Source organism: Corythoichthys intestinalis, chromosome 12, assembly GCF_030265065.1.
Source record: "Corythoichthys intestinalis isolate RoL2023-P3 chromosome 12, ASM3026506v1, whole genome shotgun sequence".
NCBI lineage: Eukaryota > Metazoa > Chordata > Actinopteri > Syngnathiformes > Syngnathidae > Corythoichthys > Corythoichthys intestinalis.
The window spans coordinates 47571260-47859617 of record NC_080406.1 but is presented as its reverse complement, the minus strand read 5'-3'; the positions used below and the strand labels follow the sequence as shown (position 1 = coordinate 47859617).

General features: G+C 39.7%; 1 protein-coding gene across 1 annotated transcript; it reads right to left on the bottom strand.

Moving 5' to 3' along the window:
• Positions 1 to 102158: 102158 nt before the first annotated feature.
• LOC130926929 (anosmin-1-like) lies at positions 102159 to 273188 on the bottom strand. The gene is made up of 14 exons (XM_057852260.1): positions 272906 to 273188; positions 255052 to 255099; positions 170144 to 170206; positions 168628 to 168850; positions 149903 to 150087; positions 148003 to 148132; positions 141262 to 141467; positions 137730 to 137874; positions 134364 to 134516; positions 129505 to 129593; positions 122547 to 122718; positions 121942 to 122162; positions 113318 to 113459; positions 102159 to 103032 (listed from the first exon to the last, which is right to left on the bottom strand). The coding sequence occupies exons 1-14, from the start codon at positions 273110 to 273112 to the stop codon at positions 102974 to 102976; spliced, it is 2043 nt and encodes a 680-aa protein (XP_057708243.1). The 5' UTR covers positions 273113 to 273188; the 3' UTR covers positions 102159 to 102973.
• Between the last annotated feature and the right edge of the window lie 15170 nt (positions 273189 to 288358).

The window sequence follows — 288358 nt, the reverse complement described above, 5'->3', positions numbered from 1 at the left end:
GATAAAATAGCGTATCTAAGTACTTCATTCATTGCATTATAAGTGGTTATGGGGGAACAGAAGAAAAGAAAATAAACAGAATTCAATTCAATTCAATTTTATTTGTATAGCCCTGGATCACAACAACGTTGTCTCAAAGGGCTTTGCAGAGGCAATATGATACACAATCAGAAACAGCAAATGAAGCAACAAAAATTAATAAATAAATTCAAGTCCTGGGTATCCCCCATCCTTAGACCCTCCATGCCGGCAAGGAAAAACTCCAGAGTCTTTGGGAGACAATGAGAAACCTTGGGGAGTACCACAGCCAGGAGAGATCCACTCCCAGGACGGATAGACAGGAAGCCCCAGTACCGCTAATGGGAATTAGCAGGAGAAGTTACAGTCCATAAAAATGCAGTGGAGTAAAGGAACAAGAAGAGGTCCATCTATCCAGATGAGACAGGGGTAGCAACGAGGACATCCATCCAGCCAGGGGTCCGGACAGTCAGGAGGCTGCAGCTGAAAAATAGCCCCTCTCCAGAGGGGAGGTGGGAAAGGGGACACCGGGTGACTAGTGATGAAGAGACTAGACAACTAGATATTAACATTGGAAAATAGAAATAAAGTAAGATAAGTGGTAGGTAAAGTGAGAAAAAGGAGATAGAACTCAGTGGCTGTACTTGCCCCAGCTTTATAGCTTCTAGTGCAGCTTAGTTTAAACTTTGAGTCTACGCCGACTTCAACTAGCCTGACCATAAGCTTTGTCGAATAGAAATGTTTTTAATCTAATCTTAAATGTGCAGACTGTCTCGGCTTCTTTAATATTAGCTGGATTCCATAAAACGGGCTTGGTGGCTAAAGACTCTAGCTCCGACAGTACTTTTAGAAACCCTGGGAACTACCAGTAAACCTGCATTCTGAGAGCGGCGTGTTCTGTTGGGGCGGTATGCAACCAGAGCATCGGTGAGATAAGATGGCCCCAACCCATTAATGGTCTTAAATGTAAGAAGGAGGATTTTAAATTTAATTCTAAACTCGACTGGAAGCCAGTGAAGGGCCTGGAGCACAGGGGTGATGTGCTCTCTTCTATTGGTTCCTGTTAAAAGTCTTGCTGCTGCGTTTTGGACAAGCTGAAGACCTTTTAGAGAACTTTTAGGACAAGCTGCAAGTAGGGAGTTGCGCAGGTGAAAGAAGGCCGTTCTGCAGGTTTGTTTAATGTGAGCTTTAAACGATAAGTCAGGGTAAATAAAACTCCTAGGTTTTTAACTGTGGTGCTGGAGGCTACACTTACATTGTCAAGAGTGACTATCTGGGCAGCTAAAGAGTCTCTCACACTTTCGGGCCTATTATAAGGACTTCTGTCTTTTCAGGATTAAGTAGAAGATAGTTAGTGCTCATCCAGGTATTTATTTCTCGGACGCAGGTGCTTAGTTTGTCCACTTGCCTGATCTGCTCAGGTTTAATTGATAAATACAGTTGTGTGTCGTCAGCGTAACAATGAAAGTTAATGCTATGTTTTCTGATGATATTACCTAGAGGAAGCATATACAGCGTAAACAAGATGGGCCCGAGGACCGATCCTTGCGGCACACCATAACTAACTCTAGAGTACGGTGATGATTGCTGGTTTACATTGACAAACTGGTACCTATTAGATAAATATGATTTAAGCCAGCAGAGGGCTGCTCATCTAATGCCTATGTCACATTCTAGTCTCTGCAATAAGATATTATGGTCGATTGTGTCAAAGGCTGCACTCAGGTCCAACAGAACCAGGATCGAGACTAATCCAACGTCAACGGCTAGTAACAAGTCATTAGTTACTTTGACTAATGCAGTTTCAGTGCTATGATGAGCTCAAAAGCCAGACTGGAAATGTTCAAATAAACTATTGTCCTGTAGGTGCTGAAAGAGCTGTTTAACACTAGAAGTCCCGGAGAATTCTGCTACTCCTAATGGTCCCAAGCAATGGCCAATTTGGCCTCTCCTCCGAAAAAACCCAGAGGTGGCCTAAATGACCCAAGTGCTTTTGAATTAGCAAGTCGTTGTCCGACAGACAACAGCCGTTCATATGGAAATGCAACCACTTGTGTTGGTATGCGGCCCAAATGGAGGGGAACACACAACAGTAGTACTATTCATGTCATATTATGTGTCAGTTCAAGTCAAGCTACATTTATTGGGTTTTGCACATTTTAATAATGTGTATTGTTTTACGATTTTACTGTCAGAAAAAAATATCCCTGACAGTGTATTTGTGGGGCCTTCAGAAAATAGAACATTGAATCAGTATCAAATGTAAAACTGAAATAAGAGTCTGACGAAGTTAATTTTTGTCTTTTCTTCCTGGTATTTATTGATGCACAGGATTCAAACAAGAGTAATCACAGCACATCAAAACTATCAAGTCAAAACGTTGAAATACTATAGAAAACACACATAAATGTACCTCTAATACACTCTCTATCCTCTATACTGGACTTGTTGAAAGGTTATCAAGAATTTTTTGTTTTCCTGGGACTACTTGGTATACAATGAGGAGCAATTATTTGCACTCCTTGTGATTTTGCAAGTCCACCCACTTTGAAAAGAGGTGGAGGTCTGAAATTTCAATCATAGATGCATTTCCACTCATAGAGACAATCTAAAAAAATCCAGAAATCACATTTTATGATTTTTAAAATTTATTTGTTATATATAAATTAGAATACACAATATTCTAATTTCCTGACTGTCTCAGGAAATTAGAATATTGTGTATTCTACACACAATATTCTAATTTCCTGACTGTCTCAGGAAATTAGAATATTGTGTATTCTAATTTCCTGAGACAGTCCTGTATATATACACAGGACTGTCTCAAAAAATTAGAATATTGTGTATTCTAATTTTCTGAGACAGTCCAGTATTTGTTTGAATACCCTCTATATGTTAAAAAAAAAACATTTTTGAAAAGATCAGTTAACAATTTGCTGTCGATATAGATTGAGATACATAGATATTCAGAAACACTACAACTAAGCATACCAAGCAACAGTGGTAACAAGAAAAGCACCTCACATGAAATGGCTGGGAAAAAAATATGCAAGACTAGTAAATACCACTCTTGGTTCAGATACAAGCTATCATTCAGGCAACCTTTACATTCAAACACATTTTGCTTTCATTCAAGTGGCTTTTGTTTTCGATTGAAAATATATACTTTGATTGAAGGAACCTTTTTTTTGGATTGACTAAGACATACACAAATCTACCTACAAATTTATCAACCTACAGTAGGCAAGTAAGAAATAAGTGTCTGAAGTTGAATTATCAGTCCTACTTATGAAGATGGTATGTCCTGTATCGGAATTTAAACAAATACATATAAAAACAAATTTCCCATTTATTTTCAATGGCAAGTAATCAAGGTCCCTGTGATTTTTTTTTTAACCATTTATCATGACAGCCCAATGAGATTGTATACCGCTAACTCTCATTTAGGTGAATTAAAAAAAAAAAAAGTAAAAAATCTGACCTACGTTTTTTGGGGAGGAATGAAAAATATCAATTCAATCAGTTATCATAAACATCTTTGATGTGAAATGTTTTATAATGTATATTTGTAATAACGTGTAGAACATGAAAAGTAACATGAGTTACTTTGCTGAGTAACAAATTACTCTTACAATGAGGTAACTGAGTTACTTCTCCCAAAAAGTAATTTAGTTAGTAACTTGTAAGTAATTACTTTTTGAAGTAAGATTGACAACACTGTGCAGTACATATTCCCTTCATAATAATTAGGACTATTAGGACATTCAGTCATTGTTTCAGTGTGTTCAAAAAACCGTTCAGGGCCGCTCCCTTCCACCTTCTCTTGACACAAATTCTGTTTCTGTTTTTCTCAAAGGTTTTCACACATTTTCTCGTACTAACTTCAGACAAAATGGCCACAATTCATGCTCCATTAGATCCAGTCATTCTTAACTATATACATGATCTTGCTTTAAACTCAAATTGCAGTTCTAAAATGTTGTTTTTTTTTTGCAAAAACAATGTACACATTGGGCCATTTTTTTCTGTTTTTCTGTGTGGAGTATAGGAGAAGTAAGTTAAAAGTTTGTAAAAAGCGTAAAACTCCATAAATTAATGTAAATTAATAAATGTAGCTTGACTTGAACTGACAAAAACTATCACATGAAGTGTGCAACCGTGGTGTGTTCCCCTCCGTTTGGGCCGCATTCTAACACAATGTATGTCTAGTGGTTGCATTTACATATGAATGGTTGGTGTCTGTCAGACAACGACTTGCTAATTCAAAAGCACTTGGGTCATCTGGGCCACCTCTGGGTCTTTTAGGAAGAGAGGCCAAATCGGCCATTGCTTGGGAATATTAGGAATATTTGTCTTGGGGAAGGGCCGAGTCGGCCTCTACTGGGTTTTCTAGTGTTAATTACCACTCTTTCAAGGACTTTGGAGAGAATATATATATATGTATATATATATGTATATATATAAAATATATATATGTGTATATATATATATATATATGTATATATATATGTATATATGTATATATACAGTGGTACCTCTACATACGATCACTTCGACACACGATCTTTTCGACATCCGACGTAAAATTTGAGCCGCCATTTGTTTCTACATCCGACGAGTTGCTCGAAATACGACGACATGACAGCACTGCAAACGAACGCACGGTGGATTTTCTTGTGTGAGAAATCAACACAGTTTTCAAAAAAAGTTGATACAGTTGGAGAAACAAGGAAAAAAGTAATGCTTACCTTTGAAATGAAGATGCAAGTTATAGAAAAATATGAGCTTGGGGTGCGCGTCCCTGAACTGGCTCAACAATACAGCTCCATGGTCCTCTTCCGACCACCGTTCGCCACTATTTATAAGTTAAGGTGACAATTATTATTGTGGTAACATTGCCAAGGAAATCGCCAGCTTCGTCACGTTTTTATCATTTATTTAAGAACTTATCCAACACAAAACGCCCATTGTCTTAAGCAGTTGACTGCTCTCAAGAAAACGAAAGTATTATCTCTACCGCACCGACCTATCTCACTATGACGTCAGCTTCGCGGTGCGTTCAGGGACAGTAAAAAGTGTCCGCCATATTAGAATCCAATTCGTTACATTATTTACAGGAATAATTATTAATTATTCTTCTTATTATTATATTATTCTGACTTATTTATTTATAACTTATTTGTTTTTCTATGTTTAATTGCCATTTGTAACAGTGCCAGCAGTATTTATTAAGAATTTAGTGTATGTTTTTAGGCTTTGGAACGAATTAATGGAATTATAATGTATTCCTATGGGAAAATCCTGCTCGACATACGACCATTTCGACTTACAAACAAGGTCCTGGAACGAATTAAATTCGTATGTAGAGGTACCACTGTATATATATAGTGGGGCAAATAAGTATTTAGTCAACCACCAATTGTGCAAGTTCTCCTACTTGAAAAGATTAGAGAGGGCTGTAATTGTCAACATGGGTAAACCTCAACCATGAGAGACAGAATGTGGAAAAAAAGACAGAAAATCACATTGTTTGATTTTTAAAGAATTTATTTCCCAATTAGAGTGGAAAATAAGTATTTGGTCACCTACAAACAAGCAAGATATCTGGCTGTCAAAGAGGTCTAACTTCTAACGAGGTCTAACAAGGCTCTACTCGTTACCTGTATTAATGGCACCTGTTTTAACTCATTATCGGTACAAAAGACACCTGTCCACAACTTCAGTCATTCATACTCCAAACTCCACTATGGCCAGGACCAAAGAGCTGTCGAAGGACACCAGAGTTAGACCTGCACCAGGCTGGGAAGACTGAATCTGCAATAGGTAAAAGGCTTGGTGTAAAGAAACCAACTGTGGGAGCACTTATTAGAAAATGGAAGACATACAAGACCACTGATAATCTCCCTCGATCTGGGGCTCCATGCAAGATCTCTCGGCTAGGACTTTATTTTAAATGTGAAGTTCAGAAAAAAAGAAATATGACATTAGGCATAATCTTCAAGTTAGCGGGGGTTTAATTAGTCGTTGGAGTGTATTTGAACAAAGTCGATGATGGTTGAAATCATCTCCATCGACTAATTAAACCCCTGCTAACTTGAGGATTGAGCCTTATGTGAAACATTTGATTACATGTGACAGTAAAGCAGTACTTCTCAAATAGTGGGGCGCGCCCCCCTGGGGGGGGCGCAGAGCGATGCCAGGGGGGGCGCATGTGACCTCGGGGAACATGCTTTTTTTTTTTTTTTTTTTTGCCGTACTGGAATAACGTGTACTTGCACATCCACTCAGTGGGTGGCAGTGGCGCTCTCATTTTCAGAGTGCGCGCAGTATTTTTGAACTAAGGACGATCACTCAGCACACACAGAAAACAGATATGAAGAGCAATGTGCCGCCGCCGCTATCGAAAGCCGTTTTCCGACCGGACTCACTCACGTAGCGACCCACTGTCTTGTCCGGCTCTCACGTCGCCGCCCGAGAAGTGCCATTTTCGGCTTGGGATCGTCACGACGACCGCCCTCACCTACAGTTCTACCTCGGCCGCCGAGAATGCGCTTTTTTCGTGCCGTTTGCCTTTTAGCTTTGACTTTTAATACAGTGGGTGATGACGAAAGACCACTGTTTACTGTGTCTAAAAATAATTATAGCAGACAGCTAGAAGCCAAATCAATTAAGACGCCACTTAAAGACATTAGACCCCAATCTTATTGATAAGCCGCTTGATTGTTTTTCAGTGAAAACGTGCCGAATATTGCCAACAATCGTCCTGCTTTGTCAGTGTTATATCAGTAAACCAGTGAGCATTGACATTGTTAGCATGCTCATTGCAAAATAACTCCACACTATTGCAAAGGAGGTAAATACTGTGAGCAGCAAAAATAAAAACTCTCCTTCTGTCCAAGGACACTCTTTTTTTCTTTTATTCAGTTTTGTTTTTTTGAGTCCATTTTTTTTTTTTTTTTTGGCATATTGTCCTCATGAGTGAATGTTTCTAATCAATTTTAATTTGTTATTATTTACTGATTTTATTACATTTTATTTTTCTGTATCAAATGGTAAAAAATGTACCTTGAGTGTGTTTTTTACAGTTTGGATGTGACATTTTTTGAAATTCAGGCAAATTGATGCGCGTCTGGTCTTATCTGTTACAAACAAAACAATGTTAATAAAGTTATACTTTATTATAAGTTGATCTATGTTACTTTTTTTCTTTATTAGAAACAAAGGACTCAATGTTAGGCAGATGCGTATTTATAATAGTAATTTTATAGACAAATGATACTATTTACAGTGGCGGCAGAGAGTTTGGGGGGGGCGCGAAACATTTACGTCTTCCTTGGGGGGGCGTAACAGAAAATAATTGAGAAGCACTGCAGTAAAGTAACTTGATTATGTTTTTGAGGCGTAATTAGTGATCTGTAATGAAATTACTTTTTCAAGTAATCTGGGACAACACTGCTTCTCAATCACGTTGCCGCCACAATTATTTTTTCCAATGACTAAAAATAGTACCTGGCTTAATATAGGGTTAAGCAACCGTCTTTCAAATGAAGGTCATTTGGATTACGTGTTGTCTGTCCCTTTTTAAGTTTTTTGTCTATTACATTTTTTCATTTTATGTACATCTGGTAAATAACTACAGATGACGATAAATCTGCCATATGAAAGAAAAACAGGGCGAAGGCAGACATTCCGCGAGGCAGCCTTTCACGACCTTCGACAACAAACAAAAATAAAATAGTCTTGCCACGCGATTACGAAGATGCAATGTCACTCTGGGCACGCTGGTATTAAAGAGTCTTCTTCCTTTTTATACTGCACAGGCTTCTTCCGCCCTCTTAAATGCACCCAGAAGGGAATGATTACTTCTCAAGATGCAATTTTTTGGGGGGAAGTATGACAGACTGTTCTGTCTCACAGTCCTTTTGATATTGTGAACCATCTCCATCACCTTGAAGCATCTTCCCCCGCCTGACGCCTACAACCTTTCCTTAAAAACCGGTGTCCACCCACCACCCCTATAATTAGCGTCCAGGGTGCTTGGTGACACTGCCGTGCCTGCGTTTCCCTCAGTGTTGCAACACCAGGTTTTCATCCAACATTAGAGCTTTTTCGCTGTGTTCGTGCATTTTTCAGCGAGCCAATTTGTCCTCGGATTGTGAAACGTCGAGGATCTAATAAATCAGGACATTTTTGCGCAGATATTATTAGCGGTTCGAAGCGTGGGCTTTTGAGAAAGAATTTTTCAAAAGATTTATGAGGTCAATCATGAGAAATAGTTTTATTTTCTATTTTGTGGTCATATCCTTTGGAAAAAAGAAACGTTCCAAGACGCAGGTTTTCATTAAAAATCAGACACATGATTCAAGTCTCAAACTAGTCAATACTGGAGTCTTATCTTGGTTTTGTATCTATTGCAAGGCATCCAACCTGCTCATAACGTGTGCTAAAGACTGAGCATGACAACAAAGGATGTTTGTGATGTGTACAGCCACAGAGAGAAACCGTAAATTAGCGTTTAATGTGAAACAAAAAAAAGAAGGCATGCGAGGAACTTGACAGTCATCCAGTGACTCGACAAATTTCTATTAAGTCATTCCAGTTATCATTGGGATTGAAAACATTGGACCAGTGCGGCTTTTTGACTCAACGACCACAAACATCTCGCAGTGGCTGCCGTTCAAAATCAATTGGTTTCTGGCTGTAACAACGGATGGGCGTAGAAATCCATTAATTGGTCATTAAGATGTCAGTCGCTTGTGCTGGATGGATTGTGGATGAACTGCCTCAAAACAGCTGAGGGCAAGTGGAAGGAACGGCTTGGCCGCATTCAGTAGAGGCGCTGTTGATTCACTCTGAAATTATTCGCTGTCAAAATATGAAAAATTACATCAGTGCAGGGATGTTGAGAGATAGTATGGCACAATGAATAGCAACATTACAAGCAGAGGGAGATTTTCACATCCAATTAAAGTGAATATTAAGAAATTGACTTTAGTTATGACGGAAAACACAGACAAGACTGAAAAAGCAGTTTCTGCTCTTGCACTCCTCTTTAAAAGAAACTGCTGTATTTTAAGCTAAAACAACTGTTGTGTTTGATAGAAAAATATGTCTATATGCTGCCATAGCAGATTCATGTCACATTAAGCCACCGAACTATTTTTAATTTGTCCGTTTTACCCTGAAAACCCCCGTTTACAGACGTCACGCAACCGCTTTTGTTTCAATCCAGCCATAAAACAAAGGTAATTAATTATATTTATTATTCAAAATGTCTGTCGTGTTTAGCTTAGAATCATTCATTGATGTCTCATATTTCTTAAAAAAAAAAAAAAAAAAAAAATTATTCACACATATTTTAAACTTTTAAACAAATTATGTCACGATGAAAAAAATGGCGTCTGTAAAAAAGTCACGGATATCTACTTCATAACTATCGCTTAATTGTATTTTTTTGTTACTGTCGCATTTTCTCCAATATGTTAGATGAGAAATAATTAGATCCAAACAAAAAAAAGTTGAAAAAATATAAATATAATAAAAATATGAAAAAGAAAATCTCGACCACTCCTTGATGTCTGCGATTTCTGCATGGCGACCCTTGTTATATAACCATGTTTCACCCATAAAATCCCCCAAAAATCCAGCTGTGGCCATTCACAGCTGTGTCTTGACACTCAGTGATACATGCTACATGGAGTTTTTGATCGAAACAAAGTAGGTACGCGATAATATCTCGCTAAAGTCATGGCGTCTGTAATTCTGTTCTCGCGTGCTCTCACCTCCAGATAGGGTTTTGCTGTTTAAAAAATTTTTTTTTTTGAAAAATGCCCTCCTGCTCAAAATTTTTCTTCCCCCAGAAAATTGAGATTTTAAGCTTTCCAATGATGTATCACACATGCATATCGGACAATTTTGAAAGTTAGCTAAATTGGGGGTCTCAGAGCGGAACTTCAAGTCACCTGAGTGTTTTCCGCCTTATGCAAAGAAACATTCAATATTTGAAGAAAATGTCAACAAGCAGAGACGTCTAGCCTCATTGTTTGATATCAATAAAAATTGAAAAGTTTTTCGTTCTTCAACTACAACTTTAACTCAATTGGCCATTCACGGTAATCAGAGCTGCTTTTAAAATGAGCTGTTTTTACTAAGCAGTAACGTTAGCATTTTAGTACTCAGAACACTGAAACTAAAGAACGAGTTATGCTTTTGCGGCAGACCTACGCCATCAAGGCAGACCCGATTCACGACCCTCCGCTGTAGCCTGACGTGCACCTCATCAGAACCCTGACTGGGCGTCACGTCAACACGTGGTGACGTAGTTACTTTTTGGAGAAGTAATTTGTAACTGTAATTAATTACGTTTTTAAAGTAAGATTAACAGCACTGGTCATAAAGATGCAGTCTGCAAAATGAAAAGTGACGAAAGCTAAGATTTTATTTTGCCAATTTGCCGAACGCAATTTGCCTGCAACTATAGCTGATCACTTCTCAGAATTGCAAAAGAAATGTTCCCTGACTCGAACATAACATCGGTAAGTTAATTTTATCACTTGACCTTTTTAATTTATTATTGGACACACTAACAAACTACCTTTAAGTCAAACTGTATTGCGAGCTGAAGTGCTGTGAAGTGCAGCCATCAAAAGACATCATAGAAATTGCCAACAGTGGTACATACAATAATAACAAAAGTCACTATTAAATTTAAGTTATCATGATGTAGCTGAAGATATTGATTGTTCTTTGATTGCACCAGGTTGTATGTGACAATATTACCAATAAATTCATATTATTTTAAAAACTGAGTTTTATTTTTTTTCTTATTGCACGCTATATAAAACATTGTAAGATTAGTCACCAATTTTTAAGGGCATACGTCACTATTTGTAAGATTGCCAAAGGCCTCAGGTTGACAGGTATGATATTATGGTGGGCCGATCATCATTTCCTCTTTGTTCGCAGTACGACGAAAAGCGGTAAGCAAACATTGCAAATTATCAACATGGCAAATTGGAAATGGCTAAATTAGACAGAAAACACAACAAAATGAAATTGCTACTGGATCGTGAAGCCGAGGAAGAGAGTCCATTGCCGATGCCGATTGCCGTTGCCGACCAAAAAGACGTAATGTCTGGGTTATAAAATCGTGCCAGCCGCCCTCTCCTCACAGAAGGTTCCAAGTCGGCAACACGGGACAAGTCTGTGAAAGTGTCCAACCCGCGTTATTCCTGGGATAACTATGCGTAAAAGCGAAATCCTGGGTCACCTTACACAGGAATTTTCCAGGATATAAGTCTGAAAGGGGCTATAGAGTGTCGCCGTCAACATGACTCGAAAGCGCGGATTTTAATCTCTCTCTGAGTTTTTATATGGCACCAATTGACCACGGAAAACCAGAGATATGATCCTTTTAGTTTCATCATCGGAAAGATGTTTTCTCCACATTAGGGCACTCATGCTTTTGAGACGAATAATGCTTAATTTCTGTAGATTTTTCTTTCCTCTTGCCGGAATTCAATGTTTTTTTGTTGCATTTCTTTGGCTTAATGTGGCTTAATATGTTATAGTACAGTATAATAATAATAGTTCATATAGATACAGTAACTGCTGAGAAAAAAAATATCATTGTTTAAAAAACATACAAACAAACAAACAAACATTTTAAGCAGTCAGTGTTACTTATTACTTGATTATTCATTCAACCATACACTTTTTTACTTGTACTTGAGTACATTTTTTGGATGAATACTTCTACTTTTACTTGAGTAATATTATTTTGAAGCAACGCTACTCTTACTTGAGTAAATTTTTTGGCTTTTCTACCCACCTCTGGCTGTTTTTGTATTATACATCTTCAATTGGATAATATTTCAAAATGGATTCTAGGTTAGTTTAACTGCACAGTTCAATGATTCAAATTCGTCTGGCAACCAGTTAAGTAAAATGATTGATTTACAAAAAAAAAAAAAAAAATACTTAGGTACAGAAAGGAGAGTAAATGTGATCTGTTACTTTCCACTCCTGTACCTGAATTGGATGCATGAATGAATGAAGGAATTCTAAGATTCAGTTTTTAAAAAATGAATGTCGAACTTAAATTCATTCAACACAAGGAAAACAGATGAAACTAAATGCATTATCAAGCTTAAAATGGAATAAATCAACCAGCGAAAACAGCAGACACACACTCAAAACCGCACGCTGTACGCACTATTATTGCATCAAAACCAATGTCTGTACATTTTACATAGGCGTTGCAACAAGCAAAGCCAAACATTTATCTTCATTCTCTTTTTGGGATTCTTCCACGATCCTCTCCTGGAAGCCTTGGTTGAGAAATGCCTTGGCTTAACGGCTACAAACCTCATGAGTTAAAACATGACAAATCACAAAAAGTCCATCGATGGGACTGCAAACACGCCAGAAGTTTTATTTGATTGTTGTGCCGTCTCCAGGACTCCTCTGACAAACTTGCACACTTTCTCGGTGATATCCATCATTCAGTAAGTGTTTGTGGAAAGAAAGATGAGATATCCCCTGCAGGAAAGCTCACTTTAGCAGACAATTCATGGACCTTTATTTTCCCTGCGTGGGCTGCAACCCAGATTGCGTCGGTGTTGTTTGGCTGGAAAGGAGGCTCAATTTGGTTTCCAGCAATGCAAAGAGGCTTCAGCGGTTTTTAACACTTACAGCCTCATTTGAAGCAGTGACCCGCTTAACACCAACAACTAAAATGCGAAATAAAACATCTAGCATTTAACATTGAGATGAAGGTCCATCTTTTGCTGTGTATTTAGTGAAAGTACTTGGATCAGACAAAGAAAAACAACACTTTCAACGCGTTCCCTGAAGGGGAAATTCAATTTACACTCGGATTCTTGCCATACACATGGGAATCGGTTGTGTAGCGATATAAATTAGTGCCTTTCATGCAGTAAGAGAAGGAATGGTTCCTGTTCAATGCCCCGAAACCAAGCCACTGGAAGTCGGCGGATTATCCCTGCTTGAGACCATAACGGCGGTACCAAGATGGGTGTCGGTCCCCGAAAAACTCTAAGGTCGAAAAATATAATGAATATAAAGAAGAATGAACTTAAAAAGGGGATACATTGGCTAAGGCTGGATTTTCACTGCCCACTTCTTTGAACCCTAGAACTTGCAGTGAAGAGGGGCTTATACAGTGGGGCAAATAAGTAGTTAGTCAACCACCAATTGTGCAAGTTGTCCTATTTGAAAAGATTAGAGAGGCCTGTAATTGTCAACAGGGATAAACCTCAACCATGAGAGACAGAATGTGGGGAAAAAAACTGAAAATCACATTGTTTGATTTTTTAAAAATTTATTTCCAAATTAGAGTGGAAAATAAGTATTTGGTCACCTACAAACAAGCAAGATTTCTGGCTGTCAAAGAGGTCTAACGTCTTTTAACGAGGTCTAACGAGGCTCCACTCGTTACCTGTATTAATGGCACCTGTTTTAACTCATTATCGGTATAAAAGACACCTGTCCACATCTCAGTCAGTTATACTCCAAACTCCACTATGGCCAAGACCAAAGAGCTGTCGAAGGACACCAGAGACAAAACTTTAGACCTGCACCAGGCTGGGAAGACTGAATCTGCAATAGGTAAAACGCTTGGTGTAAAGAAATCAACTGTGGGAGCAATTATTAGAAAATGGAAGACATACAAGACCACTAATAATCTCCCTCAATCTGGGGCTCCATGCAAGATCTCACCCCGTGGCGTCAAAATGATAACAAGAACGGTGAGCAAAAATCCCAGAACCCCACGGGGGGACCTAGTGAATGACCTACAGAGAGCTGGGACCACAGTAACAAAGGCTACTATCAGTAACACAATGTGCCGCTAGGGACTCAAATCCTGCACTGCCAGACGTGTCCCCCTGCTGAAGAAAGTACACGTCCAGGCCCGTCTGCGGTTCGCAAGAGAGCGTTTGGATGATCCAGAAGAGGACTGGGAGACTGTGTTATGGTCAGATGAAACCAAAATAGAACTTTTTGGTAGAAACCCAGGTTCTCGTGTTTGGAGGAGAAAGAATACTGAATTGCAGCCGAAGAACACCATACCCACTGTGACGCACGGGAGTGGAAACATCATGCTTTGGGACGACGGATCTGTGTAAAGGACAGAATGAATGGGGCCATGTATCGAGAGATTTTGAGTGAAAATCTCCTTCCATCAGCAAGGGCATTGAAGGATGAGACGTGGCTGGGTCTTTCAGCATGACAATGATCCCAAACACACAGCCAGGGCAACAAAAGAGTGGCTTCGTAAGAAGCATTTCAAGGTCCTGGATTGGCCTAGCCAGTTTCCAGATCTCAACCCCAAAGAAAATCTGTGGAGGGAGTTGAAAGTCCATGCTGCCCAACGACAGTCCAAAAACATCATTGCTCTAGAGGATATCTGCATGGAGGAATGGGCCAAAATACCAGAAACAGTGTGTAAAAAGCTTGTGAAGAGTTACAGAAAACGTTTGGCTTCCGTTATTGCCAACAAAGGGTACATAACAAAGTATTGAGATGAACTTTTGGTATTGACCAAATATTTATTTTCCACCATGATTTGCAAATAAATTCTTTAAAAATCAAAAAATGTGATTTTCTGTTTCCCCCCCCCCCCCCACATTCTGTCTCTCATGGTTGAGGTTTACCCATGTTGACAATTACAGGCCTCTCTAATATTTTCAAGTGGGAGAACTTGCACAATTAGTGGTTGACTAAATACTTATTTGCCCCACTGTACATGAACAAATGCTGATTTGTTATGTGTGCAATATTTGACGGGTGTGGCTTATACTCTTATTTAATGCATACAGTACTGTATAAGTAATCGTTTTGATTATTAACGTCCATCCATTTATTATCTATGCTTAATCTGGGGTCGGATATTTGGGGCAGCAGCTTTAGCAGGGAAGCCCAGACCTCTGGAGGGATCCTGATTCCCAAGGTGTTCCCAGGCCTGCCAAGAGACATAGTCTCTCCAGCGGTCCTGGTTCATCACCGGGGCCTCCCGCCAGTTGTACAATCCCGGAACACCTCTCCAGGGAGGCCCTAGATGCCCGAGCCAACTCAGCTGGCTCTTCTCAACGCGGAGGAGTAGCGCCCCGACCCTGAGTCCCTTCCGGATGACTATGGTTTTCACCCTATCTCTAAGAGAGAGCCCGGACACCCTGCGGATGAAACTCATTTTGGCCGCTTGTATCTGGGTCTTGTTCTTTCGGTCACGACTCACAGCTCGTGAACATGAGTGTGGGTAGGAATGTAGATCGAGCAGTAAATCGAAAGCTTCGCCTTTTGGCTCAAATCCTTTTTCACCACAACGGACCGGTATAGAGTCCGCATCACTGCAGACGTTGCACCAATCCGTCGATCTACCGCTCTCTCCTGCCCTCACTCATGACCAAGACACCAAGATTCTTAAACTCCTCCACTTGGGGCAGGATATCATCTCTGACCCGGAGAGGGCACGCCTCGCTTTTCCAACTGAGGACCATGGTCTCAGTTTTGGAGGTGCTGATCTTTATCCGAACCGCTTCACACTCGGCTGCCTTAACCTGCCTGAGTGTGATCGTTTGAGGTTCGCTAGGCTACTGCAGTCCAATGCAGACGTTTTCTCAAAGAGTCCGGATGATCTACTAGGTCATACAAACCTAGTTCAACATGACATATTGAGCTGTAACACCACGTACCCAGAGGTGTTCATATACTAAAGAGAGCTGTCAAACCGCGCGGCAAAATCTATAGCACTCCCTGAAGCAATCACGCGGTACAGCTGGGCAGCGAGGCTTCGGACGCAGGGGTTAATTTGTGCTGGTAACCTCTTGATTTTGGCCTCCCTGTGTTCCAGGACTTATTTGGATCCAGATCCAGCACCTCTTGTGTGACAAAAAAAAAAAAAAAAAAAACTTTGGAAATTTGCGGCATCTGAGGAACAAGCAGCCAAGATCAAACTGCATTTCAACATGCCAAAAAGACAGTTGCATTTACTGTCTTTTTTATTTTTCAAAAAGTAGGAAGATGGTTCAAAACGAGTCAGAAAAGCAACAACTAGCAATGAGGGCAGCTGCAACGATCATGCTAACGGGCAGGACTACAGTAGGATGACCAAACGTCCTCTTTTGCCCGGACAAATCCTACTTTCACGCAGTATTCTCGTTGTCCGGGCGGGTTTTATAAATTCATAAAAATGTCCGGTTTTTATGATTTTTTTTATGGGACCAACTTGAAGAGAATTTCTCCGGCCGCTAGGGAGCAGCGCTTGCCTGCGTTGACGTTGCTCCTACTAGCAGGGGCGGGAGAAGGAGTAGATCTTCTTCTTCTTTTTTGTTGGCAGTTCACCCTTTCTTTCATGGGGAATTACCACCATCTACTGACGGTTTGGCGAGAGCTCAGACTACAGTAAGGAGTTCAATAAGAAGTTCTAAAAGACGTGGCTCCATACACCTTTCTGTAAGTTTCTCCTGTTAATGTCGATCACGTGTCTTCTGTTGTACATAGGGTTATATGTGTACACAGAGATGCAGTATATTGTATGAGTCTTGTAATTGTTCTGCGTTAGTTAGTGGTTGAATGCTAGAATAGCTAAATAGCTGTGTTGCTTATGAGTTTTTTTTTACGATAAATACGTATATAATGGCAACTGTTGACTTCTGTCGGAGATTTGTACTGATGTAATCTGTAAAATCCCGTTTGTTGTCGCATCTTTGCGCTGCCGATGGTAGTAAACTTTTATAGCAAAGTCTGATTTTGCCTCGGCTCCCGTATTCGCTAATAGGGTAGCAATCAGTGAGCTCAGCTGCGCTAGGCATTATGGGCAATGTAGTTTTTTTTTTTTTTTTTTTTTTTTTTTAAACCTGTCCTGTTCAGCTGTTTGACACAGAGAATGGAAGTCTAAGTGCCCGGGTTGTCTGAACAGTTTTAATGTTTCACATTAAGAATCTGATATACTCCCATTGTGATCATTCAAAATACCTTTTTATTATGACAAAGCAGCGAACAGGAAGGGATTATGGGGGGACAGAAGAAAAGCAACACAAGAGAAGAAAGAAAAGAAACATACACAAACAACAACAAGAAATACATAGAACATCTAGACTAATTATTAATATGCTGGTGCCATCGTCAGCGAGATGTATTTCCGGTTTACACCATGTGGGGGCCTATTGGCCAGTGAAAGAGGGGGACAGGGGTGTCAATAAGCTAAGTGATTGAAAGAGGTAGAGTGTACACAAATCAGTTCTGTGATCTAGAACCCAGTAATCATGTGAATCTCTTATGAATGTAAGCCCGTTGGCGACCAACCCTACGCCGCCCCATCGTCAATCCCGGCACCAAGACCCCCAACCCGAGCATGCACTACCGCATCCCGCGGCACGCGAGCCCCACCGGACGCGCGACAGCCACGCAGACGGGCGGAGAAGCCGCGCGGGAGCCAACCCAGGGCCACGGCCCCCACCCAGCCAGCCTGGGGAGGGAGGGCCGGCAGGGGGTCCAGTGCAGCCCATCCCTCCTCCCGCAGCCCAGCAAGGGAGCCATCGCCCCCCCCCCCCCCCCCCCCCCCCCCAGGATCCAGGGTGGTCCCCCGGGCCACCCGCGCACCCATCAACCGGCCTTCAGGGATGGCAGGAGGGGAATGTAGTTTTGAATTTGAACTGCTGCATTTGGAAACATGCTGGTTGAATCGCTTGTCCGTTTATTTCAGTTATTGTTTGCGTACAATTTGGAACATTGTATGAGAATAAAAATTGAGTGGGAATAACATTTTGTCAACGACAATTGTCGTGATCGTAATTTTAATAAATGTTGAGTTGGCACATAGCCAACTGTGTGTGTGTGTGCGTGTGTGTGTGTGTGTGTATTAACTGGACTACATTTCCATGAGTCTGCATTATATTATTTTTAAAATAATTGTTCTTTTTTTTTTTTTTTTTTAATGTTTTATTGTTTGATTATTTTTGGGGGGGAATAATAAAGCCTGTTGAGTAAAAAAAAGTGGGAGATATACGCATCTTTGAGTGATCTTCGAGTAAAATTCAAGTATCTTGAGGCCGGGCCGAGTGTCCTCTTTTTTGGAAATCAAAATATGGTCACCCTAGACTAGAGGAACAGGCCAGTACCCTGGCATTAGCTAGCCTGGTAGAGCAGCCGGAGCAAAAGGTGGAAACTGCGACATCAGCTCGCTTACAGGAAGATTCAGAAGGAGTGGGGAGCGCACTGATCGGAGAAGAATGTGGGACAGCCAGCGACAAGTCAGGGATTGGATGCACAACAGTTTGGACAGCAAAACAGTTCAAGGTGAAGTATACTTCTACCAGCACTCTCGTATCGCTAATGACCTTAAACAACAGCATCAAGTGTACTATTGCAATTTTATAACGGACCACAACATTAAAATCAGTATATATTGCGTTCATAATGTGAGCTAATTTGCTATCAAACTGAAGCTTTCTGATAGATTTCATCTTTCACAGAAAGTAGTTCCTTTGCCTCTAATGTTACTCTAAATCATGTTGTCCTAGCAACCGTTAACAAACTGCAGTCTTCACACTTATCCTCGCCGATGTAATGTTAATGCAATAAAGTAGGCGACACCGTTTTGAATTATTTTCAGTGTATTTGCTTACACGGGCCTATACAATAATTACAACTGTGATATTGAAATAAATCATTATAGAAGTATAATGGAATAACAGATCAATATGTTTGTAAACCACAGACTGAAGGCACGAATATAACAGCGTATTTATACATTTGGTGTTGAGGCCCTAGCCATGTATTAATCATCTAGCCATCTTACATCGTGATTAATACACGGCAACTGACCAGAGAGATTTGTGTTATTTATTGTAATCTCTAATTTTTTTCATGTTTAACAAGTTTGACCTGTTGAGAAACTAATTCCTGATTGTGCTGTACAGCCCACCTGTGGTTATGTGGGCAATTGTCCATGCTGTGCAGAGTATAGTCTAAATAATTGTAAATTGTTGCCATAACATTAATACCATGGATGTTATCTTAAACTGAGGCTTGTAAGTCCCACAGCATGGCAAGTGGGCATTTGCGTGCTGTTTTCAGCACCATTTTCTGCATATGTTCCGGGACCTATGCCTGTCTTATGTCATATGTACTTTGCGTTCCGGCACCTTATGATTTACAAATTAAGCACTGTTCGAACATCATCGTTTTCGGAACCTCCCCCTAAATGAAGCGAGCCTCCGCACACACTTCGCAGAAACGTCCCTTCCTTACTCGACCGACAAACGCTTCGCACCTCGCTTAGCTTAGCGCACCTCGTTATATCACTAGTATGAAGTACAATATGCCGGCGCCGCGATGGTGTGTCGGCGCGACTTTCCTATTGGTGCGTTCGATCTGCCAACGCGACACTCCTATTGGTTGGATTCGCAGGCACAAAGACTTGTGGGTTAATTGACACCACAATTTTAAATAGCAAGGATTAACAGCGGGAATATGCTTCCCTGAACTGAACTACCATTGATGGTAGATTCGTCCAATCAGCGAGTGTACCTATTGACGTGTACCTACCTTTTCCGGTTCCTTAATGTAATTTCATTTTTGGATTTGTCGTTCTGTTTTATTATTTTATTTATTTTTTTGTTATGTGATTTGCCGTTTTGTTTTTTTAATGAGTTTTTTTGTTACGTAATTTGACTTTTTATTTATTTATTTATTTATTTTTTTTTTTGTTATGTGGTTTGCCATTGTGTTGTGTTTTTTAATTTGGCGTTGTGTTTTTTTCATTTTTTTCCTTTTTTTTTTTTGGTACGTTGTTTGCCGTTGTGTTTTTTGATTTCCCGTGTTTTGCACTTTTGCACTATTCCCCCACCGATTGTCAGTCGACATATCATCACAAATGTTATTAAAGTATTTATAAAGGTTGAAAGGTTCCCTAGTGTTGCTTTAAAACAGCAAATATTATTTTTAACAACAACAACAACAGTCAATGGCGTACCGCAAGCAACACGTCACTTCCGTTCATTAATATTCATGACATTAGCTACTGTTGCTAAGGAGGGACAAGCCACCGGTTGTCCCTAATAGGAAATGAATGGAAATCGTGTACGAAGGCGATGTTTACAGAGCTAAACCTACCAATTCTCTCCGAAAATGATGTGCCTGGTGCCAAATTCACTGGCAAAGATGTGGAAGAAAATAAAAATGTTCAGTTAAATAGATAGCTTGAGTGTCAAAGGCTGAAAAAGATGAAAAAAAACGAGTCGACCTAAGCATAGCCCTAGCTTTTTTATCGACGCGACTGACAATGACATTCTCCTGTTTCAACAAGCTATCCTTTACAATCAGCCCTGTCTTTCTTATATATCCTCTGGTTGTCCTACGTCTCTTACCGTTCTTGGGGTTAATTTATTTAGCTTTGTGTAGCGATCGCAAATGCTACTCAGTGACAGCCAACGAACACTTTTAATTTTTTCATTGATAAGAAATCTTAATTCTATAATTTATTTACATTTCCCCCTTACTAAAGTTGTTTTTTTATATTTATATAACAGAAACGGTAAAAGTGGCAGTCAGATACCATTGTAATTCTTTTCAGGTCATTCATAGTCAGACAGAAGCAGTACGGCACAACGTTACGCAAAAAAAAAATAAGTTAAAAATATAAAAATGGCTTACCTCTTTGTCCTCTGAAAGACCATGACAACCCAGCAAAATGTTTACTGCATATGAAATGTGAATGGATTCACCGAGCTGGCGTTACAAGTCCGCGCAAGTTGATTCGATCTTCACATTTTTTCCTCCCGAGTTTTTGGTTTCCGGAAACGTATGAAGAAAACATCCTTCATGTGTCGTAATGTCTAAAGTCGTTTCTACAAGTTCCAAAAAAGCAATGCATGATCGGCATGTTCGTTTTTGAAAGATTACCGGAGAAACGTGGCACAAATTATGTTGTTTCCATGCAAGGGCGGGTCTATAATGTCCCACTTCGGCTTTACTTCCGCTTTACGATGGGACATCACGGTTTAAAAATAGCATGCGTATGGTACGCCATTAGAATAGACAATTTAAATGACAATTTGAAGAAGAAACATGTATGAAAGGGAGCAGTTAACGGGTGTGTCTTCAACGTCGACTCGAAACAACTCCAACTCTCAGCAAACCTGATGTTTTCTAAGAGTTTGTTCCAGAAAAATGGAGCATAGTAACTGAATGTTGATTCTGCATGTTTGTTTCTAACTTTAGGGAGCAGACCTTCAAGTCTGTATAGTTTATACTGTACAAGAAGATCTCCGCTACTCCACTAGTATAACAAGTATGAAAGCTAAAATAACCAGTAAATGTTTAGGTGGAAGTACAGTATTTGCTCTGCGATCGTCTGGTGACCAGTCCAGTGTGTAATTGCATTTTGCCCCAGGCTCTAGCTCTCTGCAACACAGAATAGGATAGCTGGATTCATAGACTTTACCCATGTAGAGGCATTTCCAGCAATTGATTTTTACTTCTATTTAAGTCTATCATCCAAAGGGGAGCTTCTAAAACTTTGTCCATGGACACACCAACTTTATGAACTAGACAAATCTGGGTTTAATTACTCAAAGCTTCTCTCGCAACGTACTTTTACACAACAGTGGGTTAAAGTTGACTGGTGAATTTTCCCACTTTCCAGATTGTATCAGTGGTGTAACAGAGGCGAGATTGTGGCGGAGTCTGAGGTTCAACACCTGACACTCATCCCTCCTCTCCTGCTGTGTTGAAAGCAACTGTCGCCGTCCAAGTTTGTCCAAGTACATATTTCATACATCCCACCAGACACTGGCACTGACATTTTTGGTGAGTTCTGTCTGAAAAGCACAGGCAAATAAATGATAGCTCTATTTCTAGGTCTCTGATCTGAATCCACGTTCAAATGTCTTGGTTTCTTCCTTTCATTTTGCGGGATTCCGAGTTATTTGGGCTGGAACGCGATCGGATATCCTCAGATCAAATTCAGGTCGATTCCAAAAGTTCGGTTGCGTCTCTCATTCGCCAATTTGGATGCTTGTCCGTCTCTAGTGTCACTTTCATGATTGAAAGGTGAGCAGTCCGGGAACTAATGTGCCTCCTTCAACAATGTGAGTTGGGATGGACTCCAACTTTCTCACAACTCTGCGAGGATAGACGGTATAGAAAATGGATGGATGTGGCTGAATTTTTCAGAGTATGCTACAGTCTGGAATGGGCAATCCTGCTTTGATTGACACTTTTCAACAGGGATTTGAACAAAAGACTAAGAGATGTGAAGCCAAAGCGGCATGATAGTGATTTTCTTTGAGAGGTCAAAATCCATAAGAAATGGAGTCATGCTTCCACATGCTGTCAGTCAGGTCTTTATTTACCAAGAGTGATCCGATGGGAAATTTGTCTTTTCGTTCCATGCGTGTAAACTTGTCCTCACAAGCCAAACACAGTCGGTTAGGTGGAGCTAGGAATGCAGGAGCATGGTAGCTACAAGAGCATACTTACTGTAATGAAAAGCAGACAGTAGCAACTCTTAGCCGCCATTGTTTTACACCGCCAGAGCCCCTTTAGGCCAAAATGCTAGGAATACTGTATGTAGCTAGGGAAAACATTTCCTCTCATCATTTGGATAATTACCGTATTTTTCGGACTATAAGTCGTTTTTTTCCATTGTTTGGCTGGGGGTGCGACTTATACTCAGGAGCGACTTATGTGTGGAATTATAAACACATTATGATATCATTTCACATGTTATTTTGGTGTTTTTGAGTGATACTAATGTATCACTGATGACTGTTTGGTAAACTTGTTAGCATGTTCTTTATGCTATAGTTATCTGAATAACTTAATAGCTTTGGCCACGTTCGTGTTCTGCCTTTGGCAATGTGTGTTCAATTGTATTACTGACTTTTTTATACTGAAATGCATGCTTTTAGCTTGTGGCGCTTTCACGCCCACGTGAGGGCGCACTCGCTCTTGTGTACGTGAAGAAGACCGCTCACACGCCAGAAGAATACGGACAGCTACGCAGCTTGAGCGAGAGGGCGAGTTAGCGAGAGAGAAACACGGCTGCGGACCTACGTTCATTGTTTACGCTTGTAAATTGTCTCTACAGAGGCAACGCCTGTGTGTATCATCTTTTATGTTGTTGTTGTGTATTTTCCACCCGCGATCGGACACTTAAAGCCAGTTGTGTGGTTGTTTGAACGATGTGCTAATGCTAGCGAACGCATGCTAACGTTCTGTGTCATTGCTGGAACAGTACCTAATCATCATTTATTTACGTTGATGCGAACCTGTTTTGTATCAAGGACGAAATTGATTCTGCAAATTATACGGCCGTCAAGCATCGTCATTTGGGAGTTTAGCTCCCTGTATAGCCAGGACCGAGCCGTAGGGTCCTGGTGAGGACAGTATATTCACATTTCGTTGTTCATGCACTGTACACTTATTCAGCTTGTTGTTCTCTATTGTATTTTTAATATTAAAATTGCCTTTCAAGATGACTGATTTGTTCTATTTGTTGGATTTTATCAATTAAATGTCCCCCAAAATGCTACTTATACTCTGGTGCGACTTATATATGTTTTTTTTCTCTTCGTTGGGCATTTTATGGCTGGTGCGATATATACTCAGGTGCGACTTGTAGTCCAAAAAATACGTAGTAAGTTACTTTTTTTTTTAAACCACTATACGTAGTTATGGTTCCATTTGTTACAATTAATCAACTAATCAACAAATAATGGATTAGCAAATGAAGGAGCAATTCTTTTGATAAAGTATTTATCGTTTAGGCTAGGTTCATACTGCAAGTCTTAATGAACGAATCCATTTTTTTTTCGTATATTTCCAGCTCCACGCCGGAACACCGTAAATATCCCAGGATTTAAACGCGCAGCTCTCGTATGTGAACGCAATTTCCCGGGTCGACTGACACAGAGATTTCGTGGACACGAGTCACGTCTTAGTATAATGCCCTTGAAAGTCTCGGGACGAGGCTTTTGTGAAAGCAAGCATTAAATTCCTGGGTCACAGCACAATGGCTGATGACATAAATCTCACGGTGGGCCGATCGTTACTTCTTCTTTCTTCACAGTAAGACAAAAAGCATAAATAAACATCGCAATTGTCAACATAGCCAGCTGGAAAAAGCTAAATTAAACTGAAAACATTTTAAAAAATAAATTGCTACTGGATCGTAGAGCTGATGAAGAGAGTCCATCTCTGGAAATGTGTGGTCTATTTTGTTGCCAATGTTAGGGCCCGCAACTGCGGAAACAAGGTTGTACCTCAAAACACAAAACAACAGAGGGAAGCATTCAAGGGTTTATCAAATACAAACAAAAATACATGCGATCACGGAAAAGGGGGAATAACACAATGGGTCCATGGCAGTAGATCGACGGGGATCGACATCCTGCGTCACCTTACACGGGAATTTACCGGGATATGTTTGTGAAAGGGGCTTAAAACTACTTTTAAAAAATAAGTTTTATTCCCTGGCTTTTAACCCTGCGTCAGACTTAACCCCTTTAATGTGTTATGGTTTCTTATTTTATTTGTTTTTTTGGGGGGCATGCTTTTAACGATGGTACGAATGTCGTATGTTCCTTTCTTTAAATAATGAAAAAATTCTTCATATAAATAGTCCGTTATTGACACAATAGAAAAAACAACCCGAACAGCTCGTGCAACCCAGGCGTTGTTGTGACGTCTCCAACCCGAACATTTTTTTTTTTTTTTTTTTTAGATTGAACAGTACAAAATACAAATTGACAGCAGTACAAAACAATGAGTACACATAATATATATGTTCATCATTTACAATTGTTTCCTGTTCATATTAGGACAGACGGAAAAAAATATATATACATGTTATGTGTTAAATATTTCTGCATGAGCTTCAATAGTAGACTTGCATTTTTTTGTTGTTGTCATATATTTTTTTATCTATTGGTCGATGGCCAATCCTTTTGAAGCGTGTGGGCTGGCAGCGAATGTAAAAATGAACAAATGGATTGATGTCAACAAATGATAAACTCGTTTAAATTCATAGGAGAAGGATGTGAAGAGCCACATGATTGGATGTCTGTCATTGTCCTTAGCACTGAAAAAGTTAAAAGTGCATATCTGATTCCTTCAATCTGTCAATGAGGACAGTAAAAAATACCATTACAATTAGATTTTAGCAGGAAACTTAAATTCGATGAACATTTTCTTACTTTCGCGGGCCACACCAGATATTTGGGTATTTAACGTACAGTATATCCACAATTTCATCGTACAACTTTACAATGACAATAAAGGGCTATTGTATTCTACTCTATTCTAAATATTGAAATTAGCCTTTTTTAAAATCTGATCGGCCGATATGTAAAAAAAAAAAAAAAAACATTTAAAACTGGGTTAATGTTTCATTATTTCAGTGATATTGAAATTTTATTTTATTTATTGTGAAAAAAGGGAGCTATTATATAAGTTTTTAACTTTACAAGAGGTGCTGCTGAGCCTGAGAACTCCCTGCATTTTTGTTGTATTGTATTTTCAGCAGAAAAATTTCAGAGATTTATTTATTTAACCTTTTATTCAAGTTTATAAGAAATGTTTCTGAGTCTAGGAAAATCAGGCACTTCTGGAGCTGATTCAATAATTATGCTTTAGGCATTTCAATGAGGTTCAGTGCTTGCACTAATATTTTTTTTCCCACCAATTATTACACATTTGCTGCAAATGAATATCGGCTCTAAAAATTGGTTATCAGCCCCACTAACTAATTAAAATCGCTATCGGTATTGGTCGTGCAAAACCCTTATCGGTGGATCTCTACACACTATAGGTTGTGCCGGTCCAGACCTTGCCCCGGGGCCTTGAATTTAGCACCTGAGCACTAGAGAATCAAGAAGCAGAGAGCGAGAGAGTGTGCGTTTCATGTCGACCTATCTGCCATGAACATTAACCAGACGCATCAGACATCGGGGTGCTATTCTTGGCGGTTGACGTGGGTCAGTGCCGAGGAACAAATCATGCAGCAGTTTTTCGTCACCGCAATGATTGCTTTTTAAATTATGGATGGCGAATTCATGGTCCTGCTTTGACGGAAATTGTTATTTCATACATGAAAGGTGCAGGATTTAAGTTACTAAAGCTGAATTTACTGTTTGTGACCCAATTCAAATTCAGGAGTAAAACCCAAATAACCTGTTGTTTAGATCAGGCCTTTTCCACAAGTGGATAAATACAGCACAGTGAGAGCCTGTCAATGAAAGCACGATGTCATCGCAATACCGATCAATTATTTCCAAACAGATAAGTGTTCATGTGGTTTCTTAGTTGTGGTAAAGTATAATTATTGCATGAAGTTATAAAAATGTATTTACGATGCTACACATCTGTTGAGTTTAAATGCGTCATACGTCTCCTGGTGACAGCGATCAAAAATTCATGGACAACTTGGCGCAATGATCAAAACGTGTCTTATTAAGTGGGTCATGTTACTTTAAGTCTTTTTTAGTGTATTAATTATTTACTCATTGGCTGCAGTTGATGGCAACAGACGTCCAATCCATTTTGACAGGCAGGGGCTGGCAGTGATCGCTCGATAAGTAAAGGGATCCTCGGATTTAAAGACTTCTAAACCCTAATGAGCCACAATTGTTCTCTTTTACTAAAATATATGATGAAAAACACATATATAATTGCCATTGATTTAAAAATCTGTAATATCTAGTACATGTTTTGACCTACGAATGGCGCCATATTTTACGCACGCAATGCACGCTGGGGGCGATTATGTGGTTGGTCTGGACTGGGAAAATAGCTGTGTTAGCTAGCAAGCGAAACTTGTATGATGACTGGCATGATTTTGTCACATTCTGCTGCTGGTTAGATTGTTTTGTTATAGAGCTGTGGGATGAGTTCCCAACGTCGTACCTGCATCCAATTCCAGATCATCAGCAGTTTCTTTAGATCGATCCGAGGCGGCTTGCCCAGATTTGACAGTTTGTATTATTATTATTATTATTTTTTTTTTTTTGCGAGCTGCATTTTAGCCTTGGTTTTTCCGTTCATCTGCCACTCACCCAGGTTTTACCTCAATTTTTAAAATTGATCCCAACCTACTGTCATGGACCCTTTTTCTGTCTCCCTTTATGCGATTGCTTGGTTTTTTTCTGTGTTCAATAAACCCTTTTACACAATCCCTTATGTCATTGTTATCTCCTTGCTTCCGCATTCGCAGACCGTAACAGATTTGTTGGTTTTCATCCGAAGACTTGTTACTGATTGCAGCGAATAGATCAAATAGATCTTCATAAGGAAATCATGATTCCGACGTCACGGGAAGTACAGTGGTACCTCTACATACGAAGTGAATTCATTCCAAGACCTTGTTTGTAAGTAGAAATGGTCCTATGTCGAGCAGGATTTTCCCATAAGAATACATTATAATTCCGTTAATTCGTTCCACAGCCCAAAAACCTACACTAAATCTGGTAAAAATGCCAGGTGGTAAGTTGCAACTTGTTGTTTTTCTGATCAGGCATATTTTGGCCACCTAAAGAAAGCTAAGACCTACGTTGTCATAGAAAGAAAAAAAAAGGCAACACGTTGATGAAGAGAAAGTTTTGGTCTGACCGGACTATCTGCTTATATACAAAATCCTTAATAAATATTGCTGTTACTATTGCAAAAAGCAATTACAAGAGCAAAACAAATACATTATGTATTTTGCGTAGTGTACCTGAACGCATCGTGGGGCTGACAGCAGAGTGAGAGAGTGCAGTTGACTTTCTCTTTTCAGGTCCTGATGTTGGTATCAGTTGGCGACGTGTGTTGTGTTCCACAAGTTCTGAAATAAATGATTAAAAACCTAACGAAGCTGGCAATGTTTTTGGCAATGGTACCAGAATAATAATTGTCACCTTAACATATAAAGACTGGCGAACGGATGTCGGAGGAGTATTGTCGAGCACTTAATGGACGTGCACCCCACACTCATTTTTTCTATCATTCCATCTTCATTTCAATAGTAAGCCTCACCTTTTTTTCTTTTTTCATCACCTGCTTTAACATTCTTGGAACCCATGTTGATTTCTATCACAAGAAAATCCGCCATGCGTCAGTCATGCTGGAAAACAATGAAATTGCGACGCTGTCATGAATTGTCGTATTTTGAGCATTTTGTCGGATGTAGAAACAAATGGCTGTCAAATTTTACGTGGTATGTCGAATAGATCGTGTGTCGAAGCGATCATATGTCGAGGTACCACTGTATAGTCCTGTGGTCTACATGCTCGTCTGTCGCACGAAAAACACGGGTTAAAATCCCGCTGGGGATCTTCATTTAATTGCTTTTGCTGGTAGTTTTGTGAAATACAATGGGGCAAATAAGTATTTAGTCAACCACCAATTGTGCAAGTTCTCCTACTTGAAAAGATTAGCGAGGCCTGTAATTGTCAAAATGGGTAAACCTCAACCATGAGAGACAGAATGTGGAAAAAAAAAAACAGAAAATCACATTGTTTGATTTGTAAGAATTCATTTCCAAATTAGAGCGGAAAATAAGTATTTAGTCACCTACAAACAAGCAAGATTTCTGGCTGTCAAAGAGTTCTAACTTCTTCTAACGAGGTCTAACGAGGCTCCACTCGTTACTTGTATTAATGGCACCTGTTTTAACTCATTATCGGTGTAAAAGACACCTGTCCACAACCTCAGTCAGTCACACTCCAAACTCCACTATGGCCAAGACCAAAGAGCTGTCAAAGGATACCAGAGACAAAATTGTAGAACGGTGAGCAAAACTCCCAGAGCCACACGGGGGGACCTAGTGAATGACCTACAGAGAGCTGGGACCACAGTAACAAAGGCTACTATCAGTAACACAATGCGCCGCCATGGACTCAAATCCTGCACTGCCAGACGTGTCCCCCTGCTGGGTCTTTCAGCATGACAATGATCCCAAACACACAGCCAGGGCAACAAAGGAGTGGCTTCGTAATAAACATTTCAAGGTCCTGGAGTGGCCTAGCCAGTCTCCAGATCTCAACCCCATAAAAAACAGTGGAGGGAGTTGCCCAACGACAGCCCCAAAACATGACTGCTCTAGAGGGGATCTGCATGGAGGAATTGGCTAAAATACCAGCAACAATGTGTGAAAAGCTTGTGAAGAGTTACAGAAAACGTTTGGCCTCCGTTATTGCCAACAAAGGGTACGTAACAAAGTATTGAGATGAACTTTTGGTATTGACCAAATACCTATTTTCCACCATGATTCGCAAATAAATTCTTTAAAAATCAAACAATGTGATTTTTTTCCCCTCATTCTGTCTCTCATGTTTGAGGTTTACCCATATTGACAATTACATGCCTCTCTAATATTTTCAAGTGGGAGAACTTGCACAATTAGTGGTTGACTAAATACTTATTTGCCCAACTATACAGTGGTACCTCGACATACGATCGCCTCGACACACGATCATTTCAACATCCGACGAAATTTGACTCGCAATTTGTTTCTACATCCGACGACATGCTCGAAACACGACGATTTTTGACAGCGCCGCAGTTTCTTTGTTTTGCCGGAAGACGGATGCACAGCTGATTCTCTTGTGAGATAAGTCAACACAGGATCCAAAAAGGTTAGTGCAGGTTGAGAAAGAAAAGGTGACGCTCACCATTGAAAGGAAGACGTAAATGATAGCAAAATATAAGCATGGTGTGTGCATCCATGAACTGGCTCAACGATAGGGCCATAGAATGTCGATCTCGGCCGGCAGTCCTCCTCGGTTCGCCACTCTTTATATAAGTTAAGATAACAATTCTTATTGTTGTAACATCGCCAAAGTAATCGGCAGCTTCGTCAGGCTTCTAATCATTTATTCCATCAACTTCGGCAACACTGAAGCCAGCATCAAAGCAGGAAGTACAATAGCACCGCGCTCTCTTGCTCAGCCCCGTGGTGCGTTCAGGTACAGCAAAAAAAGTCCACCACATTAGAACCCGATTCGTTACTTTATTACAGGTATTATTATTATTATTATTAATATTATGATTTTTATTCATAATTTATTTGTTTTGCTCTTTGTAGTTGCTATTTGCAATAATAACAGGAGTATATATTAATGATTTAGTGTAGGTTTTTGGGCTGTGGAACGAATTAATGGAATTATAATGTATTCTTATGGGAAAATCCTGCTCGACATACGACCATTTCGACTAACAAACAAGGTCCTGGAGCAAATTAACTTCGTATGTAGCGGTACCACTCTATCACCAGTGCTGTCCTGCTCGTCACTTTTCTGCTCGGATTCAAATTAGAAGGGCAAAACCGACAACATGTTTATGTAGCTAACGAGTGACACTGTTGAAGTACGGCAGCACTTTCGAGTGGCGTCACCGCCCAGACTGCCTTGCATCATTTTCATTTTAATAAAATTTTACAAATTTTATTAAAATGAAAACTTTAAGGGGGGTTTTAATAGTCTTTTAAAAATAAACATGTCTTTCTATCCATGGTACCCTATGTGTAAAATGACATAACAAATTGTTATTAACATGGCTTTACTCGCCAATGAGAAACATGTACAGTACTTTTAAGTTCATGGATAAGAGGTTACCATGGTAACCAGACATGTACAGGTGATATTGGTTAGCACAAAAAAATGCTTACTTCTGCTGTAAACTATGGTGCTTTTTGTTCGTATATAGTAGGTATAGCTACAACTCAATCGGAAACAAAACAAAACAAAAAAACGTTCACTGCTTGACCTCTCGGTCCGAATGGCTTGTGCTAGAGTTGTAAAAGCATTTTAAAATGATATATGATAATGTCGACATCGGTTTGTCAACGGAAATTTTGGGCCACGGCAGTTGTGCTTATTGGCCATTACAAGTCTCCAAACTAGGATGCTTGGGATTTGATATGTGAGGGTTATTATTAAAACATCCAATGGAGCATCACTATACAATTAGCCATAATAAGTTAAGTCCATAACTGTATATACAGTATCAGTATTGGTTTGAAATTGCTATTGGATTTTTGGAGTTCGACGATATCGGGATATCGGTTAAAAAAGTCATTATCAGACAACTCTTGCTTGGACGTCTATTTTCGTCGATGGCAGACAATGAGTTAATTTAAGAAAAAACATTAAAACTGTTAGAACAGTCGAATGTTGACATATATCCTTCAGTTTCGGTGCTGTAAGTTTAAAAATGGTTGGTCTATCACTCTCAATGGTAGCCAATGAGTTAAGTAAAACGGTGTGAGCAGATCAGGGCAATGAAATGACAACAACCGCCCCCCTAAATTTTTATTATGGACTGTTCTGTACTTGTGGTTAGTCACCTTTTTCCTAAAACGAACATATTTCTTAACTTTTTCATCTCCTTGTCATTATAAATAACATGATTTGGCACGCTCTTATCTAGTTGTTCATGCACCTGCAGACTTCGGTAACATTATCCGCGTTAATGAGGCTCGGTTTTCCCATGTACAGGCCGTCCTGTTGCGCTCGCTTACAAGGATTTTGTGCAGTCCAAAGACATAAATCACCACGTAAAAGCATTTGAAAGCCAATCCAGCGAGCCACTAAAACGATGACGGTAAAATATCGTCGGAGCTGCAAAAGAATCTGCAAAGCATTAAAGCTGGCTCGGAGGCTCGGATGAAAGACGCTGGCCTCATATTGAAAGAACTGCCAGGGAGGTGAAGGATTCTTCTCAGGAGAAATCAAAACCACTCTCTGGCCTCTGGCACGCTGACAGTAACTCACCAGGCCGTCAATTCCTTTTAATCAAATTACTGTGATCTATTTTAAAAAAACGGGATGACATAAATCTAAAGGATGGCTTCTTCCCGCGCTACGAGGGCTGCTTTTAATCTCATTGTCTTCATACCGTCGCTTTATTTACTGCGAGCGCGACGCTTGGATGCGTTGTGGTGGGGAGGAGAGGAGGAACTGGCAAGTCAAGTTATTAGAGAGGAAACGCATGTAGTTCAGTGCTAATTAAATTAATTAAGCAGTCATTTCCCCTACATGAGCTACATCTTTCCAAAAGGAATGGTGTGGTTTCGCAGAAATGATTGCACTTGCGCTCAAATTCTCTGGTGTGGAGCCATCAAACATCGATCAGTAAGACCAAAAACGCCCAGTTGTGTAGTGCGGTCCGTGTCGGTACGTTTATTATGAGGGTAGCTGCCACTGATGGCGCTAGAAGTCCAATCCATTTTGACTGGGAGGGACAAATGAATGAATTAAAATGAATTGCACATATAGCGTCGTCAATTGCAGAGGGCTGACAATTGACTTACCGATTACAGGGCTCCAGACTAAAATTTTTTACTCTGACCACAGTGGCCCAAACTTAAAGGGATCCTGTATTTTTAAGACAAGTAATTCTGAAAAGATAAATGTTAGTATGAGTTATAATAATTTGATATTAAAACCCCTCTTAATGTTTTTGTTTTAATGAAGTTTGTAAAATTATTTTAAGTGATAGGTCGCCATTCTTGTTACGTCGCAGTGCGTGACGTCACCGGTCCCGTTGCCGAAATTCCAGCGTGTCACTCGTTAGCTTTCCCAACATGACGTCAGTTCTACCCTTCCTATTTCAACCAGATCTGAAAAGTGAAGAGCAGGACAGCACTGTCGGTCGTTCACAAGATGAGCTTCAGGGATAAATGTGTGCAGCAAATACCTCATAAGATAAAAGTTGGGCAAAACTGGTGATGCGAGAGAGTGCTGTTGAACTCCGGTTGGGAGCGAGAGTGTATGCTCTTTGGAACTCCGGTTTTATTAGCAGTAATTCAAGGTAAGCATATTGCGTTTTCAAACTTATCTCAATATAATTACGTGGATTGTTAGCATCCGGAGCTGTCGTGTGCTGTACATACAGTACAGGCCAAAGAGCACACCTTGTGTAATCCATGTCTTGTCAATGTAACGCGTGGTAGCTAGAATACGTGTATAAAAGTACCAAAAACGGGAGAAGCTTCCACTTATGCACATTTATTCACAAAAAATAATATTTCCACCTTGACCACTCTTCACTCAGGAGCTCTGCAGTACGCAAACACGCGTTCCCTGACGAACTCCAACATTGTTGTAAGGTCCACGTCAAAGTCACTGTTGTCACTGTAGCGTGCCATAGTGCTTTAATTATTTAGTATGATTTGGGGAAAACTCCCACGAAGAATAGTCAACATAAAAGATAGCAATAGTGATCCAAATCCACGTTTTACCTCACTCAAAGATCCAGGAATTAGACTGATCCCATGACAATGTCGCAGCCGCGATCAGGCCGCCGATTCCACAAAATAGACCGATCCGAAAAGCCGCTGTGGGACCGACGAATCAAAAAAATGGACAGATCCGAAACCAATATTGCAGACGCGGTGGGACCGTCAGAACCAGAAAATAGACGGATCCCTTACTTGACTGAGGATCCAGGAAAAATGTTCGGGCGCCAGTTGTAACGCGTGGTGGGTAGGATACGTGCATACAGGGACCAAAAAGGGGGAGAAGCTTCCACTTATGCACATTTATTCAGTAAAAATAATAATTCCACCTTGACCACTCACTTCACTCCCCTTGTTTCCATTTGACTGGAAAATGCATCCAAAAGCAGCGCATCGTGGCATTTTACTTCGCGAGTTTAGGCAGCAATAAGCAATTGTTGAACACGCTACACATTTGGAAAGATCCCAATGACGTCATCACTGCGAGCACGCAAACCATGGCGCCAACTAACGGTCAAAATATGGACTAAATATTATAAAATATTGCCATTGATTTAACATTTTATGTGTTTCTAACAACATATTTTAGTACAAGAGAACAATTGTGGTGTATTACAGCCTACATGTATTTAAGTTAGAGGATCACTTTAAAATTTTATGGGTGAAAACACAAAATTCAGTGGCGCACACTGTAAATTGACAAGTTTTCCTCTAATTTTCAATGTTTAACCGATAAATACTTTTATAACAATTGCATAAAACTACAAACTTATTGATCTATATTTTATTCTCCATCAGTTTTGACAAATAACCAGGATACTGCTTACAAATTAGGTTAACATGGGATTTTTTTAGCGAGACCCAGCTGTAACATGGATGCAGTGTCCCATTCATGACAAAAAATAAATATACGGCGGAAAACACTCAGGGGACTTTATGTTCTGCAGTAAGACCCCCAATTTGGCCAAATTTCAAAATTGTCGTATATGCATGTGTGATACATCTTAGGAAAGCTTAAAATTTCAATTTTCTGGGGGAAGAAATATTTTGAACAGGAGGGCGTTTAAAAAAAAAACTCGATGTGAGAGCATAATTAAAGACACAATGATTTTAACGAGATAGTTTCGCGTACTTACCTTGTTTTGATCCAAAAACTCGTGTAGCATGTCTCACCGAGTGTCAAGACACAGCTGTGAATGGCTACAGCCGGACTTTTGGGGGATTTTATGGGTGAAACACGGTAATATAACAAGGGTTGCAATGCAGAAATCACAGGCATCAAGGAGTGGTTCGAGATTTTCTTTTTCAAATATTGACCTTTTAAACGTTTTTTTTCCTCAATTTTTCTTTGTTTGGACTGATTATTTACCTTTTAAACATTTTTTTCCCTCAATTTTTCTTTGTTTGGACTGATTATTTATCATCTAAAATATCGGGGAAGATGCAACAGTAACGAAAAAAATATATAATTAAGTGAAAGTTATGAAGTAAATATCCGTGGCCTATTTACAGACACTATTTATTTCATTGTGAAATAATTTGTTAAAAGTTTAAAATATGCTAGTCAATAATTTTATAGTCATTTTTAAAAACTAAATACATAGACATTTCGAATAGTAAGTATAGTTACTTACCTTCTTTTTATGGCTGGGTTGAAACAAAAGCAGTTACGTGGTGTCTGTAAACGGGGGTCTCCAGGGTAAAACGGACAAATAAAAAATAATTCAGGGGCTTAATGTGCCATGAAACTGCTATGGCAGCATATAGACATATTGTTCTATCAAACACAACAGTTCTTTGGCTTAAAGTACAGCAGTTTATTTTAGACAAGGTTGCAACAGCAGAAACTGCTTTTTTAGCCTCGTCTGTGTTTTCCGCCATATATAAATGAAAAAGAAGCTTGAAAAAAGCAGAATCTAAAGTTAGTCGTAGCTTTAAATCAGGGGTCGGGACCCATTTTGACCGAGAGAGCCAAAACACATAACATTTTTTAAAATGAGCATTGTTTCTCAGATGTGGGTATTACATTACATTACATGGGCCATTACATTTACTTGAGTAACTTTAGAGAAAAATGTACTTTTAAGAGTCATAGACTTCATAATAATTGACAAGTCAGTTTCCACCTTCACCGCGCAACACCTTTAAATAGCGGGCCGCCGGACATTGTATTGTCTTTATTTTGACATTTTTGTTACATTAAAAAGGGAAAAGACAGAAAATGTTTTGACTTTTGGACCACAGAAATTTTACATAAATTAAAATTTGTCATAAAACATGATGTTAATGCACGAGACGTACCTTCTTGGGCCCCACATAATGATGCGGCGGACCCTCGACACGTCAGTTTGACACCCCTGATTTACACTGACATGAGAGAAAACTGAATCCACACAATTGAAAGCAGACTTTTTAAGGATATGTAAACACTTCAATCGCACTGTGAAACCCAGACCGTTCGATCGGAAAACCAAATTACTCTTGCATGTATACAATATTGAGCTATTTGTCTCCATAGAGACAAAACAACATTAAATTCACATGAGAAGAAGGAATTTTTGGAAAGGCAAAGAGGCAAAAACACAGCAGCATCTGAAAGAAGTCCACAGTTTAAATATCAATAACGTATGAAAAGCATTCACATATATTGACATTTTTACGCCTACATTTGGTTTTTCAGAACGCATATATTTCTTGATCATTTTGACTCAAGAACCTTAAAGCTAGAATTAAAGAGACAGACATCTTTGTCATATGCATATTAATGCATTGCAAAGACCCAGAATTTGAATTCCTGATGTGTAAAAGTGGAAAAAAACATCAATGAAAGACAGTATTTTCAGGAAGTGGCCAATGTTAGTGGTAGCAGCAATTTTACCTATGCTGGTACTATTCTAGTCAATCAAATGTGAGTGATGATTTTATTAAGTGGGCGATGAATCCAGTGTTCTATTTTTTGTGTTTTGCTTCTACATATGCTTTAAGGTCCTTAACTCATTTGTTACCAAAAACGTATAAATACGTTCTATTTTTAATTGTCTTAGTGTCCCAAAGACATAGTTATACGTTTTCTTTTCACAAGACACACAAGATGCCAGGCGGCGGACGACCAAGCAGAACAACCGGGAGGATGCCAGGCGTTGGACGACCGAGCAGAACAACCGGGACCACCAGTGCAGCCTACGATGTCGTTGAGTCCGTGCTGCTCGCTGAGCATAGCCCGAGCCGCCGTGCTCGGCCGCTCGTGGCCCCCGCACCCTCCAGTGTTCCGCGACTCAGCTGGAAACGCGCACGACCAAACCAGGTCCTCCCCAGGAACACAAGTTCTCCAGGCGAACTCCGCCACGAGGCAGTGGTCACCACAAAAGAAAGACAAAAAAAATCCATCTTTATGAGACAGGCGGCGATGAGGGAAAAATTTTCCCCGGCTATCGCGGCCACAACACCGTCATCTCTTAGTTAGTTATGTGTAAATAAATTGCTACTTTGCTATCAGAAGCTCTATTTGTCTTGTTGTTTATGATATTTTGCAAAAGGAAAACGTTATTCAGGTGTTTGGGATGTAACTAAAGCAAAAAATAGCTGTGTTAAAGTCAAAGTTATGTTTGAAATGTACGTATGCATTTACAAAAAGCTCAATTTCTCTGTTTTTTCATCAGAAATTGGAAAATTGCTCAAACTAAGCTATTTTCTAATGCTGATTTCTAAATAATGGAAAAATATATGAACTAACTTGTTCCATGTTTATATACAGTGCCTTGCAAAAGTATTCGGCCCCCTTGAACCTTGCAACCTTTCGCCACATTTCAGGCTTCAAACATAAAGATATAAAATTTTAATGTTTTGTCAAGAATCAACAACAAGTGGGACACAGTCATGAAGTGGAACAAAATTTATTGGATAATTTAAACTTTTTTAACAAATAAAAAAACTGAAAAGTGGGGCGTGCAATATTATTCGTCCCCCTTGCGTTAATACTTTGTAGCGCCACCTTTTGCTCCAATTACAGCTGCAAGTCGCTTGGGGTATGTTTCTATTAGTTTTGCACATCGAGAGACTGACATTCTTGCCCATTCTTCCTCGCAAAACAGCTCGAGCTCAGTGAGGTTGGATGGAGAGTGTTTGTGAACAGCAGTCTTCAGCTCTTTCCACAGATTCTCGATTGGATTCAGGTCTGGACTTTGACTTGGCCATTCTAACACTTGGATACGTTTATTTTTGAACCATTCCATTGTAGATTTGGCTTTATGTTTTGGATCATTGTCCTGTTGGAAGATAAATCTCCGTCCCAGTCTCAGGTCTTGTGCAGATACCAACAGGTTTTCTTCCAGGATGTTCCTGTATTTGGCTGCATCCATCTTCCCGTCAATTTTAACCATCTTCCCTGTCCCTGCTGAAGAAAAGCAGGCCCAAACCATGATGCTGCCACCACCATGTTTGACAGTGGGGATGGTGTGTTCAGGGTGATGAGCTGTGTTGCTTTTACGCCAAACATATCGTTTTGCATTGTGGCCAAAAAGTTCAATTTTGGTTTCATCTGACCAGAGCACCTTCTTCCACATGTTTGGTGTGTCTCCCAGGTGGCTTGTGGCAAACTTTAAACGAGACTTTTTATGGATATCTTTGAGAAATGGCTTTCTTCTTGCCACTCTTCCATAAAGGCCAGATTTGTGCAGTGTACGACTGATTGTTGTCCTATGGACAGACTCTCCCACCTCAGCTGTAGATCTCTGCAGTTCATCCAGAGTGATCATGGGCCTCTGGGCTGCATCTCTGATCAGTTTTCTCCTTGTTTGAGAAGAAAGTTTGGAAGGACGGCCGGGTCTTGGTAGATTTGCAGTGGTCTGATGCTCCTTCCATTTCAATATGATGGCTTGCACAGTGCTCCTTGAGATGTTTAAAGCTTGGGAAATCTTTTTGTATCCAAATCCGGCTTTAAACTTCTCCACAACAGTATCTCGGACCTGCCTGGTGTGTTCCTTGGTTTTCATAATGCTCTCTCTTTAAACAGAACCCTGAGACTATCACAGAGCAGGTGCATTCATACGGAGACTTGATTACACACAGGTGGGTTCTATTTATCATCATCGGTCATTTAGGACAACATTGGATCATTCAGAGATCCTCACTGAACTTCTGGAGTGAGTTTGCTGCACTGAAAGTAAAGGGGCCGAATAATATTGCACGCCCCACTTTTAAGTTTTTTATTTGTTAAAAAAGTTTAAATTATCCAATAAATGTTGTTCCACTTCACGATTGTGTCCCACTTGTTGTTGATTCTTGACAAAAAAATTAAATTTCATATCTTTATGTTTGAAGCCTGAAATGTGGCGAAAGGTTGCAAGATTCAAGGGGGCTGAATACTTTTGCAAGGCACTGTAGCAATAGAACAGAATTTTCTGTCGGCCTTGCAAAATCAGTCAAAATCCAGTAAAACGGCTGGGAGCGAAAGGAGTTGCACCAGTGAAAATGGCTGGGAGTGAATGAGTTCAGTACAGAAAATGAAAACAGCAGTCTGAATGGCTGCACACAAAAAATCAGATAAGGCAAAAACATTTAAAAACTGCAATTGTTAATATAGCCTTTGGTTAAAGTCCAAGTACAGGATTAGTTTTGGGGTCTTCAATTTTGTAGATTCCTCTCAACTCGAAAGTAATGTCTTTTTATAATGCTATGCCAGTGCTTCTCAATTATTTTCTGTTACGCCCCCCCAATGAAGACGTAAATGTTTCGCGCCCCCCCCCAAACTCTGCCGCCACTGTAAATAGTATCATTTGTCTATAATTTTACTATTATAAGTACGCCTCTGCCTCACTGTGTCCTTTTTTTCTATTACAGAAAATAACAGAGATCAACTTATAAAGTATAACTTTATCAACATTGTTTTGTTTGTAACAGAAAAGACTTAACGTGCATCAATTTGCCTGAATTAAAAAAAAAAAAAGTCACATCCAAACTGTAAAAATACACTCAAGGTACATTTTTAACATTTGATACTGAAAAATAAAATCACTAAATAATAACAAATTCAAATTGATTAGAAACATTAACTCATGAGGACAATATGCCAAAAAATTTGACCGAAAAAACAAACTGAATAGAAGAAAGAAAAAAAGAGTGTCTTTGGACAGAAGGACAATTTTTATTTTCGCTGCTCCCAGTATCACCTCCAGTTTGCAATGGTGTGGGGTTATTTTCCACTGAGCATGCTAACAGTGCTCACGTGTTTACTTATAACACTGACAAAGCGGGACGATTATTGGCAATATTCGGCACGTTTTCGCTGAAAAACAACCAAGCAGCTTATCAATGAGATTGGGGTCTAATGTCTTTAAGTGGCGTCTTAATTGATTTGGCTTCCGGCTGTCCGCTATAATCATTTTTAGACACAGTAAACAGTGGTCTTTCCTCAGCTACCACTGTATTAAATGTCAAAGCCAAAAGGCAACTGGCCCGAAAAAAGCGCATTCTCGGCAGCCGAGGGAGAACCGTAGGTGAGGGCGGTCGTCGTGACGATCCCAAGCCGAAAATGGCATTTCTCAGGCGGACACGTGAGAACCGGAGAAGACAGTGGGTCGCTGCGTGAGTCCAGCCGTAAAACGGCTTTCGAAAACGGCACACAGCTCTTCATATCTCTCGTCTGTGTGCTCTTGCTTACTTCAAAAATACTGCGCGCGCTTTGAAAATGAGAGCGCCACTGCCACCCACTGAGTGGATGCGCAAGTACACTTTATTCTAGTACGGCAAAAAAAGAAAAAGCATGTTCCCCGTGGTCACATGCGCCACACCTGGCATCGCTCTGCGCCCCCCAGGGGGGGCGCGCCCCACTATTTGAGAAGTACTTGCTATGCCATGACAATTAGTAACCTGACACGCCAGACAGACTTTTCCGTATATCTGCCCTGTAAGTATTTCACCTGTCTATTTGGGAAAGATCCAATTGAGACCGTTTTCATGGGAGGAATCTTAAAAAATTATACGATGCTGATTGGACGATGACTCTTTTCGCCACACTCATCACCGAACAATCCACATTAAGCCACAGTATGGGAGAACAATTAGTACCAGCCAAAATTGCCCTCTCAGTCAAAATGGATTTGACATCCAATGACTTCAATGGCAGGCAATGAGTCAATACTAATATTATTTTTGTATTGTGGTGCTTCAAGACACGAAAGTTTCGGTACATGAAAAACTCGTTATCCGAAAAGTTTTTCGTTTTTTTTTTTTTTTTTTTTTTAAATTCAGCATATCTATTGTGATAGATAAATTCTGCTTGTAGCAATGCAATATTAAAACTACCTTTGACTATAAACTATAAAAAAATTACCTTATTTTACCTCACAGTATCTTATTTTGTTTTTATTTTATTTTATTAATATAATATTAATAATGATACATTACTAAAAAGATGTAAAAACAATAAAAATACTAATAGATAAAAATAAGAAGCAGAAAACTAAAACAAAGAAATGGGGATTATTGTGGATAAGCGAGTCTGAACAGGTGAGTTTTGAGTCAGAATTGAAAAAGGGGACATGTGAGTCGGTGTTCCTGAGGTCAGTTAGTAGTGAATTCCAATGCCGGTGAGCCAAGCGGCTGAATGCTCTGCTACCCATGGTGCTGAGACGAGCGGTTTGTAGTGGGAGGGAGTTGTAGCATGGAAGTCGGACAGGTATGACGGGGCGAGGCTGTGGATGGCCTTGAATGTGAGGACAACTTTGAACTGGATGCAAAAGTGGACCGGGAGCTAATGGAGCTAGTGCAGAACTGGAGCAATGTGGTGGATGAAGGGGGTGCGGGTTATGATGCGAGTGGCTGAATTCTGGACCTGTTGAGATTATGGAGGGTCTTTTGAGGGAGGCCAAAGAGGAGAGAGTTGCAGTAGTCCAGGCGGGAAGTGACAAGACTGTGAACCAGGATGGCAACAGAATGGGGGATGGGGGAGGAGCGGAGGCGATTGATGGTACATAAGTGGAAGTGGGCAATCCGGTTAATATTATTGATGTGTGATTGAAAAGAAAGTGTACTGTCCATGAAGACACCAAGGCTCTTGACTTTGGGGGAGGGTGAAACAGTGGACCTGTAGATGGTGAGGGTATGGCTATGGTTTTTGGATATGGTGGATATGGAGCTGATGAGGAGCACCTCGGTTTTAGTACTGTTGAGATTCAGGAAATTGTGGGTGAGTCCGTTTTTATTTCGGTGATACAGTCAGTCAGGAAGGTGGGCAGGAGAGAGGAGTAGGGTTCGGAGGTGAGGTAGAGCTGGGTGTCGTTGGCGTAACAGTGAAAGTGGATGTTGAATTTAAGGAAAATGATGCCAATAGGAAGGAGATAGATGATAAAGAGTAGAGACCCGAGGACAGACCCCTGGTTGAGGCCAATGGTGGATAGCCGGTCAGGGCCGGCCCAGGCCATTTGGGGGCCCTAAGCAAAATAATGCAAAGGGGCCCATGTTTTTGGCCCACCATTTCGTCACAGTGTACTGTAAAACCCATACATGCAATCCAACCCATACGTCCATATTTTATATATTAAACAGATTTTGCTGCACTGCATACATCAAACTTCTCACCCCAAATGATTGTCAGTACTTACAGTAGATAACGCCAAACCTTTTTCTAAAAGAGGAAAGAAAGAAACAAAATAGAATATAAATTAAACAATTGCCAGATTGGGGCCCCCTAGTGGTCAGGGGCCCTAAGCAGCTGCATAGTCTGCGTATAGGCTGGGCCGGCCCTGTAGCTGGTGGAGGAGAGTGGCGTGACTAATGGTGTCAAAAGCTGAAGATAGGTCCAGGAGGATGAGGATGGTGAGGACTCCAACGTCAGCTGCCATGACTTTATATGACTGTTCTGCCCTTTGAGGACATGTGTATTTGATTATAATGTTGACTTTTGTATAGTGATGCATGTTTTTATTTTGGTGCAGGAAGCGTAGAGCAGGTAGTACTTCTACACGTGAGTAAGAGCCTATGTACAGAAAGAAGAAAGTATTTGCGCACACGAGGAAGAGTACATTAGCTCCCACGAAATCGTACAGCTGGGTGAGAGAAAGAGGGAAAAGGTTACAGTTTAGCTCGCTGTCTAGCTACGATTCAGCACCAACGTCTTGGTGAGGACAGTACAATGACATATAATACATGTTTTTGGATAGTTATTTTGACATTTAGGGGGTACATAAAGGGTTCATTCGGCTTACGTTGCCAGCGTAGGAACGGAACTCGCTTTAAAACCCGGGGACTACCTGTATGCACACAACATTGTGTTACACAATGCTCATGTATATGAAACAAAAGGAGAATATAACTTACAAGTGATGCTTTATCAAGGCACAAACAGCAAGATGAAATAGTAAGCAATGGCTGCCGAATTTAGTTTGTCTTTTAGCACTCCATGTTTGCTATAAGCTCGAGTAGTCATGTGATAACATCCGTAGAATGATCTGCAACTTAACAAACTAGTTTCGCTTAAGCGCCACTAGGGGGCGATAAAGTATTCCAAATCAAGACAGAAAATTTAATTTGATGTGGTATTTAAATAGAGCGATTTACATGTAAAATGTGAATCACTATACGAAAAAATTATAATACGAAAGCCACCCTGGAACGACTTGATTTCGTATCTTGAGGTACCACGGTACTACTGAAAAATTGAACTGAAAAACAATTTTTTTTTTTTACTTTCCAGCTCTACATCTTTTTAAGAGTCTACATTTGATTTAATGCATCAATAGTGTGATAAGTTCATAGTTATGAAGCCATCAAGCATTGGAGAGAGATAAATCTCAAAACTCAATATGAGCGGTGACGCTTCCTGGGACGACGTGTGTATTTTCATGGTCCCGTGAGTGAGTCGGAACACATGTCAATGCATTCAGTGTTCCACCTGCACAGCGTGAACACACAAACACAAAGCCGAGCGGGGGAAACATCCCATCATAAATTCCGTTGCACCAATGCGAGCGTGGCTTTTTCATCCACTTTTATAAACATAAACGGTTCCGTTTGCATGGAGGTGTTGAGTGCTTCTGAGATTTAGGTGAGCCGAGGGAAGGCCTTGGCGGTTCCGAGTGGGCCACTGTGATCGCGCATGCCCCGTAACTCACTTTATGAGACTCAGGAGGTGCAAAAGCATGTTAACTAAAAAAATGTTTTAACTGGGACGATCTGCTTCTTGGAGCCATATTTTAAGGACCGGAGGCGTTAAGCACCACCCAGTCATTGGGATGAATGACATTATCAGCTAATTATCTGATACTTTTAGAGAATCTGCTTTTCATCATGTGTGACATAAACATGGCTCATAGTTTGAAGGCACACATGAATCTAGTTACAGACATAGATCAGAGTTAGGCTCCTCCACGCTACTGTTAAACATGTGAAAGTTATTATCTAAATTCATTATATGCCATTGACAGCAATAGACGTCCATTTGGACTGGGAATGGTGGCAGTGACTGTTCACATCCAGCCCTCCCCAGTCCAATGAACTAACCATATTGACAGATTTCGAATTCATAGTTGAGAAGTCTCTCACTAGTGGTTCTCAACGTGTGGTTTGAGCAATGAGCACCAAAAAGGGTACCCGGGCTCTTTCTAGCGGTACGAGAGAGATTGACGAAATAAAATATTCGAATAATCCTTTTCAAATATACCACAGTGTATTTATCACGTACAGTTTCGTTGTATTCAACTTAAGCATTAGGGATTTTAGGATGCTCTGAGTTTCAGAATTCCACCTGAAAAACAGTGAGTGCACTCAGAGGGTCCACTGTAATAGTAAAAGGACAATAATAATAACAACTAATTGCACCTTTAAACAGTGTTTATAAGGCGCTTTGACAACATGGAAGTGTGTGAATGTATTTTTTGATTGATACTGAAGAGGATTGGGCTACAGTCATTTAATATGAAGATAATCACAGCAGGAATCAATTTTTCACACTCGTCTTTAGAAATTATTTATGTTAATTTGGCAACAGTGCTAATGGGGAAGAAGCACAATTGGACGACGATATCGATTATGTGGTGTGAAAGTTAAATCCAAATATAGAATGAATTAGTTAGATGAAAATATTTATTCCAGATCGATAGTTTGGCCAGAAGGCAGCATGGTAACTCATTAGCTATCATTGACAGCAATAGGCGTCCAATCAAATTGAACTAGGATTCGTTAATTTAGTGCAAGCACATCTATTGCCGTCAATGGTGGTGGAAAAGTAATTAATAGGTGGGGGAAAAAATCCATCGGTTCCAGGTTCTTTTCAAATGAATCCTTTGAAATGTAATCAGTATTAAAATAAAGAATAGGAAAGGCAATTTCTGTAAATACAACTTGATTTCACCAACTTTGAACACACACACTGTCAAAATCAATTCAAAATAAATGAAGCCCTTGCTTTGACAAATCCAAATAATGTTTAAAGATTGCAAAGTTCGGCGCTAACAAGAAACTGAATCCTATGCAGTCACTTTGCGGGGACTCCAATCACTTGCTCACATCCATTTTTGGATGTGAGTAAGAAGTTTACGGCGGCATGACTCACAAAAAGGTTACTATTTATGGTTTTGGGGGTTAAGTGTACGAAATTTTAACTGTTGAATGACTCACGCGCTTTTATTTTTTGACTGTTTTTTGCTGAAATCTTCCCAAATGATGGAGTGCGAGCGAGCTGTCGCTGGCAAACACCAGAAACGTCCACACTCTCACTGTGTTTGACATCATGTTTCTTTTTAATGAGAACCACATGCCCACTCCATCGGCATTCATCTTCATACCAGCATTAAAAAAAAAAAAAATGCACACATGAAAGTTTTGCACTTTAAACATGTCCAGACGCCTCGGAATGCCATGGGCGGAACGGGCCCGCTCGTCACTGTTACAATCAATGAGGCCTGGAAATGAGCTCTTAGATTTCGACGACACACACACACGTGAATCATCATCTAATATGTATGGAATAGCCGCAATATCAGGAACACCTGCAGAATTGGATCTTGTTTTAGTGCCAGTGACTGCTATAGATGTCCAATCCATTTGAACTGCAATAGGCTAGCAGCGGATGAACGTTCAATCGCTGCCAGCTTCTCCCAGTTCTCATCGAGAAAGAGTTAATATGTAGCAGGATCTGAATTCAGATAATGTGAAGCAATGGTATTATTGTTAATGAAAATGTACGAAATGATGAAAACTACAATTTAAAAACACGTTTTTGTCAAAAGAAAAAACTTAACTGAATCTATGTCGTCTTTACAAAGCTATCTAAAAATTGAAATTAACTTAAAATTAATTAAATTATTAAATTTAAGTAAAGACAAAACACAAACTCCCTGCTTTTTATTCCTAGAAGTAGTGTTTAGGTATGCGTACATTTATTTACTAACTGAAAATAAATCGTCATTTAAAAAAAAAAACAATGAAGCTTGTTTTAAAAAAACAAAAAACAAAAAAAACTATTTATTTGTCACAAACCTATTTCTCGTGTTTAAAAAACTAACTAAAATGTATTGAAATTGGCTTAAAATTAAAGTTAAAATGAAATTCCCTTTTTTTTTTTTTTTTCAAAATCGCAGAAGCAGTATTTACATATGTTAGTACATCTAAAAAGATGTTAGCTTTGGAAAACTGGAAAAAAGCAGGCTAACAAACTTAAAGGGAACCACGGATAGAAAGACTTGTAGTTCTTAAAAGATAAACGTTATTAATTATGAGTTAAAATAATTTGATGATAAAACCCCTCATGATGTTTTCGTTAGTATACAATTTGTAAAATTAGTTTAACTAGTAGGTCGCCATTGTTGTTGACGCCGGTGGGTTACACTGCCGGGCTTCCAGAGTATGACTCTAGCGACATAAACATGTCATCTGTTCAGCCCTTTCAATTTGAACCCGAGAGGAACATTAATGAGCATGACGGCACTGCCGCAAATTGAACAGGAAAGACGGGATTAAACGAGACTAGGACAAAACCGGTGTTCTGCCAAAATGTGCTACACCGGCAAAACACCAAAGTTACTGATGCACCGAAACCGATACCAGTATTTGCAGGGGGGCGTGATCCGGCCCGAAATAGTATCGGTATCGGTGAGTACCAACAAACAGGGTGCCGATACCATTTACTGGTCCAGTATTACAACACTTGAACACAGCCTTCTTTCTCCTGACGCGCACTAGGGCTCCTTTGCTGAGCTGCGGGAGGAGGGATGGGCTGTGCTGCCCCCCCCCCCCCCCCCCCTTTTTTTACTGTTGAGCTAGTATTATACATGTTTTAATTTCACAAATTTAGCACTATGTTGGCCTTTGAGAGCCAAAGGTTTATTCAACTATTGTCACCCATACCAGGTATGCAAAGGGGTTAAAGTGGGCCAGAATGGTCAGGAACACAGTTCTGGTATAAGATTCAGGGCCAGAACGCAGTTCTGGTATAAGATTCAGGGCCGGAATGCTGTTCCGGTACACGGTGCTCTGATTCCGATAATATGACAAAACCCGTCAAAAGGGTATGTAAATTTTTTTTTTAAATGGCATTCTGTTTCTACCAATATTTATTATTGATTTTATTCCACGGACGACATGGAGGTTTCCCCAGCTGCTGCAGTTATCCGAGTCTGACGATGTCACGTCAATGTGCGAATGCACACAGCAAAGCAAAACGCCTGGACTCATTTACCCGTTCAATTGGCTGACATACTGACATGTGATCAGCAGAGATGGTTAGCTCTGATTGGTTCAAATGTGCATGTTTTCTGGAAAAGCAAAAAAATAAAATAAAAAAAAGCTTGTTGAATTGATGCGACAAAAAAGGCGAATGAAACATGAAATGTATCAAGTCTTTAAGAGCAACGAAAGAGTTGAGGAGGCTTATTTATCATTTAAGTTTTATTTGCTCTGATGGGGAGGTTCAAAACATCTTAACTGTCGGCTTATTCATTTCCTTATGATTTTAAAAGTCAATGTTTGCACGATCTTCAAAACATATTCCATTTCACTCTGCATAATATAGTCATTTGTACTTATTTTTCTGAATGTATGTTACTTATATCTTTATTATTTAAAAAAAAAAAAAAAAAAAAAGGAAATATAAATGTTTACATTAACTTCAATTTGTATATATATCCTATGTTCTTAAGTAGTTAAAAATTGAGATTTGGCATTTAGTATGTGAGATAATTAGGGAAAATACAAATTAGGAGATGGAGGTTGGGGTTATTGCTGTTTTTGTCAAGTTTTATTTTGCAAATCAAAATTTTGAATGAAAAATAAATAAAATTTCTGGCTCAGTGGCGACCTTCACGTTGGGGAGTTCCGTTAAGAAATTCTGGCCACTTTCACCCCTAGGTATGCAATAAAAGTTCTACTGTGTTGACTTTTTATTAGTCTTTTTGCTGTTTTGCAAAGGTAAGCAGCAGCTTGACAAAGCCATGATAGCAATGATTTCACATCCAAGTATGTAGCTCTTTGAAAAGAAAAAAAAAAAAATGGCGGAAAACACTCAGGTGACTTGAAGTTCCGCTCTCCCCAATTTGGCCAAATTTCAAAATTGTGCTGTATGCATATGTGATACATTATTGGAAAGCTTGAAATCTCAATTTTCAGGGGGAAGAAAAATTTTGAACAGGAGGGCATTTAAAAGAAAAAAATTAAACAGCAAAATCCTAACTGGAGGTGAGAGCATGCGAGAGCATAATTAAAGACGCCATGAGATATTATCGAGTACTTACCTCTTTTCGATCCAAAAACTCCATGTAGCATGTATCACAGAGTGTCAAGGCACAGGTGTGAATGGTCACAGCTGGATTTTTTGGGGATTTTATGGGTGAAAAATGGTAATATTACATGGGTCACGATGCAGAAATCGCTGACATCAAGGAGTGGTCGAGATTTTCTTGTTCATAAACGGTATTTACCCTTTTAAACGATTTTTTTCCCCATTTTTTCTTTGTATGGAGTATTTATCATCTAACTGTTAGATGATAAATGTATGATGATATGTTTGATTCGAACATATCGGAGAAAATGCGACAGTATCAAAAAAATACAATTAAGGGATAGTTATGAGGTAGATATCTGTGACCTTTTTACTGACACCACTTTTTTAAATTGTGACGTAATTTGTTAAAAAATTTAAAATATATGAGTGAGTATTTTAAAGTATTTTTTTTGGTAAACTAAATATTAGACATCAATTAATGATTGTAAGCTAAAAATGACAGACATTTCAAATAATAAATATAATTACTAAGCTTCTTTTTATGGCTGGGTTGAAACAAAAGTGGTTGCGCAACGTCGGTAAACGGGGGTTTCCAGAGTAAAACGGACAAATTAAAAATAGTTTGGGGGCTTAATGCACCACGAATCTGCTATTGCAGCGTATAGATATATTGTTCTATAAAACACAACAGTTCTTTTGGCTTAAAATAAAGCAGTTTATTTTAAAGAGGCGTGCAAGAGCAGAAACTGCTTTTTCAGCCTTGTCTGTGTTTTTCGCCATAAATACATATAAACAGAGTTGTATCGGTATGGTATCGGTATCGGCCGATACTGCACTGCCAGGTATCGGTATCAGGGCCAAAAAATGGTATCGGTGCAACACTAACCAAAGTACTATCGTGCGCTTTCAGCTTGTTTTGTTCAGATGCATACAGACAGAACGTACTAAAGATGCCTTAAGAAAATACTTAAATAAGCTACATGACTTATGTGGTCAACAGATCAACAATCTGCTTTAAACGTACCACAAGAAAACACAATGCCAATGAAAGACAATGAGACAATGAAAAGGTAATAAAAGACTCAATAAAACCACAAATAGTAAGTACTCGCCACTTCTAATCGGTTAGAATCGTAATTGCAGAACACCCATAGTGTCCGTCTAGTGACAGTGACAAACTACATCATCACCCCGAGCGTCCATCGGGTGCATAAAACATGGCGCCCTCCGTAGGTCAAAACATACTAAATATTAGAGATTTTTAAATCAATAGCAATATTTTGTGTGGTTCTAATAAGATATTTTAGTGAAAAAGAACAATTGTGGCTTATTAGAGCCTACAAATCCAAGGTTCCCTATGAGTTTGCTGTTTTTGTTTGTTTGTGTGTCCTCTGCTAGCATAAGTGATTAGCACATGAGCTAAGCCAGGGGTGTCCAAATGTTTTGCAAAGGGGGCCAGATTTGGTGTGATAAAAATGTGAGGGGCCAACCCTGGCTGACGTCCTTTACGTAGAACAATATATTTAAGCAAATTTTAGCAGGCCATTCTTTGTGTCACATTTGCTTTATTATTTTTTTTTTTAATTCATAATTTCAACAATCTCGTAACTAGCCTTTGTGGCGTTCTCTTTCGACTCTTGGGCTCTTGCAAAATACTGCTGGTAGTTTCAATTTCTCGCTGCGTATCTTCCCTGTAATCTTGTCGTACATGTCAGAGTGTCTTGTTTGGTAATATCGCCTCACATCGAACTGTTTGAAAACAGCGACTGTCTCTTTGCAAATGAGGCAGACACAGTTGTTGCGTATTTTAGTGAAGAAATAGTCCAATTTCCACCTATCCTTGAAGCGTCGGCTGTCGCAGTCAACTTTTTTTTTGTTGATTGTCGCCATTTTAGAAAATTGGAAGGGTCACACAGGGTAATGTTGCTTAGAGTGCTGCTGACTTTTAGTGGGTAAATGAGGAGCAGCATTTAGTGTGTACGCTACTTCATATGCTGGTATTAGTACTGCTGACCAATTTAATAAGTCTGTGTGTGGGCCAGACGTTATTGATTTTATGACAGAGGCTGGGGGCCGGATGAAATTTGACCACGGGCCGCATTTGGCCCCCGGGCCGGACTTTGGACATGTCTGAGCTAAGCTAATGTACTAAAATGGTATAATGAACTGACTGTGGACCTAATACGTGTATCAGGATTGATACCAAATTGCACAAATATTGAAAAAAAAAACCCCAAAAACATTTGGACCTTCTGAGGGCATTTTAAGTCTCAAGTTTTAGTGAGCCTTTTCATTTATTGTCATGCATACTATATCAGCACAAAGTTTGTTTAAGCACTAAAATGACCTAACGTACTAAAAGGAGAAAAAAAATAATAAAAGTATTGGTACACTATAGACGCAAAGCTAAAAGAAATGGAGGTCGATAGTTGCAATAGTGTCAGACCAAAAATACAGTATGCCACTGTATTCTTTAAATTCAACTTCCCAAGCATTCATGTCACATTCTAACAAATATGTGTTATTTTTTTTAAATCTTTGTTAGCTAAACAACCAAGATAGTAGAAGTTTTTGTTATTAAGTGCAAAGGCATGCACACATGCATGCAAGAATTTTTTTTTTCTTTTTAAATTTCTCAGCATTCTTCCAGAGAACTCCATTTTTACTGTTACGCAAGTTTCTTCGAAACTCCACCGGAAGGCGTGATATTAACGCACAATCGGAATCAAATAGTCTTAACCTGGTGTTTTTACAGCCCCTTTGGATAGCAGGTGTATTTTTTATGAACACTCACACATGCAGATGTGTTCACTGTCCCTTTAACTGGCAGGAAATGCGAGTGATGAAAATGTCTACTGTGGATTCTGAGTGAACTCAAACCCTTGACCTTTCCCTCGTCCCTCAGGCCTTGAGCTGCAGGGTGAACTTTGAACTTTGCTTTCGAAGTCTTCCAAAGCACTTCAAGTTGCTTAATTTGTTAGAGGCTATGTTGTAATTTTGAGACCAGTGGCTAAGATTAGGGCTAGGAGTAACTCATTGGCTGCCATTGTCGGTGCTAGACGTCCAATCCATTTTGCCTCTCCGAATCAAAATACATTGGACGTCTAGCTTCGTCAATGGCAGCCAGTGAGTGAAAATATACTGGTGTAGTAGGCTGGAACATGAACGGCGCTCGGCTAGACATATTTCACTGGGGCACGTGCCCCAGTATTGATCTGCAGTGCCCCAGTGTAAATTTCACCGGTATTAAAAAAAAAAAAAAGTCTTAAATAATCTACAGAATGCCCCTATTTAACATGGTCATATTACTCTATTAACTAAATTATGGCGGAAAACACAGACAGGACTGAAAAAGCAGTTTCTGCTCTTGCGCTTCTCTTTGAAATAAACTGCTGTATTTTAAGCCAAAACAACTGTTTTTGTCACGTCTCTGAGGTCTTAACGTTTTGTGTAGATTCATGTCAGATCCTTTTATTTTATTTTGGTACTGGTGTGCCTTCATGAGTTAACTTTACTTCCTGCCCTTGCCAATCAGGCTGATCATGTCCACCTGTGACCCTCTGTATAAATAGCCTGCTTCTAACCTTGCCCAGTGTCGGTTTGTCTGCTATCCTGCCATGTCCTATGCCACATCCTTGTGTAAGCCCTTTTTTGATCATGATTAATGTTTTTGAACCCATGCCTTTTGTTTCTTGAAGAAGTAACTCAGTTATTGATGTCCAGCTGTTGCTGTGAATTTTTGTTAACATTTTTTGAACTCTACTAATTGGAGAATAAACATTTTGTTTGAACACAACTATCGAGCATTTGGGTCCTTGGTGCATCCGTGTCAGTTTTGTTTAATAGAACAATATGTCTATATGCTGCCAAAGCAGATTCATGGCGCATTAATCTCCCGAACTATTTTTAATTTGTCCGTTTTACCCTGGACACCCCCGTTTACAGATGCCGCGCAACCGTTTTTGTTTCAACCCAGCCATAAAACAAATGTAATTAATTATATTTATTATTCAAAATGTCTGTCACTTTTAGCTTAGAATCATTAATTGATGTCTAATATTTCCTTTAAAAAAAAAACGACTTTAAGAAATTATTCACTCGCATATTTTAAACTTTTAAACAAATTACGTCACAATGAAAAAAATGGCGTCTGTAAAAAAGTCACGGATATCTAACGCTTAACTATCGCTTATTTATTTATTTATTTATTTATTTTTTGTTACTGTTGCATTTTCTCCGATATAATATAATATATATAATAATATAATAATCAATCCAAACAAATAAATTGGGGGAAAAAAAACTAAAAGGGTAAATATATGAAAAAGAAAATCTCAACCACTCCTTGATGTCTAGGATTTCTGCATCACGACCCTTGTTATATGACCATGTTTCACCCATAAAATCCCCTAAAAATCAAGCTGTGGCCATCCACAGCAGTGTCTTGACACTCAGTGATACATGCTACATGGAGTTTTTGGATGGAAACAAGGTAAGTACGCGATGATTTCTCGTTAAAGTCATGGCGTCTTTAATTCTGCTCTCGCGTGCTCTCACCTCCAGATAGGGTTTAGCTATTTTATTTTTTTATTTTTTTATTTTTTAAAATGCCCTTCTGTTCAAATTTTTTCTTCCCCTAGAAAATTGAGATTTTTAGCTTTCCAATGATGTATCACACATGCATGTCGGACAATTTTGAAAGTTGGTAGTAGTGCAGGATAAAACCATGGTTCCTCAAAGAGGAGTAGCCTATTTTAATGCTCCAATGATACATCACAAGTGGCACTTTGTATAGACACAATGTAATAGATTCAGTTTTTTAATTACTCCAACAATCAATACGGTATTTTGTTGTGTGTGCTATTTATACAGTTAATGGTGCAAATTACATCTTTCCACCTGCTGTACAGGTTAGTGCCAAATAAACTGCCCGTCCTTGTTGTTTGTTACCTATGTGTTGATGTTTATTTGGTCCCGTATTTCAATGAATTGTGAATTTAAATGGCTCAAGTTTACTTTTTATGTATCAGGCAGTTAACTGCGGTAAACTACACTGTTCGCAAATTGAAATAGCAGATGAGCTGCAGTCTTTTAGCTTACTGGCTATTAATACAATTACTATCAAATGCAATTTGAATGATAAGCTCTCATTCAATAGCTTTGTGTAATATTGTGTTTAAATGATATGTGTATTTGAACTGTATCAACACTAATGCTATTTATTGCTATTTTTTTGTTTGACCAAAATGAATAAAATGAGTCTGTATGAATTAATAGCATATCTTTTGGATATAAACTCTTCACAGTTTTGTACAGTATGTGTGCTCATCATAATTTCCAGCTGTTTTACAAGCATTTTATTTGTTACTGCAGTTCCTGTAATCGGTTAAATGATGTATTATTTTTTATTGCTACTTGACTAAAGCAGCATTACTGGATGCATACAAGGGTTTATTCATACAAACAAAACAAAAATGCGATTGCGGAAAAGATAAAAAGAGGCTCTGACAACTGGTCGACATAGATCACTAACCTGAGGTTAAAACAAGGTGATAAAAGTAACTGAAATACACTCAAATACCTGCACAAGGTAGAAGATTCAAAACAAGTTTGTCAGACAAACTAACCAAGGGAGGGGCAAAACAAGCCAAATGTGAATATCAAACTTGAGAGTCATAAGCGACCGGCAAGGCAATATCTCTGTACCCCTTGCTTGGGTTGCCAGCGTTTAAATACGCTGCTGTTGAGAGTTTGTTGCACCTGCTTCCAAGGAACACCGCACACACTCTGAAAGGAGATGAAATGACCAGCAGCCGAATGTGACAAAATGGATATTATAAAGTTATTTGCTCGCAGCAGGGATAAGTCAGCAAGGACGAATGAGAGAGGTAAGTTAGGTAACCCACTTAGGTAACAAACCACTTTAAGGTCAAACCTACCAGTTGAGAAACGCTGATTAATTGCATAACAGTTACAGATTTTCACATTTTACAATAATAATACAATACAATATATACGTAAAATACAATGAAATAAAATACAAAAATACAGATTCCACATTTCTGTCCAGACAAAGTAGAGCAGCAGATTGCAGAGGTGAAGGCGATGTGGAAGTTGATGAGCATGAGCAGAGGTGAACTGACTATTAACAAGGGATGTCCTAATTTTGATTTTGAATACTGATGGCTGGGAAAAAAACAGAAATTTACTTTTAGTCAAGTGACTTTGGTCAAAAGGAAGGGAGAGAATAAATTAAAATAAATTATTTATAGATTAAAGTGATATTTCTGACTTTTTGTGTTAAATTGTTTTTTTCTTACTTGCTAGTGCCCCGCTGAGCCCCAGTAGTGTATTAGGTCTAGTGACACCCTGGTCCAGAATGTCTTAAAAAAAAAAAAAATAAAGTTTTATTTATTTTTATCAGCCAATGTTTGAGTATTAACCCAGCACTTGGATTTTGGGATAAATAAAAAAAAATTGAGTTAAACGGTATTTTGTTTATAAATTGTTCCTACATATTTGAAACAGTTATCAAACGGTTAAATGGGAATCTTTTGTAGTTTAAATTGAATACAAGTGAACTGTACTTGATTAAATGCAATGTATTGGATTACAAAAGGAAATGTTATTACTTTAATTACTTTACTATAATTTTATTACTTTACTATAATTTTATTAACTTTGGCATACCACTTAAAGCACAGGTTTCAAACTTAAGGCTCGCGGGCCAGATCCAGTCCTCGATACTTTGTACGCATCGACCAGAGGTTGCGCTAGACTTTTTCGTTGTCTGTCCTTTTGACTGACAGGGTCATAAAAATCCGGTCATAATCTATTTTTACCCGTCGCTCAAATTTTTTAAATGATGATAATGACATTGTGCTGACCCTTTGTTTGGCATAATTCACCTTCCGTACTTGTGTGTCCATTTGGCCGAGCGCGTTACCGGCTACGACAGTCACGTGACAGAGACACTTAAGAGCCGCGCGCGGTCCCCTCACTATCCACTCGCTCTCGCCAAAACAGATGACTGTAGCCCCAGTACTGTAGTTAGGTAGCCTACCATATGTAGCATATGGAACAATGAAATTAACAGTTCACCTGCTGTGGCCTGAACGTAGTCTCACACTTTCCTCCTGGTGCGCATGGACTTGAATTGCGTGCCCGCTTGTGCAGTCCCTGTTTTTTCACCTCTTTTATCAACACCATCGTCGTTTTGGGGCTTTTTGAAGAAACTTCGGACACTCAGTTGCCTTGACATTTTTCAGAGTAAGGCCAACGACGTCATGCATCAAGAGAGACAATAGCTAATTAATATGCTCACTCGCCACCCTGTGGTCTGGGGTGTGAATTGCAACCTGTCAAAATGACGGATGGACTTCATTTTTTTCCGTCACCGTTTTAAAAAATCGGTCAACGACGGAAAATATTCGGTTAACGCGACCACTGCCATCGACCTAATGTTTTTTTTTTTTTTAATGCTAAAACAGTACTTCACAAATAGTGGGGCGCCCCCCCCCCCCCGGGGGGCGCAGAGCGATGCCATGGGTGGCCATGCTTTTTTTTTTTTTTTTTTTTGCCGTACTAAGATAAAGTGTACTTGCACATCCACTCAGTGGGTGGCAGTGGCGCTCTCATTTTCAAAGTGCGCGCAGTATTTTTGAAGTAAGCAAGAGCACACAGAAGAGAGATATGAAGAGCTGTGCACCGTTTTCGAAATCCGTTTTCCGGCCTACTCACGCAGCGACCCACTGTCTTCTCCGGTTCTCACGTGTCTGCCCGAGACGTGCCATTTTCGGCTTGGGAGCGTCACGACGACCGCCCTCACCTACGGTTCTCCCTCGGCCGCCGAGAATGCGCTTTTTTCGGGCAGTTTGCCTTTTGGCTTTGACATTTAATACAGTGGTAGATGAGGAAAGACCACTGTTTACTGTGTCTAAAAATGATTATAGCGGACAGCCAGAAGCCAAATCAATTAAGACGCCACTTAAAGACATTTGACCCCAATCTCATTGATAAGCCGCTTGATTGTTTTTCAGCGAAAACGTGCCGAATATTGCCAACAATCGTCCCGCTTTGTCAGTGTTATATCAGTAAACCAGTGAGCACTGTTAGCATGCTCAGTGCTAAATAACCCCACACCTTTGCAAACTGGAGGTGATACTGTGAGCAGCAAAAATAAAAACTGTCCTTCTGTCCAAAGACACTTTTTTTTTCTTCTTCTACTCAGTTTTGTTTTTTAGGTCAAATTTTTTGGCATATTGTCCTCATGAGTTAATGTTTCTAATCAATTTGAATTTGTTATTATTTATTGATTTTAATTTTCAGTATCAAATGGTCAAAAATGTACCTTGACTGTATTTTTACAGTTTGGATGTGACTTTTTTTTTTTTTTTTAATTCAGGCAAATTGATGTGCGTTAAGTCTTTTCTGTTACAAACAAAACAATGTTAATAAAGTTATACTTCATAAGTTGATCTCTGTTATTTTCTCTAATAGAAAAAAGAACACAATGTGAGGCAGAGGCGTACTTATAATAGTAATATTATAGACAAATGATACTATTTACAGTGACGGCAGAGTTTTGGGGGGGGCGCGAAACATTTATGTCTTCCTTGGGGGGGCGTAACAGAAAATAATTGAGAAACACTGTGCTAAAATGAAATAAAAATAAAAATATCTATAGTCCGCAATGAGAGACCTCATATTATTTAATCTTTTTTTCTTCAAAATGTTAAAATAAAGACAATAGTTACAGTTTTTTGTTCTTTTCATCAATTGGATAAGGTGTCCTCCCTCTTGTTGTTTAAAAAAAAATGTGAATAAGCAAAAAATATTTGTTCCCATTTTTTTATTAAATAGGTTCTAAAAATATACGGTACACAGGAAATGAGCCTCTTCCCACTCCCTTTCGAGTGCAATTATTTTTGTTGAATTATATTGTATGTTTTTTGTTTTTTTTTTGTCTGTGCATGCTCGAAATAAAAACGCATCATCATCAGCCTTTTTGGACTCTGAGGTTAAAAAAATGAGGAATTTTCTGTTTCTAAAAAAATTAATCGACTATCAAAATGTTGTCCATTCGTTTGATCATCGATTAGTTGTTGATTACTTTATGAATAATAATAATGGCCCTCCGAAGCAAACCATTACTACAATGCGGTCCATGACAAAGATGAGTTTGGTACTCCTGCATTAGAGGGAACCCCCGTACCACTATTTGAAAATTGAAACTGTTTTACTTGAAGAAAATTTCGGTCTAGATTTTCTACAAATAAAATGTGTCAGACTTGTTAGTACAATCTGACAACAAAATGCGAGAACAGAATGCAAAAAGATCTAAAAAAAAAAAGGTCCAAAATCCATTAATTAGGGGTGGGTCACATGGGTCAAAGAGTGTTTTTTCTCAGGAAAGGCGCATTAAGTGGATTAAGACTAATCCGAGGGGATTGTAAACAGTCATCAACCAGATGGATGGTGCTTTCCTGGGGGATCAGCTCACTTTGTACGCCTGTGGTGAGGGATGTTTGCTTTAGAATCGGGGATTTGGATAACGGCTCCTCTTGTGTCGTTTTCTTTGTAAACACAAACACGGTGGACCTCTTGCTTACCTTTGACCCAAGATCTTAAACCGCTAGTGAGGAACTTTTCCTATCTGGGACCGGTTGAGTTTGTGAATAGTCCTAAGAGGGCCATATGATCAGATGAATTTGTTTACTATGAGTAATTGTAGGTTAAAGGTTTTAAGGCTTTTCCTCAAGGTTTTATGGCGTTTGAAAATTGCTCGGCACTCCGGTTCCGAAGCTCCGTGGCCCACGGGTCACTGGTTTCCAACTCATGTTTCACTGTGATAGATTGCGCGGTTGTCTCTTCTACCGCACATTTGTGGAGCAGATTTTATGCGACACTTAGTCAAGGTTGTGGTTTTTGCAATTGTCGTTTTAATCCCTGAATGATTATTATAAATAATATAATTTGAAAAATACATGCAGCGTTCAACAATTTAATTTATGTTGTCATTTACTCATCATCTTGTCAGTGGAAAGTAATTCAGTGTTGTGATAAATTAAACATTGTGAAAGGGCTACAGTAATTTATTCCATTTTAAATGTAAATAATGAATCTATCATAATATTAATAATTGTAATCAACCCGTTTTTGGCAAGTGACAATTTTTGGCCATTTGGGAAAAAAAAAAAAAAAAACTCGTAAAAACCTGGCGTCCACATCCATGGACATCACATTTTGGCTCATGTAGGCAGTTATATTAACATTTGGCATGCAAGCAGGGCTCCAGACTAACATTTTTTACTAGGAGCACATTGGCACCTAACTTAAAATTTTAGGGGCTCAAGCAGAATATTCAGGATGTATATATGTGTGTATGTATATATATATATATATATATATATATATATTTTTTAAATTATTAAATTTATTAGGATCATGGAAGCTTCCACTTGGGGAAAATATATACATACAGTATATCCTGTATATACATAATATAGTAAAAATATACAGTAGTGTGCAAAGGTTTTAGGCAGGTGTCCTGCCTAAAACTTTTGCACAGTACTGTATATATATATATATACATATATATATATATATATATGTACATATGGCGGAAAACACAGACATGGCCCTAAAAAGCAGTTTCTGCTCTTGCACCCCTCTGTAAAATAAACTGCTGTACTTTAAGCCAAAACAAAAGTTGTGTTTGACAGAACAATATGTCTATATGCTGCCATAGCAGATTCATGGCACATTAAGCCCCTGAACTATTTTTAATTAGTCTGTTTTACCCTGGAAACCCCCGTTTACAGACGTCGCACAACCGCTTTTGTTTCAACCCGGCCATAAAACAAAGGTAATTAGGTCATTTTTAGCTTAGAATCATTCAACGATGTCCAATATTTCGTTTAAAAAAGAAAAAAGGACGATAAAACATTAATCACTCGCATATTTTAAACTTTTAAACAAATTACGTCACAATGAAAAAAATGGTGTATGTAAAAAAGTCACGGATATCTACCTCATAACTATTGCTTAATTGTATTTTTTTTTGTTACTGTCGCATTTTCTCCGATATGTTAGATGATAAATAATCGATCCAAACAACGACAAATAGAAAAAAACTTTTAAAAGGGTAAATATATGAAAAAGAAAATCTCGTCCACTCCTTGATGTCTGCGATTTCTGCATCGCGACCCTTGTTATATTACCATGTTTCACCCATTAAATCCCCCCAAAATCCAGCTGTGGCCATTCACAGCTGTGTCTTGACACTCGGTGATACATGCTACATGGAGTTTTTAGATCGAAACAAGGTAAGTACTCAATAATATCTCGTAAAAGTCATGGCGTCTGTAATTCTGCTCTCACGTGCTCTCACCTCCAGATAGGGTTTTGCTGTTTAAAATTTTTTTTTTTTTTTTTTTAAATGCCCTCCTATTAATTTTTTTTCTTTCCCCAGAAAATTGAGATTTTAAGATTTCAAATGATGTATCACATATGCATATCGGACAATTTTGAAAGTTGGCCAAACTAAGGGTCTCAGAGCGGAACTCACCTGAATGTTTTCCGCCATACATACATATCTTTTCTGTTGCCAGCTTGGCCGAGTCCATTTTGTGAGCACTGTTTCTTTCATGAACGCGTTTGAATTCATCACACGAAAAAGAGAGCGCGGTCAAGTTCTGCTTTTACAAGAAGTCGCAGTTTTGCAATTGAAATAAATGTTGAGAAAACAACAAAGTCTAACATCGTTACTTAGTATATTACAATCGTTGCACAGTTGCGCACTCAACACTTGAAAAATATCAAATTGAAACATGCTGTGTTGCCGCGTATATTTCCTGGAAGCGCAAACCACAACCGGAGAGGACCGGGGGACGTTTGCCGATGTGGCCAAGGCAGCCGGAGTGTCTCGGGGCGGCCGTTTTGTGAGTCTCACTCTCCTGGAAGTGGCCCGGTAGTCCTTTTCTTCTGTTGCATTTTCCCGCGAACTATTCGATTTAACCGTAAAGGAGTTTGTCAGAAAAAAAAGTGCAATCTTACTGGTCACGCATGAGCGAGTAGATAAAAAAAAATACTCGCACTGCATGGCTCTAATTTTAGTTGCAAAATGCCCCCATTAAGTGGCAGTCTGGAGCCCTGCATACAAGTGTCACCTGCATCAGTGTTTTTTAACCACTGTTTCGTGGCGTAGTGTCTGGTGCACCATTGAAAATCATCCACTTTCCCCTCAATGATGTAAAAAATGTTTTTGAAAAATGAATCCGCAAATGCGTAAAATCTGGTATGTATGCTGTCCAATGGTAGGTAATCATGCAATACTCTTCCATACAGCAGGTGACAATAGGTAGCTAATTAATTTGTTTAGTAATGTGTAAGAGTAGCGTTGGGGCTAGCGGCAATGTTGCCGACTTCTCAAAGCCTTTTGATGACTTTTTTCTGTCATAAGCGACCAGCGACAAATCTAGCAACAAAATACCATCATTTTTTTCCCTGATTGTACTGTGTTGTATTTCTGGTCCATTTAGTTTGGCAATGTTATGAAAAAGTTAGGGTTCGTTTGTTTTTTTGTGAACATATTTAAGTTTTTTTTTTTTTTTTTAACTCACGTGTTTTGCTTCTGTCACGACGTTATTCCTCTTTCCTTCAGGGTCCATTACTTCTAGCAACTTTTAGAACAGCCAATAGCTACTTACCTTACTGGGAATTCGGCAACACTGGCAAGCAGTAGCGGCTAGCTAGTGAAACTACAACTGTTACAGAGATGGTAAAGGTTTTAAGAAGTAAAGACCCTAACTCGGAAATGGTCAAAATTAATTGAATGGCGGTCAAAAGGAAGGCAGACCATTTCCTCTCAGAGTGTCTACGGTACACAGCAAAAGCTATCTTTCATCAGGATTTACGCTAGAATGTAAAAAATAACTTAATATAGCGTGAATTTAAACGGGATGCAGTGATACCTCCTGCAATCGAGAAGCCCCGGTGTCACACTGAGTGAGTGAGTGAAAATATGATTATACAGTGTGTTTGATTCCTATTCAATACACGACTTTATATTGTTGATAGTCTACAGAAATTCATTTTTATTTTTTTGTTGGTTGCAAGCCTTGGGATTTTTTTTTTAATGGAAAAAAAGTGCAGTGGATCAAAAAAAGGTTGAAAAGCACTAACCTGCGTGGCTAAAAATGTGATGTGGACATTCCATTTGTTATTTATTTGTATACTTATATATTGTATTTTTTATATTATTTTAAACAATATATTTAGTTGATGATTGCTGAAAATGCATTTAAAAATTAATGAAACATTACTAAAAAAAATAATATTAAAATTAATTTTAAAAAAAAACAAAAAAACAAATATAACACCAAGAGCAGTTTAAAACTAATAGTATTTAAGTCATTGCCTGTCATTGACAACAATAGATTTCTTATCAATTTGAACTAGGAGGACTGGCTATAGACCCTACCCACCGACGTCACAAAACCATGTGCTCGCTGTATGGTTCCGCCCACTTGTCCGTCATTTTGTCTCTGTATTAGCATTGGTTTCAATTGATCGAGGAATTTAAAATGCTTTTCATGGAAGACCCGGTGCTTTCTGATGCCGTAAACTCACTGGATGTGTTGCATAAAAGGCGTTATGTGGAAAAGCTTCGTTCTATACAGTCGCCAGATCCATATTTGATGCCCAAATCGATGTTTTTCGACCCACTGTCTTCGCCCTGTCTGCCTGACATCTGCTACGCTGATATTTACAATTATCTTGTCCACACAAAATCAGCCTATTCTCACGAAAATTTGAAAAACTTCAAGAGCTTGGAGGCTTATAAATACTAAAATTCGGAAGGAATCTATCTTGTGCTTGGAAAGGTGAGTTACGAAATTTTCAATTCAAAATCTTTTGTTATTGCTAACATCCACTGTCAAGTCTAATGTATTCCATGTCGTTTGTCAATGGAGTTAAGGCTTTTAATGTTTATATGGTTTAGCGATAGCACTCTCACTACATACATACGTGTATGTTGTCGGCGATTAGCCTAGCAATGATCTTAATTGTGGTTATTTGTCAGCCCAAAACCCTCTAAGTATATCTTAAATGCATCTTACCGGATATAAAATGACTACTACATAGTCTGTGGTGATTTTTTGGTGCCCAGTTTTCACGTCGAATTGCAGCCGTCCATTTCGCCCACCTCTTTGGATCCCTCGGAATACGGTAAAACTTCAAGTCTCTCCTTCCATCTTCTCTGTTAGTGCAACCAACAGCCACACACGCCTTCACCATTTTGATTATTAATGTTAAGGAGCAGAAAAACACGCCGTAAATAGGAGGAATGTACGTAGCCGTAACAGGTTAACACTATGTTTTGACGGACAATTGGGCGGTACCATTCAGAAGAGCGGAGTTGTGACGTCACGTGGGTAGGGTCTATAAATGTTAATTTGAAGTGCCATTGATGGTGCTGAATGTCCAATCCATTTTGACTGGTGTCAGCGCTGTCACAGGCAGCACTGGCAGAATCTAACTCCGATCTCATGCCGCCCCGTGGCGGCTTCTCAGCATTCTCCTGATTCCACCTTCCCCTCTCTTTTTTGCCTCGGTATTCTCCCTACACTCCAGCCAACCCACTGGTTGGATGCCGGTGGGTTGGCTGGGTTTCGCCTGTTCCGGAAGGGATTCCTGCCCTGCCCTGGGCTTGGTGGGCCATTGAGGGTCCCGCGACGTGCCGTGCCGGTTGGTGGGCCGCGGCTGTGGCTCGTGGGAGGGTTGGCGGGCGCAGGAGGGGCTAAGCGTGGGGGTTGGTGGTGCGTCCCCTTATCCCATCCATGAAGGCCGGTTGATAGGGGCGCGGAGGGCCCGGGGGGACCATTCTGGATCCCTGGGGGATGACGATGGCCCCTTTGCTGGGTTGCGGGGGGAGGGATGGGCTGCGCTGCCCCCCGATTGGCTGGAGAAGGGCCATGGCCCTGGGGCAGCACCCACACGGCATCTCCACTCATCTGCGGGACTATCACATGATAGACGGGACTCACGCATGGCTAGGTGAAATTAGATACACTCAAGTAGAAAATCTCTGTCTCAGGATTAGTGATAAAACAGCATAGAATAGGATGCCAACATACTCACACCCATAAGGGATTCACACAAATACTGGGTTCTAGACCACATGGCTGATTTGTGTACACTCCACCCCTCCGACCCTCCCAATCACTTATCTCTCAGACCCCCCCCCCCCCTTCCTTGATTATCAGGCCCATCACATGGTGTAAACCCGAAATACAACTAGCTATGATAGCACCAACGTATTCAAAGTTAGCTAGTGTACACGTTCAATGTATTTCTTGTTGTTGTTTGCGTTTCTTCTTTCTCTCACTCCTTCTTTTCTCCTGTTCCACCACAACCCCTTCCTGTTCGCTGCTTTCTCCTTATAAACGAGGTACGTAAAAAAAAAATAAAAATCTGAAATGGACTGAGGGCGCGAAGTTTGAAGCACGGAGTAGCAAAGGATCACTGTAATTTCCCCTCACATTTTTAACAGCATAATTCCCGCACAAGAGAAGCATGTTGTGATATTGTTTCTCCCACGTAACAGAAAAAAACCCCGCCTCTTTTCCCTCAACGCCATCCAACATTATCCTCTCTGCCAAGAATCAACACCTCCAACAAGCTGTCTCTGGAAAAGAACAGTTGTACTGGAAAAATACAGTGTTTGGTTACATCACAGGCCAATTTGAAAGAAACATGAACGTGTAATATGAGTACTTTATGTTTTGCCTTTCATAACAAATAAAGCCATTGTATAATAACTGTTTTGGGGCCAATTTAAGTTCGATATTCAGAAGTAACAACACTGAGTGTGATGCCCAACTTCTTCAACTACTGTACCTTGATGTTGTTGGGTTCACGTGCAGTAAGTTAGAGCCACCTGTTACACAGGCAAGGGTTTGACAGCTTGAAAACCTTCTTTATAGGCCAGGTGGTTTTTCTCCGCAACAGTGATAATACAGTGGCACATCAAAGTTGAGTACTATCCACTCTGGAAAGGATTTGGATTTGTGCTTACTGGTAGTGATAACTAACATTCGGCTGTAAAAACAGGGAGGGTTGAACCACTGACACTCGTTGTTATGAGATCTGGTAAAGTGTGCTGACATGGTGATGGTATAAATCGGTTGTATTGTGTTGCGATGGTTAAGTCACCTCTTGAGCTGTTTTGTGAAACCAAATGTTTTCATGCATTTCAAATGTAATAATAACCCGTTTTTGCCAAATGTAACACATTTCATACACCTAAAATTTCATGATTTTGAGAGCAATTCAGAATTTTGACATTTCGTTTTGAAAAAAAAGATGGATGCAAGTCAACACATGCATCTGCAGGTTCCATGACAAAAAAACAAAAACAAAAACAGGATATAGCTTGGGTTATAGATATTAGAGCGCGTATTACACATATTCATTTTGACATTCTTTTTACAAATTTGAAAAAAAAAGGTTTCATCAGGACCTTATTTTTCAAATTTTGGGATTCTCTGATAGTTGCTTCATTTTGCAGGTTTTTAAGCGATAATTATGATAAATTTTAAACATGTTAGTGTCCCACCGAATTATTTTTAATTAGACAAGAATAAGTTTAAAAAAATTCTTGTCATTATTAAATGCTTTATTGAGTGAGTCCACTCAAATCCGCTCAAGCTGCTCACTTACACACAATGAGTTGCCACAGCAACTGTTTAACAAGCTAAACGAGGATTGACGCATGAGGCGCGTTGAAGTTTTGGCTTCCAAGCATCTCTGGCAAGATCAAACCTTAACGTCTGTCAATCATTGTTAACTTTAAAAAGCAACTCCGGTGCACTGCCAGACCAAGAAAAGTTGCAGGAGGGAGAAGGAGACTACGTGATCGGATCAGGAAAGCTCATCTGTATTTATTTATATTTTTAATTGAAAAAAAAAATCTGCGATGGACTGAGGGCGCAAAGTTTGAAACGCGAAGTTGTGAGCAAGGCCGCCCCAGCCTATACGCAGACTATGCAGCTGCTTAGGGCCCCTGACCACTAGAGGGCCCCCAATCTGGCAACCTCATTTTATACGTTGTTAATAGAGCATCGTGAATAATGTGGCGCGCATTGACGTTTATCTATGCAAACATCTGTTTACTACAGTTTGCTTTATTTGACTTTTGTGAGTTTTGATACTTGATTACAAGCTTAAAAAATAAAAGTTCTTCGTTAACTTCTTTCTTTTCCTCTTTTAGAAAAAGGTTTGGCGCCATCTACTATAAGTACTGACAATCATTTGGGGTGAGAAGTTTGAAGTATGCAGTGCAACAAAATCTGATTAATATACAAAATATGGACGTATGGCTTGGATTGCATGTATGGGTTTCACAGTATGCTGTGACGAAATGGTGGGCCAAAAATATGGGCCCCTTGGCATTATTTTGCTTAGGGCCCCCAAATGGCCTGGGCCAGCCCTGGTTGTGAGGGATCACTGTAAATCACATTGCTGTGTTACATAATAATAAACTGTGGTATGATACGTTACCTATATTATGCTAGGCTACCTTTGTTACATTAGACAAAATGAAGATGTTTCGTTGGGTCATGTAACGTTGTGTTCCGTTGTTGTGTTGCATTACATTGCGCTACCTTGCATTAAGTTTCATAACATTTCATTATATTCCTGTTAACCTAAGAACTCTAAATTTCACTGCATCTAATTTGATTTATTGTTTATTTTTTTTGCACTATAAGGCAAACCTAAAAGCCCTATATTTCCACAGAAGCCAACAGTGCGTCTTATAATGCGATGCTCCTTATATATTAGTTAATCATGACCTGACAGTTCTTTTAGTGCAACTTAATCTAGTGGATTCATAAGCAATCCAAACCACTACTACTACTGCACCTTAAAATGCTGTACGCCCTATATATGAAAACAACTTTAAAAAAGGCCATTCTCTGAAGGTGCATCTTATACTCCGATGCGGCCTTTAATGCAGAAATTACGATACATTAGATTAATTATTGGACCTACATTTTGAAAATGATAAACATTTTGCATTGCATTAGGCTGCACTGGAATGTTACATGAAATGACGTTTTTTTACGCTGTTACATCATTTTAAGTTGCGTTATGCGACATTACCTTGCATTAAATTACATTAGTTTAAGTTGTGTAATATCATGTGTCCCTGTGTTGTTATTTAGTGTTAAGTTACATTAGTTATCTTGTTACTTTATTCAATACAAATTCTGTAATTTAATATTATAATATGAATTTCACTTGATATTGTGGGTTTTTATGTTCCATTATGTTATGTTGCAGTATGTTACATTGCATTACATGACATTATATTATTTTAAGTTAAATTATGTTAGTTGACTTTGCATCACGTTACATTGCTTCATGTTTTGTCACTTCATATGATTTTACCCAGGGGCAGTTTTATTATCAACAATATTTATTGTGGTACATTGAATTATGTTATGTTACATTGCATTTTGTTACTTTTATATTTTTAATGCCATTTTCATTTGAAGTTATATAACATTTTCCATAGGTCGTATAAATTGGTTGACATGCATTGTATCGTTGTTGCTTACTTGACAAAGTGTTTTTACCTTGTGTCAAGATATGTTACGTTATTAACTTTCTGTAGTTGACATTACATTAGGCCTGCACAATATATCGTTTGAACATCGCCATCGCAATGTGAGCATGCGCAAGTCACATCGCAGAATGTGCAATTGTTTTTTTTTTTTTAAACATGTTAACTTTTGTTTTACTTCATAAAAGCAGCAACTGTGCAGATTCTGGATCTCTTTTATATACAGCAAGCCTGGATTAAATGGCATTATTATAAATTTGGGATGTCCCAAACTCATCACCTGAGCAGAAATCAGGCCTATGGTGCCATTTTTCAGCGTTTTGGAATCCGGTGAAAAGGATCGAGTTTGTAATTTAAAAAATATAGAGGTGGTCCCCGGGTTACGACGTACACGACATACGAAATTTCGACTTTACGATGCTGGAGTCTCGTCTGCTATTTTGTCTCCAGTGGTTTTGTTGTTGTTGCATAAACAGTACCTTATTGTACCTCACAGTATCTTATTTTTTACTTTATTTTATTTATATGATGTGTTCTGTCCTCACTAAACGTGAACTTTTTCAGCTTTATAGACATCAAATAAGGCAATTGTGGTTATTGAAGCTTTTTACTAACTCCCCTTTTGACAATTTGTAAAGCTGTAACACACTTAAATACACTTATGTTCAAAACGAAACACATTTTAACAATAAATAGTTGACACAAAACAATTGGTGTTCAAACATCCATCTTGCTCAAATTAAATTAAATTAGCTTAATTTGCCTAACAAAAGTCATCTATCTTAAATGCTAGGAAAGCTTAATGTATTTTATAATTCTCATAGCAAATCGCTCACATGTAACTCCACAAACTGTAGCTGTAAACTTAGTTACAAATGCATACACCAACATTTATTAGCGGAAAACACTTACAGCATTATGAGAAATAACTGTTATAATCTCGTTCATGACAAGGCTCAGAGAACAAACGGACCCAATAATGCAGTGCACAGAGCAGATTTATTAACAATGGTTCTGAGAGGAAGAAGTCTTGGCCCTTGGAGAAGCACGGAAGGCTGTTCGAGCAGGAGGGGGACGAGCAAGGCGAAGGCCCAGGCAGGATGCGTCTAGATCCGGTCCTGTAGCAGGGTTCAGGTCACAGAGAAAAGGCAGAGGCACAGACGAGGAGCAGGCTAGAGGCAAAAATCCACAAGGTCAAAAAGGTGTATCAAAGGCAGAGGCACAGACGAGGAGCAGGCTAGAGGCAAAAATCCACAAGGTCAAAAAGGTGTATCAAAAATCCGGCAAGACAAGGTAACTAGAAACGCTCGTAAGTTGCAGTGAAGGCTAACAAACTCGCAATGGAGCAGAGGGCTGTGTGTGCTTATGTAGGGAGGCTGTGGTAATGACCAGGTGTGCAGGACAGGTGTGTGGAATGAGTGCTGATTACTGGGAGAGTAGGAAAAAAAAGGAAAAGGCATACAGGCCTGCTGTGGGGCTTTAACAGAACCCCCCTCCTAGGGACGGACTCCGGACGGACCAGGCGCGTCGGGGTGGAGTCGATGGAAGTCCCGAATGAGGTCAGGGTCCAGGATGTGGGAGGAAGGGACCCACGAACGTTCCTCGGGGCCATAGCCCTCCCAGTCCACGAGATACTGGAAACCACGACCCCGCGGTCTGGACTTTAGGAGTCTCCTCACCGTATAGGCCGGACCACCGTCAATCAATCGAGGAGGTGGAGGAGGCGGCGTGGGGGGAACAAGAGGGCTCTCACAGACCGGCTTGAGCTGTCCGACATGGAAGGTCGGATGGACCCTCATGGTCCTGGGGAGTCGCAACCGTACAGCCACTGGATTGATGACCTTGGAGACTGAGAAGGGGCCAACAAACCGGGGAGCCAGTTTGCGACTCCCAGCCCTGAGAGGCAGATGTTTGGTAGACAGCCACACTTTCTGACCCACCTTGTAATTGGGGTTGCTCGACCGATGGCGATCTGCAGACTTCTTCATACGGGCCGTGCTTCTGATGAGACTGGCTCTGGCTTGGCTCCACACCCTCTTCTTGCGGCGGATCCACAACAACGCAGAGGGCACTCGGGTGGGTGTCTCTGTCTGTGGGAATAGAGGGGCTGGATACCCAAAGACAACGTGAAACGGGGAAAATCCCGAGGAAGAGCAAGGCAGACAGTTGTGTGCGACCTCGACCCACATGATGTTTCTGGCCCATGTGGTGGGCTGTTTGGAACTCAAGCAGCGCAGGGTTGTTTCCAGCTCTTGGTTCATCCTCTCCGCTTGCCCATTGCTCTGAGGATGGTACCCTGACGATAGGCTGACTGTGGCACCGATGAGCCCACAGAATGCCTTCCAGAAACGAGCCACAAATTGTGGCCCTCTATCAGACACTACGTCAGACGGAAAGCCATGGACCTTAAATACCTCGTCAAGCAGAGCGCTGGCAGTTTCTTTAGCGGTGGGTAGTTTAGGGAAGGTGATGAATCGGACCATCTTTGAAAATCTGTCCACCACCGTTAACACGGTGGTCTTCCCCTGTGAGGGAGGCAGTCCGGTAACAAAGTCCACCGAGATGTGTGACCAGGGTCGCGTCGGAACCGTCAAAGGGAGCAGTTCGCCCGCAGGTGACCTCCTAGGCGTCTTGTTGGTGGAGCAGACCACACACGCCGCCACATAATCCCTGACGTCATTCTTCATGTGCGGCCACCAAAATTTTCGGGCCAGGATAGCCAGCGTGCGTCTGCTCCCTGGATGGCCTGGAAATCGGGATGTGTGGCTCCAATGAATGACCTCCCCTCGGAGGCCCTGCGGCACAAACAGCGACCCTGGGGGGGTACCAGGTGGGTTGGTCAATCCCTTGGTGGCCTCCTGGACCTTCTTGATGATCTGCCACTGGAAACCCCCCACCAAGCATGACTTGGGAAGGATGGGTTCGGGTTCCTCCATGTGTCCCTCCGAGGGAAACACCCGGGAAAGGGCGTCTGGTTTGGTGTTCTTGGCACCGGGTCTGTATGACAAGATGAAATTAAAGCGTGTGAAAAACAAGGACCACCTGGCTTGACGGGCGTTGAGTCTTTTGGCTGTTTTGAGGTGCTCCAAATTTCTGTGGTCGGTCCACACAACAAATGGCTGTTCAGCCCCCTCTAGCCAGTGTCTCCATTCTTCTAAGGCCACTTTGATGGCCAATAACTCCCGGTTTCCCACGTCATAATTTCTTTCTGCATTGGTTAGTTTCTTGGATAGGAACGCACATGGGTGGATTTTTCCTGTAAGGGGAGATCGCTGGGATAGCACAGCACCAACTCCGGTGTCTGAGGCGTCGACCTCGACTATAAATTGGAGAGCTGGATCAGGAAATCTGAGGATCGGAGCGGAGGTAAAAAGCCGTTTCAGTCTACAGAAGGCCGCCTCGGCCTTGGGGTCCCACTGAAAACGACACTTGAGAGACGTCAAACAGTGTAGCGGTGAAGCCACCGAGCTGAATCCCCTTATGAATTTTCTGTAGAAATTTGCAAATCCCAAAAAGCGTTGTACCTCCTTACGTGAACTGGGCCTCTGCCAATCCTGGACAGCTCGAACCTTTTCTGGGTCCATGCGTATTTCCCCTTCTGCAATGACAAAACCTAGGAACTGAACAGATGGTTTGTGAAATACACATTTCTCTGCCTTGACAAAAAGGCCGTTTTGTAATAATTTTTCAAGAACTGAGCGAACATGTTTGATGTGGGTCTCCAGGTTGGGGGAATAAATCAAAATGTCATCCAAATAGACGAAAACAAAGACATTCAAAAATTCCCTCAGAACATCATTGACCAAGGCTTGGAAGACAGCCGGGGCATTTGTCAGGCCGAACGGCATGACCAAATATTCGAAGTGGCCAATGGGTGTGTTAAAAGCGGTCTTCCACTCATCCCCCTCCTTTATGCGGACAAGGTGATATGCATTGCGCAAGTCAAGCTTTGTGAAGATTTGGGCATCTTGGAGCATCTCAAAAGCAGATGACATTAACGGTAGTGGGTACCGATCACGGACAGTTATTTCATTGAGCCCCCTATAATCAATGCAGGGACGGAGTGACTTGTCCTTTTCGACGAAGAAAAACCCAGCACCGGCAGGAGAGGAGGATCTCCTGATGAGCCCTGATGCTAACGACTCATTTATATACTTTGTCATGGCCTGGGTTTCTGGGCCGGACAACGAGTACAAGCGACCCCTGGGGGGGATTGAGCCCGGTTGTAGGTTTATGGCGCAGTCGTGAGGACGGTGTGGGGGGAGGCTAGAGGCCTTGAGCTTATTAAACACCTGCCTGAGGTCATGGTAACAGGCCGGGACCTTATCGAGGTCAGGGAACTCAGCTTGTTTTTCTTTCTTCGTGATAAATGTGGTGGAGGCTATCTGGGCTGAGTGAGTCTTGTCCGTCTTCGCCGTACCGTCTGTGATGCACGTTCCGTCACACGACAGGCTCCAGGAGACCACCCCCCCGGTGTCCCAGTCAATGTGGGGGTTGTGTCTTTTCAGCCAAGGCAATCCGAGGACGAGTGGTTCGTTAGGGGAATGGTACACATGAAAACTGATATTTTCGGTATGACGACCCGGAAATTCCATTTGGATAACGGGTGTGCGGTGAGTTACCCGCCATAGAGGGCTTCCGTCCAGGGCCACGGCTTCCAGAGGAGAAGGTATTTCGATGAGCTGCAATCGAAGTCGTTTAGCCAGATCCATGTTTATCAGGTTGGTGTCTGATCCCGAGTCAATCAGGGCTTCCTGTTGGAGAGAGAAGGCATGTGAACTTAAAACCACTGTGGGTTGAACCCGTGAAGTTATCCCCAAGGAGATGGCGCGACTGATGGACACTTTGTGTTTGTGTATGGGACTATGCCTCTTGTTGGGGCAATTAAGAGCGAAATGCCCGGGTCTCCCACAGTACAGACAGAGCCTTGTCGATAATCGGTGATTGCGCTCCTCTACAGACAACCTAGTTCTGCCAATCTGCGTCGGTTCTCTCTGGGTGGGGGATGTGGCCTCAGCGCCCCCACGGATAACTGGGGTCACAACAGGGGAGCTGGCGGAACGAGGCCTCCACTGGGCGATTTGATCAGACACCTCTATGGCGGTATTGATGACCTCATCTAGTGTTGAAAAACGGCACCTGAGTGCTATCTCCATTCCAATTTCTGGGTCAAGTCCAGCCTTGAACGACGATAACAGGGCCTTGCTACCCCAGCAGGATTCGACCGCCAGAGAATGAAACTGACTGACATACTCCCTGATGGGTTTTCGGTCTTGCCTCATCTGAAGGAGGAGTGTGCCGGCTTCCTGTTCGCGTAGTGGGTGGTCATAAATTTTCTTCAGCTCCGCTGCAACGAGTTCATATGTGGCCAGAAATGGAGAATTCTGCTCCATTAGGGCATTGAAGTAGCCCAACGGCGCACCCTCCAGGAGATTTGCTAGAAAGGCGATCTTGGCTGTCTCCTGGGAAAAACGACAGGGCTGAGAAGCAAAAATTAGTTTCAACTGGTTAAAAAAGCTTCTACACGTTGTTGGGTCACCTGAGTATCTTGAGGGTGGTGGGATGTTGGGCTCTGACCACATTTGTGATTCCCTTTCAGCAGCGGGTTGATTGTGGTATGAGGCAGCCATGTGGGAAAGCTGAGACACACTTTGGGTCAGAAAAGACAGGAGCTGCTCATGCTCACCTAATCGTTGGCCTTGGTACTTGATGGCCTGCTCATACCGGGAAGAGTCTGCTGGGTCCATGTTATGGCGAGTTTGTTCTGACAAGGCTCAGAGAACAAACGGACCCAATAATGCAGTGCACAGAGCAGATTTATTAACAATGGTTCTGAGAGGAAGAAGTCTTGGCCCTTGGAGAAGCACGGAAGGCTGTTCGAGCAGGAGGGGGACGAGCAAGGCGAAGGCCCAGGCAGGATGCGTCTAGATCCGGTCCTGTAGCAGGGTTCAGGTCACAGAGAAAAGGCAGAGGCACAGACGAGGAGCAGGCTAGAGGCAAAAATCCACAAGGTCAAAAAGGTGTATCAAAGGCAGAGGCACAGACGAGGAGCAGGCTAGAGGCAAAAATCCACAAGGTCAAAAAGGTGTATCAAAAATCCGGCAAGACAAGGTAACTAGAAACGCTCGTAAGTTGCAGTGAAGGCTAACAAACTCGCAATGGAGCAGAGGGCTGTGTGTGCTTATGTAGGGAGGCTGTGGTAATGACCAGGTGTGCAGGACAGGTGTGTGGAATGAGTGCTGATTACTGGGAGAGTAGGAAAAAAAGGGAAAAGGCATACAGGCCTGCTGTGGGGCTTTAACAGTTCAGGCGTATTCCAAACATGGCTATTCAAGTTATGTGGTAAAAATTCTTCTAGTTTTGATATCGCAATAAAGTATATCGCAAGCCGCCCAAAAATCGTAATGATAGTTTTTACCAATATTGTTCAGGCCTACATTACATTGTGTTTCGTTGTTACTCTATATATTGTGTTCTTACAAGAAAATCTTGAAAACATAATACAAGTCTAACAATATCTCTCTGCGATATAGTTGATCCAAAAGATAATGTCATTTCACTTTGACCATTGAGTCTAGCTTTGAGAAGCAAAACTGAACACTAATCTTTTTGACGATAATGACGTGTCAAGAGCGTTCTCATGTCCGTCCACGCTCTCGCTGGTCTCGATTAGACTTGCGCCGCACATCTTTGCAGCCCGACACAGAGCGCCTTTCATGTCGTACCCCCGCCTGGTCCCACTCAGCGGAGCCTAAGCAGAAACACGCCGCCGCCCCGGGCGGGGTCAGATTTCTCACCCGACCGCAGCATTAAAGGTACATTGCTTTGCCTAATGGTGGCAGCTAAGGAGGAGGAGGGGAAAACATTGCGGTTATTTTTCATCAATCTCACAGACAATATATTCCATCTCATCACACCCGTTGTGGACGATGAATGGATGGAGTCCATGTGGTTGTAATCTGCAGGGAACGTCTGGCTCTGCTTTATGACCTGAAAGTCACATTGGCGTTCCAAATCAGTCGGGTTACGATGAGTGTCAAGAAGAAAAAAAAAAGCAGGCCTCCATCAAGGCTAAACAATCCTAATTTGGATTAGCGCCTACTTGTGTGCCTCCTGTAATGCTGGTCTTTTTTCCTCATCAAAGAATGCATTCACACCACAGTTAACTCTTTTGCTACCATTGACAGTGCTAGACATCCAATTCATTCTGACTGGCTGGCAGTGATCATTCCCAGTTAGAATAATGGCAGTGAAAGTGAGTCTGCCAAGATTATTTGACTAATCAATTATCAGATGAAACTAATCAATTATCAGATGAAACACCAACTTTGTTGATAGTCGGTGAATCGTTTAGAGACATGTTAACCTCAAAATGGTCTAGAACTTTTGACTAGAGTTGTCCCGATAAAAGCATTTTAAAATGATATTGGATAATATCGACCGTTTTTTCATAATCAGTTTTGGGCCAATATACGGTGCTGCTCGAAAGTTTGTGAACCCCACAGCGATGGTCAGATTTTTTGTAAAAAAAAAACTAAAATAACCTTATTAAATGTTAAGTTATACCCAAATCCACAATACTGACATTCCAAATAATGGACTGAAACAAAAGAAATAGTTATATTGTCATTCTTTATTTAACAAAAGTGGTTGATTTAAGAAAAACTCAGATATCATGTGTGCAAAAGTATGTGAACCCCTTCAGTTAATAGGATATTGCGCCTCCTTTTGCAGAGATTACCTCAACCAAACGGTTTCTGTAGTGACTAATCAGCCTCTCACATCTACTTTGGGGGATTTTTGCCCATTCTTCCTTGCAGAACGCAGTCAGTTGAGAGAGGTTTGATGGGCGTCTGGCATGAACTGCTCGCTTCAGGTCCCGCCACAGCATTTCAATGGGATTTAGGTCAGGACTTTGACTGGGCCAGTCCAGAACACGAATCTTCTTCTTTTTCAGCCATTCCTTGGTTGTATTGCTGGAATGCTTTGGATCATTATCATGTTGCATGATCCACCTTCTGCCAAGCTTTAACTTCAAAACAGATGGCGTCAGGTTATGTTCTAGGATTTGACAATATTCCTCAGAATTCATGATTCCCTGGACTATGTGGAGTTGTCCAGGTCCTGAGGATGAAAAGCAAGCCCAGATCTTGACATTCCCACCTCCATGCTTCACTGTTGGGAGAAGGTTCTTTTGGTGGTATGCAGTGTTGACTTTTCGCCAGACATGGCGGTTTTGGTTGTGACCAAACAGTTCAATTTTGCACCTACATCAGTTGATGAAAACTCTTTTTAATTTAGTCTCGACAACACAACTGTTAAAAAAACAAAAAAAAAACTACTGAATTGATTGATTAGGAAATCAGGTTGAAATAATAGAAAATTCCAAAATGTTGAGGGGGTTCACAAACTTTTGAGCAGCACTGTACATTTGCCTTCAGCCTTTGTACCAGGGCTGGTCACAGCTAGGCATGTGCCGGTATGAGATTCTGACGGTATGATAACCTTAATCCAAAATATCATGGCTTCACGGAATTGGAATTACAGCTCTTAAATGTGCTCCTCTGAGATATCTGGGTTAAAAAAAAACTTTTTTCCACTGAACACGATTTTTATTTTTCAAACATATTAGCAAATTGGGACATAGGTACAGTGCCTTGCAAAAGTATTCGGCCCCCTTGAATCTTGCAACCTTTCGCCACATTTCAGGCTTCAAACATAAAGATATGAAATTTAATTTTTTTGTCAAGAATCAACAACAAGTGGGACACAATCGTGAAGTGGAACAACATTTATTGGATAATTCATACTTTTTTAACAAATAAAAAACTGAAAAGTGGGGCGTGCAATATTATTCGGCCCCTTTACTTTCAGTGCAGCAAACTCACTCCAGAAGTTCAGTGAGGGTCTCTGAATGATCCAATGTTGCCCTAAATGACCGATGATGATAAATAGAATCCACCTGTGTGTAATCAAGTCTCCGTATAAATGCACCTGCTCTGTGATAGTCTCAGGGTTCTGTTTAAAGTGCAGAGAGCATTATGAAAACCAAGGAAGACACCAGGCAGGTCCGAGATACTGTTGTGGAGAAGTTTAAAGCCGGATTTGGATACAAAAAGATTTCCCAAGCTTTAAACATCTCAAGGAGCACTGTGCAAGCCATCATATTGAAATGGAAGGAGCATCAGACCACTGCAAATCTACCAGGACCCGGCCGTCCTTCCAAACTTTCTTCTCAAACAAGGAGAAAACTGATCAGAGATGCAGCCAAGAGGCCCATGATCACTCTGGATGAACTGCAGAGATCTACAGCTGAGGTGGGAGAGTCTGTCCATAGGACAACAATCAGTCGTACACTGCACAAATCTGGCCTTTATGGAAGAGTGGCAAGAAGAGAGCCATTCCTCAAAGATATCCATAAAATGTCTCGTTTAAAGTTTGCCACAAGCCACCTGGGAGACACACCAAACATGTGGAAGAATGTGCTCTGGTCAGATGAAACCAAAATTGAACTTTTTGGCCACAATGCAAAACGATATGTTTGGCGTAAAAGCAACACAGCTCATCACCATGAACACACCATCCCCACTGTCAAACATGGTGGTGGCAGCATCATGGTTTGGGCCTGCTTTTCTTCAGCAGGGACAGGGAAGATGGATGCAGCCAAATACAGGAAAATTCTGGAAGAAAACCTGTTGGTATCTGCACAAGACCTGAGACTGGGACGGAGATTTATCTTCCAACAGGACAATGATCCAAAACATAAAGCCAAATCTACAATGGAATGGTTAAAAAATAAACGTATCCAGGTGTTAGAATGGCCAAGTCAAAGTCCAGACCTGAATCCAATCGAGAATCTGTGGAAAGAGCTGAAGACTGCTGTTCACAAACACTCTCCATCCAACCTCACTGAGCTCGAGCTGTTTTGCAAGGAAGAATGGGCAAGAATGACAGTCTCGCGATGTGCAAAACTGATAGAAACATACCCCAAGCGACTTGCAGCTGTAATTGGAGCAAAAGGTGGCGCTACAAAGTATTAACGCAAGGGGGCCGAATATTATTGCACGCCCCACTTTTCAGTTTTTTATTTGTTAAAAAAGTTTAAATTATCCAATAAATTTTGTTCCACTTCACGATTGTGTCCCACTTGTTGTTGATTCTTGACAAAAAATTAAAATTTTATATCTTTATGTTTGAAGCCTGAAATGTGGCGAAAGGTTGCAAGGTTCAAGGGGGCCGAATACTTTTGCAAGGCACTGTATAATGTTAAGTTAAAATAAGTAAAACCAAAAATAAATGAAATTAAAACAAATGCAGTCCTTTAGGTGAGCCAAAACCCACAGCCACAGCCAACATTATAACCATCAGAACTAAAATAATTGAATTATTTTCCTTGAAAAGCATGTGTATGACTTGTATCATGTACATTTACATTATACACACACTCTCATTCTCAACATAGACAGTTGCCAGAGAGAAAAAAACAGCATGGTTTACCATCGCTAGACACACTAAACATGCTTGAGTGAACTCTCGTAGCTTGTGGGAAACATTCATGACACTGTTTACTAACTTTCATTTTTTTAAAAATGCGAAATCAAATTGGAGGTATTGCCTCCTCGGCAGCAACCCTCCACAAACGTGTTACATGTCACTTGGCCCTTTCTGTAGCCGAAGTATTCCTATATAAGCAATTTCGTTTTCTTCGATGGGGGAAAAAGTTCAGAAGTTTCACCTCCCACAGCCATCGTGTAGCACAGCTGACTCACTGACACTGAGCAACAACTGGTGAGGGAGTGTTGAGCCTTGCAGCTGCAACAGGGAATTTCTCCCTGCATCTTTGGGACATAAAAAATAGCTAATACCGTACGGACAGTATAATGGAAATATTTTGCGGTTTTGAAACCGTCACGTTTTCATACCACGGTATACCTTGAAACCGGTATTCGGCACATGCCTAGTCACAGTTTAGCACAGCAGTTATGCTTATTGACCATTAGATGTCTCTAAATAAGATGCTTGAGATTTGTCATGTGAGCAGACTATTTGCATTCATGGTGGAAAAATTAAATGAAGATTAAATTATTAAACTTCGATTGGCTGGCAACAGATTCAGGGTGTACCCCGCCTACTGCCCATCGTTAGCTGGGATTGGCTCCAGCACCCCCATGACCCTCGTGAGAATATGCGACTTGGAAGATGACTGAATGAATAAATGATTCAATTCAATTCAATTCAATTTTATTTGTATAGCCTTGGATCACAACAACGTTGTCTCAAAGGGCTTTGCAGCGGCAATATGATACACAATCAGAAACAGCAAATGAAGCAACAAAGATGAATAAATAAATTCAAGTCCTGGGTATCCCCCATCCTTAGACCCTCCATGTCGGCAAGGAAAAACTCCAAAAACTCCGGAGTCTTCGGGAGAAAATGAGAAACCTTGGGGAGTACCACAGTCAGGAGGGATCCACTCCCAGGACGGATAGACAGGAAGCCCCAGAACCGCTAATGGGAATTAGCAGGCGAAGTTACAGTCCGTAAAGATGCAGTGGAGTAAAGGAACAAGAAGAGGTCCATCTAGCCAGATGAGACGGGGGTAGCAACGAGGATGTCCATCCAGCTTGGGGTCCGGACAGTCAGGAGGCTGCAGCTGAAAAATAGCCCCTCCCCAGAGGGGAGGGCAGAAAGAAGACACCGGGTGACTAGTGATGAATAGACTAGACAACTAGATATTAACATTGGAAAATAGAAATAAAGTAAGATAAGTGGTAGGTAGACTGAGAAAAAGGAGATAGAACTCAGTGGCTGTACTTCCCCCAGCTTTATAGCTTCTAGTGCAGCTTAGACTAAACTTTGAGTCTACTCCGACTTCAACTAGCCTGACCATAAGCTTTGTTGAATAGGAACGTTTTTAATCTAATTTTAAATGTGCAGACTGTCTCGGCTTCTTTAATATTAGTTGGAAGCTGATTCCATGAAACAGGGGCTTGGTGGCTAAAGGCTCGAGCTTCGACAGTATTAGTGATGAAAAAATAATGAACATGAGAAGTCCACGACCGCGTATATCAGTTTCGGTTTTGTATCAGTATTGGATTATCGGATAAAAATTAATTATGTGCACTTCTAATTTTGACCCTCTCAATAGCAAATATTTTCTTATTTTCATTCCTTTAAACATTTCTTTACAATATAATAAATAAATGTTGAGGAAAAAACACAGCTTACCACTTCCATGCAGAATAGTAGAATTACTTTTTTTCTCCACTATGTCATATTAGGGTACTATATACAAGTTTCTGAGGTACTTCCGCATTTCTGTTCGCGACTTCTGTTTTACACTTTCTCCATCCAAAACAACAGTGGAGCTAGAATAACATTACTCATCAAAGTCCCTCAAAAAAGACAATTTGGAAATACCGCATCCATCTGCCATCATCACGACATGGGAGGACAACATGTTCATGAAGGCAGATGTGGAACCGAGCCCGTGTCACCACAAAGACCGGATGTTTATATAGCCGTGTTGCCACTGGTGATTTATAGAATGTATGTTCTTTCCATCCCTGAATTTCCTTGTGTCAATCTACACCTCCCGTCAACACAGGCTGACAGGTTGCTATAATTTTGTCCACGAATGATCAACTAAGTGATAAGAACAATCATACAATCTTTTAGGTATATCTCTAGGTTTGAATCAAATCCTTAACTTCTTGTCTGCAGCTGGTTTCGATTTAAGGCGTATGGCGAGGTAAATCCACACTGGCGCTTTGAGCTGGACGCTGTTCAAAACATTCCACTTCCAACCATATATATAGGCGCTTCCAGGAGTTCACGCACAGCACATAAAGTCTCGGAGTCTCATCTACGTCGTGCTGAATCCATTTTTGGAGATTCCGTGGGTTCCTCTGGTTTGATTTTGCAGTTTTAACTTTGTCAACAGACTGCATACTTCAACCGCACTTCATGTTGTTTTGTCTAAACCAGAAATCTTCCAATATGGCGCCACCCATGATTCGATCAAGAAACTTGTTTATGCTACTTTTCTCAAAATTAAAAGGGGCCTGAGTCATAGGTGAAAGAGTGAAAATCACACATCTGGATGGTGATCCATTTTTTTTTTTTTTTTTCTGAGTGAGTTTCCATTTAGTACAAGTCGTCAGAGCAATTCTCAAACTCTGTGTGTCAAAAAACATATTTATGGGTTTACTAGACATAGCAATTTCTGGAGAAATTGCGTGGTGGATGCTATGGTCCATCATTGCTAGTAAGTAACTTTTCCCCAACTCCAATCGGTATACAGAATATCTGCCATTGCAACTGACGAAAACAGCCGTCATTGAAACTGACGGGTATAGGTCTCCATGGAATTGATGGATATAGCCGCCTTTGGCAGGAATAGCTTTGGAATGCAACTCCACAATAAGGAAGAAAGTATTTAATATCTGTATTCAATATACAGTAAAAAATAGTAATAGAAGGAGGAAATCCCCCCCTCCCCAAAAAAAGGTTCTCGGTCACTTGTGTCCGTCATACAATATATCATCACTCAACATGAAGTTTTCATGACATATTAGCAAAAACATGAGCTCAAGGCTTTGTTTGAGTTCCTTTTTGAGGAGTAATGTTACAGTGGCGGTGCGCTTTAGGGTAGCCCGACGGCAATGCACAGCTCATTGCAATGCTAATCTGAAGAAATCGCTGCTGGAGTGAGGTGGTTTTGGGGAGTGTTGTGTATGTGAAACAGTGTAGCTTTGTTAAACACCACTGAAAGAACTGGCCGTCTCTGTTTTCTTTCTAAATCAAGCAGAATGGATGGAAGTGCGACGAGCCAAACAAATAATCCACTACACAACGCGTCCAATAAGACCTGCTAACATAGCACACAAAGCGTTTGCGTTCACTGACCTATTATGGAGTTGTTGGATTTCTCAGCAGCCGGCTTTTTTTTTTTTTTCCAACTTCTGAGATTTGGACGTCTTGCAAACACGCCTCAAAGCAGGCTGGAGGCCTTTTTTGTTTGGAGCTTTTCACACTATTTGCAGTGGGCTAAAGGGAGGCGGGGCGATGTGACAGTGCTGCAAAGAGAGCGAAGCAGAGCTGGTTCGCACAGTTTGGGGAAAAAAGGGGTCTTGGCTAATATTGGCCAGGCGACAACCTAGTAGAACTAATCTGCTGTGAAATAATAGAAGTGTACATAAACAAGATCCAAGATGAGTGAATAGTACTGCCTTAAAATACTCATTGGAAGACCATCTGACCTCTATTTTTTTACTAAGAATTTTGCCGATCTGAAGTGAAATGATCTGTGCTAGGGTAAAATGTTCATAGATATTTCAGTGTCTTTGAGAGCAGTAGACATCGAATCCATTTTAACTGAACTAAATGAACAGAATAATAGCTCCCCGATAAGATAATTATTAAATGGATATTAAACATTTGCTTTTACCAATGAAGGCTCACAATAAAGTATCAATTGCTATAATAGTATGTTCCATGACTGATTGCAGTAAGAGACATTTTAGTGATTGATAACTATAGACATGTTTAGCTCTTGATAAAACTGCCTTGTCATTCTGACCGACTTCAGTACATTTAAGGAATCATATTGTTGCATTTTATTGCTTACCAAATGCTATTGCTTCATGCAATATATTTGATGAGATAGTTATTAAGTTCTTAGTATATATTTGCTTTGATCAATTGCTACCTGCAATGAAGAAATGCTTTTGCGTATTATTATTATTGTTCACAAAGAAAGAATGTTTTGTCTTGAAGAAGCCTCTTGCCTCGTCAAGGACAGAAGAGGCTGCTTTGCTTTGCTGAAATAAGCTGACACACATGTACTGTATATAATTCAACCTGCATGCACACACATACCCAAACAAAGACAAGAGGTGTCGCCAGCTAGCTTCCATTTTTTCCCTTTTAGGGCAAGACACCCGTCTGTTGCTAGGGCCATCCAAAATAAAAAGCGAGGTGAAGGGGTGGCTAGTTAGAACGATTGCGGAAGCTGTATAGTTTCCCCTGTTTCTCCTTGCAAGCTTTTCAACTAAATTGAGGGCCTTCTCTACTTATTTTGGGTAATATTATAAATGTCTACCTAAGGATTCGTATTTTCAACTTGACACTCCCTATTCATATAGATAGGACAGAGGCATTTAATGAGTTAACAATATTTACACTATGTCTCTTGTGTTGTCAGTATATACTTTGCCAACTATTATTTTAATGTATCAGCACTAGTTAGTTTCACATGGAAATAAGTAAACAGAAAAATTCCTCAAATTTAATTATTCACAGGAGCCGTCATTTTGTAACATCTCCATCTGCTGTCGACCAAAAACAACTGAAATTCCTGTGGGGTCTTAAAGAGAACCTTGGACTTAAAGACCTGTAGCCTCTAATAAGCTACAATTGTTCTCTTTCGGACTTAAAAACTTGTAGACTCTAATAAACTACAATTGTTCTTTTTTTTTTTTTTTTTTTTTTTTACTAAAATATGTCATTAGAAACACATAAAATATTAATATATGATTTAAAAATCTATAATATTTAGTACATGTTTTGACCTACGAAGGGCGCAATGAACGCTCGTGATGACGTAGTTTGCAACTGTCACTAGATGAACACTACTTGTGTTCTGCAATTCCTTCTATGTGGCGAAACGTCCAACACATGCGCACATTGGTTAAAAGTGGCTAGTACTTACTATTTGTGTTTTTATTGAGTCTTTTACGACCTTTTAATTGCCTCAAAATACTTTTTGCATGTGTTTCCCACTCATACTTTTAAGCATTGTGTTTTCTTGTGGTAACTTTAAAGCAGATTGTTGAACAGATTGTTGACAAATTGTATGTAAAATGAAACATCAAGAGGGGTTTTAATATCAAATTATTTTAACTCATAATAACATTTACCCTTTAAGAATTACAAGTCTTTCTATCCGTGGAGCCTTTAAAAAGGCTTACATTTACTTATATTCAAAAGGCCTTAAAATTACTTAATCTTAAAGTCCTTCGATTTTAAATTGTGCTAATTCACATGACATTTTATCTGACATTAGATACAGTACTCATGTTTTTGAAAGGTTGGCCGCGAAATGTGTCCCAGAATTGGCTTTACATTGTAAATGGTCTTAAAAAAAGGTCTTAAATTTTACTTTATGAAACCTGTAGAAACCTTAGGGACATGAATGTCAAGTGGTAAAATCTGGAAACTGTAATTATCATTATTCGATTGGTTTCAGCGCCCCGAGCAGAGCTGTCAAAGGCAGTGAAAGATCATCACTCAATGCTCGCCATCCCAGTTCAATGTGGATCACAGTCAGTGGCAGTGAATGAGTTAAGCACATCAACATTTATTGAACACATTAAAAACGAGAGCAGTTCCAAAACATTGAGGTTAAGCAATTTGAACGTGAAATATATTTGTACTCAATTGAACATGTCGTGTCCCGACCTTTCGGTAATCAACGTGTTTATACGACATGTAATGTAATCTGCTTTCATTTCACAACATTTTTCAACAAGCTTTGTATCCAACCTCCATGGAGACGTCACCATGCGTCATGAGCTAATAATTCAAGAATTGCCCAAAAGGAGCTTTAATTGGCCAATGGGCGGCTCAATACATGCATCGCACCTGAATTCGGGTCGCGGCGAGTTCGTGTTTTTCTTTGCCGTACGTGAGAATATTTCGATAGGAGGAAGCCATTGGGGATCGATCCGAGTGACATCGATTAGATACGCGTCCAAACATCACAACAGCGGCGCCAGAACGTCAACTGAGGAGGACTTAGACCGCGGCCAAACGAAGCCTCGGAGAACAACGGAGCGCTACGATGACGTTAAACAGAATCCTTTGCAATCATGTTGAAAGTATCCAAACGCTGCAATTGGAATTTCTTCCGTTAACCTTTCAATTCCAATGTTCTTTACATTTCCTAACCTACCACTGTTATTCCACTGGCAGAAGCTTGTATTCCCACACATTGCAGGTCATGTGGCCACCAGAGGTTTGCGCACGTACGAAACGGCTTGAGTTGTTTTTTTTATTCGTGTATGTGTGAGAGGCCACATGTTAACGTCTCTTTTCATTATCAATCTCCGTATTTCAGCGTATGTTCATACGAGCGGGTGGATGTGACTCGATATCGAGCAACACCGAGAGCATACTTCAGGAGAGCTCAGGTCAGCAATGAGGGTTGAATATAATCAGGTTGTTTTAATTTTCTTGGACTTGTGAAGATGTAGTTGGAGGGAAGCCATAAATATGCTTTGACGAACACCTACTGGTACGCTTTTTGCTCGAGACTACACTATACAGTATGAGACCGGGACTTGACGAGATCAAGACCTTTGAGAGTCAAGACTAAAACAAGCCAAGGTCCACACCAGGCCAAGACCATAAAATTCTATTCCAAAATAATGTTTTCTCCTCATTTCGTTCAGATTTCATGTCATTTATAGCGGTAGTGGGATGCTGGTAACCAGTGTCGTCACAGATTACTTGAAAAAGTAATTTGATTACTGATTACTCGTCAAAAAAAGTAATCTAGTTACTTTACTGATTACGTTATTACCGAAGTAACTAAGTTACTTTAAAAGTAATTTATAGGTTACTTTGTACCAAGTTTTCTCCCTTTTCCGCTTCAACATAAAATTGACAACAGAAAAATCACATGAAATTGACTTTCCAATAATTGAATTCAAAAAAGGAAGGTCAGAATTTTCACATAAGGCTTAATCTTCGAGTTAGCGGGGGTTTAACTAGTCGATGGAATGGATTTCAACCACCATTGACTCGCGCTAGCTTATCCATTCCTTGAAACTAACAAATAACTGACAAACTACATGGGATTTGTTGAAATCAACTCCACAGGCTAATTAAACCCCCACTAACTCAAAGATTAAGCCTAATTTCAAAAATTCTGGTATTCTTCAGGTTAGGGTTTAGGAGTTAGGGTTAACAGGATCTCAGTGCCAATGTAAAACAATGCAAATTGACTGTACAATAATCAACAACACACAAATGAATTGTGCAATAAACAGTGCAATAAACACAAAGTTGGGGGCGTGCACGAATGTGTGTGTACAAACTGGAAGTACGCCACAAAACGTGGCGGCAACTAAGCACTTTACACTCAATCGGACTTACAACACATCGCAAAGATGCTAAAAGAACACGTCACCTCACGGCAAAAATGTGCAAGAAGAATATGACGTAAACAATGCTTGCCGACTTGGAGCGATTTATACCCACGTTGCAACAGCAAAGTTATGAAATGGCCGCGCATGTAGCGGCTTTAACCTACCAAAACAGGAAGTAACGGTGAGAGGTTACCATGGAAACGAACCCGGAATGAGAAGATGGGAATCTCTCGAACATTTTCTATTCAAAATACTCTCCGTACAAGGAAACAATAGTCTTCATTCTACATACTGTATATTATAAGCAGAGGTGTCACGTCCCATATGGCAAACCAGGCAATTGCCTAGGGCCCTTAGAGGACCAACAGATTTAGCACAACAAACAACAACAACAGCTTTACTGCACTGTCGCAGCGACAAGTGCGACAGTATCAATGAAAGCCTTGTGTCTGAGTTCCCTAAGGGGCCCCTTCACTCGCTCTTACCCCCCCCCCCCCCCACTCCCTCACGTGACTCGGAGTGAGAGTGAGCGGCGATTTGGCTTTTTTTTAATTGGCGTATATCCAAAATGAAGAGAAGTTATCCTTCTGAAAGCGACAAAAGAAAGAAAAAAAAAAGCAGGAGCAAGACAGCGGTGAGTGTACTATGTTACTGTAGTTTTATGTCCTAATGTAGTAGAAGCCGGGCACTTTGAGTGTCCTAAAAAGCGCTCTATGAGGCGTTATTATTAGGGCTGTCAAATTTATCGCGTTAAAGGGCAGTAATTAGTTTTTTAAATTAATCACGTTAAAATATTTAACACATTTAACGCATGCGCAGGACGACCCACTCATGCATTGCCGCAAACAGACTACAATGGCGCTGTTTTATGTATATTGAGAGCTAAGAGGCAGAGACAAGCGAGAGGAATGGACTCGGGTATTCATTGGTGCCGCGCTATTTATTGGAATAAGCTTTGGCATCTCTTCCACAACAATTATAACTATTGTGGCGAGCGACATGGGGTAGAATGACAGGAGATAATCTTTTTCTTAACACCCTGTATTGAACACAACGCAGAGAATATATACCATTTACAGCCACCACTGACAGTCATGGTTGCCCAACTTCCCATCATGCATTTGGGTGAAACAGTTAAGTCGCTACAGTATAATTTACTGAAAGCACAGCAAAAATAATATTCCTCTCTCTAAAAATAAATAATGTTCACAAAAAGAAACGCGCTGAATGCAAAGAGAACTGGCATTCCCAATCAAAATAGCTATGCAAAATAATACTCAGACTTTGGTCAAACTCTATTCAAACATTTCGTTTAGCTCAACAAATACACTAGATGGCAATATTTAGTCACAATATACAAACTAACAGAGGTCTCGTACGTTGTGAAGTCAACACTCAAATGAACGTAAGGTACAATGAACCCGGAAACTACAGCGTCAGTCAAGGGCCAAAACGCACTAGAAAAACCTGGCTAGATCTCTAAATAATTTAAAACTCATCCTTGACACCTTGTGATGTATTTTAATTACTACATTCCACAATGGCAAGCTATTAGTTTATTTTTTGATTGAAAATTTTACAAATTTTATTAAAATGAAAACATACACAGAGGTTTTAATATATAATTACTATAACTTGTACTCACATTTAGTCTTTTTATCCGTGGATCCCTTTCACAGAAAGAATGTTAATAATGGTAATGCCATTTTGTGGATTTATTGTTATAATAAACAAATACAGTACAGTATGTTGAACAGTGTTGGGAATAACGCCGTTATAAGTAACGCCGTTACATAACGGCATTATTTTTTTCAGTATCGGGGCAATCTAACTAATTATTTTTTTCTGCCGTTACAATGCCGTTACCCTTACTGACGGTCAAAAGCGATGCGTTACTTCCTTTGAGTAAATTGAAGAAACTACCAGCCATAGCAAGTCTACTCTGCTCTGTTTATTTGTCATCCAAGAATTGGGGTGCATTCAGGTTCATGGCAATGAAAATAGTAAACACACATAGCCTACCTTTGCAAGAACAATGGAGTTGCCGTTTGATACGGTCATAATGTGCAGGTCCTGCACCCATCCGCAGCAAAACTGTTCGTAGCTTTGTAGCGATTTGGAATTTCGGAATCACTGATGAGTTTAATAACATACACCAAACAATAAATATAGCAGAATATCCATTTCGCGTAATTGTGGAAGCCCGTCGACATTTTTACTCCATTTGTCTTCGGCTTGCTCGTAAGGGTCAACATTGTTCACATTCTTAAGTTTGATCACATATCTGTTCTTCGCCTTAGTAACGAGTTCGTCTCTTTATCGAACTGGCAAGTTAAAGTTGGATGTCCTGTGAGCCAGACCTGCTTCCAATATGGCTGCGTTGTTGTCAAATCTCACGTGATCCCCCATTCTGTGACGTAAACGCTTGAGCCTAATAGCGCACGTATTTCAGAGCCAGTGTTTTCACACACAAACCGGAACAGCGCGTGCGGCAAACACACACACGCAAAACAGATGCTGAGGGATATGATGGCAGAGCATTCAGAGGAAAATTTGTCCTTTACGAGGTGGAGATATAAACACTATTTCAAGTTGGTCAAAATTAAAGGAAAGAACGTGCATGTAAATTGTAATTTATCTCCCTGGGCAAAGCTTTTGTCGACATCTGTGGTAAGCAATTCAAATCTTTTTTTTTTTTTTTTTTTTTTTTTTTTTGCTCTTCAAGTGTAGGATAAATCTGTTGCTGATGAGGTGCAATAAATATAACAAGGTTCTATAACACAATTACCTGTCTGTTCTTCTCTATTCAACTGACTCGAATACTGTTCAGAAAATTTCAAATTCTTTGACATACAACAACTTCTTTTTAAAGTAACGGAAATAGTTACTTTCCCTGGTAACTAGTTACTTTTACTATAGAGTAATTCAGTTACTAACTGAGTTACTTTTTGGAAGAAGTAGTGAGTAACTATAACTAATTACCTTTTTAAAGTAACGTGCCCAACACTTATGTTGAATGTATATATCCGTCTTGTCTTATCTTTCCATTCCAACAATAATTTACAGAAAAATATGGGCTATTTTAGAGGTGGTTTGAATTGCGATTAATTACGATTAATTAATTTTTAAGATGTGATTAACTCAATTGAAAAATTTAATAGTTTGAATGCCCTAGTTATTGTACTTATATTAAATATGCTATTGCTCCAAGTCCCAACTGTCCCCCTTACTTGCACACACTCGAATGGCCCCATGTTGCTTGTTTCCTGGGGCCCCCGGGGACCCTTGCTACGCCTCTGATTATGAGGCAATAACAAAATAGTAACGCACAGACACTAAGGAAACTAACTTAATCAGATTACTGGTTTGGGAAAATGAACGTGTTAAATTGCTTGCTACTGAAAGAAACTAATCAGAGTACTGTAACGCGTTACTTACTGACAACACTGCTGGTAACATAATGATTGAAGGTAGTTATTTAACCAGAGCCTCTTCTTACACTTACAATAATGAAGTGCTGGTCTTGACATCAAATTTCAAGTCCACTCCACCAAATAGCACAAGGCCGAGAAAAAAACAAATCTTTAGAGAGAGAAGACTGAAACAAGACCAAGACCTTCCAATGTGGTCTCCAGATGACTGTTCATGCTACTGGAGAATAGAACCAAATGGGCCACAGTTGACTATGTGCTGGTGCTCCGTGAAGCATTTCCGACCTCGCCAGCGAGTGACAAATTACTTCCTTACTAGAGCAGAAAAATGAACAGACAAAACTCCAGTTCTGTAACTGCCAGAAAAATGAGTAAAAATAATGTGAGGAATACATGAAATTTCCATAAAATGGCGGGTGGCTTAAACAAACGTTGCTGTGTTCCTTTTTTTTGGCGCAGCGACTCATTAACTCTTTCATTGCCAGGGGCAGTCAACATTAGGGTAAAATTATATAAATATAAATAAATATTGCGAACTATGAGGCTGGTCAGTAAGGAAATTTGCGGCCGCCATATGTCAAAGAGCTTTTTTTCGGTGAAAATTCTTGTGAATAAATACTTAAATCCCTGACGTCTTTATAGATATGGACGTAAAACAGTCTCGATTCTTTGTTAAAAGCAAAAAACGTGCAAATAGCAGTTATTTTACATAGATATTGTGAAGTATGAGGCTAGTCAGTAAGGAAATTAGCAGCCGCCATTTGTAAACAAAGAGCTTTTTCCGTTGAAAATTCTTGTGAATAAATGCTTAAATCCCGTAATTCTTTGTAGATATGCACGTAAAACAATCTCGATTTTTGGTTAAAAGCAAAAAAAAAATCGTGCAATTAGGAGTTATTTTACGTAAATATTGTGAAGTATGTTGCCAATGCTGTAGCGGCTAATTTCTCCCATTGATTTTTTTTTTTTCACAATGTATCAAAATGCATGCATGGGACGAAAAATATAATAATTACTTTGAATTCTCGAACAAATCACTCCTGAGACAATCCTGCCTGTTTGTATGCAATACAGCTTTCGTACTTTTTCAACCTAAATCCGGCGTTGGATCCCTGCATGTGTTGACTAACTGCGACCGACTGCGAATAACTGAAGCGGACTGTAGGATAGCCCCCTACTTGAGAGCGTTGCACAGTCGCTGACGGCTGTGACCCATCAATACAATTATGAAGTCTATGGTTGGCTGCATACAGTAGAAATGTGGACAAAAAAAACAAGAAAACATGTCAACGATTATCCAAACGTTGTGTTCCCACGACGTTCTTATCAAATACCGTTTTTATTAAGTCATAGGTTGTCATTGACAGCAATCTCAATTTCTTTGAGAACAGTCCTGTTGGTTCTGTTGATGATGTGTGTGTTAGGAAACCTGTTGAGTTGTGCTAATTTATTACATTCATTTCGCATGTAAGATTTTGGCTACATAAGTGTTTGCGTAGTAAGCTTTTTGGCTAGGTTGAATGCTAACTGTGAGGTAATGTGCCGTTATACTACCTTCCTGAATCTTGCCGTAACGGTTTGTTTGGTAAATGACCACCATAGCAACAAGGTAAAAAAATATCAGAACTGTGCATTTTTGACAGGTGAGAGTGAGAGTTGGGTATGAACATGATACTTTTTAAAGCAATGTGTTTATTGGGGTTTTATGTATTTAATAACCCAAGAGTTTTGGGAATTTGACACATCAAAGAGCCAAGTTAGCGCTGAAAACCCAACAATAGATCGCCTGCTATCCGTCAAGCAGCACCATATTAAAACTACTCATGAGTGTACTCAGGTTATTACCGCTCGGACTCAGGAGCTCGGAAAAATGATGTCAGTAAAAAGAGTTCGCTGCGGCATCTCCAAACGTAAGCGAAGACGTCGCCATCCAAGGAGAAGGCCATAAATCATCAGCATCCACAAACGCCGCTGACGTCTCTGCGAGCCTGAGCTCATCTCAGATCCTCTGACACAAAATGGAAAAGTGTGCCTTGGCTTGGACAGACAGCGTTTTAAATTGTTGTTGCGAGCGCTTAAATCAGTGTTGTCAAATGCTCTGCGCAGATAGGAGAAAAGGACCATCCAGGTTATCCGGGGTGGGTGTGAATGATCATGTTTCACAGTAAATGAGTTAACATGATATAATTAAATGATGATACAGGGTTCTTACAGGTTTCAACAAGTAAGATTTAAGAATTTCAAACAGCTATTTAAGACCACTTAGAACAGAATTTAATAATAATTGTGGGCAAATTTCACAGAAGTGGTTTCATGTGTCAATAAAAACGATCCTTGTAATTCCTCCCTGGTAAATGGCTCCTAATTTTTAGTGGTTTAGTGTCATAACATCACTATTCGAGCAAGAACCGACCTCAACTAGACTAAATAAAAATAGATTTTTGGGCGTGGAGATGAGACAAGACCAAGATTGATATAAGCTGAGACTGAGATGAGATGTAGAGTATAATAACATATTTTAAAAAATATAGAATATTACATTACATTGTTAAGGTTGAAATGAAAATGAAATGTCCTCCATTGATGGTGGCATTATAGTCCAAGAAAAATGGTTTAATTTAATAAAGTGTTTTTCCTTAAATGAAAGAATGACTTGTAGTTCTTAAAAGATATGTTATTATGAATTTAAATAATTTGATATTAGAATCCCTCTTGATGTTTTCCTTTTTATACAATTTGTAAAATTAGTTTAACAAGTAGGTCGCAGAGTGGTGACGTCACTGTTACTTCTAGAGTATGACTTTAGAGGCATTAATTTGTCATCTGTTCAGGCCTTTCAATTTGAACCCGAGAGGAACATTAATGAGCGTGACAGCACTGTCGATATTTCACAAAACGAGCAGTAAAAGCAAAATGAACAGGAAAGACAGGATGAGACGAGACGAGAGTAGGACAAAACTGGTGTTCTGCCAAAATGCGCTACACCGGCGAAACGTCTACAACAGGGTTCACTAAATCCGGACCTCGGTGCCACTTTTCCTGTCGTGTTTTCCATGTCTCCCTCCTCCAACACACCTGAATCAAAATAATCAGGATCATTATCAGGCTTCTGGAGAGGTTGCTGATGACATAATCATTTGATTCAGGTGTGTTAGGGGAGAGAGACGTGGAAAACACGACAGGAAAAGTGGCCCCGAGGTCCCGATTTAGTGAACCCTGGTCTACAATAAGCAAATTTGACAAGTACTACCGTGTGCTTTCAGCTTGCTGCTCTCAGCTTCTTTTGTTTAGATGCATACAGACAGAACATACTAAAGATGCCTTAAGAAAATACTTAAACATAGTAATATCAAGTTAGGATGGTTTAAATCCGCTACATGACTAATGTGGTCAACAGATCAACAATCTGCTTTAAAGCTACCACAAAAAACACAATGCTTAAAAGTATGTGAGGGAAACACATTCACATGCACATGTGTGTGGAGATGGTCCACACCTTCAGGTTCCTGGGAATCTAGATGTCAGATGACCTCTCATGGACAGCAAACATAACAGCTATCATAAAGAAAGCTCAGCAGTGTATGCACTTCCTGTGAGTCCTCGGGAAGAACTAGCTGGATAGGAAGCTGGTGCTGGTGCCTAAAGGACAGCTCACATCTTGGTTCCCAGCTGTTTGAACTGCTCCTCTCTGGGAGACGCTATAGGTGTTTGAAAGCAAGAACAAACAGACTGAGGAACAGTTTTTTTGCTAAAGCCATCTCCACCCTGAACAGCCATACTGTATGTAACACCACATCACCCAATGTCCAATATTCATTAATATGCAAAATACTACATGTAATACTTACTAAGTGCAATATTCAATGCCTCACTGTCAACTCAACTGCTACTCAACTTGTATTCACACATATTCTATGTGCAAAACTTATTTACGTGCAATATTAATGTGCAATATTCAATGCCTTCACTGTCAACTGCTGCTACTTAAATTCAGTTATTTGCACTGCCTGAACATAGGACTCCCTCATACATACTGTATTTATTTATTTATTTATTTTTAAATGCATTTTTAATTTTCACACAAAAGCATTTCGTCCACTATTAGCAGCCATTGTTCGTATGTTGGAGATTGAGTTCTTAACCAGATCTTGGTTATGGTTTTCGCAGCCACAAGGAGAATTTTCTCAATGTACAGGTCCCCTTTATGACTGACATCCTCGAAAAGTCCCAGATATAGTACCAGACAGGATTTGGGAATCGTGTATCCCAACATATCACAGAGAGCTGAGTGAACCTTCTCCTAGAATGATTGAATATTGATGCATGTCCAAAATATATGTGTATGGTCTGGATTCATGCCATTGCATCGTTTCCCGCAAGATTGTTGACTATTCATTTGTTTACTTTTGATTTTAGGTGTGATGAAATATTGACTTAGATTTTTCCAATTGAATTCCTTCCATTTAGGAGATATTTTATATTTATTACATTGTATACTTTTATTCTTGCAAGCCACTTTCGAGATTTTTACTTGTCCTGCACTGTAAAGGGAGATGCTCCACAATTTCATTGTACATCTGTATAATGACAAAAAAGGCCTATTCTATTCTTCTATTCTTTTCAAAGGCAATGGAAAGGTAACAAAAGACGCAATAAAAACACAAATAGTAAGTACTCGCCGCTTTTACCTGATGTGCGCATGTGTTGGACGTCTCGCCGCATAGGAAGGGATTGCAGAACCCCGGTAGTGTTCGTCTAGTGACAGTGACAATCTACGTCATCACCCCGGGCGTCCATTGCGCACATGAAACATGGCGCCCTCCGTAGGTCAAAACATGTATTAAATATTATAGATTTTTAAATCAATGGCAATATTTTATGTGTTTCTAGTAAAATATTTAAGTAAAAGAGACCAGTTGTGGCTTATTAGAGCCTACAAGTCTTTAAGTCCGAGGTTCCCTTTAAAATCAAGTCCAAGTGGTGGTTTTGACAGAAAATCCCGGGTGCCCCCCTGCTGGTCAGTCCAAGACCGAGACAACGCCAAGCCTTTCAAAGTAAAGATCAAGACCAGTCTTGAGAATTACAACACTTCTAATTTCAGATGAAATAACTATAGTATGTTAAGATGTGTGAAAATAAGTTTTCCTTTGCCACTTGGACATTTTGAGAAATTCGAGCCACTTTATCAAGATGAGTGTATTTATGTCTTTTAATCCCTTGTGGGAACCCTGAAAAAGAAGCGAGTGTGCCGTCACTATGGTTATCTGGTTCCCATGCGTCATAGTTATCGGAAAGGTTTAAAGCCAGCAGACTCCCGAGGCAGTGTCAGAAGTGAGATGAATTGCCGGATGCGAGCATGCCATCACTATGGTTGTGTCTACTAAACTTCTTGGCTTTTTTGATATCAGTCAATGGATAAATTTAGTCGTCCAATCTAAGATTCCATATGAACGAATGGTGCTGCCTAAATTATTCTTTGGAAGACCAACGGGCACCTGTTTTTTGCATTTACATACTTTTTTTTTTTTTTTTAATCTTTATTTTATCAGGCAGTCTCATTGAGATTAATATCTCTTTTACAAGAGAGGCCTGAGCACAAAAAACATTCACAAATATAAAACAACACAAAATACACTAATGGAAACAGTTACAATAACCAGTAAAAATATCAGACAAAAGAGATTTAAAATCACCAAGATGAAGGATTGACTGTAGTTTAAGAGTAGATTGCAATTCGTTCCATTTAAGAGGAGCATAGCAGCTAAAGCCAGTTCTGTCAACATTAGTGCGTGTGAGTGGGATGTTTAGGGTTAAGTAGTTGGATGATTGTGTTTTGTAGTTACTGGATTTGAATGACAGGAGAGATGTGAGGTAGTTAGGAAGTTTGCACAGTAAAGCCTTATAGATGAATAACATGATGTGGATATTTCTTCTTGACTGTAGTGAGGGCCAACCAACGTTTTGATACAGGGTACAATGATGAGTGCAGAAATTGTAATTGATGATGAAACGTAGTGCACTGTGATAAACCGGGTTTAACTGTTGAAGAGTTGATGGAGCTGCATGACAGTACAAGATGTCCCCATAATCAAGAACAGAAACAAAAGAAGATAATACAATGGTTTTTCGGTTAGAAGTTGACAGACAGCCTTTGATTCTATACAGGAAGCTAAATTCAAATTTAAGTTTACGGATTAGGTGATGAATATGTAGCCTGGTACTCCAGACTCACCGCTGTTCCAGCTTTTGAGTCTGGCCACCATTAAGCGGATAAAATTTCCAGGGTGGAGCAAGCCACAGCAAACAGACAGTGGAGTGGACCAATCAGCGACGGGCGGGACGAGGGACTTGCGCGCGGAAGTAAACACATGAGGAGAGCGGACTTTCTTCAACATGGCTAGCGCGAGACAGACTGTTGTCAATGACTTGTGTCGATATGTTTTTGGTAATTTAAAACTGATTTTACCGTGGATTGGAACATATTCTCGGCTCTCCATTTCGCCATCTGTGTTGTTGTGGATTGATTGAACACCATCAGAAGCAACAGTTTGTATTAGAGATGTCCCGATCGATTCCGATCACGTCATTTTCAAAGTATCGGAATCGGCAAAAAAATATCGGCCATGCCTTTTTTTAATATATACAGTATATATACAGTATATTTTAATTAAATCGTTTTCTAATTGTATTTAACGTTACAGACATAAAATGTTACACTCATCCAGAGTCTTTAGTTTAGGCTTAAGGTAGGGTTATCAAAAATATCCCGATAACGGCGGCAATTAATTTATTTAAAAAATGTGTCACGTTAAAATAATTAACGCAATTAATGTATGCGCTGCACGACCCTCTCACTCAGAAAGTACAATGTTATTTAGGACAGAGACTGTAGCTGTAATTGTACTGTGACCTTGGCGAAAACCGGACTGTTGCGGCTGAAGTATGTTAGATGAGTCAATAAAAGAACGTAGTTTAGAATTAATCAAAGATTCAAGAATTTTGGCTATAAACGGAAGCTTGGATATTGGATGGTAATCATTGAGGTCAGAGATGTTACCATTTTTATGTAGCGTGATTACAGTAGCAGTTTTCCAAGAGGTTGGGATGATGCCGGAAAGAAGCGTTTGGTTAAAAATGTGAGCTAAATATGGACTGATAAAATTAATTGAAGAAGATATGGATCTGGATGATCTGCACCAGCATTTATGGAAGCCTTCGCTTTACTCAAAATTTTAAAAAACATCGGAACTTTGAAATAAGGAGAACGAAAATTTGGGTTGAGAGTTGATTTGCGAATTAAGGGCTCCGTCTAGAGGGACGTTATGATAATTGCTTTGAGTTGACATGGAGGAATTACTGCATAAGAGACCAGAGGACAGGAAGTGATTGTTGAATAATTCAACCATAGATAATTTATCAGAAGTATGAACAGCTGCTTGAGTGATATGTGGAGGGAGATTTGTCTTAGGTGAATTCTTTAGAGAATAAATTGTTTTCCAGAATTTAGCAGGGTTGTCAGAAGCAGTGTCAGAAGTGAGATAATAATTTGATTTGGCTTTCCAAATCATGTTGGTGCACCTATTCCTATTTTGTCTTTGCGATGTGAAATTATCTGTTTTTGGGTTAAATATTCATACATGTTTCAGAGCGACTGATGGCGCAAGACGTAATGTCTTCTCGATTCACGAGGGAACACCAAAACAAACTTTACACATATTCGCTGACTTGCTATCAGACCAAGTCAAAGGAAGACCTAACTCCCCATATCTTTCGAGCAGACATTTAGCATTTGTTCTCTTTTCAAAGACAAGTACTGTACATGACAAAACACCATGCACTCCTAGATTTTATTCCACAAAAATGACTGGAGTTGCCATGATTGTTGTGAACTACAATGACTACAAGCAACAGTTTTAATGACATTGTGTTTATGTCACATCCGTGCTTCTGGGATTTGTTCTTTCAGATTCAGTCTGAGGTTGTTAGCCCACCTCTAGTCTTGATTTTGAAATTCAGCCCTAACCATTGAAGACCAAACTGAATTGCCTTGTACCCAGTGGTGGAATGTAACGAAGTAAAATGTACTTCGTTACTGTACTAAAGTACATTTTTGTGTATCTGTACTTTACTTGAGTACAAATATGAAGTGGTACTTTTTACTTCACTACATTTACAGCATCACACATACAGATACAGCGGGTAACTGTACTTTTCACTCTACTACCTTTCAAATTGTCGCCTGCGTTACACGTTACTTTTGGGGTTTTTTTTTTGTGTCATTGTGAATTGATAGTTTAGTTTTCATGCCTCCGACGCATTTGATAAGCCCTGTGCAACTATACCGTAACCGAGCACTAGAGGCAGCAACAAGAGTACAAGCATGATTGGCAGTTGAACAACATATTAATCAATAAAAACCACCACACTCTTGTACAGTAGGTGACGGTATGCACGGTATCAATTAAACTAAGTTTTGGAGTTTTTGAGCTTGTTAAGCTTCTGTTAACAGTGCAGTCAATTTTATTCCGTTTTACCCTTTCTGCACAGTTTTAAATAAAATTGAGGAGTCAATCAATTTTCTGGTTCTCTCTTTGAATATTGACTCAGATCTCCGCATGTATGTATATACATTGAGGACCAGAATTATTTGCATCCCTTGTAATTTTGATAGTTCGCCTGCTTAAAAAATAGGTAGAGGTCTGAAATTTAATTCATAGATGCATTTCCACTAATAGAGACATGATCTAAAAAAAAAATCCGGAATTCACATTGTATGATTTTTCAATAATTTATTTGTAATTTACTGGGGTTCATAAATATTTGTACTCCTGAGAAAATCAGTGCTAATATTTAGTGCAGAAGCCTTTGTTTGCAATTACAGAGGTCAGACGCTTTCCGTAGTTCTTCACCAGGTTTTCACACATGGAAATAGGGATTATGGCCCATTCCTCCACCTAAATCTTTTCTAGATCCTGTCAGGGTTCAGGGATTTCGTTGAGAAATACAAAGTTTCAATTCCATCCAAGGATTTTCTATTGAATTGAGATCTGGAGACTGGCTAAGCCACTTTAGAACCTTGATATGCTTGTTTTGCAGCCACTCCTTGGTCAGCTTGGCTGTGTGCTCCGGATCATTGTCATGTTGGAAGATCCAGCCAAGACACATCTTCAAGTCTCTGACTGTGGGAAGGAGGTTGTGACTCAAAATCTGATGATACATTTCACCATTCATCATCTGCTTACAGTACAGTTATCCTGTCCCCATTGCCGAAAAGCAGCCGCAAAATATGAGGTTTCAACCCCCATACTTCACAGTGGGGATGGTGTTCTTGGGATTGTACTCATCCTACTTTTTCCTCCACACACGACAAGTAAAGTTTGCACCAAAAAGTTCTACTTTGGTCTCGTCTGACCACATGACTTTATCCCATGACCCCTCTGCCTCATTCAGATGGTCCCTGGCAAACTTCAGACGGGCCTTCACATGTACTGGCTTCAACAGGGGAACCTTCTGAGCAACGCATGATTTTAAATCATTGCATTGCATAGTGTTCTATTGACAGTAGCTTTTGAAACTGTGCATCCAGCTTTTTTCATGTCATTGACAGTGTTGGGAATAACACCGTTATAAATAACGCCGTTACATAACGGCGTTACTTTTTCAGTAACGGGGTAATCTAACTAATTATTTTTTTCCAGCGTTGCAATGCCGTTACCGTTACTGACGGTCAAAAGCGGTGCGCTACTTACTTTGAATAAATTGAAGAAACGACCAGCCGTAGCGAGTCTACTCTGCTCTGTTTATTTGTCATCTAAGACTTGGGGTGCATTCAGGTTCATGGCAATGAAAATAGTAAACACACATAGCCTACCTTTGCAAGAACGATGGAGTTGCTGTTTGATACGGTCATAATGTACAGGTCCTGCACCCATCCGCAGCAAAACTGTTCGTAGCTTTGTAGTGATTTGTAATTTTGAAATCGCTGATGAGTTTAGTAACATACACCTAAAAATAAATACAGCAGAATGTCCATTTCGCGTAATTGTGGAAGCCCGTCGACATCTTTATTCCATTTGTCTTCGGCTTGCTCGTAAGGGTCAACATTGTTCACATCCTTAACTTTGATCACATCTGTTCTTCGCCTTTGTAACGAGTTTGTCTCTTTATCGAACTGGCAAGATAAAGTTTGATGTACCGCGAGCCAGACCTGCTTCCAATATGGCTGCGTTGTTGTCAAATCTCACGTGATCCCCCATTCTGTGACGTAAACGCTCGAGCCAATAGTGCACGTACTTCAGAGCCGGTTGTTTATATGTGAATTGTCACGCCCTATGTTTGTATATGTGTATATGTTATTAATATAGTTTTTTTTTTTTTTTTAAACAAACTTCAGAGCCGGTGTTTTCCCACACAAACCGTGCGGCAAACACACACAAGCAAAACAGATGCAGAGGGATATGATGGCAGAGCATTCAGAGGAAAATTTGTCCTTTACGAGGTGGAGATATAAACACTATTTCAAGTTGGTCGAAATTAAAGGAAAGAACGTGCATGTAAAGTGTAATTTATGTCCCGGGGCAAAGCTTTTGTCGACATCTGTGGCATTCAATTCAAGTCTGTTTATTTGTGTTCCACTTCAAGTGTAGGATAAATCTGTTGCTGGTGAGTTGCAATAAATATTACAAGGTTCTATAACACAGCTACCTCTCTGTTCTTCTCTATTCAACTGACTCAAATACTGCTCAGAAAATTTCAAATTCTTTGACATACAACAACTTCTTTTTAAAGTTACAGAAATAGTTACTTTCCCAGGTAACTAGTTACTTTTACTATAGAGTAATTCAGTTACTAACTCAGTTACTTTTTGGAAGAAGTAGTGAGTAACTATAACTAATTACTTTTTTAAAGTAATGTGCCCAACACTGGGCATTGACCATCTCCTGCTGTGTAGTTCTCGGCTGAGCCCTCACTTTACTCATAAAGAGTGATGCCCCACGAGGAGAGATTTTATATGTAGCCCCAGTCTGGGGTAGATTATCAGTCATGTTTCGCTGCAACTGTTGAATTATTCTCACCGAGCTGTTTTCCAATTGTCCCATAGCCATTTCCAGCTTTGTGGAGCTCGACAATTTTTTTCTCTGAAGTCTTTCGAAAGCTTTCTGGTCTTGCCCATGGTAGAAGTTGGATTATGACTCACTGTGGGGTTCACAGGTGACCGTAATGAGCTCAAACGGTGAGTGGGTGGGTGGTTACTCATGGGCTAAAGATGGACTTTTTTGAGGGTGGACTGACAACTCTTTTACCCCTTTCCCACTGGCCAAAAAATCCATGTCAACCCACTAACAATCGGCTTTTGGTGGCAGTGGGAAAGGTGCAGCGACCCGCCTCGACCTGTGTCAATCAACCCGCCAAGCGACCCGCGTTAAAATCACCTCTGCTCTGATCGTCATGCAGTGTGAAAGCAAAACCCCGGGTCAACAGTCAACATCCTAATCTACGTGGTGACGTAGGCTCTTACGTGATGCGTCATAACAACGTGCCAGTCACCTCCCATTTAACACGCCCCACAACCGTAGTTACGTCGATGCTCACAACAAAGCTAGTAGAAGAAGGAGCCAGTAGCGCACCACATTGAACAACATGTCCCAGCATAGGAAAGATGATGAGACCTGCCAGCTCCTTTCCATCCGTGGAGAAGAGGAGGTTCAGCGACAGATGTCTGGGACCGTGCGAGACACAGCAATTTATAAAAATATTGCCGGTACATTAAAAGCTCGAGGCTACGAGCGGACGCCCAAGCACATCATCAACAAACTGAAAGCATTGAAAAAACATATCTCTTCGTAAAGGACAACAATAACCGGAATGGGTTCGTGACTGGCCATTTTACGAGCTGTGCAACAGCATTTACTGCACCTCTGCTTTGACTAACCCCGTGAGGCTATCTGAGGGCAGTAAAAAGCATGAAAACAGAGACCACAAACGGAAAGGAGGCTTCCATGTTGCTCTGCATTGTTTACTTCCTTGAACTGAATGAATTCGGTTGCACTTGTCGACGCGCATCTTAGCGTGGTGGCGTCACGTAAGCTTACGCACGGCTGAGGAGGGGTGGGGGGTTAGACGGGTGAAAAAAAAAGAAGACACGGCTTTTTTTTTTTGTCAATGGGAAAGGTGCCAAATGCCAATTGCTAGTGGGTTGCATCAGCTTGGAAAAAACGCGCGTTGACCCACTAGTTTCAGTGGGAAAGGGGCATTTGAGTGTCATAATTAATGCTGATTCTCAGGGGTACAAACAAGCCCATCGACAGGGGGGAGTTCACCCGGGTATGTTGTCCTCAGGTCCATAGAGGCCCCTGAATGACCCTTAATTTATTTTACTTTACATCCACACAGATCGGAAGTACACTGGTTGGCTCTTTGCCCTCCGCTGTCTCTCTGATTGGTTGACTTCGTGACACGTTAGTAGCGTGTGCTCAACTGAGCGCGCAGAGAAAAAAAACTGATGAGCGCAGGAGTCGAGAATTTTAGCGAGATCAGGAGGTGTGCTCAAAATACATTTTTTGCTCGCTCAGAATAGAGGCAGTACAGGTGTGCAGAAATTGAGCGAGCGCAGGAGGGGTGTTTTCTGTGCTCAAAATCCATTATTGCTCGCTCAGAATAGAGGCAACAATATAACTCCTTATTACCAGTGACTTTAGCTGGAGGAGAGCAAGCCTTCAGTAAAATGAAAATGATAAAAAAAAACTACCTACGCTCCACCATATCACAGGGCAGGCTTAACAACATAGCCATGCTCTCCATTAAGTGTGAGCGTGCTCAAAAACTGGATTCACTGATGTTATAAATGACTTTGCTGTCAAAAAAATCTAAGCGCATCATTGTTTGAAGGCTCGATAACCCCAGGGATGTGGAGAAGGGAAGTACAGGAAGTTTAGTTATACTGTTTTGTTGCTTAGCAAGGCAGGTATAGCACTCTTCGTTGTATTGTACTGTAGCCTACATGGGACAATAGATGGAAATATATATTTTTTTATATTGTGTTACATCACATTGCCGTCTGTACAATTTAACTGTCCATCCCAAATTAAATAATTTGAAAATTTACACTGTCATTGCTTGCAAAGCGTTAAAAGTACTGCATATGTTGTCGTGACAAGCCGGTGGCAGGGGTGGGGTGGGGGAGCCCTATAATGGTCTCTTGTCCCTGGGCCCCTGCAAGTCTGTTGACAGCCCTGGTTACAAATCCTTATGAACCCCAGTAAATTACAAATAAATCATTGAAAAATCATACAATGTGAGTTCCGGATTTTTAAAAAAAAATTATGTCTCTAGAAGTGGATCTATGGTTGCATCTATGATTGAAATTTCAGACCTCTACCTATTTTCTGGGTGAACTTGCAAAATTGCAAGGGGTGCGAATACTTCTGCTCCTCACTGTATATACTGTATGTATGTATATGGGCGGCCGTGGCATAGTTGGTAGTTGGAGTTGTCCTTGGACCGACAGTATATACTGGACTGTCTCAGAAAATTAGAATACACAATATTCTAATTTTTTGAGACAGTCCTGTGTATATATACAGGACTGTCTCAGGAAATTAGAATACACAATATTCTAATTTCCTGACTGTCTCAGGAAATTAGAATATATATACACAGGACTGTCTCAAAAAATTAGAATATTGTGTATTCTAATTTCCTGAGACAGTCCAGTATATATATATATATATATATTACGTTATTACGTGTACGTATATTACATTTTTGCTTGTACTTAAGTAATTTTCTGTATTTGTACTTTTAATTGAGTAAAAAAGTGAGTACTTCATCCACCAATGCTTGTATGTTATACATGCAAAAGACAGTCTGGTTTGCCAGGCTAATGTGTACCAAGTTTTCACATGCCAAAATATGCAAAGTAGTTTATTTCCTGCTCACGCATTCCGACTGAACAAATCATCACTGATGATCAGGTTAAGGATTATTTTATTACTTCGCAGTTTGTACAGTTTCTAGCATGGAAAAATAACATGTAACATAAGACCGTATTTACAACTCCATTTTTACAAAGTGTCTTTACAAGATCTGTGTTGCTTCCAAAAAACAAAAGTAATACTAAAACACACAAAACATCCACATCCACACACATCCAAATCAAACTGGAATACACACATAAATAAATATAGACATTCACTGACTGTTCCACGACAAACATTTCTACAGCCAAGATGTACAATGCATCATTTCCACACGTTATAATTTCATTAATAAACATGACATAGTATTCCCAGTATAATTCTTTGTTAATCCTTTAATGGAATATCACTAACATATTGAAAAAAGGACCACTGAATTTTTGTATTTCATGCCAACAGAATGCAAACGGTCATCATGCAAAACCACGGCGAGCTCTCCAATTGAAGCACATATCAAATGGACTACAGTACATGCAACGGAACTACATGATGTACTTGGGGTAAGACAACCGTGACATCCATCGGTGAAAATAAATAGATATTTTTTTTCTGTGTGGGTGATTTCACGTTGATAGATTTTAGACTTTTGTATGAACTGTGTACTAACTGACAGCAAGACTTTGTAGTAAAATCGTCAAGCGAAAACTGTACACGCTAGTCAGAGGGATTCCGAAGTAATTGCTATTTCACAAATGGAAGGAGGGCGGTGGCGGGAGCATCGATTTAGGGGACAGTTCACAATTCCACACTTTCTTCCCCGATAGTCTCTGACAGATGGGAGGGAAGAGCGACTCGATTTCCCTCGCTTTGCGACTCAGTGTCTTTCGACTGATGGTTTCTGGTGATGGGGATGGTGCTGCCGGAGTCGGGGCCCTGAAAAAAGACAAAATAAAGCTGCAGGCCATGACTGAAATATGGAGGTATGGAAGAAAGACGATTCTTTTATACATTGTTGAAGGACATCAGAGAGTCACAAGCTGTTATGGCACCGACTGTAGTGAGTTCTGATATGGTTCTCTTCAAAGCGGCATTCTTATCACAGTCTGACCTTGAGGTGTTATTAGTTTTATGTTTCATGGAGTCATTGAATACCACTCCAAGCACATACTTTGAGAGGAACTCAATTTCTTTTCACAATCTAACATTCTGCATCTCTGCAGTAAGTGAACGGATAATGATATAATCTGGATCAATACATCCATTGGTTAACCCTTTATAGGGCAAGTGGCTATTTTTGGTCATTTAAACTGAGATGACTGACTGTAAATGCTCATTAAGGCTACAACAACTAATCGATTAAATCGATTGAAATCGATTAATAAATTAGTTGCCAATTAATTAGATAATCCATTTTTGCCGGCAGCTATGAGCAGTCACGTTTGGGTCCTTGTTTATGTGTAATGTGAGGTGCAAGTGATCAGAGCAAGAGAGAGAGAGTTCGCTGCTGCACTCAAGTTGGGTTGCTGAATCAATACTAGGGGTGTGCCATCTTAGGCACCCCACGATTCGATTCGATTACAATTCAGGGTGCTATGATTAGAGTATTGAACAATGATCACGGTATTGATGATAATCATGAATATCACGATTATTAATCAATCATACATTATTAATTAATAAAGTAGCCACACAAATGTACAGTATATCCATTATGTATTTAAAATATCGTAATGGTTCAACAGGAAGCTGCCAAGTGCAAAAACATGAACCATTTTTAAGACAGTACTTATTTCTCAACATGCCTATACAACACACAGCTAACCTTGACATGGTCTTTTTTACAAGAAGGTACAAAAACATTAGCTGTTTCAAAGGCGGTACTTATTTCTCTCAACAATACAGTAAATTTTACACAAGTGGAATGAATTCCACATTTTTTGGAAACAAAGTGTCCTTAGAAATAAGACGTCTTTTAACCAATATACTTTGTTTTCACAGATTTCTGTACTACTTTGCATGCTGGTAGTGTTACCGCTGTACTTAATCATGGTTTCACACGTTCTGCACATGGAGTAACTTTTGTACACCAACAAACAACGGACAAATAGAGATGGAAATACACAGTAGCGAATTCGTTAATTAGCTTAGCGCTCGACAATAAAGGCTAAACAGTACCAGAGGGTTCGTGTACTCACCTCTTATAGGTGCACACGGGACTTAGCAACACACTAAGAACATTTTTCAATTAACATGACTTGAAACTACTGCTGGACAACTAAAAGACAAGGCGCAACAAACTATCTCTCTTCCTCTCTCTTTACAGTCTGCCTCCTTCTTATACCATTTTTTGTTTAGTTTGTTTAAAGAAAATAAATGAGTCATTGACACATTTTATATCAGCGCTTTGCCCACAAGAAATAATGTCAATCAGCAGCACTTTTTGTTTTTATTTGAATGAATAGGACTTTTGGTTTGTGTACTGAGAAATTCTTTTTATGTTTTATACGCAGAACCTTTATTAAAAACTTTTAGTTTTTAGTTTTATGCACTTAAAGCAGTACAGTTGTAGACTACAGTAAAGTCAAGTCAGGAAGCGATATCAAAATAATATTTTGAAGGAAAGATTCAATTTTTTCTTTATTGTTACTCACATGCCTATAACAACTTCAAGTTAAGTTGCGGTAATTGCAAAGTGACATTTATCAGATTAATCGTCTGATCGTCAAAATTAATCGTCCGATTAATTGATCATAAAAGTAATTATTAGTTGCAGCCCTAATGCTCATCTTTCGGTGTCATCGACGAGGCTAAACGTCCAAATGTCTTCTTCTCATTCGAATGTCTGAAATGTTTCAGCAACAAAATGATTAAAATTGCTTTGAATGTTTTATTGCTTAAGGTGAAATGTAACTGATTAGTATTAAATGTATACATAATAGAGATTGACCGATATGGGTTTTTCAGGACCAATATGATCCTGATTATTAGTAGTTAGAGTGGCCGATAACAGATTTTTGGAGCAGATATTCATTTGCAGTAAAAGTGTAAAAATTAGCGTTAAAAAAAAAAAACAAAAAAAAAACAAGAATAATGCAAACACTGAACTTCATTGAAATGCCAGAAGTGCCTGAATTTCCTACACTCAGAAACATCTCTAATGTGCACGTGGAGAACAGTAATGTAAACAGTTGACCTGAAATCTAACCTTAAATATCTCTTATAAAGTTGAACAAAACGTTCAATAAATAGCTCTCTGAAATTTATTGGTAAAGTAGTCGGTCCCCTAACCAGAGGTTGTGGGTTCGATTCTCTGCCCTGATGACCTGGTCTAAGTATCCTTGAGCAAGATACTAAACCCCACGTTCCTCCTGGTGCTGCGTCACCAGTAGGTAGATGAGAATATATTGTGACGCGCTTTGAGGGCCTTAAAAAGGTGGAAAGGCGCAATACAAGTGTAACTCCAGTTACCATTACCATTTAACCAATCAGAGGACAGGGTGAATACTAGTGCAGGAGAGAGAGGCGTAGCTGCATCTGAGCCGAAATAACCCAGTTTTAAATTGATTTTTTTCATATCGGACGGTTGGATTAAAAAAAAAAGGCCAATACGATATACGTAAAATTTCCCAAATATCGCCGCCGATAATCGGTCTATCTCCATTACAGAGGTATGAAAAAGTATCTAAACTTTTTGGAATTTCTCACATTTCTGCATAAAATCAACATCAAATGTGATCTGATCTTTGTCAAAATCACACAGACGGAAAAAAAAACAGTGTCTGGTTTTACTAAAAACACCCAAACATTTATAGGTTTTCATATTTTAATGAGGAAAGTATGCGAACAATGACAGAAGGGGGAAAAATAAGTAAGTGAACCATCACATTTAACATTTTGTGCCCCCCCCCCCACCCCCCCACCCACCAACCATGGCAGCAATAACTTCAACACGACGCTTCCTGTAGCTGCAGATCCGTCTGGCACATCAGTCAGGACCAATATTAGCCCACTCTTCTCCACAAAACTGCTATAGTTCAGTCAGATTCCCGGGATATCTGGAATGAATCACTGTCCTTAGGTCAGAACAGCATCTCAATGTGGTTCAAGTTTGGACTTGGCCATTCCAGAACGTGTATTTTGTTCTTCTGAAAACGTTCTGAAGTTGATTTACTTCTGTGTTTTGGATCATTGTCTTGTTGCAGCATCCATCCTCTTTTTAGCGTAAACTGTCTGATAGACGGCCTCAGGTTTTCCTGCAAAACATCCTGATAAACCTTTGAATTAATCCTTCCATTAATGATTGCAAGTTGTCCAAGCCCTGAGGCAGAAAAACAGGCCCAAATCATGATGTTCCCTCCAACCTGCTTCACGGTGGGGATGAGGTGTTGATGTTGGTAAGTTGTTCCATTTTTTCCTCCACACATGACATTGTGTGTTACTCCCAAACAATTCAACTTTGGTTTCATCAGTCCACAAAATATTTTGCCAAAACTTCTGTGGAGTATCCAAGTGCCTTTTCGCGAACATTAAACGAGCAACAATGTGCTTTTTTTTAGACAGCAGTGACTTCCTCTGTGGAGTCCTCCCATTAATGCCATTTTTGGCCATAGTTTTACATAAAGTTAATGTGTGCACATAGATATTGGACTGTGCCAGTAATTTCTGTAAGTCTTTAGTAGACACTCTAGGGTTCTTTTTCACCTCTCTGAGTATTCTGCGCTGAACTCTTTGCTTCATCTTTGGTGGATGGCCACTGCTTGGCAGAGAAGCAACAGTGCCTAACTCTCCCCATTTGTAGACAACTTTCCTGACTGAAGGTGATGAACATCCAGACTTTTAGAGATGTTTTTTTTCCCCTTTTCCAGCTTTATACAAATCAACAATCCTCTATCGCAGGTCTTCAGACAGCTCTTTTGACCGAGCCATGATGCACATCAGACAATGCTTCTCATCAAGACACAGCTTACCGGGTGTGTGTTTTATGGTGGGCAGGGCAGCTTTAAACCACTCATCAGTGATTAGGCACACACCTGACTTGTTTTTTGGTAAAAATTGGTTTCAATTGCTCTTTTAATCTCCTTAGGCAGAGGGTTCACGTACTTATTTTTCCCCCTTCTGTCATCGTTTGCATGATATCGTCATTAAAATATGAAAACCTATAAAACTTTGGGTGGTTTTACTTAAAGCAGGCACTGTTTTACATCTGTGTAATTCTACAAAGATCAGATCACATTTGATGGTGATTTTATGCAGAAATGTAAGGAATTACAAAAGGTTCAGATATTTTTTCATACCACTGTACATAATATCATATAAAATCGATCAAATCAAATATCATATTGTTGTCCAAAGAACTGTTATTGTATCATATTGTGAAATTGGTAATTGGTACACATTACATTTATAATTGCTTCTCTAACATCACTGAGCCAAGGCATATATTTAATATTAGAAGCCCTTCAAAAAGCTATGGATACTGGAATAATGAGGATATTGTTTTTGTTTACTCACAAATGTATTTGCTAGTTATGAAATTTGGCCTAGTTTAGCTCAAACATTCTGTTCTATAACGGAATTTAGTTGGATAACGGCTGGGGAAATGAATGAAAGAATGAACGTGTGTAATTGTAACATTTGCCATCTAGTGGAATAGAATTGTAATGTTCACTACATGATGCCAGTATATTATATATAGAGAGGAATTGCTTTTAGTGAATGTATAGCAAATTTTGGATCGGTGCATTTATAGGGAAGGCAAATTCATTTTTGAAGTGCCTGGTTGAAATGGATTGGATGTCTATTAGCGTCAATAGCACTGAAATATGATCATTTTCTGTGTTACAGCTTGCAACAGTAGGTGTTCCATCGTTGCCATGACAATGACTTAACACATTTATTCACGTGGAATGACAGTAAAAAAAAAAATCTTCAGCTATTATATTATCACGAATGAACAACATATTGGAGTGAGCGTGTCATGCTGCTGACTGATGTATGTGCAAAATCTGACAATAAAAATCTATTGTCACAATGATTCTTTAATGCCCGTGACACTAATCTGATTTAAAGAGCGGGCCTGTCACCATGATTTGCGACTTCACAGATTTTTGGCATCATGCCGCTGCATGTGTTATCATTTTATACAACAGCCCGCAATCATGACGAAAATAAGTGCACTTCATCTAAGCGTACAAGTATGGACATACATTGTGATTGTTACATTATTTTTTGAGCTATAAGACTATACTTTTTTTGTAGTTTGGCTGAGCCTGCGACCAGTGTTGTTAATCTTACTTTTAAAAAATAACTAGTTATAGTTAAAAATACTTTTCCCAAAAAGTAATTGAATTAGTAACTCAGTTACCTCTTTGTAAGAGTAATTAGTTACCCAGCAAAGTAACTGATGTTACTTTCCATGTTCTACATTTTATTACATTATACATTCTATAACCTCTCTCATAAAAGATGTTAATATTAACTGATTGAAGTGATTTTTTCATTTAAAAAAATTGTACGCCACACTTTTTACACTTTAAGATTCAATTTCACCTATATAACTGTAACGCCATACAAACTTTAATTTTCAAATGTCGCGAGAAAAACAGCCTTTTTGTTTTTCCTGTTGTACTGAACCCACACCAAACCGTGACCACTGCACCGAAGTACGTACTGAACCGTGACTTGTGTGTATCGTCACACCCCTAATATATACAGAATAGATATATTTTTTGATATGCAGGTAAGGCTCTGAATCTCCTGCCTCTCCTGTCTTTGCTTTAGTTCTTTTGATTAAAAAACATCACACAAGGTTCATGGGTATGCCATTCAAGGAAAGTTTAGGGCAAATGACTATTTTTGTTAATAAAAAGAGAAGACAAATTATTATTATCTTGTAGTGTCAACAAGGACAACGCCAACTTGGTGACGATAATGCACACTCAGCAGGAAAACAGGACATTATTTTCAATTATTTGTACCCATCAGGACATTATTTTCAATTATTTGTACCCATCAGGATGCAGCGAACTGTGTAAAAAAAGAGAAGTTGAGTTTAAGATGACGTTCGTAACGCTAAATACTAATGCTAACGAAACCGCGGATGCAATGCTAACGCTCCCAGCCACCTAGCAAATCACCATCGCGTTTGCAACGTTGTCACGACCCCCTTTCCTCTTCCCCCCACCGCTCTACTCTCTCCCAGACAGCTGTGACAAAATCAGACTACTCGTGCTTCATTCAACCAGATTGTAGTAACACGCCCCTTCACATCCTCAGTAACGGCAACGGCGTTGCGAAGATGGGAAAAGTAATTAATTACATTACTCGCTCTTGTTAACACAACTGTGCACTAGTGCACAGTCATGCTGGAACATTAAAATGAGCTCAACCCTTTATAGGGCAAGTGATTATTATTGGTAAGAAAAAATTAAATGAATATATAAATAAACTTAACCCCATAAAGACCAGGCGTCCACATATGGACATCACATTTTGGGTCATGTAGCCCACAACATTTAATTGGTATACAATTAACTCATTGGCTGCCATTTACGATGCTAGACATCCAATCCATTTGAAGTGGGAGGTTGGCAGGAAATCAACGAATGTTCAATCCCTGCCACCCTACCAGTTGAAATGGACTGTCTATATCTACTAGTGATAAACTGATTTAAATTCACAGCAGACAGACGAAAAGTGCCACATAGTTGGACGCCTATCACTGTCAATGTCATTCAATGAGTTAATCATTATGCTCTGCAATTTGTTATGAATAAGTACACTTGTATTAATGAATTGCAAAGACGGGGAAAGTAATTCATTAGATTACTCACTACTGGAAAAAATAACGCCGGCAGAAACGCAGTTATAAACAACACTGCCTGTGACTGATACTCAGGTGCACATTATGTATACTTTATTGGATTTGGTAGTTATTACAGCGGATTTTCTTTCAATTACTATTACTATTATTTATTACTATTTAATTCTCTTTTTAATTACGATTACTATTATTTATTACTATTTAATTAATTGTTACATTAATAGTTGCTTATTTAGCCTGATGTCCTCCGTGTCATTGTTTGTACTAAAATCTATATGTTTGTTCTCTGATCAAATAAAATTCCTCACCAAAATGGGACTTATACTCCTGTGAGACTTGTTTTTTCCCTCCTCTTCATTGATAATTTTTTAGCTGGTGCGATTTATAGTCCAGAAATTACGGCATCTACATTAATACCTTCGGGCTGAAACTTAATCTATGATTCAGATAAAATAATTGATAGAATAATACAATTATTACACAATAATCCTGAACTTAATAAAGAAAAATGAATAAATAATGAATGAAAATATGGGAAATAATATATTTAAAAAATAATGAAAAATAATAAAAACATATAAAAATTACAAAGAAATAATGGCTGGACGGAAGATCTGGGTAAAATACAGTGATCACTCATTACTTCGCACTTCAAACTTCACACCCCCAGTCCAACGCGGATTTTTAAAAAATTATAACAAAAAAACAAATGAGCTATCCCGTGCCGATCGCATAGTCTCACTCACTCTCACTCTCTTCCCCCCTCCCGCTCCCTACTCTTTGTTGGTCAGGCAGTGAGTGCACTGAAGTTAACAATGATTGACAGACGTTGATGTTGCCAGAGAAGCGAGCTACAAAGCACCGCATGAATAAATCATCATTTAACTTGTCAAACAGTTGCTATGGCAACTCATTGTGTGTAAGTGAGCAGGTTGAGTGGATGTGAGTGGATTCACTCAATATAGCATTTAATAAAGCCAAGCATTTTTCTGCTTTATTCGTGTTTAAAATAATTCGGTTGGACAGTAATATGTTTAAAACATCATAATTATTACATTTGAAGTGATTTAAAAAAAATTAAATATATATATATATATATATATATATATATATATATATATATATATATATATATGGCGGACAACACAGACAAGGTTGAAAAAGCAGTTTCTGCTCTTGAACCACTCTTTAAAATAAACTGCTGTATATTAAGCCAAAAGCTAAATAAACTGCTATTATTATCTTTATTAAGCCAAAAGAACTGTTGTGTTTGATAGAACAATATGTCTAATATGCTGCCATAGCAGTTTCATGGCGCATTAAGCCCCCAAACTATTTTTAATTTGTCTGTTTTACCCTGGAGACCCCCGTTTACAGACACCGCGCAACCACTTTTGTTTCAACCCAGCCATAAAAAGAAGGTAAGTTATGATATTTATTGTTTGAGATGTCTATAATTTATAGATTAGAATCATTAATTGATGTCAAATACTTAGTTTAAAAAAATTATAAAATTATTCACTCACATATTTTAAACTTTTAAACAAATTACGTCACAATGAAAAAAAATTGTGTCTGTTAATAGGTCACGAATATCTACCTAATAACTATCGCTTAATTGAAATTTTTTTGTTACTGTCGCATTTTCCCCAATATTTTAGATGATAAATAATTGAACCAAACAAAGAAAAATAATTTAAAAAAAAGAAAAAGAAAAAAGAAGAATGTTTAAAAGGGTAAATATTTGAAAAAGAAAATCCTGACCACTCCTTGATGTCTGTGATTTCTGCATTGCGACCCTTGTTATATTACCATGTTTCGCCCATAAAATTCCCCAAAAGTCAGGCTGTGGCCATTCACATCTGTGTCTTGACACTTGGTGAGACATGCTACATGGAGTTTTTGGATCGAAACAAGGAAAGTATGCGATAATATCTCGTTAAGATAATGGTGTCTTCAATTATGCTCTTTCATGCTCTCAACTCGAGTTAGGGTTTAGGGGTTAAAAAATAAAAATAAAAATAAAAAATCGCCCTCCTCTTCAAAATTTTTCTACCCCCAGAAAATTGAGATTTTAAGCTTTCCAATGATATACAGGGTGTCCATAAAGTCTCTTTACCATTTCAAAAATTTCAAATTCAAAAAGAAGTCATTTCCAGACCGATGGAATGGAAGGGATGGGCCAATTCCTTGGTCGCCACTTCACCAGATATCACTCCCCTGGGCTTCTTTCTATGGGGCTATATTAAAGATATCATGCATCGAACAAAGATAAGGGAGATTACTGACCTTAAGCGAAGGATTACTGATGCCATTGCCACAATTGATGAGGCTATGCTACAGCGAACATGGCAAGAAATCGAGTACCGTCTTGATGTGCTTCGTGCTACCAATGGTGCCCATGTAGAAGTGTATTAATAGAGGTAAAAAAAACTTCAATAAACGCTGAATACAATAGAACAAATCTGAATAAAATATCTAATCAATTGCTTTTTTAATAAATTTTTGAAATGGTAAAGAGACTTTATGGACACCCTGTATTACACATGCATATAGGACAAGAATTTAGGCAAAATTGGGGGTCTCAGAGCGGAACTTTGAGTCACCTGAGTGTTTTCCACCATATACATATATATGTATTTATATATACTGTATATATACTAGGGCTGCAGCTATCGATTATTTCAGTAGTCGATTAATCGATGAACTAGTTAGTTCGAATAATCGAGTAATCGGATAAGGAACATGAAAAATGTAAAATACCTGAGCTGAGCCTCAAACGGTGTAAAAAAATGAGCGACCCCAAACTTTTGAACCGTAGTGCACATAATGAAAAATCCCATATGATACACTATGGTATCTTTTTTTTTTTTTAATAGTACCTTAGGAAAAAATCAGAAAAAAACATGCGTTTTATATATACCTCTTTCCAATGGTCAATCTGAATAAATACATTGATCACACACACAAAAAAAAAAAAAAAAAAAATTGGGGGTGGAGGGGGCGCTACTTTGCAGTTTTTCACTTTTCTCTGCGGGTTCTGGTCCCCATTAACCGTGAAAAACGAAGGCTCACTGTAATGGAAAAATAACTTTAAAAAATAGATTTAAAAAAATGGATAGATGGGGGAGTTAACTCCAAAACCTGTCTCAAAATAGGAGGAAAAAACAACAGACGCAGAGCCCAACTCAAGCATGTTCATTCAATGCCATCCATCCTAGTTAACGCAATGGCTCCCATCAACTGCGCTAGACGCCTGATCTATTTGACTAGTGGCAAACTAATTTAAAATAACAGCAGAAGGATGATTGGGCTATCTATCATCATCAATGGAAATGAATGTGTTAATAGCTTGAAAAGATGAGGTTGTGACAAAATCAGTGACCTCATACTTACTGTGTTGATTGACTGGTAATATGTTGGGAGTCTGGAAGGTCTTGACAGTGGCGGGGCCTTCCCCTCCGGTCGTTATGACTTGCACTTCAAGTCTGTAGTAAGTGGACGGTCGCAGATTGGACACGACCAACAGATTGTGATCCTGAGTGACGACAGAGAAACGCAATCAGATGAAATCGTCTAAGTCCGAGACTGAAACTCAGACAAAAACAAATGATGACTTTCATAAGGCCGCCTCGCCTCGGCGTGATAAAGCGTGCAGTGGGTGGCGTTATTTATAGTCGAGCTCCAGAGGCTGGGAGGCGCAGATAGGCGCAACCGTGTTGTTGATAGAGCAGATGATGTCAAAAAGAAGCTTTCTTTCCATTTTTTTCGCAAACGATGAAAAGGAAAAAGACGCAAAGGCAGATGAAACGATACGAGAGTGTGAGAACGTCTCGAAGCTTTTCCCGTGTGTCTGTCTACACTGCAGATTGATGCAGGGGAGGCCACGGGGTGTTAACCTAAAACCAGCCTCGGCACTGAGAATCAGAACACAAGAGGAGCTTTTATCTCAGCGAAACACAAGCGACCTTTTGCGCAATTCATCATATTCCTCTTATAGGAGTTTTAAAGTACCATATAGACATGGACACCGGTTCTTGACTATTTGTATTCCACAAGGATGTCTGGTGCAGGTCATCATCTTGCACCGTTTTTAACAGTACTTCTTTTATGGTGTCAGAATGTGTGCGATGTTGACGCAAATAGTGTTTCCATTTCGCTTTTGAACGCGATGCGAAACATCTAAAAAAAAAAAAAGAAAAAAACACTTTTTGCTGACATTTGAGTGTTTTTTTTCCATTACATGGCTTTCAATCCAAAATGTCAGTTTTACGAATTACTAGGTATAATAGAAACACAGCTGCCGTATCATAAACTATTGAAGGGTCATTTTGTGGTTATTATTATTCTGGATATGTATTTGTACCTAATAGATTAATGAATGCCGCATCTCATTTGTTTGTCTTTACTCCAACATTTTTTTCCTCATTTAACAATAATTTTGTAGGAAGGTATAAAAATTTATTCAAAGTCCCACTTTGACATATTTTTTAAATGAGTCATAGCAGTGGTTTACAGATGAGTCATACTCATGGTTGATATAGGTGAACAACAGTGTTGTTTTGGCAGTTGGTCTTTTGGACCAAAATAATAATTAGTCCTAGGCTAGGTTCATACAGCAGGTCTTAATGCGCAAATCCGAATTTTTTGTGTTTTTCCGACTCGAGTGAGGTGTTACCGTGACGGTATTAACAGCCAAAGTCGCAGAAAAGTGAACTATTTCAAATCCGATCTAGGTGACTTTCGTATGTTGTTAAAATCCGATCTGGGCTACATTTTTCCAGAATGTGGCTGCAGTCTGAACTGTCAAGTCCTCCAAATCGGAATTAATGCTACAATTACGTCAGCAAAGAGCGAGCGAGACAGGGTGCTACGGTCGCGGTGCGGCTGTGCATTAGCGTTAGCGCCTAGCTTGTATGTGGCTTTTGAGGGATTGATGGGCTTGACAACAGTTATATAAAAAAATAAAATGGGTTTAAGATAAGCCTGAGAATGCTCGGTTTTCTCTCTACTCCAAATGAGCAATATTTTAAGATTGCTTACACGGCCAGGAGTCGGGGTTAACTGTCCATATGTGTGTGTGTGTGCGTCATGTGTAGTCAATTGTTTTTGATGCTCCTGCGCATGCGGCTCAGTTTGCTCAGCGCATCTCGGACTGCGAATTAGTGAGCATGCGTGATACTTGAACCATCTTAATGGACAAAGGCAGTCTGAACAGGCACGGCCCAAAAAACCGATGAGACAAAAAATCAGAATTGTGCATTAAGACCATTGGTACGAACCTAGCCTAAGTCATATTTTAGCCATTTCAAAATGTGTTTGTCTAGTTTCGGTTAACGAAAACGCAGACTAATTTAATGTAGTTTTAGTTGACGTTTACTCAAAAGTCCCCCAAATCGGAATTTATGCAGCAATTACGTCCGCAAAGAGCGAGCGAGACGGGGCGCTAACGGTAGCGGTGCAGCTGTGCATTAGCGTTAGCGACTAGCTTGAACGCGGCTTTTGGGGAATTGATGGGCTTGACAACAGTCATAAAAAAAAAATTAAATGGGTTTAGAATAAGCCTGAGAATGCTCGGTTTTCTCTCTGCTCCAAATGAGCAATATTTTAAGATTGCTTACACTGCTGGGAGTCGGGGCTAACTGTCCGTATGTGTGTGTGTGCGTCATGTGTAGTCAATTGTTTTGATGCTCCCGCGCATGCGGGTCGGTTTGCTCAGCGCATCTCGGACTGCGAATTAGTGAGCATGCGTGATACTTGTGCGGTCTCAATGGACAAAGGCAGTCTGAAAAGGCACGCCCCAAAAAACGAAGTGACAAAAAAAAAAAATCAAAATTGTGCATTAAGACATTTGGTATGAACCTAGCCTAAGTCATATTTTAGCCATTTCAAAATGTGTTTGTCTATTTTCTGTTAGCGAAAACGCAGACTAATTTCAGGTAGTTTTAGTTGACGTTTACTCAAAATGTTTTCGTCTGTAAAATTCAAAACTTCTACTCCAAAAACGAATAAATAAATGTTTCCAAAAATTTCAAATGAACATTGACAGGCGAGCATAAATTGTAACATCTACAAAGAGTTTTGCCAAGTGATGATACACACTCAGCAGCAAAACAGTACATTATTTTCAAATATTATACCCATGTGGACGCCACGTGCTGTGTGTAAAAAAAAGTTGTCCAACAGTTTCAGAGGACACTTGATGCTAGCACTAGCTTAATGCTATTGCGAATGCTAAGCTAATGCTACGAGTTCCATTTAGTTTGTGTGTGAAAAATACATAGGGGAACAATAAACCACGAAAGGGAACCGAGTGGTACCCTAAGTCACACAGGCGCTTCACATTCGTGACTTTTTGGACTGTCAAATTGTCGCCACTTCCAGGAGAGCGAGACTCACGAAACAACCGCCACGAAAGGCTCTGCCTGTCTCGGCATCCGTTACGCACACGTCCCCCTGGTCGTCCCCGATTGTGGTTTCCTATTGCAGGAAAAATACGCGGCTCCACACCATGTTTCGATTTGCTATTTTACTTGTGGTAAGTGCACAAATGCGCAACAATTTTAACAACCCAAGTAACGCTGTTAGACTTTCTTTGTCTTTTTCTCAAAATTTATTTCAATCGCAACTCGGCAACTGCTCATAAAAGCAGAGCGTGACCACACTCTGCCTCCCGTGTAATGCATTCAAATACGTTCACGAAAGATACAGTGCTTCCAAAACGGACTCAGACAAGCTGCCAAAAGAACATAGAATATACAGTGTGTGTTTGTATACATACATACACATAGACACACACCGTATGGCTCTTGTGGAATCACATTTTAAAACATGTTGGTTTTTGGCTCTCTCTCTCTAAAAGGTTCCCGACTTCTGCTTTAGAGAATGACGCACCACTCTGTTGTAGGATGCCACCTCAAGTTTAACTTCATTACAATAGTAATGATTATCAATTAGGTTCATGTTAGTCCTCCTACAGAAACCATATTAACGCATTTGCTCCCAAAAACCTATAAATACGTACTATTTTTAATTGTTTCAGTGTCCCCAAAACATATTTATAGGTCTTTTACAATTTTTTTTACAAAAACATCTCTTGGTTCTAATGCAAGTTCGCTCCAAAGCACAACGCTCAAAATCAATTTTAAAGCAATAAAACTGGCCACTTGAGGGCAGTAGCGCATTTGGTAAGAACTCACATCGGACCGTTAAAGGAAATGAATGAAGAGAAAAAGTCAGGAAATGGAAGTTTGATGAGACAGACAGGCTGCGGCCACAAAAGCGTCATCTCTCAGTTCAATAGTTTAGTTATGTGTAAATAAATTGTTACTTTGCTATTAAAAGCTCTATTTGTCTTGTTTTTTTCTTGCTGAAAGAAGAGAGTTTAATCTTTCTTTTTTCCATGTTTTTATAGCAATATAACAGAATTTTCTGTGAGCCTTGAAAAATCAGTCAAAATCCAGTAAAACGAAGCAAAGGGGGCTGCTCCGGTGAAAATGGCGGGGAGTGAATGAGTTAAAAAAAAAAAAAAAAAAACATTTCTCTCCCCCATCTTTTTCCATTTTCATACATTTTTGAAAAAGCTCCCAGAGCCACTAGGGCAATGCTAAAGAGCCGCATGCGGCCCGACAGCTGCAGGTTGCTGACCCCTGGGCTAAAGCAACATTGCATATTCTCTCTAGCCAAGATTAGAAAAATCTTACAGTGGATTTCAAAACAAGCAAGCCTGGAGAGGATGAAGGTGAGTTTGCAGCACAGTACATAAGTGACACAACCAAATACTGCTATGATGCAGGCTAACTACACATAAAAATATCACACGTTGTGAACATGTGACGGAAATGATGGCGCATTTTTGTCTCGTTCTCGTCTCGTCAGACGAAAACTGGCATTCGTCTCATTATGTTTTAGTCTCCGAGGACACGTTTTCAATCCGTTATCATCAGAAAAAAATTGTTCATTGACAAAATATTTTAGTCATAGTTATTGTTGACGAAAACAACAATGATCAGCAGAAAAAGAGAAGACAGTTCCATCAAAACCAATTACTCTAATGTTTCTCCAATATAGGCTGTATTGGCACCATGGAAAAAGTGCTTAGAAAATGGATTTCGTTCCACTGAAATGGATCTACATGACCGCTGCTTTATAATATACATACGTTGCTAATTAGTACCAAAAAAAAAGTTCTACTCACGGTTTCCAGTCATTTTTTAGTAATTACCGTTTTTGTGTCGGTCTTTTTTTTCCCCGTGGCGCAGTGATATTGATACGGCGGAGTCGTTTCGTCAGTGTGTGAAGCCATTTTAGGTCACGTGCACCAATAGAAGACGAGGATTGTTGCTATGGGCTTCGAAAACAAAAAACATGGCGGCGACCGTGTCAAGCTACGACACGAGCGAAGATGAACAAAAGATAAGAAAACCGCATTCTAAATTTAGTCAAAAGACATCGAAACGATGCTATATGCATCTCTCATCTGTCCAAGGGCAAAAAGGGGCAGGAATTTGGCCGAAACGGCGGGCAACTTGCTAAGCTTTCGTGGCTACGTCAGACAATGGCTTTCTCTCCAGGCTGCGTCGAAGGATCTTGCTGAAAATGCGTCGACTGGGACTTTTGTTGTGAATAACTATGGGAGTTGGGGGGGCTTCTGGTCAGATCAGATAAGACTTGCAATGTGAGTTCTGGGCTGTAGCAGTCATTATTATGATGTTAGATTGTTAACTTTGAGCAAAATGTTTAGATTGATAAATAACATCGTATTTAGTTTGTTTAACTGTAGTTCCAAAAACCTATTTGATAATTTTATTCAGGAAAAAATGGCAGAATAGACAAGCCTAGATAATTTGGATTGGAATATTAGGTAAATATGATATGGATGAAACAGTTAACACATGGTTTATGTGTGTGTGCATGTATTTCAGAACTGAAACACCCTTCACTGACAGCTACAACTTCTTCTGTGAGACCGTCGTCCATTAAAAGATAGAGTTGACCAGGAAGTGCTCGAATGGACAAGCTTGTGGAAATATGGCTTTATTGGGACCATGGAAAAAGTGCTTAGAAAATGGATTTCATTCCACTACACTGGATCTCTGCGTTCAATGCATTTTTTCAAAGCCAATACCTTCCTAACTTAGTCACCAGCCAGAAATGTATCGATGTGAATACACAAAAATACAGATCTAGTGTTGCTGTTTTTGCTTGTTTTAATTGTTATATTAATTCTGGCAACACGAAATCTTTGTCAAATGTCATAAACACATCTACCAAACATTTGAAACAAGTATTGGTGCCTTAGTATACACATACAGTAGGTGAATTCAGAATCAGAAATGTAGCTAATTTCTTGAAGGAAACACTTTAACATTAATGATTTGCACCCAGCACAATGAAATATATATTGAATTAAGCTAAAGGCTTATGTGTCATATATTACAAATATCACAACCTACTATGTAATGAAATATATAAAATAAAAAATGAACACCATGATCATAAATGGCTGAAAATCAACCGAATTGCTACCACACCCTCCTAAATATGAATCATGGCAAAAATGGAATAAGACAAAAAATTACAGGGTGATAAAAAAATAATGTGCCAAAAACATAAGGTGATACTTAAAAAATGAAAGACATCACAAAAGAAGTGATGGACACGTGTTGAAGATAACTTCCAGTTTTATTTCATGTTTCACAAGTGCTCAAATGTGAGCACACCCAGCAGCACGGACAAAATCAAGCCACGATGAAAATTCCTCTCAAACGTGTGCATGTCGCAGTTATTGTCTTGATTGCAACTTTTGTTCGATATTTCACATCATCAATACTTGCTGGACGTGTTGGTATGTTAAAGACAAAGTTCATTATCCATCTTTATGGCACATAACGTATGTTATACACTAAGTGTATGTTCCACCACTTCCAGCAAATATTGATGACATGAAAGATCGAATAACAGACGCAATCAACGCGGGAGGGAGGAATTCTCATGTCAACTTGATGTTGTCCATGCTGCTGGTGATGGCCATATTTGAATACTATGAAAACATGAAACTGAACTTAGTTACCTCCTACATCTGTCCAAGGTAGAGTTTTTTAAAAATGTTTTTCGTTTTTGAGATTGCATTATGATTTTGGCACACCCTTTTTTAATCACACTGTATATACACAAAAGGTTGGAATCATTCAAGCATGGTACTGTTGGTACACAACATTTATTTAAACATGGAAGTGTCTCATACTATAAAAAATACATATTATTACACATTCAAATATTGAAAAACGAATTTAAAAAAATATATATATAGAAATAAAAAATAGTAAAACTGTACATGACAACATTACTCCTCAAAATCGCTTTCATCAAAGTCATCATCCCATCCAAGTGTCTTCTGTTTCTTTGGAAACATTCTCGCATGCTTGGCACCGATATAAATCAGTACAAGAAAGTTTTGCAGACATACAGGAACATCTTCCCGTGTCTCAATTGGTTGCCTTTCAACTACAGTTGACTACTTGCAAAACAGTATCAGGGGCAGGATTTTTAGTCAGCCACGTCACTGCCAACTGCCCATCCTCAATGTCCCACCCATTCCCAATAGGAGAAGGGGCACACATTTTACCTGTCAGACAACGTTTCATAATTGCTGCTTGATAGTTTGCTGTCCTGCAATGTTGGTACAGAGCATCAGTTTTGGGGGGGAATAGAATGTTCTGGCAAGACTGACGAGGCCATACAGAAAGATCTGCATTTGGCATCATTTTTGGCATGTGACTGGCCAAACAGGTGGCACACGTATTTACACAACGTGTTAAATGTTTGTAGGTCAAGTTTAAAACTGCTGCCCAGCTTTGCAAACACAGTCAGGTATTCTTTTTTTATGACGTGCAAAAAAAAAAAAAAAAGTTTTTTGCCTTTGCCATGAAAGGCACAAGCAGAGTCACAACCTATAAATGTATGGATGCCAATGAGTGCTGAACACACCCTAGTGCCAGGAGCTGCAGAGACGTCAGTCCTCGTTCTGTTGCCTCCTCCTGTGAAAAAATGCAATTTACACTGTAAATCTATCTGCAGACTTACAGCAATCACTGCCACGTCAGTATCAGGGCTTTTATTGACTACAGCTTGATGTTCTTGAGCCAAAAGGTTTATTTAACCATTGTCACCCATAACAGGTATGCAATAAAAAGTTCTACTGGATTCACTTTCTATACACTGTATATACATTTTATAACAAAGTGGTATTGATATCTGGCGAAAAAATGGTATCCTTACAACTCTAGTTTAAATAAGAATTTTGTGAGCATAAGTTAATAACAATTAACCTTGTAGTAAAGGCGTGCGTATGGCTTACCTGTAGTGAATGTCGTTAAAAATCCCAGTCGACGCATTTTCAGCAAGATCCTTCGACGGAGCCTGGGGAGAAAGCCATTGTCCGACGCAACCACGCAGGCTCTGCACGTTTTTTCCAAATTCCTGCCCTTTTTCGCCCTTGGACAGTTGAGAGATGCATATAGCATCGTTTCGATGCCTTTCGACTAAATTTCGAATGCGGTTTTCTTATCTTTTGTTCATCTTCGCTCGTGTCGTAGCTTGACATGGTCGCCGCCATGTTGTTTGTTTTCGAAGCCCATAGCAACAGTTCTCGTCTTCTATTGGTGCACGTGACCTAAAATGGCTTCACACACTGACGAAACGACTCCGCCGTATCAATATCACTGCGCCCGGGGAAAAAAAAGACCGACACGAAAACGCTAATTACTAAAAAATGACTGGAAACCGTGAGTAGAACTTTTTTTTTGGTACTAATTAGCAACGTATGTAAATTACAACGCAGAGGTCATGTAGATCCACTTTAGTGGAACGAACCAACACAATTTTCGCTCAGCCAATACAGCCTAATAAGCGTTGCAATAGAAGCACCAACAATAACATGAGAAAAATAACAGATAACAGCTTGCCGGTGTTTCCCTGGTAACCACATCTCAGCTCAGTAAGTGACATTTTTTTCTTACTGGAGGCAGAATTTGGGACTGGGAAATGATGCTGTTAGGCAGGCTGTTCTGTCGACTCTCGGTGGTGATTTCAGCCCAGGTGACTTGAAAGCCGGTAATGCGTTGGTGGGCCGCCACTCGAGACACGCGCCACAGGAAGCTGCCGGTGATATTTCCTCCGATGATGGAAAACGTAGCTGTCAGGTTTTCGGGCTTGGCCAAAACTTTAGGAAGTGCTGCAGCTGTTAGGAAAGAAAAAAAAAAACACTTCTTTAGTTTCTAGCCAAGTATACATTCAGAATTGATACTCCTATATGTTATCTATAAAGCATGGGAGGATCGCTCAGTGCCAAGGACGTTGCTTTTTCACGCGTATCCGTGACGACACTTTGCAAAACTTCCATCAATCATAGCTAGAAGACTGTACACATGGCCTTGCAGGAGGTAGTGCACTTGTGCCAGACTTTTTGTTGGCCCAATCAGATTTTTTGGGTGGCAAGAATCCCGAAATGTTGAAATGTAGTTTTGATAGTTTATGGAATTTACATCATTATAATGAAATACCCTTACAGTGTTTGCAATATGGAGAGTAATTAGATGGTTTTGAAAAATGTCTAAATACTCGCCTGGCTCCCCCGGGCAGGGTATGTGTTTGTGGGTCTTGCTCCGGATGGTGGCGCATGACGGCGTGAGGAAGGTGGTGCTCTCCTCTTTGGAGCGTCTCTTGGATTTGAGCATGTGAACCGTGACTTTGTACTTGCAGGAGAACAACAGGCCCGGGAGGTTGATGTAGTTCTCCTGAGCCAAGAAACACAGCATTGATGACTTTGACATGACACCGGGGGTCGCGTCCCACCGCGCCTCCGAGATAATTAAAAGCACGGCGCCAAGGCGGATCGAATTCCCGCACGGGCTCAGTGAACATGAGAACCTTGCTTTTATTCACTTTGCTATGATAATTCAGTGGCCAAACTTGTGTTCCACACAAAATAACATGTACTTTACTGTCAAGGTGTCAATTCTTGAGGTTTGTTTGATCTCTAGTGTCAATGTTATCATCCTAAACTTGAGCCACAACAAAAATAAATTGACCGGGACATGTTTTCAATCAATTTACTGTCAGTTCATTTGAAATTTTAACACTTAAATGCAGTTAAAATCTACCAAAATCAGAATGTTATTTTATTTTTAAGATTTTCTCATTTTAAGCTGCATTTTTAATTGAATGTTCTATATTTAGTATGTTTTTCAATGAATATTTTTTTTTTTATATACTTACTGTATGTATTTATCCAAGGCTTTGTGTATATTGTTAAATGTAAATGTAAACAAGACTAAGATCAGGACAGTTTTTGAGTAAAAGATAAAGGTTAGGAGCTGACTCTTGGCTTTTCACATCAATTCTGACGGAATGAAATTTGATTTCCCTCAACTATCTTCCTCCTTAAGTATCAGCGTGGTCAAAACCATTGGAACTTCTTACTAATTTAAGACAAAATTAGTCCGCTTTTGTGTACTTGTACTGGTCATATTAGAAATACATTGTAATATACCCATGTTGCACATATGACAGGAGCTTTTTTGAATTGATGTGTGTGAAGCATTATGGTAAGAAATATGTTTATTTGAATTTATATCGATCTCTATACCCATGTAAAAATGGAACTTTGTCTGTGTGTGTGTTCTTTCCCCATGGACACCGAAACGGCTTGGCAGATTTAATGAAATTTTACACTGTACTTTATGTGTCTGGGAATGTTCTTACATGGGTTTGATCTCTGTCTGCCTCCATTTAGTGTAGAAAATTAATTCAAAACTCCAAAAAATTAGCATAGAAAATGCAATCTAATTGTGGAGGCGACAGCTTTGCGAGATTGAAATGACTCAGTTTGCTTTCAAACTTTACGGTTTGATGATACGTTGTGGCTTTGAATACTCCACAACAAGATGCTGGATTTAAAAAAAAAAAAAAAAAATGAAGGGATTCATTTTGGCGGGATAGTCATACTCTTGCGACTGTTATTAAGTATGTGTTACACCCGCAATGGTTCATGGGTAGCAGTGGTTGCTGTTGTTAATGTTCTGGTGTTTTCTGTTCAATAAATGTGCTGTCACCTGGGGTCGTTCTGTGTATGGGGCACAAGAGCAGCAATTGTGAAAGATAAAAACTGTCTCTCTCATTCTTCTCCACGTCGTTTGCCACAATACTGTACACAGTGATGGAAACGCAATTTTGCATTAACCCCTTTATGGTGTCGTTTTACTACATTCAAGCTGCATCACTAAGGAACGTATGTTTTATCCGCCATCCGGTTTTATTGCGCTCACGTTACACAAAACTGAGCAACGCTGCTGCTCGATAAACCCATCCAGCAGAAATTTAAAAAAAAAAATCATAGGGAAGCACTGATTTATCAAACGTTGGCCCAACAACCCAGCACAAGTAGTATGCCCGGCAAAGTGTAAAGTATAGATAAACATGGACAAATGTTATCCAGTACAGCTGTTATTTAATCCAATGCTTTTTACTGGAAAACCTCTAGTAGGGTGTTTAAGATCCAAGTACTGTACAGTAAGTGGATGAAATCATTTAAACATCCACCGCCCAAAAGAAAAGCATTTTTCATCTCTTTTCAAGAAAATCTTGCTGACATGTGAATTTCAATTTCTCATTGGAAATAGTGGAGTTTGGATATTAACAGGCATTCCCTGGAGAGCCGGCATGTACATTCTCTCTGATAGCAAACAGCTTTGATTAAAAGTGAATGAGGCGCTGCGTTCACATGAAAGCACAAGCCTGGAATCCGTCCCGACCATCTATAGAAGCAGGATGTATATTTCCTAGCAACCGCAGTTGGGCTCCCCAAAGAATGTGTTGATTGGCCAGGTCTCTGCCATCCTGTATCAGGCTGAGCCCAAACAGCCCCCCGTGCCCCTTCACCCGGTGTGGAAGCTCAGTCACTGCTATCCTCCATTCCGGGAACATTTGCTTTATAAATGCCTTTTATTGGCCATCACCCCACTGGCCCGACCACAATACTGAATCAGCGCTCACAACAACGGCCATTGATTTGCCGAGTGCCACTGGGCTTCGGTTCACCGAGCGGAGGATTTGTCGGGGTAAAGTGTTAAACAAAAAGAGGGTGCACGTGCTTTGAATAGCACAGAGCTGCTGATGAGGCGCTCTCTTTGCACAAGCCAAACTTTTTTAACTACAGACCAAAATTAGAACCTTGATCCCTTTCCGAGACCCAAAAATGAACTAAAAAGCTCTTTGGCAAAACACTGCATGTCTGCTAAAACTGACCCACAAATCAAATTTTGGGGGAATTCTAAGTATGGCTGGATTGATACAAATGCAATTTTTGGCTCCCAAGAGGTACAATTTGGATATTCGTCAGGCCAGCATAACTCGCATAGCCCATTAAATGTGTTCTAAATATGGTACATTAGGACCATTAAATAAGGAAAATGATTAGAGATGACAAGCAGTGGAGTAAAGCTAATGTTGCCTGCATTAAATTAACTCATTGGCTGCTCGTGCTGTGCGACATGGAAAACGTCTATAACGATAAGGGCAATTTTGATATCGATAGGCCACAGCCCCCCGCAATCACTTTATTTTTTTTTTTATTAACATTAAACTGACCTGCCACAAATGGTAAATGTATCAGGTAGTGCTGTAACCTAAAACTATCCAGTGTAAACAGGAGCAGCACAGTAGCATACATATTTTTGCATAATTAAAAAGCTGTCGAATTATGTATTAATACTTGTGACTAGCAGAGGTGGGGAGTAATAATTACATGTACTCCTTTAAATTGACTTGGGTAACTTTTTGAGAAAAAAATACTTCTTAGAGTAGTTTTACCACACAGTACTTTTTACTTTTACTTGCCGTAATTTCCTGAATATAAGGCGCACCCGTGTATAACGCGCACCCCAAATTTACTTGTAAAATCTAGGGAAAATTATTGTACCCGTGTATAACGCGCACCCTGATTTTAGCACCAACAAATAAAAGAATACAAGAAAACAGCGCATGTGTACAGATACAGAAATGTCATTTTACTGACTGGTGAAACACAGCACAAGCATAGCACATTGGTAGTTCAAAACATTACCGTAAACTGACAATATGCACGGTAATAATATGATCTGGCAACTTCTTCAACTTACCAGAATCCAGGAGAAAACAAAACAGATGTGACTTTTCATTTAAATGCTGCTGTATAACTTGCTCGTTTTATCATGATGAATATATGTTTCTTCCATGGATTGATACGGTAAAATAAAAGTGAGGACTGAGGTCGGAAATCGGAACGAGCGCATCGCTACACGGTAACAAGAGGAAATATTGTTATTTTGGTTTGAGTTTTACGAGGGACAGATATAGTTGACGGACACAGGAAGTCTGTGTTGCGTTACGTTTGTTATGGTCCGAGTTGCAATAAACGTTGACTCAAATGAGTTCAAGAAACTAAATTCTGTGCTTTATGAAGAGTGAAAAAAGCAGAATTTAACACAGACGAAATCATTCGACCAATTAGAGTGAAGTATTACCGAAACTAAATGGTGACGTCATGTACCGTAATGGTCGGCAACGGATCGCCGCATACGTTTTCTTCAACACAACATGGCCGTGTCAATAAAAAAAAAATCGGTCTTTAGATATAAATAATATATATGCATTTCTGTCTCCATCCTTGTACCCGTGTATAATGCGCACCATGATTTTACAAGTTGATTTTGGGGGAAAAAAGTGTGCGTTATATTCGGGAAATTACGGCAAGTAGATTTGTGAAGAACAGTGTTGTTTTTAGCAGCACTTTTAATTTCCGTTTTAGTCTGAGTCTTTTGGACGATAATACTTATTAGTCTTAGTCATATTGTAGTCATCTCAAAATGCGTTTGTCTTCGTCTTGTTTTTGTTGACAAAAACTCAAGACTAATTTTGTGCAATTTTAGTTGAAGTTTACTAAAAATGTTTTCGTCTGTATGTTTCGTCTGTAAAATTAAAATAATTCACTTAAAAAATAAAGGTTTCCAGCTATTTCGAATGAACTTTGGCAGACAAGCACGTATTGTAGCGTCTACAAGGACAACGCCAACTTGGCGATAATACACATTCGGCAGGAAAACAGTATATTATTTTCAATTAATTATACCTACCTGAACGTTATGAACTATATGTAAAAAAAAGTTGTCCGCTTGCTATTAACATTAGCTTAATGCTAACTTGAATGTGAATTCTATGCTAGCGCTACGAGTTACATTTAGTATGTAATAATCACTAAGCACAGACCTTTATAAGGCTCAAGCAACATTGCATATTCTCTCTGGAAAAGATAACAAAACAAATCTTACCCTGTATGCAAGCCTGGAGACTAGAGAACAGCAGCACGTCACAAGAGTAACACAACCAGACACTGCTACAATGCAGGCTAACTACACATAAAATGTCACACATGTGAACATGTGACGGAAACTATGGCGAATTTTCGTCTCGTTGTCGTCTCGTTAGACGAAAACTGGCATTGGTCTCGTTATGTTTTAGTCCCCCAAAACACGTTTTTAGCTCGTTATGTTCTCGTCATCATCATGAAAAAATGTTTGTTGACGAAATATTTTCGTTATAGTCATCATTGACGAAAACAACATTGGTGAAGAAGAAACACTACTCTTACTCCACTACTTTAGGCTACACTAGAGTCGTTACATTTTTCCTCTTTATTCAACAAATCGACTTTATTTTTGTAAGAGATGCCGACAGTAGCGCTACCACTTTCACCAATCAGATGTGGCAACAACAAACGCATGGGTAATGGGTCATAGTGTTCTGGTCTAATTTGATGATTTTTGTGTCATCTTTTTGGCATAATACGGTCCTGTAATAAGCTCAGCAACTCAGCAGAGATCCCCAACCATTGGGCCGGGCACCTTTATAAGTCTGTGGCGCATTTACTACCGGGCCGTAGAGAAATAATAAATAATTTGTTAACGACCGCAATCTGGCCTGTGCCTTTTGACTAATCTGAGTATAAGTTTGCATACATTGCCCTCTAGTGGGTTGGCCGCCATTAGTGGGGTGTTTGCACATCTATAGCAACCCAGTGTCAGTCAATGTAAACAGAGACTTTAGCTGCTGTTGGATGTGTGCTGCGGACGGCGACTTCTTTGGACAGCTTTGGTTGTCGGCTCCAGAAGAGGAGCAAACAAGGCAACAAAAGCGAATGCAGTGAGAGCATCACATCTTGGAGAACTGTAATGCTAAAGTCAAGAAACCCTTCACGATTGGAGAAAAACTCAATATGCCTGCGACCAAGGATATTTGCCATCAAGTTTTAGGAGAGGCCGCTGTTAAGAAAGGTTGATTCAACATACGGTGAGTTACATCTTCCTTGCACTTAATTTTGGTTTTTAGCCCCGTTGTGTTATTTTATATTTACTGTAATTTTCTGCCCCACATTGCCAGTCTGTGAAAAAAAGGCCCATACCAGGACCACTGGGCTATAGTACCTAATAATAATAACAGTTGTGCTGAGAAAAAAAATATACCACTTTTATTATTTTTTTAAATCAGACATTGAAAGCAGTTACTCATAATGTTACTCATTACTTGAGTATTCTTCTCAACAAATACTTTTTTACTTGTACTAGAGCATATTTTTGGATTACTACTTTCACTTTTACTTGAGTAGTATTATTTAGAAGTAACACTACTCTTACTTGAGTAAAGTTTTTGGCTACTCTATCCACCTCTGGTGACTAGTGGTTTTGACTTACTGGCATATGACTGCTGTATTTTAGGTTAGTTTGTCATTAATAGTACATGAATTATAATTGATATTGGAATGAATCGTGTTGTCTGTGTTTTGTGTGAAGTAAATTAGTTATTTTTAATCGTATTACATGCATTACTTAGATACAGTTGACAAGGAGGGGCAATTTATGAGCTATTGAGTGTAGATAGGGACATACCTGTGTCATAGTCGTACCACCAATAGGCCAGTGGTTGTACTACAATGACATATGGCATCCCAAAATGTAGCAAGCAATTGGGCACCATCTACTGGCCAGAATATACATTGCAGGAGCAGGTCTATTTATGGCGATAATGGCGATTGACATGGTAAATGTCGATAGAAAGTTTTATATCGTTTTGGCATGAAAGACAGCCAATGAGCTAATATTAAGTAGCATCTGCATCGTATCTGTATCGGCAATATTGGCCCTTTAGTCATTTGGACAATGTCAAAATATGCAGTCTGGTACACCATTATTCTCCTCATCATCTCTGTGTTTGTGCATGAGTTGCGACTCTAGCGAAGAGCTTGTTTGCTTACAGAACAACAATGCAGTGTGAATGAATGTTGATGACATGTAATTTATTGGGCCCTGAAAAACATAATCATTGGCCATTTTAAACAGTGTGTCAGACAAAAAGCCACTAAAATAAAAACCATAGTTTTTACAGCCAGATGATAAGTCAATACAGTAATGATCGTGACAGTCCTACATTTTCCACACCTGCATTGGCAAACCTAATTCAAAAAGGTAGAAAAGCAGCGGCTAGAAACAAACCTGCGTGGAGGATTTTTCTGGTCCCCGTGTCTCATTGTGGTGGCAATACTCTGGCATCCACTGGACGTGGTAGCGGTTCATTCCCGGCTCTGGAACAGATAAAAGAGAAACAGTTTCAAAAACAATTGCAATAAACCCTTGAAACAGAACATCGAAAATCACATAATAGTGTTGTTTGTAGTGTTTTGCAGTGTTGTAGCCGGGCAATCAAAACCAGAGTGGTTTTACTACTTCTGTAAAGAAAAAAATATTGCCGTTTTAAAGCAAAGGGCTGAAAAAAAAACAAAGCAAGCAATTTGTTTGTGGGAAAGAGTTGTTTTCGACATCTTTATTTTTGATAGAGTAAACACTTAAGTGGTTAGTCAATAACTATAACTTTTTCAACACTTCTGCGCCCTGGAGTCTGTAATATCATTATCTAACCTGGCAGTATTTGATTAAATACATGAGATAGTACCTTAGACAGAACTCAAAACTTTCCCAGTTGCTCAAATTTTGCAAGTACTGATGAATCTAAAGAGAAAAGTCTTTTTATGTTTTTTAAACAGTCAAGCTGGTTGAAGTTCCCCCACTTGTTTTTTCTGCAGCTGCATTTTGGGACTTCTCTCTAAAAGGCCACTTTACACTTTTGGCAGCAAACACATGCAGTAAGCAGCTAGCTAGTGAGCGGAGTGAAGCGTTTAACAGTTAAAAATCATTCCAGATACTTCCTCAGGGACTTGGTAGAGACTTAAAGCAGAGCTAACAGCGTGTAAATAGTGGACAGATGCAGAGTCCGTGCAGAAGACAGCATTCCAGCTGTTTGCTATCAAGTCGGTAAAATGTCTGTTTGGACCTCAAGCGCCTGAAAAATGAGAGAGTAATCCTCAGTGCAGCCGGAATGGCCTTAATTGGACACATTAGCCCTCGTAAATGCGCTCTCATGAGCTCATCATCAGCGTCGCCCTCCTCTTATGTTACCGAATTCATTATTCATTCGACCGTGCCGTTTGAATGTGTGCAAAAACGCGTCCGATTAATAATTGAGCGGCGCTCCGTTCGCCTGCAGCAGGGGCCGAGGTTGTGGCGGGGAGATAAAAAGGGCCCTTTGAAGAGTTAGACGCAGCGCTGGCACCCGGAGCCCTAGAGCTCGTTGGAAGCAGAAGAGAGGAATTACAGGGTACCAGGAAGTAGAAGGGAGGGGAAAAATAAAAAAGATATGCTGTGCTTGTCTGGCAAAGAGAGAAGGTGGCATGTACGACAAGAAGCGGGACATGAAAAACAGAACAGAGGAGCAGTTGATATGTGGCCAGTCATAATGTCGTGGCTCACTCAGATGACCATGCTTAACTTATTGGCTGCCTTTGATGGCACTAGAAGTTCAATCCATTTGGCATGGGAGGATTGTTCATTCGCTGCCTGCCATCCTCCTAGCTCAAAGGGATTGGACGTCTACCAGAGGTGGGGAGAATAGCCAAAGATTTTACTCAAGTAAGAGTAGCGTTACTTTAAAATAATATAACTTAAGTAAAAGTAGTCATCCAAAAAATGTTCTCAAGTACAAGTAAAAAAGTATTTGGTGAAAAGAATATTCAAGTAATGAGTAACATTGTGACTAACTGCTTACATTTTTTTTTTTTTTTTTAAACAACGGTATTTTTTTTCTGAGCACAAAGTTATCTATATGGACTATTGTTATAATGATACTGTACAATAACCTATTACATAATCACAATAAGCCCCCCACCCCAAAAAATACGTAAAATGAATCATTATTTATCTAAAGAGCATAAGTACCCTCTGGTGGAGAAAATAGTTCCTAGTTTGAATAGTGTAGAGTTCGTTCGTAATAACTATTTTGAAATTAAAACGATGATATATCCTTTTTTCCGTGGTCAATCGGTGCCAAATGAAAACTGGGAGAGAGGTTAAAATCCCCACTTTCGAGTCATGTTGAGGGCAGCTCTCAATATCAAATACTTCATTTTTTACAATGCTTTAGACACCACATGATTGAATAGGTTGGCGTGAAGATAGAACTGCAAGTTTGCATCTGATTGGTATAATAGAGTCAGATGATTATTGTTGCGACGTCTCATTGGTTAAATCAGTCCAGCTACCCCAGTATTATTGGTATTACACCAGGCACGTCTCTACTCTTGGCATCGTTGGCAAAAAATAGTAAATCTGTACATAGAATGAAGAGGAAAATTTAACGACTCTTGTGTAGCCCAAAGTTGCAGGGTAAGAGTAGCGTTTTTTTCTTCACAAATCTACTCAAGTAAAAGTAAAAGTATAGCTTGGTAAAACTACTCTTAGAAGTACATTTTTCTCAAAAAGTTACGCATGTAAATGTAACAGAGTACATGTAATGCGTTACTATCCATCTCTGACGTCTACTAATGATAAAACAATTTAAAGCGTTTTATGTCACATGATTATATACGTCTATCTTTGTCAATGGCACTGAAACAGTTAATAAAAACATTTTATTTTGTTTTTTTTTATTTATATTGAAAATGACAGTATTGTGTTGAGTATTGATATCGAGATGAAAATTTAGTATCGTGACTAGTCTAAGGTATGTCTTATTCCTAAAGTCTCCAAGGTTTGACTTAAACAGTTTATGATTTGGAGTTCAATAAGAATCATTGGTACCGGTTTTCCGTCGTCCTAAAGACTTTGTTTCTGCATGTCTACTGACAACCTTTAGACCCATCGTGTCTTCCTTACTGTTAAGTTTATCGTGAATGGTTATCCGTACCCTGTCATTTGGCTTGTGATTAGGCCTGCACAATATATCGTTTGAACATCGCCATCGCAATGTGCGCATACGTAGTAGTCACATCGCAGGACGTGCTATTTTTTTTGTTTTTTTAAACATGTAAACTTTTGTTTTACTTATAAAAGCAGCAAGTGTGTAAATCCTAGATCCCTTTTATATACAGCAAGCTTGGATTAAACGACATTATATAAATTAAGGATGACCCCGATCTGATCACGTGATTTTTCAGATGATCGGAATCGGGTGAAAAGGATCAGGTTGTTAATCAAAAAAAAGTTTTTCTGCTTCATGCTTGTACAGCGCCACAGCCTCTAGCCCTCCCTTTTGTTAGGCAGTGCGACAAATTGTTTTTCTTGGTCACCAGTGCAGCTTGCGTTTGGTACTTAAAATTAACGATGATTGACAGGTTTGGAGCTTTGATCTGGCTTGATAAAGCTTCGGTAGCTCTACAATCGAAGGCACAAATGTGTCAATCATCGATAAACTTGCAGCCCAGTCTAAGTGCGTCGTGCCAACTCATTCATGGTGTAAATGAGAGGCAGTTTTCACTAGCGTGAGCATCAGAGCGTGAGTGGACTCACTCGTATGAGTTGTAAGAATGTTAAGGAGAGTGAATAAAAGTATGGCGTTAAAGGTGATGCTATGAAAAATGTGGGTGTGTCTACAATTTGGGCTGGTGTACCTTACAAAAAAAGTGCAACCAGTGCAACCTATGCAAATAGTAAGTGTGGGGCCTTGGCAATATACTGTATATCGCAATGTTCATTTTTTCTAATATCGTTTAAGCCTATCCGAGACAGAGCTATTCAAGTTACCTGGTGAAAATTCTTCTAGTTTTAGTATCACGATACATCGCAAACCCCCCAAAAATAGCAATGATAGTTTTTCCCAATATCGTTCAGGCCTCTTTGATTGGCTAGCAGCTAACCCAGGGCCTGAAGTCAACTGGCTAGACTCCATCTTACCCATGACCCTGAGCAGTAAAAAGTAGAAAATAGATGTACAGAGGCAATCAACCAGAGCTGTTGCTGTCGCCGCCGCCATCCTACAGTCTTTTGTCTGTTTTGGCCAGACAGCAATATATTATCTGATCAAGTACACGGAGCACTACACTTCGGCGTTCTGGAGAGAACCCAAAGGCCCGAGCTGCTTTGGATCACGATGAATGAGGGTTTAATCACGGTCCAGTTAACCTGTCCTTTCATTTTGTCTGTCACACAAACCAGATGTCCTTAGACTCTGACTCCACGGGCCATCTTTGTGTTTACAGTAGTAGAACCCGGCTCGTCGGAGCCAAAGGTCGTCCCTCGCGTCTAATGAATGGCAGCGGCACATACTGTACGCTGCAGAATTGAGGAGCCTGGAAGAGGATTTACAATGTTCTTTAACACAGTGATTCCCCGACCGTGATTGATCGCAGTTCGCAACGGTCCAAGCCAACCTTTGCGAACAGTTTTGGGCCGACTCCATCTCCTCGCCTCGCTTTTCTGATTCAGCAGTTGGTGTCTCACCAGGCTTTCCCCTTCAAGCCAGGCTTTGCATTCTTGACTCGGGGATGTAGAGTTTGGCTTGGCCCCTGACATAGATTAGTAACAGAACATAGAGCGGCCGATGGGATCTGACAGGTTACCCTGAGAGCGTTGCTTTCAAGGCTTCCATATTTCAACTCGGGTATGAGTTGAAGACTTGGGAAATGTGAGTGTGCCTTCCCGAGCCGTGTGACATCAGTTCTTACAAAACAACAAGGACCGTTTCACCTCCCGAGTAAGGATCTATTAAAGGCAGCTGTCAATAATTCCCAAAGCGCAGCTCCCGCTCGGCGTGTTTATTGTTCTTTACTAAACAGTGGCTCCGCTCTGCCAGCCTGTGTGCAGGTTTGACACCATTTTCCCCCTTTCAGCCCTCACACAAAGACACATTGATTCATTTAGTCCGTCCACACAATCAGCTAACAGATCTATGAAGAGATTCTTCCATTGTTTGGCCGAGTAGAGCCAAGCATAACACATTATTATGGCATTCATCATCCGTGGCCTTAACAGGGTGCTAATGTGATTTTATTAAAGCCATAAATCATTACAGATTTTGTTCATACCTCCGCGGTTCTTCCAGTAGATACGAACTTGCAGCTGACCATCTTGGTAGAAGGGCGTGCCCACCTCCAGCGGGCCAGAAGGTCGCTTTGCCTTGGCCAAGGTTGGTCCAGCAGGGGGTATCTCCGCTTTCTTTGACTTGTGCACCGATTTGACTGAGGAGAGAAACGAGCCATGTTTGCTTCGCAGTTTAAACACAACATTGACTCTGTCATCGTGTCCGCAGCGTGACAACACAAAGACAACAGGTTTCTTGTCAAACCCGAGCAGCTACAACATGTTCTTTATGCATGAATGTGCTGGATCTGGACGGGTACCAACAAGCTCGATTCCCAATTCCAGCCAAGTTTTATACCTTAAAAAATGTATGCTTGTAGCACTGAGGCTTAGTCTGTCTGCTAACAGTTAATAAGGAGAACTTAGAGCGAGTGGAATGCAAACAAACTCAAGGAAAATTGACTTTAGTAACGGATCGGAGATATCACACAGAGCATGGCTTATCCTTTAGATACTAAGCCAATTCAGTTTGGTTTTATGGCACTAAATTTTGAGTTATGTTAAATTTCATGCCATTCCATTCAAGTAGCAATCACCAAGCCCTGATGTATGACGCCTCTGTTTTGTTCATTCATACACTTTGCTTTTTTTTTTTTTTCATTTTTTTTAGTGATCAAGCAAATGTAGGCCTAAACCTGCGACAGGGTTTTTATAGGTTTTCGAGTGAAATTCAAGACTTTTAGCCCTTTAACACCGATGGTGTCAGCGGTAACACGTTTACGCATATCATCTTCGAAGTCTCGCCACGCTGTAATTACGTCACCCATGTGCCGCTGGTTGGTCTAACTTTAAAGTGCGGAAGTTGAGGTCCACGCCCGTTTTTACTTGAAATCATTCGACCAAGTAAAACGGGAGATCATGTCATTTGAGGTTTATAGTTTTATTGCCCTCATATATAAACATTAAAATACTGCATGGACCATGTGTTTGTGTCCATATTTCCATCATTTCTTGTCCTTTTTCAAAACCGAAAGCACCATGAAAAACTACATATCCCAGGAGCCATTGTAGGGTCATGAAGGACAGATGTAATTTTAACATTTTTATAAATTTCCGAGAGAGGAGACACATAAGGAGATGGAGGCGGGGTAGCGGGCCAGTTGGATTGAGCGAGCGACTTTGAAAACTAAATTTAGCGCAAGCTAATGTGTTATTTCATCAACTCGAGGAAGAGGGTGAGCCAGATTTGTCGTTGTTTTCGTCGGATGAGTCGGTGAGCTAGAAGTGAACGCAAATGGCGGAAGAGTGGGTTGTGTGACATATTGTGTGACGTAGATCTGTGTCCTGTTCAAGAGGAAACTGAGTATTATTATAAGTAATAGTATTAGTAGTTATTTAACTGAACTAGTTTATTGTCAATATTTTTGAAAAGTCTTTTTTTGATGGTTTTTTTCACTATCAGTCTTTAAGATTTGTATATGGCAGAAAACAGAGAAGGCTGAAAAAGCAGTTTCTGCTCTTGCACCCCTCATTAAAACAAACTGCTGTATTTAAGCCACATGAACTGTTGTGTTTGATAGAAGAATATGTTTATATGCTGCCATAGCAGTTTCATGTTGCATTAAGCCCCCAAACTATTTTTAATTTGTCGGTTTTACCCTGGAGACCCCCGTGTACAGACACCTCGCAATCACTTTTGTTTCAACCTTGCCAGAAAATGAAGTAATTATTTTTATTATTCACAATCATTTTTAGCTTAGAATCATTAATTGATGTCTAATATTTAGTATAAAAAACACTTTATAAAATTATTCACTTGCATATTTTAAACTTTTAAACAAATTACGTCACAATGACAAAAAATAGTGTCTGTAAATAGGTCACAGATTACCTTATAACTATCGCTTAATTGTATTTTTTTGTTACTGTCGCATTTTCCCCGATATTTTAGATGATGAATAATCGATCCAAACAAAGAAAAATTGAAGGAAAAAAAAAACGTTCAAAAGGGTAAATATTTGAAAAAGAAAATCACGACCACTCCTTGATGTCTGCGATTTCTGCATCGCAACCCTTGTTATATTACCGTGTTTCACCCATAAAATCACCAAAAAGTCCGGCTGTGGCCATTTACAGCTGTGTCTTGACACTCGGTGAGACATGCTACACAGAGTTTTTGGATCGAAACAAGGTAAGTATGCGATAATATCTCGTTAAAATTTTGGTGTCTTTAATTATGCTCTCCCATGTTCTCACCTCGAGTTAGGATTTAGGGGTTAATTTTTTTTTTTTAAATGCCCTCCTGTTCAAAAATGTTCTTCCCCCAGAAAATTGAGATTTTTTTTTTTAGCTTTCCAATGATGTATCACACATGCATATAGGACAATTTTGAAATTTGGCCAAATTGGTGGTCTCAGACTGGAACTTCAATTCACGTTAGTGTTTTCCACCATATAGATGTGTGTGTTCGAGAAACTTGATTGTATGTATATACTTTCGATAAGGTGATGGGTGTCATACCTAACCTCACAGAGATAACGTCCAAACCTTTTTTGTGTCAGATGGTGTATTCAGTCTCGTTTTTCTCTGTTGAATGTTTATCCTAACAAGTTGAATAAATACTAACAAGCTCCAAAACGTTTCGTTGAGCGTGTTTGGTTGTCAATGGGACATCAGTATTACAAATTTTGAAAAAAAAAAATTTTTTGTTTTTTTTTGTTTTTTTTCTCTTTGGGTCCAAAATGTTGATTATAAGTGGTCAGTGAAAAAAAAAAAAAAAACAGTTTGGACATGTACTGTAGGTTATGATGTCCTGAAAAAAGGGACCCAACCAGGCCATTAAAAACATTTTTTTCATTGAAATATAAAGGCAACATCAAAGGCAAGCAAATTTGGACAAAATAGGCTCAAGTGTTAAATGTTTAAAGACATTTTAGAACAGAATTAAATGCCATTTCTGAGTCAAATTTCATGTATGACCTCACAAAGGAAATGGCAACTGAGAATGTCAGAAAAAATTCATGCAACGGAGCATCATTTCAAATTTAAGAATTTTAAGACCTTCATGACAATATTAAATGCCCCTTTCAAAACACTTGATTGGGATTAGTAAATTTAAAACTTTCTAAGAGTTTTAAGTCATCATTCACTGATTCGATCCAGTCTCTCCCAGTCAAAATGAATTGGGCAGCTATCGCTGTCAATGGCAGTGTTAACATACACATTATATACACTATAACAATGAGACTCTCATTGTTGAACTGTTGATTCACTTTCATGGACAAACAAAATCATCACAGTGACACCTGACAGAAAGCCATCCAAGTCCGACAGCTGAACGGACTAGTAAATATTATCCAAGTGTTGTTTACCTGCTTCTGAATTCTGGGTGGTGCTGAATTGTAACATGGCCTTGGAACTCTTCAGTCGCACCTGTCCCCAATACGTCACGGCCTGCAGCTCCACTGTATAGCTGCTGTTGCCTTGCAGCGCCTCCAGGTCCACCCAGTTCTGAGCCTGTGACGACAGAGGTGGCATTTAAGTGCTGTTGTGCCAAAACCCAAGCCTGCGGGAAAGCCCTTCTTATGAAGAACACATGTGAAGCTGAGGAAGGCCTCCTCGCGGTGAGGAGATAGCCTTCAGGGCCTAGTGAGGGAGCTGTGTTGTCACGGCCTCCCAGGGTTTCCATTTTGCATTCCGCCGGCCTCTTGATGAGCTCTTGTTATTGAGCGCGTGCGTGTTTTGACATTCTCAAGCCAGCAGGGTGCTTTTGGAGCCCCTAGGTGCCAAAGTGGAAACCAGTAGTACATGTGTCAATAGGTGTCTGGTGTCTCGACTCTCAGTGCCGCATCTGCTCTTCATTTTGAAAAACTAATTCAGGAGAAGACTCTCTGCAGGTGTGTGCACGCTGTCTAGACTGCGACCTTTTCTGCTTGCGTCCTTGATGGAATGCAACTCGTGCGCTGACGGATGAGTGATGCAAAGGAATCACAACGCTGTCATTGGTGCGAAGACAGGAACCGCAGATCCCGATTCGCAATGTGAATTTGATTTTTTTTTCCCCCCATGGAAGCGATCCACAGCTATTTGTGGTTTTTGTGCTCTTTCTGAAACTCCCTAAGATGATGCCAAAGCCCTTTAGGAGTTGGTATCATCTCCAGTAAGAGACAAGCTACTGTATGTAACGTCAAGTCTGATGTTGAACTGATTCTGAGTTGTGAGTTTTTTAACTTTTTATAGGGCACTTATTTAACGCAAAGGCTTTGATGGCACTAGATGAGAGGGACGAATGAAAAATGAAATGAAAGGGATGATAACATTTCCTATTACTGCATTTACGTAAATGAGTTCATAATACACTACACTGTTTTCCAAATTTCTGAATATGCAAATTCACTCTGTCATAACCTGAGGTCTGCTAGTACTTTGTAATTGCTATTTAATTGTACTTCTCATGTTGCGGTAAATTGACTTACATGTCTCTGGTTATCATCACACTTTGTATGCTGTCACTGGTACCACTTCTCGGTTGGCATCACAAAAATTACGCAAAAAGCCAAAGAAAAGACAAGTTGATCCCTTGTATTAATTTAATCAAATTGAATGACTTATGTAGCTTGCCACTGTATTTAGAAAAATAATAATAACACGACTTACATTACAAGTCAAATTACTGTGTTAGGAGTCATTGTTGTGCAAACATTTCATAAAGTGGTTTGTCACAGTACATTTGGTAGCCGCAAGTAAGAATTCCAGAAAAAATGAAGCGGAATGGCTTTCCTAGTGAGTACCTCACAGGCTGTATAAATGTCAGAGAAAATAACTATAATACTGCACATTGCCATGGATTTATACTTCTCATTTACTAGAAGGATTTCATCTCCAATATAGTATCAAAGCTGTAAAATATGAGGCCTGGCAAACTTGCACAAAAACCTCTGCAGTGATAAACACAATAGAAGGAGGAATGTGCTGGAGCATGAGCAAAGGATGTCTTTAATTTGGGGGACATCCAACTGATCTTCGCAAGACCTAATCGATGACGACATACAGGTTAGACAGGGGTTCCACTATTTAAGATGAACTTTGTGCCGTTCTGGAAATCGACGTAGCTTCTGACTGACCTTCACAAACGTAATAGTAAGTCAACATTACGGTATTCGTAATGTATGGAAAACACATGTAGGCCATAACTGATCAGACCCTCTTGGGCCATGTGGAATGTCCGGGCATGTAAACTATTGAGATATCGTGAATCGACTCAGGACGTAAATATTCGGATTTCCATTATTTTACTGATACAGTATCGCAATTTCCGGACTATAAGGCACACCTGACTATAAGACGCCACCCTCCAAATTTGACATGAAAATGGCATTTGTTCATAGATATGCTGCACCGGACTATTTAAGCTGAATCTGTACTCACTTTATTATGGGATATTTACACCAAACAATATTAACCGGTAACACTTTATTTTAGGGAGGTCCTGATCCGATCTCGTGATTTATATCATAGTTTAAGAAAAACAAGCAGAATATATTTGATGTCATGAATAGTTGGACTTGGAATGATTGGAATTTGCATTGCCAAGACAACGGGCAGATAAGGGCATAACAGATACAGGACGCCTTCTGACCACAAAAGCTCAACGTGCGTTATGCAGTTGACCGAGCGAGAGTAATGCTGACAAGCAGGTGATAGGCAAGAAATCTACGAGCCCACGTCTGCGCCACCCATTCCCACAATCAGCTCTTTTGGAAAGTCAAGAACAAATGGCGGGACATCCTGTTTTGCCACAAGGAACGCCTGACAACAAGAAGACTCCACGGCTGAGAATTTGAACACTCAGCACTGAGGCTGACAAAATCTCCAACTCTGGTTTCCCTGGCAACAGAGACACATGGACTCATCAGCTCAACCTACAACGGAAAATTACACAAGACAATGCCCAAACACACTCTTCTAATGGCCCAAAACCTCACCAGAGCCTTCAGAAGACTGAACTCTTTAACTATGGGACTATTTTGTTGACTTGTAATATGTCGATCCTGGAGCCAACTTTCCTCCTCGTCTGGGTCTACTTGCTGTTTTGCCTTGCTGTATGACTGCTATCGACTTGGAATAAATTGTCAACTTGTGTTTCGAAGCCTTTTTCCAGCTTTTAAAATTGAGTCAATACAAGGGGTTAAAACAAACGTGAATGTGCGGAGTTTGGTCTTTTGGCCGGGTTGTTGGTGTTGCGCCACCCCGGGTCATTGGAATTGCGCTAGCGCGGTTCCGGCGGTTCGGCTGGCGGGATTCCGGCAATCTTAGAGTCAAATTCCTTCACCCCTCACTTCATTCATCCAAATGCAAATCACAGACATATTCACAGTGTCAGATAACTATAAAAAATATTAATGCCATCATTAATTGACTCTAAGTGTAAACTCTGCCAAATCCTAGTGCCTAGCGTGTTGATGTAACTTAAACCCAATACGGCAATCACAATCACAATATCTAAAAATAATAGATGTTTAAAATCTGTCGTCACTTGTTGTAAGTGTGACTAAAATGCCTACATGTAATAAAGCTGAAGAAGCAGACGCAAAGCGCTGCCAGTAGACATAAATCAGCTCCAGTAATTTTTAGCATCCTGTTAGCCTCTGCGTCTTCAAGTACAGTAAATAACGACCCAATAATGTTTCTTAGTGGAAATACTGTATGAATCAAAATTAATGTGTCCTCCTTCAAAGCATAACTGGGTTGACAGGTTATTCAATCAGTCTGAGGAAGGAGTAACAACAAACAGAATCGCTGAATCTGCTCGTGATTGATGGCTTCGCACACAACTTTGGAGAATCCCGAGGAGGAGACCTTGAGTGAGATAATGTTGGAAAAGCAAGAGGAGGGAGTGTTTACCCCGTTGGTGGTCTTTCTCCTCCTTTTCTTGGACGGAACTGTCGATTTAGTGGGTACGGTCCAGCTCCAGAAGACTTTGTAGTGATGTATGGGAATGTCGGGTTCCTCTGGCAAGCTCCAGTTGAGACGAACTGTCACCAAGCCTTCATCTCCCTGCGTCACGTTGGTGACACGCAAGCTGCTGGGGCGCGGCGGGGCCGATGGGTCTGCGGAACGAAGAAACAAACGCTTTCACGGGGGTGACAAAATTCACACATCTGTAGACATTTAAGCCGATGAAGTTCTTTCGGCCGAGTCTAATTTAAGGTGGGGTACGTTTGCAGCCAGAACGCTGAGGGGTGATGGCTGTGACACTGTGTAAAGTAATTAGCTCTCTGCTGACAATGTGCAGTGAGATGTTATGACAGGTGTCATATCACAGAGTGGTCAGCGGTGCTGATGCACAGGGAGAATGCTGCCAATGATTTTTAACTGTATTTAACTCATTCACTGCCATTGGCGGGAGAGCAGTGATTGAGTCTTCCTTGCTTCTGATATCAAAGAGAGAGTGAGATGCCACTTGCCAAGCACAAAAGAAGGGATAGGAAGGAAACGACTCTTTCTCTTTCCTTCTCCCACCTGAAACACATTTAAAAACCTGGACATACACATGGGCTCGACATACCAGCTGACGTTGGCGGCGCAAGACAAATAAGCCTCCCCTCTTTACAAATTGCCCTAACAAAAAGTGGAGCAGAGGCAAAATTGCAATCAGATGATATGGGGCAGGCTATGTAAATAGCAACGCTGTGACCGAATGTCCGGGAACTCATCAGAGTCGTGACAGCTCCCATCAATCTATCAATGTCTTGCCGCTGATTGGCCTGATTGGAGATCGCTTCGAATTCCCCGGAGCGGGTTCCCTTTTTCCCCCCACCTGGTGCTGCGTTCCGCCATCCGCAACACTCTGGGGAGTGCAGGCATGATGAAGGATTGACAGTGGGGGTCAACGTGTCCATATACACAGGCAATATAATACCAGATACACATGTACTTGTCTTTGAAAGAAGTCAAGATTTAAACCCAGAAGCTTACTAACCCAAGGATATTCAAATAAAGGTAAAAGATTATATTGCCATTTTCTGGCTTGGCGTGAATATTAACAGAATTATCAGTTGTTTTTGAAGGTCTGTGCGATTGGAGCATAAAAGAATCTTTCAGTTTTTACGACATTTTTGTAAATGTAGCCTGTGTCGCAGGCTATTTTTCCCAAATTTAAGCTTGAGAAATCAGATCTTATGTCACGGTCCACTACGCTAATCTATAGGAAGTATCTCTAGCTAAAAAATGTTCATTGCGCAGTCCTGCCAACATGTCAAACAAACTCCTTTAGTGTCATGCAACCAGGCAGCGACATGACGTTAATCTGTAGCTAAGATCTACAGCTAGCAAAAACGTTACGTCAACTCTCTTAGGAAGCCAAAACTACACTTTAAGTTCATTTGGGAGCTGAAATATCGTGTCTAATTTAGATGTATTACATTTATGCATGACTGTAAAGAAGCAGCGTGGGGAAACCCCGCCTGTAATTTAGTTGCACTGCCTCAAGGCAGATTTTTTTCATAATGCTCAAAACAAATGAAGTTTTTAGCAAATAAAACGTATTTTGAATAGAGATGGGGCCAAGGCGATCCAATGTCTGTATTGGGTTCCGATACAAGGTTCATTCACGGATCAGTTCGACCCAACCTGTAATGATTTCCGATCCATGAGTCATTTATCAGGCTGTGTCATTTCATGCGCACGAATCTGGTCGCGCTCCATCTTGCTTCCAAAATGTGATTTAGGGTATGCAAGCTCTCTTTAATCTTCTTGTATTTTGTCAACATATACACAATGCTAATGTTGATTTTTGATCCACTTTTGTGAGTGACGGCCATTTTGCCTGTTCACATGTCCAACATCCGTAATAAGATGGAGTCAGCAGTGTTTGTCGCCCATAATCAAGTGTTAAATGACTCTAAAGAAAACTTCCACCTCAAAGGCTCTATTTTGGGCATTTTTGGCTCCAAAATTTTGCTTTGCTTGAGAAGCAGGATTTGACACCGATCCTTTGCACGAGTTAAGCCTGAATTTGTGCCCCCTCAAAAGTAGGGGGTGGAATTACTGAAACCATTTTAGCCCCAAAATACCGCAAAAGGCAGCGCAGAGCAGCACAGTGGGCGAGCGGCAGTCAATGCACCCAGAAGGGCTTCATTTTGGTCATTTTTGACTGAGTTTTGCCAGAGAATTAGGATTTGACACTGAGCCCTGCCGAGAGCAAAGCCCAAACTGACGCGCCCTCGGCTGCTGCAAGAGAGGATGGTAGGGGGTGGAAGTCCCTTTTTTTTTTTTTCCTTCAAGAAATGAACAGAAATGATTGTAATGGCTCGTGTCGAGTGACCATTCCTCCAGCCTGAATGAGGAGCTTTGATTAATCAAATATTTTTTGGTTCATTAGAGGATACAATATACACTGCTGGCCAAAAGTATTAGCACCCCTGCAATTCAGTCAGATAATGCTCAGTTTCTCCCAGAAAATGATTGCAATTACAAATGCTTTGTTATTAACATCTTCCTTTATTTTGCTTGCGATAAAAACACATAAAAGAGAATGAAATCATTATCATTTTCTACAAAACTCCAAAAATGGGCGGGACAAATGTATTGGCACCCTCAGCCTAATACTTGGTTGCACAACCTTTAGACAAAATAACTTCGAACAACCGCTTTTGGTATCCATCATTGAGTTTCTTACAGTGCTCTGCTGGAATTTTAGACCATTCTTCTTTGGCCAAATGCTCCAGGTCTCTGAGAGTTGAAGGGTGCTTTCTCGAAACTGCAATTTTTAGATCTCTCCACAGGTGTTCTATGGGATTCAAGTCTGGACTCATTGCTGGCCACTTAAGAAATCTCCACTGCTTTCTCTCAAACTATTATCTAGTGCTTTTTGAAGTGTGTTTTGGGTCATTGTCCTGCTGGAAGGCCCATGACCTCTGAGGGAGACCCAGCTTTCTCACACTGGGCCCTACATTATGCTGCAAAATTTGTTGGTAGTCTTCAGACTTCATAATGCCGTGCACACGGTCAAGTCCAGTCCCAGAGGTAGCAAAGCAACCCCAAAACATCAGGGAACATCTGCCATGTTTGACTGTGGGGACCGTTTTCCTTTCTTTGAAGCCCTTGTTTTTTTCACTGTAAACTCTATGCTGATGCCTTTTCCCAAAAAGCTCTACTCTTGTCTCATCTGACCAGAGGACATTCTTCTAAAACGTTTTTGGCTTTCTGAGGTAAGTTTTGGCAAACTCCAACCTGGCTTTTTGTATGTATCTAGGTCAGAAGTGAGGTCTTCCTGGGTATCCTACCATAGAGTCCCTTTTCATTCAGACGCCGACGGATAGTACGGGCTGACACTGTTGAACCCTCGGACTGCAAGACAGCTTGAACCGTTTGGATGTTAGTCGAGGTTCTTTATCCACCATCCGTCCACATCTAGGGAGTTTAGCCACAGTGCCATGGGCTTTACACTTCTTGATGACACTGCGCACGGTAGACACAGGAACATTTAAGTCTTTCGAGATGGACTTGTAGCCTTGAGACTGCCCATGCTTCCTCCCAATTTTGCTTCTCAAGTCCTCAGACAGTTCTTTGGTCTTCTTTCTTTTCTCCATGCTCTATGTGGTACTCACAAGGACACAGGACCGAGGTTGAATCAACTTTAATCCATTTTAACTGGCTGCAAGTTTGATTTAGTTATTGCCACCACCTGTTATGTGTGACAGGTAAGCAACAGGTGCTTTTAATTATACACATTTGAGAAGCATCACATGATTTTTCAAAGGATGCCAATACTTTTATCTGGCAAATTTTTGGAGTTTTGTGTAAAAAGACAATGATTTCACATTGTCATAAGTATAATGCTAAGTTAAATATATATACACACTTTGTATATATATATATATATATATATATATATATATATATATATATATATATATATATATATATATATATATATATATATATATATATATATATATATATATATACACAGTTGTGGTCAAAAGTTTACATACACTTGTGAAGAACATAATGTCATGGCTCTCTTGAGTTTCCAGTTATTTCTACAACTCTGATTTTTGTCCGATAGAGTGATTAGAACAGATACTTCTTTGTCACAAAAAACATTCATGAAGTTTGGTTCTTTTATGACTTTATTATGGGTTAACAGAAAAAGTGATCAAATCTGCTGGGTCAAAAATATACATACATGGGTCTGAAAAAGCGAATCATTGACTTGAACAAGTCAGGAAAGTCACTTGGCGCCATTTCAAAGCAGCTGCAGGTCCCAAGAGCAACAGTGCAAACAATTGTTTGTAGTATAAAGTGCATGGCACTGTGTTGTCACTGCCACGATCAGGAAGAAAACGCAAGCTATCACCTGCTGCTGAGAGAAAATTGGTCAGGAGGGTGAAGATTCAACCGAGAATCACCAAAAATCAGATCTGCCAAGAATTAAAAGCTGCTGGAACACAGGTGTCAGTGTCCACAGTCAAGCGTGTTTTGCATCTCCATGGACTGAGAGGCTGCCGTGCAAGAAGGAAGCCCTTGCTCCAAAAGCGGCACCTTAAGGCTCGACTGAAGTTTGCTGCTGATCACATGGACAAAGATAAGACCTTCTGGAGGAAAGTTCTGTGGTCAGACGAAACAAACATCGAGCTGTTTGGCCACAATGCCCAGCAATATGTTTGGAGGAGAAAAGGTGAGGCCTTTAACCCCAAGTATACCATGCCTACCGTCATGCACGGTGGTGGTAGTATTATGCTGTGGGGCTGTTTTGCTGACAATGGAACTGGTGCTTTACAGAGAGTAAATGGGATAATGAAGAAGGAGTATTACCTTCAAATTCTTCAAGATAACCTAACGTCATCAGCCCGAAGATTGGGTCTTGGGCGCAGTTGGGTGTTCCAACAGGACAATGACCCCAAACACACATCAAAAGTGGTAATGGAATGGCTAAATCAGGCTAGAATTAAGGTTTTCGAATGGCCTTCCCAAAGTCCTGACTTAAACCCCATTGAGAACTTGTGGACAATCCTGAAGAAACAAGTCCATGTCAGAAAGCCATCAAATTTAACTGAACTGCACCAATTCTGTCAAGAGGAGTGGTCAAAGATTCAACCAGAAGCTTGCCAGAAGCTTGTGGATGGCTACCAAAAGCGCCTAATTGAAGTGAAAATGGCCAAGGGACATGTTACCAAGTATTAGCGCTGCTGTATGTATATTTTTGACCCAGCAGATATGATCACTTTTTTCTGTTCACCCATAATAAAGTCATAAAAGAACCAAACTTATGAATGTTTTTTGTGACAAAGAAGTATCTGTTCCAACCACTCTATCAAAGAAAAATCTGAGTTGTAGAAATAACTGGAAACTCAAGAGAGCCATGACATTATGTTCTTCACAAGTGTATGTAAACTTTTGACTGTACTGTATATATTGTATATACTGAATATTCTATATACAATTAAAATAAATGCAGTCCTTTAGGTGAGCCTAAACCCACAGCCACAGCTCAACATTCTTACCGTCAGAACAAAAATAAATATTTTCCATAAAAAGAACATGTGTATGACTTGTATCATGTTTACATTATACACACACTCTCTTTCTCAACACAGACAGTTGCCAGAGAGAGCAAAAATAAACACCACATGTTTTACCACTGCTAGACATACTAAACACGCTGGAGTTAACTGTTGGAGCTGGTGGGAAACGTTCACGACAGTGTTTAATAACCTTTAATTTTGCATAAATGCGAAATCATATTAAAGGTATTGCCCCTTGGGAGACCCCTCCGCAAACATGTTTTATATGTCGGTTGGCACTCTCCTCTAAGCCGCGGCCGTCTGAAACTTCTCTGAAGCCGAAGTATTCCCATACCATTTTTTTTTCTTCGATGGTGGAAAAAGTTCAGTAGTTTCACCTCCTCATCCGTCGTGTAGCACAGCTGACTCACTGACACTGAGCAACAACCAGTGGGGGGAGGGTTGAGCCTTACAGCTGCAAGTGAGGGATTTCTCCATGCATTTTTGGGACATAAAAAATAGCTAATCCCTCAGGGCAGTGGTCTCCAAACTATTCCACATAGGGCCACAGTTGGCGCAGGATTTCATTCCAACAAAACAAGACAACACCTATGCACCAATCTGGTGTCTTACAATTTTAATCAGTTGATTGTAGTCAGGTGCTGCTTGTTTTAGCAGAAACATCATTGGTTAAACTGTCGGTACTTGATCGGTTGTAACCAAAACCAGGACCCACGGCGGACCTTGAGGACCGGATTGGAGACCCCTGCCTTAGGGACTCTATGACGAAATTTTTTTGCCGTTTTGAAACCTTGACGTTTTCATACCACTGTATACCTTGGAAACGGGTAATCGGCACTTGCCTACGCTCGACATACGACCATTTCGACTAACAAAACTGGTCCTGGAATGAATTCAATTCGTATGTAGAGGTACTACTGTATTTGCAATACTTAGAAATGTTGTCCCCTTTTAAAAAAATATCTATATATTCCAATAGTTTGTGTTCCCCAAAGGTCCACCTGCTGCGCGGTCTGGAGCACAACAAAAGGAGATCTCTTGGTGTCAAGCAGGAAGTGACACTTTAGTGTGTCGGGCCACACACATGCAAAAGCACGCACATGTACATACGTACCTCTCGTGGAGCGGAAGTGTTTGCTTGGCGCTGTGAAACCGCGGGTCCCGTGCACATTGACCGCCGCCACTCTGAACTGGTACCATCTGCTGGCTCTGATGTCGGCCAGTTGGACCCGCTCCTCGGCAGTCTGAGGGACAGATGGGGAGAAGGAGAACAGCAGGGGTCAGGGTTCGCGCCGGGTCACAGCCCCTGTGTGGGTTTGCTGCCACATCAGTCATCTGTGCGTTTCTCCTCACGGAAACTTTCAAAAGACGCCGTGACTTTGAGGAATGGGCAACTGTGTTGAGGCGTCTGTCAGCGCAGCGCTGAACTTTCACAGCTGCAGCGTTCGAGCAGTGTACACGAGAGCTAAAATATCAAGACACCTTACTGTTACACTGACTGGAAGTAAAAATGGAAAAATGTTTTGCAGGTTTACTAAGTTGCAGTATTCTGCGGTGGTTCGCCAACATTTCACAGCAAAAACCACCTCAAAGAATGTTGGCCTCTTTGAGTACCATCATTAGGGCAGTTTGACTTTTGGGGCAGGGGGCACAACATGTTGATGACCCCAAAACGTAGTGTCAGCAATAAAATTAACTTACAAGAATATTTAAAATAATACGTTGACAATGAGCGTTTCTTTGTTTCCCATCATTCTTGAGGGGAATTCTAAATCAGGCTGCTTAAGCAATACTTTTCGCCAAGATCTTCATCCATTGAATCTGGTACGCCCGCCGGTATCGTGCTAATGTAGTGACGCTAGTCAAAAATTGTATCCCCTGGGCGGAGCCATATGGAGGTAGATTTGTGTCTTTTATTATTCAATCAAAAAACAGTTGCTTCAAAAAAATAATAATAATAAAAAAAAGTTGCTTCAATCAAAATATATATTTTCAACCCAAAAAAGTCGCTTCAATAAAAAAAAAAATTTAAAAAAGAAAAAATGTGTCAAAAATAAATTTGAAACTCAAAAACTAAAAAAAATTGTGAAAGCTATTTTTCTTTGACTCATTTTTATTTTTTATTATTTTTCAAGTGAAGTTTTTTTTGATTGAAGCAACTTTTTGATTGAAGTAATGTTGATTTGTGTTTGGGCCACATTTTGGCTAGGACATATTTCTCTATATTATTCAATCAAAAAATAAGTAGCTGCAAAAAAATATATATTTTCAAAAAGGAAAATCACTTCAATCAAAAAAACAAACATTTCAATCATAGAAAAAAAACGAAAAAAATATTTGAGATTGAAAAATTTGCATTTGAACACTTAAATTTTCATTGAAAAAGATTTCTTTGATTGAAGCAATCCTTTTTGTGTTTGGGCCATATTATGATTAGGACATTTGTGTCTAAATCACTCAATCCCCAAAAAAGTTGTTTCAATCAAAAAAAATATTTTCAATCAAAGAAAAAAATCATTTAAAACATTTTTTTTCCTCTCATGTATTTATCTGAAATGATATGCAAAGCAAATGACTTTGTAAAGTGCTCGAAAAATAATTTCGACTCGTTATAAAAATGTTTTTTTTGTTGTTGATTTCATTCATTTTTGTTGCAATTTTATTGCTTTAAAAACATACACACACACACATATATATATATATATATATATATAAGTCAATTACATGCAATGGCACTTTTCGGCCACCAGGGAGGCGGGGGTCCTGGGACCCCCTGGACCCCACTTAAAATCCGCTTATGCATCAGGGTCAACATGAACTCTTGGCTGCCAATGACGACGCTAGACGTCCAATCCATTTTAGTTAAGAAAGGTGTGGTGAAAAGATGAATGGTTTGTGTTGGATATTTCTGGATAGACAGCCAAGGACTTATTTTTGTATTTGATGGCGTGTCGGTTGAATAGTAAACCATGAATTTGCAAGAAACTACTGTTTAGGCTATGTAAGTAACCCACCTGCGCAATGGTCTCCCACTCGGTAGCGTCATCTTCACTGGGATGAATGCCAAAGTTCCATCGCCGCTGCACCACGTAGAGGACAGGTTCCACAGAAATGTTGAATTTGGAGGACCAACGTATCTCCAGCTGACCTGAGGGCAGCTCCGCAAACACCAGCTCTTTCCTCGGCTTCAGTGGGACTCCTGCGGAAGACATGCCCGGTGAGCACAGCGGTCCGCAAGTTAACGTTGCGTTTTATGCATTTGCGCAAAACACTCTTCATAAAACTCAGCATGAACTTTTGAGAACGAGACATGATCTCACTGCAATTGGTTGGATTCACACTGTGGGTCAATAGCATCTTCGCTTGACTGTGACGTGTTGTGACACTTTTGGCGGCCGTGGTGTGTTTTAGTAGCCGGGAACGACAAAGTTCACTCGCGTCACTGCACTTTGCAATCGGCCTCTGAGGTGAAGCCGCAGAGTTCCTGTGTGTGAGCTTCATTAAGTGCTGGAGATCAGACTAATGCTCACCCAATACTGAATTTACTGCCTCTGGAGTAGAAGATGGGAGCAGTGATAATGAGATAGTGATTGGACTAGTTAGTCAATAAGCTGTCAAGAGCTTTCCAACGTTACACTGCAAACTGCAATTCTGACACCGTATTGAATACTTCAGTCTGAACGATTAACAGACAAATGAGCAGAATGATGGTTTCCTGTATTTACTTCCCTGCATGTTGTTCACGGTTGCGACTCAATCTGAGGGCTAAGAGAGCAAATAAGAGGTTGAGGATTATAGTACGTGTGTACATGTGTACGTATAGTGCGTGGGTTTTCTCCGGGAACTCCGGTTCCCTCCCACATCCCAAAAACATGTGTGCTAGGCAGATTGAACACTCTAAATTCTCCGCAGGTATGAGTGAGTGAATGGTTGTATATATCCTGGTGCCCTGCGATTGGCTGGCAACCAGTTGAGGGTGTACCCTGCCTACTGCCCGTACTTATCTGGGATAGGCTCCAGCACCTCCGCGACCCTCGTGAGGAAAAGCGGCATGGAAAATGAATGAAAATGAAAAGGATTACAGTACTGATGTATCAAGATGTGTAGTATTTGATCTTAGTTATTAAGTAGAGCACAGGTGTCAAACCCAAGGCCGAGGGCCATAGCCAGTCCACAACATCATTTTGTGTGGCCCACAAAGTAAATAATGTGTGTCAACTTCATGTTTCTTTCAAAAAGAACATTTTACAGAATTCAAATAATATTTACAATTAAATCCTCAAAAAAAAAAAAAAAAGAAATTTTGACAGTTTCATCATTTTTTAAAAGAAATTTAAATAATAAAATATTTATATTTTCAAATAATGAGAAAAAAAGACAATACTGTTTTATTGGGTTTTTTTTTTTATTAAAAAATAACAAAGAATATTTATTTTTTCCCTTATTTATTTTGTAACAATAATGTAAATGAATTGAAAATTGAAAAATCTAACAGAAAACCTTCTGTAGTCCTCAATGACACATGGGATACTACAGAAATTTGAGAATATTTACTGTTTTTCTATAAAAATAAAAAAATAAAAATAAAATAATAATAATGTTAAGTTTTCCTCTTTCTGTTTTTTTTTTAAATGAAATTTAAAAAAAAAATATATATATATATATATATATATTTATTTTTTTATTTTTTTTTATGTATATAATATAAGAGAATATTTGCTATCAACCCATTGCCTCCAATTGACAACAATAGATTAAAGATTCAAAATATATGTAAATACAAACTGCCATTTGTGGAGAAATTACGATGGGGCTTTGTTGTTGAGTTGACTGTCAATGGGCTGTAATGGTAAGTTGTTGGTCAAAAATCATAACCACACATGTTTTTCTGCCATTGAAAATGAATGGGAAATTTAGACGTGGATGGCCGTCAATAGCATGGACGTGCATGGCTGTCAATGGCATCGACTTACTTGGGCACCAGTTGGATGTCAATGGGCTGTCATGGTAAATGGTCCAAAATCACAAAGACCTACAGTAAGTCTTTCTGCCATTGAAAATGAATGGAAAATTTGGACGTACATGGCTGTCAATAGCAGCCCATTAGAAATTATTGGGACAGTTTTTGGAGAGTTTTGAGGGAGCCATATGTTTTTTTTTTGCCGAATTGTGTATACAACTTTTAGGGCCATTACCGTCCTGGAATTTTGTATGTGTAAATTATGCGATTTGGTCAAAAATTGGACTAGATAAATTTTTGATTAAAAAAAAAAAAAAAAAAAAACAGTTACGGGCAAACAGAAAATTTTGGGGGCGTCATTCTAAAAAATGATCTGCATCACATGAAAATTCCAGTCATTTCGATATTTGAACGGTGACGGTCGGTCAAACGGTTTGGGCTGTGCGGCGCGCCGAAGAAAGGCCATTTTTTAAAAAAAGGAATTTTACTATCTGGGCCTTTCCCTTGCAAAGCCCCATCTAATAAAAACACTAATTGATGTGTCATAGAGGTCCAATTCTTGTCAAATGGGATAATCGCTGCTGGACTTCCCAGTCAGAATGAATTAGATGTCTATTACCGGCAATAGCAGTCAGTGACATAAGACGCTTGAAAAAAAGAGCATTTGGACAATTTCTAAGGGAACAAGGTCTCTAAACAATTTGACTATATAAATAGTGGTCGTTTCATTTGCTAATCTATTAGTTATTTGGTCGATTAATTGCAGCAGCCTAAGTTGGCAACTATAGCATCCCTCAAAGAAGTCGTAACTCCGATGTTGCCCCCAGCAAAAGATGAGTTTGACACCCCTGAAATGGCGTAGAGCCATTCTGAGATGAGTAGAGAGTACCTGGTAGAACCTACAGCCAGTGACGCATTGAAATTTTACTGGCTCAGTGGTGTGTTTGAACAGCTGCTCACTTGCGTCACTGCATTCAGGCTATGTGTAGTAAAAGTCTGCTTTATTAGAAGCAGGAGTCCTCATTCTAATCCAAGACTGCATTGGCCGTTATTAAGAAGAAGATGCGAGCACCGGCTTGTGAGATAATGAGCTAGGGTTTGGACCGCATCGTCAATAAGATGTCATGACCTTTAGAATGTTATATTGGAAAGTGCAAAAACTACGCTGCATTGAACACGAGTCGGAAAGGTAAACAATAATTTGGGTTTCCTGTATTTTTGGTCACAGAACAGACTCATTATATCTAGGAAGAGACTGAAGGCCTGAGAAGGGGCATAATGATACAGCATTAGCCAAAGCTAAGAAAGAGCATCAGGGTATGCTAGCCTTTGTGTTTATTTTTGTCGTTTTGGATTTCATTCGAGGGGACAGTGCCGAAGACAGGAAAATGGGTTGTTGCAGCAAACTAGAAACTCTGGAGTCTGGAGTAATAATAAAGCATCATCCAGATCTAAAGCACTGTGACAAACTAGGCTAGTAGGTGTATTTATTCAGTGTCATTTCAGATTTAATTCAAGGGAAAGCAGTGATTCGATATTAGAATACAATAAGATCGTAACATATTTTGATTTTTTGATAAAGAGGAACTCGGCCCGGCCTTGAGATACTTAAATTTTAGATGCCTTATCACTTTGATATATTTAAAATGTCCTTCCTCTCTCTCTACAGAAAATTCAGTTTCATAACAAAATAATAGCTACATAACTTATGAAACAAATTCAAATTCTCAGAAGTTACACAACAGGCTTTATTACTCCTAAAATAATAAAACAATAATAACGAGAGAAAAAAAAAAACTGGAATGAAATATTGATTTTTAAAAAATGCCTCTTCTGTATTGGCGAATCATCGTTGAACAAATTTATAGTTGTCTTTTAAATACTTACTGTACAAATAAATAGTCTGAAATAATGTTCTAAATACTACCTTTTCTGCAGAAAATCCAGCTTTAACATTTTTTTTTCCTTTTTCCAGTGAAATAATGTAAACCAAACCGAAGCCTCACAACAATACTAATTGAAAAAAAACAAAACCCGTCACTGTAGTCTAGTTTTTTTGTTTGTTTGTTTGTTTGTTTGTTTTAGTTCTTTGGGGGATGATGGAACACTGCTCCAACGTCTGTTTTCTCTGTTATTGAGCACAGCGGAACCAACCACTGGGCAGGCTCTGTGGGAACATGTCACAGGCGGCACAGTACCGTAGTTTTCTGTGCAAAGCCTCAGTCAATTTTAACACACGCTAATTTGTCCCGTGAAAAATGATAAAAACCGGACATTTTCATGAATTTATAAAACCCGGCCAGATGCCCCAGACAGGATGTTAAAGTGGACATGTCCGGGCAATATAGGCCTGTAAGTGCCTAAATAACGTTTAGTTAATTATTCAGGTTAATTGTGAATAATTTAAATTTGGTTCTATAAAACAAGTTATTTGTTTGTTTGGTTTCGTGGGATGGGCTTGTGACGTCACATCGTACGATATAAATGCGCAGCGAGAGCTGTTTGGGCGAGTCAGTTGGCGTAGGCAGGAAGGAGGAAGCATAAGAGCCCAAACAATTTTTTTACCTTTACCTCTAACTCTCTGGATTAATCTCCCTCTTTACTCTCTATGCTTCGGATCTCATTTGCTCTTTTGTTTACGTTTTTGGATGTCGCCCGGTGGAGGAGTTTTTTGTTGGATTAAAGAATGAACACATAAAGAGCAGCGTGAGAGTTTTTCTTCGCCGCTGTCCAGCGGAAGAGGAAAGCGTCGGGTTGAGGGGCTTTTTTTACGTGGTGGATCCTACAAGGTCGTTTGGTCATCCTATCCCAGTGCTTCTCAATTATTTTCTGTTACACCGCAACCCTACCCCCAACCCGCACCTCCATTTGAGAAGTACTGCCCTATTCCAACATGATAGTTTAGCAGTAGTTGCAAACTTTTTCTGCACCGCAGATCCCGTCTTTCACCAAAACCAGCTGGAATTGCCTGGTCCCCGTTTTTCAGCAAAGCTGTCCTTTTCCGTTTTTTGTTTTTTAAACATTTTGCTATTTTACAGCTTTACTTTTTCCCTGCAAATGACCAAGATTAGCATTAAGTAGCGCCAAGTTTAACAGTAGTCGTTAACCTTTGCTCCAGAGCAGACACTGCTTCTCACCCAAAGTGATAGAGATTAGCTTTAAGTAGCACCAAACTGAGCTGACTAGCTAATACATTGTATTATCTCTCGATTCTGACAATTGAGATATTTCAGTGGTGTGTTTATTAGCCACTGATATTGACGTTCTCTTGCATCACTGCACTTTGCATTAAGACTTTCAAAGCCTCCGCACAGTAAATGTGAGCTTTATTAAGTGCAGAAGGTCAGCCTCATGCTCATCCAATACTGAATTGCCACCATTAAGTCAAAGATGGGAGCGCCGGCTTCGGCAATAATGAGATAGAGATCAGGCCGCGTCGTCAATAAGCTGTCGAGCCCTTTCGAACGTTATATTGGACCTCTGGCGTCCAAGGCACGCTCGAGGCTACCGCAGTGCTTGTTGGTGGGCAGCGTGATCAAGACCCTGTTTTGACTTCACAGCATTTCATCTAATTGCAACTCATAAAAAGGGATTGGATGAACACGCTGGCAGATGAAGAAAGGGCCCCCGGAGCGGCATGTGGAGTCTTTTGTTTCGCCCCTGCGATAACAGCGTCGTACATGCGTACAGCTGGGGGTCATTGCACTGCGGTTTCACAGCTCCGCGGCTTGTGTGTGTTTGAGTGCGCCAGCGGACCGACGTGTCACATTTCCTTCGCCACGACGTGCGCCTGGCTAACCGCAGCATTCCTCCCTTCCCCTCTGTCTTAGCTCATCTTCCCACAAAGTCACCCAAGTTCTGGTGCAGACACACGAAACCCCACCAGAACACATCTGTGCTTGCTGCCTGGCTTCTTCCGCAAAATGTGGGAGGGTATCAAATGCACTTTCTCGAAGCATTACGCCTCCCAAAGATAACTTTTGAGTCGGGCCCGCACCCAAGAATCACACAGCGTTCATCTTTCAATGGCCCCGCGTGCTTACTCCAGGCACCATGACGTAACCCTGCTGTCAAAGTGCCATTTTGGGGGTAGTTTGGGGGACAGCGTCCATTCATGTCTTCATCGCGATAATCATTTCCACCGCTAACACGCATGCTGTCGTTAGGACTGCGCTAATCACGGAGAGTGGAAGAAAAACACTATGCAGGCGCAGGATGGCGGATAGGCTAATTAACTTTCATTACAATCATTCAATTTAATCATTTTGACATCTACATTTTACGCTCTATTTTTCCCCGTCATATTACCATGAGACATGATCATTCGGGTTGCATCAGTTTAGAGCAGCGATTTTTTAACTATAGCGCACGATCCAAACCCTTTAGGGAATGTAATAGCGGTCTGTTAATGATCCATCCATCAATTTTCTATACCACTTTTCCTCATGAGAGCCGCACCCTGAGCTACACTCTGGACTGGGAAAACAAAGCAATCATTTTGAGTCTTCAATCAATTACTCTGGAGTGCTGCCATTAAAAAAGTACAGCAAATGTTAATAGGGGGGGGGGGGGGGGGGGACGAGTGTTCACAAAGGTCTGAATATAGACTGCTGGCCAAAAGTATTGGCTCATCTGCAATTCTGTCAGATAATGCTCAATTTCTCCCAGAAAATGATTGCAATTACAAATGCTTAGGGAGTAATATCTTCATTTATTTTGCTCGAATGAAAAAAAAAAAAAAAAAATCATTGTCATTTTACACAAAACTCCAAAACTGGGCAGAATAAAAGTATTGGCACCCTTTGAAAAATCATGTGATGCTTCTCAAATGTGTGTAATTAACAGCACCTGTTACTTACCTGTGGCACATCACAGGTGGTGGCAATAACTAAATCACACTCGCAGCCAGTTAAAATGGATTAAAGTTGACTCAAACTCAATCCTGTGTCCTTGTGTGTACTACATTGAGCATGGAGAAAAGAAAGAAGACCAAAGAACTGTCTGAGGACTTGCGAAGCAAAATTGTGTGGAAGCATGGTCAATCTCAAGGCTACAATTCCATCTCCAAAGACTTAAATGTTCCTGTGTCTACTGACCGCAGTGCCATCTACGAGAGATTTCAACGAAAGATTGTTCGGATGGTGGATAACGAACCTCGACTATCATCCAAACAAGTTCAAGCTCTCCTGCAGTCCGAGGGTATAACAGTGTCAACCCGTACTATCCGTCAGCGTCTGAATGAAAAGGGACCCTATGGTAAGATACCCAGGAAGATCCCACTTCTGACCCAGAGACATAAAAAAGCCAGGTTGGAGTTTGCCAAAACTTACCTGAGAAAGCCAAAAACGTTTTCGAAGAATGTTCTCTGGTCAGATGAGACAAGAGCAGAGCTTTTTGGGAAAAGGCATCAGCATAGAGTTTACAGTGAAAAAAACAAGGGCTTCAATGAAAGGAAAACGGTCCCCACAGTCAAACATGACAGATGTTCCTTGATGTTTTGGGGTTGCTTTGCTACCTCTGGCACTGGACTTGACCGTGTGCATGGCATTATGAAGTCTGAAGACTACCAACAAATTTTGCAGCATAATGTAGGGCCCAGTGTGAGAAAGCTGGGTCTCCCTCAGAGGTCATGGGTCTTCCAGCAGGACAATGACCCAAAATACACTTCAAAAAGCACTAGATAATAGTTTGAGAGAAAGTACTGGAGACTTCTAAATGGCCAGCAATGAGTCCAGACTTGAATCCCATAGAACACAGTTTGGAGAAAGCACCCTTCAAATCTCAGAGACCTGGAGCAGTTGGCCAAAAAAGAATGCCCTAAAATTCCAGCAAAAAATTGAATTGAAACTCATTGATGGATACCGGAAGAGGTTTTTCACAGTTAGTTTGTCTAAAGGTGTGCTACTAAGCATTAGGCTGAGGGTGCCGATACTTTTGTCCGGCCCATTTTTGGAGTTTTGTGTAAAATGACAATGATTTTTTTTTCATTCTCTTTTGTGTTTTTTCATTGCAAGCAAAATAAATGAATGTATTACTACCAAAGCATTTGTAATTGCAATCATTTTCTGGGAGAAATTGAGCAATATCTGACAGAACTGCAGGGGTGCCAATACTTTTTTTCCAGCAGTGTAGATGCAGTAAGTGGGTTCATGTACTAAATGATAGGGGGGAAAACTAGGTCAACTAAGAACAAACATAAAACTTGCATTCACACTTATTGACTAATTATGAGTGTCTTTCTGCCCATCAAGTGCGAAATGCACAACCAAGGCAGAAGCAGATCCGCAAACTAATCAAAAACTAGTCTTGTACCAATATTGATATGAGTATCGGAAAGAACCGCGATACAGCACTAAAACGTTGGCATCAGTATCGGCTAGTACAAACAAAAAAATGCACCCAGGCACTATGTACTTTTCAAGATTTCATTTCCGACCTCTACAAAACCACAGAAATTGGGTACCAAAATGCGGTGCTAATTGCGTACTGTTTCTACTGCGATGATACTAACATTTTCAACTTAGTAAACCCCCTTTCACACATACCTGAACACCGTTTAAATCCTGGGATTTAAACCAGCAGCTCTTATGTGTTAAAGCGATTTCCCAGGTCGACTGAGAAGGAGATTACGCTAGGGCCGAACGATATTGGAAAAAAACTGACATTGCGATTTTTTGGGGGGGTTTGCGATATTAAAACAAGAATAATTTTAACCAGACTTGAATAGCTCTGTTTGGGAAGACTGGTTGATTCACTATATCCACATTGAATGTATTAGAGATGTCCGGATCCGATCGCATGATCGGAAATCAGGCTGATCGCGCCAATTTTCAGAGTATTAGAATCAGATGAAAAAGATCGGGTTTCAATTGAAAAATATGTTTTTCTCCTTCATGCTTGTACAGCCTCTCACGCTCCCGCCTGAAAATCAGTGTGACTAAACTGTTTTTCTTGGTCACCAGTGCAGCTGGCGTTTAGTACTTAAAGTTAACGATAATTGACCGGTTTGTATCTTTGATCTGGCCAGAGACGCCTTTGTAGAGATACGATCAAAGGCACAAATGTGTTAATCATTGTTAAGCTTGGAACTCAGTCTGAAGTGTGCTGTGGCAACTCATTCATTGTGGAAATGAGAGGCTTTTCTCGGCAGCGTGAGCATCAAATCAAAAAACAACAACTTTTTTCGTTATCGGATCTGGGCTCGGTATTAGCAGATTTTCGAAATCAGGTGACTTGGACTGGGGTGCAAAAATATGCAGTTGGGACATCCCTAGTATTCATATGATAATGTTTCATCTTGGAGTGGGAACCTCTTGGTATCTCACGATATGATACGGTTTGCGATACAAAGCTCACCATAACGATTATCTGACAATACGGCGATACAACCAGTATCGATATATTGGTACAGTAAATCATTCTAGGATATTCTAAAAACAACTAATAAACAGAAAAACAAGCTTCTGCTGTGAATTGGAATGAGTTTATCACTAGTAGACGTCCAATCCATTTGAACTGGGAGGGTGGCAGCGAATGAACGACATTCGTTGCCATCCCTCCTACTTCAAACGGATTGAACGTCTATAGCCATCAGTAGCAGCCAATCCCAGGCAATGAGGTAATTTTGGGCCATTTTAGGTCATTTACCTGTTGATTTGAAGTTACTTCCTGTTGATTCTGTGGTGTTTTATGGGTCACTTCCAGTTCATTTTGTGTTACAGAACAGGAAGTGACCTGGGAATCACCCAAATGAATAGACAGTGACTCAAATTCAACAGGAAATGACCTGGAAATGCCCTAAGATGGACAGCAAGTGACCTATAATTGCCCTGAAAATCTGCCTTAGAGTTAGAGTGCCTTGCAAAAGTATTCGGCCCCCTTGAACCTTGCAACCTTTCGCCACATTTCAGGCTTCAAACATAAAGATATAAAATTTGAATTTTTTGTCAAGAATCAACAACAAGAGGGACACAATCGTGAAGTGGAACAAAATTTATTGGATAATTTAAACTTTTTTAACAAATAAAAAACTGAAAAGTGGGGCGTGCAATATTATTCGGCCCCCTTGCGTTAATATTTTGTAGCGCCACCTTTTGCTCCAATTACAGCTGCAAGTCGCTTGGGGTATGTTTCTATCAGTTTTGCACATCGAGAGACTGACAGTCTTGCCCATTCTTCCTTGCAAAACAGCTCGAGCTCAGTGAGGTTGGATGGAGAGTGTTTGTGAACAGCAGTCTTCAGCTCTTTCCACAGATTCTCGATTGGATTCAGGTCTGGACTTTGACTTGGCCATTCTAACACCTGGATACGTTTATTTTTGAACCATTCCATTGTAGATTTGGCTTTATGTTTTGGATCATTGTCCTGTTGGAAGATAAATCTCCGTCCCAGTCTCAGGTCTTGTGCAGATACCAACAGGTTTTCTTCCAGAATGTTCCTGTATTTGGCTGCATCCATCTTCCCGTCAATTTTAACCATCTTCCCTGTCCCTGCTGAAGAAAAGCAGGCCCAAACCATGATGCTGCCACCACCATGTTTGACAGTGGGGATGGTGTGTTAAGGGTGACGAGCTGTGTTGCTTTTACGCCAAACATATCGTTTTGCATTGTGGCCAGAAAGTTCAATTTTGGTTTCATTTGACCAGAGCACCTTCTTCCACATGTTTGGTGTGTCTCCCAGGTGGCTTGTGGCAAACTTTAAACGAGACTTTTTATGGATATCTTTGAGAAATGGCTTTCTTCTTGCCACTCTTCCATAAAGGCCAGATTTGTGCAGTGTACGACTGATTGTTGTCCTATGGACAGACTCTCCCACCTCAGCTGTAGATCTCTGCAGTTCATCCAGGTGATCATGGGCCTCTTGGCTGCATCTCTGATCAGTTTTCTCCTTGTTTGAGAAGAAAGTTTGGAAGGACGGCCGGGTCTTGGTAGATTTGCAGTGGTCTGATGCTCCTTCCGTTTCAATATGATGGCTTGCACAGTGCTCCTTGAGATGTTTAAAGCTTGGGAAATCTTTTTGTATCCAAATCCGGCTTTAAACTTCTCCACAACAGTATCTCGGACCTGCCTGGTGTGTTCCTTGGTTTTCATAATTCTCTCTGCACTTTAAACAGAACCCTGAGACTATCACAGAGCAGGTGCATTTATACGGAGACTTGATTACACACAGGTGGATTCTATTTATCATCATCGGTCATTTAGGACAACATGGAGTGAGTTTGCTGCACTGAAAGTAAAGGGGCCGAATAATATTGCACGCCCCACTTTTCAGTTTTTTATTTGTTAAAAAAGTTTAAATTATCCAATAAATGTTGTTCCACTTCACGATTGTGTCCCACTTGTTGTTGATTCTTGACATAAAAATTAAATTTCATATCTTCATGTTTGAAGCCTGAAATGTGGCGAAAGGTTGCAAGATTCAAGGGGGCCAAATACTTTTGCAAGGCACTGTAACTGTTACTGTTACTGACACTATTATGGTGGAAGATGGAAGATGGTAGCAATTTGTTGGTTCCTTTTTTTTTTTTTTTTTTTTTTTTAATTTTTTTTTATTATTTAGACATTGACACCTTTTTAAAATGATATCTCCATTGTTGCAGGAGCATTTTGATAACCTTTTGGGATACAAAGTATCACAATATATCGCCATTTCGATATTTTGTCACACCCCTAGTTTAATCCAGGCTAAGGGGGTTTATCTGTGAATGATGAAGATTGGTGTATATAAAAGGGATCCAGGAAGCCATGTCTCTGCACAGTTGCTGCTTTTATGAAGAAAAACAAAAGTTTACATAAAAATGAAATAAATAAATAAATAAATAATCGCATGTCCTGCGATAGGATTAATGCACATGCATCCGCGGACATTTACCAGTCTGTGTCCTAGTACGGGCGTTGGTTTCCCGGGTCACAGCGCAAAGGCTGATGCGTAAATATCATGGCGGGTCGATCATCATTTCCTCTTTCTCCACAGTAAGACGAAAAGCGGTAAACAAACATCCCGATTATCAACATGGCAAACTGAAAATAGCAAAATTAAACTGGAAACATAATGAAATTAAAGTGCTACTGGATCATTGAGCCAAGGAAGAGACTTCGGAAAGCTCTTTGGAAATGTATGGTTTATTTTGCTGCCGATTAAAAAATCCCGTCCCCCGCCATCCCAGCACAGAGAGCGTCGAGTCGCCAACACAGGACAAGTCTAAAAGTGTCTAAACCAGGTTATTCCTGTGATATCCCTCCATGTCTGAAAGTAACGACATGGGTAAATCCAGCGTCACCTTACACGGGAAGTTAATATAAGTCTGAAAGGGGCTTAACAGTATCAGTACTCAAAAAAATACTCAATACCATTTTTGATACTACGTAAATAAATAAAAAAAATTAAATAAAATAAAAACAAACGAAATGCAATATTTTTTTATGAACACTTTCAGTGCTATTGATGATGATAGATGTCCAATCATGTGGCCTTTTAGATGTGTTTAGCACTAGCAGACATCCACTCCACTTAAAAGGAGCGGATGCCAGCAATTGAACATTCGTTCATTCGGTGCCAGCCCTCCCACTTCGAATGGATTAGACGTCTAGAGCCATCAATGACAGACAATGACTTAACATGGAAAATGCAAAAATATCCACTGTCAAGAGTACAGCAAAATCAAATTTTAAAACCTAAACAAAAACAAATAACTGAGTATTAATGACTTAGAATGAAATATAATATCGTATCATATCATATACAACATTTCAGTATCAATACTCTAAATTGAATTATCTACTCCAAAATGGGCATTGTTACCTATTACAATCTTATTGGAGGTCCCGTGATACTAAGGCCCATTTGGACACATCTGAGAGTGATCTCACCAGGGAAATGCTCCATTTCACTCTGCTTGTGTTTGCTAATAGCTTCCAGCATCACTGATCATCACGGCACTGCCTGCCCATGCATACACGCACCCGCTTGTGCACACATAGAAACAATTATACTCTTTAAACCATGAGCGACTAATTAGACCTTTGACACAGAGAGGCCACAAGAGCAATTTCACTGGAACGTCGGAGTAAAATGTTGGCGTAGGACTGTGTAAACGCAGAGGCGACAGCGAGCTGTCACGCGTTCTCTCTGACGACTGCGTAGGCGAAGGTCCCCGAAATATGCTGGATGGTTTTCATTGACCAGGTCACTGAAATGTTCCGAGGTTAGTGTGCTTTTCATCTTTCCACATTAACATTCTGTTCACCTTTCGGGGCACGACATCCACCAATGGAGGATCTCAGTCTCTTGAGAGCTTTCCACCATCTGCGTCCATACGCTCACATTCCAGATTGTGTGCACTTGCCGGTCGTTAGGACTGTGTGAGCGTGCGTACTGTTGCCGCAGTGTGATGAAAAACAGGCCATGACAACCGCTGTTCCAAGATCGATGCGGACTTATTGTCCGCTGTGCTGTTTTGGCCTTGAGCGACGGACAACAGCAACGTGCTGAGAGCGGATGTGCGATGGTGTTTTAGTTAACACCTCACAACATAACAGCTCACTCAGTCAGCCCACTCGACTGGCGCAACTCGACAGTTAGAGGAATATGCTGGACTAGAATGACAACAAGATGATCCAGTGATTTTCAGGATTAGGGATTACCACATGATTCAAATGAGTAGACTAATAGAAATCATGCCTTAATTCAACTGGATTTATATTATGGAACATACAGTAAAGAACACCCTGCTATTTTGTAAGTTTTCCCACTTAGAAATCATGGAGGAATCTGACATTTTCATCGAAGGTGCATGTCCACTGTGAGAGAGAATCTAAAAAGAAAATTCCAGAAATCACAATGCATGATTTTTTCAACAATTTATTTGTGTGATAAAGCTGCAAATAAGTATTTGAAAACCTGTCATCAGCTAGAATTGTGACTCTGTAAGGGTAGTCCGCCTATTAAAAGCCCACCTCCACTCCATGTATTATCCTCAATCCGATGCACTTGTTTAAGGTCGGTAGCTGCATAAAGACACCTGTCCAACCCATACAAACAGTAAGACTCAAACTTGGCCAAAAAAAAAGAGCTGTCCAAAGACACCAGAGAAGAATTGTACACCTCTACAAGGCTGTAAAGGGATATGCAGCCATTACCAAACAGCTTGGTGAAAAAAGGTCCACTGTTGGAGCAATCTTTAGAAAATGGAAGAAGCTAAACATGCGGTCAGTCTCTTTCAGAGTGGAGCCCCATGTAAGATATCACCTTGTGGAGTCTCAATCATGCTAAAAATGGTGAAGAATCAGCCCAGAACTACACGATAGGAGTTGGTCAATGACCTGAAAAAAGTTGGGTTGGGTTTCCAAGGTTACTGTTGGTAATACAGTAAGACGTCATAATTTGAAAACATGCATGGCATGGAAGGTTGCCCTGCTTACACCAGCACATGTCAAGACCCGTCTTAAGTTGGCCTATGACCATTTAGATAATGCAGAGGAGTCATGGGAGCAAGTTTTGTTGTCAGATGAGAGAAAAATACCTTTTTGGTCGTAATTCCACTAATGGTGCTTGGAGGAAGAAGAATGATGAGTATTATCTCAATAACACCATCCCTACTGTGAAGCATGGGGGTGGTAGCATCATGTTTGGGGGTGTTTTTCTGCACATGGGTCAGTGCACTGCTTTAAAGAGAGGATAAATGGGGCCCTGTATTGTGAGATTTTGGGGAACAACCTCCTTCCCTCAGTCAGAGCATTGAAGATGGGTCGTGGCTGGGTCTTCCAACCTGGCAATCACCTGAAGCACACAGCCAGGAAAACCAAGAAATGGCTCCGTAAGAAGCATATCAAGGTTCTAGCATGGTCTGGCCAGTCTCCAGACCTAAACCTAATAGAAAACTTTTGGAGGGAGCTCAAACTCCATGTTTCTTAGCAACAGTCCAGAAGCCTAACTGATCTTGAGAAGATCTGTGTGGAGGAGTGGGCCAAGATACTTCCTGCAGTGTGTGCAAACCTAGTGATAAATTACAGGAAAGGTTTGACCTCTGTAGTTGCAAACAAAGGCTACTGAACAAAATATTAAACATTAGATTTCTTAGGTGTTCAAATGTTTATTTGCAGCCGTATCACACAAATAAATCGTTTTTAAAAAATCATACCTTGTGGTTTCTGAATTTCTGGATTATCTCTCTCTCACAGTGGACATGCACCTACGATGAAAATTTCAGACCCCTCCATGATTTCTAAATGGGAGAACATGCAAATTAGCAGGGTGTTCAAATACTTATTTTCTTCACTGTGTACTATAAATAAGGTTTGTCAGTAGCATCGATACTGAAATATTTCATCCGGATACGATATTTGATTGCAAAAGTATTGATTCTTTTTTTTATAGGCTAAATTTGATTTTGCAGTACTCTTGATTGTAATGGTAATGGAGGCTGCAGAGGTGGGTAATAACGTGTTACATTTACTCCGTTACATTTACTTGAGTAACTTTTTGAGAAAAATGTACTTCTTAAAATAGTTTTAGTACGCAATACATTTTACTTTTACTTGAGTAGATTTGTGAAGAAGAAACACAACTCTTACTCTGCTACTTTGGGCTACATTACAGTTTTGACATTGGCATTTTGACAGCGATGCCGACAGTGGCCGTGTCAGTTTCACCAATGAGGCATTGGGACCATAACCACATGACTCCATTATACCAATCAGAGGTAACAATGTTTTTTCTCCACTCGAGGGCACCTATGCTCTTTGTACAGGTGATGTTTCATTCATAGTGTTCTGCTCTGAGTTTGAATTTTTGTGTCATCTTTTCGCCCTAATAAGCTCATGTAATATGTTATAGTACAGTAGAATAATAACAGTTCATATGGATAAAGTTGTGATGAGACAAAAAAATACAATTATTTTTAAAAGTTCTGACATTGTAAGCAGTTATTCACAATGTTACTCATTACTTGAGTATTGTTTTCAATGACTACTTTTTACTTGTATTTGAGTAAATTTTTGGATGACTACTTTTACTCAATATTATTTTGAGGTAACGCTACACTTACTTGAGTCAAATTTGGCTACTCTGCCCACATCTGATTGACTATCGTTGGCAGCGATAGACATCCAATCCATTTTAAGTGGGAGGTTTTGCAGCGAATGAACAAATACTCCCAGTTCAAATGGATTGGACTTCTATTAATGATAAACACATTTAAAAAGTTTTAATTTAATTATCAAGAGCCACATGATTGCATGTCAAATAATCATATTGTTTTTATTTACGGAGAAGTATCGTGACGGTAATATAAATCCAGGAGGCTTTGACATGTGAAAGATTATGTTGTGTAGACATACCATTTTGTTTGTTTTGAAACCCATGAACCGTTCTGAGTGGGATGGAGCCTTTCCCTGCTGACAATGGACCGGAGGCAAGATAAACCCTGTACTAGTTTTCAGCCGCAGGGCATATGTAAAAAACAGGCATTCACATTCATATTCACGTTTACACCCACAGGCAATTAAGTCATTATTGAACATAACGTGCATTTTATTGGGCGAATGTGGGAGGAAGAAGGAGAAAAAAAACAGTCGAGCTCAGGCAGAGCATGAACCGAGATTTAACCCTGAATCTGAAAACTATCACTGTGCCAAAAGATATACAAAAAGAGTCATTCCAATCATTTCCAACCCCCATAAAGTCAGACAGCATACAGCAGCTAGCATAAATAGGCTTAATATGAAAGTCGGTTTCTTAAAGTACTTAATTGTGCAAATTGTTAATTTCTTAAACGCCCTAAACTGTTTTAAAAAAAAAAGTTTCAAGTCAATTTCACATCTTGAATATTCAAGTTTTGATGGAAAACACACAAAAAAAATAAGTTAATGCAGCCTGCTCAGCATTCTAAGTAAACAGGACTTCTGTTGAGTAGTTTGAACTCAACATCTGCACTTTTATAGGCATCGGGAGTGACGCTCAGTTTACACAACTTATCATTTCAAGTTCAGTTTATTCATTCATCTTCCAAACAGCTTATCCTCTCCTCACGGTGGTCACAGGGGGTGCTGGAGCCTATCCCAGCCAACTATGGGCAGTAGGCAGGGCGCAGTCTGAATTGGTTGCCAGCTAATCACAGGACACTAAGAGATGAACAACCAACAAGCATGCGAACACTCACACCTAGGGACAATTTGGAGTGTTCAATCAGCCTACTAAGCATGTTTTTGATAGGAAACCAAAGTTAAAAAGTAAAAACCCATGCAGGCATGGGGAGACATGCAAACTCCAAATAGGAAGGCCGGATTCAACCCTCAAGCTCAGAACTGTGAGGCAGACGTGATGCCTATCCGTGTATCATTTGGGGGGGGTCTTTTTTCACTGTTTAGATTTTGTTTTAAAATTAATAATAGAATATGAGGGAATGGAGTTATCATGGTATTTTTATTCTATTTGTATAATTGTTTTGGTTTGTATGATTTTTAATGTGTAGTGACTCGGAAGGTGTTGACTTTTTTTTCTCAGGAACGTCAGTCAGTTTCTACAGGGTGATACCACTGATGGGTCAGTCGAGCAACACGATAGCGAACGTTTTACATTTATTGTTACTTAATATTTTTGTTAAGGATGGCGGATGTGTATGTGCATTTTAAAGAGATGAAGACGCGGTTTTCGAACAGCTAACTGATATCAGTGTATCAACAAACTCCGGGTCACAACACATCGAAAACACAAAAAGATATAGAATGAACAAATACTACAGTGAACCCTCGTTTTTTGGGGTTAATGGGGACCAAAACCCGCCGCAATAAGTGAAAAACCGCGAAGTAGCGCCACTCCCCCCTAATTCTTTTTTTTTTTTTCAACATACTTTGAACACAATTTTTTTGTGTGCGTGTGTGTTCAATGTATTTATTCAGATTTAGGATTTGAAAGAGATACATACAATATAAGACATGTTTTTTTTTTACTTTTTTCCCCAAAGTATAATAAAAAAAAAAAAACCATAAATACATATACAGTATATATACTAGTGTGTATATATATATATATATATATATATATATATATATAGCTATATATTAATAAATAGCTTTAAGCACGTGAATGTAATAATTATGATAAGTTTTAACATGTTACTGTCCCACGGAATTATTTTAAAACAAGAATAAAGAAGAAAAATGCTTGGCTTTATTAAATGCTTCATTATGTGAGTACACACAATGAGTTGCCAGGGCAACTGTTTAACAAGTTAAACGATGATTGACGCATGCAGCGTTCTGAAGTTCACGTCTCTGGTAAGATCAAACCAAAATGTCTGTCAATCATCGTTTTTAATAAGTAACTCCAGTGCACTGCCTGACCAACGAAGAGCAGGGAGGGAGGGAGGGATGAAGGTAGAGTGAGACTTCATGATCAGCTTGGGATAGCTCATCTGTATTTTTTTTTTTTTAACTGAAAAAAAATCCGCGATGGACCCGAAGTAGCGAGGGATCACAGTACACTGATATTTTTCATTTAAAAACGAAGAATGAAATAAGTCATTACTTGTTTTCCGATTTTGGATTTGAAAACGAGAACTGAAATAACAAGTCGCTATCCGTTTTCCCGATTTTGGATTATAAAACAGATATGGAATGAACTAATGATACACGGATAGCTAACCCTCATCCCCCATGACACCATTCAGTTTATTAACTTGCCAAAATGAGTTAACAGTACCCAAAAAAACACATTACTAGAGTCTACTTAAAATATTTAGTTCGCGTGAGTAATCAGAAGTGTTATTTTTTTACAGTGTACCTTTGTAAAGGTTCTTGGGGAGCTGGCAGGTGTGTCCGCAACCATTCGAACAGCATTTCTTGACGGCCGAGCACTCGCCATCCTCCTCGCAGCTCTCCACACAGGCTGCCGCGAAGCCGCTGGCCTTCTCTGGTGCGGGGCAATCGCCCTGCTTCACGCCCTCGATGGACTTGAGAAACTCGCAGCTGGTTAGGCACTCGTAATGCTTCTTGGGAAAAAGGGGCTGCAGAGTAAGAGGCAAAAACAGTAGAGTCAGTCTCAATGGAGGTGTAAGGGAACAGTTTTTCAGTGTCGTTGGTGAAATTACTGTAGTTTTCGGACTATAAGCCTCTACTTTTTTCCCTCATTTTGAGTCCTGCGGCTTATAGTCCAGTGCGGTTTATTTGTTGATTTATTTGGGTTAATAGATAACACTTTCTTTGACAGCGGTGTCAACAGACATGACATTTTCATGGGCATTAATGACATTTTGAATTATGTCACTATCTCCATTTATGTCCAGCTTGGATCTTTACATCCATTCAAAAGTGAGATAATTTGACGGATTCCACAAAATGACACAAGCATTCATTAATGCTCATGGCAGTGTCATGTCACAATTATGATGGTCTTATTACAGTCTTATGTTGTCACTTTTAAATGAATTGTTACCAAATACCATAACTCACCATTAATGAAACAAGTGGAACAGTAACTGAAGAAATAATTACCACAGAACATGAATTTTGATTGTTATTTACATCTGTAACGCTGCAATGCATTTTAGGAGGCATGTTGCACGACAACAGTGTTGACAGCAGGTGGCAGCAGAGGTTGACTGTCTCCCACAAGGGAGCAGTGACAGCCAAATGGAGCTTCTTGAAGCAATGAAGCTTTGAACCATTTGGCTGCAAAGCTTCATTGCTTCATGGTGTTTCATTTGATCTAATAACAGCCTTATGTGGCTGCTGTCAAATATAGTGTTACCGGTTAATATCTTTTGGTGTAAATATCCCATAATACAGTGAGGACAGCTGCGGCTTATAGTCCAGTGCGGCCTATCAATGAACAAATGCCGTTTTCATGTCAAATTTGGTGGGTGGCGACTTGTAGTCAGGAGCACTTTGTAGTCTGAAAATTACGGTAATTCATTCACTGCCACTGACAGTGATAGACATCAAATCCATTTTTAGTAGGATGATGAATATTCTGTGATTTCTGATTCCTCACTGAGAATTTTTTTTAAATGAGAGACTGACGACTACAGAAATCTATATGAAATATATTGAAATTAATGGCTATTTAGACACAAAAAATAGGATTTAGACCATTTTGAGGTCAACAATGTCTCTTAGCAATTAATCGACAATCAAAATAGTTGTCAAGTCATTTGACAATTAAGTTAATTCGTTAATCCATCAGGGCAGCAGACAAAATGACCCTCCAAAGGAAACCATAACATGATATGACCTGCAACAAATATGAGTTTTAAACCCCTGCTTTTAGGTGTACCAAATAAGGGAATACAACTACACACCTCGCATAGATCCTGGCACTGGTTTTCCTTCAGGTCCCACGATTCCTTACAGGGCTCCAAGCACTGTAAAAAAGCAAGCAAACAGGTGTCAGCTACATCAAAAGATGTTCGATTCCCCGAGGCCACACACACACGGCTCTCTATCCTACAGATGCCCCGCATACCTTGAAGAGACATAAATAATCTCAATCATAAAGCAAACACGGCCGAGGTAGGTCCATTATTCACAGACAGACACGCCCTGTCTCTTGTAATCTAGTGCTGTTTGGGTTCCTATTGATGTAGCCCCTGACAGATTCCTCCTTCATGCCTTAACAGCATGGGACCCCCACCCCCCCAAACTGTCTGCACCTCACTCTGCCACTTCACCTGCTCCTCATTTTCATGTCCAGGCCTGATTCTGTCCATCTGGCACCAGTAGCAAATTCTTCCTCTTTACCAGCAGCTTCATAAACAACACACATCGACTTCAAGTTCTTGAAATTCCCACATGGAACACATTGACTAAACATTTGGCGCAGGTGCAGAATCAAATCGGTGTGGCAGCGAGCCATTTTGTCAAACATAATGGGATGATGATAGAATTTCAAATTCGGTTGAAAAGTGTTTAATACATCGGTTCACTCCAAATGAATCACATTCAATAAGAGTGATTGTACCCAATAGAAGCTGGCAGATGCAGCCAGAACGGAGGGTGTTCACATGTGACTGAGATAGATGGGGGCGGGGCCTTCGGGGTCTCTGGTGAAATCACAAAAAAATGATGCCAGACTGCATCTGCAAAGCGCCCTGAGCGGCCCAAACCGCAGCGACCGCAGCCAAAGCCGCTCAATGCTCACATGCCTCATTTGACAGCCATAGCGATGTGACACTGGGACATAGCTGTACACATACTTGATGCATGACACGACGATCGTTTTGCATGGGCTGGAAACATGTTGGCTTTGTTCAAGAAAACGTGCATTTTTTCCTGTGTTGCTGTTGGATGAGGCCAATCCGGCGTAAAATCGTATCTGGGATGTGCCCAAGCCGAAGGGTACACTTGAAACTTATTGATGGCAAATGTATTAAACGTTACACCAGATGCCACTTAATTATCGACAGTCTTTCAATTCATCTGAATAAATCTACGATCTCCGTTCGGAATTGCATCGTGTTAGCGCTGACAACGACCACATTCCTGGCAATCCTATCTTAGCTAACATGCCTTGTGGTCATGTAGCTAGAAATCCCGAAAAGTTGGAAAATGAGTTGATAATGTAGTAAATTGGAAGCAAGGGTGTATGTTTGGTCTCAACATTGGTAGGGACGTTATAACGGCATAACCTGCATGCACACTGCATGCACACTGCATGCACACACAACAGATTGGGTGAACAAAGGTCAGGACAATACAGTGGGGCAAATAAGTATTTATTCAACCACCAATTGTGCAAGGTCTCCTACTTGAAAAGATTAGAGAGGCCTGTAACTGTCAACATGGGTAAACCTCAACCATGAGAGACAGAATGTGGAGGAAAAAAACAGAAAATCACATTGTTTGGTTTTTAAATAATTTATTTCCAAATTACAGTGGAAAACTAGGCCTGCAAGCAGGACTGAACGGGCCATCGCAATCTAGCGCAACTCGGACATCATGCAACTCGGACAGTGTGCAGGTCAGGGTGGTGGCAGTTCGTCCTCTCTAATAATCTCATATGAACCTAACATGCTCGAAAGTCGCCTCTTTACATTCACACACCTAAGAGATAAAAACCCCTATTGGGGAGACTACTACAAAAAAGGAGCGAATAAAGGGTCGTCACTGCAACAGACAGAGACATGTGGACATGGGTCGTAAAATAAGTATTTCAAAAGGTCTTGAAACTACAATGACCAACCTGAAAAGAACTGGACATATATTAGAAAAATGAGTGACTTTCTATTGCCACTAGTTGGCGCTGTAGGGTTGATGCAAATGACCCCTACAGGACCCTTCAGAGTATGACTCAACAATCACGAGATGTTTGGCGCAGATATGTTGTAGAAGTTATGACTGTTCAAAACTTGTGGTGAGATGAAATGGCTTCAGTCATTTTTACTTCTCCTGTTGGCTTCAACCAAACCTCAGCATTTTTCATCAGGCACCTGAACACATGTCTTATGGCTCCCCTGATGCAGGTTTCAGGTGAATATATTTTTTTCCTTGGAGGAGGAGCCTGTTTAGTAAAAAAAGGCATTTCCTGTTCCCACTAGGGGGCGCTAGGCCTAATGGGTAATGTTTCAATGCACTCGTGTTAAGGGTGGGATCCCGCACATACATGCCAGATATGAAAAAGATTGAACGTTGTGTCAAGGAGCTATTAGTCTTTTACTGAATTTGTCATTTTGCCGAAAAAATGGCCGAATTTGGCACAAAGCCCAGGTCAGACCCAATAATGAAAACGCACCATTTTGAAATTTTTTAGATCTCCTATGTCTCCTGAATAGTCTAACCAATTTTGAAGATGATCCAACTAACTCCCTCTGTGACGAGGTCTCAAATGTGCACCCTTTTAATTGATAAAAATTTCACATTCGATCCAAAATACCCGATTTCCTGTTGGGTTTGGAATATAGGTTCAAGAGACTTTTTGGAGCAGTTTTGCCAAAGGTATCGACTCCCCAAATTTCATTGCTCTACGTTAAAAAAACCTAATAGGAAAAGCCTTTTTGAAAAATTCAAGGGGGCGCCACTGAGCCATTTTGTTACACTTTTTTGTAACGTTGCAAGATTATCGAAATCCATGCGAAGCCGCATGTATGTGCAAAATTTTGTGAGTTTTCGTGCATGTTCAGGCCTCCAAATGTAAACTATACTACAAATGGATAAAAATTTCACATTTGATCCAAAATACCTGATTTTCTGTTGGATTTGGAAAATGGGTGCAAGAGACTTTTTGGAACAGTTTTGCATAAGGTATGGACTCCCCAAATTTCATTGCTTTACGTTGAAAAAACCCAATAGGAAAGGCCTGTTTTAAAACTCCTTTCTGTCGCCACTAGTTGGCACAGTAGAGTTGATGCAAATGACCCTTACAAGGCCCTTCAGGGTATGACTATCAACAAGCACGGGAAGTTGGGCGCAGATATATTGTATATCTGCTGAGTTATGACTGTTCAAAGTTTTTTGCGAGACAAATTGTTGACGGTCATTTTCACTTTCCTGTTTGGTCCCCTCCGCTTCAACGAAACCTAAACATTTTTCATCAGGCACCTGAACACAGGTCTTAAGGCTCCCCTGATGCCGGTTTGAGGTCAACAGATTTTTTTCCCTTGGAAGAGGAATCTGTCTCGTAAAAAAAGGCATTTCCTGTTCTCACTAGGGGGCGCTAGGCCTAATGGGTAATATTTCAATGCACTCGTGTTAAGGGTGGGATAATGCACATACATGCCACATATGAAAAAGATTGAACGTTGTGTCAAGGAACTATTAGTCATTTACTGAATTTGTCATTTTGCCGAAAAAATGGCCGACTTTGGCACCACGCCCAGGTCAGACCCGTGAATGAAAACGCACCATTTTAAAAACTTAAGATCTCATATGTCTCCTGAACAGTCTCACCAATTTTGAAGATGATCCAACTAACTCCCTCGGCGAAAAGGTCTCAAATTTGCACCCTTTAAATCGATAAAAATTTCATATTCAATCCAAAATAACTGATTTCCTGTTGGGTTTGGAATATGGGTGTGAATGTTTTTTTGGAGCAGTTTTGGACAAGGTATAGACTCCCCAAATTTCGTTGCTCTACGCTGACAGACCCTGATGTTATAGGCCAATTTTAAAATTTCAAGGGAGCGCCACTGAGCGATTTTGTTACATTTTTTTGCAACGTTGCAAAATTATCGAAATTTATAATTTTCCGCACGTATGTGCAAATTTTGGTGACTTTTCGTGCATGTTCAGGCCTCCAAATTGGCCGTTTTCATTTGCCCTGAAAAAAAAAAAAAAAAAAAAAATCCTTTGCAAAACAATAGGGCCTTCGCACGCTTAGTGCTTGGGCCCTAAAAAGCATTTGGTCACCTACAAACAAGCAAGATTTCTGGCTGTCAAAGAGGTCTAACCTCTTCTAACGAGGTCTAACGAGGCTCCACTCGTTACCTGTATTAATGGCACCTGTTTTAACTCATTATCGGTATAAAAGACACCTGTCCGTAAACCTCAGTCAGTCACACTCCAAACTCTACTATGGCCAAGACCAAAGAGCCGTCGAAGGACACCAGAGACAAAATTGTAGCCCTGCACCAGGCTGGGAAGACTGAATCTGCAAAAGGTAAAACGCTTGGTGTAAAGAAATCAACTGTGGGAGCGATTATTAGAAAATGGAAAACATACAAGACCACTGATAATCTCCCTCGATCTGGGCTCCATGCAAGATCTCACCCCGTGGCGTCAAAATGATAACAAGAACGGTGAGCAAAAATCCCAGAACCACACGGGGGACCTAGTGAATAACCTACAGAGAGCTGGGACCACAGTAACAATGGCTACTATCAGTAACTCAATGTGCCGCCAGGGACTCAAATCCTGCACTGCCAGATGTGTCCCCCTGCTGAAGTCAGTACACGTCCAGGCCCGTCTGCGGTTCGCTAGAGAGCATTTGGATGATCCAGAAGAGGACTGGGAGAATGTGTTATGGTCAGATAAAACTAAAATAGAACTTTTTGGTAGAAACACAGGTTCTCGTGTTTGGAGGAGAAAGAATACTGATTTGCATCCGAAGAACACCATACCCACTGTGAAGCATGGGGGTGGAAACATCATGCTTTGGGGCTGTTTTTCTGCAAAGGGACCAGGATGACTGATCTGTGAAAAGAAAAGAATGAATGGGGCCATGTATCAAGAGATTTTGAGTGAAAATCTCCTTCCATCAGCAAGGGCATTGAAGATGAGACGTGACTGGTTCTTTCAGCATGACAATGATCCCAAACACACAGCCAGGGCAACAAAGGAGTGGCTTCATAAGAAGCATTTCAAGGTCCTGGAGTGGCCTAACCATTCTCCAGATCTCAACCCCATAGAAAATCGGTGGAGGGAGTTGAAAGTCCGTGTTACCCAACGGCAGCCCCAAAACATCACTACTCTAGAGGAGATCTGCATGGATGAATGGGCCAAAATACCAGCAACAGTGTGTAGAAACCTTGTGAAGAGTTATAGAAAACGTTTGGCCTCCGTTACTGCAAACAAAGGGTACATAACAAAGTATTGAGATAAATTTTTGGTATTGACCAAATACTTACTTTCCACCATGATTTGCAAATAAATTCTTTAAAAATCAAACGTGATTTTCAGTTTTTTTTTTTTTCCACATTCTGTCTCTCATGGTTGAGGTTTACCCATGTTGACAATTACAGGCCTCTCTAATATTTTCAAGTGGGAGAACTTGCACAATTAGTAGCTGACTAAATACTTATTTGCCCCACTGTATGGAAACATAATCTAAATTGCCTATATAACCGAAGCCATTATGTAATGTAAATAAGTTTGCTAAAAAGTTGGTAGGGACAATTTGAGCGTCCTGAAAGGTTGGTAGTGTTATGTCCCTACCTTCCCTATGCAAACATACGCCCTTGAGTGCAAGATGTGGTTATTAATGCACTGAGAAAAAAAAAAAAACTAATATGACAGATCGTCCTGGGGATCTCTCGTAGGTAGAGGATGATAGCTTCTGGAAATGACCAGAGATGCTTAGGAATCTGTAGAAATGTTTTTTGTGAGATCGTAAAATCCCATCGATACACATCCATTTCATTTAAAATGAAACCACTGGCTGTTAATGCTCGTCTTTCAATGCCATTGGCGGCTATAGACGTCCAATCCATTTCTACGAATGAACAAATGCTCATTCGCCCCTCCGAGTCGAAATGGATTTGCATCAAGCGGTGTCATTGCATCCAATGAGTTCAATCAGTCCCCTTCAAAGTGTTCATTATCTCATTAGGCAATATTCTGATTTTGCCGGTGAAAAGTTTACTAGCTTTTGATGAAGTTACACAGCGCGGGCGTATGATGAAACATAAATCTGGCTTCTGGAGGAACCCGACGCGAGCCCACGCCTGTCAGCTCTTGGTTCCGCTCGACACCATGCTCTCTGCGGGCCAAGTGGTGGGTGTTTCACAGATGCTTTTTCAATCCACCGAGGGTTTTTATCAGCGACCTCATGACAGTGTAGATATATACAGTATAGTCTTCTTTATAATTATTTAGTACTTGCAGTGTAATTCAAAAGGACCAATAAGAGGGGATGTTAGCACCAAAGCCAACAGCTGTCTAAGTCTGTTCGATTAAATGATTTTGAACCGAAATGTTTCTGGTTAAAACAATATTTAAAACGCTCAAATCGGTAAGTTTGATTTTCAAAACCGCACCATTTTGGTTAATCGAAGATGTCGTGGTTTCCTCTGCATTTGCGCTTCCTTCCTTAAACAACAAGAACGACAACAACCATAGCTACTGGCGCATGTGCTACTTTTGCCCTGCCAACTTTGGACACAAATTGCATAACGGCATGATGCACTTCAAGTTTTATGTGTAGAAGGATTGGAGTAGATTGTCAAATTGAACATGAAGCCTTGAAACGTTCAACACTTCCTAATTTACTTCATTTGCACACTTTCATGTACAACACAACAACAGACAGACAGTAATATAGCGCCACGTCTGGCTAATAATTTGCACTATACCACAAGCATGAAAGTATATGTGTGTACGTGTGTTTGTGTCTGTCCCTCTGTCTCGTTTTCCAGTCAAGATTGCTGCTACTAGATTACAGTAACTAAAAGCATGCCATGTTGTTTTTTGTTTTAATACAATAACATATTTTGGCAAAATGCATGGATCTACATTTGAAAATTGAATCTATATGCACATTGTTAATTGGCCCATTAATGTGTTTGACCTGATGTCTTTTGTAAAGATGAGGTACTCATAAACGTAAGGGATAATTCTGTTTGTTACCTTCGCTGGGGTGCATATGTGTGCTTGTTTAGACAAGGTGATTACCACCTTGCATATTGTTATTATTGAGTGACAGTTTTCCACTAATCATTCATTTATGTAAGTAAGACCAGAGAAAAATGTGACATCACATCACCCTGAGCCTGGCTGCCTACCTACTTCACCTAACTGACTTGATTGACTGGCTGGCTAGCTAGTTGGCAGACTGACTTGCTGAAAGACTATTTGGTTTACAGACTGACTGACTACCACCTTCTTTCATGTTTGATTTTGTTTCAAATAGTATATGAACTTTGTTCTTTCATTATCCCTTTAATTAACAACAGAGCTGGAGTCTGTTGTATAAATAAAATGCACTTAATCCCAAAGGCTTGTTCTGTGTGAAAATTCACTAGCACTTTCAGTTCTAATTAAGAACAAAAATAAGTTTGGCAATGCCAATGTATTTCTGGATTATTTTGTTGCTTTTTAGCCCTTAATTTTTTTTTTTTAAAATATATACATTTTTTTTAGAAATTAAAGACCCGATCCTTTTCACCCGATTCCGATCCTCCAAAAAATGGCCCGATCGGCCCGATTTCCGATCACTTGATCGGATAGGGGACGTCCCTACTTTATTTGTCATTATTTTTAATTATGCCAAGAAATGATGATCGATATCGTAAAATCATGTTGAGAGAAAATAATCATGATTACCTTGCAAAATTGAACAGCCTTACTGCTGTCTTACCACAAATTTATGCGATACCAACATACAAGAGTCATTTGGTTCCGCAAATGGTACCTTAACTGTTATATCATCTAGTGGCTCATAACACCAAATATGCCACACCCTCATGGATCAAAAAATAGACGTAACCTCGCAAGGAAGGCACAGGACACTGCCGGTAAAACGTCCACAAGCTTAAACCCTGAAAATCCCTCCAACAAATCACTGAACACACGCACGTAAGCCCAAGGATAAGGCTCATTTTACTCATTGAAAGGTCTTGTAAGCACCAGCTGAATGCATTCCTTTGGCCTTTTTTTTTCTGCAGGATGAATCTCTTTTTGGCTCTTCACAATCGCAGCCATACAAGTGAAAATAGATTCATCATTACCTCGACATACTTGCGTGCCAAGTAGCATGAATTAATGCAACGTGATCCTCCCCCGTCCCATTTTTAAAAGAAATGTCTCGCTTAGTTCTCAGTTAAAAAAGCCTAATTAGAACCAAGACCAAACTGTATGCTGTTATTCAGTGTGGTTTTTAATGAGAAAGTCTCACAGGGTTTGGCTTGAATGACCGTTTCAGTGCCATTAACGTCAATAGTCGTCTGAACCATTTCCATTGGGAGGGGCTGGCCGCGAATCATCGAAAAGCCTGGTGTGACCCCAAGCTTATAAAGCACCTGTACTTCCTGCCATTTCCAATTTGTTTTTCAGATTCATTCATATTCAAAAATTGCTCGTGTCTTCTACCACCCTAAAATGTAAGATTTTGAAACGTGTTTACATTGTACGGTGATATAGCGGTTAGCATGTCTGCAATAGATGTGATTGTCTTTTTTATGTGTCTTGGACTTTGGTGACGACCAACCCAGGGGTGCACACAAGCTCTTTGGACCATGAGTAAATACAGATTACGCCAAAACATGGTTTTAACTGACTTGAATACAGACTCAAAAACTCTCATAAGCATGATTCACGCATGACTGGGTGACAGTGCTGTTTTTTCTTCAACGAAAGATATTTTCATGACGATGATGTCACGATTACGCGCTGAAAACGTGCCTTGGGAGACTACAACATAACGAGATGGATGCCAGTTGTCATCTGACGACACGAGAACGAGATGAAAATTTGCCAAAGTTTCCGTCATAAATTCATAATGTATGATATTTTTCTTATTGTGTGTTGTAGTAAGAACGCATTTAGCAGTGTTTGGTTGTGTCACTCATGTGACGTGCTGCGCCCCCCCGCCCTACTCACGTGTGCCCATTCCATGCTCCTTTTGTAAAACGTGTCAGGTGCTACTTGGTAAGTTTTGTTGTCTTATCTTGGCTATGCCATGTTGCTTTAGCATTTAAAGGTCTGTACTGAGTGATCATCACACACTAAACTAACTTGTAGCGTTAGCATAGCGCTCGCGTTAGCATTAGCATTTTGCGTGGTGACTTGGTGTCTTCTTAAACTCTTGGAAAACATTTTACATACAGTTTGTGGCATCCAGGTGAGTTAAATTAATTGAAAATAATGTACTGTTTTCCTGCTGAGTGCATATTACCATCATGAAAATGGTGATGTCCTTGTAGACTGTACAGTTATGTGCTCGTCCGTCATGTTCATTTGAAATTGTTGGAAACCTTTAATATATTTAATTATTTATTCATGGACTAAAACTTTTGAAGCTCATAGATGAAAACATTTTGAGAATGGTCGACTAAAACTAGACGAAATTCGTCGGAGTTTTAGTTGACTAAAACTAGACGAAAACGAACACATTTTGAAATGACTAAAATATCACTAAGACTAATAAGTATTTTCGTCCAAAAGACTAAGACTGAGACGAAAATCAAATTGGTTGCCAAAAACAACACTGTTGGGTGCAATTAGACACACTCGGGTAGAGAAAATTTCGTTGCCAAGATTAGCGATCAGGCAGCATAGAATAGGATGTCATCATATCCAAACTTACAAGTCCTTCACATAATACTGGGTTGTACACCTCATATTGCTGATTTGTGTATGCTCTACCCCACCTAATCACATCTCTTTCTGAATGTCAACCCCTCTTTTTTCTCCTCGGTCATCAGGCCCCCCACATGGGGTCAACCGGAAATACAATTAGCTAACAATAGAACTACTATATTCATAGTTAGTCTAAGCGTTGAATGTATTTCTTGTTGTTTTTTGTTCTTCTCTTCTGACTCTCTCTCCTTTTCTATTTTCCTTTATGTCCCCCCCATAACTCCTTCCTGCTCGCTGTTTTCTCCTAATAAACTGAACACAATTAATAATCACAATGGGATTATATCATACTCCCATGTGATACAATTAAACAGTTCAGACCAATGGGACACTAAGATTCCCATTCGCCGTGTCAAGCAGCTGAACAGGACAGGGTGAAAAAAAAAAAAAAAACTGAGAAAAAAAAACCTCTCATATGAGCATACCGTAGGGCATGAGTGATGAAAACAACAACAAAAAAAAGGAATCATATATCCACAGTAAGACCCACACTCCAAAAACTATTCAAGTGTCCGGGGGCGGGCTCAAAGGGTCATTGACTTTGTTTTTCTTCTTTTTGCTGAGGACACCAACTAAAATTGCCCCTCCACTGTTATTTGTGGACAGCTCAGAATTCAATTTGTCTGTTTTTTTTAAGGGATCCACACATAGAAAGACTTGTAGTTCTTAAAAGATAAACGTTGTGATGAGTTAAAATAATTTGATATTGAAACCCCTCTTGATTTTTTCGTTTTTATAAATTAATTAAAAATACTTTAACTAGTAGGTCGCCATTGTTGTTGATTTCGCGGGGCGGTGACGTCACATGGTTACACCTCCGGGCTTCCAGAGTATGACTCTAGCGACAAACATGTCATCTGTTCAACCCTTTCAATTTGACCCGAGAGGATCATTAATGAGCATGACAGCACTGTCGATGTTTCACAAAACGAGCAGCAAAAGCAAAATGAACAGGGAAGACAGGATGAGACGTGACAAGAGTAGGGGAAAAAAACGGTGTTCTGCCAAAATATGCTACACTGGCGAAATGTCTTCAAGAGGCGAATTTGACCCCCAGAGTACTACCGTGCGCTTTCAGCTTGTTTTGTTTAGATGCATACGACAGAAGATACTTAAGATGCCTTAAAAAAAATACTTAAACGTAGTAACATCAAATAAGGGTAGTTTAAATACACTACTTGTCTAATGTGGTCAACTGATAAACAAACTGCTTTAAAGCTACCACAAGAAAACACTATGCTTAAAAGTAGAGGGAAACACATGCAAAAAGTATTTTGAGGCAAAGAAAAGGTAATAAAATACTAAATAAAAACACAAATAGTAAGAAGTACTCCCCGCTTTTAACTGATGAGTTCATGTGTTGGAAGTCTCGCCGCGTAGAAGGAATTGCGGAACACAGGTAATGTTCGTCTAGCGACAGTGACAATGTACGTTATAACCCCGAGCGTCCATAAAACATGGCGCCCTCCATAGGTCAAAACGTGTACTAAGTATTATAGATTTTTAAATCAAAGGCAATATTTTATGTGTTTCTAATACCGGTAACATATTTTAGGAGGAAGTCTTTAAGTCCAAGGTTCCCTATAAGACTGTTGATACTCAGGTCTTGATTTTTGATTATTTTAATTGCAGAGTTGTTGGACGCAACGTTGCACGGCTCACCAAACATTAACTTTTAAGTTTTAATTAATGCAGGGTAACACACAAAAAACTCCTTAACAATCCCGTAAAACCAAGAGTGATGGAAGAAAAATATTTTATTCATTGTAATTGAACTTGAAACATACCATTTTTGAAACAATAATATAATTAAAAAGAATGATGATAATACCTCCTTTAGATGGCATCCTCCTGTACGAATGCATTCTTCAAATCTGCTGTTGAGATTGACCACAGCAATATTTCAGCTGGGATACTGTTAATTCCATCCTGAATTCACCATGGTTACTAAAATGGCGCAGTATTTACTTTTGCTCAAGGTCACTGTCTCGCAGTGCTGCCACTTTCTCACGTCTGCAATCATGCACAAATTCCCGTTTTTTTTTTTTTTTTGTCACCCTGTATTTGTAAATTTGTAGAACAGCTCAGTTCACATCCCTGAGAGTATTTTACTCCCCACAGAACTCCCTAAAATTCATGATCCGTTTACCCCTTCATCTATAAAGTCCGAAATTGGTTAATCAAACCAGAGAAAAACAATCAAAAATCCTGCTCAGAGGATGCAGTTACTATGGGTGGGAACCTTTTGGTACCTCACAATACGACATGAAAGCTCACAATAACGATGATCTCACGATATGCCGATACAACGATTATCGATACATCTGTCAGGAAATCAATCTAGGATATTCTCAACTAATAAACAGAAAAACAAACTAATCTTCATCCTTCTGCTCTAAGTTTATCACAAGTAGACGTCCAATCCATTTGAATGGGAGGGTGGCAGCGATTATACCCCTCCCACTTTAAACAAGCCCCTCCCACTTCTATGGCCGTGAGTGGCATCCTATGCCAATGGACGAGGTACAGTATTTTCCGCACTATAAGGCGCATTGGAATATAAGGCGCACCTTCAATGAATGGCCTATTTGAAAACTTTTTTCATATGCATTATAAGGCGCAGTAGTAGTAGTTGTTGGGGTTGCATTATGCATCCACTAGATAAAGCTGTGTTAAAGGGAATGTTATGCCATGATTAATTGATATTGATCCATATGTAAGGCACATCGGCTTTTGAGAAAATTGCAGGCTTTAGATGCATCTTATAGTGCGGAATATATGTTAATTTTGGGCCGTTTCAGGTCATTACCTGTTGATTTTCAGTTACTTCCTGTTGATTTTGGGGCATTTCAGGGTCACTTAAGGCCGAGTTATGCTACTGCGGCAGACCTACGCCCTCAAGGCAGACCGGAATTACAACCCTCGGCCGTAGCCTTTTGTGTTCCTTCACAATTTTCTGACTTCGCGTCATCACGTGGTGGAAATGGACTGTGATTGGTCCGCTCAGACTGTTGTTTCTGGTTCAGCGCGAAATCATCGCTATTGTCAAACATAATTTTGCTACACGCAAAGCCGACGAGAGCATCAACGAAGCGCAAGTACGACAACTTCTACAATGTCTCGTCAAGACATTATATAAAATGGCAAGCAATTCGTGGGAGGAGATTGCTGAAAATTCGGGGCTGAAGGTCAGCCAGCAATTGAATAAAAAAATGGAAGAACCACCGAGACAAGTATGTGTGTGAAGCGGGGACCCAGTCGGCCAGAAACTGCAAGCTTTTTATCACTTTATGTCGTATTTTTGGTTGGTGCACTTCATCATTTATTGTGTACATATGTTTGCTGTGTGTTCTCACACTTCAAGTATATGAAGAATAAAGCACAGGTTTGGTGTCAAAGAGTTGTTTTGATGTTTAATTTTCAACAAGACAGTTCACACACTTGATATATCATCACTGATTGAGAGTGCCTCGGTACTTTTATGATAACGTGTTTACCATCAAGGCTTACAACGCAGTTTGGGAAGTTCCATAGCCGCCAGAAATCTGCTTTGGCTTCCCACTAGCTGGTTGTAGGACATGGGAAAAAAATCGGGTTGGAGAGCTGTCCACAAGTCTTTGCAGACCTCGGACAAAACACTGGACACACCGCTCGACGCCAGTTTGAAGCTAACCGCCACAGATTGCTGGCTTTCACCCGAGGCTAGAATTCGTAATGTGACGACATCAACAGTCCGACAGACCACCTCCGAAACAGTCTTCTGCGTGGCCTGTGCGTCAACATTTGTATAATCAACATTTGTTGTTCGATGTTGATGAGCTGAAGATCCACATTCAAGCGTTTTATCTCCGTTAGCAATTTAGCATAGCAGTGTAACCGGAAGAAAACTAGTTATCAAGAGTCCTCCAAAACCCTTCAAACACAACGCCACAGCCCTCTAGTGGCTTGGCGGTGAATTACAGAGCAACGCCGCAGAACTATCGAATGCTCATTGACGCCTTAGCTGCTTCGCCGTCACCGCAACGCAGTAGCATAACTAAGGCTTTACTGTTGATTTTGGAACATTATATGGGTCACTTCCTAAACTGTAACTCCAATTCAACAGTTCTGTAACCCACATTCAACAGGAGGTGACCTGGGAATCTCCCAAATGAATAGGCAGTGACTCAAATACAACAGGAAGTGACCTGTAAATGCCCTGAAATGAACAGAAAAGTTACCTGCGAATGCCCCGAAAATCGGAAAGATTGACTGTTTCGAAGGAACAAACGTTCGCCCTTCGCATTCTTAATGGAATGGGCGTCGAGCGCCGTCAATGGCAGCCATAGAGTTAACTGAGACACTATTATGGTGAAAGACTTTGGTAGCAACTTGTTGGCTCCTTTTTTGTTTTTTTATTGACACCTTTTTAAAACGATATCTCGATTCTTTGCATGAGTGTATCGATAACCTTTTGGGATGCAAAGTATCACAATACATTACTATTTTGATATTTTGTTACACCCCTATAGCGTATACATCCCTAAAATATAAGGTACCTACTAGGGCTGTCAAACCATTAAAATTTTGAATCCAGTTAATTACAGCTTAAAAATTAATTAATCGTAATTAATCGCAATTCAAACCATCTATAAAATATGCCATATTTTTCTGTAAATTATTGTTGGAATGGAAAGATAAGACACAAGATGGATATATACATACGGTACATAAGTACTGTATTTGTTTATTAAAACAATAAATCAACAAATGGCATTAACATTATTAACATTCTATTAAAGCGATCCATGGATAGAAAGACTTGTAGTTCTTAAAAGATAAATGTTTGTACAAGTTATAGAAATTTTATATTAAAACCCCTCTTAATGTTTTCGTTTTAATAAAATTTGTAAAATTTTCAATCAAAAAATAAACTAGTAGCCCGTCATTGTTGATGTCAATAATTACACAACGCTCATGGGTGCTGAAGCCCATAAAATCAATCGCACCCAAGCGCCAGCAAAGGGGGACAAAACTCCAAAAAAACACAAGTAACAAGTGGACATTGCACTGTGCTGTCATTTTAATCTGTTTGAGCAGGGCATGTGCGTTAATTGCATCAAATATTTTAACGTGATTAATTTAAAAAATTAATTACCGCCCGTTAACGCGATAATTTTGACAGCCCTAGTACCTACCAAATTTAATTCCGATCTGCTTATAAATAATGGAGGAGGAGGAATTTTAGTTAGCGTCTTCAACAACAGCAGGAAAAAACAAAGTGAATGACCTTTTTGAGCACGGCTTGGAGTAAAACTACTGTCTTCTACTACTACTACTCTTCAACTGACAAAATGGTGATAAACTCATTTAAATTTACAGCAGAAGGAAGACCAGAGCTGAAAGAGTTAAAGTTGATTTGGAAAGTCCTGATTTAAGTTAACTGTAAATGATTGGGATCAAAAGGCAGCTTGGCGTTTAGTGTAAGTGAGACATCAGTCCACAGGTATGCTCGAACCTTTCACATCTGTCAGCCCACCTCGCCCCGCCCCTCACATGCCCAACATTTAAAACATGGACGACAGATGTACCGCCAAAGCAAATACAAGATTGCGTACGGTTACAAAAGGTGCTGTCATCAATCAAGGGCCCGATCGTTATTTACACAGTTCAATGTGCAATCTAATCCATGGCAACGCCACCAACAACAAGTTGAGGAAAAGAGGCCGCAACATTCAATGCTGCCAGCACTTCACACCCTATTAAAGCATTTGCCATACAACGGACAATTGATTGTATACTGACTTCATAATGTACTTAGACTGCCCTTTCTGTGACGAAACTCGAGTAAGAAAACTCGTGTAAGAAAGACTGTTGTGAAACAACGGAAAACCAGTGGACAAAGCAGGGTATGAATCAGTGTTTCCCAATCTTTGTTGAGCCAAGGCACACATTTCACATTAGAAACATCATTATTTCATGGCACACTATTACATAGAAATGTCAGTAATATTATAAATACCGAAATAATGATCATTTTGCCTCAATTTACTCACAAATGTACTTATTCAAAGGGAAAACTGGAAAATAGGTCTGGTTAGTTTAACATGGGTCTGATATACGCCCACAAAGCCTTGAGTTTTTTTTTTGTTTTGTACATGAAAACGGTGGATTACACAAATTTTATTGTACTTTTTGCCATCATCATCTGGCTGTCACGAAAGTCCCTTTCAGACTTACTGTATATCCCGGTAAATTCCCATGTAAGGTGATGCGGGATTTACTCGTGTCCTGGCTTTCAGACATGGGGAGATATCCCGGGAATAACCGGGGTTGGACACTTCTGGACTTGTCCTGTATTGGCAACTTGGCGCTCTCTGTGTGGGGATGGCGGGACATGGCATCTTTTTTTTTCGATATTTCAACGACTCGACTGAAGGGCCAACGACCAAACAGTGTTGATGCGTATGACACTTTTGTTGATGAAACATCAAATTATTTATTAAAAAAAAAAAAAAAATTAAACAAAACAGCATATCAAAATTAGAAGTCGGCCGATATATCGGCCGTCCGATATATCAGACCGATATATGGACAATTTTCCAACATTGGCCATCAACCGAACAAAAAAAAAAGCCGCTACAGGCTTGCCTGTTTTGTAAATATTGTAAGATTTTTTTTTAATCTTGCATGAGAGAATATGCAATGTTACTTTAGCCTTTCAAGGTGTTTACTGAGTGATCCTTACACTTTAAATGTAACTCGTAGCATTCATGTTAGCATTACCTTTAGCATGGTGAGCGTCTCTTAAACTCTCACTCTCACTTGTTATATCTCGTCATGATGTCCTGGTGGGTTTAAGTATTTGAAAATAATATACTGTTCTCGCTGAGTGTGTATAACCACAAAAAGAAGTGCTGTTTTCGTTGGTTTGGTAGCACTAGACTGAATTAGTCATTTAAGTCTCAGGTCATCATTGTAAATTCAAAGCTGTTGAAGCAATTTTTCAAAAATTGCCATTCATAATTTACGTGCTTTAAAAAAAAGTATACCGGCCCAAAATAGAAGCTTACAAAATCGGCTTTCGATATTAGCAATCGGCTGAATTTTTTTTTAGCTATCGGTATCGTCATTTAAAAAATCTCTTATCGGTCAACCTCTAATTATAATCACCTTGCATTTTATCGAATTACATTCAATTGTGCTTGGCAAAAATCACACAAGTGACATTTACGTATTGATATAAAAAAAACTTCATTCCATACAGTCTTCTATTATTATTATTATAAAGATCCTCACCGACTCCACTACTTGACTAAATTGACTGAAGCTTTTTTTTCCCCCATCGGCGCCAACTGGAGTGGCAACTGGGTTGGCAAACCCCATTTTTAGGGTGGCACTTGCCACCCAATGCCACCCTGGTGAATCCGCCCCTGCCCATACATTTTCTAGTTAATTTAGTTTGTAATAGCATTTTATCAGTATATAAATGTACTGTATCTATTAGTGAAAAAAATATTTTAAAAAAATACAACATTCATTAATGATAATTTAAAAAAACAGTGAAATTATATAAATGATCATATCAAAGTTATTTTTTCCTTGTGTTAGCAAAAATTGCCACTTCACCTATAAAGGATTAAAACAATTCTATAGACAAATGACATTATTTATAGTCGCAGAGGAAAGTGCAGGGGTATGAAAAATGTACCTCTTTTTAAGGGGGGGCCTCTTTAAAATAATTGAGAATCCCCTCAAACGTAGTTTGTAATCACTGGTGTACATATTGGCTCTGGGTGGCCTCCCTTTAAGCCAATCGCCTACCATCTGTGTGAATAGCCTCAAGGAATGCGTTTAATTACCCAACGAGATTACAAATTTGGCCCCTTAAAAATAAGAAACATTGCATCTGGGAAGTAAACAGGCGTTGTTTCTGTAGACTTCAGCAGTTCACAAATGTGAATGCATGTTGTTGTGTGGCTGATTTCCCCTTTGTCCTCTTATCTGCCTCACCCCACCAGTGACACACTCTGCATGGTTAAGTAGCAACTTCCATAGTGCTCTTTCAATCCCCATTTCACGCTGTAATAAAATGTTGTGGTGGTGTTAAAGAGGGCAGGGGGGTTGTTGATGAGAGAGTGAGACTGAGCGGTCACCGCTGCCGCGACCCATGGCAGATGGGAGGGGCACAATGGAGGAAGAAAAAAGGAAGGCGCGCTAATTATCGTGATGGATCTGTTACTTATGAAGTGGTAGGCGTCAATGGGAGTTCGAGAATTTAAACTGAATCATCATGTTTCAATGTCATTGACAGCGATAGATGTCCAATCCATTTTGACTGGCAGGTTCGCCAGCGATCTATCTCACTTTTTTGTACTGGCATAACTAAGTCTACATTTAAAGCAGTGAAAACAAGTTTTCTAAATTAAAGGTCAATTTGTCGATTTCTAAGTCCTTAACTCATTGGACGTCATTGACAGTGATAAGACATCCAATCTACTATTGATATACTCATTTAAATTCATAGCAAAAGGATGAAAAAAGCCACATGATTGGACATTAATACAGCAACGATTAATCGATTAACTCGCGTAATTCGATTAGAAAAAAATAATTATATTTTGCTGCTTGGAGTATTCGTTTAATTAAAGTGGTGTTGTAATGGTTTGTTTTGAAAGTGTTTGCATTTAGTTTTATTGATTTGGGTGGATACACTGCCCTCTAGTGGCGGCAGTGACTATGAAATAACTCATTACACATGGCTGAATCCGGTTGCTCCCTGTTAAGACCAACATAAGATAAGTTATTGTTTGAGCTAATGTCTTTTTAATGCATTCATAATTTAGTTTATAGGTATATCTAGCCGTTTTTTTATTGGAATATGTGTTTGAACCATTTGTTAATAGCACTGTAAATCTAAGAAAAAAAGGTTAGCTTTTAACAGCATTTAAGCTAGCGGACTTTAGCCAATTGTTGTTTTGCTGTACTTAGATCCTCATTTATTTTATTTATTTTATACTGTTTGAGGCTCAGCTCAGGTATTTTCATTTTTTTATGTTCCTTATCCGATTACTCGAACTAACTACAGTGGGGAGAACAAGTATTTGATACACTGCCAATGGGTTTTCCCATTGTCAGTGTATCAAATACTTGTAAATAAGTAAAAAAAATTAAATATGGTTAAAAAAATATAAATCAGTTATTAATTGACCTGATTTTGAGTGTTGTAATTTTACATTTTAAATAACAAATGGACATTTTGTAAAATTGACTCCAAAAAGACCTGTACATGTTGCAACTGAATCCACAGCACCTCTTCTACAAATCCACATTTAATAGTATTGTGAGATCAAATTTGAGGGCACAGAGTTTAACTATTAATGGTTGGGAATGAAGCTCAGCCAAGGTCACCTCACGTCCCGGATGTGTCGCTGGCACAAACAGTAAATCTCACCTTTAATCCCACTGTGTTGGGGCTATTTTCCGCTGGCCTTGCACTTTTCAACCGCACAATGATACCTCCCATCTATTGACCCACCCAGGGGCCAGTGGCCTGCAGACACTTTCTTCACCCACTCCTCACTGTATTTCTTTTTTATTTGGCTGTTACTGAGTCGCTACTCGTTCATTCGCCCCTCCCAGTCAAAATAGATTGGACGTCTCGCGCCATCAAAGGCAGGTAAACTACGGAGTCCGCGATTAACTGACTAATCAATTAGCAAATGAATCATCTAGTTTGATAGCCAATAAACCGTTACGAGACATTGTTGACTTCAAAATGTTCCAAATCCTTTTATGAGCCTCTTAACAGCAACCCCCCATCACTAATTGTTATTCCCCCCTCCCCCATAAAAAACAGTGGTAAACAGTAAATATTCTCATCAACATTTATTTTTTAAATGTATCATTTTTAATTGAAAAACATTTTTTTCATTTATTTTGTAAAGTTTTCAAATAATTACTTTTTAATCAATAACTGATATCCTGATATTGCCCAACTCATAAAATCAGACGCCGATATCAAACAGATTCCGACAAATCCATTATTTTTCAATAATTTATTGTTCATTTAATTTTTGCACCATGAATATAAATGGTCTGCTCATAACAAATCCCAAGCATCTTAGTTTGGAGACATCTACAGTGGTATGAAAAAGTAACTGAACCTTTTGGAATCCCTCACATTTCTGCATAAAATCACCATCAAATGTGATCTGATCTTTGTCAAAATCACACAGATGTAAAAACAGTGTCTACTTTAACTAAAACAACCCAAAAATTTAGAGATTTTCATATTTAAATGAGGATAGTATGCAAAAAAAAAAAAAATACAGTAAGTTAATGAAGCCTCTGTCTAAGGAGACTTAAAGAGCAATTGAAACCAATTTTTACCAAACAATTTAAGTCAGGTGTGTACCCAATCACTGATGACTGGTTTAAAGCTGCCCACTCCAAAAGTCTGGATGTTCATCGCTCGACAGTCAGAGAGGCTGTCTACAAATGGAGAGAGTTTGGCACTGTTGCTTCTCTCCCAAGAAGTGGCCGTCCACCAAAGATGATGCCAAGAGTTCAGCGCAGAATACTCAGAGAGGTAAAAAAGATTCTTAGAGTGCCTGCTAAAGACTTACAGAAATCACTGGCACAGTCCAATATCTCTATATGCAAAACTATGGCCAAGAATGGTGTCCATGAGAGGACTCCACGGAGGAAGCGACTGCTGTCTAAAAAAAACGTTGTTTATTTATTGTTCGCAAAAAGGCACTTTGAAACTCCTCAGAAGTTTTGGGCCAATATTTTGCAGACTGATGAAACCAAAGTTGAATTGTTTGGGAGTAACACACAACGTCATGTGTGGAGTAAAAATGGAAGAGCTCACCAAAATCAACACCTCATCCCCACCGTGAAGCATGGTGGAGGGAGCGTCATGATTTGGGGCTGTTTTGCTGCCTCAGGGCCTGGACAAATTGCAATAATTAATGGAAGAATGAATTCAAAACTTTATCAGGATGTTTTGCAGGAAAACGTGTGGCCATCTCTCAGACAGTTGAAGCTAAAAAGAGGATGGATGCTGCAACAAGACAATGATCCAAAAACACAGAAGTAAATCAAAATATGAAATGTGATAGTTCACTTACTTATTTTTCTCCCTTCAGTCAATGTTTGCTTACTATCCTCATTAAAAAAAAAAGGGTGGTTTTAGTTAAAGCAGACACTGTTTTTTCCTCAGTGTGATGTTGACAAAGATAAGATCACATTTGATGGTGATTTTATGCAGAAATGTGAGAAATTCCAAAAGGTTCAGATACTTTTTCAAACCACTGTAATGGTTAATAAGCATAACTGCTGAGCTAAACTGTTACCAGTCCTGGTACATAAGCCCCGAAGGCGTCTACATTTACATTGAAGGCAACATGCATATTGGCCCAAAGTACTTATTAGAGTAGTTTACCCACGCAACACTTTTTACTTTTACCTGAGTAGATTTGTGGAGAAGAAACACTACTCTTATGTCGCTACTCTGACCTACACGAGTCGTTACATTTTCCTTCTTTATTCTACATATTGACTTTATTTTTGCCAGAGATGCCAACAGTAGCTTGACCAGTTTCACCGTTGAGATGTCGCAACATGACTCCATTATACCATTCAGAGGTAACAATGTTTTTTCCCCAGGAGAGGGCACACATGCTCTTTGAACGGGTAATGAGTCATAGTATTCCTGTCTGAATTTGATGATTTTTCTGTCATCTTTTTGACATAAAACGTAATATGAAATAGTCTCAGTCAGGAATCCCCAACCACCGGGCCGGGGACCGGTACCGGTCTGTGCCTCTTGACTAATCTGAGTAGAGATTTGCGTACCTCACCTTCTAGTGGTTGGCCGCCATTACTGGGGTGTTGCTATCGTGCTATAGGTGTTAGCACACCAGCGTCAGTAAATGAAAACAGTAACGCAAGCTGCTGTCACTGTGTGCTGCGGGAGGCGACGTCTTTGGACAGTTTTTTTTTTTGTTTTTTTTTTTTACGGGGAAAAGGCCCCCTGTTGAGCCAGAAGAGGAGCCTACAACCAATTCCTGTCTGAATAAAATGTGGCTTTATGGTAGCAGGTTGGGGGCCACTGGGCAGAAAAATATTCACAGTTTATATAGATGAAGTTGTGCTTTTTTTTTTATCTGACATTGTAAGTATTTACTCACAATGTTACTCATTACTTGAAGTTTCTTCTCACTTTTTTACTTGTACTTAAGTATTAAGTAATATTATTTAGAAGTAATGCTACTCTTACTTGAGTAAAGTTTTTGGATACTCTAACCACCTCTGAATAAAACATTTGACACAATAGCGTATTTAACTTTGGGGATTAAATATATATGTTGAAAAAGTTTTTGCTTTTGTTTTGTTTTGTTTTGTTTTGCTTTGTTTTGCTTTGCTTTGCTTTGCTTTGCTTTGCTTTGCTTTGCTTTATTTTATCTTAGTAACACCACCTGACACCTTGCTTGCTACCGGGTCACGTTGAACAAATATAGTAATAATAAGGCGCTATTGGAACGGAAAAGTAAACTGTTGACAGAAGAGGCGTAAACGTGGCACAAAATGAATTAGCAATTTTTTCTTTACAAAAACAGCGAAATTTTCTAAAATTAAATTTGAGGTTGAAAATGAAGATGATTATCCTTTGGTCTCTTTAAATTGGTAAGACATGCTTGCATCGTAGCCATGTTATTTGTTGCTGCTGTTGAGCTGTCGCCGTGCAGAGCACTGTTGGATATTCGTGTGCAATTTATTTTAGTGTTGTGAAAAGGGGACGTTAAACCGAGGCTTATTGTCCCTTTTAGTTCTCAAATGGGTTCGTGTGACATTGTGCCATCTAGTTGTGGGGATTTGCATTGAAATACACGGGCGCTTTTATTTCCGATACAAAAACTCCAACACATACTGTAGGTGAAATAGAACGCTGTCTTTGTAGTAGCCTAGTAGTAGTACGTAAACTACCCTGTACTGCCTTTGTGCACGCCTTGTATGAGAAAAGGCACAAGCATAACAAATTTGGACAGAACAACTGTTTTTGGATGGGACTAACTAAAAAAAGATCCCCAGCACCCCCTGCTGGGAGAGACTTCCAGCGCCTCTGTTTTCTCCCATTTCTGTACTATGAACATTTTGCCTTAAATTTATGATAGCGAAAAATATGACGTTGATGCAAATTATTTACCTTTGGAGGCCCCACAAGATGATCCGTTTGGCCAGATCTGGCCCTCGGGCCGCCAGTTTGACACCCCTGCTCTAAGGCCACGTCCGCTCTAATCCAGTTTTGAAACTCATCTTTCTTCCCTGGTTTCATCCTTCCATCTCCATCAAGCTCGTGTCGAGAAAATTCATGTTTCCAAGCGGCTCTCCAGAAAACGATACATTTGACAACCGCAGGCTCGTGTTGCTTTCGTGGGCACATTTTCTATCATGTGAAATATCTTTCAGACACGCGGCCAAAGCCAGCTGCAGTTTTTTTGTGACCCTATGGCAAGTCACACCAAGCTAAGGATATGTTACACACATGTTCTGGTGTCACTCACTGAAAGAAGCTGTTCACACTCCATGGAAAAGCTTGGCGACGGATGACATACTTTGCAGAGTTGTGTTACCGTTTTGGCAGTTGCTCTTCCCAATTATGCTGCCACTATATTTTGCCTTTGTTCGCACTTTTCTCCCCTAAATGAATGTTTGCTTTGTTTTAACAATACAAGCAAAATAACCAAGCTGAGGGGGAGCGCGGCCAATTTGCGCCGGGCAGATTGAAGCAATGTTAAAATGAATTAGAGAAGGAATTAGTCGTGTTTCGGCGGTCCAGCTGCAATCTCATCCTGCCAGTCACTTGTTCCATTTCTTGCTGAGAGAAGCCACACTCGGCGGTTTTACTGTTTCTCTTTCGCACTCGACAGGCTGCACTCAAGCTGCCTTTATTAGAGCCCCTTTCAGATATGCCATGAAGTCCAGTAATGCGACAATATTTAGGTGGCTCACGCAGTTCCCTTTACTCTGAAATTGCACCGCAACGTACGTAGGTCTTGTATGAATAAAAACAGCAGTGTTCGGGTTCTAAATAAAAACAAACACCGGACTATAAGCTGCAGCTGTCCTCACTGTATTATCAAAAGACATTAACCGGTAGAACTTTATTTGACACTGTCATGAGCATTAATGATTGCTTTTGACAGTTGTCATTTAGTGTCATCCAGCAAATGATCTCACTTTTGAATGGATGTAAAATAGCCGAGCTGGACATTAATGGAGTAAGTGATAAAATTTGCCTGATGACACTGAATGTCATCTGTCATAGGCATTCATTAATGCCCATGACGGTGTTGTATCATAATTAGGACGGTCTTATGACACTGCTGTCAAGTAAAGTGTTACCTATCAACCCAAACAAATCAACAAATAAGCTGCACTGGACTATAAGCCACAGGATTCAAAATGAGTGGAAAAAGTAACGGCTTATAGTCCGAAAATTACGGTAAACAACATTTCTGTTTCCAGCAGCTGTGTGAACGATGAAAAGTAATAAGGTATTGACTCCAGTTGTGGCTAAACAATCGCATATGATGGTTAGCAACCGTGTGGCTTAGTGTGGCTAAACACCCCACCCGAACTCAACAGCTCTGATGAGTTCGGTTGGGGGGGTTGTCATGCCAGCGAGTGAAAGCCGGGCTAGTGTTTATTCTGTATATCCTGGTAGACTCGTCTTCTTTTTCCTCCTCAGACAAAACGTTTTGTCTCTGTTGCACTGCCATCTTTGCAGAATTTGCACAATAGCGTTAGCATCAACTTATGTCTTTATAATGAATGGGGAAAGGGGTAAGTGACACAAAGTTAATATGTGCTGGTGAAAGCGATACAGACACCCTCAAGATATGAAAGAGGTGCCATTCAACTAGTTGTCAGTCGACATATCGCAAATGTTATGAAAATCTTTTATAAAGGTTGAAAAGTTACCTAGTGTTGCTTAAGTGTCTTACCAAAGAAAAGTCTTAAAATACACTTTTCACAAACATAAATACATGTATTGTCCAGGTTATTACCAGTGTTGTCACGGATTACTTAAAAAAGTAATTTAATTACTGATTACTGATTACACCTCAAAAAAGTAATCTAGTTACTTTACTGATTACTTTATTATCAAAGTAACTAAGTTACTTTAAAAGTAACTTATCAGTTACTTTTTACCAATTTTTCTCCTTTTGCGGCCTCAACATAAAAATAACAGAAAAATTTCATCACGTGTAATTGAGTTTTTCACATAAGGCTTAATCTTTGAGTTATCGGGGGTTTAATTAGTCGATGGAGTTGATTTCAACCACCATTGACTCGCCCTAGCTTAGCCATCACGGAGCCTTAAAACTAACAAATAACTGACAAACTGCACGAAATTTGTTTAAATAAAGTCTGACTAATTAAATCCCCGCTAACTCCAAGATGACGCCCAATGTAAAAAATTCTGAACTTCCCCTTTGAAACAAAGACCTAGCCATTAAAATGTTGTCTGTAAAAGTTGTAAAGCAATAAAACAACAAAAAATTATGAAATTAACAAAAATCCTACAACGTACAGTTTTCATAATGGGTCAAAATCATTTTTCGAACAGATCATGTGACTAGCACCTTGAGACTATCCTTTGCTTTGCTAAGCCAAAACTACACCAGAGGTCAACAGCTGATTGAACTCGAACAGTATCAAGATGTGTGTGTGTGTGTGTGTGTGTGTATTTATATATATATATATATATATATATATATTAGGGCTGTCAAACGATTAAAATTTTTAATCGAGTTAATTACAGCTTAAAAATTAATTAATCGTAATTAATCGCAATTCAAACCATCTCTAAAATATGCCATATTTTTCTGTAAATTATATATATTCTGTAAAATAAATTGTTAGAATGGAAAGATAAGACACAAGATGGATATATACAGTGGGGAGAACAAGTATTTGATACACTGCCAATGGGAAAATCCATTGGCAGTGTATCAAATACTTGTTCTCCCCACTGTACATTCAACATACGGTACATAAGGACTGTAGTGGGCATTTCACTCTACTGTCATTTAAATCTGTCTATGCTGTCCTCACTCCGAAGCGTCTACCTTTTCCAAAGCTAGACAGCTAGTGAACGACGCCTTAATAATCAGACTTCTTCCTTTTTCATCTGATTTATTAATAAAATAGCCTCAAACCATTGTCCTCTTTAGACCGTCATAAAACTACAAAAAAAAAAAGTACACAAGCATTGCATTAGCAACAACGTTAGCTTAGCACGCTATACAGGTTCACTAAACATAAACAAAAAGCGTCTCATACAAAAAATAGAACATTTCGCTTACTAACATAATATGTACATTCTTTACAACAACCATACTTACGGACAAATCTTGTCCAAGGATCATATAAGCACAACATTACAACGTAGGCTTCAGCCCGAGACGTGCAGCCATATGAACTGACAAGAAAAAAAATAAACCATGTCGCAAAGCGACCACAAGAGTTCGCTGTTGTGCTGCAGCACAAAAAGCCTTGCTGTAAAACTTACCAAAAGGCAGAATACTGTCTGAGCGGGACATGTGCGTTAATTGCGTCAAATATTTTAACGTGATTAATTTAAAAAATTAATTACCGCGCGTTAACGCGATAATTTTGACAGCCTATATATATATATATATATATATATATATATATATATATATATATATATATATATATATATATATATTTACTGTACAGTATTGGCCAAAAGTTTGGAGACACCTCAAAGGTGGATACTTTGAAGAATGTAGAATACAAAACCTGTTTTCAGTTATTTCACTTTTTTTGCCATTCCACATTTTCGTTCATAGTTTTGATGTCTTCAGTGAGAATTTACAATAGCAGTGAAAATATATAAAACGCAAAAATTATGAAGTGTGTCCAAACTTTTGACTTTCGTTTCAGTCTTCAACATGCTTCTCCCCCCAGTCCCACAAATGTAAAACTCCGCCTACGATTACAAACTCTAACTATAAAATGTACATAATCACACATATTATAAAGGCTAGTTGCTGGCTGTCTCGTTACCTGTCGTCTTGTTTTGAGTTTTTTTTGCGACGGGTTGTGCTGTAATTCCAAGTGCTTCCTTGTTGAATTGGATGTCGAGTATATAGCGGTCGACAGTCCATCTGAGCCAGCGCAGAGTTTGCAACGCACGGAGATATTTTTGTCATCTTTACTGGACGGATATGTGAAGTAATGGCTGTATCTCCAGTGAGCAAATGCAGCCGTTTGTTGTATCTCTCCGGCTCCTTTACTGTTGGCATCCTGATAGCCAGGCTATGTGGCAGACGGCGCACATACAGCATGGTACTGCACGTGACCCGTTTTTTTCCGATGAGAAAATGTGAGATGTGATGTCACTCCGAAACTCAAATGCGGTATTTTCTATTCAAATGCTCTTCGGACATGACTACAGTATTCTTAATTCTACATACAATATGAGGCTAAAACAAAATAGTAACGCACAGTTACTGAGGAAACTAACTTTAATCAGGTTACTGGCTTAGAAAAACTAACGCGTTAGATTGCTCGTTACTGAAAGAAAGTAATCAAATTACAGTAACGCGTTGACAACACTGGTTATTACATACCCAATTTATGTTATTTTGGACTTTACGATGCCCGAGTCACGTCCACCATTAAAGCCCGGGTAGACTGACACGGAGATAACACGGAACTTAACCCCGTCGCGTCCGACTATAATGTCTGGGACTTGGCATGTATGAAAGCAGGCGGTTAATTCCTGGGTCATAGCGCAAAGGCTGATTACATACTTAAATATCATGACGGGTTAATCGTTATTTCCTCTTTCCTTGCAGTAATACAAAAAGCAACATGGCAAACTGTAAAGATTGAAGATTAAACTGAAAACATAACGAAATTAAATTGCTACTGGATCTTAGAGTCCAGGAAGAGACCGTCTTTGGAAATGTGTAGTTCGTTTTGTTGCCGATGCAGCCCAAAAATGACGTCATGTCCGGGTTATAAAATCCTGTACTGCGCCCTCCCTGCACAGAGAGCGGCGAGTCGTCCCAGAGGTATTAGCTGTTTTTTATGTCCCAAAAATGCATGGAGAAATAGCTTGCAGGTGTAAGGCCCAACTTTCCCCACCTGTTGTTGCTCAGTGTCAGTGAGTCAGCTGTGCTACACGATGGCTGGAGGAGGTGAAACTCGAACTTTTTCCCCCACCGAAGAAAACGAAATCGCTGGTATGGGAATACTTCAGCTACAGAAAAGCTACAGACGGCCACGGCTAAGAGGAGGAGGGCCAACTGACATGTAAAACATGTTTGCGGAAGGTGGCTGCCAAGGAGGCAACACCTCCAATATGATTTCGCATTTATACAAAATTGAAGATTAGTAAACACTGTCATGAATGTTTCCCACCAGCTACGAGAGTTAACTCTAGCGTGTTTAGTGTGTCTAGCGGTGGTAAAACATGTGGTGTTTTTATCTCCCTGGCAACTGTCTGTGTTGAGAAAGAGTGTGTGTGTGTATAATGCATACATGATACGAGTCATACACACGTGCTTTTATGGAAAATAATTCAATCATTTTAGTTTTGATTTTAGGCTCAGCTAAATGACTGCATTTGTTTTAATTTTATTTTGATTTTTTTTTTTTTTAAATGTATTTTAACTTAACATGATACTTATGTTCCAATTTGCTAATATGTTTTGAAAAATAAAAATCCTGTTCAATGAAAAAAAGTTTGTTGCTGTTTTGTTTTTTTAACCCAGATATCTCAAAGTAACATTTTTACACCTGTGATTGCAATACTGTGATGCTGTGAAACTGTGATATTTTGGCTTAAGGTTATCATACCCTCAGAATCTCATATAATTCACGCGAAACTCATTGGAACGGAATTCATTCGTGACCTAGGGTTTAACTGTACAAAATAAAATACAATGAAATACAGTGCAAAGGCAGACAGCTGGGACAGGTTTGTTTACATATAGACCAAAAAATGTCACAATTGCGCTTTCAGCCGAATCATCAGATGTAGTTGAAATCTGGTTAAAATAGTATGCATAGTTTTTATACTTTCTTTTGTAGCACTGTTTATAACCTGGCAGAGAGGCAAGGGAAGAATGGTGGCCTTCCAGGTTTATAAAGCACCAAGAAACCCTGCTGAAATACTTTAAGCAACCATCTTTCACATGGTTGTCTGTCCTTTTCAAATCGACCTTAACTAGTTCGAATGTTATCGAGCAGCAAGAGTTCTCTGAAAAAGTGGAGGTGTTTTTCTCCATGTCCCTTGAGACTGCTAAGTTTCAAAGGAGCATTATAGCAGAGCGGGTAAATCAGCGAGGCGATATCGCCCGTTATAACGTCTAGACAGCGCTTCCTCCGGCTTACGTGATGTTCAAGGTCCGCGAGATAGCGGCGTATTCCGTTGGGCGCAGGTGTGCGTGCGTGGCCGGTGTTAAGGATCACGTCGGCTAAAAATGATTAACCGACTTGAGATGTGACTTTGCAACTCGATATGCAAAAGGCTCATTCAGTTGAAAGACAAAATGGGTTTTCCAGTTCTGGATATTTTATTAGCTACAAATTCTGTGAAAGGGCTGAATAAGGCTTGCCGTTGACTAATTGGTTGCCATTGACGGTGATAGACGCCCAATCCATTTGAACTGGGAGAGGCTAGCGGCGAATGATTACGATGATAGACGTCCAATCGTGGCTCTTTTTATCCTTCTGCCATGTATTTATATTAGTTTGTCCAGTCTATTTGAACTGTTATCTTATTTGCTGCCATTGACGACTCTAGATGTCCAATTCATTTTGAATGTACCACCAATAGCACTAAAAGATGAGCACTCACAGCCAGTCCTCCCAGTTTAAACGAATTACATGTCTATCGTTATCAATGGCAGGCAATGACTTAATTGTGGATCAGTTACTTGTTGATTTTAGGGGTCACTTTCTATGCATTTTGGATTTCTTGTTGAATTCAGGCCATTTCCGGGTTATGTCCGGGTCATTGGTCATTTTCATATCCATTTTGGGGCATTCCCGGGCTTTCCTAAATATGAATTCAAAATTAAGACTGACGGTAAAATGTTGTCTATAAAAGTTGTAAAACAATAAAACAAACAACAAATATGAATGAAATGAACACAAAAAAATAACAATGGGTCAAAATTATTTTTCGAACAGATCATGTGACATTTGCTTTGCTTAGCCAAAACCACCTGAGGCCAATCAAGATGGATAAACATAATTTTTTCAAACCTAAGCTATAGACTTCATAATGATATTGACAGGACAGATTCCACAGACACTGCGCCACGCCTTCAAGTAGGGGGCCGTCCACACTCTGCTTCAGTCGATCAAAGTCGGTCGCAGATTTCTCAAACACATGCAGCAATCCAACGCTGGACTTAGGTTGAAAAAGTACGAAAGTTGTACTGCATACAAACAGGAAGGATTATCTCAGGAGTGATTTGTTCGAAGATTCAAGGTAATTATTATATTTTTCGTACCATGCATGCATTTTGAAACGTTGTGAAAAAAAATCAATAGGAGAAATTAACCGCTACAGCATTGGCGTCATAATTCGCAATATTTACGTAAAAGCTGTTTGGAGTGATAAGGTGGCACCACAGTGGCTTAAAGACTAGCAGCACATTCAACATATTTGAGTAAAATAAATGCTAACTGCACGTTTTATTTGCTTTTACCCAAGAATCGAGACTGTTTTACGCCGATATCTATAAAGAATTCAGTGATTTAAGCATTTATTCACAAGAATTTTCCACATAAAAAGCTCTTTGTGGTGATAGGGCGCCGCCACAGTGGCTTAAAGACGAGCAGCATCTTTGACATATTTGCGTAAAATAAATGCTAATTGCCCGTTTTTTTGCCTTTAACAAAGAATCGTGACTGTTTACACCCATATCTATAAAGAATTCAGGGATATGAGCGTTTATTCACAAACAATTTCAACGTAAAAAGCTCCTTGTGTTTCCACGGAAATAGACCCCTTATTAATCGGCCCCGCACCTTCGTGTCCCGTCAATATATTATATAGTCTATGCCTAAGCGTCAAAAACTACTGAGCGAGAACCAAGGATTGAAGATGTGGAAAATGAAACGCTGTAGAGCACCACCAAAATGTTGAGCTGAGTTTCAGTTTGCCCCACCAAAGACGTTAATTGTAAAACAGAGCCACGGGCGTACCATATTCAATGGATGACGTTGGCCAAAAGCATAGCTGTCCTAAGCAGCCTGATTTAGAATTACCTTTAAAAATGATGGGAAACAAAAAAAAACGCTCATTTTCAACGTATTATTATAGATATTCTTGGCTGGAATATTCAGTCATAAAAGATGCCGCGTCTACTTCTCCACTAGGTAGGACAGAAAAGCGCACACACACTGAACTGGGATGCCTGTATTTACAAGCATGGGCTAAGCTACTATCCGAGCATATATCTTTTAAGTTAATTTTATTGCTGACACTGCGTTTCGGGGCCATCAACATGTTTTGCCGCCCCCTGCCACAAAAGTTTTGTGGTCAAATTTAATGACCACCAATAGACATTTGTTAATTCGCCACTTCCAATCCAAAAAGATTGAACGTCTATCGTCCTCAGTGGGACTGAAAATGATAATTTTCCTAATAACTTGCTTACCAAGAGTTCAAATGTTATGGTAGAGATGTCCAGATTGTATGGAAATAAAACCAAAAGAGATCCCAATCATGTAGCAATATCCTGCAAGATGTAGATACCGATGATTTTTAATAAAAGAATTCACACTGAGGTGGCTTCCAATTTCCTCTTGATGACTAAGAGCATATACTCCAAATTGCAGAGTGAATTACTGGGTGAGCTGAGGAATGTTTGCTGTAAACTTTGCCAGCGTCATAACTCTACGGTGTTTACACAACACTGTCGCATACTTGAGAATATCTTGCGCCTCAAAATGTTTTTTGGGTGGTGCTGTTGGTAGAAATAGGAACTGGGGCCCGAGCGCCATTATACTCTGTTAATTATTCCTCTAATTATGGTATTTTTCAGACGATAAATTATTACTTTATTCTCTGAATTTTAACTCCTTGATGTATGAATTACAATTAACATACTGTATACAGTGGTATAAAAAGTATCTGAACCTTTTGGAATTTCTCACATTTCTGCATTAAATCACCATGAAATGTAATATGATCTTTGTCAAAATCACACAGATGTAAAAACAGTGTCTACTTTAACTAAAACCACCCAAAAATTTATCGGTTTTCATATTTTAATGAAGATAACATGCAAACAATGACAAAAGGGGGAAAATAAGTAAGTGAACCCTCTGCCTAAGGAGACTTAAAGAGCAATTTAAATCAATTTTTACCAAATAATTTAAATCTGGTGTGTGCCTGATCACTGATGAGTGGTTTAAAGTTGCCTTGCCCACTATAAACACACACCTGGTAAGCATTGTCTTGATGAGAAACATTATCTGATGTGCATCATGGCTTGGTCAAAAGAGCTGTCTGAAGGCCTGTGATCAAGGACTGTTGATTTGTATAAAGCTGAGAAAGAATACAAAACCATCTCTAAAAGTCTGCATGTTCATCAATCAATAGTCAGAAACATTGTGTACAAATGGAGAGACTTTTGCACTGTTGCTTCTCTCTCAAGGAGTGGCCGTCCACCAAAGATGACGCCAAGAGTTCAGCGCAGAATACTCAGAGAGGTAAAACAGAAGCCTAGAGTGTCAACTAAAGACTTATAGAAATCACTGTCACAATCCAGTATCTCTGTGCAAACATCAACTACTGTACATGTAAAACGATGGCCAATAATGGTGTTCATGGGAGGAATCCACGGAGGAAGCCACTGCTGTCTATAAATTTTGCTCGTTTAATGTTCGCAAAAAGGCACTTGGACACGCTACAGAAGTTTTGGCTAAATATTTCGATTGACTGATGCAACCGAAGTTGAATTGTTTGGGAGTAACACATGAGGTCATGTGTGGAGGAAAAATGGAAGAGTTCACCAACATCAACACCTCATCCCCACCGTGAAGCATGGTGGAGGGAGCATCATGATTTGGGGCTGTTTTCCTGCCTCAGGGCCTGGCCAACTTGCAATCATTAATGGAAGAATGAATATAAGGGTGTTTTGCAGAAAAACCTGAGGCCATCTGTCAGACAGTTGAAGCTAAAGAGAGGATGGATGCTGCAACAAGACAATGATCCAAAACACAGAAGTAAATCGACTTCAGAATGGTTTCAGAAGAACAAAATACACATTCTGTCATTGTTTGCATACTATCCTCATTAAAATATGAAAACCTATAAACGTTTGGGCGGTTTTAGTTAAACTCAGACGCTATTTTTTGATCTGTGTGATTTTGACAAAGATCAGATCACATTTGATGGGGATTCTATGCAGAAATGTGAGAAATTCCAAAAGGTTCAGATACTTTTTCATACCACTGTGTATATCAAAAGCATTGAGAAACTACAGTGTATCACAAAAGTGAGTACACCCCTCGTATTTCTGAAGATATTTAAGTATATCTTTTTTTTAATGGCACAGCACTGACAAAATGACACTTTGACACAATGAACACACGGTACACAAGAAAGCCTGCCCGTCTCATCAGACCATAGGATGTGGTTCCAGTAATCCATGTGCTTTGTTGACATGTCTTCAGCAAACTGTGTGCGGGCTTTCTTGTGTACTGTCTTCAGAAGAGGCTTCCTCCTGGGGTGACAGCCATGCACATCAATTTGATGTAGAGTGCGGCGTATGGTCTGAGCACTAACAGGCTGACCCCTCACCTCTTCAATCTCTGCAGCATTGCTGACAGCACTCCTGTAATGAGTCACAGGACATTTTGGAGGGAAAATGACAAGCGGTACTCAATTTGGACATTTAGGGATGTACGTAGTTTCTAAGGGGTGTACTCACCTTTGTTGCCAGGGGTTTGGATATTAATGGCTATATGTTGAGTTATTTTGAGGGGAAAATAAATTAATTCTATTATATAAGCTGCACAAAGACTACTTTTCATTGTGTCAAAGTGTCATTTTGTCAGTGTTGTCCTAATGAAAAGATATACTTAAATATCTGCAGAAATGCGAGGGTTGTACTCACTTTTGTGATACACTGTAGTAGTCATTAAAGTCATAGTCATTAAAATCGAAACAAAATATAGAAAATTACAATGAAAAATGCAACAAAAAAATTGACAATCCTAAATTAAAAAAAAAAAAAGATTTTAAAAGAAAGGAATAAAAAAAATAGCAAAAATTCATTAAAAATAGTTTAAAATTAAAAGTACTTTAATAAATAAATAAATCATATTTTGCTATTTATTCATTTTTAATAATTATTTTTGTATTTTAAATTTTTTTATTAAATGTTATTTTTTTTCCACTAATTTTTTTTTCATTTTATGATTCTGTATTTTCTCATTGTATTTTTCAATTAAATTTTCTATATTTAGTATTTTTTGTAAATACTAGTATTTTCAGGTACTCCGGTATTCCTCTAATGTATTATGTATATTTGTCTCATGTAAATTTAAATTCAATTCATCCAGCGGTCAATAATGAAGAGGCTAATTTTTCAAATTAGTTAATTTGATCATTTGTCCACAAACTCATTGCGTTCCATTGACAACGATATCCGTCTAATTCATTAAACTTGGAGGACTGGCTTTGAATGCTCATGTTTCATTGCCATTGACGGCGCTATATGTCATTTGTTCCTCCCGGTCAAAATGGATTAGGAGTCTATTGCCGTCAATGGCATATAATCAGTGAAACTTCTTTGTGTGGTTGTTGACATCCACTTTGCTGTACTCTGCTGCTCTGATTTAACTAGAACAAAGCCAGACGCTGTCATCCAGCAGCAGTGACCTCGAATCTCGCACTCTTCTGCATGAATGGACACTCCAAATCCACTCTAAAACCTTGTCAAAAGTCTTGAGATAAGAGTGGAAGCTGTTCTATTTTCCTCCCATGTTCACTTCCTGTAGGCGTAATGGCAATTATGTCCATTCAGTGTATCTTGTGCACCATCTGCTCAATCCTCAGCGGCCGCAGTGACAGTGATGCATTTATTTGGTCCTCTGTGTGGATGGAGCCAGTTCATTATCGCCGCTTTTGACAGTTGCAACAAATGGCCCTGGGCTCGTAGATGGTTTTTATCTCTCGCTCCCATGCATTCATCATCGCAATGTTTCGGAGTGCGTAAATCACGTGCGGTGGGCAGATCTGACACGGCTCTCCGGGCTCTAGCGTTCCGACACCGAAGACCCGGTGGCCTCCTTATCGGCAATCTGACCGTCGAGTCGAATTGTCAACGAAATGTAAACCGAGCTTGGACCGGCCGGATAAGAAGGGATCCCGTTACGGCGGTCAGGCGACGATAACGACGCAAGACAGCGGGAAGGGGAGTCATTCGGGTGAAACTTCAGTGAAGTATTAACTCATTGTATGTATTGTATGAATTGACGGTGATAGACGTTAAGTCATTTGGCTCTTTTATTACTCCTGCTGTGAATTTAAATTATCAGTTCATTCACTGTCAGCCCTACCACTTCAAATGGATTGTACGTAAAGATGTCCCGTTCATCACGTCATTTTCATCATTTTCAAAGTATCGAAATCGGCAAAAAATATCGGACATGCCTTTTTTAAAAATATTTTTTAATTAAATCGTTTTCTAATTGTATTTAACGTTACAGACAAAATGTCTTACACTCATTCAAAGTCTTTAGTTTTGGCTTAAAGTAGGGCTATCAAATTTATCGCGTTAACGGCGGTAATTAATTTTTTTTTAATTAATCATGTTAAAATATTTAACGCAATTAACGCATGCGCTGCACGACCCACTCACACATTGTCGGGTTTAATCTATAAAGGTGCCGCTTTACCCGTATATAGAGCTAAAAGGCAGCGTAAAATGAGTAGAGTGAATTTTGGCAGTCTTTGGAACCTTTTTTTAATTGGCTAAAGCCTTACAATCCCTCTCTGAACAATTAGAAATATCGTGAGAAGCAATGTGGGGAAGAAAGGTAGTAAATGATCATTTTCTTAACACCGTATGTTATTTCCCAACGCAGAGAAGATATATAAATTGGTGCCACTATGCACAGTCATGGTTGCACTTCCCATCATGCATTTGGGCAGAACAGTTAAATGGCTACAGTATCATTTACTGAAACCTCAACAAATACACTAGATGGCAATATTTAGTCCCAATATACAAAGTCACATTTATCCTTTAAGAATTACAAGTCTGTGGATCCCTCTCACAGAAAGAATGTTAATAATGTAAATGCCATCTTGAGGATTTATTGTCATAATAAACAAATACAGTACTTATATACTGTGTGTTGAATGTATATATTCGTCCGTGTTTTATTCATTTTTTTCTTAATGCATTGCCAAAATGTATATGATCGGGAAAAATTATCGGGAATGATTGGAATTGAATCGGGAGCAAAAACATTGCCAAAATGTATATGATCGGGAAAAATTATCGGGAATGATTGGAATTGAATCGGGAGCACCAAAAAAAATCAGATCGGGAAATATCGGGATCGGCAGACACTCAAACTAAAATGATCGGGAGCAAAAAAACATGATCGGTCATCATCAGTGGCAGCCAATGTAAGTATGTGTATATTTGCATGCAATGGCACAAGTGAACGTGGACACGTTGGTGAACCCGAAAGTGAGTGACTGTCCAAAAACACATCGGAAAACTCTTCATTATTTGCCTTTGATTTTTATTTTTACCCCTCTTAGTCCTATGATCACGCCCGCGTCTTTAAAGGACCGGAAAAACACTCTCACATAAAGCACTGCTGTTAATTTACGTGAAAGTGCAGATTTCAAACTCTTCTTTTTATTTGGTGCCAATAGACCACAGAAAACCAGAGATATGCTTGCTTTAATTTGATGGTGAAAAATATGTTTATTATGTATAAGGGGCACTCATGCGCTTGCGACGGGACGCAAATTTACGCACACAAAACGCCCTCTGCTGAGGAGTCAACATTTTGAGCGCAAATAAACGGGTGATTTTCCGACAAAGACAAATTGAAATCGACACCCTGTTAAACAAGGATAATTCTGTATCAAATGACCGCTAATTTAGTCTATTTCAATGATTTTAAAATGAATAAAGTTGTGACGATTTTGGCACATTCTTTTTGAATCACCCTGTATATATACATGCCAAGCAAGATACCAAGGGAATGTTAAACATTTTTTCATGGTGTATAGAGTCAAAATAGAAAGTATTTCAACAGGGCAAAAAAGACTCATTCAAAGTACACAAACGTGTTGGGGAACTCCCTATAATTTGACTAATTTTGGTCCACTTTTAGTAACAGCCTGTTTGAATATTGCCGATATTTTCGTTCGACAAAACCCCCCTGTCAAAATGTACAAAAATGAATATAGTCATGCAATGATGATATACATTTAGCTTTGTTATTCTTTATTTTGGCAAATTTCGTCTTTAGGAATAGTCATAGCTATATTGACCATTGACAAACTTTCTGATTAGGCATGTGCCAGTATGGGATTCTTACGGTATGATAACTTAAATATAAATATCACGGTTTCACGGTATCTTGGTACTGCAATCACAGCTCTAAAATCTGTTACCTTTAGATATCTGGGTTAAAAAAATTAATGAATCAAACATTTTTTCCATTGAACAGGATTTTTATTTATCATACTCTCGTAGCTGGTGGGAAACATTCATGACAGTAGCCACGTTTACTTGGAGCCAAATATTCCAATTACAATCGGTTTAGATGTTCAAACCGAATAAATGTGTTCCATATAAACACCTCATTCGGAATGAACAGGCCCAAACCGAATGGAATTTCATTCCGTTTCACAGGGGTGGAATATTCTTTTTCCCAAACCGATTAGAAGTAAAATTATATCATGTAAACAGGGAAGCGGAATGATGTCTGGTTGCGTTCTTTCTGCACATGCTCCGTACTGACGTGGTGACGTCACTTGGTGACGTAAGTAACGCCACTTACAACATGGCTTCCGAGCACAGCGCACCTAATTGGAGTCCGGCGGAAAGTTTGTATTTAATTCAAACTTTAAAAGAATTGAATATAATTGCTCGCTTAGACAGGCGTAAAATGAGGAACAGTGAACTATTTAAAAAAGAACAATTGCGACGCAGGGATGCAGGGAATTGGTGCTCTGACGGTAACTGCATCAGGAGCCATGAATCCCTCCACCAGCCCACACAACTTTTTAAATGAACGGCGTGTTATGCTGAAGTTTTGTTTCCACTCGACATCTGTAAACTCCTGAAGAACAACTCGTTCCCACCAGTCTTTGCTGCGGATCTTCATCCAAAGTTTTCTGGTCTTTGGAGGGGGCATGGGCACTACGGGGAAACATCGCAAAAGGCTAACTTGTCCACCTTGTGTACGCCTTCTTCGTAGTGCCTTCACTAGGAGCACCCTGAGGTCGAAATGGTTCTTGAACAACAAGTGGGTAAAAGTTAAAACAGCAGCAACTCTGACGATTGATCTCTATGTTTTGCAACGTGACGCTTTGTTTTGATTAATCTGCGCATGTCAGACGGCAGTTGTCAAACGTCCTTTCGGAATAAAGGCAGGCACATGTAAACGCTGGATCGGAATAGATGAAGTGACATGTAAACAGCTGATCTGAAATTTCCATTCAGAATGATTTGAATCGGTATGAATAAAAGTCAGCATGTAAACGTGGCTAGTGTTAACTAACCTTTAATTTTGTATAAACGCGAAATCATATCGGAGGTATTGCCTCCTCGGCAGCCATACTCGGCAAACATGTTTTACATGTTGTTTGGCCCTCCTCTAAGTCGCGGTCTTCTGTAACTTTTCTGTTGCCGAAGTATTCCCATCCAAGTGATTTTGTTTTCTTCGATTGGGCAAAAAGTTCAGGAGTTTCACCTCCTCCAGCCATCGTGTAGCATAGCTGACTCACTGACACTGAGCCATAACTGGTGGGGGAGGGTTGAGCTTTGCAGCTGCAAGCGACTGATTTCTCCTTGCATTTTTGGGAGATAAAGAATAGCCAATACCGAATTGACGGTTTGACGGAAAATTTTTGTGGTTTTGAAACTGTGACGTTTTCAAACCATGGTATACCTTGAAACCGGTTATCGGCACATGTCTATTTCCGATGATACCTTTTTTTGTTCCAATCGGTGAGAAAATAGGCAAGTAAGAGGCCTTTACCTCGCACCGTTGTTATGGCAAAATGGGTCACAAATTCAGATTCAGAGACCTATTTAATTTCTATTACACTTGCTGACCGAAACTAGCCCTACTTTTCCGGCCTTAAAACAACCTCATCTTGTTTTTGTCATACAATAATGATCTTTGAATCATTGGAAGCATGATTTCATGCCAATTCCAATTATACTCATTTCAACTGCATTTCATAAATTTTGTTTTTTTGTTGTATACCTAGCGAATGAGTAAAGTGGCGGACAAAGCGGCGCTGGAGCGAGCTGTGTGGGCTTTCTTTCTCATAAATAAGGCAGCCACCTCTGATTGTGGGCTGAATGTATAATTCATGGACTGCCCCTCCTCTTCTTCTTCTTCTTCTCCTCACTTTCTGCCTCAGCGTCTTTGTTGTCTGAACCCTCCGTGGTGTGGCAATTAAAAATTAAAGCGGCGACAAACAAGCCCCCGTAGCTTCTTTTTCCAAAACAAATTCTCGTAATGATTTTGACAGCGCAGGTAATTTAGCAACCCCAGTCTGTCTAGGGTTCATTTGACCAAAATTCCCTTATGCGTGGGTCTCAAAGTCGTGGCCCGGAGATTAACTGCAGCACGCAGAATGATATTTTGCAGTTCATTATTATATTACATCAAATTGTGGCATAAGTGTGGCCTGTGTGTAATTTGCTATGTGCAATGAAAAATCATGTGTATATACAGTATATATATGAACTAATAATTGCGGGGATGCTTTGCAAAGCAGCGAACAGCCATGCTTTGACCAATTTACATCGCTCTAACTTCAAAACATTCCAAAAATTCATGTGATGCAGGCTCTGTCTTGCAAAATTTAACAGAACTTCCCCTATTACCAGTGCCTCCATTAATGTCCAATGGCACATAAAACACCCACAAAAATTTTTGACCAAAAAAATCCCCAAAATGCCCCAACATCAAAAGGAATTGAACCAAAATTGATAGGAAGTGACTCAAAATCGGGAACTGGACCAGATATGCCCTAAAATCAACAGGAAGGTACCCTAAATCAATAGAAAATGACCCAAGAATGCCCCTAAATCAATAGGAACAAACCCAAAATGTACAGGAAAGGACCTGGGGGATGCTCCAAAATCGACAGAAAATTACCTGAAATGAACAGGAAGTGACATGAAATGTCCCAAAATCAAAAGGAAATGACCCTGAGTTGAGTTTACAGGTCAGCAGAGTATAGAATCTCTATGTAATTTCTCCAGAATTCACAAATTCAAGTTTTTAAATATGAAGTTGAATCTGCCGTGGAACAGTGGACCAGCTTTCCACCCTAACAGGGTCCTCGAGTGTGCATGGGAGTTCGCCCACCCAGTCTACATATGTTTTGTGGATTTGTAGAAGGCATTCGACAGTGTCACTCAGGGAGTCCTATGGGGGGGGGGGGGGGGGGGGGTGCTTCGGGAGTACGGGGTACCGAGTCCCTTGGTAAGTGCTGTTCGGTCCCAGTACGACTGGTGTCAGAGTTTGGTTCGCATTGCCGGCAGTAAGTCGGATCCATTCCCAGTGAGGGTTGAACTCCGCCAAGGTTGTCCTTTGTCGCAGATTATGTTCATAACTTTTATGGACAAAATTTCTAGGCGCAGCTGAAGCGTTGCGGTTGTCCGGTTTGGTGGCCTCAGCATTGTATTTCTGCTTTTTGCAGATGATGTGGTGCTGTTGGCTTTATCAAGCCGTGACCTCCAACTCTCACTGGAACAGTTTGCAGCTGAGTCTGAAGCGGTTGGGATGAAGAGCAGCATCTTCAAATCCGAGACCATGGTCCTCAGTTGGAAAAGGGTGGTGTGCCCTTTCGGGTTGGGGATGAGATCCTGCCCCAAGTGGAAAGGTTTAAGTATCTAGGGGCCTTGTTCATGATTGAGGGTAGAAGGGAACGGAAGATCGACAGGCAGATCGGTGCAATGTCTGCAGTGATGTGGTCCGTAGTGGTGAAAAAGAAGTTTAGCCAAAAGTCGAAGCTCTCAATTTACCACTTGATCTACGTTCCTAGCCTCACCTATGGCCACGAGCTGTGGGTCGTGACCAGTGTTGTTAATAACGGCGTTACAATATAACGGCGTTACTAACGGCGTTATTTTTTTCAGTAGTGAGTAATCTAATTAATTACTTTTCTCATCTTGGCAACGCCCTTACCGTTACTGAGGCGGGAAAGGCGTGCGTTACTATGCGTTACTAAGTTGGTTGAATAAAAAAAGTCAGAGAGACGGACTCACGGAGACGAGAGAGCAGAGCAGGAGTGGGGAAGACGCCGTTGCAAACGCGATGCTAGGTGGCTCCAATAATACCTGACTGTAGCCTACAAACTACGCCCACATGATACGGTAGATATCACATATTATAGAACTAGATGCAAATGTTAGACACGGGTGCATTGGCAACATGTTTAAGGACTACATGCGTTAGTAAACAGCTGCCATCTTAAAGCAGTAGACCTCTCAGGAAGGCTCTGTTGTAGAGATCCTTCCTAGCGAAACTACTTTAAAAAAAAAAAAAAAAAAAAAAAAAAAATATCTAAAATGGTCCTAAATCGGCAAAATCTTGACTTAAATCTATCTTTAAATGATGAAACAGTTTTAAAACCTACACATGTTGAAAGTAGACAGAAGGGATCTAATGCAATAGCGGGAGCAATTTTAACAACTTTAATGGTTGATTCACAACTTTAAATGACTTCCACACATAGCAAAGGTTACTATCTAGTTATCGCAATACCCTTGTGTCTAGTTAAGTGGAGGGTAAAGAATTGGGCGAGGGCCAATTGTCCCAAAAACCCTTTAAGCTTCACATTGTGTGACTTTTTTTTTTTTTTTTTTTTTTTTTTTTTGAGAAAAAAAAAAACAAAACATGAAAATTATCACTAGTTACTTTGCCAAGTAACTAATTACTCAAATTCAGGTAACTGAGTTACTAACACAATTACTTTTTGGGAGAAGTAATTTGTAACTGTAATTAATTACTTTTTTAAAGTAAAATTAACAACACTGGTCGTGACCAAAAGAACAAGATCGTGGACACAAGCGGCCGAAATTAGTTTCCTCTGTAGGGTGTCCGGGCTCTCCCTTAAAAATAGGGTGAGAAGCTCAGTCAGGCCCACTACTCTTCCGTGTCGAGAGGAGCCAGTTGAGGTGGCTCGGGAATCTGGTTCGGATGCCTCCTGGACGCCTCCCTGGAGAGGTGTTCCGAGCATGTCCCACCAGCGGGAGGCCCCAGGGGACGACCCAGGACAGGCTGGAGAGACTATGTCTCTCAGCTGGCCTGGGAATGCCTTGGGATGGGAAGTCTGGGCATCCCTGCTAAAGCTGCTGCCCCAGCAACCCGACCCCGGATTAAGCGATGGATGGATGGATGGATGGATGGATGGATGGATGGATGGATGGATGGATGGATGGATGGATGGATGGATGGATGGATGGATGGATGGATGGATGGATGGATGGATGGATGGATGGATGGATGGATGGATGGATGGATGGATGGATGGATGGATGGATGGATGGATTTAAATAAAATGAAATGAGTAATTTTCAACACCTAAATTTTAAAAAGCAATGGGAAATTAAAACAATAATAATATGCCATATTAAGTACTTTAAATAAAATGATTGAAAAATATAATAACTAATTGTAATAAAACAAATGCACTATATAAAAGATAATTGTATTTTGCTCTGGAGTTTAAAAAAAAAAAAAAAATCTATAGCCTAACAGACCTGAAGCTAGTTCCCACGTTATGATGATGTGAGTCGTACTCCCTCTTGGTTTCTGTGATTGACTGGCGACCAGTCAATCTGGGAAAGGCTCCAGCTCCCTGCAACCCTGAACATTATAAGCGGTACAGCAAAGAGATGGATGAGTGGAAATATGACTTTATAAAAATGTTTATAGCGTGGGTACATTTCCAGGCCAATACCTCATTACCCAGGAGATCTCTCGTGACAATCCGAAGTCCAGATTAATTGGAATATTGTGGCATGCGTAAAAACAGATGCCAGTTCGAAACACGACCCGTTGCGGCATCCCCCGACGGGAGAAGACGAAATAGACAAACTGTCAACCTGTCCTCCATCATCCGAGACAAAACGAGGCCCGAGGCTTCGGTCTGGGCAACGGCATGTAAGAAGACGCGCGAGTAGGGAGGGCCGGGGCTAGTCTAATCCCACGCTGCAGACACATTCCATCACTATCTCCATTTGTTTATTCATGTCGCAAGAAACACTTCGAATCCACTAATCCTACTTGTCCTCCCTAGTTCGGCTCCTAGCACAAGGTGGCTGCTCATATTGTCAGAGCGTTTCAATGCTTTGCGTTTGCTATAGATGGCAAGAGAGTTTCATTTTCAGCTCAGGTACACACACACCCACGCACGCACATAGATAATTAGGCTTAATATAAGTGTTTGCTGTCATTGAGGCCCTCCTTAAAAATGTTTATAATTGCCTGTTCATAGTTTAAATACTAAACGTACCACAAACTATCATCCTGAAACAGGTAATTTTTTTACGTTTAATTGAAAGAGTTACTGTATAGTGGAGGAGTTCCAAAAAATCGATTATTACATGCATCACAATTCGACACGTGACGATTCGATTACGATTCATAAAGGCTCAAAAACGATGATTTCCCCTCATAACTCGATGACAGCCGCTCGTAGCGGAACGAAATTCAAGATACGTCTGCCGCCTGGACACCTTTAACGGACGCACGCACGTTATAATGGATGCTGCCTGTAACTGAGTGAGAGATTTACTCTTTTTCAAAAGACTGGAAAATAAATTTATGTATGAGACAAGGAGGCACAGAATCGCGCCAGGCCGCACTTCTGTGCGCATGTTATTTTTTAGAGCAAGAGGGAAAGAGACAGTTCGTTGCTCCTCGTCTTTCAGATGTCCAGCTGTAGTTTGAAGTCATGTCAATTGAAAAATATCCTGAGTGTGTTGCTAAGACCCGTGTGCGTCTACAAGAGGTAAGTACACGAACCCTCTTGTACTGTTTAGCCTTTATTGTTGTTGTTTTTGAGGTGTTAATAGTTAGCGCCGAGCGCTAAGCTAATTAGCTAATTTGCTAACGTGTATTCATATGGAGAACGTGTAAATTAGGGTGACTAAACGTCCTCTTTTGCCCGGACAAGTCCTAGTTTCACGTAGTGTCCTCGTGGTCCGGGCGGGTTTTATAAATTCATAAAAATGTCCGGTTTTTATGATTTTTCACGGGACCAATTTGAAGAGATCTCTCTGGCCGCTGGGTGGCAGCAGTTGACATGGCTCCTACTAGAATGGAGTGAAGTAGTAGTTCTTCTTGTTTTTGTTGGCAGTTTACTCCTATCATGAGGCATTACCGCAATCTACTGGGTTGACGATTTGGCCACAATGCCTGTTTAAAAAAAAAAAAAAAAAAAAATGTATGATAAATACGTATATAATGGCAACTGTTGACTTCTGTCGGAGCTTTGACTGTAAAATCCCGTTTGGTGTTGCATCGGCGCGCTGCCGATGATTGTAAACTTTCATAGCAAAGTTTGAAGTTTGCCTCAGTTAGCTATCAGTAAGCTAAACCGCGCTAGGCATTATGGGAAATGTAGTTTTGAACTGCTACGTTTAGAAACATGCTGATTGAATGGTTTATCAGTTTATTTCGGTTTTTGTTTGTGTGCAATCTAGAACATTGAATGAGAACATCAATTGAATGGGAATAACAATTTGTCAAGGACAATTGTCGTGATAGTGATTTATAAAAATGTTTAGTTTGCACATAGCCTACTGTGTGTATGTGTATTGACTGGACTACATTTCTATGGGTCTGCATTATATATATATATAAAAAAAAAATATATATATATATATATATATATATATATATATTTTTTTTTTTTTTTTTAAGTCATTATTTATTTTTTTTCAAACTGCATTTTTCCATCCAGAGTGAGGGGCCACACTTTATATTAACGTGATATAGGCATCTTTGAGTGAACTTCGAGTAAAATTCATGTATCTTGAGGCCAGGCTGAGTGTCCTCTTTTTTAGAAATCAAAATATGGTCACCCTAGTGTAAAACCATGATTAAGTACAGCAGTAACACTACAAAAGCATGTGAAATAGTAGAGAAATCTGTGAAAACAAAGTATATTGGTTAAAAGAAGGCTTATTTCTAAAGACTGTTTGTGGAATGTGGAATTCCTTCCACCTGTGTAAATTTTATTGTATTGTTGAGTGAAATAAGAACTCCCTTTAAAATGGTTAATGTTTTTTGCACTTTCTAGTAAAAATAAATAAATAAAAAAGCAGCTTAAGGGCAGGTTTTTGTTGTATGGGCATGTTTCCATCGTTCCTGTTGAATCATCAGGATATTTCAAATAAATAATGGAAAATTTGTTTGTCTACTATATTAATTAGTAATGTACGATGCATCAATAATCGTGATAACTGTGATCATCATCAATACCGTGATCATCGTTCAAGAATCGAATCGTAGCCCCCTGAATCGCAATCGAATCGAATCATGGGGTACCTAAGATGGCACACCCCTACTGTATAGTACTGGAGTATACAAGATAACATCAAAATGGATTACTTCAGAATAATTACTTAAACATTAACTCATTGGCTGCCATTCACGTTGCTAGACATCCAAACCATTTTGACAGGGAGAGGCTGGCAGGTTTCAAACTAGGGTTCGTGTTTCAAATTAGGGCATCAAACTAGGGTTACAGTTTCGAATTAGGTTTTAAAACTATCCAGTGTAAACAGAATTAGCACAGTAGCACACATATTTATGCTCATATGTAAAGATATCTGATAATCTACTAATACTACCGTAGTTTTTCGGACTATAAATCGCACCTGAGTATAAGTCGCTCAAGCCATAAAATGCCCAATGATGAGGGAAAAAAAACATATATAAGTCGCACCGGAGTATAAATCGCATTTTTGGGGGAAATTTACTTGATAAAATCCAGCACATAGAACAGATATGTCATCTTGAAAGGCAATTTGAAATAAGAATACAATATAGAACAACATGTTGAATAAGTGATATGAAATATGATAATGTTACATGATGCATGAACAACGAAATGCGAACGTGGCCGGTATGTTAACGTAACATAGCTATTAAGAGTTATTCAGATAACTATAGCGTAAAGAACATGCTAACCAATTTAGTTTACCAAACCATCAGAGTCACTCCAAAACACCAAAAGAACATGTGAAATGATATCATAATGTGTTAATAATTTCACACACAAGTCGCTCCTGAGTATAAGTCGCACCCCCAGCCAAACTATGAAAAAAACTGTGACTTTTAGTTCGAAAAATACGGTAATACTAATGGTTTTGACTTTAAAGACAGCTCTATATCAAATTAGCATATTAATAATAATTAATATTTATATTGGATCAAATTGTGTTGTCTGTGTTCTGTGAGGATTATATGTGTTGCTATTTTTAATTGTCTTACATCCATTTTTCACATACAGTTGCTGGGGAACCAATAATTTAACTATAGCCTCTTTGCACTGATCAATTACCAGAAGGTAGTTATAGTTATAAGATCTATAAATAGTTCATAGCGAACATGACGGTTTTCGTTTCAACAGCCCGGACAAAAACCAGGGAGGCGGCATTGTGATGCTGACTGACAGTAATTGACGTCACCCCCCGACGCGACAGTGACGTACTATTTATGCTCCGACTGTAGACACGTAGAACATAGAACAGGAAATGAAGAACAGAGAAGCCACAGCGAGATTTTTTTCCATTTTGTTGACTTTGCATGCACTTACATTAGCGGAGGAGTTTATTCAGAGAGCTTGAAGACCAGGACGAGGCTGTCTCGGTTGTCGGCTCTACCAATTATGCCGTATGGTTCCTGTGAGCTCTCAAAACTCTTCTAAAATATTCATAGTTCTAGCAACTGAACCGTCTTATGAACGGCTAAGGGTTCCTGCAGTGCGAAAGGAGCTACTAGAGACATCTTGAAGCCAAATGGTGGTACTACATCTGCTGTCCAGGTTTTTTTGTGGCTATAATGACTAGAGATGTGCCGATCCAAACACCAGATCGGAAATTGCTTCATTTTTCAGAGGATTGGAATCAACTGAAAAGGATCTGGGCTTAGAAATATATTTATGTTTCTCTGCTTCATGCAAGTACAGCTTTCACTCTCCCTCCTGCTACTTTTCTTGCTCAGCAGGGCACTGCAGTTTGCTGCTTGTTGAAGTTAATGATGAGTGACAGCTGTGATGCTCTGATGTTGCTAGAAAAGCCTGGGAGCGCTGACTTTACAGGCACCGAATCTGTCAATCATCGTTGAGATTGTTAAACACTGGCGTGTTCTCTATAAAGCCCCTTTCACACGCATATCCCGGTAAATTCCCGTGGAAAGTGATGCAGGGTTTACTCGCGTCATTGCTTTCACACATGGAGAGATGTACCAGGAACACTTTCACAGAGTTGTCCCGTGTTGCCCACTGGTGCTCTCTGTATTGGCAGGGCTGCTTGCGCAATTTTATAACCCGGAAATTTTGTCATTTTTGGTCAGCATTGACTGTCATAATGTTGGTGAAATCGTGTGTTTTTAAAGAGCCGTTTTTGGGACAATCCCGGCGTCCTAACTGCAGTCAATGCAAGCTCATCAAGATTGTATTTAAGCCCAGGCGATCCAAGAAAAGGGTGCCGAGTCATTAACTTGCTGGGTGCCATTCGACACCTCTGCCGCCCTTGTTTTGAAATCCCGTATGTTGTGCTGGTATTTGAGTGTACAGTATTTGTTATGTTGTTTTATTGGCTCGATGCCTACTGCTTAGGTTAGTATTGATCCCCGTCGACCTACTGGCATGGACCCATTATGTTATTCCCCCATTTCTGCGATCGCGTGTATTTTTGTTTGTACTTAATAAACCCTTCAACGCATCCCTTTGTTGTTTTTTGCTTTGAGGTACAACCTTGTTTCCGCAGTAACTGACCCCAACATTGGCAACAAAATAAACCACACATTTCCAAAGATGGACGATGGACTCTCTTCCTCGGCTCTACGATCCAGTAGCAATTTTATTTTTGTTATGTTTTCAGTTTAATTGAGCTATTTCCAGCTTGCTATGTTGATAATTGCGATGTTCGTTTACCACTTGTCATCTTACTGCGAAGAAAGAGGAAGTGACGATCGCCCGCCATGATATTTACGTCATCAGCCATCATGCTGTGACCCGGGATTTTAACGCTTGCTTTCACGTAAGCCTCGTCCCAGGACTTTCCCAGGAATTATACTAAGACGCGACCCGACCCGTAATCTCCGTGTCAGTCGACCCGGGAAATTCCGTTCACATACAAGGGCTTCCCGTTTAAATCCTGTTTCGGCATGTGTGAAAGGGGCTTATGTGTTTGTTCTCAGCAGCCTGAGCGGATTTGAGTGGACTCACTCAATGAATAATTTAATAAAGGCAAGAATTTTTCTACGTTATGCTTGTTTAAAAATAATTCGGTGGGACAGTAACATGTTTAAAACTTTTGAAAACATTTGAAGTGCTTGAAAACCATTTATTAAAATATACAGAAAAAGTTTTTTTTTAATTATACTTCGGGGGAAAAAAGGGAAAAAACATGCCGTGTATGTACCTCTTTCCAATGCTAAATATGAATAAATACATTGAACACATTGGTATCAGGATCGGGACTCCCAAAATCAGGTGACTCGGACTCGGGTGCAAAAATATGCGATCGGGACATCCCTAATAATGACGATAGACATGTAAAATGTCGTTAGAGTTTTATATAATTTTAGCAATATATGTCGTATACAGTACAAAGCATGACTAAGAACATATTCTAAAATAACTTAAAACAAGCTTTGTTCGTTTGGGGTCAAGACAGCTGTTGATTTCCAAGTCCTTAGCTCTTTGGCTGCCATTGACAGCTATAGTCATCCAAGCCATTTGAAGTGGAAGGGCTGGCAGTGAATGAACATACCTTCATTCTCTGCCCTCCTCCCAGTTCAAATGGATTGGGCATCTACTAGTAATAAACTCATTTAAATTCACAGCAGAAGATAAAAAGAGCCACGTGATTGGACTTCATTCACTGTCAATGGCAACCAATGAGTTAACACACGCACACATTGTGGTTTTCCACGATCCTTGAAAGCATCTCATCCGCACACACTAGGCTCGTTGATGCAGCAGCTGGGATGAAATGGATGAGCCCGCATCTGCTAAGCACATCAGCCGTAAGATCTTTACGATCTAATCTTCCCTACGGCGAACGTGACCGTCCACGTTGCCGCTTCGCTTTGAACAAACCCAGCAGCTGGATCATCTTTTTTGTTATTGAAGAGGAATTCGCGCGCCAAAAACAGGAACCCGGAGCAGGAATAAGAGCTTTGTGAGTGTGGGGATTGATCCTCAGAAGATGAATAAACACTGGGATGACAGCAGATTGTCTGGGCGACAGGTCCAAAAGAGGATTTTAGCGCAGCTTTCGATGTAATAATCCCACAAGAGAATTAAATCCCTTTAGACATGGAAAATATGAGGGTTATCTGACAACGCTTGATGAATTCCGTAGGCATGTTGTTGTTTTGGTCCACTTTCAGACGTGCGATTTGCAGCCTTTTCACCTCCTCTCCTGTGGCCTCATCTTTGCATTTTTTTTTTTTGCCATGGGGGGTTTCCACTTTCTGCCACCCACCATGTGAATAATGAGCTCCACAGATAGCAGCCAATGAAGCGACCCCCCCTTTAGCCACTGAAACTTAACAACCATGTCCAGATCAGCTCCTTCCTGCTGGGACTGACCAGCCTTACTTTACACTCTTTTGCCCACCCACCTACATTTGCATTAACACACACAGAGTTAAACTAACAAAAATGAATAGAAGGCTGGATTCACACTGCAAGTGCAAAAGGCCAGATTCTGAATTAATAGCTACAGTGTATCACAAAAGTGAGTACACCCCTCGCATTTCTGCAGATATTTAAGTATATCTTTTCATGGGACGACACAGACAAAATGACACTTTGACACAATGAAAAGCAGTCTGTGTGCATCTTATATAATAGAGTTAATTTAATTGAATTATTTTCACCTCAAAAAAACTCAAAATATAGCCATTAATATCTAAAGCCATAGCAACAAAAGTGAGTACACCCCTTAGAAACTACGTACATCCCTAAATGTCCAAATTGAATACTGCTTGTCATTTTCCCTCCAAAATATCATGTGACTCGTTACAGGAGTGCTGTCAGCATTGCTGCAGAGATTGAAGAGGTGGGGGGTCAGCTTCTTAGTGCTCAGACCATACGCCGCACTCTACATCAAACTGGTGTGCATGGCTGTCACCCCAGGAGGAAGCCTCTTCTGAAGACCGATTTTGTTGGACTGGCTGTTTTTTGGACTTTTCAAGTGAATGAGTCATTGGATAATTAATACATTACCAACTAGAGTTTTACTACCGAAATTTTCGGACTATAAGCCGCTACTTTTTTCCCTAATTTTGAATCATGGTGCTTATAGTCCAGTGGGGCTTTTTTGTTGATTTATTTGGGTTAATAGGTAACACTTTATTTGACAGCAGCGTCATAAGACTGTCATAAAAACGCCATAATTATTACATGACACTGTCATGGGCATTGATGAGTGCTTATGACATATGTCATTAAGGGTCATCCGGCAAATTTTGTCACCAGCTTCATTTATGTCCAGCTCGGATCTTTTACATCCTTTCAAAAGTGAGATAATTTGCTGGATGACACTAAATGACATCTGTCATCAGCATTCATTAATGGTAATGACAGTATCATGTCATAATTATGACAGTCTTATGAGGCCGTTTCCGTGTCAGATGTAGTGCCTTTTAGTCTGAAAATTATGGTACTCAAATGAGCAAATATAACGCTTCTACTTACTTACTCTTTAGCTAGCTAGCAAAGTGATACTTACACTCACCGGCCACTTTATTAGGTACACCTGTCCAACTGCTCGTTAACACTTAATTTCTAATCAGCCAATCACAGGGCGGCAACTCAGTGCATGAAGGCATGTAGACATGGTTTAAGACAATCTTCTGCAGTTCAAACCGAGCATCAGTATGGGGAAGAAAGGTGATTTGAGTGACTTTGAACGTGGCATGGTTGTTGGTGCCAGAAGGGCTGGTCTGAGTATTTCAGAAATTGCTGATCTACTGGGATTTTCACGCACAACCATTTCTAGGGTTTTCAGAGAATGGTCCGAAAAAGAAAAAATATCCAGTGAGCAGCAGTTCTGTGGGCGGAATTGCCTTGTTGATGCCAGAGGTCAGAGGAGAATGGCCAGACTGGTTCGAGCTGATAGAAAGGCAACAGTGACTCAAATAACCACCCGTTACAACCAAGGTAGGCAGAAGAGCATCTCTGAACGCACAGTACGTCAAACTTCGAGGCAGATGGGCTATGGCAGCAGTAGACCATGCCGGGTGCCACTCCTTTCAGCTAAGAACAGGAAACTGAGGCTACAATTTGCACAAGCTCATCGAAATTGGACAAAAGAAGATTGGAAAAACGTTGCCTGGTCTGATGAGTCTTGATTTCTGCTGGGACGTTCGGATGGTAGGGTCAGAATTTGGCGTCAAGAACATGAAAGCATGGATCCATCCTGCCTTGTATCAACAGTTCAGGCTGGTGGCGGTGGTGGTGTAATGGTGTGGGGAATATTTTCTTGGCACTCTTTGGGCCCCTTGGTACCGATTGAGCATCGTTGGAACGCCACAGCCTACCTGAGTATTGTTGCTGACCATGTCCATCCCTTTATGACCACAATGTACCCAACTTCTGATGGCTACTTTTAGCAGGATAATGCGCCATGTCATAAAGCTGGAATCATCTCAGACTGGTTTCTTGAACATGACAATGAGTTCACTGTACTCAAATGGCCTCCACAGTCACCAGATCTCAATCCAATAGAGCATCTTTGGGATGTGGTGGAACAGGAGATTAGCATCATGGATGTGCAGCCGACAAATCTGCACCAACTGTGTGATGCCATCATGTCATTATGGACAAAACTCTCTGAGGAATGCTTCCAGCACCTTATTGAATCTATGCCACGAAGAATTGAGCCAGTTCTGAAGACAAAAGGGGGTCCAACCCGTTACTAGCATCGTGTACCTAATAAAGTGGCCGGTGAGTGTATACAGGTAGTCCCCGGGTTACGACGTCACTTACGTGATATGGACTTTATGACGCTCGTTTTTTTGTTGTTGTTGTTTTTTGTTTTGTTTTTTTTAATAATGTTGACTTTTGATTTGTGATTCATGCTTTTATCTTGGCGCAGGAAGAGTAAAGCAGTTAGTACAAATGGCACACGAGTAAGACAGCATGTACACACGAAGAAGAACATATTTGCGCACACGAACAAGAGCGCATGAGCACGCGCACACATGAGGATGAGCGCATTTGTGAGAGAGAGCGGGGAAAGCCTGCAAGCCTGCGCACACATATGTTGCTTGTGAAGCATCCACAGTGGCAACACCTGTATATAACACCGTTTGTACTGTTTATTGTGCGTTTTCAATTGTATTGGTAATGGTCAAGTACTTGGGGTGAGTTTATGTGATTGTTTTTGTTGATGTTCGGACACTAACTGATAGATGCTTATTGCTTGTGTGGATTATTATTGCTGTATCAACAACTCGTTATAAACGTAAATTTGAATTACTGTTATTGAAGATGAAACTGATTTATTTTCAATTTTTATTTTACTTCATTCTGCAAGTGTTGATGTCATGAGCAGCTAAATAAAGTCATCAAACTACACGGACGTCTGGCATAGTGATTTCAGAGTTTAAGCTCGCTGTCTAGCTAGAAGTTAGCTACAACTTCTAGGTGAGGACAGTACAATGACGTATAATACATGTTTTTGTATAGTTATTTTGAGTTATTTAGGGGTATTTAAAGGGTTAATTCCAAATTTATGTGGAGATTTTGGTTTACGGAACTAAAATTCAATTGTTTTTATTTGTTCTCTGTGATAGATCATTTTTGAACACGCCGGTAAGATCAAGTGAAATAATGCAAGCTCCCAGGGCCGCGCGTGGGCCACTTAGCGAGCGCCATTGACCTCAAATTCTGACTTGAGGCACACAGACACTTTCCATCTTTATGAGCGGTGAATAAGCCTTTCATAATCATGGTTATGGCAGTAACCTGGTTATGCAAGGCCATGTAAAGACATTCAAATCCTGAATATGCTCATATACTGGTTTGAAAAAACCCAATGATATATATCTTGCCATGAAAGACGCTATCAGAATAGCGTCTTTCATGCATTCACATGGTCGATTTGCAAGGGATATTGGTCTTTGGATTAAAGGAAGTAGTTGTTGCTAACTCATTGCAAAAAATAATTTGAGGTAGTGAAGGATTAAGTTGAACATTAAACATACCTGTCAACCCGAGGCTGTTGGCAATCTTACAAATAGTGACGTATGCCCTTACAAATTGGTGACTAATCTTACGTTTTTTATTGCGTGCAATATGAAACAAAAATAAAACTCAATTTTTAAAATAATATGAATTTATTGGTAATATTGTCACATATAACCTGGTGCAATCATAGAACAATCAATACATTCAGCTACATCATGATTACTAAAATTTAACACTGACGTTTGTTATAATTGTATGTTGCTCTTTTGCCATTTTCTATCATGTCTTTTGATGGCTGCACTTCATGGCACTTCAGCTCGCAATTCAGTTTGACTTGAAGGTAGTTCGTTAGTGTGTCCAATAATAAATTAAAAAGGTCAATTGATAAAATTAACTTACCGATGCAATCTTTGAGTCAGGGAACATTTCTTTTGCTCATTCTGAGAAGTGATCAGCAATAGTTGCAGGATAATTGTGTTCGGCAACAAATTGGCAGAATAAAATTAGCCCGGTACACCAGACTCACTGCTGTTCCAACTATATTCTCACAGTGTTTGAAAAATACAGGAGAACAGTCTGGCTGTGCCAGGCAAAAATAAAATCTCCGCTTTCGTCACTTTTCATTCTGTAGACTGCATCTTTATGACCGGTGTTGTTAATCTTACTTTAAAAAAAAAAGTAATTAATTACAGTTACAAATTACTTCTCCCAAAAAGCAATTGAGTTAGTAACTCAGTTACCTGAATGTAAGAGTAATTAGTTACTTGGCAAAGTAACTGGTGTTACCTTTCATGTTTTTGTTGTTCATTTTTTTCAGACAAAAAAAAACAAAAAAAAAACGTAGTAAACTATGCTATGTTTGGAAGTCATTTAATTTTTCCATTAGTTCCCTCCTGTCTACTTTCGACATGTGAAAGTTTTAAAACTGTTTCATCATTTAAAGATAGATTCAAGTCAAGATTTTGCCGATTTAGGAGTATTTTAGATAAAAGGTTACTTAGGTTCGCTAGGGAGGTTCACTACAACAGAGCCTTTCTGAGAAGTCTACTGCTTTAAGATGGGGGCTGTTTACCAACTGCGGCAAGTGTATCATTTCGCATCCAGTTCATATACATGTGATATCTAGCGTAGCATCATGTGGGTGTAGTTTGTAGGCTGTCGGCTACAGTCAGTCAGGTATCATTGGAGCTACCTAGCCTAGCATCGCGTTTGCAACGGCGTCACAACTCCCTCTTTGCCACTCCCACTCTTCTCTCTCCAACTCTGACTTTTCTCGCGTCATTAAACCAACGTAATAACATATAGTAACGCACATTGTCTCGCTGCCGAAACGGTGACAAAATCCGAACAGAGAAAAAAAACGTAACGCACGAAAAACGTACAGATTTTGAACGTACGGTATACACAATTAAAAATCAGTGCTTGTACAAATTACGCCAAAACCGTACAACTTGAAGGGATATGCATTAAAGCGGAAGTTCGGAATTTTTGACGTTAGGCTTAATCTTCCAGTTTGCGTGGATTTAATTAGTCGGCGGAGATGATTTCAACAAATTTATTATTATTATTTATTTGTTTCAGGGCTCTGGAGTAGTTAAGCTAGCGAGAGTCAATGGTCCCATCTTAGCATGCCAATCAAACATAGTCAAATAAATTCAAAATGCAGATCAGATCATTGTTCAAAATACCCATGAGGCCAAAACAATGTCACACCAAACAGCCCTAATTAATTTCATTTTTTAAGGACTATTTTATTTAGATGCGCAATGCGACCACAATAGAGAGGAGTGCTTCGGCCACTCATGCTCATGCTGCATTCGAGGAAGGTGGGAAGTCGGACTTATCCCACCCCTAAGGTACCAGTTGAGACCTCAAAGCCTTCCAAGCGAATGTAAACAGCAAGATGGTTGAAGTTATTTTTTATTTTGACCATCAAAAGACATTTTGACCAAATAGTGGTGGAAAAACGACGGCTAAGCTAAATAGCACACACTGTAAACTGCTTCTTTAGTTTTACTATTGATGGTCTGCTGGCTATGACATAACCAAACCAGTGGAAAAAATATCACTCCGCTCTGCAGCCTGTTCCCTAAGGAGCTACTGGATTACGAATGTTTCTGTTCAAACTAACGTTATTGACATGCAATGGTAAGTTTTAATAGCTTTATCCTGAAACCATAGCCAATACTATTGATTGCTTAGTGTTATGTCCTCTGGTCTTATGTTGACTACTTTTTGGGTTTAATTTCTTTCTAAGATTGTACATTGTTCATCCGTCCACAGGATGTCGCTATTCTAACTCAGAATCTTAAGTTTTTCTTTGGTATTGCTGTTTGCGCTCGGCTTCCCCTAGTGGCGACTTGCTGTAAGCAGCAGGCAGAAAGAACTTTTTATTTCAGTTGGAAAAGAGGCCTTGAGGTGTTAAGACGTTGCACACCTCCTCTGCACCATACATCGTTGGGAACCCTTGACAAAACAAAATCTGTAAGTTTGTACGTTTTAACAATGGGTTAGATGCAATTTTGGTGTGTCTATTCTGTTATTTTGTTGTTATTTATGTGGCGCGAACCCACACGTTTTTGTGCTAAGCTAAAGTAGCCACTTCATTTCATTTGCTCATAATGGAGCCAGTTTTTTGTTATTTACATAAACATGTTATTGTATAGAACCTTTTATTTTGTGTATAACATTTGTGTTTTATGTATGTTTCAGTTTTACCACACACACGCACACACGTTGACACAAAGAAATAAATGAGAGGAAGGAGTTCGGGCCTCCAAGTTTCTTTGTCGGTTTAGCTCGCTGCCAAAGTCGAGTAGCCATACGCTCGGCTGAGGGCAGAAGAGTAAAAAGATTTTCAACACATCAAGCACCCAAGATGTCTCAGCAAGAAGTTTCACCACCTATCAGCCAAGTGGTCACTAGGTCGGAGGCCAGTCATTCTCATTCTTCACGCCGGTCCAGAACGAGCCAAGCTGCTGCACAAGCACGAGCAGACGCCGAAGCTGCCTACGCCAGAGCACGGTACGCCAAACGCCAAATCGACATGGAGGTCGAGAAGGCACGCATCGAGGCAACACTACACGCTCTGAAGACGGAAGGTGAAGCAGAAGCAGCGCTCGCCGCAGCTAAAGTTTGGGAGGCGACGTTCGAAGAAGAGGAGCACGCCAAAGTCGACCTCAGCGAGCAAGGGGTATTTTCCAAGACACCCCCCTCCATCAGGCGTGCACAAGAGTATGTGCATGCTCACTTTGACGACCAGCGTGTGCAAGCAGATGGCACACAAACGCCAAACAATGAGCACCTGGTTAGGCACAATGACTCTCAACAACCACAAAATAGCCCAAAATCAGCTGGTGCTTTTCCACATGTGCGTCACATCGACATCGCTGACGAAGAGCATCTCCAATCTCATCGTGCGAGAACGGACATCTCACACCAGCCTACTCCTTCAGCAACCCCACAAAGTGAACTGTCCAATTTAGCAGCCTATCTAGCACGGCGTGATCTGCTGACATCGGGGTTCAAGGTTTTCGACAACCGGCCAGAGTCCTACCTGTCCTGGAAGTCCATGTTCTGCAACGCGACGGAAGGCCTCAATCTCAAGCCCAGCGAAGAGCTCGACCTTCTCACCAAGTGGCTCGGCGGGGAGTCTCTTCAACATGCTCAGAGGATCAGGGCGGTCCACGTGAGTAATCCACAGGCAGGTCTCCAACGTCTGTGGCAGCGGCTAGACAAGACTTATGGCTCTCCAGAGGTAATTGAATCCTCACTCTTCCAACGGTTGCAGACTTTTCCAAGAATCTCCAACAAAGACACTCACTTACTGCAGGAGCTTGCTGATCTTCTGTTAGAGCTATCGTATGCCAAAAGTGAAAGTTATTTGCCGGGTCTTAGCTTTCTCGACACACCAAGGGGCATAAACCCGATAGTTGAAAAACTCCCATATGGACTCCAGGAGTCATGGGTTACACAAGGTACCAAATACAAAAGGGAAAACGGTGCAGTCTATCCACCTTTTTCGTATTTTGTGCGGTTCGTAAATGACTACGCTGAAATGAGAACAGACCCTAGCTTTATGTTACAGTGTTCAAACGTAATAAATCCAAGGGTTGGTAAGACATCAGTAAGACGAGACAAATACAGAGTTCCACTAGCAGTGAATAAAATAGAGATCAGTCCGGCTAAATTGACAGCACTCGATCCAGACAAACAATGTCCTATCCACCAAAAACCTCATTCACTCGTCAAATGCAGGGGGTTTAGAATGAAAACACTAGACGAAAGAAAGAACATTCTCAAAGAGCACGCCATTTGTTTTAAATGTTGTGCGTCCACAAATCACAGGGCTCGAGACTGTAAAGCTATTATCCAATGCTCAGAATGTGATAGCGATGCTCATGTGTCTGCCATGCATGTCGGTCCACCTCCATGGACACCTCAAGACTTTAATCCCCCAACCCAGAGTCACGGCGGGGAGTCTGAGGGCCCAAATCCTGTGAACACAGCCAGTTGCACAGAAGTATGTGGGCAAGGCGTAAAAGGAAAATCATGCTCAAAGATCTGTTTAGTTAATGTATATCGCCGAACTTCTCCAGAAAAGAAAAAGAGGGTATATGCCATGTTGGATGATCAGAGCAATTCATCCTTAGCCAGATCTGCGTTTTTTGACATGTTTAATGTGCAAGGTACCATATTCCCATACACCATGAGAACATGTGCAGGTTTTTCAGAGACACGAGGTCGCAAAGCTGATGGCTTTGTTGTAGAAGATGTAGATGGTAAGGTCTCCATGATGCTGCCTACAATAACAGAATGTGATCAGATTCCAGATAATAGAGACGAAATTCCCAGCCCTGAGGTAGCAGCAGCTCACCCTCATTTGCGATCAATCGCTTCACAGATTCCTCCTCTCGACCCATCGGCAGACATTCTTCTGCTCCTGGGAAGGGACATCATTCAGGCTCATAAAGTTCGTGGTCAGGTAAATGGGCCAAACAATGCACCTCATGCCCAGCGTCTCGATTTAGGATGGGTTGTCATAGGTGATGTCTGTCTCTCTGGAGCTCATAAACCCACATTGAACTCATTTAAGACGAACGTTCTAAACAGTGGACGTCCCACGTTCCTCAGTCCTTGCGAAAACACAATCGTTATCAAAGAGAAATACACCAAAAACGATCCACTAAACACACAAGCGGAACTAGGACAACATATTTTCCAACAAACAACAAATGACGACAAAGTTGCACTTTCGGCAGAAGATGCGTTGTTCCTAGACATTATGCACAACAACTTTGCTAAAGATGAGGCGAATAACTGGGTAGCTCCACTTCCATTCCGCTCACCTAGGCGGCGCCTACCTGACAATCGGCAGCAGGCCTACAATCGTTTAATGTCGCTCCGCAAAACGCTGAGAAGAAAACCTGAAATGAGAGCGCATTACGCTGAGTTTATGGAGAAAATATTCAGCAAGGGCCATGCCGAACCAGCGCCCGCACTGGCGCCAGATCAAGAGTGCTGGTATCTCCCTAGTTTTGGCGTTTACCACCCGCAAAAGCCAGAAAAAATTAGGGTAGTCTTTGATTCGAGTGCTCAACTTGACAATGTTTCTCTCAATGACGTGCTCCTCAAGGGACCAGATCTTAACAACACTCTCGTAGGAGTTCTGATGCGGTTTAGGTCCGACCCATACGCCGTTATGGCAGATGTGGAGCATATGTTTCACAACTTTGTAGTACGAGAAGACCACCGTAACTACCTTCGTTTCTTGTGGTTCCAAAATCATGACCTTGATGGAAAAGTGCAAGAATTTAGGATGACTGTCCATGTGTTTGGTAATTGTCCTTCCCCATCAGTCGCCATCTTTGGACTGAAAAGAACAGCCATAGAAGGAGAAATGGAATTTGGCAGTGACGCAAAAGAATTCATTGAACGGCACTTCTATGTAGATGATGGGCTAAAGTCATTCTCTTCCATAGAGCAGGCCATTGATGTTCTTAGTAGGGCACAGAAGATGCTGGCTCAGTGTAACATACGCCTGCACAAAATCTCATCCAATTGTCCTCTCATAACAGGAGCCTTTCCAACCGAAGATCGTGCTGTAGGCATGCAAGGTCTTGACATTGGGCAGACTACCCCACCAATGCAGCGCAGTTTGGGCTTAGGATGGGAGCTGTTGACTGACCAATTCAAGTTCCAAGTAAGAGTAAATGAAAGGCCGTTCACAAAAAGGGGAGTTCTGTCAGTTATCAACAGTGTGTTCGACCCACTTGGTTTTGCTATTCCAGTAATCGTAGGGGGTAGAACCATACTCAGAGACATTTCCACAAATGTTTCAGAGTGGGACACTGAACTGCCAAAAGACAAATTAGAACAGTGGCAAAAGTGGAAAAGTTCCCTCGGACACCTACAACATCTTGAAATTCCCAGAATGTACACTTCAATACCGCTGTCTGCAGCCCAAAGAATAGAGATTGACGTTTTTTGTGATGCTTCCACAAAAGCCGTAGGTGCGGTAGCATACCTCAAACTCACAAATGAGGACGGACACAGCGAAGTGGGATTCCTCCTCGGCAAAGCACGTTTAGCTCCTAAACCAGACATCACCATACCCCGACTTGAACTCTGTGCAGCAGTCCTGGCCGTGGAAGTAGCAGAGTTGGTTCTAGAGGAGCTGGATGTCACAGTCGATCAGGTGAATCTTTACACAGACTCAAAGGTAGTGCTTGGGTACATCTCAAACACCAAGAGACGCTTTCACGTTTATGTGCACAACAGAGTCGAACGCATCAGGCGCTTTGCACAAACTCACCAGTGGCATTACGTGCCCACACACTTAAATCCGGCAGACCATGCCACACGAACGTTGCCCGCTGAGCAGCTCTCCAGCTCCACCTGGCTCAGAGGCCCAGCTTTCCTCTCCAGGTTGGACCAAAGTCAAGTTCGAAGTCAAACCTTCGATCTCATAGACCCAGAGACTGACTGTGAGTTGCGTCCTGAGGTAACAACTTGCACTACCACCCTATCAAAAGGCCAGTTTAATAGTGCCAGATTTGAAAGGTTTTCAAGTTGGAAGGTGCTGCAAAAGGCTATTGCCAAACTCCAACATATAGCTCAATCATTCAAGAACAACTCTGAGGTTTCCTGTCGTGGCTGGCACAACTGCAACAAACATTTAACTGAAAAGTCACTGCAACTAGCCAAGACCACGATCATTCGCACCGTTCAAAGAGAGGTCTTCGCAGAAGATATTGGATGCATTGAAAAAGGCACAGCTCTAAAAAACTCAAGTCCACTCAGCAAACTGAATCCATTTGTTGACACGCAAGGGCTCCTTAAAGTTGGAGGCCGACTAAAGAAAGCACAGTTGTCTGCAGAAGAAACCAATCCCATACTCGTCCCTGGAAAGCATCATCTTGCTCAGCTCATAATAAGACACTTTCACGAAAAATTATGTCACCAGGGAAGGCATTTCACGGAGGGAGCAGTCAGAGCAGGGGGCTTTTGGATTGTGGGAGGAAAAAGAGCAGTAAGCAGTGTGATTTTCAAGTGCATCACATGCCGCAAATTAAGGGGCAGGCAACCTGAACAGATAATGGCTGAACTTCCTGAGGACAGGCTGTCCACGGACCCTCCTTTCACAAATGTAGGCCTTGATGTGTTCGGTCCCTGGTCCGTTACAGTGAGAAAAACGCGTGGTGCTAATGCAGATGCTAAAAGATGGGCAGTCATATTCACCTGCATGAGTACACGTGCAATTCATATTGAAGTGATTGAGTCAATGGACACATCGTCATTCATTAATGCACTGCGTCGTTTCTTTGCCATCCGAGGTGGTGCCAAACTCTTGAGATCTGATTGTGGGACAAATTTTGTGAGTGCCTGCAAAGAGCTCCAAATAGACAAACTAGGCTGTCACAATGACAAAATAGGCACATTCTTGAAAGACAGTGCGTGCAAATGGCAGTTTAATCCTCCACATGCATCCCATATGGCTGGTTCCTGGGAACGCATGATCGGCGTCACCCGAAAAATCCTCAATGCAATGCTCCTTGAACATCCATATGGGAAGCTCACACATGAAGTACTCGTAACATTGTTAGCTGAAGTCACCGCAATTGTAAATGCCCGTCCGCTAACAGCCGTTTCTACAGATCCCGAAAACCCAGTCATTCTTACTCCTGCGATGCTACTCACGCAAAAGGTTGGCACACCACCGATTCCACCAGGGCAGTTTCAGACCAGTGACCTATTCAAAGCCCAATGGAAGCGCGTGCAGTACTTAGCTAATGTTTTCTGGAGTCGTTGGCAGAAAGAATACATCGCAGGCTTGCAGGTTCGTCGCAAGTGGAAAATAAAAAAGCCGAACCTTCAAATGGGCGACGTTGTTTTAATGAGGGAGTCTCTGGAACATAGGAATAATTGGCCACTCGGACTGATCACAAAATCTTTCCCAAGTGAGGACGGTAATGTCAGAAAAGTTGAGGTTAAGATTTGCCGAAACGGCGAGAATAGGTTTTACATTCGCCCAATTCGTGAAGTTGTGCTTTTGCTGTCTAAGGGTAGCATGTAAAACGAGTTGTTGTTGTGTATCGTTCATTAGTTAAGAGCTGACATCTTGCAGATGTCAGGCGGGGAGTGTTATGTCCTCTGGTCTTATGTTGACTACTTTTTGGGTTTAATTTCTTTCTAAGATTGTACATTGTTCATCCGTCCACAGGATGTCGCTATTCTAACTCAGAATCTTAAGTTTTTCTTTGGTATTGCTGTTTGCGCTCGGCTTCCCCTAGTGGCGACTTGCTGTAAGCAGCAGGCAGAAAGAACTTTTTATTTCAGTTGGAAAAGAGGCCTTGAGGTGTTAAGACGTTGCACACCTCCTCTGCACCATACATCGTTGGGAACCCTTGACAAAACAAAATCTGTAAGTTTGTACGTTTTAACAATGGGTTAGATGCAATTTTGGTGTGTCTATTCTGTTATTTTGTTGTTATTTATGTGGCGCGAACCCACACGTTTTTGTGCTAAGCTAAAGTAGCCACTTCATTTCATTTGCTCATAATGGAGCCAGTTTTTTGTTATTTACATAAACATGTTATTGTATAGAACCTTTTATTTTGTGTATAACATTTGTGTTTTATGTATGTTTCAGTTTTACCACACACACGCACACACGTTGACACAAAGAAATAAATGAGAGGAAGGAGTTCGGGCCTCCAAGTTTCTTTGTCGGTTTAGCTCGCTGCCAAAGTCGAGTAGCCATACGCTCGGCTGAGGGCAGAAGACTTAGGTTATCGGTGATTTTCATGAGTGCATATGTTGTTTTTTATTGGCATGCTAAGACGGGACCAATGACTCGCGCTAGCTTAGCCACTCCGAAGCCCCTGAAACTAACAAATAACTAATAAACTGCACTGAATTTTATTAAATTAACTCCACCGATTAAATAAACCCGTCAAAAAATTCTCCTTTAAGTGAAAGTATTGAGAATAGGAGTGGGAACCTCAGGGCACCTCACGATACGATACGATTCGCGATACAAGGCTCACGATAACGATTATATCACGATACAGCGATTATCGATGTATTGGTCAGAAATTGGATACATGAAATTCTACGATACAACTGTTGAAACGGAAAAAAAAAAAAAAAGATATTTGAAAATAGAAAAAAATACTGTTTAAGTCATTTATTAAACAGTGACACCTTTTCTGTGCAACATTGCTGTAAAATATAAATCCACTGCAAATTGTGCCCCTGCACATATAGAGGAAACCAACCACGACCACTGATATCGCTTGGAGAGATCAAAAAATAAATAAAAAGTGCCGTAGGTGTCAGCAGTTGAGCTTGGAGTGGGGCAATGATAAAATTGGTGGGTCTTTTCTTCGTATATGAACTTTGTTGCTTGGTTTGAGCACTTCCGCTATCTGCTTCAGCAATTAAGATGTCAGACTTGCTCAGTCACAGTCTTCCTCACCTTAAAAACAACAAAATAAAACAAAAAATATTAGCTACTTCATAGCGTTTGAGTTGAAATCCTGATTTTTTGTGTGTGTTGGAAGTATTGAATTTTAAAAAATATGAATTGAATGTATAGAAATTAAAAATTCAATAATTACCTATTTTTAATATGTAGGCTACATCAATAATTACCTATTTTTAATATGTAGGCTACATTAATTATCATGCACATCACTTTATATTTCTTGGAACCTATTCAAACCATTTTTATAGCTTATTGTATCAAAATGACAGTAATAACAGTTTGTGTAGTAAACTAGATGGAAATTGGTTCTCAAATAAATCGGTAAATTCATGTGGGCTTGTTCGATATTCATTTTCATCCAGTTTAGGGTCCTGGTTTATTTTATATCATTCAACACCAAATGTCGTCAAAATAATACATGTAAATTAAAAAGTCAATTACATTGCAAAACTTTCTTACCTCAAGTGATGAAAGCAAAGCTCACAAACTCCAGTGTCCACTACGTCACCAGCTCCCAGTGAAACTTTTTTTTCTTAGACAATTCTTGCATACAGCAAAGTCCTTGTTCACCTTGCTTCCTTTCTTGTTGGTGTAAAATCTAAAGTGTGTCCCCATGTTTGATTTGTAGCAATATTTTTCTCATTTTTTCCCTCCACCGTTCTCACGGAGCTTTTTTATTTTTTCAACCCACTTGGAGCTTCTCTTCTTCTCTAGACAACTTGTGCGCACTTTACCCGCACCGCCACTCCCGAGCGCCCCTAGTGGACCGCCAAGGAATTGCTCAACAAACATTGAGCAGTTTACAGCATCCATACTCCATTGTATGGCCAATATGTTAAATAAAAGTATCGATTCTTGGCGGGAACATATCAATAACCGATCGGGTTGCAAAATATCGCGATATATCGCTGTATCGAGATATTGTCACACTCTTAATTGAGAATGTTATGAGCTATCAGATTCGTCGAAATGTGCAAATTATGCGATTTGTGTCATGACGTTCTTTGCGAGTGACATTATTGTAGGAGAGAAATATGCTAGTTGATTTCCAACTCTACACTAACGGTTGTCAATGGATTTGGCAAATTTCATGCAGTTGGTAGCGCGAGTCATCCTGGGATTTCAAGGTCAGGGGTTCGATTCCACTGCCTACTGGAGAACTGTATGAACCATAATTTGCTTCCAAAAGTAGGCAGCACCTTGCATGAAACATGGGACAGTGTCTCTGAATGTCTAGAAAAGCTATTGCATCAATGCACCAGATTTTTTCCAATATCAGAACAGGGCCTGAAGATATCAGATTCAGTCGACTTTTTATATTTATGCTGGTATTAGCGGAGTATCCAATTATGCCACTTGAAAACAAAAAAGTGTCTCATTTGAACATACAGCTAAAATTGCATGGAGCCCATCAGGATGAGAGCTGGAGCTTCATTCAGAGCTAGGAGTCAATATTTGTTGGCAAACATTAGCACACTCAAGGGCCTCAAGTGGCGACTGCCCAGTAACAATCCTGACAAATGTGGTACAGTGGCTCCCCGTGAATAGCTCCACACTTGCTCATTAGCCTCTCCACTTCATGAAGAGCGCCCAGTCAAATAGAGGGGACAAAGGCCGCTAGCTCCCCTGTGGGGGCGGGGGGGGGCACAAGGCCTGTCCAGCCACGGCCACCGCAGAAGCGACGCAAATGTGAGGCAAGAGCTGCCTAATAATTTGGACAAAGACACAGTGACCTCCCTTCGCCATCTGCCTTTTCGAAACTTCAAGCCTCCCTTTTTCCGAAGTCATCGCGGTCAACCTCACATGCGGCGTCAGGCGATTCGCCGGGTCCCTTTTTGTCATGGTAATTTAGTCTCTTTGCCAAAGTGCTTTCTCTCAGCTATTGTCTCTCCTCAACTGCTTGGAGACCACCAAAAATGGAGGTCGCCAAGTTGAATATCAAGCTCCATGACCATCCATCCCTCTTTATTACCATCATATGTCTATTTTATGAATGTGAGTGTGAGGATTTGGTTATCCACATGTGCAGTGATTGGTTGGTGACTATTCCAGTTACCCATGACAAGGAAAATAGATCACTTAATTGCTGATATACTTCCAGTCAGTCCCGTAGATTTCCGTTCTATTCTTTCACACTGCCTATAATCTTTTCAGAATTTTTTGGCAGTCACCTAATTACGAATTGAAAAACTGGTTCCGGTCTGTAAAAACCCAATGATTTAACTTGTGTTAAAAGTCTCATGGTATACCGTGGTATGAAAATGTAAAGGTTTGAAAAAAAATTCTGTCATACAGTCATTAAGGTGTTAGCTATTTTTTATGTCCCTGTTTTCCGAAATTTCCAGGTTTGCGTTGAATCAGTAACAGGCACACTTTTGCTCAATAGACCATGTTTATTGATTACAAAATGCAGAATAAATTAGATTTATTGATTACAATCCCACAAAAGCAAGCAAACTGATATCAAAAACAAGCAAACAAATGGTAACGTGATGCTAGATTTGAGTTTGTCAATCTCAGAATCCCCGCGTTACGTTACAGCACAACTAGTTGTCCCTTAGAAATGAAAACCGCTTACCGTGACAAACGAGTGGGAAGCCAACAACACTCCAGTAAAGCGTCAAAAGGACAAAAGCCAGACGATCCATACATGACCCGCTGGTGGACCTCACGGGTCGCCCGGAAATGTCCGGTTTTGTCAGGACGCACCCCTCGGAGGCGGAGAGGCCAACCTCCGCCCCCGAGCGGTGCGGCCCCGTCCAATCACAAACATTTAAGCTACTTTTGGTTCAGCCTCCTTGAAAAAGGGCTTTTCACATGGGACAAATGAGCTGTGCTGCAACAGATGCCAACAAATGGTAAATATTATGGGTGCAAAACAAGTTATCTCTATGGGACCCAGGCGTGTAACTATGGGACCCAGGCGTGTAGATTCTCAAGCGTGTCTCCTAACTATGGGAACAAGGTGAAAAACCATAGAAGTTGTTACAATCTATGTCGCAGAAGCAATCATACATCACAAAAGCATAATGCAATATTTTCCCACATCAGTCCCAAAAATGCATGGAGAAATACCTCTCTTGCAGCTTTAAGGCTCAACCCTCACCCACCGGTTGCTGCTCAATGTCAGTGAGTCAGCTGTGCTACACGATGGCCGGAGGAGGTGAAACTCCTGAACTTTTTCCCCCATCGAAGAAAACGAAATCACTGGAATGGGAATACTTCGGCTACAGAAAAGTTACAGACGGCTTAGAGGAGGAGGGCCAACCGACATGTAAAACATGTTTGCGGAGGGTGGCTGCTGAGGAGGCAATACCTCCAATATGATTTCGCATTTATACAGAATTAAAGGTTAGTAAACACTATCATGACCGTTCCCCCCAGCTACGAGAGTTAACTCCAGCGTGTTTAGTGTGTCTAGCGGTGGTAAAACGTGTTTTTTTTCTTTCTGGCAACTGTATGTGTTGAGAAAGCGCATATGTGTGAAATGTAAACATGATACGAGTCATACACACGTGCTTTTTACGGAAAATAATTCAATTAATTTTGTTATGATGGTAAATTTTTTAGCTGTGGCTGTGGGTTTAGGCTCAAGGACTGCATTATTTAACTTTGATTTAGAATATATACATATATTTTTTTTAATTAAACATTATACTTATGTTCCAATTTGCTAATATGTTTGAAAAGTAAATAAATAAATTTCCTAAATAAAATATTTATTCCATAAATATCCTGTTCAATTAAAAATAAGTTGGTTTTGGCTGGGCAGTGTGCCAAAAAAGGGATAGGAAAAAAATATTTATATAAATATATACTGTATATGTACAGTATATATGTGGTGGAGCTTTGTTCTGGGGAAAAAAAAAAAAAAAAAACAATAAAAAATCCAAAACTATTGCAATCATTACTCAAATGTTGGTTGCAGGTAAATGTAACCACTGTTGCCGATTTTCACAACAAAACAAGAAGGGATTTCATGTGTCTGTGAACTAAAATGCAAAAGACATAGTAGCAACTTTTTGGCTGCCGTTAACGAGAATAGCTGCAAGCCCTCCAAATTCAAATGGATTGGAAGTCTATTGCCGTCAGTGGCACTCGAGTATGATCATTCACTTTCAAAGTGAGCAGATTTTACCTGTTTTAAATTAAAACTCTTGGCCCAAAGCATCTGAATTCTGCACCAAAGTAATGTATATTTTTAAAAGCACACCTCTTCAGCTTCCGTTCCATTTCCCGAGGAAGTCGAGGTCGTCAAAGCTGTATTTGTCTTATATAAAGAACATATTTGACATTTTCATAACAAAATGGCGGCATGCTGTTTCGCTGGCAAGACTGGCCTCTCTGAGTTATAGTATCGCCATGAAGAGAATTAAAACATCTAACCTTGAGTTGTGGGATGATGACTTTACCGTACCGGTACCTTGCATTTTATTTACAAAGGGTCCATGGAGGACATTTGTCTGCTCTCAGTTTTCACAGATATGTCACATGTTCCACATTCTACCGAAGCTTGCTCATGGATAATAAGAACTTACATACTTTACGCCTTAAAGCCTGCCCTGTAAAATTTAGCTGAATAATATGTAAAATTAGAAAATGCAATTTCTGGGGAAATGGCATTGGGATGCTTTGCCCTCCCATTGGTCACTTTTCACATTGGCATTTCCAGGTCACTTCCTTGTTATCTAATTAATTGCCATTAACAGCGCTTGACGCCAAATTCATTTGGACTAGGCAGGGCAAATGAACTTTCTTTCCAAATGGATTGGACATACAGCACCATCAATGGCACTGAAAGATAAGCATTCACAGCCAGTCCTTTCAGCTTAAATCAATTGGATGTCTATCATTGTCAACAGCAGGCAATGACTTAAAGCAGTAATGTGAAGTAAGGTTGGCCAACCATGTTTTTGAATAATATCAATGGCTAAACAGTTATAAGCATATTTTCGTTATTTTTTTTTCAACGCAACCCTTCCAGATTCTTTGTTTAACCCATAGCAACGCCCTTGACAACGAAAATGCTTTTCTTCGGCGATCTTCGGAAATCTTCGGAAATTACGTCACACCGGGAAGTGCGAGAGAAGTCCGCCATAGAACAGTATTGTTTGTTGCACTGCTTCTCGGTAAGATGCCACGGCGGCGTGTGGCAATGTTTTGTTCTCACTCAAACGAAAAGTTGTATGAGTGGCCAAAGGATAGCAGGGCACGTAAATGGACATCTTTCGTTCACACGAAGCAAATTAATTTCACGCGAGTAGGGTTTCATCATCGAGTAGTATTCTCTGCTGCAAACACTTCGAAGATGCCTGCTTCCTTAACCGGTCTGCTTATGATCAAGGATTTGCCAAAAAGTAAGTGTGATTTTTGGATAGACGACTGATGACTTTGTCAAAGCAGAGCTGCCAACTGTTGTGGAATGAACCGTATAAGCTAGCGCCGTTAGCCGAAAGTTAACTCGTGGCAATCCCCGATCATAGTTGTTGCGTTCGCTAGGTTAAGCGTGTTTAAATTGTGCGTCATCTACGATCTTGTCCGAAAGGGTTAATCCACTGTCAATCGGGAAAGGCGTGTGGATGTGCATATAAGCGGGTCGGCGTCACGGTAATTCACGGTCACGTTGCAGTAAGAGACACACAGCGCCTGTTAGTTTGTGCACATTTATTTGTATTTGTATTATGTATTTCCACCTTCATGCTTCAAGCATTGCATTGCATTTGTACGGTTCGGCGTTTCTTTCACGGTGATCGCTTGATAGCTTTCTAGTTTGTGTTTTACGTACAAGAGCCGCTGACAGGTGACAAGTGTTGCTTTTAATGTCTGGCAGCGAATCAGCGAGCGCGCAGGTCACGCAGTGAATCATGGGAAATGTAGTCTCGGGACAACACTGAAGTGGTGCTTTGTAATCTGTTCGCTTGTGTGAAAAAACTACATTTCCTCACGCCATTAGACGCCACTTCCTCCCGAGAGCCCCGAGCTGTGTTGTGCTGTGAGCTCCATGTGTTAATAAAGAAACAAAGTTGTCAGCACGTCGTGTGTTCGATACATTTGTAAACGAAAAGCTCATAACAAGACACTATGCACGATCTGTTTAAGAGACGCTGGAGTAGTAGGAGGCGAGGAGATCAGCGAGAAGCAAAACTTCGCGGTCGAATGTGGCGGCAGTCCGTTATTATTTTGTTTTCTTATTGTTGCCACAATAAAATGGAGAAAGCCATCAACGACTCATCTCCTTCTTTCCCTCCAACGTTTTTATATCATTATTTTATATCCACGAGAGCTGCCGGATCTGCCAAAATGAACATGAAGTCTTGATTTTTTTTTTTTTTTTTAACAATGTCATCAGATAGACAAAAACATAAAATTATGTGCAAATGCCTGTATCTTCAAATCATGAAAATAACAACAGCCTATATCTTACCAATTTTGTAATCTCGATGGGTCTTGTATCCATTCCATGTCAGGTAGTCTAGGCACATTGTTTGCATCCTGATTAGCGTCTGGCTAATACATGTTAGGTCCAACATAAAATTCCAACCTCTTCTTCTTCCTCCAACTCTTCAAAAACTTGGATCTCCTCCCTTGCGCTCGATCTATCGCTTATATCGCTGTTTGAATCATTGTTTGAAGGGCTTTGTATGTCAGCCGTATGTATGGAGCTGCCATCGCTGTTCCCGGTGTGACGTATCGCTTCCGGGTTCGTCCCCTTTCAGGTTCGAACTTCGGAAACGCGATTATTTTGTCAAATATACAACATATAAATTATTTTATCATGCTTTATTTGTTGGACAATATTTAATTACTTTAATAGTAACCATATTTGGCATGTTATGAAATTACTTCACATTACTGCTTTAATTGTACTTCCTGAACATATCTGATAGGGCTGCAACTAACAATTATTTTTATAATCAATTAATCGGCAATCAATTAAAAAAATTAATCAATGAATCTGATAAATGTCACTTTTTCAATTACCTTCACAATATAGCTTGACGTTCTTTTAGGCATGTTGAATACAAAATTGATGAGTATTTCCATCAAAAATAATATTTTATTACAGTGTCATGACTTAAGTGTACTGTAGTCTACAACTGTACTGTTAAAGGTTCTGAGTATAAACCATAAAAAGACATTCTCAGTACACAAATATAACAAAAGTCCTGTTTATTAAAAAAAAATAAAAAATAAAAAAAAGTGCTGCTGACTGACATTTTTTCTTGTGGGTAAAGCGCTGATAGCACACTCTTTTGTATGACAATTTACAGTTTGAGTTTGTATTGAAAGGAGACTGAAATATGAATTGGTTTATATGTGTGGTTTATTTATAAAAAGAAATGAGACAACTTTACTATCTAACAGTGACTCAAGTGCTAATATGCTTCTCCAAAACACAATACAAATGGACACTTAAAGGGAACCTTGGACTAAAAAACTTGTAGTTGCTAATAAGCCACAATTGTTCTCTTTTACTAAAATATGAAGAAACACATACTGCAAAATATTGCAATTGTTTTAAAAATCTATAATATTTAGTACATGTTTTGACCTACCGAGGGTCCCATGTTTTATGGGAACAATGGACGCTCGGGGTGATGACGCAATTTGTCACTAGACGAACACTACAGGTGTTTTGCAATTCCTTCTACGCAGCGAGACGTGCAACACATGAGCACATTGGTTAAAAGTGGCGAGTACTTACTATTTGTGTTTTTAATTAGTCTTTTATCACCTTTTCATTGCCTTAAAATGCTTTTTGCGTATGTTTCCCTCTCATACTTTTAAGCATTGTGTTTTCTTGTGGTAGCTTTACAGCAGATTGTTGATCTTTTGACCACATTAGTCACGTAGCATATTTAAACCACCATTATTTGATATTACTATGTTTGAGTATTTTCTTAAGGCATCTTTAGTATGTTCTGTCTATATGCATCCAAGCAAAACAAGCTGAAAGCGCACGGAAGTACTTTGGGTGTCAAATTTGCCTCTTGCAGGACGTTTCGCCAGTGTAGCACATTTTGGCAGAAAATCGCTGTTTTTTTTTCCTATTCTCGTCTCGTCGCATCCCGTCTTTCCTGTTCATTTCCCTTTTGCTACTCGTTTTGTGAAATATCGACAGTGCTGTCATGCTTATCAATATTCCTCTCCGGTTCAAATTGAAAGGGTTAAGACATACTCTGGACGCCCGGCAGCGTAACCATGTGACGTCACCGACCTGTGACGTCAACAACAACGGCGAGCTACTAGTAAAACTAATTTTTTTAATTGTATAAAAACAAAAACATCAAGAAGGGTTTCAATATCAAATTATTTTTAACTCATAATAAAATTTATCTTTTGAGAACTACAAGTCTTTCTTTCCGTGGATCCCTTTAAGACACTCACTAGCATAATCACTAACTAGCTTAGTGCACCGTGCTATGTAGTAACGTCTCATCAACAAAGAATACAAACAATACAATTAGCTCTATTTACTCACCTTGACGGAAGCACACTGGATCTAACAACACAAAAGACAATCTAACTCTCGACACTGCGTAATATTATTGATTCAGCAACTCAACAACTGCAGCAGCTGTTGCAGCAGTGAACTCTCTCTCTCTCTCGCTTTAATAACTGTCATGCGCTCAGCATCACATTACACACAAACAAGGACCCAAACAGGACTGCTCATAACTGCCGGTGGAAATCGATTATCAAATTAGTTAGCAACTAATTTATCAACTAACTTATTATCTATTATTGATTTAATTTTGTTAATTTCGGGTCACTTTCTGTTGATTTTGGTTCACTTGCTGTTCATTTTGGGGCAATTTGAGGAAATTTGTTTCAGTCAAAAATGAGGACCACCAATTGAGATTTCTTTGCAAGTCCAAGTTGAAAATCAATAGGAGCGAATGGGAATTAATGGCTGAATGGTGCCATTGAAAATGTACGGTGGGGTTTTTGTCAAAATTTGGAAAATTTGTACATTTTTGCCCAAAAATTTAGTACATCTTAATTTTGTGAATGATTTGGTGTGTGAATTACTGTATGTGAATTGACCAAAAAATAAGTTACATTTTGAAAATTTGAAATATTTTGCCATTTGAAATAAATAAGGCTTTTTATGTTTAATTTTTTTTTTTAAATGTGCAACATGGGGCCAATGTTAGAGAATTTTTGGAATGTTTCCAAGTAGAAACAGTGTGAATCGGTCAAAGTGCGTGGGTTATGCCGTGTACCGAAAAAGTGGACGGAAAACAAATACGAGTTTTATGCTTTGCAAAGCATCCCAAGAATAAACCGCTTAGGTTCACTACTCTCCAAGGTTGTTCCTTAAGTAGTGTGTAGCATTTTCTGCGATTTCCTGCCGTGAGAACATCTTTAGGAGCGCTTAAAAGTGAACAACAGTCTGAGGAATGTTACTGTCTCATTCAGAACATGTCTCTTAAAGCCCACCATCCTCCCAACCCCCAAGTTCTCACGCCAAAATAAATAGCTTGAACTTCCCCATTGAGAGTCTGCGAGGAGTAGAGGCTTCAATTATTCTTAACTAAGGGACGTAGCAGCAACTAAGAAGAAAGCGTCCCTCGCAGCTCGGAAAGTGTGTCAGCACTGTTTTACGAGACGTTTGTGTGGTCAGCTCATATATCTTGCGACACGCTGCAAAGGTGTGATAAAGCGTGGGCTGAAATGGACTTCAAAGCACCTTTTGGTCCGGTCGAAGCCAGACGTTGCTTTCACCCTACCGTGTCAGCGCACATTTCCGGTATTGACACCTCTTATAGCCGTCTGGCCTGGGAAGACAACGTGGCGGTCTATAGGACGACATTTTCTTTTGGTTTTATTACAAATCGGTGAGATCTAATAGTGATGTTTGTTCTACTTTAAATTACGATATGGGCCATTTTATGTCACCATATTGATATGGCACTGCGGCTTATGGGCCAGTGCATCTTATTTGCTGATTTTTTGGGGTTAATAGGTAACACTTAATTTGACAGCGGCATCATAAGACTGTCATAATTACGACATGACACTATCATGGGCATTAATGAATTAATGCCTCTGACAGATGTCATGAAGTGTCATCCGGCAAATTATGCTACTAACTCCATTTGTGTCCAGGTCAGATCTTTTATCCATTCAAAAGTAAAGATAATTTGCCGGATGGCACTAAATGCAGGCATGAAATTGGGTCAGGGGTTAAAAAGGTCAGAAGGGTGTGGAAGAAATATGTTCCGGTAGAGCTGTCCCAAACGACTAATTTTCTCCCAATTAGTCAGCCAACTATTTTTACGATTAGTCGACTAATTAAAAAAAAAAAAAAAATCGTGTCAAAAAAAACTTTTTTTTTTTTTTTTTTTTTTTTTTAACTAATTTAACAATTGCATTTTTGTTAGCACTTAGTAATTCAAGAAAAAACATTTTGGAACATTTAAATTCTTTATTAAAGTACAAATAAACATGTAAATAACAATAATTAATCACACATAAACAATGAGATTGATAGCATTTACTAGTGCAAAGAATGGAATGTAAACATATTCAGAACACTGACTTCGCCTTTCCAACATTATTTAAAACAATTCTTTTAAAAAAATCTATCATTATTATAATATACTACTATAGATAATAGTATTATAATAATTATAATATTCATTGCCAATCATATTTTTCAAAAACAGTGTCATTTTAAAGTTAGTCTTAGTGTAGAATCTGAATTCTGTAATTTAAATATTTAATATTTAATATTAGTATTTAAATATTATAGTATTAATTCTGAAGTATGGGGGATTAACTCCAGAAATCGTTATTGATATGAACGTGACGTGCTTTTATTTTGAAATGTTCACAGCTTCACACTCCGCAAAAAACACTTTTCATCATTGGTGTCACTCATTGATTTTTTTTTTTTTCTTTCCATTTTTTCGTTTGCACATGCTGTTAACCAGCGATTTTTAATGTTTGAAGTGTCACCTTTTAAGTTTTAACCACAAGTTTGCGTTTTGGAGAAGACTGCCAATGTTTTATAGCAGGCTAAAGTAGGTTGTTGTTTTTTTCCCTATTAGTCTCAATGTAGCAATGCTAATGTTTACACTCTTTAATGTATATTAAAGACTGTAAACATTAGCATTGCTGTAAATTTTCCATCCTTATTTTGTATGTCTGAACTGTAATTCTACGGCGTGTTGATTACCAATAAACATCTGTGAAATGGAGTCTCATAAGTCATCTACATGCACGCACAAATGTATGCATCCATGCACGCACGCACACGGTGATAAAACGCAGCCGTGAAAATTATCGCCCTCATTTTTATTTACCTTGCGACAAATGGACTCATTGCATATCGCGACAACCAACTTCAATAAAACATGTCGTTAGTTAGTTAGATGGAATTACGACACCCCACCTTAAAAATTTTCTCCCCGGATCCACACAATTCACGTAGGTCACCCTTTTTGACTTCAAAACGGCGAATTTCGCCAAAAGGTGATTAATTTTCATGCCTGTAAATGACATCTGTCATACGCATTCATTAATGCTCATGACAGTGTGAGGTCATAATTATGATGGTCTTATGACAGTCTATGGCACCACTGTCAAATAAAGTGTTACCAAATACCGTAACTAGTAATTAATGAAACAATTGGAACAGTAACTGAAGAAATAATTAGCACAGAAAAAGGATTTTCATTGTTATTTTCATCCGAAGTGCTGCAATGCATGCTAGGCGGCACGTTAGACAACAACAGTGTTGACAGCAGGTGGCAGCAGAGTTTGACTGTCTCTTCTGTTGCCTTCTCAAATACCACACTTCCGGGTTTAGGAAGGCAGTATAGAAGGAGTGCTATTTTTTATTTTTTTTAAACGCAAGTTTTTCTCCAAGTTACGCGTTAGAAATAGTCATTTTGACGAACTCGTCCAAAGTCTAAATTTGTCAAATTACACCAAAATCCGACATACTCTTCATCTGCACTTTAAGTTTGTTTCATAACATTAATAATAAATACATTAATATTGATAATGGAATGAATTGTGCTGTGTTCATACTCACGCATGGGTGGCCAAATGGCGTACATCTTGAGGCGGATTGGTGGTATTATTACGGCATATGACATCACAATGTAGCAGTCGTCAGTTTAAAATGGGTATCATTTGCTAGCCAAAATGTGTATTGCAGGAAGATGTCTATGGCGGTAATAGCGATAGACATGTAAAAGATCGATAAAAAGGTTTTATCATTTTGGCGATACATATCGTCATATCGTATAGCAATATGACTGCTCAATGAAGGGTTCAGCAATGATGTGTGAGGTGTGAGGGCTGGCAGCAAATGAACACATTTTCATTCACTGGCAACAATGCCAGTTCAAAATGAATTGGACGTCTGTTAGTGACAAACACTTCAATTCACAGCAGAAGGATGAAAAGAGCTACATGATTAGACGGCTATCATTGTCAATGGCACTGATAAAGCATTTGAAGATTTTTTTTTTTTAAATGCAGCCACAGTCTTCACACAAAGCTGTGAAAAGCATTTAGATATTGCCATGTTTTGGACAAGATTAGCCATGCTTCAGATTTAGCAGCTCGCAAAAAACATAACGTTCTCTCAAAAAGAAATCTGCCTAAAGAATGAGTGCCAAGAGTCGATATTGGCCACCAGTGTGGAAAGCAGGGAACGGCGCGTCTTCATAGCGCCGAGAAGGTTGGCTACGTTGTTAGCTTGAAAGTACTTCAGGGGTCACCGTAGGACTGACGCAATAAAAGGCCATTATTTGTTAAAGAGGCTGTCAGGCAACTTGCTTTTCTTTTATGTGGGGATGCTTTGCCAAAGGCACATAAATGTTATCAGCCATTTATTTATTTATTTATTTTTTTTTTTGCAAAAACACACAATTCTGACAAAATAAAACTTTCCCATACATTTTCACAGGCTCTCATTCATTTCAAATGGAACATTCAGCCTTTAAAAAATGTTTCCTTGTGATTGGTTTACAACTCGGACCTGTAAATAATCATTTGTGGTCAATACGTTTGAAGGGGGCAAACAGGTTATATATAGTAGACCGATGCCAGGGTGACCTCGGGGAACATACTTTTTTGCCATACTTGCATAATGCATCATTTTCAAAGTGTGCGCTGTATTTTTGAACAAAACGAGCACACAGCAAAGAGCATCGGAGATATGATGAGCTCAGACAATGAAATATGACTAATCGTATGTAGCGTTTGGCTTTGACTTTTAATACAGTGGGAGACGAGAAAAGACCAGTCTGTGTCTAAAAATGTTTGCAACGGACAACAGGAAGCCACATCAAATAAGATGTCACTTATAAACATTAGACCCCACTCACATTGATAAGCCACTTGATTTTTTTTCAGCCAAGACGTGCCGAATATTGCCAACAATCGTCCCGCTTTGTTTCGCAGTGTTACATCAATAAACCAGCGAGCAATGTTAGCATCATATAAGGTGGCATACCAAGTTGCTCAGTGCAAAATAGCAAAAATAAAAACTGTCCCACTGTCTAATGACACTGTTGTTTGTGTTCGATTATTTTTTTGTTTTTATGGTTAAATGGTTATTTGAATTTATTATTAGTTATTGATTGATTTTATTAAAATTTATTTTTCACTATTAGATGGTCAAAAATGTACCGTGAACAGGGGCGGACTGGTAATCTGTGGCTTTTGGAGGATCACAGAACGGCCAATGCCCTGGACGGCCGGCGGCCGCCATTCATTATATACAGTACATCACTGTTTTTATCCCCCCCTATCCTCTAATTATCTACGGTTCGCATCCAATCCGACAGGTGGCAGTAATGCGCCTGGCTGTGCACTGCCAATCTGATAGAAGAACGAAGAAAGCACAGAGTTCATTGGTTCCTAGTGGAAGCAAAATAGCGACTAGCCTTATGGATGGTGGTGGCAAAAAAAGAAAAGAGATGGGTGGCGCGGAGAAGGTAAGGGAGAAAAATTTTAAAAAACTGGAGAGCGAAGAATTAAAATGTCATAAGTTGACAAATATTTTCTCAAGCAGCAGTCTGGCTGCAACGGCCGCGTCGGGTAACAACTGCCCACTGCCAGCCCCCGCAATGGTGAGAGTGGGAGCGGCAGCCGCTCTGACATGCAGCCGGTGCAGGGAGAGAGAAAAGAAGAGGGACGTGGTAATGATAAGCTGGTGGAAGTTCCCCAGAGAAGCGCAGAGCAAGTAAGTAGGGATGAAGAGGTTTACTTGCTCGGTATACTGGCAATTGTTATCCACTAGGTAGCTACATTTTAAATGAAATAAATGACAATTAAAGGATTAGTGCCAGCTAGTCCATGTACCCGTTTGAAATCGTGTCAAGTTACAGTATGCTAGTCCTGCAGAAAAAATATTTTAGCTGTAAAAGAACGTATGCACACGCAGCAGCAAGATTAATTCAGAAGAAATATAAAATATTAATGAAATGAATGGTTTTACTTTAAAGTTTAGGTAGCTAAATTGATATGATATATATTTTTAACCATTTATATATCGTTTTGTTTTCTTGTTAATACTTTCCAATGAAGATTATGTATAAAGGATTTGTCTTGAAATTTTTATTGTATTTTCATTGAAATTTATTATTTGTGTGGTAAGATTAATTATGGCATAAACAATCAAGTCATTTTATAGACACAGAGGATAGGTGCTATTATAATCAATTGGATACATAAAACTTGCTTTAAAAAATAAATTCTTTAATTTTTTTGTTCAGGTTGATCATAGAGCTAGGGCTGAAGATGAATCCAATTCCAGTTCATCCTTGCAGTACTTTAAGCGCCCCAAGTCAGACAGTCACAGTCTAGACACATTTTTTACTTACCACCCTCAGAAAACAAAAAACCTGACTGTACAAAGAGTATTCATACGCAAAGATGGCACAGATAGATAATGGCTAACATACTGCGAAGAAAATCATAAACTATATTGTATATGTATAATAATGCAATGTGTAGTTCTTTATAGCCGCTTCATTTTTCTCTCAAAGTGCACGAAATCGATGCATTTTACAATAAAATGTAAAAAAAAAAAAAAAAAAAATAATAATAATAATTCTCCCAGGGGGCATGCCCCCAGACCCCCTAGAGGGTCTGTGTTTCCCTTCGTACAGCGATTCTTGTGGGCTGGGCTGAATCAAAGTCCAGGGCTGCTTTTTGGTCCCAGTCCGCCCCTGACCGTGAATGTATTTTTGCAGATTGGATGTGACTTTTTTTTTTTTTTTTTAATTCAGGCAAAGTGGTGCACTTTGTCTTTTCTATACTTTATTGTAAGTTGAGCTATATATTTTTCCTTTAATATTAAAAAGGACACAATATTATGCAGAGGTATACTTATATTAATAATTTATAGGCAAATGATTCAAATAACAGTGGCAGAAGAGAGTTGTGTGTGTGTGTGGGGGGGGGGCGCGAAACGTTTACATCTTCCTGGGGGGGGCGTAACAGAAAATAATTGCGAAGCACTGCAGTAGACCAACAGTGCAAAACATGGTACCTCTCTCTATATACAAAGTTAATTCGTTCCAGGACCTTTGATCGAAATGGTCGTATGTCGAGCAGGGTTTTCCCATAAGAATACATTATTCATCCATTAATTCGTTCCACAGCCCAAAAACCTACACTAAATCCTTAATAAATACTGCTGTTCCTATTGCAAATAGCAATTAAAAAAAAGCAGAACAAATAAATTATGAATAAAAATCACAATAATTATAATAATAGTAATAATAACACCTGTAATAATGTAACGAATCAGGTTCTAACGTGGTACTTTTTTTTGCTGTACCTGAACGCACCACAGGGCTGACGTGACGGTGAGCAAAAGAGCGCGGTTCTATTTTATTTTCTGTTTTGATGCTGGCTTCAGTGTTGCACAAGTTGATGGAATAAATGCTTAGAAACCTGACGAAGGCAATGTTTGGCGCTGTGACAACAATAAGAATTGTCACCGTAACTGATAAAGACTGGCGAACGGAGGAAGACCGCGGGCCGAAGTCGACATTCTACAGCCATATTGTCGACCCAGTTCATGGATGCACACACCATACTTATATTTTGCTATCATTTACATCTTCATTTCAATGGTAAGCGTCACCTTTTCTTTTTTTCTCCACCTGCGCTAACCTTTTTGGATCCTGTGTTGATTTATCTCACAAGAGAATCAGCCGTGTGTCCGTCTTCCGGCAAAACAAAGAAACTGCGGCGCTGTCAGAAATCGTCGTATTTCGAGCATGTCGTCGGAAGTAGAAACAAAGGGCGAGTCAAATTTTACGTCGGATGTCGAAAAGATTGTGTGTCGAAGTGATCATATGTTGAGGTACCACTGTACAAACATATATTTTAACCCGCTTATCCGAGAACACAAAAAGGGTTTTAAGGATATCTCTTTGTGAGGTTAGGTATTGCTCCCATCACCTTATCAAAAGTATATACCTGCAATCAAAATTCTCGAACACACACATCTATACACAAATCGAAAAGATTGACAGTTAAAAAAAAAAAATCTAATATAACATGGAAAAAAAGTATTTTCAAAAATATTTACACTAAACTAGTTCAGTTCAATTTTTTCAGGCATTCCCCTTGAACGAGACAAAGGGCTACATCATACACTACGTCACACAGCCCACTCTTCCGCCATTTGCGCTGTCAGCCTGTCATTCTTCCCAACTCGCCGACTCATCCGAAGAAAACGACTGGTCTATCTTCTCCCTCGAGTTGATGAAATAATGCATTAGCTTGCGCTAAATTTGGTTTCCGATTCACTTCTGATTCACGCACGTTTCAAAGTCACTTGCTCAATCCAACCGGCCGCCGCTCGCTACCTCGCCTCCGTCTACTTAGGTGGTGCCTCGCTCGGCAAGTTATTAAAAATGTTCACATTACATCTGTCCATCGTGACCTAACAATGGCTCCTGGGATATGTAGTCTTTCGTGGTATTTTCGGTTTTGAAAAAGGACAAGAAATGATGGAAATATGGATATAAACACATGGTCCATGCAGTGTTGTAATGCTTATTTATGAGGGCAATAAAACTATAAAACTCAAATGACATTATCTCCCATTTTACCGTTGTATTCCCGATTAACTTCAAGTAAAAACGGGCATGGCATCAACTTCCGCACTTTCAAATAAGACCAACAACTAGCATGTGGGTGATGTTATTACAGCGTGACGAGGCTTCAAAGATGATATGCGTGAAAGTATCGCTGCCGACACGTCCGGTGTTAAAGGGTAAGTGAACTGGGAATGCCTCAAAATTATCAGAAAGTCACCTATAAGCAAAGGCGGAGTTTGACTTTTGTGCGAGGGGGGGAGGGGGGCAAAAATGTTGATGACCCCGAAACGCAGTGTCAGCAATAAAATTAACTTACAGTATACGGTAGTAATCTAATCAAGTTAGTTGAGTCGATTAGTAGCTTAGCCGATGCTTGTACATTTTTTGTCTTACCTAATGGAGAAGTAGATGCCGCCTCCGTTTTGACTGAATATTCCAGCCAGGAACGTTTATAATCATACGTTGAAAATTAGCATTTTTTTTTTTTGTTTCCCATCGTTTTTTAGGGTTAACGTTAGTTTAGTGGAGCAAACTGAAACTCTGCTCACCATTTTGGCGGTGGTCTCCTGCGTTTCATGATCCACATCTTCAATCCTTGGTTCTTGCTCAGTAGTTGTTGTTGCTTTTGAAAGCTTAGGTTTGAAAAAAATATGAATATCCATCTTGCCTCTTCTGTCCTCAGGTGTTTTTTGGGGGGGCGGGGGGGCTAAGCAAATCAAATGACCGCCTCTAAGGTGCTAGTCACATGTTCTGTTTGAAAAATAATTTTGACCACTTATAAAAATATTTTTTGTTCACTTCATTTATTTTTGTTGCTTGTTTTATTGCTTTACAACTTTTATAGACAACATTTTACCAGCAAAGTCTTACTTTTAAATTCATATATTGGAAAATCAATTATATGCTGTGATTGATGATTGATGCAATGCACCGGGGAGTAAGGAGGGACTGTGCCCATTAGCCCTCTTAATCTCCGCGTTTGCCTATAAGAGCCCCAAAACCATTAGAACTTGACTCAAAATCAACAATTAAGTAATTGCCTACCATTGAAAATGAGAGACACCCAATTCATTTAAGCTAGGAGGACTGGCTATGAATGCTCATCTTTCAAAGCCAATGAGATAACAAGGAGGTGACCTGAAAATGCTCCAAAATTCATAGGAAAAGAGCAAAAATCTACAGGAATGCATTCCCACGTGATTTCTAGGTAATGCATGAGAGCACAATAGCATTGCTGTAGCAAAATTGTTGGTGAGTCACTTTTCTGGGAATATTTCTACTTGCAAGTACAGGAGTCTTTTTTCCAGTTGTGTAGGAGAGAGTGAGTACTTTTGCCTACTCAGGTGATTTTTTTTTACAAGGAAGTAGCTCCGAGAGACTGACAGTGATTACCACTGTCACCAGCTGTGAGGCCATGTTTAAGAAAGTGTGCCCGCCACTGTGCCTTTTCCTGCATTGGCAGCTAATTAGCGTCATTTACCAAGTTTCTCAGCATGTATGCTTTGGAGAGACGCCATTGGGGTTAGAGAAAAATTTGTTTAAGGAAAGTTAAATCACACAGCATACTCCACGACATTGGGTCTACCACATAGTGCGTAAAATGTGACAACGCAAAAGGCTCAGCTTATTTGTTCAAGAATTTATGATAATATCTTAACCCCAAAAAATACACCGGAGTGATTTTGTTGTTTTTGAAAGAAAATAATATGACTTCAAGAACTTTTTTTGATGCGCAAAATGTGTAGCATTTGTTTTTTTTTAAGAGTGAGATTGTGAAATGAATGTCACTTTAGACTACTTCAAATCAAGCATGATACAGTGGAATGTAGCGATTCCTTGACATCAAAAATAGTGCAAATAGTGTACGTCTGTTCTCATAACTGGGCCTGGTGGAAACCTTCCAGGCAAGTGGATTAGGATCTGTATTAGCCATGTGAAGATACAAGAAATGCTTGTGTCAAATGTGTGGTAAGGCTGTTAGAAAAACATGCTCTTTGATGGTAAAATGTCAGTGTTGACAAGATATTACTCTAAAAACTCATATTTGAGTGAGAATTGTTCAGTATTTAACTTTTTTTTTTTTTTTTTTTTTTTTATATTTGATGAAATTGTAATGCATTTTCATCACAATTGTGTTACTAATTATCAAAAGTCAAAATTTAGTATTGGTAAGTACTCAGTAGTAACTTCTTGTCACAAATGGGGGAATCAGTTTGTGGTGTAAATCATCAATTTCAGAATGATTCTTTGAACAACAAAATTACATTTGCCGATATTAGTTTGCCACAATTATATAGAATTTGATTTAAATCATTGGTATACGATCGAGTTAGTAAGATATGATCTACAAATCTAACTCTGTTACATTTCCTTCCATCCATCATCTACCGCTTAATCCGGGGTCGGTTTGCGGGGGTAGCAGCTTAAGCAACGAAGCCCAGATTTCCCTCTCCTCAGCCACTTCAACCAGCTCCTCTGGCGGGATCCCAAGGCATTCCCAGGCCAGCTGAGACACGTAGTCTCTCTAGCATGTCCTTGGTCGTCCCCGGGTCCTCCTGCCAGTGGGACATGCCCGGAACAACTTTCCAGGGAGGGGTCCAGGAGGCAACTGAAACAGTTGCCCTAGCCACCTCAACTGGCCCCTCTCAACGCGGAGGAGTAGTGGCTTGACGCCGAGTCCCTCCCGGATGACCGAGCTACTTATCATATCTCTAAGGAAGAGCCCAGACACCCTGCAGAGGAAACTAATTTCGCCCGCTTGTATCGGCGATCCTGTTCTTTCGGACCCACGACCCACAGCTTGTGACCATAGATGAGGGTAGGAACGTAGATCGACTGGTGAATCGAGAGCTACGCCTTTTGACTCAGCTCCTTCTTCACCACTACGGACCAGTGCAGAGTCCGCATCACTGCAGACGTTGCACTAATCCGCCTGTCGATTTGTTACATTTCAACAAAAGCAATAAAAAAAAATGTTTTTCACAAATGGTTGCTGAAACATTTAAAGAATACATAAATAAATAAAAAACATTCTTTAAGAAAATAAAACAGCACATCTTAAAGTTCATCATATGTTTTGCGATGATATCTATTTGGATTCGAATTTGCTTTACCAAATTATATTTCGATCCATATCAAAATATAGTTACACAGTAGGTATTGTTGTCCCCAGATTATATATTCCTGATATCAAACGCCATATGGTTTTTCAGCTCTAACAATTTTAAAGTAGCACAAAAGCTCAAGGATTTATCCAAGTGCGTTAAAAGCCTGGTGGGCCGCCAAGCTTTTCTTGACCTGCCTCTCCCACCACCACCGCCACTACCAGGTTAAAACAGTGCTACAAACGCAAGTTTAATGTGTATACATAATTTAACCCCGTCTGTTGATACATTTGAAAGCACAACATCAACATCTTATGGTCGATTTATGAACAAACATGTCCCAGCACTCTGCCATTGCACCGAACTGCACTGCATTTTTGCCTGTTTGTTAAAACTGTATATGAAGACAGTGTCTTTTTGAAAAACTATGTTAAATCTTGTTAATAAATGGCTAATAACAATACATAATCCTCATAATTTCAAAATTACTGTCAACTTAACATATTTATTTCCATTTATTTATTACAAAAACATGGCAAAACATCTATACATGACCTTCTTGTAGTAACTTCTTGAAGTTCCAACTCTCCTGTCACTCTAATGAAGATAAGCAGTATAGAAAATGGATGTTTGACAACTACATTCTTGTAATAACATGTCGAGGGGTGTTCTGTTCCTATGTTTTCACTGCATATATTTTATACACACACCTCAGCAGACAGCAAAGCCGACCAGGAGGACAAAACGCTCCTCAGCAAACTTGTTTTGTTTTGAATTCACTCTGGCCCAACAGCATTGAATTCCGCTTTCACGCTGTGTGAAAAGATGAGCGTCTCTGACAGCTCTAATAGGCATTGTTCGCATTTGCTAAGTTAGACCACGCTGCGCTGGCATAGCTCTCTTAGTATTCTCGCTCGAAACATCTCCGAGGGCCCTGTCAACAGATCCAGACGGGGCTGTCAGCGCCATCTTTTCAAACGAGCTGTCAGCAGCAGCTTTATATCAGACTTCTTAGGGACTGGGGCAAGAAACACAAACAAGCCCCGCGGGGGGGCGGGGGGCCGTGCAGCACAATGCATTCTTATCCACATTCCCAATAACAAGAATCCGAAAAACCCGCCGTAAATTCTTTGGAATCATTTGGAGTCTGAACGATGAAGATTTTTGTTTTGCGTCAAAATGTCTGGGAGTGATACCTACAGGCGTGACTAAACTAGTCTTGCCGTGACTCCTGCACTTTATGTTGTATTATCCCCCCAAGATAATGAGGCACGCACGCGTCGCGTTCATGACAGAAGTAGAACCGCATTACCTTGGAGCACTGCTTGTGATTCTGGCACCACACCAAGGATCCGTTGTTCTGTGGAGAAAAGTAGCACCTGTCATCACACCGCATGGACTTATTAAAAGATTAAAATGCACTCAAAATATAGCTGTCATAATTAACACATTCTTTAAGAAGAGAGTGCCCGAACCGCAGATCGCGTCACCACATAAAGACATACAGTGGTATACAAAAGTATTTGAACCTTTTGGAATTTCTCACATTTCTACATAAAATCACCATCAAATGTGATCTGATCTTTGTCAAAATCACACAGATGGAAAAAACAGTATCTGCTTTAACTAAAACCACCCAAACATTTATAGGTTTTCATATTTTAATGAGGACAGTATGCAAAAAATGACAGAAGGGGGAAAAATAAGTAAGTGAACCATCACATTTAATATTTTGTGGGCCCCCCTTTGGCAGCAGTAACTTCAACCAGACACTTACTGTAGCTGCTGACCAGTCTGGCACATCAGTCAGGACTAATCTTGGCCCATTCCTCTCTACAAAACTGCTGTAGTTCAGTCAGGTTATTGAGATGTCTGGCATGAATCGCTGTCTTTGTGTCATGCCACAGCATCTCAATAGGGTTCAAGTCTGGACTTTGACTTGGCCACTCCAGAACTTGTATTTTGTTCCTCTGAAAACACCCAGTTGATTACTTCTGTGTTTTGGATTATTGTCTTGTTACAGCATCCATACTCTTTTTAGCTTCAACAGCAACTGTCTGACAGACGGCCTCAGGTTTTCCGACAAAACATCCTGATAAACTTTTGAATTCATTCTTCTATTAATGATTGTAAGTTGTCCAGGCCCTGAGGCAGCAAAACAGCCCTGAATCATGAGGCTCCCTCCACCATGCTTCACGGTGGGGATGAGGTGTTGATGTTGGTGAGCTGTTTGATTTTTCCTCCACACATAATGCTGTATGTTACAACCAAACAATTCACCTGTGGTTTTATCAGTCCACAAAATATTTTGCCAAAACTTCTGTGTAGTGTCCAAGTGCCTTTTTGTGAACATTAAACAAGCAACAATGTGTTTTTTTAGACAGCAGTGGCTTGTACATATAGTTGATGTGTGCACAGAGATATTAGACAGTGCCAGTGATATCTGTAAGTCTTTAGCAGACACTCTAGGGTTCTTTTTTACCTCTTTGAGTATTCTGCGCTGAACTCTTGGCGTCTTTTTTGGTGGACGGCCACTCCTTGGGAGAGAAGCAACAATCCTAAACCCCTTCCATTTGTAGACAACTTCTCTGACTGGTGTAGAGTGTGTGTATTTGAGCTCTGTATTTTTCTCAGTGTAACAGCTGTCAAGTTTCCCTGCAAATATTTGTTTCGCCAATAAGAGGAGCTGTTGTCTCACTAAGGTTAATTGAAAATTTCAAAGACAAAAAAAAATTGCGTGCATTGTTTTTGTTTTCCTGTTGTGATTGCACAATTCTTGGGACAATATTTTTTTAAAATAATACGTATGTCAACAAGTTAAATTAAAAATGGTGAAATACATCAGTTTACTTACAGTGAGCGCACACCCAATCAGGTCACTTTCTGTTTTCCACTAAGGAAGTAGAGTCCGATGCAGCAAACAACGGTGTAGCATAAGCAGCTACACATCGTCTAAGTTGTTGAAATGAAGCTCTGAATATGCTTCATTAGTCACATCGACTTACGTCTCAGTTGTTGAAATCAAGCTCTGAATATGCTTCATAAGTCACATCGACTTACCTGTTTGTTCAAAAGCAGGTGTGTTTGTGGTTTGAAAGTAAAACAATAGTAAACATCAGTGAGACAAGAAGTCTTGTGTTTCCAATTGTGAACAAGTCGGTATACTCAGTTTACCTTTTTCACCATCCGCCAGCAGTGATGGTAAGTGCAGTATCTTATTTTTTATATTAATTTGTTAATATGACATATAATAAATGTTGTTGGATCATTATTTTGAGATTTAGGGGGTATTTAGGGTTAAGTAAAGGGTTAATTCCGATTTACGCGGAAATTAGGGTTACGTCGCCAGCATAGGAACGGAACTCATTTGTAACCCGGGGACTACCTGTACATACTCATTTAATACCGTGGAGGACAACAGACATCCAATTCATTTGAACTGGTAGGGTTGACCATAATCAATTCTTGCCATTGATTTGAAACCCTGTTCCTGTGACTATGCCAAGCATATGATATTCAAAATACAAAATGCAAATCAAGCCTTTCATAATTTATTACATATTATTCATGAATATGTATTTTTTCCTTTAAAAAAATGACTTTATTTTTGTAAAATTTCTACTCATACACCAGAAAATGCTCTTTTTACCTCCATACAAAGCCCTCTGACATCTAAATAAGGCCATGCCCTGCTTTAAGCCATAGTCTTTTCTGATCAACTCCCATGCAGCACAGACAAAAGAGGCACTTTAAGTGTCTGTAACTCAAGCAGGAAAGTGGGGTCAGCAAACCAGGCTCCCGCAGGGCGAGCCTCTGGTCAGTTTCAGACCAACGTGGCGACCTCAGCTCTTGTGACGAGCCGTTTGATCTCTCAACAGACGTCCCCGAGGTCACCGAGGCGGGAACTGATGTCAGTACGCCTGCAAGGGCCGCAGATACTAGCCGTTTCTCCCTAATTGTGCTAGAAGTACCACCTTGCGCTCGCAACAGCGGGGCCCAAATGTTGTTCAGTGCGTCGAGGGAGGGAGCGCAGGTCATTTCCTGACTTCTATCACTGTGAGGAATGATGCTGTCACTCAGCTTAACCTTTTTTGCAAGAGACAATTTAAACCGTTTACCGTATTTTCTAACTAAAAGTCGCACCTGAGTATAAGTCGCACCAGCTATAAAATGCCCAACGAAAAGGAAAAAAGTTAAAAAACATATATAAATCGCCCCGGAGAATAAGTCGCATTTTTGGGGGAAATTTACTTGATAAAATCCAACACATAGAACAGATATGTCATCTTGAAAGGCAATTTAATATAAAAATACAATAGAGAACAACATGCATGCGAATATACTGTCCTCACCAGGACGCCACGGCTCGGTCCTGGCAATACAGCAAGCTAAACTCCCAAATGACGATGCTGGACGTCCGTATAATTTGCTGACTATTTTGGCTGTCGTTATGACACCATTATTTGAAGAGTGAAACTAAAATAGAAATAATACAAATCAATTTCGTCCTTGATACCAAACAGGTTCGCATCAACGTAAATAAATGATAATTAGCTGCTATTACAGCAATGACACAAACGGTTAGCATGCATTCGCTAGCATTAGCACATCATTCAAACAACCACACAACTGGTTCTAAGTGTCCAATCACGGGTGTAAAACACACTACAACAACAGAAAACATGATACACACAGGCGTTGCCTCTGTAGAGATATTTTACAAGCATAAACAATGAACGTAGGTTTGAATCCGTGTTTCTCTCTCTCTCTCGCCCACTCGCTCAGACGCTGCGTAGCTGTCTGTCTTCTTCTGGCGTGTGAGCGCTCTTCTTCACGTAAACAAGTGCGAGTGCGCCCCCACTTGGGCGTAAAAGTGCCACAAACTAAAAGCATGTATTTCAATAAAAAAAGTCAATAATTCAATTGAACACACATTACCAAATGAGATGGCTTAAGTGTCGAGGGCTGGAAAAGACCAACAAAAAAAATGAACCGAACTTAGCATACCCTTAGCTTTTTATCGACACCTTTTTCTTACGCGACTGACAATGACATTTTCCTGTTTCAACAAGCTATCCTTTACCACGAGCCCTCTCTTTCTTATATATTATATCCTCTGGTTGTCCTATGAACGTGGCCATAGCTATTAAGAGTTATTCAGATAACTATAGCATAAAGAACATTCTAACAAGTTTACCAAACTATCAGTGTCACTCAAAAACACCAAAATAACATGTGAAATGATATCATAATGTGTTAATAATGTCACACATAAGTTGCTGCTGAATATAAGTGGCACCCCCAGCCAAACTATGAAAAAAACTGCGACTTACAGTCCGAAAAATATGGTAATAAACTTAACTTCAATATAATTAATTTCCATAGAAAGTGCAATTTCTGTAGAAATTGCCTGGTCAGTAAACGCTTACGGGCCTCTTCCTGTTGATTTGGGGTCACTTCCAATTAATTGTGGAGCATTTACGGGTGACTTTGTTGTTTTGGGGGCATTCTGTGTTTTGGGCCCCTTCCTGTTGCATTTTGAGGCCTTTTCGAGTCACTTCCTGTTGATTTTCATACATTTCTGTGTCGTTTTCTGATGATTATGAGGTATTCCAATGAGACTAACTCTGGGTATAGGATCCATTAACTCAAACTTATGTATACAGAACATAGTGATCCCTCGCTACTTCGCACTTCAAACTTCGTGCCCTCAGTCCCTTGCGGATTGTTTTTTTCAATTAAAAGAAATAAATAAATACAGATGAGCTGTCCCGAGCCGACCACGCTGTCTCACGTTCGCACCCTCCCCCCTCTCCCTGTTCTTTGCTTTCAGAGAGTGAACTGGAGTTGCTTATTAAAGTAAATGATGATTGACAGACGGTTAATCTTTGATCTTGCCAGAGACTCAACCTTCAAAGCGTCTCATGCGTCAATCATCGTTTAATTTGTTAAACAGTCTCTGTGGCAACTCATTGTGTGTAAGTGAGCAGCTGGAGCGGATTTGAGTAGACACTCAATGAAGCATTTAATATAGACAAGCTTTTTTTTTTTTTTTTTTACTTTTTTTAAATGGATTGGGCGTCTACTTTTTTTCTTGTCTATAAATAATTCTGTGGGACAGTAACATGTTTAAAACTTAAATAATTATTACATCTAAAGTGCTTAAAAACATTTATTAAAATATATATATACAGTATACAGTATATACATAAAAGGTTTTTTTAATAATAATTTGGGGAAAAAGCTAAAAAAAACACACACACACAAAAAAACGTGTTATATGTATCTCTTTCCAATGATAGATCTGAATAAACACATTGAACAAAATTTTGGGGCGCAGTTTTTCATTTATCGCGGCGGGTTCTGGTCTCCATCACTGTATTTTAAAATTCATAGTATTTAAATGAGTGCCCTATAAAGGGTTAATTGCATTTGTGTGGTGGGTGCAAAAGAGACTAGAATGGTCAGCTGATGTAGCACATGAAAGAGAAAATAATGAGGGGAAAAAACATGTTTTCGCCTCAGCAGATGATAAACAAGCACTGTAAGAGGATTTGTGGATGCATACGTTGAATCGATCAGATTAGATTCAGAGCAGAGAGGGTTTTAGGTCACACTTGTGGACACTGATTCCTCCCTCTTATCTCGTGATAGCTGCTCCCCACTAACTCCGAGGTTTTGCATGAGAAAAAAAACTGAGAAGACCAGAGGGATAAGTACGAGGCTTTTTCTGTAGCGACACCCAGTCAAAATAGTTTGGACGTCTAGTCATAGACTTCATAATGATATTGACGGATCACATCCGTCAGACACTACGCCACACCTTCAGGTAGGGGGCCTGCCCACACCAACAGAAAAAGCTCTTTATGGTGATAAGGCGACGCTACAGTGGCTTAAAGACTAGCAGCATATTCGACATGTTAATGTAAAATAAATGCTAACTGCCCGGTTCTTTGCTGTTTTAATAAAGAATCGAGACTGTTTTACATCCGTATCTATAAAGAATTCAGGGATTTACACATTTATTCACAAGAGTTTTCAACGTAAAAGCTCTTTGTAGTGATAAGGCAGCGCCACAGTGGCTTAAAGACTAGAAGCACATTCAACATATTTACGTATAATAAATGCTAACTGCCCGTTTTTTTTTTTTTGTTTTGTTTTTTTTGCTTTTAACTAAGAATCGAGACTGTTTTACGTCCATATCAATAAAGAATTCAGGGATTTAAGCATTGATTCACAAAAATTTTCAACGTATAAAGCTTTTTGTCTGTGTTTCCACTCGGGCAGCTTTGACAGAGATAGGCCCCCTATTAATCGGCCCTGCGTCCCATGTCCCGTCAATATCAATATGAAGTCTATGGTCTAGTGCCGTCACTGCCAACCAAAAGACTGAACTTCTTAAAAACCAGTATGAGTATCTCATCAGAAGTAATTTTGCTGAGAAAAAAAATTAAGAACCAGTTCCCTAAAGTTTAGTTTTGTAAATTTAATGACGTTTTGATCCCAACTTCATTCATGCGATTTTTAGGAAAAACACTTCATACAAAAACTATTGATTACTGCAAATGAAGGCAACCTTAAAAACCAAATTTATGTGGTCTTTGCCTCATCTAGGTCTAGCATTGTCTCTAGCTTGGTCTTGTCTCGGTCTCGGTGAGTTTTGGTCTCGTCTTGGTCACAGATGTCTCAGTCTTGGTCTTCAATGAGTCTTGATTCCCATATGCCTTGGTCTTGTCTTGGTCTTGGCTAATGGGTACAATCAGTAGGTGTACAAAGCATCTTTTTGGGCTGAGGCACTTATGTTTTTTTCTTGTAGAAATTGCACCCAGAGATTTATGATGGCCATGCCGATATTTGAAGAAAAATCAGTTTTCTGTTACTTTGGTGCCTCAAGGTAACAACTCTAAATCAGCGTGTTGACACCTCATTTAACACCTTGCAGACATATTAGGTTTTGTTCGCACGCGATGCTTGGAACACAATACCTAGTCCAGACAAGTCAGGTGATCATCCTTTCTCCGTGTCGCGAACACAAGGTCATTTGATCTATTGATCAAATAAAAGTCAGCTGCTCTAAACCCAACAGCCTTATCTCCAGGAAAAGACCATGAAAAAAACGGGATGAAAAATTGCAAATTGAACTCATAAAGGACTTTCATTCTGGTTAATAGCCTGAATTGGATGTTGTCGCTCTGAGGCTGTGGGATTCAGCCTGACTCGAGAGGGTCGCCAGGCACAAGGTCTGCTAAAGTTCAATGTCAAGTTCAAAGCCGTTTCCCACAATATAATCCAGAAGACGCAAAAAATCCCATGAGCTCTTTGGAGGGAACTTATCATTAAAGGGTTTTAATTTGACATCCAGTGCCAGTAAGTGCTGAGCTTTTAGAGTCAAGGCTACTGGTCAAACGGCTTCAAAGGAATTTGTGATTGTACAAGCATGTCTCCGGAGAATCTCTTTCTCTCCAAACTGCAGATAAGAATGAAAAATGTATGAGTGAAAGCAGCGAGGAGATGAGAAATCTCCCTTTCATGGGGTAAAAATAAGTACCAGCTTGGCCTGGGAATGCATCAGCTGCTTCCCGGTCCTGTTGTGCATAATAGAATATTCCGTTTGGCCAAGTGTTGATTAAAAAGTGAATTATTCCTCGCCAGTGCATCATTCTGCATGGTAGGGGATGATTAAATCGCTGGGGTCGTCACAAAATTATGAAGAATGATCGATACAAGCGGGTTCAATCCGCTGTTGGTGGCAACCCGTAAATAAGATCTTGACATGTAGACTGCAGGCAGACACCATCGGGGTGATTAATTAGGATGGCCGTGCCTCGCCGCCACCTCCGAAATCATCAATCCTGTTTTTTTTTTTTTTTCTAACGGCTTCCCTCGTCCATCCATTAAACGTTGACGGGGCCGCATCCACGGGATCAAATTTGGTTCTGTGACAGCATCCCTGAAACGGAGAAACTCGGCAGGATGTTGCCCCAGCTGTCCGGAGCCTGACCCTGCCGTGTCAGGAAACGACGGGGAATAATTATAGGTCAGGACTCCATCGCCCTGACTCACCGTGACATTCTTCCGCCGTATGAACATTACGCAGCCGTGACAACTGTCAAAGACCCCAACCAGGGAATGTTTTCCAGATATCCTTGGCTGAGATTTTGGGGTCAAGGAGAAGCGGGCCTGGGTGACTGCGAAACCTGCTGCTTTGTTTCGTGCAAACGGGAACACGGTGGCGCTTGTCAACTGAGACATCAGAACAGGTGGCTAAGGGCGTGTTGTATTGTCTGGACAACTGAGGAACACGGACAAAACCTCTTCAGGATCTATCTTTTGAGAAACACTTGGCTTTTGTTCCCTGCAGGCTTACCGTTTGGATTGAATGACTCAGTTTACATCGGAAGGCCTATATTTGAATAGGAGTTTGGTTCGGAGGTGTTAGACTTCAGATTCTTTGCAGAAGGAAGAACAAAATGACTTCAAAGGGTCCAAGGTGCCCTTTGTCTTCTTCACAGGGGTCCTCAGGCTACACCAAAATAACACACTTAAGGGCACATATGCTGCACCTAAATAAAGAGCACAAACGTTTAAGATTTTAAGGCTTTTGAAGTTGTCGACTAGAATTGTGAAAAGAAAAAGAAAACATTTGACCGATATCCATACATTATGACAAAAAATACCAAAATATCGATAGCAAACTCCTCAATCCATACAAAACCCGCCAGTAATAAATCGATGTTTGAGGTATGCGTCAGCTACCACGAGGCTAGGAATCTGTAATCCAAGGCTTCGCATTGTTTTCTTATAGTTAGCAAGTCACCCGGAGGAAGTAGGGAAAGACTGCAGTCACAGATGAACTTCAAAGTTAAAGCCTGACCAACTACTGCTTCACGTTACGCATGATTTATTTGGTTTACCAACTTTACTGTCTACCTATTACAGTCACCATATGAAATTATATCCTTGAAGAGGTTCACAAATTTTGAGTGACATTTGTGATAAAAATATCCAGATCCTAGAACACGCTCAAAACTAATTAATGGATTCTTGAGTTCTACAGTCCTGCCAATGCTTCAGACCACATATCATTCAAATTCCAATACAATCCATGATAAAAGACAAAACTATCCAATAATCCACATGATAGATCAGTCAGTCATGGTTCATACCAAAGAATTTAACATTTTACATGCCTTAAAAAACAGATCAAAAGCTCCATATCAAGTTTCAGTAAATGCCATGCACAATTTTTTAGTAACATCTGTGTTTTAGCATCATGATCATTAATACAGATTTGGAACACAATCAAAAGTCAATCGGTTAGTCCTTAAATCACAGAAATATAGAAACAAAATAGTGAATGTTATCCAGACTCTCTCATGAAAGGTAAAGCACAGATCAAATTTCATTTAACTCAATTAACAAAGTCTGAGTAATCACAAAATTTTCAGAAATAATCCAGAGGCACGTTTCTTAAATTCAATCAGTTTGTCCATTAATGCGACCAAGTAAACAATACCATTTAACTCATTGCCTGACATTGACAGCTCGATACGTCCAATCCATTTTGACAGTCAGTCCTTCCAATTTAAATGAATAGGGTGTCCATTGTTGTCAATAGCTGACAATGAGTTAGATACAATTCCAACTTTTTGATCAACATCTGTGCTTTAATGGTTTAAAGGGACCCTCGGACTTAGAGTTGTAGGCTCTAATAAGCCACAATTGTTCTTTTTTACTGAAATATGTTATTAGAAACACATAAAATATTGCCATTGATTCAAAAATCTATAATATTTAGAACATGTTTTGACCTACAGAGGCCGCCATGTTTTTTGAGCGCAATGGACGCTCAGGGTGATGAACTAGTTTGTCACTGTCACAAACCGGGGGTCGGCAACCCTTGTTTTAATAGCCGAATGCAGCTCTTTAGCGCTGCCCTAGTGGCTCCCTGGAGCATTTTCAAAAATGTTTGAAAATGGTAAAAGATAAATAAATAAAAGAAATAAAAAGAAAAGAAATATATTTTTTGTTTTGAGATGGTTCCCGTAGAAGGGACAAAAATGACACAAACATTCTTAACGTTCTCCAATGCTGTAAAATGTGTAGAATAAATATTAAATTTTAACATTTCTGTCAACGAAGGTTCGGGTCATAGCCTGCGACACATGTTTGTATCAGCAGGGCGGGTTGCCAGGCAGGTGGCTATTGTAAACAAAACGGCAGCCGTGTGATGGGCCATGGATCCGAAAAGGAAAAAGAAAAATAACAGAGGAGAACAGATGATTCAACATTTCTTGGACCAAATCAGTTGCATTCATTGCCAATCTGGAAGGATCTCCTGAATGTTTACTCTGCGGCGAGAAGTTGTCAGTGAGAGAAAAAGGGCGATTGCATTACTTCTGAAGAACTTAGAGGAGCGCAAAAATAGATTTAAGAAGTGGATTGCATCGCCAAACTTCACTACTGCTGCATGTTTTGTTGCAACCCGGGAGATAATAAAGCATGGAAAACCCTAACCCCAACCTTCACAGATGGTGAGTACATGAAGGAGACATTCATCAACATATCAGAACACCTATTTGCAGACTTCAAAAACAAAACTGAGATAATTCAGAAAATCGAAGACATGCCCAGGTAAGGGGCATGTTATGCACGTTCCATTTTGTTGTTTTTCCCAAACCTCAAAATAAAAATGATATCATATTGTAATGAAGTTAAACTTGAGGTGGCATCATACAACAGAGTACTCATGTGGTGCGTTGGATGCACTGCAGGGAAAATAAACATTAAATTGTGAAGGCTTATTATGTATTTTTAGCCACCTCAGTCATTTTGATAGTAGGCTAATATAGCTAATACAGATACATACCTGTACAGTATGTTTTACCTTCATTACAAGGCTTATTAAGGCTTTTCATTTTTTGCGACGAGTACTTACTATTTCTGTTTTTATTGAGTCGCTTGTGACCTTTTGATTGTGTCAAAATACTTTTTGCATGTGTTTCCCTGTCATACTTTTAAACATTGTGTTTTCTTGTGGTAGCATTAAAGCAGATTGATGATCTGTTGACCACATTAGTCACGTAGCGTATTTAAACCACCCTTATTTGATAATACTACGTTTAAGTATATTCCAAAGGCATCTTTAGAATATTCTGTCTGTATGCATCTAAACAAAACAAGCTGAAAGCGTACGGTAGTACTTTGGGTGTCGATTCGCCTCTTGTAGAACGTTTCGCAGGTGTAGCACATTTTGGCAGAACACCGGTTTTGTCATACTCTCGTCTCGTCTCATCCCTTCTTTCCTGTTGAGTTTGCTTTTGCTGCTTGTTTTGTGAAATATCGACAGTGCTGTCATGCTTATTAATGTTCCTCTCGGGTTGATATTGAAAGGGTTGAACAGATGACATGTTTATGTCGCTAGTCATACTCTGGAAGCCCGGCAGCGTAACCCAGGGACGTCACCGCCCTGCGACGTCAACAAAAACGGCGACCTAGTAGTTAAACTAATTTTACAAATTGTATAAAAACGAAAACATCAAGAGGGGTTTTAATATCAAAGGATTTTAACCCATAATTGCGTTTCTTTCTTTTAAGAACTACAAATCTTTCTATCCGTGGATCCCTTTAAAACCCACATTGTGCACACAGAACACCAGAAGGTAATGAATGTGTTCTCAAACCAAACCAAAGTAGATAAATTATTGTACATAATAGATGAGTTTCAGAGAAAAATAATTGTAAAGAAAGTGCAGATCCAGGACTTGATCAGAAGTTAATCAGTTCATCCTGTGGTCTTATCAAAGTGGCGTCAGAACATATCTTAATGAGATCCTTTCACAATTCCCCGAATAATGGTCAAATTTGGGAAAAATACTGCAATTCAGTTTACAGATTTAGAAGACTATCGGCCATAACTACCTTTGTTCCAAACATTCTGATGTTACGGCTTCATCTCCAATAGCCTGTTTGAAGTCTATGGAGGTAGTGTTGTAACACAGAACAGGTCTTTGTCCTGTTTCGATCTTGACTCTCAAAAGTGTTCTGGTCTCGGTTAAGTCTCGGTCTCTAGTATTATGGTCTTGAGTACAAAACTACATGAAGATGTACAGTGCAACTCTTCAAAGAATAGCCCTAGTGGAGGTCTCATCCACCAAAGCCAATTTTATATCTAACACGCAAACAAGAGCTAACAGTTCTTTCCGATGAGCTTTTCTTCTTTTCAATTCAAAATATAAAACATTTAATTTGGAGTGTCAGATTTTTATAGCTTTGACAAGAGCTTCATTGGATCCACCTTGTTTTTAATTTTTGCTTTCCACATGAATTATCAGCTACAATACTGACACTTTCAGACAGCCCACTTAGCGCTTGCTTTCAAACATTTGCCTAATATTTACAGTACGCATGGGTGTTGCCCCTCCGTTGAATATTCCAGGGGGTGACAAACTCCTCTAATGCGTGGAGACTCGTCCATAAATCTGCCTCTTGCGACCGCTATGACATCACTCACTCGTCTACAACTCTGGCAAGCGACAGACAAACTATACTCGAGACTTGATTCTGACATTTGAAACAAAGATTCAGTTTACCACAATAGGAAAAAATTGGTTCTTCACTAACATCTGCAAGTGCTCAATCCTTCGAGTGAAGATGATTCTGAGAATTAAAAACAGATCATGTTAGATATCTCATTCAGATAGAGCAGGGAGCTTAGCACATTTAGCGCTAATTAGGCGCTAGCATTCAGCAAGAAAGACCTTGGTGGACCTCCAATGAGCTACATTTGCTGGTATTTACTGGGGGCAAAAGGGGCCAAGTGCCATGTGTTTTTGCAGCTGACCAGACCCTCAACAACACCCGACACACACATTTCCACATGAAAGGACTGTGTTGCATATAATTAACACTGGCGTTCTATTTTTAGAGGTGCGCATGGTCCTTTACATATTCTAAATTGCGCTGAATTTTAACCTTCCAAAGACTGAGTTTGGACCATGCTGCCATTGACGGTGATAGACATCCAATGGCGTACTGCACGCATGCTATTTTTAGACCGTGACGTCGCATCGTAAAGCAGAAGTAAAGCAGGAGAGGGACATTATAGACTCGCCCTCGCATAGAAGCAATGTTAAATCTGCTACATTTCTCCGGTAATCTTTCAAAAACGAAGATGCCAATCATACATTGCTTTTTTGGTACTTGTAGAAACGACTATAGACATTACGACATATGAAGGATGTTTTCTTCATATGTTTCCCGAAACCAAAAAGTCGGAGGTAGAAATTTCCCATTTTTACCTCCGACTTTTTGGTTTCGGGAAACAATTAATTAACTTGCGCGGACTTTTAACGCCAGCTTGGTGGATCAATTCACATTTCATATGCAATAAATATTTTGTTGGGTTGGCATGGTCTTTTAGAGGACAAAGAGGTAAGCCATTTTGATATTTTTAACTTATTTTTTAGCGTGACGTTGTGCCGTGCTGCGTTTGTCTGACAAAGAATGACCTGAAAAGAATTAAACTGGTATGTGACTGCCACTGTTACCTTTTCTGTTGTTAAAAAAAGAAAACAAGCGTAAAGCGTAAGTAAATTATAGAATCAAGATTTGTTTTCAATGAAAAAATTAAAAGTGTTCATTGGCTGTCACTGAGTAGCATTTGCGATCGCTACACAAAACGTAACAATATAAATTACCCCCAAGAACGGTCAGAGACGTAGGACAACCAGAGGATATAATATATTAGAAAGAGAGGGCTCGTGGTAAAGGATAGCTTGTTGAAACAGGAGAATGTCATTGTCAGTCACGTAAGAAAAAGGTGTCGATAAAAAAGCTAAGGGTATGCTAACGTCGGTTCATTTTTTTTTGTCTTTTCCAGCCCTCGACACTTAAGCCATCTCTTTAACTGAACATTTTTATGTTCTTCCACATCTTTGCAAGTGAATTTGGCACCAGGGACATCATTTTCGGAGAGAATTTGTAGGTTTAGTTCTGTAAACATCTCCTTTGTACACGATTTCCATTTATTTCCTATTGGGGACAAACGGTGGCATGTCCTCCCTTAGCAACAGTAGCTAACGTCATGAATATTATTGAGCGGAAATGACGTGTTGCTTGCGGTACGCCATTTGTTTGAACTGGGATGGTTAACGGTGAATGATCATGTTTTCGTGCCATCGACAGTGATGGATGTCCAATTCATTTTGACTGGGAGGACTATCAGCGATAATTCATCTTTGAATTGATTGGATGTCTATTGCTGTCAATGGCAGCTAATAAATTAAGTAGTTTTACACTTGCTGGATCTGCCAGATGACTCAAAGTTGTAGTTTTTAAGATAGACAGTGAGAAACTTTTCTCTCGTTCCTTGACTAATGAGTCAAACAAGACTTTTGAAAGCAAACCTTGAAGTGACAGTTTCTGAAGTTAAGAGTTTATTAATAAGTCATTAAACAAGTTTTGGTAAAATACACAAATTGCCTCTAAAGGGCCTCATATCTCACTTTTTAACAATGATAGTGAAGTGCTGCCTCGACTTAGAAATTCAATTCATTTTGTGACTGCGCTCTTAAATCTATCACTTGCATGTCAAATTATCTCTCCTCCATTAAAATGAATGAACTAAAGAAGATTGAAAAACACCATTAATCCAATGAGAAACACCATTTATCCATTCAAGCCTCCCAAAACAGACTATCTAAAAAATGTTTTATTCAAATAACGTTTTTTTTTTTTTTTTAATATGTGGAACAATAATACCACAAAACTGCTGCTCAGTTATAAACGGCATATTTTTTTTTTTATTTAGATATCATCGCAAACATGGTCAAAATAGCTGGAAAACATACAACCGGGGTATTTTGTTTTAGCTGTTTTCCTAACAAACACAATTTTACGAGCCATACATTGAAATGAAACTTTCTGAGGTTAAGGTTTACAAGTCATTTTACAGTTATTGGAAAAGGGTCTTGATAAAGTACACACATTGCAACTCATATCTCATTTGATGGGGAGCAAATAGCCTCTACTTTTGTTGGAACGACTCACAAATTTCTGCTCGGCAATCAAAGGGAAAACAATCGTCTGAATGGCAACTCGCATCTAAAAGAAACTTGTTAATCAAGGTACCATTCTCTACTTAAAATTTATGGTTGAGAACAGATTGACCCCATTTCCAAATCGGAAGTGGCCCAGCATCCTGGAATGGCCGTTATACGACCCCAAGAGATTCCACTGTCGAATATTTGCAGTGCACCGAGGGAAGATTCTCCATCAGCCATCCGAGCCAGCTGGTGGCTGAGTTAATGTCATAACTTTGCGAACCCATAGCAGCCATAAAAAAATAAATAAATACTTGGACAATCCCACTAACAAATTCTTGACATTTCTTGCCAAGTCGCACATTAATAAGAAACACAGTGTCGTCTAGATGTGTTTTTCTCTCTCTGCTCATTACTCAAAGGATTCCTTTACTCCACATGTATATTATCCCGCATTTAGAAGCACCGACACTTGTCCAATTAGCGCTTTCAAAGTGACACCGAGACAAAAGCGGTGACCTCTTGATTAATCGAGCCTCGTTACAAACTCGCACGGGTCCACCGACGCTTTCCCGACAAAGGCCGTCTCCGGCGGGGGCCTTGCAAATGCAAATGTGGCCGGCGGAAAGAAGAGGCCGACCCGGCCCGGCCCACAGACAGCTGAAGGATAAGCGCCGGTTTCTTTTCTCCAGTGAGTCCGCCGGAGTGTGAAAAACAACTTGTGACACCTCGCAATGACTCATGCGCACAACACGGCTACTTTACAGCGCCGTCCCACCACGGGGGCAGCATGCTAGTGACAGCATCCCCCCTATGAATATACAAGATGAGTTTTTGGTTGCTTCAGTGAGAGCAGTGTTGTGTTGATAGAAATAAAATAAGACAAGCAGCCGTTGGATTTTGCTTGAAGAGAAACAGTTTCTCACTGTGGGTTGCCAACTGGCATGCCACAAAGGATTATTTTGATACTCGACTATTCACCGATTATTATTGACTCATCGGCTTATGTATTAATGGTGTTTTACTTGTATAGCGCCTTTTCACCTTTCAAGGCCCTCAAAGCGCTTTACACTACACTCCATCCACCTACTGGTGACGCAGCACCAGGACCAACTTGGGGTTCAGTATCTTGCTCAAGGATACTTCGACGAGTTCATCAGGGTGGAGAATCGAACCCACGACCTCTGGGTTGGGGGGATAATTACAGCTACAACTGAGCCACACTACCCCAGATCACATGTTGTTTACTGTACAATTGCCGTGGGGTTTACATTTTAGCCGGAAATGTGTATTGGAACCAAAAGTATGCAATGAGAAAAATTGTATGTTGAATATGATGCAATTTGCATATATGCATCATTGTTCCAAAAATAAGAATATTTACTATAAAGAGGCTAAAAAAAAGATTTGAACAAGTTTCAGGTCAACATTGTCTCTGAATGTCTCAATTGACTATAAATACTCAAAACTCGTTGCCTGCCAATGACAACTCTAGACATCCAGTTCAATTAAACTGGGAGGACTGGCTGTGATTGCTAATGTTACAGTGTCGTCCCTCCCAGTCCAAATGGATTGGACGCATAGCGCTGCCACTGGCAGGCAATGAGCTAACAAGGAAGGGACCCGAAACGTATATATGTTGTGATGTCAGCGATGTTCTCTTTAAGTCTGTTGCTGTCATAAATGCCGTTAGACATGCAATACGTTTTGACTGGGAGAGGCTGGCAGAGAATGACCGCTACCAACCCTCCCAGTCAAAATGGATTGGACGCCTAACACCATCAATGGCAGCCAGTATGACTATTTGATTATGCATGAGTTGTCGATTAATCATAGCAGCCCTAGTTGCCAATTGGTGTCCTCATCAAGTGAGCACACAAAATCTTCACAAAGAACTTTCTCATGGATTCAAATCTCTTGCGTTCATTCCCAATTATTTGTGTGCAACACGTCTACATTTTGGAAAACAAAAATATGCCTCGAGCAGGAAAATCACATATAAAGTAGAAGAACTTAAAACGTAAAAATCTAATTACTTGCCAATTTAACATAGTCACTGAAAACCAAGTATCTCCAAATGATTGCTGCATGCCAGCCCCCCCGATGGCATTGATCAATGGGTTGAGAAATTCTAATTCCTAAGTAAGAATGCTAGCCACATTAGCATACAGCCACTACAATATTTAATAATAACAATAATAAAGCATCGCATCCAACTATAAAATGCAAAAATCTGTGAAGAATTGAAGCCCATGATAATGAATTGAGAAAACAATATACTGATTTTTTAAAAACAATTTTTGGGTAAAACAGCAGAGATAAACCAGCTGTGTTTTTCACAAATTGGTTCCTCGAAGAAAGAAAAAAATTAAGGATATTCGGTGAATCTTTGGTTCATCAACCAATCCACTATATCTTAAAGTTTTTAGTTTAATCTTTCTATCCAGAAATAAACTTAAGTTCATCCATACACCAATGTAAACAGCACTGCATGAAAAATTTTACAGTATTTGGGTTTCTCAATAAATATCTCAATATACTAGTAATAGCAAGTGTGGTGCATTTTCTTGAGTGTTGTTGTTGGTAAATTCCGTTTTTTAGCTGAGAAAATTCAAGCAACGTTTGACAGAACTTCATTTGTAAGTCATAATAACGTTTAGAGAGGGTTATAGCCAGTGGGGGGGGGGGGGTTGGCAGGATTCCCACTATTAACGTGAGAAATGACTTTAGTCTCTTTAAAGTCAGAATCCTAACTTGTCAAAATTTTGACTTCATTCTCAGAATTCTCACTTCCGTAGACTTTCCAAAAGTGCATCCAAAATGTTGATATGGCATAATAGTTTCCCAAATTAGTGAAAACTATAAAGAAAACTGGCTTGTGATTGGCTGGCGACTAATTCTATAGGTGTCTCACACCTCATTCCCAAAATCAACTGGGATGAAGTTCATCTCACTCAAATGAGGGGGGAATGATAGAAATTAAGGAATTTTGTGACTAGTCATATAGAGATACTGTACACTTGATATTGAAAGTGATTTTAATTCATTTATGTATTGATTAGAATCCGAGTGACCCACATCCAATAGCTTGGCAAATGGAATGTTTCAACTTTGCACGAGTACCTGAGAGTGCTTGAAGAAGGCGGAGATGCGCGTGATGTGCAGGCTCAGGCATCGCGAGGCACACCGGGCTCGGTAGACGCTGGTGGCCGCCGTAGCCGCGAGGGAGTCGTCCTGCCTCCGGGCGCCCACTCCGCCGCTCCGCGTGCTCGCCAGCGCCGTAATCCACACGCACAGGGCCGCGCACGCTCGCAGCCTCCCGGGGAACATGCTGGTGCCGATCCGATGTCCGCTCCGCTCTAGTGCTCGTTCGCAATTCCTCTGCGGTTCGCGCAGTACTGACGCGCGAGCCTTGCAGCCGGGAAACTAAAAAGAGAAACTTCAATTTACACGCTGGGGAGGGAAGGACGAACAGGAGAGGAGAGTGCAAGGGGCGGGGTCAAACGCAGGCCTAGCTCGTTATTGGTCGAACGGTAGATGATTGACAAGCAGGTGGACTACGAGTTGATATATCGTTGTGAGTGCCCTGGTTTTGACTGTTGATTTACAGTACAGTAGTTTAATTCATTCACTGCCATTGACAGTGATAGACTTCCAATCCATTTGGACATGGAATGGTTGGCATCAATGAAGATGCAATATTATCTGAAAAAAAAAAAAAAAAAAAAGTCCTATTTCTACAAAAATCAATGGTTAAAGAAAAAAATTTAAAAAACTGACATTTGTAATTAAATGAGAAAACCTGTAATGATTATAACAGTAAAAAGGCAACATTAAGGGGAACAAAAACTATTCTAAGAGTCTGAAAGTGACAGTTTTACAACAACAAAGTCATATTCCTAAAACAATGGAGAAAGAGTAACTATAAAACTATAACTACCATATAACTAAAAAAAAAAAAAAAAAATACAATTTTACAAAAGTCATATTCCAAAAAGAGATTTTTTTTTTTTTTTAATGATTTCAACATGTTACAATAACAAGAACGTTTTTAGTACAAATTTGAAAATTTACAAGGACATATAAAGTCAGACATTTACAATATTAGGGAAATAAGAGGCATATTCCACATTAAACGAAAAGTAAAGTGCCACTGAGGACAAAGTTGTACTAATACAAGTCAAACAAACAAGTTGTATTGTTGTTGTTGTTATTGTTGTTGTGTTTAACAGTGACATGAAAAAAATGTTTATATATTGAGAGAATTAGGAAGTTTGACATATTTACAACAACATGCCATGTCATAGAATAGTAACATTTGCCCTTTTTAGACAATTAAGTCATCCTTACACAAGGAAATAAGTCCAGGTGAAAAATAAAACATAATACAAGAGCTGCAATACTAAGAAAAAGTCATCTGTAACCATGAATCCTTAAAATTGCTATACTGTTGTACAAGCCAAAATCGCAAAAAAGGCATTCCTTATACAAGAATAAACTTGTACTTGGGGGGTTGCAATATAACAAGTAAATGTTCGTACAAGGCGATCCAAACTATGATTCCAATAAAGCTGTAGACTAGACTTGGACAATGTTTAGAAATAAAAATCCAGATTTTATGGTCAACTATAAAATGGTCAACTATAATACGACTGGCTGAATATATTGCAGTTCTCAACTGCAGCTCATTTTTTTGACGTTCCCACATTAAAATGACAATCTCACCTTATTTTTTCCCCTGAAAAAAATACAACAGCAAGACACCCTACTTTATATTTTTCCGTTTTCCATCATAATGCCTTCATTATTTCACAACGCACAACAGGTGAGCCTTACTGCCATCTACTGTTGACACACAACACAAAAAAATAAGCGCCTTCACATATGGATGCTCTCAGCTTTCCCAACATCGTAGGGAAGCCCTCTCTTCCTCTTTATGTGTTTTCCAATGGCGCATGGAAAACTATTAAAAATCATCCCCGTCGATTAAAATTCCTCAAGAAGGACTCCCGACTCCTGGCATCTGTTCATCGCCTAAGGGACGGAGAGCCCGCGTTGGAAAAGCTCGGAAAAATGCCGTCTAATTTATTAGAGGTGTTTAATTAGGAAGTTTACGAGACACAAACTTCCTAAATGAGGTTTATAGGGAAATACCCCGTCATTAGACGGCATTGACGGCAATAGATGTCATATCCATTCCAAGCAGGAGTCAAATTCCATTCAAATGGATTGGACTTCTATCACTGTCAATAGCATTAAACATGATCGTTCAATGCTAGTTCTTCTGGTTCAAATGAACATATAAGCTTGAAAACAATTTCACAGTCACAGAACTACCAGCAGATGGCAGCCATGCATAATTTAAGCCCAATTAAAATCCTAATGAAAGGGTTTAAAAAAAAAAAAAAAAAAAAAAGCCGCATTTTGATAATGTCTATTGCTTATTATTTAACCCTTTATCAGGAGAGGGACCATTTTTGGAATTAAAAGAAAACACTGTTCTTGATACACTATTATTAATAATTAATGCATTTTCTAGGGAAATTGTGTAGAAATGCTTTAATGCTGGTCGGGTAACTCGTGTAGGTCAATTTCGGGATCACGTCTTGTTGATTTTGGGGCATTTCTGAATCACGTTCTGTTGTTTGGTGGCATTTCTAAGTCACTTACTATTCATACAGGGTCACTTAAGCCCCTTTCACATATACCTGAACACGGTTAAAATCCCGGGATTTAAACAGGTAGCCCTTGTGTGTGCAAGCAATTTCCCGGGTCGACTGACACGGAGATTATGTGTTTATTACTCATTTAACGGGTTGCATCTTAGTATAATAGCCGGGACTTTCCCGGGAAGCGGTGTGTGTGAAAGCAAGCATTAAATTCTCGGGTCACAGCACGATGGCTGATGACGTAAATATCATGACAGGCCGGTCATTCCCTCTTTATTTGCAGTAAGATGAAACGTGATGAACAAACATTGCAAACATGGCAAACTGGAAATAGCAAACTTAAACTGATAAAACATTAAATGAAACTGCTACTGGATCGTAGAGCCGATGAAGAGAGTCCATCGTCCATCTTTGGAAATGTGTGGTTTATTTTGTTGTCGATGTTAGGGTCTGCAAATGCAGAAACAAGGTTGTACCTCAAAGCACAAAACAGCGGAGGGATCCATTCAAGGGTTTATTAAATACAAACAAAAATACACGCGATCGCGGAAGAGGGAGAATAACACAATGGGTCTGTAACATTAGCTCGATGGGGATCAATAATACTAACCAAAGCGATAGGCGGAGAGCCGATAAGACAAAAAAACGAACACACTCAAATACCAGCACAACGTAGGGGATTTCAAAACAGGGCCAGCAGACGAACAAGCTAGCAAATGCAAGAAATTCCAGAGTACAAGGTGTCTCTTGGATCGCCTGGACTTAAATGCAGTCTTGACGAGCGTGAATTAGCTGCATGTACAACATCAGGAACGGTCCCACAACCGGCTCTCTAACAAAACACGATCTGACCAACAGAATGTGTCAGCCGATGCAGACCAAAAGTGGCGTAATGTTTTAATTTTGGCGTTTTAAAATTGCGCCAGCAGCCCTTCCCGCACAGAGAGCGCCGAGTTGGCAACACGGGACAAGTCTGTGAAAGTGTCCTACCTGCATCATTCCTGAGGTATCTCTCCATGTGTGAAAGTAATGATGCGAGTAAATCCCGCTTCAGCTTGCACGGGAATTTACCGGGATATGTGTGTGAAAGGGGCTTTACTGATTATTTCTGGGGAGGGAGGTGCATTTTGAGGTGAATTCTGGTGCATTTATGGGTCACTTACTATTGATCTGGAGGCATTTTTTAGGTCACTTCCTATTGATATTACCTCACTCCTTGATTATATTGGGTCACTTCCTGTTGACTTGAAAACATTTCTAGTTTACATATACTTGACGTCGGGTCACTTCCTGTTGATTTTAAGGCATTTCAAGGTTACTTACGCTTGATATCGGGTCACTTCCTGTTGATTTGGGGTATTTCTAGGTCATATCCTGTTGATTTGTTGAATTTAAAGTGAGTAATAATAAATGAATAAACTGTAGTTATTGCCTTGAATACCCTAAGGTTGTTTTTTAATGTCATTGTAATTTAATGAGTGCTCTCTAAAAGATTCAGAACTGAAAAAAGAATGAATGAAATAAGTCCATTCTTTCCATTTCGGTAGATTCGGGGTGTGTGAATGTACTGTAACACGACTGTTTTTCCGAACATAATTATAGAAATCCCAAAAACGAGACGTTAGCGTCGTTTTTTTTCCAGGTGGTCCGAGACTAACAGTGGAACTTTGGAGAGCGAAAAAACCCTCACGACTCTTAAAAGCATTTAAACACGGAAGTCTGTGTACCTTAAAAGCTGCATAATGGCTTAATTTGTTGCCTTATTACAGCCATGTGTGCTCAGGGGGGTTTATAGCGCATGCTGTCTGTGTGCGGTCCTCCAGGTACTGGTTGGGCGATCTGGCAAATATATATAGATATATATATATATTAGGGCTGTCAAACGATTTAAATTTTTAATCGAGTTAATTACAGCTTAAAAATTAATTAATCGTAATTAATCGCAATTAATCGCAATTCAAACCATCTCTAAAATATGCCATATTTTTCTGTAAATTATTGTTGGGATGGAAAGATAAGACACATGACGGATATATACATACAACATACTGTACATAAGTACTGTATTTGTTTATTGTAACAATAAATCCACAAATGCCATTATAAACATTCTTTCTGTTAAAGTGATCCACGGATAGAGAGACTTGTAGTTCTTAAAAGATAATTGTTATAGTTACAAGTTATAGTAATTTTATATTAAAACCCCTCTTCATGTTTTTGTTTTAATTAAATTTGTAAAATTTTCAATCAAAAGTAGAGTTAATATAATAATAAGAATAAAAATAACAATAATAAAAAAAGAGTGACCAAAGTCTAAGTTTTACGTGTATTTTGCATAGCTATTTTGATACGGAATGCCAGTTCATTTTGCATTGTTGTTTAACTGTGTGTCAGAATAGGGCCTCACTACTATAGACTGAAGTGCTTTTCTTTTTGTGAACATTATGTTTTTGGAAGAGATAGGAATATTATTTTTGTTGTGCTTTCACTAAACAATACTTATGTTTGTTGTGAAGGAGAAGCTTATGCCAATAAACGGCGCGGTCCAAAGAACGCCTGTGTCCACTCGCCTTTACTGTATAACATATATCTGTACATATCTTACCCAAAATACAACAAGAGACACATAATTGCCACTAAAAGAAAGAAAACTTACCGAAAAATGTGTGGAGCACAAATAGCAATTTGCATTGCATTGTGAATACAGCATATACGTCTCACAACTACTAATTCTCCCACGTTTAGAAAAAATAACATGAGTATGGAACAGCGCTGCCCCCAAGCGGCCGGTGGCATTCTCTTCACTCTTAATGTCCATAAACGGCCTCATTGTAATCTGTTTGAGGCAATGTGCGAGCGGGTCATTTAGTGCATGCGTTAATTGCGTCAAATATTTTAACGTGATTAATTTAAAAAATTAATTAACGCCCGTTAACGCAATCATTTTGACAGCCCTAACATATGTATATATATACATATATATATATATATATATATATATATATATATATATATATATATATATATATATATACAGCATATATACATGGCAGAAAACACAGACACGACTGAAAAAGCAGTTTCTGCTCTTGCACCCCTCTTTAAAATAAACTGCTGTATTTTAAGCCACAAGAACTGTCATCTTTGATAGAACAATATGTCTGTATGCTGCCATAGCTGATTCATGGCGCACTAAACCTCCGAACTACTTTTAATTTGTCCGTTTTACCCTGAAAACCCCCGTTAACAGACAGTCAGAAATGTACATAAATATGCTATATAAGTACTCTCCATTTACCATAGTGAACTCTGGAAACTATAGAATCAGAAAAACGTGAATAAAAAGCTGCTTAAAGAGATGGGTGCTGCAAAACCTCATATGTTGCTTACACAACACAACATGCACAAAGCATAATTAACCATGTACATAGAAAAAAAATAACAATAAATTTTGGGATGCCGCGAGCTACCCACACTAGCGTTGCGTTCGACTGGTCGATCGTGATCAACGTAATGAGCACACCTGATTTAGCATATCAATTAATTAAGTTCATATTCATGAGAATAGTAGCCCTGACCCCCATTCACCTGTTGTCTTCTTATCGTCCCAAAAAGCGTACATGCGGGTTATGCTGTTATATCGTCCCTACCAATGTTGAGACCAAACCTACGCCCTGACATTATTATGAAAATGTGCGCACCTTGGCCCCTGGGAGGCAGTAGCGTCTCACAGAGATGAAACTCCACAATAGCTTCGTTGATATAGCTTGTTTTTGGAAGCCTACAAAGAACATATGTGTAGTCCTTATTAATTTTCCCTCGGCGTTTGAGTGTAAATAGCAATATTTTTCAAATTTAACTGTTTGGCTGCCATTGATGGCAATAGACATTCAATCCATTTGAAGTGGGAGGGCTGGAAACAAATGTACATTCGCCGCCACCCTCACAATTCTATTGGATTTGACGTCTATTTGTGTCAAACACATTTAAATTCACAACAGAAGAATGAAAATTGAGAGAATTGGACATCTATTATCGGCAATGGCGGTGAAAGAGTAATATATTGTGATGTGATGCTAATTTTCAATAGCACTTAAATGGGGTATTCCAATGTTTATTAGCATTAAGCTAATTGGTAACAAAGGAACGTTAAGTGTATATTTTATCTAAATGCATGGTATGTGTTTTTTTTCTTTGTTATGTGTGATAAATTTTACACTTTGCCAGGAGAGCAAAGAATCAACTTGAAAATGAAACTATTTTGAGGGATCATGGTTGATCATCGATATCAACCTAAATTTTTTTCCTAATCTACAATCTTAAAATCGCGCAGGTTACCCATTAAAATGTTGATGTAACTAATCCCCCATCATGCATTTGCAGTAAAAGAACAGGCCAACGCTTGCACAGGAGTTCAAAAACTTCCACGCACTTGATTGCATTAAGATGATGACGGCAAAACAGGCTTTTGGCTTCCATTCTTGTGAGTAAACGTGATTGTGAGGAAGACGCTCGAGGCCGATAAGATGTCGAAGCTAAATTAAAAAGATCTTTTTCTGACGTTAATGTTGCAGATAACATCGAAAGCGGTGAAGATTGCAAACACGAGCTTTCATCGCAGGCCAAATCGGGGAAAAAAACATACAAGACTTATCCGCAAGTGGGTGGATTTACAGGGTATTCCCCTTTCTGTCAAAGTGTAAAATAATTACACTGCAATTTTGCCTTTGGCTGTCATAATTCGTTATGTGTCCAATTTTCTAAGACTGAAATATGGCTCTTAGGTCAAACAAGGCAGTAGGAAATTTTCATTTTCGTTTGGATGCACCTCATTCACTGCAACATAAATGATGGTCCCAACTTCATTGATAAAGCAAGAAATTCTACTAATTAACCCTATCAAGCCATAACTGCGAAGGAAAACTATTTTAGGTGACTACCTCTTGAAGCTGATGCAAGAGTGTGCCAAGAGTATTGTAGAGACATTTAACATATTTTTGTTCATTGTACTTGGTACATTCATTTCTATATCGTTTTGTCTTTCTGACTTTATAAGATAAGGATTGCTTCTTCTCTGAAGCAAGGTCATAAACAGATAACACAGCTGCCTGGAAATATTCCACTTTCTTGTGAGCCACTTCATGGGTTAAAATGGGGGGCATTGGAAACGACAAAAAGTGAATGTGTTAAGATGTGTTAATGTGTTCGGGGCAGATCTTCTTGAAGGCAACTGGGTAGGGCTCTTAAGCACATTCGTCCTGGCCGGCCAACTTTTAATTATTCTTTCCTTAATAAATGTATCTTAGGTAATGCTTTCTTTTTGTTCCTGAATTGCACGTCGCCATCTCCTGTTCATTAAGAGAATAAAATAACCTGTAAAAATAGAAAATCAACTTTCTTCTTTTTCAGTATGCTGAAAAAGTCATCAGAGTAAAGGGTGGCTACTGTGTAAAATTCGAATAGAAAACGTGCTCAGTTAGTTGGCTTTTTTTTTTTTTTTTTTTTTTTGCTGAGTACATAATTCCACATATGTTAATTCATATTTGTGATACCTTCAGTGAATAGTAATGAAAATTAAGAATACGCATGAATGATGAGATGTGTCAAACTTGGCCTGCAATTTATATAAGAAAGAGGATCTGGACAATTTTCAGGCAAACAGTGTCTCGAAATAATTAGTAAAATAATTGTCAACTACTTTAATTTGTCAATTATCAAATAGTCGATTAATCGTGGGGGCCCTACTGTAAAAATAAATCACGATTTTATGAAGGCATACATATTTCCTGTGAAAGCTCGGGTTTAACCTCTGTGATTACCACATAAATGGCGCAAATATGGAAGCTATCAATTTAGCCGACTTATTATTTACAGCATGGCTTCTACTAAGAGAATCACATCATTGAGCAAGCATTAGACTTGCAGAATAGATCTCCATTCTAAACACAGAAGTGCTGATTTAGTCCATTTGCTCTCCTTCTTTCGCTACTTCGTGTTTCCGAAGCTGCGTTCTGCTATCCTTTCAAGTGAACCATGAGTGGGAGGATGTATCCTGGAATTATCCAAATATTGGCTCTCTTTTTCTCATCTTTAGATAGGCTGTCTGCCCGGACAGCTGCTCTTTTGTCCATTCACTATTTTTTTTCTATTTGTCTTGTGCACAAGGCTGGGAAAATACACTTGTCATGGAAGAACTCCACTTCAGGCCTGTATAAATGTTCTTTCCTTCTTTTTCCGTGCGACTTAACAATGCGACGTTGTGAAACGGTGTGCTCATTAGCTCGTTATAAAGACATAAAGAAAACATCCACACTTTAGTGGTAAAGCTACAGTGGGCCTTCAGTTGACACAGTGATGGTCCACTGGTGGTTCACAATCCCTCAGAGACAAATGTTATGGCGTGTATTGTATATGAGGTGAAATATTGTTGGCAGCATGGTGGCCTAGTGGTTCACTCTCACATTTACACCTATGGGCAATTTAGAGTCTTCAGTGAACCTAACGTATGTTTTTGCAATCTGGTGGGAAACCCGAGTACCTGGAGAAAACCACTGCAGGCACAAGATGAATATAAAATGTGGCTTGATAATTTTGGGTTTTAGTACAGCACAGTGGATTTGTGGGGAGTATGCTGGCCTTCAGTTCAGAGTTCAAGGTTTGAATCGCTGATAGGTTTATTCTAAATGTGCCGGTTTGAATTTTGTCCTCAAATATTCCATTAAATATGTGTGGAGTTTGACTGGAGGTTCAAAATTTTCAAAAGGTGTAACTGAGAAAAAAAAAAAAAGCGAAATGGCGAAACGTAGAACTGAAAAAACTTTTTAAAAACTAATCTAAATTTTGTTTTTGTTAAGAAAAAACAAATCATTATTGTGTGATCACAAAACTAAAATTTATTGAAATTAAATTATTATTTAAAAAAAAAAAAAAAACATTAACATTTACACGCACACTGCCTGTATTTTCACTCTAGAAATAATTACAGGTTTTGCACTTTAGACATCAACTATACCGTTATATGTTATATTTAACTATCATAATGATTGTATGCAATAACAAAAAAAGATGTTTTGTTGATTTTGTTTTTAAATCCTAAACCTGACAAATAACCTGAAGCAAGGCTGCTCATTACATCGATCGCAATCTACCAGTCGATTGCAACACTACTGTGGGCAGATGGCGGCATTAAAAAAAAATAATAATAATAATTGGGGGGGGTGGGGGGGACAATGTACATAAAATAATTTGCAGACTATAAGGCGCACCTGACTACAAGCTGCTACCCACCAAATTTGACACGAAAACAGCATTTGTTCATAGACAGGCTGATTTATGCTTCTGTGTCACGGTGACGGCGGACATACACCGTTAAAGCAGACTAGATTTAATTACGACCCGACCCCGTAGCCTGACTGTGATTGGTCTGCTCAGAACGTTGTTTCCGATTCAGCAAAGCAACACCGCCGTTTTCAAACATTCGCAAACGTGTTCTGTGTTGTCTACGCTTTAACATTTGTATTCACACCATTTGTTGTTCAAGCTACAGCTGCAAATACACACTTTCCATCTCCATTGCCATTGCTGTCTACAACCGGAGGAAAACCAGAGAAATTCGACAAGTCCCCCAAAACCGTACAAAGAAAAAAAACACACCCCTCTAGCGGCATGGTTGTGAATTACAGAGCAACGCGCTCCCTTGACGCAGAACTTTGAATGCGCAATGACGGCGTAGGGTCAACGCCGTCGCTCCACCCTCACCGGAATGCTGAATCATAAACCAGCCTATATGCCCCACCGGACTATTAACCGCAGCTATTCTTACTGTATTATGGGATACTCACACCAAAAGATGTTAACTGGTAACACTTTATTTGACAGTGGCGTCATAAGACTGTCATAAGAACGTCATAATTAAGACACCACACTGTAATGAGCATTAATGAATGCTTATGACAGATGTCATTTAGTGTAATCCGGCAAATTATCTAACTTTTGAATGGATGTAAAAGACCAGAACTGTACATAAATGGAGTTAGTGACAGAATTTGCCAGATGATATTTCATGACATCCATCATAAGAATTCATAAATGTCCATGAAAGTGTCATGGCATAATTATGAAAGTCTTATGATAGTCTTATGATGCCGCTGTCAAATAAAGTGTTACCTAGTAACCCAAATAAATCAACAAATAAACCACAGGATTCAAAATGAGGGAAAAAAGTAGCGGCTTATAGTCCGAAAATTACGGTAGTTAATTATGTTGTGTGTGCAACATACAATTGTGTTCAAAATTATTCAACCCCAAAGTATATAAGTGTTTTTGCAAGTTTGACATTTATTTTTGATCTTGTTTATAATCACATTAAATAATGACATGTCAAATAGACAAAACTGAAATAACAAAATTATATTTTTAAGATATTCCAATTTATGGCCTTTCTGTGATTACTTCATTGACAAAATTATTCAACTCCTTAGGTATGTAAACCTTTAGTACTTAGTACAACATCCTTTTGCAACAATAACATCTTTTAGACATGAAGCATAGCTTGACACAAGTTTCTTGCACCGATCCACAGGTATCTTTGCCCATTCTTCATGGGCAAAGGCCCCCAGTTCATTAATATTTCTGGGCTTGCGTGCTGCAACTGCCTTCTTCAAGTACCACCAGAGATTCTCAATTGGATTTAAGTCTGGTGATTGCGATGGCCACTCCAGAATCTTCCAGCACTTCTTTTGCAACCAAGATGTGGTAGATGTTAAGGTATGCTTAGGATCCTGTTGTCCTGTTGGAAGGTCCAACCTCACCCAAGCCTCAGCTTTGTCAATGACTGCATGACATCTAAGATCTCCTGGTAGTGAACTGAATTCATAATACCTTGCACACGCTGAATATTCCCTGTACCTGAAGAAGCAAAACAACCCCAGCGTGTGACTGACCCCCTCACCGTGCTTCACAGTAAGCACGGTGTTCTTTTCTTCATAGGCATCATTCTTTCCACACGTACCGTTGATCCATCGGCCCAAAAAGTTCCATTTTGGTCTCATCACTCCAGAGAACAGTATCTTAAACCTTTGTTGTTTGTCCACATGGTTTTTGGCATACATCTTGAGCTTTGGAGTCAGCAGAGTGGTGCACCTGGGAATTCTTGCATCACTTCGCGGTGTGCGTCTTATTGTCTGGGATGAAACCTGAATACCATCCGATGTCATGTCCTGTCGTAGTTCCTCAGCTGTCACCCGGGGATTTTTCTCCACCTTTCGCTTCAGGTACCACAAAGCAGTTGCAGACAGTAACCTCTTTCTACCACGCCCAGGTAGCGTTTCCCTGTGCCTTTACCTTTGAACTTGCGGACTATGCTCCTAATTTTGTGTCTTGAAATTTTTAGTGCTTTTTTGCTATCTTTTTATATCATTATCCTTGCTTATGAAGTGAAATGACCTCCTCTCTTAACTTTTTTGACCATTCCTTGGACTTCACCATGTTGTAAAGATGTCATTAACTGCCAAGAAGAGCCATGTGTCACAGTCCTCTCAAATCTGCTTAATTGCTGCTCATTAGCGTTCCGTTCACATCTACAGATGTTTTCATCAGCTGTTTGACAACACCTGATGGAAACCTTTGTTCTAAGAGTGGTGGACTTGGGGGGTTAAATAATTTTGTCAATGAGGTAATCTCAAAAAGGCCATTAATTGGAATATTTAAAAAAAAAAAACATTTTTGTTATTTCAGTTGTATTTGTATATCTGGCATTTCATTATTTAACGTGATTACAAACAAGATTAAAAAAAAAAAAAGAATGTCAAACTTTTAAAAAAAGAATGTCAAACTTGCAAAAACACTTATCCACTGTGAGGGTTGAATCATTTTAAACACAACTTTATTTGGTTATGTAACATACATCAATATAAATTGTAAGAATCCAGATCATTTCGACTTTGAGTAGCTAGCAACATACATTGCTGCTGAGCTTTCTAGACCACCACCACCTACCTACCCCCCACCCGCTGTCAAGGTAGATCGCGGGAGGTTATCTCTTTGAAAAGTAGATCTTGGAGCAAAAATTAGTGTGACCCCTGCCCTAAAATATGAATGCCAAAATTAATAATAAAACTAATACCATTTTTTTAAATCAAGAAAAATGAAAGCATAAAAAAGAATTAGGAATACTCTTTAAAAAAAAAAAAAAAAAAAAAGAATCACAGAGGGGAAATAAATGACACTATTTTTTTTTTTTTTTATGAAGAAGAACTAACTACGAGAACTATTAGGACATTGACAACCTTGAAGATGAAGGCATGACGTAAAATTTATATTGCGCCAAATTGGGCTGGTGTTCATTTAGATGACCGAAAAAAAAAACTGACCACAATAGGGATTGAGACGCTTTATAGGCGCAGTGCAATATTTAACCACTAGATGACACTGTGACTACAGCAAAACAACTCAGTCGTCTCGCACCCTGTCACGCACGCACACAAACACGTTTTCCAGGGGATAATCCGGCATTATAACTCAACAATAGAAACGTAGTTTGTCTTCACTGCAAACAACACCTATAGAAAATAGAACACATATATTATTTATACCCAGTTTCGTATCTTTCCAGCTTTAACATTTTTTTCTTACACATATCATTTCTACTGCATTGCCATTTTTTCCCCAAAATCCTCTGGGCAATTTAGAGAGCTGGTGTCTAACTCCAGGCTCAGGGGCCAGATGTGGCCCAAGGTATTATTCTTGTGGTTCACTAAAGCAATGAAAGTTTGTGTTTTTAGTTAACTCACTGGCTGCCATTGACGGCGATAGATGTCCACCCAGTCCAGTGGACTTCTATCGCTATTAGTAGTAGTGAATGAGTTGACATTTGTCAATTTGTATAGCAACTGAGAAAGTCAAAATGTTATTTCAAACACATTCCCTGCACAGTGGATTACACATATGATTATTTTTATTTTTCAATAATCTCAGTTTATTTTTGCAATTAATTTATGGGGCGGCATTTGAAAAGCAGCACACGCTGAAAATTACGACATTTTCTCACATTTAGCGCCACACAGTGTTTAAAATGGTGTGAAATTTTTTGTCACTTTTTTTTTGTGTGTGTGTGCACATTTACAACATTATTTAGCAACTTAAATATTCATTTTTAGATAAGAAGTTTTGGACCTGATTCTATAAATCCAGAACTAAATATTTAATTTAAATCTTAAATTTATATCCAAACTGTTAAATCAGGAAACGGTCGGAACTAAATATTTAGCCTAATATGCAAATTCACATGACTGGAGACCGGAAGTAACAAAATAAAAGCCGGTGGAGCAGCTAAGACTGTCTGTTTACGTTGCTTGAAAATGAATAAAAACCTACTCAACGGTGGCAGTCTGCTCTTAGACATGAGTCATTGTGATAATAACAATATATGGGTAAAATACATATTTAGGAGAAACTATTTAAAGAGCATTTTGTGTGTTCCAGCTTTTATTTTGTTACTTCCGGTCTCCAGTTATGTGAATTTGCATATTAAGCTAAATATTTAGTTCCGTTTCCAGATTCAGCATTTAGGATATAGGATATAAATTTAATATTTAAATTAAATATTTAGTTCTGGATTTAAACATTCAGGTACAAAACTTCTTATTTAAAAATGAATATTTAAGTTGCTAAATAATGTTGTAAAAAAAAATTACACCACGTTTTAAACACTGTGTGGCGCTAAATGTGAGAAAATGTTGTCGTAATTTTCAGCATGTGCTGCTTTACAAACGGCGCCCCATATTAATTGACTAATAGATTCATACATATATCACGTTATTTAGTGTTTATTATTCTGGACTTTTACATTTTAGCTGCATTTAGTGCATTACAACCAAAAACTACGCACTGAGAAAAGTTGGACTATGAATATTATGCAACTATGTAAATCAATCATTGTAGTCCAATGCAAAAGCAGTGTTTCTAAATATCTCAGTTTGATAATTACCAAACTAATCAATCTGCTTTCAGTGAAGACTACAGAAATCAAATGTTTTGTCCCCTTGTTTTTTTTTTTTTTTTTTTAAATTAAAAAATAGTTCAAACAAACTGTGACCGCCTGAATTCCTAAAAGCACGCTCACATAAACCTAAAGACATGTTCAGAACATTTAAAAAGCGTGCATGCCCTCTACTGGAGAACTATGAATCTAAGAGCAACAATAAATCTGAAATTAATTAATCAGACAACCGGAGACAAAAAATTCAAATTCAGCCTCCAAGGATCGATGCGTGTGCATCCTTAGAATTTACCTACCAAATTTAATTTTAATCCGTCCACGTGGAGTAGCCATTTTAGTAGAGTCCTCACCAAGCGGAAGAATAAAGCGAGTGAGATCTTGAGCCCTCCTTCGAGGTGGTCCAAAAAATATCATTTAAAAATATATTATTTGCTTTTTTCCTTCCGTTTTGTTTCAAAACTAAATGAAAGCAAATAATAATATAGGGAATGTTTTTTCTTCCTTGTTTTGTTTTTGATGAATAAATCTAGCAATCAAATATATTGACAAATCTGCCTATGTAAAATAATAAGAGGTTTATATTTTATGCCCAAAACAGGCCTTTAAAGGAAGCCATATCTATATTTTAGACAGCATTAAAAAGGAGTGTAACACAGTTGACTTTCACTTTTCAATGAACCAACCATGCATTTTTAAGGAATTTACCCCAAGGCTATTGTGCTATCCTTCTTAAGTGAGACATGGTTATTATTATTATTAGCCTCAATTATTGCATTTGAGTGAGAAAAAAAATATGTGCAACCATGCCATCCGTGTCAACAGTCATGCCGGACGTGTTATTGGCCTAACCTTGAGGTCAGTGTCGGGCGATTGCATTTGAGTGACGTGTCAAAATGATCCGCTTGTTGT

Excerpts from the sequence above, each read along its gene's own strand:
- LOC130926929 (XM_057852260.1), bottom strand. The coding sequence starts at position 273,112 with ATGTTCCCCGGGAGGCTGCGAGCGTGCGCGGCCCTGTGCGTGTGGATT. Across the intron at positions 113,460-121,941 it reads AGTCCCAAATTCTGCCTCCA|GATCACAATCTGTTGGTCGT; the intron begins GTAAGAAAAAAA and ends GTCGTCACTCAG. Across the intron at positions 103,033-113,317 it reads ATTACCAGTCAATCAACACA|GGCCCCGACTCCGGCAGCAC; the intron begins GTAAGTATGAGG and ends GTCTTTTTTCAG.